The following is a 228,327-nucleotide window of genomic DNA, read 5'->3' on the forward strand; positions in this document are numbered from 1 at the left end:
GAAAGACAACACTTCTCCCAAGCTCACAACAAGAAAAGTGCAAACTTTTATTTTGAACAATCAAGTACAATGTCAAGCCGTCTCATGATTAGGAAAAATGTCCATCTGAAAGTTAATAAACCAAACTTCTAATATATATGAAGACAAGTTCACCCTCCCTATGGTTTCAGAGAGTTAGCCACTTGGGAAAACACCCAATTTTGAGGAAAAATGAAAAGCAGATTAGAATAGTTTAGTCTTATTCTAGTCTGTTTTTTTCATTGTTTCTTCTCCCCTCACAGAGGCTTCCAGACAGGGTGGGAGTCTTTGGTTGTGTCTGAACAAAAATTACAATAAATAGAGTAATGGCTGGAGAGACCTATGTTTGGGATAAGTACAAATTACTGAGGAGCAGAAAAGGAGTAAATCAGGCATAAAAGGTCCATAAGGAAAGTTTCAGAGGCCCTCAGAAATGTCTGGGCCAAATACCCTTTTCTTGTCTTTGGTTATACGCTGAGAGTTTCAATGGAGTAGAAAACACTTCTAGATGGTGCTTGGGACAGTTATTAAGCCATGGGTGATGGCTAGAAGGAAAGGGAACATCAGGATGAATCAAAAGAGGGAGAAGAAAATATCAGCTTTATTTGTTTTGGACACAATTTTTGAAATTTAACATTAATAAATTCAGAGTGAGTTCTAATCATACACTTTAAAAAATATTGAATGAATTACATTTGCAGTAAATATACAAATATCCCTGGTGTCTCTTGGGGTCCTCAGCAAAAGAGGAAGCAGTTGTGGAGCCTTTTGACCTAAAATTATCCCACTTGTGTTATTTAGCCAAGTCTGGATTCTAGAAGGAGTAAACGGAGGAGAAGAGTTGTGATCTGGTGTTAAGAGATGTGTCAGGGTAGAGGGAAACGTGGAAAATGATTAAATGTTGATGGCAGAGCAAGACACGGTTGTAGGCTGAAGGTTGGTGACCTAACTAAGTTGACAGTGTGGGAAGCCCCTCCCCCATCCTAGAACAATGAAATATTTGGGGGGTATTAAAAAAAAAGCAGAATATTATATTTGCCCAGAGGGGAAATGCTCTTAAGGGAGGCAGAAACTAGCCCCCGTTTCCCTGCCCCAAGCAGAAATGGTGGAGGCCAGCTTTTAGAAATGTAGATTTGGTAACCCACTCAGAAAGACTGGCTCAGGCAGAAGCAATAAGCAACACAATTAAACCAAAGGTTGATATAATTAGCTCAAACACCTAATATTTGTATTACTCTATTGTTCAGAAGACAAAAATCAGCAGATGAGGAATATCAGAAAAATAGAGTTGGAAGGGACTTTGGAGGTCTTCTAGTCCTACTACCTGCTCAAGCGGGATACTTTATATCATTTCAGACAAATGCTCGTCCAATCTCTTTTTAAAAATCTTCAGTGTTGGAACATCTACAATTTCTGGAGACAAGTCGTAATGCAAGGCTATGGTCTATAGAAGTTCTTCCTTATTCACAATATGCTGCATCCCACAATCTGTCAGTTGTCAGGGTTCCAAATAATACACCCATAACAAGCAAAACTCTGAGGCAGGTAGATTCCTCAAAGAATAGGCTTATTGGATATATCGTGTTGGCACAGTTCTAGTGAAAACTGACTTTGAAGTGTCCCACGGTTTTTCCCCTTCCCCAAACAATCAGTCATATGGTCCAATCAAAGTGCCATCCAGTCCTCCTCTCTATGACCAGATGTTAGAATGTCCTTAGTTCCCAGGGGAAAGTATTTTATTTTAGCTAAAAAAAAAACCCCAGCTATCTCTATTCCCCTTCCCTATCCCTCAGCTCCAGTGCAACAACACTGAAACTTCAAAATGGCTTCAGTCAGGTCAGCTTCAGGGTTGACATTAGTTTTGAATGTGTGTTGGTGGTAGTGAGTGGTCAGGGCAGTGTAGGTATTTATATGACTATGCAGTCTGACATCTTTATTTCCTGAGCTGAGGCATGGGATTATTCCATGTTCCTTGTCTCGTGGGATTTCTATTGGAGAAAGAGGCTCAGAATTTTATGTAATTCATTATTTAAATTGACCTGTCCCAGTTGGTATCTAATCTTATATATCACAGACAGCATATTTGGATAGAATGTTTGGGGATGAAGTTGGTATCATGAATATGAAGGATACCTGTATAGGCAGGTGAAGTTAGTATCATGAATATGAAGGATACCTGTATAGGCAGATCACACACTAGTAAGTTTAGGGCTCATGTGTGTGTGTCCCTAACCACAACACAAACATATTCCAGTAATCAGTAATCTTATTTTTTAGGAAAATTAGCTTCATAGTATTACCTTTTTCCTCCTATCAATCCACAGCTATAAAGGCTTAACATTATTCATCACCATTACAGTAATTAATTGGATTTGTTAAAGCTGCCCAACTCCTATTAGAGGCAGCATGTAATAAGTCAAACATGTGAATTAAAAACACAACTAAAAACTACACAACTTACACTATATTTCCAAAAGTATTCGCTCACAACTGATTCTGATTATGTGGATGGGTGAGCGAATACTTTTGGAAATATAGTGTAGACTAAAGCAGCATTCCCCAACATTTCTAGGTAGTCCTTGATCCAAATAGTAAGTAGCCTGGCTGGGCCCAGCTCTCCTTAGCCTTTGAGCTCTGATAAGATTAGCCAGGTACTGCCATCTGCTGAGAACTTCAAAATGTAGAAATGCATTAGTTGACAACTAGAAAAATCTGCCTAGTGAGGGATGAATTAGATTGAAAAGATTTGTTTTAGCTAGGGAATTAGGTTTAGCGGTTACACCATTCTACAAAAATATATTTCTGAAACTAGACTATGGAAGGTCACAGTACTTAACATGCTAGAGCTAGTTATATTTCAAATAAAAATATACTTTGAAGATGTTTGTATCTTTTCTTGATTGCCAGATACTATCTCTGCTGTACTCTTGAGATGAGGTCAGGATGTAGTCAGATTTTGTTCCTGATTCCAGATTTCTGGATCTTGACTAAATATGACCTTATAAATTGTGTGTCTTCACTTAAAGCATCTCACCATTAATAATTTAGCTAACATTAATTGTTTTGTTTTCATGCCTAACACGCTTTAATTCTGTTTTCTAAGTTGTTTAAGGAGGCAATGATCTAATGCTTTATGTTGTAAGTCTTTTGATATTAATAGTAAAATTTCCTTTTGAACCAGGACCAAATCACAAGCCAACATAATTACACGACTTTGAATTATTATTTCTGTTAAAGGAAAGTATGGAAAAAGAATACTGGAATCATGAAAGAGAGAAAAGACTAATCAGGAAAAGAAAAGAATAGTGGCAATATAAATATTCAGCAGTATCTGCAGAAGCAAAAATCATGATGCCTTACCAGAGGGACATCAGAACCTCTCAATCTAGTAGAAAAATCAATAATAATTTCTGTTGAGATTAAATTGAATGCAATTTCTTAGTAATTGGGTTTATATACAGATACTCATCACTTAGTAAAAGTTCAAGGTTACAACAAGACTGAAAAAAGTGATTTATGACCATTTTTCATACAATTGCAGCATTCCCATGGTCATGTGATCAAAATTCAGGCACTTGGCAACTGACTCATATTTCTGACTGTGCTAGGATCATGTGGTCATTTTTTGCAACCTTCTGACAAGCAAAGTCAACGGGGAAGTCAGATCCACTTAACAATCGTATTACTAACTTAACAACTGCAGCAATTCACTTAACAACTGTGGCAAGAAAGGTCGTAAAATGGAGCAAATTTTACTTAACAACTATCTTACTTATCAACAGAAATGTGGGCTAAATTATGGTCATAAGTCCAGAGCTACCTATAGGGCATTCAGTTGTAATGTGATTTGTCTTAGAATAGATTGGCTTAGTGTGCTATTTGAACCTAGCTGTAATGGTTTGTCAACCATAATTTAGCATTAATCAGATGCTTTGGGAATAAATCAAGTCTGAGGTCATTGGTGATTTCCTCCTTACTTTACATAAAAGTTCCACTTAACCATTAAAACACTGTATTCTTTTTTATTATAGCTGACTTGTGGCTAGCCATAAGGTGTATTCTAAAGTTTACAGCTGCTGAAGGGATAAGCTGATCCATGCAGTTTTTGCAATCATTTTTTTTAAAGAAGTCAGACCTGAGAGAGTAGTAAGTTAAATATTTGAGGAGCGGGCAGAAACAGAGCCAGGGATTTTGGCCCAACTAATCTACTGAATAATAACGGAAAACTGAATGTTCTAGCAAGGATCAGTTTTTATGTTTTAAGAATAAGGATCTCTATTATGTGACACCAGCACTTAGTGTTAGATAACACGTAGCCAGGAGACACTTCTAATGTAATTTGGGATAGGAGATACACTTTATTACCAAAAGTATTTGCTCACAACTGATTCTGATTATGTGGATGGGTGAGCGAATACTTTTGGCAATATAGTGTAAAAGTAAAGGCCTGACACCAGGTGACTACATGAATACTGTGATATGGAAGTGTTGTCCATAGCATCATTTGGCATTTTAATTTTTTTTTTAATTTTCTTCAACCTCTCATTCTAGCCTACAGCCCCAAGGTTTTTTACTGGGCTCTTCTTTTTCAGGTTTTAACCAAATCAAACCCTGTTCAGTTATTCTGAGGTCAATCAAGATTAGCTCGATACTGCTAACTATTTCTATTTTGATGAAGTATGACACTGCTATGCAGGGGTGGGTTTCAAAAATTGTTCGAACCTATTCTGTGGGCGTGGCCTCCTTTGTGGGAGTGGCTTGCTGCCCATGTGACCGGATGGGAGTGGCTTGTCACCCATGTGACCGGATGGGAGTGGCCTGCCACCCATGTGACCTGGTGGGAGTGGCCAAGATGATGTTATTACTAGATATTACTAATTACTAGATATTATTAATATTACTAGATCATTATTAATGCATAGATAACTGTGGGACATTACACACCCACCCACACCCACAAACTATGACAGTGCTAGGAAAACACCAAAAAAATAAAAACCCCCCCCCCCCCAAAAAAAAAGACTGCCAATGAAACCAGTTTTTTTTTCCTAAGCCTAAGAACAGGAAAGACAAAGTCACTGGAATAAAAACCATCAAGGCAATGTGGAAAATTATAAAGGACAGGCACTCACAGAACCATCAACCACCTCAGAATTACCTAAACAAGTAAGGTGATCAGATTTTCAGATTGGTAAAGAGGGACACCATTGACCGGGGGGGGAGCTAGGCCGCGGCGGTTACTGACAGCCCGCGACCTCGCTAGGGACGCCTGGTCACCTTAATTATATACATCCTCTCTCTCTCTATCCATCCATCCGTCTGTCTGTCTATCTGCCTGCCTATCTAGTTATGGTATCCCTCTCCCTCTTTCCCCCTCTCTTTCTCCATCCATCTATCTGCTTGCCTACCTATCTCTCTCTCTTTCTCTCTATCCATTCGTCTATCTGCCTGCCTATCTGTCTATCTAGTTATGGTCTCTCTCTCTCTCTCCCTCTCCCTCCCTCATATCATTATCATCTATCTCAGTGTTTCTACACATTTTTATAAAAATAATTTTTTTTATTTTTTTTGTTACATAGACGACACATACCCACAACAATAAAAACAAAACAAAACAAAAAGAAAAAAACCCATCATCACATATAGCATGTCGTTTGGTTACAAGTGTTTTAACATTTATCATTCTTATACATTTATTATTTCATTTAATAGGTTATAATATACAGTTTGGGTTGCTTTGTTTACCATCCCTTCCTCCTGTTATAACACCACCTTATTTTCCCTTTCTTTTCTCCCTTCCTCCCTTCTCTACTTTCTTCCTTCCTGCTCTCCTTTCCCTTCCTTCTTCCTGTACCTTTCTCCTACTCCTGCTCTTCCTCATCCCCTTCCTACCCTCTCTCCTCCTCTTTCTCTCCTTTCCATCCTCCTCTCCTTACCTCTTTCTTTTCACCCTCTCTCCCTTCTCTACTTTCCTCCTTCCTCCTCTCCTTCCCCTTCCTTCTTCCCTTACCTTTCTCCTACTCCTGCTCTTCCTCTTCCCCTTTCTACCCTCTCTCCCCCTCTTTCTCCCCTTTCCATCCTCCTCTCCTTACCTCTTTCTTCTTTCCCCCATCTTCCTTTCATTCTCTCCTCCTTTCTCCCTTTCTCCCAACTCCCTTTCTGGGAGTTGAAGTCCACACTCTTTCAAGTCTCCAAGGTGGAGAAAGACTGATCTATCTAATTAATATAATTATTTCTCCCTCTCTTTTTCACTCTCTCTCCAGCGCACACACGCAAATGCATAGGGCAGCCCACCTCACACACAGGTAACTCCGGGCGGCTTACGGGAAGAGGACAGCCGACCACTCACCCACGTGGGGGGGGGCAGCATTTCGCCAAGAAAAGTTAACTTTCCTGCGAAAGGGGCCGGCAGCCTCTCAGCTGCCCGGCCGGGGAGACCTCCCCCCACTTCCACTCCTGTGACCCTCCTCCCGCCTCCTCGGAGCTTCAAGCAAGCTAACTGGGAAGGCCGGGGAAGAAGAAGAAGCGGCGGCGTGGGGTCAGCGGTCCTTGGGGGCGCGGCGGAAGCCCTGCCAAAGCGCCCCTTTCCCAGCTCAGCTGCCATTGCTGCTGCTGAGGGCGGAAGGGGAGGAGGAGGAGGAGGAAGATGAAGCGGTGGGGTGGTCCTGCAGCCGCCAAGGCGGGAAAGGTGCGCTTTGACAGGGCTTCCACAGCGCTGTGGAAGCCCTGCCAAAGCGCACCTTTCCCGGTTCGGTTGCCGTTGCTGCCGCTGAGGGCGGAAGGGGAGGAGGAGGAGGAGGAAGATGAAGTGGTGGGGTGGTCCTGCAGCTGCCGAGGCGGGAAAGGTGCGCTTTGACAGTGCTTCCACAGTGCTGTGGAAGCCCTGCCAAAGCGCCCCTTTCCCAGCTCGGCTGCCGTTGCTGCTGCTGAGGGCGGAAAGGGAGGAGGAGGAGGAGGAAGATAAAGTGGTGGTGTGGTCCCTGCAGCCGCCGAGGCGGGAAAGGTGTGCTTTGACAGGGCTTCCACAGCCCTGCCAAAGCGCCCCTTTCCCAGCTCGGCTGCCATTGCTGCTGCTGAGGGCAGAAGGGGAGGAGGAGGAGGAGGAGGAAGATAAAGTGGTGGTGCGGTCCCTGCAGCCGCTGAGGTGGGAAAGGTGCGCTTTGACAGGGCTTCCACAGCGCTGTGAAAGCCCTGCCAAAGCGCACTTTTCCCGGCTCGGCTGCCGTTGCTGCTGCTGAGGGCGGAAGGGGAGGAGGAGGAGGAGGAAGATAAAGTGGTGGTGTGGTCCCTGCAGCCGCCGAGGCGGGAAAGGTGCGCTTTGACAGGGCTTCCACAGCCCTGCCAAAGCGCCCCTTTCCCGGCTCGGCTGCTGCTGCTGCTGCTCAGGGCGGAAGGAGAGGAGGAGGAGGAGGAGGAAGATAAAGCGGCGGGGCGGTCCCTGCAGCTGCCGAGGCGGGAAAGGTCTTCTTGGGAGGGGGAATGGGCTGCGCTCCTGGTTCTGGGGATTCTGGGGAAATGCTGCCCATCTGTCCCCTTCCAAAGCAACCTTGCAGGTTTTCAAGATCATCCGGAAAGGCGTTTTTTAAAAAGAAAAACCCTGCAGGCACCCAGCGACAGGGGCTAGGAGCTAGGAACCCGGAAGTTAATTACTTCCGGGTTCACTGACGAACCGGATCGCAAGAACCGGTGCGAACCGGGAGGAACCCACCCCTGCTGCTATGCCTATATAAGGGATATGGCTCCTTGGTCATCAGATAATTAAAAAGGTACAGGTTCCCCTCGCACATATGTGCTAGTCATTCCCAACTCTAGGGGGCGGTGCTCATCTTCGCTTTGAACTGCTAGGTTGACAGAAGCTGGGACAAGTAATGGGAGCTCACTCTGTTATGCGGCACAAGGGATTTGAACCACCAAACTGCTGACCTTTCTGATAGACAAGCTCAGCATCTTAGCCACTGAGCCACTGCATAGGGTTAAAGCCTTAAGCAGCTCTGAGATATCATGCCCTTACATTAACATGAATCAGTTAACGAAATATCCCCCAAAATTATCCCAAGCAAGAAACTAAGGAAACTTGCCTGCATCCAAGGTCTTTTTTCTTATCCATATTTTTTTGTGGCTGACTTAGGCTAATATGTAATCCTGCATTGTTTTCTTCTAATGCTGATATATTCACAATTTCCCTAAAACCTCATTTCCTATAGAATTTAAATTTAGCTCTCCTGCTTTGCACCTTTATTTTTGTTGACTATTTTACATTTAAATTTTATATTTCACAATACATAAATGTATTAAGCAAAATGCAACAACAAAGATTTCCCTGTCAACCTTATCAGGGAAGAAAAACATGACCAGATAAGCTAATTCAATTTTATTGCAAAGCTACATTAAAAATATCTCGAAAGTACAATTCTCCTTCCATTTCCTTTACAGCCTGAGATCCTAAGGAAGGTACTCTTGGCCAGCTCACTATCCAGCTTCAGGCTATGCTGTTTCTTAGCTGATCATACCCTAGGCAGCATTTCTTTCCCCGGTCTCCTATGGTCTTTCCATATGAAAAGTACATTTTTATTTGGGGGGAATTAAGTTCCTATTGCCAGCCTAATGCTGGGAAAGATTGAGGGCAAAAGAAGAAAGGGACGACAGAGAATGAGGTAGCTGGATGGAGCCATCAAAGCAGTAGGCATAAGCTTAAATGGACTGCAGAGGATGGTAGAGGACAGGAAGGTCTGGAGGAACATTCTCCATGTGGTCACGATGGGTTGGACATGACTTCGTAACTAACAACAAAGTTCCTATTACCCAATAATGTCGTTACTATGGCAGTGGTAGGTTTCGGATCCCATTCCAACCGGTATAGTTGGAACAGGCCCGGTGGTGTCCATATGGACGCGCGCAGGCATCTTAGCGTCTCCGCGAGCCTCCACGACTCTCCAGCTGCTCAGCGGACCATCGCACAGGCACTGTACACGCTGTGCACGTGCGCGGAAGCGCCGAAGACTTAAAAGACCGATAAGGAGCTCGGGCGGACGGGTGGGCCCTCCAGAGCACCGTACCGGAACAGTACCAGGGCGTACTGCCTGCAACCCACCACTGTACTATGGCCACCAGATCTGGACAGCAAAGTCCAGGTAACAGCAAAGAGAAATGCAGTACCAAAAAGTTTAACCCACTGCTGCCACTTGGTAGTCAGCCAGTTTTTTGCAGCCCATATCTTATTCTGCAGACATGAAAACACTCAAAAAGTTAGGCTACAAACCCAACGAATTGATGCCCTTGTCTCAGAAATAGTATCATGATTAAGTTTCATTTCCCCTAGTACCAATTACTTTTTTTTTTTTTGCCACTTTCAACTTTTGCTTGCTCTCCAAAGCTAGTGCAGGTGAATTGTAACAACCGGCAGTTAAACCAAGAGTATAATTTTCAGAGCTCAACAGATAGTAAATGCTGCCACCTGGAGGACAGCTGCACATTCATGCAGCATCAGTGTAGAAAGGGATTTCACAGAATGCAAATTCTCTTTTTGGGACTGCAGCAAAATACAAATCTGCCAATATAAAATAGTTTAACAGCTGTTTTTACTCCCTAGGGAACCCTGAGAATTGTAGAGCTATGAGGGGGAAAGCTACACATTCTGCATCTTTCCCAAACTATAATTCTAGAAATCTTTGGACGAAGTTTCAACTGCTTAATATAAAACCAATAAGCTGCATCTACACAATATTCAGCTTGTAAAAAAAAGATTACCTATTACAATTTCATATTCCTTAAACAATATTACTCTAATAGGTAACATTATAAACAAGTAAGTTCCTTTCTACAGAGAGGAGTATATTACATTTTTTAAAGATAAAACTAAGCAAAAACTTGATTTCATATTAATAGCAACCAATTCATAAATGAAGGAAGCAGAAAATATCTTACTTTAAGTTTCTGTCTTGCCTTTTTTTGGACCAGCCTTTGTGCATAGCCTCACTTGATGCAATGAGCTTGTTATGGAAAACATCTTTTTCAAAAGTGAGAATACTCATTTCATTTTCAAGGGAAGTGGGAAAAGATCCTTAGAGTTGCTCCTTATTCTGGTTTAAAATTTAAAGGGGCATTTAAAGGAGGCATTTAAAGGAAGTTGTAGGGAGTAGTGCATTGGTCTAGAAGTGGAGCTGTCACTTCCCAATGAAGAGGCTGTGAGTTTGATCCTAGGTAGAAGATATTTCTCTCTCTGGGCACAATGAGAATATATCTGCTGAACAAAACTCTGCATTGGCAACAGGAAGGGCATCTGGCCATTAAACACTCTGCTAGTGCCATTCAGTTGCCCTGACTCCACCCTGCAAGGGATTATGGGGTTGGTAAAAGATAATGATGATTTAAAGGAAGTTGTAGGTCTATATTTAAAAGTTCCAAAGGGAACTATTATGTAAAAGTTACCTTCTCTGCTTTGAATTGACAATGCAGGGACTTTCTTTATGGTTCATTTCCCCACCAGCAGTTTAGGGGACCAATTTAGGACATTCTTAAAATATTAAGTAGAAACTCTGGAGAATCAGCTTTCCAGAAGAGTACTGTATTTGTCCACTACGATAAATACAGATCCTGTTTCTGGGCTGTGAAAATTTAGTTAAAAGATATGTTAATCATAAATAAATAATTTAATGCACTTGGGAACCATGTATCAAATCAGGATTTATGGTATGTAATCCTAACCCTAACCCAGTCAACGGTTCATGCTAAACCATCACCAAGCAAGCCACATGATGGTTTGGTAGGGTGTGTAAACTCAGTCAGATTCTTTGTGTTTACCCTGCTCTTTTTTTGTAAAAGGAAGGGCACTGAGGAAAAGAAAGAAGATAGTTTAGGACATCCAGTTGGGATAGGTTATAGATTTTTAGGATAGAGAACCAATTTGTGGTTCACATGTTTTCAGTTTTCTAACTTGTTTTAATGAATCAAGCAACAGGTGACGTATCTGTGATAACAGAATCATCACGGCAAAACTATGAAGCAACAGCTTTGTTGCCAAGTGAAAAATCTGCCTTATGAGGTGTTATTTGAGAGATCAGTAGTTTATTGGTTTGTTTTTACAGTGACTGTGTGGCTGCTTTGCAAACAGTTTCCATCATTCATATTGCTCTGGCATGGATTGCCTTGATTTGCCTTGCTGATGGATGTTGGATTCACATTCAGATTTCTGTTTCCAGTTTGGGGAAGGAGAAAGAGTCCTGGCATGTTGGAGACAGCCATGATTTCCAAGGAAAACTCTGTGTGAGTGGTCATCTAGAATCTCAGTTGTTGTTATGGTCAATGGTAAATGGGCAGAATTGGGAAGATGAGGGATTGATCCCCTTCACTCTGTGTGCTTGGCAGGGGCATGTTTTGAAATCAGATGTTGTCTCTACATCCATCCAGATTTGAAAGATTATTTTGAGTTTCACATATTTCCCTTCCAAACAAGAATGCCTATTTCTAGATTTGTCCCTGACGTGGTTAGGTTTCAGACTGGGGAATGTAAGGCTGCTTGCCAATATCAGAATTTAAGCAATGCTAGCTTTGGTTGACATGGAAAGACATAGTATGGTGGATTATAGTTGGATTTTTTCCCCCTTGTTCACAAAAAATTATGTAGTTCAGAAACAGGAAAAGGATACATTTTTAGTTTCAACTGAATCAATAGAATTGCTAAAATGCCCTACCTGTCTTTTTATTGGCATGTTAGGAGAATCTATACATTTCTGCTGCTTCCAGGACAATGAATGTATTATCAATTATGCCACTACAGGTACTGTAATTGCTTGGCCTACTATTATGCCCAAATCAAGTGATTGGGAGTAGCTGAAGATGGTCTGCATAGATATCTACAATAAAAAGTCAAAAAATATTTTCTTTTTGGACCTTTCACCTTTCAATCAGTACATCACCACATCAGATGCACAGGAATTCTATCCTTTCTGGAAGCCTGGAAAGACAATACTGTTGTGGTGATGCAGTGGTTAGAATGCAATATTGTAGAATAATTCTGCTGAGTGCCAGCAATTCAATTCTCACTGGCTCAAGGTTGACTCAGCCTTCCTTCCATCTGAGGTGAATAAAATGAGGACCCAGATTGTTGAGGGCAATATGCTGATTCTGTAAACTGCTTAGAGAGGGCTATAAAGCACTATGAAGCAGTATTAAGTGCAATTGTTACTGCTAAAAGCAGAGATTGATTGTCCTTTCATTCTACAATATCTTGCAGGGGAAAACATGTTTAACTTTTGCAATAGCTGATTCTGTGCACTTTTTGCCATTGGCAAATTCTACAGGCAGAAATTTGAGATTTTGTGATCAGGTTGTGATTGATAAGTTCTCCTTATTGTATATTTGAAAAATTGGTTTACCATACTATGGCCTTTGTACAAGCAGTAAGGGAAAAGAAGTAGTAGAAGAGATATGGAGACTTAATTAGCAAAAGTAAGAGTAGCAGGTATTGGATCCAGGTTTAGTTATTTTCCTATGTGAACTTATTATCTTGAGGAAAAAACATAATACATACATGCATACATACATACATAATTGCATTTGTGCAGATAAATAAATAAAGGGAGACTAGTATAGATCTATTTCAAGCTATTTAGCTCTCATCAGCTAGCCATACCCTTACTGGGATATGAACCTGTGCTGTATTACATATTAAGCAGTTGTGTTAACCACTAAGCCACAAGGTTCTCCTCCTTTATCAGTTGAGCCAGGGAAATAGGTATGTATTTAGTGTTACAACCCCTGGTATGCCCAAATATGGGAGGAAGCAGTCTGTATTGGATTGTAACACTAAATACATACATACATACATACACACATACATACATACACACAGACACACACACACATATTTATATATATTTATATAAACAATCTACACATGACAACAAATTACAATATTATTTTAAATTTTTTAAAATATATGACTTTCTTAATCAATCTCAATGTTCCTTTATGAATTCACATCAATTTGCTTCCTTAACTTAATAGCAGAAGTTAAGGATTTTGACACTGCAAATAATTCCAAAATCATGAATAATGTATGTAACAAGAGAAGGTGATGAATATGAATCATGGTGTAATAGTGGTAACAAGGGTATTTGCAGCTGAGTCTCACAATGTCTTTTCATGTTCTATATTTAAATGTAATGCATTCAAATATTCCACACTTTTTTATTTTAACATGGAAGGTACAGTGATATTTTCAGTTAAGATTTAAGTTACAAGGTAACATAAACACAAACAGCATAAACACAAACAGCAAATAAACAATTTAATTTTACTTATTTAAAACATCTTGGTATAGCCGCCAATCTTTCAGCCAACTTTTGGCAGCTCTCAATCCAATATACACCAGATACACATAATTCAGTGAGACTTATTATAAATGAATATTTATGTATTTATTTAACTATGTTTAGAATTCATCCTAACTCCAAAGGACTCTGAGTGTCATACAAGAATAAAAAATTGATCATAAAACAAAAATCAAAATTTCCAGGTAAACAACCATAACTGACACTACAACTCAAATTAACTGGGCCCAAAAAGATGCTGAAATAGAACAATTTTGCTTCTGAAAAGTTAACAAAGGATCACATATATCTTGAAAGGGTAGAGGCTAATATTGAGTATTATCTAATCTACCTTCCATGTTCTTCTCTTGGAGTAAGATATGATCTGTAGGCTTTGCTAGACCAGATAGGCAGATTCAGTTCAGGTAAGATGTTATATAGTCCACTGCTGCATTAGAAAGGGCTTTAAAAGTAATAACCAGCACTTTGAATTGAACCCAGCTCCTTGGTAGTTAATGCAGAACTTTTAAAATTGGTGTTCTTTGAGCCTGGCAGGACTGATCATGGCAGTCACTGCCTTTTTGACCAGTTGCTATTTCTGGATTGTTTCCCAAACAATACTCACATAAAACATGTGCTAGAAGACTAACTGGGTAGCAATCAAAATGTGAGTCAGTGATATCAGAGCATACTGGTCCAGGTAGGCTGGTAAATGGTATATCAGCCAAAGCTGAGAAAAGCACCTTCCTGGCCCATGACAGGAATACAGGAGGATTTCCAAATTGTGAAACCCCTCTGTTTTGAGGAGGGGAGATGGAGCAGCCCAGATTAACTACTAGGGTTGATGTCATTGGATTACTGACATGTTTACTGATGACAAGTGGCTCAATTCTTGGAAGGATTTAATCTAAGCATGCCTTATCCCATCCAGATTGTAAACAAAATTGAATTATTTCTAGTCCAGTCTAATTCACTGCCAAGGATTTTTTAGATAATCTTTTATGCTGGGTTCACCCAATATACTAAGCTAATATGTTCTTGGCTAGCTGATGGTTTAGTATTTTGTACATACACAGTTCAGGCAAGCGTGTTCATTATTGAACAATAATTCACTGTTATTATGAATATAGCTTTCCACAGCAAGTTCCAAAATAAGACTGGTAGAGACAGTCAATACCTTAACAAAGAGTTCAAAATCTACATTAGATGACAAGATTTTATTGGATTTACTTTGCTAAAACAATTTACCTGCTTAACTTTAATGTGTGATTCATAATCTGCCTGTCTGAATGCATACTTTGATAAAAGTGGTTTCCAGAAAAACTAGGCATTTGTGCAGTATATGTTTTAAAATAAACCAGCAACTCTGTAGCATGTTCTTCCCACAAGTAGAACACTGAAGAACTTATCAAGCACTTTAGTTTTAGGAGCACGTAGGCACACACAGTGCAGTTTTCATTGTGGTTTTTATTGATCTTGAAAGAGCTCCAGTGTACTAATGATAACACAGCCTAATCCAGAGTGGGAGGAAAACTGAAGGAATGTGTCTGGAGAAAGAAGTCTAGACGTCCCTTTAAAACAGAAATCCCGTCCCTATATGCCCCTATGTCTCAGTCACTAAAGACTCTGGCAACAATTAGAGACAGAAGACCAAGCCTAGGAGTCATAGGGATTATTGAGGAAAAGGAATGACGTTTGGAAACATCACTTTGGTTAAGATACAGAGGCGCAGCCTTGTCTGCATTCACCTGAGAGTAAATCCCATCGAGCTTATTTGTACTTCGTTTCCCCCATCCATTCAGTTGTGTCTGATTCCTGGAGACCTCACAATTTTCTTGGTGGTTTGCCCTTGCCTCTTTCCTATGGCTGAGAATAACTAGGCGAAGATCACCCAACTGGCTTTGTACAGAACTAGAATTCATGGTCTCTTGGATTCTAACCTGATGACTTAACCATTACACCAAAGTAGCTCTCTCATTTAGTCATGTTTACTTCTAAGCAGAGATGTATAAGACTGCATTTCTAATATGTTATTTAAATGAATAGAAGGAAAGTATCTTAATGTCTCTTAAAAACTATACCATTTTTTAGGATGAAGAAGAAATGCATATTCCCATGCAACTGAAAAGGAATGGTATGTTTAGGTTACTGCTTTCATGTATCTGGAAAGCTGAAAATGACATAGCAGTAAATAAGTCTTTTTTTTTTAAACTATAGCTTGTATAGTTTTGGATCTTTACTATAATGGATGGGTTAACGTAGTATGTTACACTAAAAACTAAGAAATCACATTAGGTCCTAGTATTTTGTGGCCAGGCCAGCATCTAAAACCTGCACTGCAATTAATACTATTAGTTGAAAGTTCAGAAACAGGACAACTATGTAATGGAAAAGGCTACCTAAATAGTATATTAGCCTTTGAGTAAGAAATCTCCTTTTAGCCTTTTCTGTGTTTTCATAAAATACATATTTCTTTGCAGGACCTGCCACGTACTGTGTAAACAGACCTTTAGGTAATTCTTTATAGTTGACACGTTTTTGCTAACAAATCTTAAAGTCCATTTGTCTCACAAGAGAAGTTCATTCCATGCAAAAATGAATACTCTGCTGCAACAAAGGTTATCGGGGACCTCTGATAATGCAAATCATCAGAGAACAAGGTCTAGCTGTATTTTGGAAGTGGTTGCCTCAGAGAAATTATAGTTAAATGTGGAAGACTTTGTTTTCTTTTTAATGCTAGATACAATCCAGTTTAAATTTAAATTACCGTAACTAAATGCCAAGTGAGAGCTACTTTGATGTGGTGGTTGAGGCATCAGATTAGAAACTGGGAGACCATGAATTCTAGTCCCACCTTAAGCATGAAGCCAGATGGATGACTTTGGGCCAGACACTTTTCCTCAGACCTAGGAAACAGGCAATGACACCCACTTCTGCAAACTTTGCAAGGACTTAGGCAGAAAATTGCCAGGAGTCAACAGTGATTGAAAGGCACACAAAAATACACACAAATATAAAGATACCAAAAATGATTTTATCTATTATTGTTAAGTATAATTGGCCTTGAGCTTTAGTGACTACCAATGAGTCATTTGGGGTTTTGATTTTTTTTGGGGGGGGGCTGCTCATGGTGTTCTCAGTAACCTTCTCTAACACCAAAGTTCAAAAGTTAAAAAAAATAATTATCCTGTTTCTTCAAAATCCAACTTTTGCTTCTATCGACTGTTACAAGGAAATATGTATATTTACAATATATGTTTTTCTCCCTTTGCAAGACATAATAGAGTATTCAAAGCATCATATTTTTTGCTCATAGGCTTCTGCCATCCAGGAACGAAAAGGGCTATCTAAGTCCTCAAGTCATTTTTTCTAACATATTATGATTATACATTTTGAAAGAATATAAGAAATAGATGATACAGATAAGAAATCAGGTATAGGTACAGTGATGTAGGCAGATAGGTAACACATCTGAACTATCATAAAACTGTTATATTTTAATACCTTATTAGGAGCTTATGGATATGTTTTATATCCATTTTTTAATCAAAACCCACATATCGCTGTTGAGCTTTAAATAAAAAATGTTTAGTTAATACAGTAGAAATCACTAAAAGAAGAGATAGTGTATAATGCATGAAGTCTGTAGTTTAAATTATACATCAAACTATGGTACTTATCCATTATTTTTATGTCATAAAATCAGCTTAGTGTATTTCTTTCATACTGGTGACTTTGGTTTTAAATCTGCATTCAGTGCCCATTCATTCTTCACTGAACCTCTTCTATTCCTAAACCTGATTAATGTATTCTGATATTAACTTTATATTTTTGCTATTTCAAATTTTTTTCTTCCTGGGTTTTTAGTGTTCTCTGAGCTTGCACTTTTTCCTTGCAGTTCTTTCATTAATTACCAGGTTAGGTAATATTATCAGGGCATGGGGAAATGATGGCTGTTTATATGTGGTAGTTTGCTGTTTTAAGCTTTGACCGGAGATATTGTTTCCAGTGGTGGGATTCAAAAAAAATTATTACTGGTTTTGTGGGTATGGATTGGTGTGTGTGCCATAGCTTGGTGGGCATGGCAGGGGAGGGATACTGTAAAATCTCCATTCCCACACCACTCCAAGAAAAGGTTACTGAAAAATCCCCGTTTCCTCCCTATCAGCTGGGACTCTGGAGACAGAGAATAGATGGGAGTGGGGTCAGTCAGAGGTGGCATTTACTGGTTCTACAAACTACTCAAAATTTCCGCTACCGGTTCTCCAGAACTGGTCAGAACCTGCTGAATACCACCTCTGATTGTTTCTCCTTTCATTGGTTTTTGAATGGGAAGCTACTATGGAACTTTCAATATCAATTTGTATATTATATAACTAACAGTACAATACCAGTAACTTCAGGTCTGTCTGATTCAGAGTAGCCTACAATGTAATGCAATATAAAAATAACCATTTACAAACACTCCTTAATTTACGGTTGGTCACTTAGTGACAATTTGAAGTTGTGATAGACATTTTAAAAAGTTTACGTTATCACATTTTACATTTTTTTTTGCTGGAAACTTGCTTTTTTGTCTACATTCTGGCAAATAATGTGCATTGCCAACACTGGCTTCACTTAATGACCATGGCATTTGCTTAACAACCACCACATTAGCTTAATGAACATCACAAAAATATTTTAAAATCAATTTGATCATGTGATGACGTTACTTAATGATTGCCATGACTTACCACTAAAATTTCCAGGCTCAATTACAGTGGTAAGACCGGACTATCTATACGTAAAACAGTAAAGAGAATGGTATATCTGGTCACCATACACAAAGTTTCCATATGTTGTTCAACAAAGCATGATTTAACAATCTGTTTTGATCTCGTGCAAATGTATCCATGGGATTGGCAATCATATTAACTACTTAAATAAATACATAAACTTTTTTTAAACATATTGCTTTTTAATTAGCAAAATAGTAAAGAGCCAAACACAAAGATGATAATAATATTAATAATGAAAACAAATACATAAAAAGTAATTTAATATAAAGGTGACAAAAGGAAAAGCAGAACATCTCATTATAGTAATCAGCTATTGTACTTCTATATATACTTATCTGATGCAAATATTTCCATATTTCTAATCCATTTATATGACTATCATTTTAACCTACTATATCATGTATAAATGAATCCCATATTTCATTATACTTGTCTATACAAAGGCCACATCTATAGGCAATCTGCTCATAATTGTCAAGCATAATCAGGCCTTCAATCCATTGAATAGACAGAGCCTACGGTTTACCTTTTCAATGCTGCAATATCAGTCTTTTAGTCATAGAAAGAGCACAGGGAATTCATTTACATTGTTTGTCAAATTCCATGTACTAGGTAGATAATTCCAAAGAATATTACCCTCTGAAAATGTTAGTCTTGTCACACAGTCATATTTATATAATTCACTATTCCTGGTAAGTATAGGACTTTGTAGAAACATTTTTTTTTTTAAAAAAATTGTCCTTATTACATCTCTAACTGCTTTTGACAGTACTTCGTTTTTATAAACATAATGGAATCCAATACATTCTAAATTAATTTTTTGCTAAATGTCATAATTTGTAGCCCATTGACCTTCTTGCTATAGACATTAAGACTCTCTCCCATTTCCTAGGCAATATACAAAGCTTTGGTTTTTTTTATTCCACTCGTTTAATAACTTCTGCATATCAAAACTGATAACAAATATCTGAATGCTATTAGACAACATGGGGAGTTCAACACAAATTGGTTTTATTTTCAGACAATATTCTTTTATTTCTAAACTAATATTCCAATATTGATGCACAAAATGGATGCCTTCAGCAAAATAGCAGGATTCTCTATAATTTTTCAAAATCAGAATTGATGTCAATAGATAAAAATGTGGGTTACTCACCCATATAAGGTATATAAATTCCATCTTTGCACTGAATGGAGTAAATTTCTAGATAGTAACTCAGTAACTATATATATTAGTGTTACAACCCCTGGTAAGCCCCAATTATGGGAGGAAGGTCACACTTCCACTCTCTGTCTTCGGCTCGTCACAAGAGACCATCCAGACAGAAACCCAATATTTTTTACTGTTGCCTTTTTGTTACATTTGTTATATTTATGCTGATAAATAAATAAAGGGAGACTAGTATAGATCTATTTCAAGCTATTTAGCTCTCATCAGCTAGCCACACCCTTACTGGGATTCGAACCTGTGCTGTATTGCATCTTAGGCAAACGTCTTAGCCATCAAGCCACAGGTCTCCTCCTTATCAGCTGAAGCCAGGGAAGAAGGTATGTAAGCAGAAATATTGATTTTGGATCATATATGATGAAGATGAATTTTTAATATACTCCTGTGTTAAGGAACAATAATTATCTATCAAATATAATCCAAGGCAACATTTACAATTACAACATTTATTAATAATACTGTATAGACTAGCAGCACTTTCAGCTCCTGAGATCTCTGACATACCAGGACATCTTGTTAAAAACTTTTAAACTTTTTTTAAAAAACCCTACAATTAGTTTTGAATACATAAACTAATCTTAATACGCACTTAATACGCTTAAGCCACATTTACTTATGGATACTTTCTCTCTTGGGAAATTCCACAGAGAATTGATCTTCTTTGGATAACTCTTTAAATTTGGCTAAGCACCAGACAATTGGGATTTAGATGACTCTAATGTGAATGTTTACAGTGTTTAAATGAATTGGGCAATATGCTAGGCATAGATTAAAAAGGACAGAGTGACACTTTCAAATTAACACAAAGCATGGTACTTGAGACAACATATAAACAGTGATTTAGTGTAGCATATAAGCACATTCTAACTGGCTGTTGGATCAGTCAGTATCAAGGATATCTCCCTTCCCCTTTTGGAAACTTTTTTTTTTTAGAATTTGTTTGAGTGAGCTTTTAGTATGTAAATGATTTTAGATGTTCTCCAACTACACTGTAGTTGTATACATGTATTTTTTCTTAACATTTATCCTTTTTAAAAAATGTTCCATCACATTCTTCTATTATTCTGGCACATTCTAGTGACAGGAAAAGAGACTAAAAAGTAGCTACTGTATGCAGTTAAGGGCAGGCTGATTCTGAATGGGAGCTGTTGCAAAGGAAATAGATTACACCCTCACCCCCACCCCCCTGCAATCAAATGGCTTTTCAAATAGAGGCAAGTCAGCTGCAACACTCAAAAGACAATATATCCATTGATGTGATCTCCAGATGGGCAATTCTGGGGCTTCAGTTTTCCACTCAAAACTAGTGCTGAGTTTGGAAAATGAAGGTGGAAAGGATGCAGTGAAGAATATTACTGTTGCCTTCTTGTTCCATCCCAATCAGAACACAGCATCTTGGCTTGGAGATTAAAATAAAACTTTTCCTTTTCTTTTCTCCTTTTCTCCCTTTCCTTTCCTTTCCTTTATTTTGGTTCTACTTTCAGATGCTTAGGAGAATAGGTTGGTGGTGGTGGGTTTCCATTTTTTTTTGCGACTGATTCGCTTGCGTGCGCAGAAGCATCCAGACAGATGGGCGGAGTCTCCCACCACCGCTACCGGTTCCTGAACCAGGAACAACCCAACTGTGGTTGGCCCCCTCTTCTCTGCGGCAGCCCCTCAAATATGTGTTCCAACACATCAATATTGCTATCTTGTCAACCCCAGTCCTTCTTTTTGTTAAACTAGATACCAATTCCTGCAAACATTTTTCATTTGTTTTAACCTCCATCCCCCTAATCATCCTTGTTGCTCTTCTCGGCACTCTTTCTAGAGTCTCAACATCTTTGTTATATTAGGATGCCCAAAACTGGATACAATATTCCAAGTCATTACCAAGACATTATAAAGTGGTACAATACTTTGGGTCATCTTGATTCTATCCCTGTTAATGCAGCCTATGACTTCATTGGCTTTTTGGACAGCTGCAGCACACTGCTGGATCATATTTAAGTATATTATAAATGGGCAGCCTTATTTCAAATGGCCCAGCTACCCAGGCTCAGTCTTGGGGCTTCTGATTGCTTGTCCCCCTGTATAATGACAACTCTACCATCTAATATTGAAAAGGAAATATTTTCACTTGAGAGTCAATAAAACCAAATCCAGCTTTTATTAATTCTAGATGCAGAAAATTTCAGAGAGACAACCTCTTAATACCAGCATCTTTCACATCGTAGTCCATCTTGCAACCCTCTATCTCATAAAACCTTTGCTGCACTTTAAATTGAAGTGTGCTTCCCCCTCGTACATACATACACACACACACACACACACACACACACATATCCGAACTATGTTGTTTCTGTGTGTCATATAATACATGTGGGTATATGCAGGTATACTTTTGTATTTATTTATTTTGTCATGTTTATGTAGTGTATATTGGAGGTGGTGACCCTTTGAGAACTGTATGTGCAATGAAATTTTATTTTAATGTATGCCGATTAGTGTACATTTCAAGTGACAATAAAGTTATTCTAAGTCTAAATCTAGCAGCTAGCTGGCTATTATAGTGTGAAAAAATGAAATGCATAGATACAGTATAGGTGGTACCTTGCTCAATAGTAGTAACTGTGAGAGGCATCTTGGAGTCCTAGTGGACAACCATTTAAATATGAGTCAGCAGAGTGCAGCAGCTGCCAAAAAAGCCAACACACTTCTAGGCTACATAAACAGAGGGATAGAATCAAGATCACGTGGTGTTAATAGCACTTTATAATTCCTTGGTAAGGCCACACTTGGAATATTGTATTCAGTTTTGGTCACCACGATGTAAGAAAGATGTGGAGACTCTAGAAAGAGTGCAGAGAAGAGCAACAAAGATGATTAGGGGACTGGAGACTAAAACATATGAAGAACGGTTGCAGGAACTGGGTATCTCTAGTTTAATGAAAAGAAGGACTCGGGGAGACATGATAGCAGTGTTTCAATATCTCAGGTGTTTCCAGAAAGAAGAGGGAGTCAAGCTATTCTCCAAGGCACCTGAGGGTAGAACAAGAAGCAATGGGTGGAAACTAATCAAGGAGAGAAGCAACCTAGAATTGAGGATAAATTTCCTGACAGTGAACAGCTTGCCTCCAGAAGTTGTGAATGCCCCAACACTGGAAGTCTTTAAGAAGATGTTGGATAGCCTTAGGTGACCAGACATCCCGATTTCAGCCTGACAGTCACAATTTATAACAATTTGTCCCATGTCCCAGGGCGTTTTAAAAAACTCCCGATTTTCTGGCTTCATGTTGAAAGCCCAGTGGATTTGCTTAAGAAATCCTAACCGGGGCAAGACAAAAGACACTCTGTCTAACCTCTCTCTCTCTCTGTCTCAGTACTTTCATTGAAGATATTAAAACTTTAAAGCAAGAAAACGGACCCCCTCCTGCCCGTTTTACTCACTTTTATAAGAAAAGATGACCCAGTACCATAGAGCTCCAGGAAATACTTGGCTAGAGAGGTAGTGAGTGTTCCTTCCTGGATTTTCCGGAGGGGAGGGGCACGGAGGCTGGAGGTTGACTTGTGTGGAAAAAATGGTGGCAAAGTTTCTTTGAAAAATATTTTCCTAACTAATTTCACCATTTTCATTTGCTCAGTTCTTTGTATTAACATCTACATCATTCTGGATTGACTTGGAATGCTCACTTGTGCCTGCTGGTAAGTGAGCTGGGTTTTTTTCTTTTATTTTTTTAATGTATTTTAAAATAATATTTTATTTATTGTGCATAGGATTTTTTAAAATAGTTTTATTCTGTGTGGATAAATTTAATTTTTTTAAATTGTCTTAGACTATTTAAAAAAAGATTCTATCCAAAATAAATTGAAGTGAAACCACTTTTAAAAATTCTATGCACAATACTTTGAAATGTTTTACTTCAATTTATTCTGTGTGGATACTTTTTTTAAATTGTCTTAGGCTATTTAAAAAAAGATTCTATCCAAAATACAAAATACCAGCTGCAGTTATTTACTTAAGAACTGTGGCAAGAAAGGTGGTATAGTGACCAAAGTTACAATGGCATTGAAAAAAGTGACTGATGACCATTTTCACACTTAGTGACCATTTTCACTTAGCGACCATTGCAGCATCCTCATGGTCATGCGATCAAAATTTTGATGTTTGGCAACAGATTCGTATTTATGATGATTTCAGTGTCCTGGGGTCATTTTAATTGCCTTTTGACAAAGTCAAATGGGGAAACCAGATTCACTTATGTTACTAACTTATCAGCTCAGTTATTCACTTAAGAACTGTGGCAAGAAAGGTGATATAGTGACCAAAGTTACAATGGCATTGAAAAAAGTGACTGATGACCATTTTTCACACTTAGCGACCATTTTCACACTTAGCGACCGTTGCAGCATCCTCATGGTCACGCGATCAAAATTTTGATGTTTGGCAACAGTTACAATTTATATTTGTAAATTGTAGTTATATTGAAATAAAAAAAATATTACAATACTGTTTTTGCGTTGTATGAAAATTTTTGTTGCTCCGTATAAATTTTTTAATCAACCGCCACCCCCGGTCAAAGGTGTCCCTCTTTACCAATCTGAAAATCTGGTCACCTTAGGATAGCCATTTCTCTGAAACGGTATAAGTTTTCCTGCCTAGGCAGGGGATTGGACTAGAAGACCTCCAAGTTCCCTTCCAACTCTGCTATTGTATTGTATTATTGTATTGTATAATCTAATTTCAAATTAGGAGAAGAGCTAAAAAAAGCGCCGCCAAAAACGTAACATTGGCGAACTAGAATGATCAAGCGGTTTCGCAGGGCTTCCAGAGGCCCTCCGACTTCCCCTCGTTAGCGGCTTTAACAGCCCACAAGAACGGCTGTTTTTCTTTTTAACTTGCTTTTCAAGCCTACGGCCGTCCTGCTTTCCTTTGAACGAGAACAGCGCTATCTTGCAGAAGCAACCGTCAGTCCTGCAGCGCCCACTAACTGAGTCCCCCTATGCTCCCTCCCCGTCCTTCGCGCCCGCCCCGTCAAAGTCACGCTATATTTGATTTTTCTTGCGTTTCTATTTACGTTTGGCCGCAAAGAGATAAAAAGAGCCGTAATACGAACGTGAGCTGGTGACCGAAGGCGAGAATCCTAAAGCGACAGGCGGCATTTCACAACCATGGAAAACCTACTAAAATCTGAACTAAAAACCACCGTTTTGAAGCTCTTGGGTGGCTCAAGAGGAGGTTACATATGCCAAGGACAAGCCTACGAGACCGACGGAGGACGAGTGTTTGTTAAAAGCCACAACAAGCCCCAGGTTGACGATACTGTGGTGATAGCTCTGTTAGCTACTTAAAATACTGCAACTAGGAAAGCTCGGGGACTGGGAGGGCAGTCAGCTGGTAGCGGCGGCGATAGACACCTTGTGACGCAGCTGTTTGTTTTGCTCCCCGCCGCTTGCAAGAAGGGTGCACAGAATGGGCGAAGCGAATTCCGTTTAAGGGGCGTTTCGATTTTCTGCGCAGCTTGATCAGCATCTGTTGGGGGGGGTGTGGAGTGAGTGAGGGGGGGGCTAGGGAGGAATATATGGTTCGTGAAATCAGCAGGAGCAGTCCTGGAAATTTGCACTAATTATCTAATTAGCTCTTCTCCAATCCTCATGGAATCACCCACTGAGTCTCGCTGGCCAATTAATGCGATTAAACCAAGTAAAGCAAACATTTGATTAAATTTTGGCACCTGCACTTTATTTTTTATGATGATGGAAACCGATCTCCTGCCTTGACCTTCTTTCAAAGCACTTTCAATACTGGGAATTTGCATAAATAATAAGCTTGAGTGCTGTCTCATCTAACAACCCTTGGCAACTCAGGACAATCAAAATTACAATAAAATCCATCAATAAAGTCAAATGCTAATTATTTTCTCTGAAAAAAAAAGAAATTTCATTTCTTATATGAAGCAAATATAAAAAAACATTTTATCTTTTACAAAATGTTATCATTAGCATTTGGTTTTTTTAAAAAAATAATTTGATTTTGCACATTTTAATGGTGATTGTATTCCTTTTAAGCCAGAGTGTCCTAGTGGGTGAATATACATATACATATACATATACATATACATATACATATACATATACATATACATATATATATATATATACATACACACACACACACACACACACACACACACACACACACACATACATATACAGTATATATTTACCTTGCATGTTCCCATTCCAAAGGACAGTCTAGTTGATAACCAGTATATCCAAATTTATTCATCTGCTAACAAATGTTTTCTACTATTTTATTAAGACGAGTTAATAATTCTTCCATTGCAGGGATGAAAAAACTTGGGTTGATGTGCATATTAGGAAGGTGCTGTCAGAATTTTCATAAAGACTCACAAATCACACTTTTATGAAAGGGCAAATTCAGGATTGCTCCTCATCCCATCAATATGCTACCATCTTATGTCTGTTTGATAGTTTGTAATTCTCAATTGGGCTAAACATTGCAACAAAGAACAACATTCTTTCAACTAATGTACCTCAGATGAACTAACTTTCAGAATTCATCCAAAATTTGGAACCTATGATTCCCATGGGATTGAAATTTGGCAAAGTTGTGACACTTTAGAACCATCCCCACCATCCAATTGCATTTCCCAGAAACCAGTGGCCGCATGGTGAAAGGGAAATGGGTCTCTTTCCTACCCTCTGTTCTATCTTCCTGTGATGCCTGTGTCTAAGTGATTGGTAGCAAGGTGATTGTGAGTGGCCAATGTCCTTTGGACCTGCAGCTGAAATTTGAAATCTATTAATAGATGGTGAAGGGATGCGATGGCTCAGTGGCTAAGACGCTGAGCTTGTCGATCAGGAAGATCAGCAGTTTGGTGGTTTAAACTGTGAGTGAGCTAAGTGAGCTCCCGTTACTTGTCCCAGCTGCCAGCCTAGCAGTTTGAAAGCATGTAAAAATGGAAGTAGGAAAATAGGGTCCACCTTTGGTGGGAAAGTAACAGCGTTCCGTGCACCTTGGGCATTGTCATGCCGACCACATGACCACGGAGACATCTTCAGACAGCGCTGGCTCTTCAGCTTTGAAACGGACATGAGCACTGTCCCCTAGAGTCGGGAACGACTAGCACATATATGTGAGGGGAACCTTTACCTTAATGGTTGGTGAAGGAAGAATGAAGGAAACACTTGGATGTCTGCAAGAATAGGACTACTTGCGAGGTGTGGGCATTCGTGATTGATAGCTGAACTTTCTTCCTCATTGGAGGGAAGGACAAGCCAGAACCCATTTTCTGCCTCACCCTTTTCTCCAAGCATATTGGCAAGCAGTTTCAAGTCGAGTACGAGAGTTGTGAGGGCAGAGGAAGCCAATATTATATGTGGGGGGGAAACCCAATGGATCCCAGGTTGTCTACTCTAATTTAGTTCTCTGGCTTCCTTTTGTGGGACATTTCCAATAAAAAAAATGGGTTACAGTTATCTTATTTTCTAAGAATGCTTGTTTGGGCCACATATATATTTTTTGGAATAAAGATGCTCTGGAGACAGGAACATTCTTTAGCCGTGTGCTCTGATTTCATGTTTATTTATTTTGTTCATGTTTGTGAATTGGATGAATCTAAAACAACTAGAATGAACTGAGAGCCTAGTGTGTCCCAAATAAGGGGTCTATGGGCACCTATTTCTTAGGTGTTTACTGAGCAATGCTTCTTTCACCTGGATATTTGATGTATATTTATTTTGTTTTGGGGATACAACAGGTTCATATCTATATTTAAAGAATTAACTGAATTCTTCATACACAAATCAGAAGAACTCTTTTTTTCTGTCCTGCAAAATCCTAACATGCAACCAAATGTTCATTAAATTATAATCTTCTTTCTGACCAGGCTAGGATTATGTTTGAAGGTGAAATGGCAAGTTTAAGAGAAATTCAGAAAACTAACACCATACGGGTTCCTCAGCCAATTAAAGTGATGGATTTTCCTGGAGGTGGAGCCGCATTTGCCATGGAGTTCATAAAAATGAGAAGCCTCAACAAGTATGTAAAAGACTCCCTTTTAGGATGTTGCTTCTCTGAATTAACATCCCTCTTCTTTTCTTTTACAGTGGCGTTCTGAAACTGCCTGCATGTTACTACCAGGAAACAGTGTCTCGCTGGGAGCAAAATAATTTCAGGGATCAGGATTTTCACATTTTCTTGGGGGAGAGGGGTGGTGGAAAGTTAAGTCTCCTGAAACTCCTATCAAGAGACAAGACTCTTAAGGATAGAATTTTTGTAATAACAGTAAACTTACACTGATTGCTTATGAGTAATAACCTATTGATAGGGTAACCATAGGCTAATGTATTGTGCAGATATAGTTATTTTCTAAATTATATATTTGTGGGCATTCATGTGTATAAAATCTCTGTTCAGGCTGAATTGAAATCACATCGTCCATAATATCGGACTTTGTTTCTTCTCCTTCTAGATATTCAGCAAAACTTGGAGAACAAATGGCAGATCTTCACCTTTACAATAAAGAAAATGGAGAAAAGCTAAGGAAAAAAGAACAAACAATTGGTACAGTATAGTTGTTATGAACTAGGAGTTACTTATAATTAACAGATTTCAAGCACAATGTTAGCACTTAGCAATAGCATTTAGACTTATATACCACTTCACAGTGCTTTATAGCCCTCTCTAAGCGGTTTACAGAGTCTGCATATTGTCCCCAACAGTCTGGGTCCTCATTTTACCCACCCCGGAAGGATGGAAGGCTGAGTCAACCTTGAGCCTGGTGAGATTTGAACTGCCAAATTGCAGGCAGTTGATAGTCAGCAGAAATAGCCTGCAGTACTGCATTCTAACCACTGCGCCACTGCAGCTCTTAACTTAAATGGAAGTTGATGTAATTATTAGAGCTCATGGTTCCAAAGATATTGAAATATATACATATAATAAATTAATATTATGCCTCTCTTTTCTTTCTTCTTTATAATATTGCTATTTGCTTCTATTCTGTCAGAAAACTGACATTATTGATTCTGAAATTTTGTATATATGCAAAATGAACCTAGATGCCCGATTAGGCATAAGTCCAATGTATTTTATAGTACTTAAGTCCAAGAATTTCAATTCTTCTGCTATATAGGTCCTATAGCACGTGTGCCTGTTCCTCTTCTGGGTTTCTGGCACACATGTATGCACAACGATAAGATGGCATTTGTGCATGCAGCAGTGCCAGAAACTGGAAGAGCTAGTCTTCGGTTTCCTGGCTTGAGCATGTGTGCCAGCCAGCTGATCATCTGTGTGCATGTGTGCCAGAAACCCAGAAGAGAAACTGGCAAGCATGCACGTGCTGGAAACCGGAAATTGATTTTCCGACGCGTGCATGCCCCCTGGGCAGCTCCTCTTCCAGGTTGCGGTCCAGATGAGCGTGCACGCTCCCTTTTCGGCACTCAAGGTTCACCATCACCATCACTGATATAGGCAGTTCTCACTTACCAATAAAGGAGATTCAAAGTAGCTCAGAGTTGAAATGAGGGATCCTTGGTGCTCTCTGAGCTAGGTTGCTTTCTTGCAGATGTTCCATTACCCAAACTATGTAACATCATCAGTGCTAGTTGCTAGCCTTAGAATTGATGATATTACCTAGGTTGGAAAATGAAATGTCTGCAAAAAAGAACCAAGCTCAGAGAGCATCAAGGAGCCCTCCGTTCTCCCTTACCATCTAGTTGAGACTGGCAATTATGTTGCCAAGTGATGTGTTCATAAGTGTAACCTCACATGATTGCAGCTGCCTGATGACATCAGTTCATTAGTTCCTCCTATTAAGTGAATCATTGTGGGTTAAGTACAATGTCACATTATATTGATTTGCAAATGGATGGTGGTCACATTACATGTTGCAATTTTTGTAAACGTGTGCCAGTTTCCAAGTGCCCAAATTCAGATCTCATGAATTCAGGGACACCAGGAAGGCGGCAACATAGAGGACTGGTCATAACTCTAATTTTTAGTGCTGTTGTAACCAGTGACGTGCGGTGAGGTTTATGGCTGGTGAGGCAGCAATTTTTTTAGACTTGTGGACTTCAACTCCCAGAATTCCACAGCCAGGCATGCTCAGTTCCAATTTAAAGCGACAGCATTTGTTTTTCTCCTTTGCTAAATAAGTTTCCTTCTTTCTTTTTCTTCTCCCTTCCCTCCTTCCTCCCTCTCTCCCTCCCTCCCCCCTCTCAAACACACACACACACACACAAAGTTGGATTGGAGGGAGTCAGGGAGACCACAGGAGGAGGCAGGAAGCCAGTCAAAGAGCCATACTGAAGCACATACTTTTCCCCAGCCCCGGAAGGATCCAGCCCAGTTTCACTGATTACAGGTTTGAAAAGACAACATGGCTCTGCCTGCAATCAAACTACACTTGGGGAAGGAAAGCACTTCCCTCCAGCCTTTGCCCAAAGCCCCACACCAGGAGGATGAAGTTTGAATTCCTCCCCCTCCCTCCGACCCACACGTACCTTTTCCGGCTGTTTCAGAGAGGATTTCAACTCTGCTCTTGCCTGCCATCATGAAAAGAAAAGAAAACGTAAAAGGAACAAGGCAAGAGCTGAGGTCAGGCTGAGCTAGTTGCTGCCAGAGTCACCGTGGATGACTCTGCTTAACTGTTTAAAAAAGCCTCTAAAAAGTGCCCTCTACAGGAGAAGGCAGGAGAACGACGTGCCTCATCTACATCAGGAATTTTTCGGCTTTTAACCCTTGCTTAACTCTGGTTGAGTTATCATAAAACGCCTAAAGTCACACAGACTAGATGACGCACGTCGTTCTCCTGCCTCCTCCTGTAGAGGGCACTTTTTTAGAGGCTTTTTTAAACAGTTAAGCACTAAGCAGAGTCATCCACGGTGACTCTGGCAGCAACTAGCTCAGCCTGACCTCAGCTCTCGCCTTTTTCCTTTTACATTTTTTTTTCTTTTCATGATGACAGTGGTGGGGCTCTGCGTCTCCTGCCTCCCGACTGCATGTCCCTGGTTGTAACTTCGGAACAGTTGTTGAACAAATGGTTGAAAATGAAGATATCTGTATTCCATCTAAGTCTGCAGTATGAAAACTATTTCAGAACTCAGCAGGATTCATTTATGAGTTGCTCAATAAGTAGAGAAAATAAGTGCTTCTATTTTCCTGTTTGCAGTCTTACTTTTGTGATTCTCTTTTGCTAGGAGTAGGCCAGACAGAACCTAATTATGTGGATAAATTTGGATTTCATGAGGTCACCTGCTATGGCAATATAACTCAGGTAAATTATTTGAACAAAATATATAACATGTTAAGAGTGTTAATTGTAAGGCTATCATCTCCTTCTAGATTACTGAACTTAAATTATTTAGGTATACCTGGTGGGTGCAAGGAAAAAAGGGTGTAAATCTTTTCTTAAATACTGCATTTTTCGGAGTATAAGATTGCCCTTTTTCCCTCAAAAAAGAGGCTGAAAATCTGTGTGCGTCTTATACACTGAATACAGCATTTTTTGCCTTCCGAAACCCTGCCCCTTTCACCAACATGGCCGTGCAGAATCTTTAGGAAGCTTTCAGAGAGCTCCTGGGGGGCTGGGGAGGGCAGAAATCAGCAATAAATGGCCCATTTTTTGCCCCCATAGCCTCCAGCAGCACTCTATAAGCCTTCATGCATGTAATTGTTTTGACAAAAAATGGGCACATTTTGCAAAAAACAGGCCATTTTTTGCTCATTTTTGCTCCCCCCGGGAGCACTCTGCAAGCCCCCCCACCCCAAGGCTAATCATGCCTTTTTTTGGCAGGGGGGAAATGGGTCCATTTTTGTGAAAATCGGGCCGTTTTTGGGAGGTTTGCAGAGTGAAAAAAACTTTTTTTTTCTTTTGGAAAAGCTCTTTAACTGATTGATGAGAATTACATTGATTAAGTGCTGTGCCAGCAGAAACACCTACCTATCTACTGTATTTCTCTCTATCTCTATTTCTCTCTCTCTATCCCCCTACCTACCTACCTACCTACCTACTTACCTACCTACACACTCTCTTTCTCCCTACCTACTGCATTTCTCTCTCTCTCTATTTCTCTCTATCCCTTTATCTACCTACTTATCTACCTACCTACCTACTCTCTCTCTCCCTGTCTATTGTATTTCTCTCTCTCTCTCTATCCCTCCACCTACCTACCTACCTACCTACTTTCTCTCTTTCTATCCCTTTATCTACCTACCTACCTAGCTACTCACACTCTCTCTTCCTACCTACTGTATTTCTCTCTCTCTCCCTCCCTCTATCTATCTACCTACTTTTTTTAAAAAAATTGCCTCTTCAAAACCTTGGTGCATCTTATACTCAGGTGCGTCTTATACTCCGAAAAATACTGTAGTTGCAATCATTTTGTTTTGTGAACTGCATCTAAAGCCCAACATTACTTCTAGCATCTTAACTGGCCATACAATATATATATTTTTTGTAAACAGAGTATGGAATTTTTTTATTCATGTTTTGCTAAGGGACATTGTGACTGGAATTTTGCCATTGCCACAAAAGTGTTCAAAGAAGGGGATGTTATATTGTAGTTGATAAGTTCATAGCATCATTTTTCCACTAGTTTTATTTTGCAGGTCAATGAATGGCAGAATGACTGGCCTACTTTTTTTATTCGACACCGCCTCCAAGCCCAAATGGATTTAATAGAAAGAGATTATGGAGACAGAACAGCAAGAGAGTTGTGGGAACAGCTAAAGGTAGGAAGAACATGTTAGAATGTTACATTAAAGCAAATGAAAATATCAGAGTACTTGCCTCTGCAAAAGCTAAAATTCAATTGACCATTTCTGACTGTAATAATTCTACCAGCATTTTTTATAGCAATGATATTTTTTCCCAAGAAAAAGATCTATTTATAGTTTCATTTATCTGCTGCTCTTTTTTCTAGCTACGATTTGATTGCTATACAATCCTTTTGGGATGACTTGGATGTAATTTTTATTTCCTTTCAGCCCCATCATAAAAATGAAATATAAGAAATGGGTGTAGATAAATCAGAACTGAAACTTCTTAACTGAAAGGAGAGCCCAAACTTGGACTATCCTAAACTTTTGTGATGTTTGAGACCACACTGTCCTAAGCCATTATGTGACTTGTTGCTGACTTTCCATATGGGTGAATTCAGTCTTTGGGAAATGTAAATCATGATGATATGAAATATTATATAAAGTCAGTCAGTTAGTTAATTTTAATGGAACAATATTGAAGTGTTATGTTTGAACCTAGTGTCAGTTTCCTTTTAGTTCTTCAACCCTGCCATCTTTACCTAATCATCCTGTTCCATTCATAATATGGAACTGCATTTCATACAACTGTACTAACTTTGATATTATTTGCATTTTTTTTAAAAAAAACTGATTTTGTTCTTTCTTTTGCTCATACTCTCTCTGTCTCTCAATAGCCTGTGATCTAAAAACATTCTGAAATCAAATAAAAGATACTGAATCAAAAAACATTCTGAAATCAGATAAAAGATACTCAAAGGAAACTACATTGTCCCAAGTATTAAAAAAAAATCCAACCCTATCTATTTCATCTTATTAGGCTAAGTCATAGTGAGAAACCCAACGCTGCCACTAAAAGCAACAAAATTTGTAATATATCCAGTTTGTAAAACTAAGGTTAAAAAATTAAAAATAACATTTAGAATCTGTATGTATATTCTGCTATTTGCCCTGTAATTTCCTCAGTAAAAATAAAATCTTTGGCCACTTTTCAAGCTATGTGTTTTTATGATTTTTTAACAGCCCAAGATTCCAGAAATGTTTCATGATTTGGAAATAATTCCTGCACTTGTTCATGGTGACCTGTGGTCAGGAAATGTAGCTGAAGATGACTATGGACCAATTGTCTTTGATCCATCTTGTTTCTATGGCCATTCAGAATTTGAACTTGCAATTGCTATGATGTTTGGTGGATTTAGTAGTTCTTTCTTCTCTGCATATCACAGCAAAATCCCCAAGGCTCCAGGTTTTGAGAAACGTAATACTCTTTATATGTTATTTAATTATATAAATCACTGGAACCATTTTGGTACAGAATTTCGCAGACCTTCTCTTGCTGTAATGCAAAGCCTTTTAAAATAACTGTCATGCACAATCATTCTTAGTAAGTGATTCCCTGTTTGGTACCTGTTGCTTGAAATGTAATGCATCAGAATGGTTACCTAGAAGACAGTGTTAAATTTGTGTGGTATACATCTGCTTCCTCACAAAACCTTGCAGTGGGCTTGTAATAATTGCACACTATGATTATCAAATAGTGCACAACTAATTATTTCAAAAACAGTTCATCCTCATGTTTTCTTAAATGAACCTGCCCCAGTATTAATTCTGACAGATATTCAAAATACTGCTTTCATTTTCTTCTCTGCCTACATCTAAGCCAGCTTAAAGTTGTCTGCAGGTGTTCTAGTTTTAAAATAATGTTTTCTCTATTTTCCCCGTATGGCATATTTCATTAGAATAGCTGAAGAGGTGGCTGTGGGCATTTCCTCTCACCAATATTCTGACAATATACTTCTCTGGTGGTTTAAGGACTGATGAATAGCATTCTAATACAGCCATCTATCTTTGCCTTGAATTAAACAAATGTTGGCTTGGAATTCAGGATATTACACATATCTGGAGTATGCCAGATTGTAAATGGCTACAATATGCCACATATGTACTGATTATGCTGTTCCCTTTTAGGAAACTATTATTGATTACCTTGTGCCAAATTGTCAAAAACAGTGTATTGGCTGTTGGAACTTACGGATAGCCAACTGGAAAAGACTTTTGGAAGATCATTTTTGTGCATAGTAACTGCAGATAAGTAGATAAGTATATGTACAAAGTTGGAAAGATTTTATCCACGATAGAGGAGTGGTTAGTGAAGACGATGAATTTGCAGAAATGGCAAAACTTACTTGTTTGATCAGAGAGAAGACAAGTACAATTATGAGTGACTGGGAACTCTTTATGAACTTTTCGCTGAAAACTGAAAAACAATGAAGTGGTGATTTATGGAGTTGATGATTAGAAAGGGAAGATATGGGAAGAAAAGAATTATGCTTTAACTTTGAAGGAGGATAGAAGGTAAATATTTTGTAACTGCTGTAAAGAAGATTGGAACTGATCTTTTATGTATATTCTTTTTTCTTACTTTTCTTTCTTCGGTCTTTTTTTTTATTCAGTCACTTACCCTGCTCCCGTTTTTTTTTAATTCTTTTTATTTTGTTAACATTTATGTTTGCTTTTACCATTGTATAAAATACTAAATTTTATACAATCAATTTAATAAAGTCACAAGCATACACAATGTTTTTAATATTTTAATTTTAATTCTTACTGACTCAGTTAGTATAGTGATCTAAAAGAAATCATGGATAATGATGTTTCATATCTTTCCATTTTCTCTCTTCATAAGAATTACATTAAAATGTTGAAAAATAGAGAATATTAGTCACTGATTTCCATACTACTTCAAGATTCATTTGATTGCTATGCTGTATTTACATACTGAATAAATATTCAATATCTATAATTGTTCTGTTTTTTTCTAAAAAGATCTCATTATATGTTTAAAGGTGCATGCTAGCAAAATTACTTAGTAATATTGACTCAGTAAATTCCCAGCTAAGTCTGGATTGGTTTGTTTGTAATATTGTAACACTAGTTGGGGGTTATTTTATGTCTTTTTCTTTTATCACAAGATAAAGTTATGGATAAGCTCACAATATGTCATCCATAATAAAACACAATCTGAATAAGAGGAGTTGTACATATAATACGGAATTAAAAGAAAGCAAAGTCCTATTTACATCATTTGAAACTAGAACTCTTACAATTATAAATTCAGGTATGTCAATTCTTAATAGCTTGACATTAACGTTGGAGTTTCTCCACATTTGGGATACTTTATCCTTGTTCAAACCTAATTGCAAGGCAAGTAAGGTGGAAGGAATAGGCTAAACTTCAAATAAGAAAACCTTATTTGGAGCCCACAGATTAGATATTCATCACTTTCATTTTAACAGCTTAGTAAATAGGATTCAATATGACCTCCATAAAATATATAGAAATATTTAAAGAAGAAAAAGTGGAAAAACAAAGAATCTTCTGCCCTCTCTCATTGAATAGGAAATTGGGATTTTATGGTTTCAATGATAGCTCTAATTCGATGGGTTTATGACTCTACATTTTGTCCTCTTATTAATCTGAAGGGGAATAGGACACAAACAAGAAACTGCTTCTTCTCTCTTAAAATTTGTAGCTAACCATGGTTTTGCCTTGTTATATTATATCAGTAATATAATTGTTCTGCATTTTGAAGGCTTGAATTGTAGAGGAGTAGCTGAGTCAGCTGAAATGAAGATGAAATGGCAATATACAGTTTCTGCAAACTCATAGATAAAGGATGATTAATGCCTGCCTTGTAAATATAGGTATATTTTTACTTGGAAAGCAGAGATGGTATTCATCCGCTTCGCTCCGGTTCGTGTGAACTTGTAGCAGCGGCTGCAGGAGGCTCTGCCCACCCGCCCCAATGTAATGCGTAAGCACTGCATATGCACAGAAGGCGGTGCACATGCACAAATGAGGGGCATGTGAGCAAAGTGAGCGCATGCGCCAGCGCACTCATATTTGCAAATGGACAGGGCAGGTATGTAAATCCCACCTCTATTGGAAAGAAAGTTATTTTTTTGGGGGGGAGGGGCATTTCAGAAAGATTTTTTTTTTTTTACATCAGTTGTTCCTAACCTTCGGGTGCACTGGTAAAAGGTTGAAGGGGAGTGAAAATGGAAAAAAAGACCCATTCTCTCTTCCAGAATAAGACCATAAGTTTCCAACACCAACCTGATTGAACACTTATGACCAAATCAGTGATAAGGTTGAAATCATAATTAGTTAGACGGGATTTTTGTTAATCAAAAGAGATGATAGTGGAGTATGATTTTTGTTTAGGTGACAATGAATAGGAAGGGGAAGTTTAACATTTTCCTCCATAATACACTTTAGATGAAATCCTATCACTTCCCCACATCCCCCTTTCATTGGGCTTTCTTCCTGGGATCAACAGCAATTATAGAGAATTTCCTTTTAATTTCCCTTAAAACACCCTGTTTACATCTCTCAAACTCTGGTAACCTTAATGTGAAACTCCTCGTGATTAACATTCCTAAAATGGAAATTTGGAAGTGCTTATCAAACTTTATAAGCAATTTGTCACAGATCAAAACACTATGATGTGAACTTGAAGCAATTTCTTTATCTTTCTATTCCACAGAAATATCTAGGATAAATAAAAATGAAATCTTCAAAGCCGTGCTATATCTTAAGAAATCTTGGCAAACAAGATCCAACAATTATTTAAATATGGCCATGCTAGATCAAAGAAAAATCCCACCACTGATTATTTTGTTGTACCCTCAGTGAGAGATGATGCCCTTGTGGTCAGAATGAACCTAAGAATTTATTACATGTATTTTTCCCACTGCCTTTTCTCTACTAGCTTACATATATGTATATTGGACTTATCAACTTGGTTGCAGAAAAATCAAATCCTGAAAACACACACAGATAATTGATTCAGCTGGATTCATTAACTTCTTTATATACATAATAACAAATGAATAAATGTACAATACCAATAATGTGTTTCCCCCAAAATACAACCTGTCGAAACTATGGCCTTGCCACATTTTTCAGCTGGGCAAAAATATAAGATTGTATGGGATTGTATGGGTGAGTGGCTGTGTATATATGAGAGGACTGGGAGTACAGCCGGGTGCCTCCTCCACTGAGTGCTATTGCAGAAGTGGTAGGGGGCCCAGGCTACCTCCCATCCTAGAATGGATGATATAAATGGCCTGCTGGAGAGCGCGGAGGCTACGGTGGGGGGGGGAAATGGGGTCTATGGGTGCGGGGGTGGGCCGGAGCATTACGGTCATTACAGGGAGGGGCAGGTACGATGGGAACTTCAGGGCTAGCCATTACCGGGGAAGGAGGGTCCGCTACGTCACAGCGATCCCTCCTTCTGGCCCTGTTAGTTCCACTCCAGGACCAGATGGTGAGCGTTGTCAGGGCCCTGGTCTCAGGCTGTTGTTGCTAAATGCCAGGTCTGTGGTTCACAAAGCTCCCCTTGTCCGGGACCTAATATTAGACGAGGGGGCAGACCTGGCATGTATTACTGAAACCTGGCTGGGCCCGGAGGGAGGAGTCCCCCTCACTGAAATGTGCCCAGAAGGGTTTCAGGTGCTCCATCAGCCGCGACCCCAGAGAAGGGGTGGGGGAGTGGCTGTCATCATCCAAGGGTCATTAGTTCCTCGTGGGATCCCTGCTCCAGAGCTTGTCAGGTGTGAGTCCCTGTTGGTGAAGTTGGACCTTGAGGGCCAAGTAGGCTTGTTGTTAACGTACCTACCTCCCAACAGCATTGCAACAGCCCTCCCCTCGCTCCTCGAGTCAGTAGCCGAGCTGACGGTAGAATTCCCCAGGCTTATGGTGCTGGGGGATTTGAACCTGCCTTTGCTCGGTGAACACTCTGATGGGGCGCAGGAGTTCATGGCTTCCATGACAGCCATGGACTTGACCCAAGTAATCCGGGATCCGATTCACTCAGCGGGTCACACGCTTGACCTCGTATTTCTCTCGGAGCAGTGGAGATGTGATCTAGATTTGAGGGGCATTAAGATCTTGCCCTTGTCATGGTCTGATCACTTCCTACTGAGGCTTGACTTTCGGAAACCAATCCCCCACTGTAGGGAGGAGGAACCGATTAGGTGGTTCCGCCCCAGGCGCCTGATGGACCCTATGGGATTTCAGATGGCGCTTGGAGAAATACCTGATGCTCTCGTCCGCAGTCCAGTAGAGTCCTTAGTCGCTGCTTGGAATATAGTGGCGGCAGGGGCTCTAAACCAGATTGCGCCTTTACGGCCTCTCCGAGGTAGTGGATCCAGGAGGGCTCCTTGGTTTACCAAGGAACTCCGGGAGATGAAGCGCCAAAAGAGATGCCCAGAGCGCCGCTGGAGGGCTAGTAACTCTGAATCTGACCGAGCACTGATGAGAGCCTATATCAGGACCTATCTCGTGGCAATATGGGCAGCAAAATGTGCACATTTTTCTGCTCTTATTGCATCCGCCGAATCACGCCCAGCTGCCTTGTTTAGAATAGCCCGCTCCCTCTTGAAAGGGAGGGATGCAGACGACTCTTTACAAGGTAGAGCTGAGGAATTTGTTCAGTTTCTGACGGATAAAGTCGCCCGGATTCGGACGGACCTGGACTCCAATTGCACGGTACCAGCCGAGGTACCGGGGGAAGGTCTTGAGCAGATTGTATGGAGCGAGTTTCAACTTGTCGCTCCTGAGGAAGTGGACAAGGCCATGGGAGCGGTGAGTGCCTCCACCTGTATACTGGACCCATGCCCCTCCTGGCTGGTCTCGACCAGTAGGGAGGTGACACGTGGCTGGCTCCAGACGATAGTTAACACCTCTCTCCGGGAGGGATCCTTCCTGCACCTCCTAAAGGATGCGGTGGTGAGACCCCTCCTGAAGAAACCTTCTCTGGACCCAGCCATTTTGAACAACTATCGTCCAGTCTCCAACCTCCCCTTCGTAGGGAAGGTTGTTGAGAAGGTGGTGGCCTTTCAACTCCGACAGTCCTTGGATGAAACCGATTATCTGGATTCCTTTCAGTCGGGTTTCAGGCCTGGTTACAGCATGGAAACTGCTTTGGTCACGCTGATCGATGATCTCTGCCGAGCCAGGGATAGAGGTCACTCCTCTATCCTTGTGCTTCTTGACCTCTCAGCGGCCTTCGATACCATCGACCATGGTATCCTTCTGCGACGGTTGAGAGAGGTGGGAGTGGGAGGCACCGTTCTACGGTGGTTCTCCTCCTACGTCTCGGACAGGTCACAGTCGGTGTTGGTTGGAGGGCAGAGATCGACCCCTAGGCCCCTCAATTATGGGGTGCCGCAGGGTTCAGTCCTGTCCTCCCTCCTATTTAACATCTACATGAAGCCACTGGGTGAGATCATACGCCGGCACGGGATTAAATACCACCAATACGTGGACGATACTCAACTGTATCTGTCTGCCCCGTGCCAACTCAGTGAAGCCTGGAGGCTGTCAGCGTCTGGATGGGAACGAACAAGCTTGCACTCAATCCCGACAAGACTGAGTGGCTATTGATGTTCCCTCCCAAGGATGGTCTACCTATTCCATCTCTTAACCTGGGGGGTGAAACTATTCGCCCCTCAGAGAGGGCTCGCAATCTGGGAGTCCTCCTGGATCCGCAGCTGACGCTAGAACATCATTTGTCAGCTGTGACCAGGGGGGCCTTTGCCCAGGTTCGCCTGGTGCATCAGCTGCGACCCTATCTGGACCGGGAGGCCCTTCGGATGGTGACTCATGCCCTCGTCACCTCAAGACTGGATTACTGTAACACGCTCTACATGGGGCTGCCCTTGAAGAGTGTTCGAAGACTTCAGCTTGTCCAGAACGCAGCCGCACGAGCGATTGTGGGTGTACTTAGGTACACCCACGTTACACCTATCCTCCGCGAGCTGCACTGGCTTCCCATTGGTCTCCGGACACACTTCAAGGTGCTAGTCGTTACTTTTAAAGCCCTACATGGTACGGGACCTGGGTACCTGAGAGACCGCCTCCTGCCATTTACCTCCCAGAGACCCATAAGATCTCACAGACTAGGCTCCTCCGGATTCCATCTGCCGGTCAATGTCGGCTGGCGACTCTCCGGGGGATGGCCTTCTCTGTAGCTGCTCCAGCCCTATGGAACAATCTTCCCATGGAGATCCAGACCCTTACTACCCTTCCGGCCTTCCACAAAGCGACCAAGACCTGGCTGTTCCAGCAGGCCTGGGGCTGTTGATTTATCCAGCCCCATCCTAAGTTATGAATGTTGTGGTATTTTAATGTTGTCTTTAATTTTTGTACCCCCCCTTCCCTTTTTATTTGTAAGCCGCCCTGAGGCTCTTGAGAGTGGGTGGCATACAAACCCAATAAATGAAAATGAAATGAAATAAGGCTCCCCCTGATAATAAGCCTCCTGGACAACCACCCCGCCAGCCAGGCAGAGTGCCACTCACCAACCTAGTGATATCTCGAAGGCGCCAAGCCTCAGGAGCCGGGGGGAGGGGTGCAAAGGTGCTCACATTGCTTGCCGGCTTTGGGATACTGCTAGGTTGGTGAGTGGCTCTGTGCTCAGCTGGAGCGGGGGTTGCCGGGAGGCTGCTCTCACGAGCAGCCACCCGGCAACCCCCTTTTTCAGCCGAGCAGAACACCACTCACAGACCTAGTAATATCCCAAAGGTGCTAAGCCGCATGGCGCTCTGCCCGGCTGGAAAGGGAGGTTGCGTGAGTGCCTGTTCTGCCCAGCTTGCGTGCCTCCCAGCTTCACTATGCCCTGGCCCAGCTCTCCCTGCAGGGCCAGGGCACCACCACCGCCGAGCTCCACAGGTGGCACGCATGCGCTGGCCAGCTGACTTTGGCCTTCTTTTGAGGCCGTTTTTTGCCTTCCAGAGGCTTCCCTGAAGCCTCCAAAGCACGAAATTCAGGAATGGACTTCCAGTTTACTCATATGACCGGTTTTCACCCTCTGGCGCCTTCATGGAAGCCTCCTGAAGGCTCTGGAGATCGAAAAACGGCCCTACAGACAAACTGAAAGTCACAATTCCTGAACTTCCAGGTTCCCTGTAGGTCTGTTTTTTGCCCTCTGGAGGCTTCAGGGAAGCTCCTGAGGCCTCCGGAGGGTGTCGGGGGGGGGGGGGTAGTGGCGACTGTTTTTGCCCTCACCATGCTCAGAAAGCCTCTGGAGTCTGGGGAAGGTGAAAAAATGCACCAAAAGTGGGTGGTGGTGCTGCTGATTGCGCACATGCACGCGGGCTGAGGTAGTCACATGCAAAGCATGGGTGTGGCATGCCGGTGCATGCCCCCCTCCCTGTGCTCCCCCTGCATTTGGCATGGCAGCCAAAAAGGTTTGCCATCACTGTGGTAGAAGTTAAAAGCAGGAGAGAACAATTAGTTTCATTTTAGAGTTCAGAGCAGACAAAGTGTTAGTTTCATTTCAGCACAGCAGACAAGCCCAGACAGACTGTTAGTTTACTTCTCAGAGCAGTAGATTGCTTAAGTTTTTGTTTCAATTCTCTGCACAGACTCAGATCTGTTTAAGCTCCCATTGGCTGACTTAGTTGCTATGCCTATTCATTGGCTGACCTTGTTCCCATGTCTCTCCCAGTCATGAATATTTTAACAGTACTCCCATGCAACCTCCTTCCCCCAATATCTTTTTATGGGAATAGGTTCGTTTCCTATAGATTAGAATTCTACGATTACCTTTAGATTTGTTAAGTTTCTATCTTCAATGATTTCCATAGAAAGCATCAAGATGTCCTAATCATGGAATGATAATACTATTAAGTCTCTCTTTTCTCTTTTACCATCTTTTGTTTTATTTTATTCTATTTTGTTTATACTGTTTAATATTTTACATTTTTATATGACATGTTATATTTGGTTTTAAGCAATATCAAATATAACAAATAGTAATAAAAAACCTAAAACAAATAAACAGTATAAAACACAATAGAAACAGAAATTTTCTTAAAATAGAAATTTTAAGAAATCTTAAGATTTCAAGTTACAATTATTTAAATATTGTCAGGTTAAATCAGATGCCCCACTACACTGTCCTCAATAAGATTCAGAAGTTTCCCTTGGAAACCTTGCAGGCTATATTTGGATCTCATGAGTAACAACTATAATTTACAAACTTAGCCTTTAGGACAAAGTATATCATAAGATTTCTAGTACATGTGAACAGGAATAGCGTTGGTTGAAATATTAGGCAATTTTCATCCTAAGAGAAAATGATCTTTGTTTTGTGTTAACATCTGCCTGGTAAAGAGCTGTAAGTTCAGTATGGAATTTCTGTGGGTCTCATCTTTGATTAATAAAAATACCTCTGAACATTTAAGTTCATACCTTTATTTCACTACATATAATTCTCAATTTACAACCATTCATTTGATGAATGTTCAAAGTTACAACGGCACTGAAAAAAACTGACATGACCAGTTTTTGAACATATGACCATTTCAGCATTCCCAGTCACATGATCAAACTTTGGTTGCTTGGCAACTGGCATGTATATTTATGATGGTTGCATTGTCCTGGCAACCTGGGATTATCATTTGCAATCTTCTTAGAAAGCTTCTGACAAGCAAAGTCAGTGTGGGAAGCCAGATTCACTTAATGATCACATGGCAAAAAAGATCATAAAATGGGGCACTATTCATTTAGCAACTGTCTTAATTAGCAACAGAAATTTTGGGCTCAATTGTGGTTGAGGACTAGTAATGACATTCATATTAAAGGCCTGAAGACTAAAGGCCTGGAGACTAAAACATATGAAGAATGGCTGCAGGATTTGTGTTTAACTAGTCTAGAGACAAGAAAGACTAAGGGGGACAGTGTGATAGCACTATTCCAGTATTTGAGGGGCTTCGGCAAAGAGGAGGGGGGGTCAACTTATTTTTCAAATCACCAGAGGGCAGGACAAGAAATGATGGATGGAAACTAATCAAAGAGAGAAGCAACCTGGAAATAAGGAGAAACTTCCTAACAATGAGGATAATTAATCAGTGGAACAGCTTGCCTTCAGAAGTTGTAGGTGCTTCATCACTGGAGATTTTTTTTAAAAAAAAAGACTGGACAGTCACTTGTCTGAAATGGTATAGGGCCATGATGGCAAACCTATGGCACAAGTGGCCACAAATGGCATGCAGAGCCATTTGTCAGGGCACACAAGACGACTTCCGCCTTTTGAGGCCGTTTTTTTGCCCTAGGGCCAAACCGGAAGTCACAATTCCCAAACTTCCATGTTCCCCGTAGATCTGTTTTTGGCCTCCGGAGCCTTCAGGAGGCTTCCCTGAAGGCTCCGGAGGGCAAAAACTGGCGTTACGAGCAAACCGTAATAACCTTATTGTTATTAATTAATTAAATCTGTTATGGCCACCCATACTAAAATACAATTTTATTATTGCTAGACTGTTCTTTAATTGAATAAGAGTATGTTTTCATTCTGTATATAAATTCACTTATGACTGGGGACCAGCCAATTCATAAGCAGTCTTAGTATAATATGGGTGTGTGAGAAAGGAATTATTATTTTTCTAATTTTAGATCCCTTCCTTTTCCTTCCTTCTTGTCTCAGCCCTAGGCAGATTCACAAATAGACAAAACAGTATAACATCCTTTCTAAAAGACAAAAATACAACCATGATTGCATCATCCTGAATTTTCTCCTTGGAAGAAAAGGGATTAACTCTTCTCCGCCGTTCTTGTTCGGATTTGCTTACTGATGGTTGAGACACACCGCCTCCATCCTTTAACCTTTACTGGCGTGGAGTCTGTACCTTTTCTATAAAATGCACTTGATGAGAAGTTGGTGTAGCGCCCAGCCAGACGCGTGGAAAACAGCAGCTTCGCTACAATGGAATTAAGAGAAAACCGGGCAGAAACGCGAGACCCTCCAGCGCCGGAGAAGACAACCTCCACGCTCACCGCCAACCCTGCCAGCTCCTTTCTTTCCGCTCCCTCCCCTTCTCTAGGCTCCTCCCTCCTTCTCCTAAACGCAGAATCCTGACGTTTCTAGCCTTTCTGACCTACGCGGGGAGCCGTAGAACGGAGTCCTGGCCTTGGTAGTTGCCAACGACGAGCCTCTTTGGTTGTTAAGGTAATGAAAGCTTCGGCGGGGCGGAATGAGGGCCCGTTTACAGGGGGTTGTCCGGCCTCTACGAGAGGCGCAGTGGGAAATCGGGCTGGCGAGACGGAGATTGGGTCAACGAGAGGCGCGGAGCTTTGTCCCAAAAAGGAAGATGTCCGGTCCGCCCAGGGAAGGAGGATGCTGGGTGTCCCCAAGGCGGGGAATTCACTGCTTGTCTCTAAAACCATCTTTATTCCACACCCTTTTCCTTAGCAAATACATTTAAGTCTTAAAAAATACATCTCGCCAACCCAAGGCGTGGCGAGAAATGAAAAGCCAGGGGAACGGGTCTAAGAGTGGTCAGAGGGCTTCTGTTTTTACTCTTTAATATTGGTGCTCCTGCAGTGAATGGTAACACCCAAAAACATCAGCATGATAAGCAAGATTGTTCGGTCCACTGGGCGGTATTTAAAAGGTGCAGGCTTGCTGTAATAACTATAGCTCAGGATTTTTCTATGACTATATTTTATTTGCAGAGCAAACTTGTTTTTTTTTTCAGAGCCACCCAATTTCTGCAGATTGAGCATGAAAATGCATCCTTCAGGCTTTATGCAGATTCCATCTAGCAAATGATAACAAAACACTTGGGATTTTTTTTTAAGGCACATTTTTTAAGGGTGATGCTGAAAAAGCCAGACAAGAATATCCATAGGAAAGAATCAGCGCTCACTTAGGCTCATAGAAATCGCTATGCTGCAAATAAGGGTTGACTAGATTGGACCCTATTCAAACTAAGGCAGCAACCTAAATATGAGTTATAAATAAAACGTGGAATGGATTGTGAAAAGAAAATCAAGGGGCCAAAGAAACAGATGAGATGGATTTGGTAATATTTCTTGTTCAGTTTACTTTCTGAAGATGTATTTACTAAATCTTCATATTTATTTATATCCCGCCCTTGCCTTCAGGAGCTGGAGGTGATGTACATAATGCTCCTTCTTCCCCTATTTCCAAACAACAAACTTATGAGTTTGTGGGACCCAAAGACACCTAGTGAAAAGATTATATATGTATGTGGAAGTATATATGTATATCTCCACATACATACATATATACACACACAAATACATACATACAGACAGACAGACATACACACACTTGTACCAGTGTTTGTGTGTATACCTATGTGGGCAGCGTCAGCCCACACATTGCATTTAGCCTTTGTGATTACAATTTACCAGTAACATCTTTTTATTCTAGAGATAGTACTTTAATAAAGCTCATTGTACAAAATGTAGCTTGGCTCTGAAGAGGTATAGATTATATAATTAAAGTCCATTAGTGTAATATTTGTTCATTGATTGTTCAATCATAATATGAGAAATAAGGAAATTTGGCATACAGGGAGCCCTCAACTTACGACCACACAAAATCTATGTTGCTAAGTGGGAAATTTGTTAAGTGAGTTTTGACCCATTTTACGACTTTGCTTGGCACATTTGTTAAGTGAATCACTGCAGTTGTTATATTAGTAACATGGTTGTCAAGTGAATCTAGTTTCCCCAGCAACTTTGCTTTTCAGAAAGTTGCAAAAGCTGATCACATCACCCCGGGATACTAAAATTGTCATAAATGTGAGTCAGTTGTCAAGGATCCGAATGTAAATCATGTGACCGTGGGAATGCCGCAACAGTCAAAAGTGTGAAAAATGGTTATGTCACTTTTTTTAGTGTAACTTCGAATAGTCACAAGCAAACTGGTAAGTTGAGGACTATCTGTACTACCATATAGAAAAAAACACATAGAGAGATACATTTTTAATTAAGAGGTATATTCTCAAAAATACAATTGAGAGTTTAAGGCGCTTAGGTTACCCCACATAAATTACTAAATTTGATTTTTGATTTCAAATTTGTCAACAGCTTCTTGATTGTGATTTACATTTCATATTAGGTTATTGTATTGTTTTTATATTTTGTAAGTCACCCAAAGTTACTATTGTGAAATGGAAGGCTACATAAATTGAAACAAACAAACACACAAACAAATAAGTAAGTCTACAAAAATATAGCCCATCTATATTTTTACATAAATGACATACCGTATATACTCGAGTATAGGCCGACCCGAATATAAGCCGAGGCACCTAATTTTACCACAAAAAACTGGAAAAGTTATTGACTCGAGTATAAGCCTAGGGTAGGAAATGGATTCAATGGGGTTTAGGAAATCCCCCCACCTCACAGACTCCCTCTTTCTTTCTCTCTTCCCTCCTCTGGATTCAATGGGGTTTAGGAAATCTCCCACCCTCATACACTCCCTCTTTCTCTCTCTTCCCCCCCCACAAAAAGCAGGACGTAATAGAGCTGTTTCGAGTCCCGATCATTCGGGATCCATTCAGAATCCTCTCGCCGCCAAACTCTTAAAGCTTTATCAACTCTACAACAAACCCCTTTTTCTCCCCTCTTCTCCCCTCCTTTTCTTCTCTTTTTTTCCCTTTCTTTTCCTTTCTTTCCTTTTCCTTTCTTTTCTTTTCTTTCTCCCGCAGACACACGACCCAAATTTTTGCCGATTCTTAACTGCCATTGGGGGGAATGGAAAAAGTGGAAAAGGCAATATTCTATCCTATCTGGAATAACACGGGGGATTCTCAGTCATCCTGGAGCTCCCTGGACATCGCAGCAGCCCCAAGTGCGCGGGATCTCAGCGTTTTTCGCATCGGGGCGTGCTGCAAGAAGAGGGAGTGAGCTTAACATCTCAGCTTTGCTGCCCAGCGCTGGCAGAGGGGAATCCCGTCTCGGCCTCGGGTGGCTGCGGCAGAAGCAGCGAGCTTTCCCCGCTGCATAGGGATGTGGGGGAAGGGCTCGGGCGCGGGGAGGGGGAATCGGGCATCTGTCAAAACCCCGAATCCCGTCTCAGCCTCGGGTGGCTGCGGCAGAAGCAGCGAGCATGGGGGCGACACTTCACTGGGAGTGACCTCTCTTTCCCCGCTGCATAGGGATGTGGGGCTCGCCAGACCTCTCTTTCCCCACTGCATAGGGATGTGGGGCTCGGGCACCCAGTTTTCTCTCTCCCCTTCTTTCCTTCTCTCTCTCTGCTCTGGGAAAGGAGCAGCGCTCTGGCGAGCCCCGAGAGATTCCCCCGTTCTCTCTCTCTCTCTCTCTGTCTCTCTCTCTCTCTCTCCCCGTTCTCTCTCTCCCGGCCCTTCCAAGCCGAGGCGGCGGGGGCGGGAAGAGGAGTCCGAGGGGGAGGGAGGGTGGAAGGGGAGGCGGCTGCGGCGGCTGGGCGATGGCCAGCAGCGGCCGAAGCATGGGGAGGGAGAGCGAGATTTTGGCGAGGAGGCCGCGGGAAGGACCGAGGGAGGAGGAGAGGACGGGGCTGCTTGGGAACGGAGAGGCAGGAGAGCAAGGCGGCTGCCGGCCGTTTCACCTCGCGCGGAGAACTTCCACTCGTTCCCGGGGCTTGTGCCGGGCGGCACAAGCCCCGGGACCGAGTGGAAGTTCTCTGCGCGACTGAAATGGACGCCGCCGCAGGAGAGCCGCAGGGGAGGGCGGCGGGATGCTACCACGCCTTGCGGACTCGCGGCGTGGTCGCTGGGAACCGCGCAGCACAGGTGCGGTGCGCGCTGCGCGGCAAACTGACACAGAGGGAGGGGAAACTCACAGGGGCGCCGGGCCATTCACGAGCGTCACCCAGCGGCATGGCCCCGCCCCTTTTTCTCCTCCATTTCGGGCAAATTTTTCACTGACTCGAGTATAAGCCGAGGCGGCTTTTTTCAGCCCAAAAAGTGGGCTGAAAAATTCGGCTTATACTTGAGTATATACGGTAACTAAAATTCCATTGATATATTGGTGTACCTAGATACAGTTTGTATTCACAGCCAATGTATGGCTGTGAAAGTTGGACCATAAGAAAGGCAGAGTGCCCAAGAATTGAGGCCTTTGAACTATGGTGCTGGAGAAGACTCCTGTGAGTCTCTTGGATTGCAAGGCGATCAAACCAGTCAGTCTTAGAGGAGATCAACCCTGACTGCTCTTTAGAAGTCCAGATCCTGAAGATGAAACTCAAATACTTTGGCCACCTAATGCGAAGGAAGGACTCACTGGAGAAGAGCCTAATGCTGGGAATGATTGAGGGCAAAAGAAGAAGGGGACGACAGAGAATGAGGTGGCTGGATGGAGTCATCAAAGCAGTATGCATGAGCTTAAATGGACTCCAGAGGATGGTAGAGGACAGAAAGGCCTGCAGGAACATTTTCCATGGGGTTGCAGTGGGTTGGACACGACTTCACAATTAACAACAAATGTTATAGTTTGGATTAGTTGTATCTTATTGTGCTTTTAAATTGCAGAGCCACATGGGATCATTTGACACAGTGCAACAAATAAATAGCATCAATAGCTTTCTGATCCTGTTACAATATATCCATGGCCCTTTGCTTCAATCTCACTCATCTTTCCTTTTACTAAATAAACTTACCGTAATTTAACATTTCAGTTAATTTAATAGATGAGGCATTGTAATTTATCTGATTTCCATTTCTTTTCGGGGACATTCCATTCTCTCCCCCCCTCCCCCAATACTCTATTTATATCTATCTTTACTATCTATGAATTTCAATGGATCTTAATTATGTCAGTATCCATTCTTAATTCTTGTAAATATATTATGTAAATATAGGAAAACCAAGAAAAAGGTCTCATATTTCATTAAAACTCCAATTATTTGCTGTGGACATTCTTAATCTTTGGTTTTATTATGACCCTTTTCTAAATCTACTTTATGGATTAAAGCTGGACCCTCTGCTTTCAAATTAAAGCTGGACCCTTTGCAAAAAGATACCTTTCTCATAGTTAAAGCTTCTCTGAAATTTATTTATGCATAAAACCAGTGATAACTAGATATTGCAGTTAGCACTCTTATAGCTCCGTAATGTGGAAACTTAGGAAAAGAGATGGGAGGGGAAATTGTCACATATTTTAAGTTTTCTTTGTATGTTACTGTTAATTGTCTTTATTTTGAAGATAGAATAGTTATAGTGCAGTTCAGATAAAAAAGTTTTAGATATCACTGAAATGGAGTGAGGTCTAATGGGGGGAAATGAATTTGCTTAATGACTTTGTGATTCACTTAACCACATTGATTCAGTTAATGACTATGGCAAAGAAGATGGTAAAATTGGGCACAACTCATTTACCAACTGTTTTGCTTTATAACATAAGGTCCAGTTCCAATTGTGATAATAAGGATTACCTGCACTTCTGTTATAGATTTTTATTATTGAAAGAAATTAATATGGTAGTTCTAACTCTAACTTTAATGTTAATTTGCTTTCATTTTGCTAGAAAATAATTTATCAGAAAGATGGTTTTAAATGAGATGAACAATGATGGGCACGATGAAGAGGACAAATGCTTGGAGCCTGATGTCATTGCGAAAGGAAACATACTTGAAAGTTTTATAGAGAGTCAAGAAACGAAAGAGTTGATTAATCATCTTAGATTGGTATACGAAGACTTGAAACTGCAAGAACAAGTTCTTGAAAAGTTTAAAGGTAAAAGATAATATTTTAAAATAAAAGTTAGAAACATAAAAATCAATGTTGATCAGGATCTTTATTAGAAATATGTTTATGCATTTGTATAAATCATTGAAAATGTTATTTGCATTGTTTAGCAAGTGTAGTATATTATAAGAGTAACCAGTTAAGACTATTAATCTCCCTTTATTTACTAACTTAATAGGACTACAATCCTAAATATTTTTTCTAGTTCATCAATAAAGTAGAACTTAAATGTGAATATAAAATTCTGTTAATCTCAGCCTGGTAACTTTTTCTACTAAAATGAATTTTAAATTTTATTAGGAAGGGTAATGACTTAATTGGGATTTACAGAGGAGCACATTGTTCCGAAACCTCTTCCTCACCTTTTTAATTTTATTTATTTTATTCTTGTTTGTAACTGTTATAATAATGTTTGTATATAGCTTTTTTGTTTTTATGTCTATTTGTATACTGCCCAGAATCAGTGAGATGAATAGATGGATGATTTTTTTTAAAAGAGTGAATTATTTTAATGTTGGATACAAAGCAGTATTGCAGAAGATTTCTGATAGTTACAAGAGTATTATTGTTTTCTTGTATGCTATTTTGGGCTTAGTTTAAGTTTCTAATCTTCCTTTATTTAGCCTCTGTTAGGTAATTATTTGCAAAAGTGTTCTTAAACTATTGCATTTAATAGCTGAATTGATGGATTGCCAAGAGTTTTAATAATAAAGGTAACACTTAAGATCCTAGTTTATTAAATATGTAGTCCCATAATGATATCCTAAATTATTCTGAAAATTGTTTGACCCCATTGGAACAGATATTTGAGAGCTATTGAGTGAGGGGCTGTAGAGAAATTGGGAAAGTAGTAAATCCCTGCTCTATAAAATTTATTCAATTAACAGCACAATAATGAAGACCTTAGCCTTTGCTTTTATGCTAACTTTGTTCTTTCGTAATCTTTACATGGTATCATAGTAAATCTTACTAATATTATAATACAAGTAGTTTAACAAATTTTCATTCAGCAAGTCATGACAGTGCTGAAAAAGAAGATTTATAACTGATCCTTGAACTTATGGCCATTTCAGCTTCCCTCCAATCATGTGATAGCAATTTGGGACATTAGCAACCAATGCATTTTTGTACGGTTGCAGTGTCCCATGGTCATTTGTTCACCATTTACATCAGAAGCCAGCTTCTGATAAACCAAGTTAGTGGGAAAATGGCAGGAAGTTGGAAGTCACAGTCATGTAACGCTGTAGTTAATGTCTATGGATGATTCACTTAATGACTGCAGCCGGAACTGATGTCATAAGTCAGGCACTGAAACATGATGTTTCACTTTAGGATCATATTGCTTTGCGATAGATTTGTCAATCTAATACATCACTAACTTAATTAGAATGAAGATTTGTATCCTGGTCATTATATTCCTCCAGGTGATAAATATGATTTAGGAATAACCCAGGGTTGTAGACTTCACCAAGTCTTTGCTATTTTAAGGCTTGAGTTATATGTTCAATGTTGATTTTATGCTGCTGGTTTATTTTTGTTTTTAATCCTGTATTAGCCACCCACAGTTGCAGTTTGCAAGTTGGGTAGCCATATTTATTTATTTATTTCCCACCTTTATTATTTTTACAAATAACTAAAGGCAGCAAACTTATCCAACATACCTTCCTCCTTTCCTCCACAACAACAACCATGCAAAGTGAGTTGGACGGAAAGAGAGTGAACGGTCCAAAGCCACCCAGCTGGCTTTCATAACTAAGATTAGACTAGAACTCATGGTCTCCCAGTTTCTAACCTGGTGCCTTAACCTAAATACATTATATATGATAGTTAAAAGCATATTTTGTTTAGCTTGCTTATTCAGTATGGTTAGTCAATTGTTTAATTTATCTTGGATTGCCATCTAGTGATGATTTGTCATATTACAATAATTGCTGTAATAGTACACTATATACAATCTTAATTTTCCTGAAGTTTTCAGAATAGAGAAATACAGAAGTTACCTTATGGCCCTGCGTATTACTTCTTTGGGGTGAATTTCTCTATTTTTATGCAGCGCATATCCAGTGTAGTGTTTTCAGTTTCACTGAATACCAGGAGGTAGGCAGTATGTCTGACAAATTCCAAACAGAAGTGGTCACATAGTACCAGCTGGCTTTGAACAAGCAAAGTCAAAGGGGGAAGCTGTATTTGCTTAATGACGATGTTATTCCCTTAACTGCAGTGGTTTGCTTAACAACCATGAAAGTTATAAAATTAGGCAGGACTCATTTGACAACCTGCCTTGTTTAGCAATGGAAATTTTGATCCCAATTGTGATTGTAAGTCAAGGACTACCTGCACTTTAAAAAGTCACAGCAGGGTTACTTAGTTCAAAATCTTAGGGAAGACTTTTCTTAACACCAAAGCATTGATGTGTCATTTTCATGTTAGAAAACTGCTTGATAACTGGGTATGGTTTTTTGTTTGTTTTCAGTTATAATGAATAAATACCAGGAGCAGCCTCATCTTTTGGACCCTCATTTAGGTAAATATCGAGATTCTGTAATTTTTTGATAAAATCATCCTTTTTATTAGGATGGATGATACTGATTTTTCTTTTTCTTCTTAATGGTAGAAGATTTTTTTCTAATCCAGTGTTTGGGACTTCTCTGTCTAGAATACACTGCCTCTGAAAGCAGCTTTACTGAAAGAAATTGATCCACCTCCAGTTTCATATCATTAACTTGATTACTGTAACGCGCTTTACTTGGGGCTGCCCCTGAAGAGTGTTCGGAGACTACAATTGGTCCAGTATGCGGCCGCGCGAGCGATATTGGGTGTACCTAGGTACACCCATGTTACACCTATCCTCCGCGAGCTGCACTGGCTTCCCACCGGTCTCCGAACGCGCTTCAAGGTGCTGTCGTTACCTTTAAAGCCCTACATGGCTTGGGACCTGGATACCTATGGGACCGCCTCCTGCCACACACCTCCCAACGACCTGTAAGATCGCACAGATTGGGGCTCCTTCGGGTACCGTTGACCAGACAATGCCGGTTGGCGACTACCCGGGGGAGGTCTTTCTCTGTAGCTGCTCCGGCCCTGTGGAACGATCTTCCCGCAGAGATCCGGACCCTTCCCACTCTCCCGGCCTTCCGTAAAGCCATTAAAACCTGGCTGTTCCGGCAGGCCTGGGGCTGTTGACCCCAAAATATGGTCCAGCCCAACTCAGAATGGAGTGCATGATGTGTTTTTTAAATCTATCTTTTCTTTCTTCTTCTTTTTGATTTACTGTATTGTTAGCTGCCCGGAGTCCCACGGGATTGGGCGGCATACAAATGTTATTAAACTTCAAACTTAACAGAAATTAAGACAAGAATGAGTCCAAGCATGGGTTAAATACAGCCAATTTGCCCAGGACTGAATTGAAACTTTAAGCTACGCCTCTGCTGCTGACCATCCTCAGTTTTTTTCAATTCAGTCAGCCCAGTGGAAGTGCTTCAGGTTTCTCTTCATTCCTAACAGATTGCTTGGACTCTCCATTTTAATAAAGGAATTTTTCCTTGCCTTCATTGTGAGCAGGCTGGGTGAGCAAAATTTCTCAGTTTTTCCTTAATTGGACAAAATCACCTTTCTCAGCCTCCCCGGTGTCCTGGGTTCACCCGGGCACCGCGAAACTGCAGGCAGCTGTTGAGGGAGGCACGTGGGTTGGAGTGCCGACGCCAGCGCGATCGCTGCCTCCCCGCTGTGATCAGGCTCCCTGCTGAGGTCTCCGCTGCTGCCAACCGTATTTGTTTAAGGAGCTGGCAATCGGCATGTTGCTTCAGGGCTCCCAGAGAGTTCTGGTGGCAATTTTGGGTGGCCAATTTGAAGAGGTTGAAAGTTCTGGCTGCCATTTTGTTTCCTGCTTTCAGTTTCCCGCAGTTCTAGCTGCAGCTGCCTGGTCGCCTAGTTCTGCAGGTCGCCGTGTGGAGCCTTTTTGTCTGGTTTGCCGGCGGCTTGGTTCATTTTCCTCTACTTGTCAGCAACTGAGGTGGCGGTATAGGAGGGCGTGGCTCCCCTGGGTCATTATGCAACATCTGTTGACCTCCGTGGTGCTGGGAGCAGTTGGAGCTCGCAGCAGAAGGCTTCACTTTTATCTACCTTGGCTGGCCTTGCTTCCTATTGCCTCCAGTGTCTCTTTTCTGAGCGCTTTGGCAACTATCTCTTACCATGAAGGTGGTGAGTGGGGTTTCCCTGCCTTAGCAGTTAATTCTCAACATTCCAGCCATGGCAGACTGGGTCCCTGAGGGTTCAGTGCAGCCAGGGCTTTCCACCAAGGTATATTCCAGACAAGCTGGCAAGGCAGCCTAGGTGGCCATCAAGCCCTACTCCAGGCAGGGGTCTAAGCAGGGCTCCGGCCCAGATAAGGATGCCCTCCTTATCTGCCCTCCACTGGCAGAAGATCTTAGAGAAGCAGTTTTCCAAGGCCCAACAACAGGCCCAGGCCTCCAAGCCGGTCTCTCCTAGGGAACCCTCTCCAGAGGCCCAGCCCAGGCATGAGCTTGTCATATCTGAGAGTGAGGAGGAGGGGGAGTAGTTTTCTCCCACTGCTTCCTTTGCCATGGTGGGTTCCCCAGGACCCTCAATGGCTGACCAGGCTGATCTCTTTGCATGTCCCTTAGATCTTGAGGAAGAATCAGTTCATGTGGGCCCTCTGGTACCCCAGCAGCTGGTCATCCAACCCCATCCAATGATTGGAGATCAAGATGTCATAACCAGGGCCATTTCCCAGAGCATAGAGGCAGGCATGCTGCAGCGGGCCAAGCTCCCACGCATGTCCCGCCCTCTCCCAACCCAGGATCCCCCTCAGGAGGCACCCTTGGCCCATCAATCTCAGTCTCTCCATTCCTCTCTGGCCAGCGAGGACTCGGACTGGGAAGAAGACATTCTCTCCACATCGGAGCCTGAATTCTCGGCGGATTAAGGGGCTGTGTCTGAAAAACCCACCTTTACGAGGTTATTTAAGCAGGTCCATTTCAAGACTATCTTGAACAAGGCTAAGGCCCCCAGCTCAGGCAGCTCCTGATCCTGCAGACCTTTCCGAAGGGCTCTTCAAGGAGCAGGTGCCAGCACAAGAAATTGCTCCTGTCACAAAATTATTCCTTAATGTGGTGCAAAAGCAATGGGCACAGCCAGGTTCCCTTGCCATCCCTAGTGCTAATGATAAGAAGTTGTACACAGTAGATGCAAGTCTGAAGGACTTGCTGAAATTGCCCCCAGTGGACCCACCAGTGGCGCTCACTTCCTCCTCAGTGCTCCCATCTGGTATCCTAGAGGGACTCAAGGCAGAGGACAAGAGAGCAGAGAACGCCTGCCATAAGACTCATCAGGCAGCGGCTTGGGAGATTAAAACATCTGCCTCTGCGTCCTTCCTTTCTAGAGCCTCCCTACTCTAGCTGAGACAATTACTCACCAAGATTCCGGCCAGGGATACCAAATTGAGACAGGATGTCAATAAAATCATTGCAGCAACAGAGTACACTGCGGATGCCACCCTGAACGCTGCTAAGTTTGCGTCCAGGGCCCTGGTCTGCAATGTAACCACCTGATGCCTCTTGTGGCTCAGACACTGGACTGTGGACATGCGGTCCAAGTGGAAGCTTGCTTCTGCCCTGTTTAAAGGGGCCACGCTTTTTGGGGAGGCCCTGGATCCGGTCCTTATTGAGAATAAGGACAAAAAGAAGGTCATGCCCTCGGTCGTTAAGAAATCTGACTAAAAGGGTTCCAATTCCTACAGGAGGCAGTCCTTTTGGAACACGGAGCCTTTCACCAGCTCCGGGTCCTTCCATCGCTCCTACCCACAGAACATGGATAAGTCCCAGGACCGTCTGCTCTTTTGTGACAGGGGTCGCCAGCAGAACTTTTCTAAACACCCTTTCCAAGGGGGGTATGGCTCTAGGCCCTTCAGGCGATATAAGTGACCACCAACAGACTGCTCCCATAGGAGGGCATCTTCAACTGTTCCACACCCAATGGGAGCAGATCACGTCGGACCAGTCCACCAGCTCCGGGTCCTTACATCGCCCCTACCCAAACGATTCGCATAGGTCTGACCCTAGAGTTCCTCTCCCCACTCTTCATCACTTCATTCGATGCCCTACCCCTTCATGTCTGGTCAAGACGGCTCTCATGGAACAGGAAACCCTTCATCTCAGGAACATCAGGGCCATAGAACTGGTTCCACCAGGTCAGGAGGGGACAGGCTTTTGTTCCATCCTATTCCTAGTTCCAAAGAATTCCAGGGGGTGGAGGGGAATCCTAGATTTAAAAAAGCTAAACCACCATATAGCTTACAGGAGGTTCAAGATGCAGTCCCTTCAGTCAATCCTGGGCTGCATCAGGCCAGGGGATCCACTAACATCCATAGATCTCAAAGAGGCCTGCCTCCATGTCCCTATTCGCAAGACCACAAGTTCCTGAGATTCTTTTATGCAGGCAGCTACTACCAGTATACAGGGCCTTGCCGTTCAGCCTGTCATTGGTCCCCAGAACGTTTACAAAAATCCTTGCAGTGGTGGCAGCCTTCTTCAGATCCCATCTAGTGCTACTCCACTGCTATCTGGATGCTCATACAATCGTCATCATGCCAATAAGTGACGTAAAACCTGAGTTACACAATGAGAATCGTTCAAGACCACGGGTTCTCAATGAACTGGGAAAAAAGCCATCTAGAGCCGACAACCAGGCTGCAGCACCTAGGCACCATCATCGACACCGTGAGTTGTCAGGTTTTCCTGTCACCAGAATGGGTGGCGAGCCTCAAGGAACGGGTTCTGCAGGTGCAGCAGTCCTCTCACGCCAATATTGTGCAGTTATCCAACTCTTAGGGAAGATGATCTCCTGCCTTTCCATCATGCCTTGGGCGAGGCTTCATTCTTGACCCCTACAGTGGCTCCTTCTGCCCTACCAGAGGGCCAACGAGAGCAACTCTTAGGCGATGGTGCAGGTCTCAACGAAGATACGTCACTCCCTCAAGTGGTGGCTGTCTCCCGCCCTGGCGAAAGGTACTCCCTTCATCTCACCATCACAATGGATGTCAGCCTCTTCGGCTGGGGAGCCCACCTACACAGATTGCACAAGGCAGGCGGTCAACTCCCGAGACAACACACAGCATCAATTGGCTGGAGTTGAGAGCGGTGAGGCTCACTCTCCTTCACTTCCTCAATGACATCCAAGGTCATCATGTGATGGTGCTTATAGACAATGTGGCGACAAAGGCGCACATAAACCGCCAGGGGGGCACACAATCCAAATCACTGATTGCAGAGGCTGACTCCCTGGGAAGATGGGTGGAGAAACACTTGATCTCAATACAGGCGGAGTACATTTCTGGGGTCAACAACATCCAAGCGGATTGACTGAGCAGGTCTACGGTCGGCCACTCGGAATGGCGTCTACATCCGGACCTGTTCTACCAACTATCTCAGAGGTTCGGCCGACCACTACTCAACCTATTCCCCACCCTGGAGAACACACACCTTCCCAGGTTGTTTGCCAGGTTCCACACCCCGCAAGCCGAAGGGGTCAACACTCTTCACTGCCCGTGGCCATCAGGACTTCTATATGTGTTCCCACCATTGCCTCTCCTCCCCAGGGTGACCAGGAAGATCCTGTTGGAAGGAGCGGAGGTCCTGCTTGTAGCCCTGTTCTAGCCCAGAAGAACCTGGTTCGCCGACCTGGTGAGTCTCTCTGTCAATCCCCCATGACGGATTCCCCAACACGAGGTCTCTCTCAGCCAGAGGCCACTGCAACATCCAGAGCGCCAATGGCTACGGCTGGCTGTCTGGCACTTGAGAGGGACCTCCTGAGCAGGGGCAGACTCCACCAAGGTCATCCACACCATTCAGGCGTCCAGACGGCCCTCCTTGACCAAGATATACAATGCCACTTGGAGATCTTTTGACACCTGTTGTACAACTCATAGTGTGACGGCAACCTCGGCTACGATTCCACAGATATTGGACTACTTGCAAGATGGACTAGATCAGGGCCTAATACACTCAGGTGTCAGGTGGCTGCGTTATCCACAATTCTTGCTCCGGATGAACATTCGTCTCTTGGTTGCTACCCCACTATTCGTAGTTTCCTGTGGGTGCGACCAACCTGAGGCCCCCCGGTTGTCCACAGGTACCTGTCATGGGACTTCAATGTTGTGTTACGGGCCCTGATTGGCCCACCATTTGAGCCGCTTTGATCTGCCAGACTTAAACATTTGACTTTCAAAACCGCCTTCTTGATTGCCATCACTTCTGTGCGGTGTATTTCGGAGTTGGCAGCCCTGTCGGTTCAGGAGGACCTGTGCTTGATACAACCAGACAGGGTGATCCTCTGACTGGACCTGACATTTATTCCCAAAATCAACTCCTGGTTCCATCGGGCCCAGGAGATCATTCTTCAGGATTTTTGCCCACATCCCAAAAATACTAAGGAGAAAAGATGGCACATACTTGATGTTCGTAGAATGCTTCATAAATACATCAAGCGCACAGCATTTTGAATCGCTTTTTGTTTCTTTTCAACCTGCATCCCAAGGTCGGAAAGTTTCCTCGTCTACCATCGGACGTTGGTTACGGGCATGCATTACTCTCGCCCACGTTCTCCAGTCCAAACTGGTGCCTTGCCATATCACTGCACATTCTACAAGGAGCGTCGCTACCATGGCGGGCTGGGCCACCCAGGCACCGATAGAGGAGATTTGCAGGGTGGCCATTTGGACTTCCTTGTCTCCGTTCATTCGTAACTATAAACTGGACAAATTTGCTTCTGCGGAGGGGGCTTTTGGGAGATGAGTCCTTCAGGGCATTCATACCAGCGGAGAGACCCTGAACTCGACAGTTTCTTGCCCTAGTGACATTTAGCTTGGGTATGTCCCATGCTTGGACTCTCCAAGCAGCGCCCAGGAAAATGACCATTGTCTTACCTGAAGGGTTGTTTTCTGGGCGCTGCGAAGGAGAGTCCAACCCCATCCTGGGGTCTAACTCTGCTATTCTGTGCAGACCTTTTGGACTGACCATATGGATATAGTTGCAGACTTGTTTTTTGGAATGGTTCTTTGGATTTGTTATCGGAATTTTCAGCGCACAACAGTTCCACGCCTTCATTGAAAAAAACTGATAATGGTCAGCACCAGAGGCATGGCTTAAAGTTTCAATTCAGTCCTGGGCAGATTGGCTGTATTTAACCCATGCTTGGACTCTCCTTTGCAACGCGCAGAAAACGACCCTTCAGGTAAACCAATGGTCATTCTCTTCAAACTTGGCTCTGGCTCTTCCCTTTGGGTGGTAGGGAATAAATCCAATCTCTCCCTCTACTATGTGTCAACATTTCATATATCTGAAGAAAGCCACTGTGTCAGATAGAAACAACAACATGTGATTTCCATGAAACAAATTAGGTAATCCATTCTGATACTTATTTGTGAGTCTGTTTAGCGGGAGACAAAAAAGTCAAGTAACTTTTCTTTTATCACCTTACCTATTTCCCTATGTTTTCTCTAGAGTGGATGTTGAATTTGTTGCTAAATATTATCCGACATGAAGCATCTCCTCCTCTTCTAATTCATCTAGCCTTTCAGTTTCTCTACATTATTTCAAAGGTAAAATAATTTTTTAATATAATAGTAATATGGATTTACTGCTATATTCTCAAATTAGATAAAAGTGGGACAGTCATTCATAATATAGTTATTGTCAAATGAGCGGTTTAGACTTCTGAGTCTACTTTTGCAGTGGTTTGTGGAGAGGATATAATCATAAAGGACTAAGCTTTATAGAATTGCTCTTTCATAGTTTGCAACTGAAAAGTTAGTAGTCCTTAAATAAACTCCACAGAGCCTAAAAACTCCCTCTTTTTATTAGATCCTTACATATAAGCAGTTTAACTGTAATCACTTTATATTTCTACTATTATTATTGATACTTTGTGACTTTTATCATTGTATTGATTACATAAATATTAACTGTTTGCCTATTGTATTGCAAATGCATAACTTGAAAGCTTCCTTGAGCTTGAGAACCGGTGCGATGTCAAATATTAATTAAACAATTGAATTCATTTTTACATTTCCATAAAGGGAGATGAATCATTATAATGCAAATGCTTTTGTTCACCTAGGTACGAGGATATAAAACCTTATTGCGATTATTTCCTCATGAAGTAGCAGATGTACAGCCTGTTCTAGATATGCTTGTAGCTCAGAATCCAAAAGAATATGAGGTATGCTATCATTCCATTATAGCTGTCACTGTCCCCATTGAAAGCAGACTGCTGAAGCATTAGCAAGCTTTGGTTTTACTGTCAATATTACTACAGAGATTATAATGAATGAACTGCTTTATACATTCATTTATGTAGCCATCCATTTTTTAGAGGGGAGAGATGTTTTCAGTTGTGGTGTTAGTTTCTGTTAGAATGTCTTGTCTTTATCTCCCAGCCATTTAAATGGCTGAATTTTGACATTTTGTATGCTTGCATGTGTATAGAGATTTAAAGAATATTTTGTCCTTGCTATGTATTGATCAAGGGACATGGTGGCTCAGTGGCTAAGACACTGAGCTTGTCAATCAGAAAGATCGGCACTTCAGCGGTTCGAATCCCTAGCACCGCATAACGGAGTGAGCTCCTGTTACTTGTCCCAACTTCTGCCAACCTAGCAGTTTGAAAGCATGTAAAAATGCAAGTAGAAAAATAGGAACCACCTTTGGTGGGAAAGGTAACAGCATTCCGTGTGCCTTTGGCGTTTAGTCATGCCGGCTACATGACCATGGAGACATCTTCAGGCAGTGCTGGCTCTTTGGCTTTGAAACGGAGATGAGCATCGTTATGTATTGATCTTTAAAATATTTTATGTACTTATCTTTGTACCTATCCTGTCCTTTCTTTGCACCTTTTGTTGAGAACTATTGTTAGATTTGTATTAGTGCAATTGATGTATCAGAGTATATCTTTGCTTTCATTTATATTGCTTGAATACAAGCCTATTCTATTTGCATATTATGATGCCTTTCCAATGGTGCAACCTTACCAGAAGGCAAATACAATATTAGGATGATGAGACACAATCTGCCCCACTCACAAGCTAAGTTTAGATTCAATAATTGTTACTAGGTAACATGCTATCTAGGTTGGCTTTGATGAATGCTGATTATTTTGCTTAAAAGCATACAGTTGTCACAATATTTTTTTGTTTTTGAGTTGTAGTTTGAAAATTACCAGCTATTAACTTTTAACTTGATAAAATTTAACAGAATGGCAAAAGTGCTTTATCTACTAATGGATCTATGCGAGAGATAAACAAAATAGATCAAATACAAAATATCTTGAGCTTTGAACAGTTTGTATCAAGCTATTCCAAGTGATTGAAACGTTTTGCATTCAAAGTATCTTTTCAAAACGCTAGTGTTTATGTTTATATTTTCTTTGGGTTCAACACAATCCATATCCTAATAGAACCAAATATACCTCCCTTTTTCTCATATTTGTCTTAATTTATTATCTAGATAATTTTCTATCGCGATTTTGCAAGTAGAAATAGTTTTTACACTGTACACTGGAAGTTTTCTGAGAGCATTCACTATGTATTTTATTCTTTTTCTGTCTTGCTAGACCTGGGAGACTCGTTACATGCTCTTGTTGTGGTTATCTGTAACATGTTTGATCCCATTTGATTTGGCACGGCTAGATGGAAATATCTCTTCTGTAGAAGGATGCCCTCGTGTATCAACAATGGATCGAATTCTGGCAGTAGCAAAAGTAGGTATAATTGCATAAAATCATGATTTATAGAATGGTTTCTTTCACTTTAAAAACGTGATTGTAACTTAAACATAGTTTTTTTCCTGCTTAATCCTGTTACACAAATTATCATAATAATCATTCAAACTTATTGTATACTGATGGGGGAGGGAAATCTCATTTATAGAATCAGCTTTGATAACGAAGGTGTCGTTTATTTTGATATTGCATACTTTATTTTCTAATTCATGATCCTTTACTAACACTGTAGAGTGTTGCAGAGTTTAAAACAAGTATTTTGTTTAGAAACATGCATTTTCTGATTCTATGCATATAAATGTTGAAAAAGAAAATGCAGTGGGCAATTAAAATAAACTGTTCCTAAAGCAATTTTGAAGACAGTTTTGTTTACAAGTGCCTATCCTCCACATCTTTGAATTTTGCAGACTTTTTGGCAGTTTATTTATATGCTAGCTTAACATTCTATATAGGAATGTAGTTTTTAAAATTATCCTTCTCAAATTTCAACTTTTCATCCATCTTGATTTCCGTACACACACACACACACACACACACACACACACACACACACACACACTGAATTTTGTTTATATAATTTACTTTGTATGATCAATTTTAATATAATAAAATGCAATTCAAATCTCTTCTTATTTTTAGTCATACCTTGTTGTAAGTGATAAGTCTCGTGATGCAGCTGCAGTCCTGGTCTCAAAGTAAGTTTCTTATGCTGATAGAGAAAAATGTGAAACTTAAAAAAAAAAACATTATCAATAAGGCTAGACTTATTTGTTAAAATACATTTGCAACATGAATACATAAGCACTTACCATATTTTTTGGAGTATAAGACACTATGGAGTATAAGACACACATTAGTTTTGGGGGAGAAAAACAAGAAAAAAAATTCTGCATCTGCATACCTGCATCCATCGGTATTCACCTGGCTAGTGTCCTTGCAGCAAACAGCAAACAGCCTGGTCAGCTTCAGCATGCTGTTGCCATCGCCAATTCCTGCTGCTTGGAGTGGTCCAGAAATGCAACGTGTGGAGGCAAAAAATGAGGCATACGGAGGCCAAAAACATGGCGCGTGGAGACCAAAAATGCAACACGCAGAGGCGGCTATCTGCGGTGATGTGCTGTGGGTATCCCCGCAGCCTGGAATGGGTCTAAAATTGGAGTTGCGGAGGCCAAAAACGTGATGCACAGAGGCAAAAAATAGCCAAAGGGTGGGGGCCAGCAGATGGGTGGGCAACATTCGCTGGTATTATATGCTGAAAAATATAGTAAGTCAATATACACAATAGCAGCAAGAGAATTAGCTTCAGGGCAAAAAGTAAGTTTATTAATAATGCCAACTCCTGTTTTCTTCATTAAGATAATCCTTGACTTAAGATCATCCCTTTAGCCACTGGTCAAGTTATGATCCCAGAAAGGGGATTGAAGTTCCGATGGCCAGGTTTTTTTCATGGTCATTTGACTGAACTTTGGGTGCTTGGCAGAATAGCCACCTTTATGGCCATTTGCAGCATCTGGGATATATGTGATCATGTTTTATGAAGGTTTTGCCAAAAACCAGCGGTTTCTTCGGATTTTCGGCAAAACCATGCTCATGCAGAATCATTGATTCGCTTAATGATCACCACATTTGCTTAATGACCGCCATAAAAAAGATTGTAAAATTTGTTGACATACAATCATAATGGTCAGACTCTATTATAGTCGTATGTCGAAGAAGGGATATAAAGAAGGGGTAAGCCTTCAGAATTCTCTCAGGGCCAAAGTTGCGTAAAAGTATTTTTATATGCGACCCCTGCCAATAGCAATGACAATATGGCAAATTTGTCAGTGACAGTATGTTGTGTAGGCCGGTGTGCCTCTGTGTGTAAATGCTATTTATATGTTTAACGAAGGATGGGGAAATCAGGTTGTAGTCACCAAGTTTGGGTAACAAAACATGTAGAAATATGGAGCCCTCAGACTTGTTTCTTTTTCTTAGTGAAGGTGGTAGACATAGTTTCTTGGAGTCACTCTGCTTCCAAGAAAGATTACTATGAGGTTTTCTTAGTCTCCACCTGTGCTGTCGGAGGGTAGAATGGGAGAAAATCCTGCCAGCCATGATGGCTACCATTTTAAGCTTTGTTATAAGTAAGAGAGCCTAAGAAAGATAACTTAAATCCTTAACATTGTCATTTTTCTTAATGTTTTCTGATTAACTCCCACAATTGCATGGCTTTCGGAGACAACTAAGTGTAATCAGATCACATATGACTGATTCTTCATCTCCTCTTCCCCATCCCCATCCCACAAATATTGGTTTATTTGAGCATCCTTGGAGTATATTGATACCTCCCCCACCCCTTTTAGTGATATTGTCCTGGCTGCAGTCTTTAAAGTGCTGCACTATTACTATAAGAAATAAGTGTACATGTAAAAGACATTCAAATATTTCAGTACCATGGAAAATTAATCAGTTATTCCAAATTAAATACAGTACTTTTCATAACTGTGGTAAAAAGAGAGATGCATTAGCTGGGTTATTAGAAATTTCTATCAAATCATCTGTCTTAATAGGATTCTTTTTATGTTAATAAGAGTCAGTAAATACTGTAAAGCATCATCATCATAACCATCCATCAAGTTGGTGTTGACTTTTAGTAATGACAGATTTCCTCCATGATGACCTGTTCCTAATCAGGTATTTCAGATCTTCTAACCGTGGACCTCTTACCACTGTAATTGAGACCTTTTTTTGCTGGTCATAATCTTCTTTCCAGCATTAGAACCATCTCTAGAGAGCTTGGTCTTGCATAATGTGTCCAAATGGGATAATTTGAGACTGCAATAAAAGATAGATCAGTAAACAAATCAAATGCATTTCTCTGTTGTATTAAGAGTATGCAGAACAATTAAAAGTTTTGACATAACGTCAACATCTATATAAATAAAAATAATGGTTATTTGTTCAAAATCGCTAATCTCCGAAAGTTCTTCACCGATTGCTTTGAAATTTTGACACAACATTGCATTTGAATATGTGAATGTATATTATATAGATGCCATACCTGTGACAGGTAAAAACGTGATTTTTTGTAAAAACATGCTTTTTTGAAAACCAGCACCATCTGGTGGACGTAAAAGCAACACACGCTATACTAAATATTTCATGAATCCATTTCAATGTTTCCAGCACCATCTGGTGGACGTAAAAGCAACACATGCTATACTAAATATTTCATGATTCCATTTCAATGTTTCCGATTGCATTGTTATATTGAATTTTCATAGATTTTGATTTATTTTCATTTTGATTTAATTATTTTGTGTGACATTGTGTTGGAATTGAGCTGTGTTGTTTACCATAGTGTTCATTTAGTGAGTATAGTATATTCAGAACAGTTTGGCCTCTCTCCAGCTTCGTCCTGACGGTCCCTTTATATGTGTGGCTGGGCTATGGACACACCCTTTCCCCTTTCCGCTCCTCCTCTGACGAGTTTCTGCCATTTCTGCCAAACGGAACTGAAGCCCTTCGGCCTCCCCCTCCCCTCTCTCCTCTCCCTTCCCACCGGGACTTTGCTGTCTGCAGCAGGGTGCCACCTGTGCCATCTCTCGGCTGCCTCCCCCCGCCCTTAAGCTGGCCTATCCCCGGCCAACCCAGCAGAGCTCGAGAGGAGGCGGAGGCGGAGCGTCTCCTCAGCCCGGCCGGCCCATGCGCGCTCTCCACACACACCCTCACAGTGAGCCAGCTATGGCCTCGCCAAGGCGGCTCCGATCTCCGGCCTGAGGTGCAGCGGGGCTGGGGCAGCCCCTAGGTGCCCCGTGAGGTGGCACACCGAGGACTTCTCCTCTGAGATCCTGGACGTTTCACTCTCCCGGGCCAACGACTTGGGGGAGCCCGAGCGCAGCTCCTCCGAGGAGATGCTCAATAACTTCCACGAGGCCGACAGCCCTGGCGCCGTCTCCCCCAACCAGCCTCGCCCGGCCCAGCAGCCCCGAGTCCTGACCAATGGCAGCACCCACCTGCCGCCCCACTACACCCAGACTGGGCCATAGCAACGCGTGGCCGGGTACAGCTAGTTTGTTAAATAATTTCAGTAGCTCAACTCTTCCTCTTCCCTCCACACTATTTGTTTCAAATTAGCAACAAAATTACCTGATGTGGGTTGTTGTTTGCTTTTTCTTTAGCTAATTATTTTTTGCAATCCATGTTTATTGTTTGTCACCCAGAGTTGTTATAAATCAAGTGGCCTTACAAATAAATAGATTTATAAATTATTTTAATAATGCTTTATAACTACATCTAATAATGCTTTTTTTAAAAAATTACATTGGCGAAATTCCTCAGAAGTTACAGCTTAGTTCTATATATTAAAATGTGGTTTTAAAAACATTTTATGTAGAATTTCACAGAATATGAACATATAATCTAGGGTCACATTGTTTGAAAATTGTTCAAAAGTCTTTGGATCTTAATTACAGCAATTACACTATATCTCTGCTTTTCATTAAAGCATCCAATTTTTTCTAAGTTTCTGTGCAAGGTTGGAAAACATGTGTATATCTTAATGAATAAGTGAGAACTGTTATACTTAATGAGATTTGAAGCAAATCTTCCAAATCAGTTTAAAAATAATTTCTGTTAAAGTTTACAATGATAAAAAATAAAAATGAATAGAGACTACAAAAAATAAAATTGAAAAGGAAAAATGGAAAGAGCAGAAAAAGAAATAAAATATAAACAAAAAACAAAAAAGAAGTAACTTCCCTCTTCATTATGACAAGTACAAATAATTTTAGTAACATCACCTTTTCTTAAAATATAACAAATGTTTTTTTCTTCCCATATCTGATTTCTTTACATCTTCTCTTGGTCTCCTCTCAGAATATCCTTCAAAATTTTAACAGATCTCTTTGTAAATCTAGTAAAAAAAATTATCGAAAATTTTCTGTTTTAATACTTAATTTCTCTTTTTCAAATATCAAGACCTCATCCAGTTTCATTTGTATATTCAGTATACCCTCCATACATTTCTATATCATTCTTGTAACTTATCATGTTTAAATGCATATTAAAAATAATCTATTATCTGGTATAGCTTGTTCTTCTTTTGTTAGAACATTTGCATATTCTTAAAATTAATTTCCAACTCTATTGTTCACAAGTCTCCACAAAGATCCACTGTTAAGTATTTGCTCCATTTATTCTAGTGTGTCAAATCTGATTATCCTACTTCATTAATTGTCATCTTTAATTTCTTCTACTTCCCTCTAGTGTGCAACATTCACAGTCCTATATTATCATGGTTTTCCAAAACAACTGCAATTTTCCTTGAGAAAATTTCTTATAATTAATTTTATATTCTTATTTCAAATCCGTCTGGCCCTTTAATCCATTTAGAACCTTCCAACATCAACACTCTGTACATCTTTTTTGCTTTTTATTTCAAAAAGTAATATTTTTCTAAATCCTTAAATTTGCATTCAAAATATATTTCACAAAGGATTATTTCAAAAGTAGTAAAAAGTAATTCCAAAGGTAATTAAGAAATGGGACTTGATTGAGCTGTATTACAACTGTGAGCTTGGGTGGAATATTCTCTCAATTCCCAGTTGTTCAACTCACAAATAACCGAAAAACCTCAGTTCTTGTAGTCTAAGCAGGAGCAGCTGTCCAGGGTACATGTGGGCAATCTCACAATCTCTTCTTTTTCTGGAGAGATTTCCACCATCCAGGATCCAGCATCAGCCACTGATATATTCCATAAACACTGCCCTGCTTTGGCAGAGACATTTGAGATGCCATGGTCTCACAGGAAGTGTCTTCCATTGTCATTTTTGAAATGCGCACAATTTATGTTAAGTGCAAAGGCATATTGCAATGCTTTTAGTGATATCTAGTGGGAACTTCAAGACATTTGTGCAAATAACTTTATATATTGCTTTGGATCTACTGGAATTATTGCAAATCTACTGAAAATATATTTGATAAAACAATACAGCATAATTGAAGCCCATAATCCACATTAATGTTGCTTTTGTTAAAAAAATACCCCAGAAATCAGACTTTTCATCCAAGTTTCCTATACCATTCATTTGGAAGAATCACATTTAAAATTTATCTTTTGTTCCTGGGGTTTATTTATTTATTTTACATTATCTTTATATCCGACTTTTCATAGAGGATCCCAAGATACATAGTATCCCCCCCTCCATCCTTGCCCATTTTTCCCTATAATGTAACCATTTGAGGTAGATTGAACTGAAAGAGAATAATTGGCTTAAAGTCAATTAAGTGAGCTTTTGTAGTTATGAATAAATTAGAATGTTGGTCTACTTGGGGACAGACCAATACCATAACAATATTGGCTTTCTAATAAAGATCAATTTGCATACAATATAAGTATAGTTCAGGTTTGAATCTGCTTAACTTCCAGGATCAGGTAATTTCCAAATTTCCTTAGCAATCCTTGAACTGGAAAAAAGCAGAGTCAGCCTTCCTCATTTTGCTGCTAGCTTTTATATAATGTCACACTAGATGGCATTATATAAAAGCTAGGTCCATGCAAACTTAGCTAATTAGAAAAAAACAACAACCTCAGGGTTGGACATTAATATTTGAATGGGAAATCATCAGGACATTTCTGAACTGTAAGCTAATTGGGAAAGGTAAAAGAAATCCAAAAAGCAAAAAACAGGAAGAAGGTAATTACAAATAACTTCCATATTGTCCCAAAGGTGCTTTTTCAGGAGGCAACTGGACTTTCTTGTTTTTTTCTTTTGAAGACGTTTTGCTTCTCATCCAAGAAGCTTCTTCAGTTCCGACAGGATAGTGGGGAATGGAAGGATTCGTTGAAGCACTTGGAAGTGTATCTGTGTCCTCAGGGTCATCTGAGTCCTGTAGTCTGCATTTTTTTCTCTGGAAATCCATTCCTACTCCCACACCATTCAAAGGGTTCAATAACCATTCAATAAATTCCATATTCCTACCAAGAAAACTATATGAATGTGTCCATAGAATCACTCTGCATTGAGATCAGCTTGAGGAAGATTTATCTTCCCTACTAATAGGAAAAAAAGATTTGGAGAAAGTTACTTCTTTTCTGAAAATTGTGTTATGGGAACATGGGAAATATATATTTTAAAGCCTATTTTCAAAAAAATGATAGAAATTGAATTTCTATTTTCCTTTCCTCCACCATTTCAAGATGATTTGATGTGTACTGTGACAATTCATATTTCTGCATTATGACCTTCTTTAGAAAAGATAGAGTTAAAGAACTGACATTGGAATGTTTCCAATTGAAATATGTTGGAAAGCATCCATTGGACAATTGCCTTCAGGAAAAAAAAACCAGTTTGGCTAATAGGAAAAATTTGTTACCAGTTGAATTGCTCTGAATAGGTAACTTGCAACGTGTGTACTTTTTCTTTGTATGTAGGTTTATTACCCGCCCTGATGTCAGACAAAAAAGAATGGCAGACTTCCTGGATTGGACCCTTTCAACATTATCTAAATCCTCTTTTCAGACCATTGAGGGGACTTTTGTAATGGATGGCATGCTTCAAGCCCTGGTAAACAATTGTTTTCAAAGATAATCCCATTTTTTCTTTTTTAAATGCTATTTTTAACTGTGGCAACTCCCTTAATTGTTGGAAGTATTTCCAAATTATATGTGGCTGCCAGGACACAGAACAAAATTCCTCTGCTACTCTTAGTTGTATCGGAGAAGGCGTCAGTGTATCTGGCAAGGGAAATCTGCAAAGGTCTTACCGTGTAAATGATGAAAAGTACTGGAGCTCTTTGGGCCCATATGTGTCAGACATAAACCATCAGATCCACACTCAAAAAGAGTTCAATTAGCTATTTATAGTATGTGCAAGCCTATAATACAGAAATCTTCTTAGACTGGTGGTTTGCTTCAAGGGCAGTCAGACCTCAACCTCTTATCCTTATGTAGGGATTCTAGACTAACTCCTCATTTGATCCCACTCGCTAGCTCGACCAGTCACTCTCCAGCAGTATAAGATGCAACGTCCCTAAAGAATATTTATTTTTGTTGCAAAAGTTAAACAAGACAAAGGATTGCACATATCAACTGACAAATAGATTTAGATAATAATCATTCATGGACATTATTACTTAGTCACTTATTTAGTTTTGAATGTGACACTATTTACAAACCAGCTGAAATAAAGAGTTAGACATCTCAATATAACATATAGTAGTACATTGATCACTAGTATGAGAATGATATGTATTCCTATGTACTCCCTCTTTCCTGCAATATGTAGCTTTCACACTTCTCATTTGGTTTATTCAACTACTAATCTATGATACCTGAACTGAAAAACTAGTTTATGTGCTACTTATTAACTTTAAGAAACTTTTGGTTTATTAATATATTTTATATATTGGCCTAAACTTGTGAAGTTTTTATGGCCAGCTGCCTATTACGTGTAGCCATCACATCCATTTTGTGTGTATTACAATGGATTCAGTGATGAAGAAGATGATTAAAAAACAATATTCTTCTATTCATCCTCTGCTTTGTTCATTATTAAAACCATTGACTTATTGAGTTCTTTTACAAATAAGAACAAACTACAGCCATTAAATAGCTACTGAAAGAGGTATTAGAGTAGGGGGCTTTGTCTGCTTATGATGTGCTAGTATGTTGGGGCATATCTCAACAGGTTGGGTCTCAGATTGAAGTACACATGTTTATTTTCTAAACTCAAGGGTAGAAAATAAAAACAAAATCTTACTTGCTCTATCTTCAACTATAGAAATCTTATGTGATTATGTGAAACTGTAGTATTAGTGAAACTAATTTTCCTATTAGTAGAAAGAAAACTCACGTAGGTGCTTTTCTTTGTTCTTTAAAAGAAGAAGAAAAAGAAACATGTTATATTTCATGTTGGCAAAGTTTTAAGAGTTAAAAGTTTTCCTCATCTACTTAACAAAGCCTGTTGCTGCTTGATGAAACTTGTAGGATGTATATTACTTTAATATTAGTCATATCTTTGTTCTATGTGGTTTTATTCCACCTGTTATTAGAGATGTTAAGTGAAACAGGTGAAAACTGAACAAGTTGAATCGAAACTTGAATGAGATGTAATTTTCTTGAAACTAGAGCCTTGCTCATAAAGATATTTCCCTTTACAGGAATGGCTCAAGTATTGAGCAATTTTATTGATTTGGTAGCTCATTTAACTAATTTTTCCTTTGGAAAAAAATGCTTTTTGAGGGTGTTCAATATTTTTTCCTTTCATGATTAAAGGTTATATTATAAGCAATGGACAGCTAGTATTGCAGTCAGTATTAGAAAAATATTTTCGAAGAAATAAACAACTTATAAATATAAATCAAATGAATTTTGATTACTATATTCAACTACCATTCATATAATTGTATAATTTTACAATAGTTATCTTCTGATAGATAACAGTGTTTGGCTTATTAGGCTAATTTTAAATGTAACTCAAAATTGTTTTAAATAGAATATTAATCAAGTTTTCCATTCTTAATGTCCCAATTTTTGTGGCTTTAAAATGTTAAATGGTAATAGAAACTAAAGTTTGCTTGATGTTTTGGCCATCCTTTTGGATCTTTCATGGTCTGTTCTTCTCAATTGCAAAAATATTGTGTTTGTGATCCCAGCATGTTTTGAACAAGTATAAATAACAGGAAATGGCTATTTTCAAGTATTTATTTTTCATTAGTTATAACATAGTCCAACCTTAGTCCAACCTTGGGATATCTGAGAAACAAACAGAAATTAGTGGTCTGCATTAAAATAATGTGAAAATAAATATTTAGAAATTTCTTTTTTAAAAAGAAAACAACAATTGTCCTCATCTGTCCATGAAGTTATTGAAATTTTAATGTAACTAGTAGATGGAATCCAAGTAGAAAAATAGGTACCACCTTTGGTGGGAAGGTAACAGAGTTCCGTGCGCCTTTGGCGTCTAGTCATGCTGGCCACATGACCACAGAGACATCTTTGGACAGCGCTGGCTCTTCGGTTTTGAAAAGGAGATGAGCACCGCCCCTTAGAGTCGGGAATGATTAGCAGATATGTTGCAAGGGGAACCTTTACCTTTAGTAGATGGGGAAAAAAATATTCCTCTCTCAAAAGTTCATATTTTTCCTCAAAGTATTTTTTTCCAGTACTATTTAGAATGTTTGTGGAATAAAGGTAATTGTTAGAGAATAAGAGGAAGGTGATATTGAAGCTGAAGAAAAAAATCATTTGTTTAAGTTTACCTTGTGTGTTGAAGTTCAGTAGTGGTTTTGATATCAGATCAGTTGAAAATATTTGAGATCTTAAACTATAGATTGCCAGATGTATAATGGCTTGACAATACTGGATGAAATATATAATTCTTTGCATGAAGTACATTTTGAATAATAAATGTCCTAGGCCAGATGTCACATAGTAATTTCACATTTCAAAGTTTAGCTGATCCTTAATGTTTGAAGTAAAAAATAGTTTTAACATATACTGTATGAAAGATGATTGAAATTTACAGTGAAACAGTTTACAAAAATGGAACTGGCTGTTATGTAAGAAATTGATCTTATTAAAATATATAATGGTCAAATGCAGTATAATGATATAATTTCATAATATCAATTTGCTGAGCTATTTAGGCAGTACTTTCATATCTAAGTGATTCATCCTTAGCTAAAATTTGTGAACTCTCAGAGATTGTTTATATTTCTTTCTGCTGTGGTTATGTGAGTTTTCTTTAATACCTTACGAGATGTATAACAGAGTTCAAGGTATTTGTGACCTTCCAAAGGTTAAGCTGAAATTCAAAATAGTTCCAGGGGGCTAGCAATTTGGAAATCTCTACTTTCCAATCCTGAAATTTAAAAAAAATCATTTTACTGAGTAACCATGCTTATTTGTATAGTTGATTACAGAAACTACCAGCTGGTTCTTACCTCATGGAATTAAACCACCAATGCATCAAATGAATACAAGATGTCCTATTTTGATCGTTACATGTTTTCTTAGGACAAGAGATTTGAGTATATAAACATCAGAATCACTCCATAAATATTTCTTCCTGAATTAGTTGTGGCAAGATTTTATTTTACTGTTCAATTTGTCTTTTAAGGCAAGCTGCTAAATACTGACAGTTCTTGTTGAAACATGCACTGTGCATTTCACAACAATGTTCTTCTGCACCTGTTGATAGGACACCTGTTGTGAAAGAATGTATTACTAACAGGTAGCACAACTTTTATCTCTTTCAAGTACAGGTTTCAAATATGTCATGTCTGCATTATAATTAAAAGGCAGCATTACTTGTGGAGTGTATGCTCTATATGTTTACTGGTGATGCCTGCCTTCATTAACTATATCAGTGATTCACAACTGCCTGGTGGGTGGGTGCTTATCATGAGACAGATTTTAAAAACACCAAGCCAAACTCCAGACTGCAGTAAGAGAGGAAAATGTTAAATTCTTACTTTATTATCTGCTCAGATTTTATTAATTAATAGCTCCCAGTCTATTATATATGCATCTTCATTGTATGAAAGTTAGAAGATGAGTTTTGATATTATGTATTCTGTGTAGTTTAGCCATGAGATTCTGATATAGATGCTTTGTTTACACACACACACACACACACACTTTCAAACCTACCGGTTATCTAATTGTAAGAAACATCTGATTTTGGTCTTTGGATTGATAGACTTGCTTTTAAACATGCCTCATATATTAATAAATGTTTTGCTAGCCCTGCAGGGTGTAGCACTCTAGCTTGCATGATAGGGATGTTCTCATCTAGCCTGGGGCATAGAAACTTAAGTTATGGTTAATTTATTTTAATAGAGATACACTATATAAATATGAGTAATAGGGCTAAAATAAAGCACCTTTGCTAGTAAGTAAGTAAAACAGCATATCTTCAGAACTATTTTTATTTGCGTCAAAGAAAGGCATTTTCTCTGCAAGCTTATTGTTTGGTAATAATTGTGTGCTCTTGTAGATTATGCCTCAGGTAAGAGATAGCCCTGCTATGCAGTTTTTTAGTCTTAAAGGCACATAAACAAATCTGTAGCTCTGAGTATTGAACATAACCTTTGCTAGCTTTTAACTCATTGTAAATATCTTGATTTCAAGCAGTGAGCTGAAATTTTGTTGCCTTTATTTACTTAAAATTAGGGAACATATCTGTCAATTAGGGAAGTGTAGAATAGGTTTCTAAGCTGCTCCCTTACTTGTGCCCTTTCAATTTGCCATTAAAACAGGAACCATGCATTTTTCCCTTTTTATTAGCAGTGCATTTCCATGCTATAATCACACTTCAGGTGTGATCCATTTTAGAGGGTTATTTTACACAGGATTAAATCTTTTTCATTCAAATTGATCTCTGTGAATTGATAAATTTCGGATGTGAGTGTTCATTTTAGTTAGGAATATAGGAATGTGTTATTTTGAGTCAGACAACAGATCCATCTAGTTTAATAATGCCTGCTCTGACTGAAAGCACTATCTCAGATATTTTACACGTAATAGCTTTCCTCTCTGTCTATAAATTGTATCAGCTTGTTCATAGAAATGCTCAGTAGATGTTTGTAGTATTTAATTCAATTTTATAGCATTTAATTTGGAAACGCTATTACAATGTAGCAGTTGGAAGATTGGATTAGAAGTGAAGACTGGTTTAAATTCCCATTCAATTATGAAGCTTACTGGATGATTTGGACCAATTACCAACTAACCCAGAATATGGAACTATAATGCTGTTTGTTTACCTTTTGGATTAGCTTTATTTGTAAACCAGATTATTACGGCTTGTTCAGCAAACATAGTTTAAAACAATTGTCTTATCTGTAAGAAATTCCCAGCCCAACCTGTGTCACAGAATTCTAGCAAACTTTGCTGGAAGAAAGAGCAAATAAAGTTGAGTGTCTGCTCTGAATGTCTAGTTCCATGATGGTGAACCTATAGCACACGTGCCAGAGGTGGCACATAGAGCCCTCTCAGTGGGCACATGCGCTGTCGCCAGCTGCTCTTCTGGTTCTCGGTCTTCGTGAGTGCCAGAGTGCCAGAAAACAGCCTGAAAATGGCCCTAAAACTGGCCAAAAAATCAGGCCTCAAAAACAGCCTGGAAAATGGCCAAAAACAGGCATGTGCGTGCTGGACAACTGGTCTTCGGGAACTCCAGCACACGCACACAGGCATGCACGTTCCAGTTTGCACACTCGGTGTCGAAAAGGTTCTCCATCACTGGTCTAGTAGAAAGACAGAATGTAACTACAAAACATAAATATATTTAGGTAAACAATTAGAATTGCAATTTAGCTTCTGTAGGCTATGAACTTGAGGGAGATACTAGAAGGGGATTTTCTCACCCCTTCCATTCTTTTTGCCACCTTTAGCTGCTATGGAAGGTAGTGCCCCTTCAGTCAAAGTAGTGGAAGTTTGGAAGAAGCAGAGAGAAGAAACAATCTGAACTGAAAAAAGGTCCCTTGTGTTAAAGGTCCCTCTTAGTTAAAGTATTTTTGTTTTGTTTGTTTTTGACCATCCTAACCGAATCCCTTTCCTAGCTTGTGCCATATATTTTGTCTACATTTCTTGGGCAAAGTTCTGGTCAGCAGGAAGATCCTAGGATGATTTTGTATGTGTTTACTTGCTTTCTCAATTTTGACTTTTTTATCCTCTCCTCTTTCTAACACATTCTGTATCTCAACCAGAGTTTCCAGATTATATGAGAATACAAAATACTTTGTTGACAGTGAAACATCCTCAGAATGCTAATGTTACCAGATTAAATGAAGCATTTAAATGTTTCTTTTCCAAAACAGCATGGACTTAATTTTTTTTTGAGGCAGAGGACTTTCATATTAGTTTACCACTTGATCCTTTCTTGTTGTTTAGTTGTGCTTCTGTTAAAGTAAAGTAAGGTGAACAAATAATCCTAGGAACAATGACATGTCGACTTGACCTCTTAGAGCTGCTGAAGAGTAATTATTATGGCGTTTTCAATCCTCCCTTAAGGTTGGGCATATCTGTTGCTCATAGTTTATTGGAGCCAAAGGGTAACTACAGATTCTCATCTCTGTGGCGGTAAGATGTGCCTGCTGCCAAGTAATCATGCCACTTTTAATAGTGATGATTTGTATAGCTTGGGGAAGATGTCCCAGAGGTAATGCTGATTCTTACATCTTACAAAGACAAAGTCTACGTGGGTTATGCAGACAATTAGGAGGTGTGTCAGGTTTTTCCCTGATTACTAAGAAACTAGTTTTTGTTTGTATCTTGCATCATGTTATTACAAAAGCAACAAAACCAGATCTGATATTTTCTATTGCTAGGGTACGCCAATGGTTTTCTCTAATTTGTAGGTACTATAATTATTTAAAGGAGAGGTAGCTGGATTCTTCTCAACATGTTGGTTAGGGTAACATGTCCCCACAAATGCGAAAGAAATGTGATGTAACTTAGAAATGCCCAAGGCATACAACTGGAACTTTAATGTTTTTAACATGAAGTTCTGTGGATGTTAAAGGTTCTAAACAAGAGTCAAAATCAACCTATTGATTTTCTAATTAATAGTTTTCTTCTGTTTAAGCCTTATACTTTTTTTCATGTTAGTTGTTGTAAAAGAAATTTTTTAAAGAGATACCTTTAAATCACCTCCAGAAACAAGCCACAAATACTTCCTAATAATTTCTGTACAATATTATTTATTCTCTCTATATAATATTTATTTATCATTTATATGGTATTTATTAAATCATTTAGCTGTTATAAAATTAGACACATTTACTTGAGCATATTTCTCAAAGAATAATCCTTGAATTTAAGGTAATCCTTGAATTAGGACCAGTTGTTCAGCAACTTTTTGAAGCTAGGGCAGTGAAACATGTGCCTGTTTCCTGAAGTTATGGCTGTTGCAACACCCTCATGATCTCAGGATTTGAATACTTGGCAATCTCCCCACACTTATGACCTCAGGGTGCTTCAACTCCCCCTCGACTATTTCCCTTCATCCCTGCCCTTCTGGCTCCCATGCTGACACTCCTCAGCAGCGGAACTGGGACTGATGTAGACCCTTCAGCAGTCTCTGCTGGCTGCCATTGCCCGTTGGCCTGTACTTCAGCACCAGTGCTGCTGCTGCTGAGAGGTGCTGCCTCAGGTCCCACAGAGCAGCCAGCCGCCACAGCAGGAAGCCCTGCTACCCTGTGCACCACAGATCCTATGGTGCACAGCTGAACTTAGTAACCTTACTCATATTGTGATGAGATATATTTGGCCTGGTCACATGTTAGGCAAATCTATGCCAAGAGAGATTTTAGTAGATTTAATGTGGATTTCCATGGTTGATGTACTTTTTTGTCTACTGCACTCCCATTGTATTTAACTCTCTTTCAGCAAATGTAATTTAAATAAAGATTAAATAGGTTGGCATAGGGTTTGTTTGTTTGTTTTTTGAGGGGTATGTGTGTGGTGTCTTCCTCTGCAGGGCAGTTTGAAAAATGTTTGAGTAAGTTTCCCAACTAACAATACAAGCTATAAATCCACAATTTTTCAAAGTAAAATGTTTAGATCGAGTTATTGAAAAACATAGTTAACTTTTCATAAAGCATCCTGGGTAGCTACCATAACTTGAAGCAATAAAATTATACTAAACATAAAAATAAGGAACGGCAGATTTTATTAAAAAGCAGATAACTCCAATACGTTACTCAAATAATTGAATAATTTCTCCAGAACACCTGTACAGCTATAATACATAAAAATGAAAAAAGCCAATAGATAGATATAAAATTTAAATTTAAAAACAGTTTTCTTACATTCAGGTGTTTATGTATAATTACATTATAATAGTATTTCAAATAAGGCATAGTAAGCATTTTATGCTGGTTTCACTCTGTCTTTTTAATCTCTTCTCACTAATTGTATAACAAAATTCTTGTCTGGAAGACATTAATTGCAAACCACTTCTGTATTGCTGCCAAGAAAAGTGCATGGGCTTGTAGTTTTTAGGAGTATTCATTAGATAGATAGATAGATAGATAGATAGATAGATAGATAGATAGATAGATAGATAGATAGAGAGATAGAGAGATAGAGAGATAGAGATAGAGATAGAGATAGAGATAGAGATAGATACATTTTTTCACTTGAAAAGATAAAAGCTAATAAAAATTTTAAAAAACAAAAAACAAAATGCAAAAGAATAAAAAGAAAAATACAAAGAAAGACAAAATAAGAATATAATAAATAAAAAGAAAAGAAATATTAAAGAAATGATTTCCCCCTTCATCAGAACAAGTATAAACTATTTTAGTTAACTTATCATTTTCTCTTAACGCAACGAATTATCTCTTCTTCCCTTAACTATAAACAAAATTTTAAAGCTTCATTTTTGCTCAGCAAAAATCCGCAAAGGGTTACCAGGGATCTAGAACAGTCACTCTTCAGTTTGTTATTTGTATATCTCTTTTAATTATTAAATCATCAGCTGATTTCACTGGTATATCCAGTGTATTATCCTTTTCCATAGCATTCTTCTAACTTATCATTTCAAAATCCACATTCAAATCAGTTTCAGTCTTTTATGATAGAACTTGTTCCTGTTCCATAACATCATTTATATACAGTCTATCTTTAATGGTAGACATTCTTGAAATTAACTTCTGAGTTCATTGTTCACAATTATTGTTCAGTATGTTCAATATTAAAATATTTTGCTCCATTCTGTGTTAGCCAGTTGAATTTAAGGGTTCTCCTTTAATTGCAATCTTTGGTTTGGTTCTTTTTGATTTTCTTTAGTGTCCAGTCTTCAGAATGCACTCCTACCATTTCCCCCAGAAAACAACGGTAGATTCTCTTTGGAAATATTCTTAAAATTAATTTTAAAATCTTATTTCTAGTTCATCTGGATTAGCCACCTTGCTTGCAACCTTTATAGAGACTTTTAAAGAACACAAACCTCACTTTCTAACCAGTTTCAGAAATTGCTCATTAACTACTTCTGTTAGACACTTTCATAATGACAAGTTTGAAAACATCAGTGAATTTTTCTTCAATCCTGAACATTTTAATCATAAGCTTAAGAATTTAAAGAATCTGAAATAAACAGCTAAAAGCTAAATAATATTTTTATCTTAGAAAGAAAGATTTTGATCTTAGAAAGTCTAGATAAAATTAAGCATTGAAACTTTTACAATAGGATTTGAAATGGATTATAATGTTCAAACTGTTTTTCATGAAAAATATCATATTTTCATTTTTACTAGACACAATGTAGGTAAGCAATTTCATGATTTTAAAAACTGGTCTCTAGAGGGGACTAAAGATTTTAGAAAGGATATGCAGACTTGTAATATGATGCAAAATGTTATGAAGATAAAAATAGGGAATGATACTTTTAAAGAAAGGAATCAGGTAGTAGTGACCACAATGTCAAAAATATCAGTAATAACGTCTGCTCAATAGCATCTTTTGAACATAGATTATGTCCAAAGAGTACTGTTGAAGAAATGGGAAATGTAGAACAAATTTTACCTGATAAGATCGAGATAATATCAAAAGTGGCGTTACAACTAACAGACCAAGATAATAATTTAGAAAAGGATGTTTCAACAGACTGACCTAGATAACTTTTCCTATTGGATTTTCAAAGGAAGCTTGTTAAAGCCTTGGCAAATTCTGGGTGATGGGACCAAGAAGAAATGAAGCTAAATTAAATCCTACAATATTTTAATGAACTAAAGGTTATGACTGCTAGGACTGAAAGGAAAGAATATAAAGTTGGTTTATTTGATTATGATTAAAACAAGATATATTGTTACTCCAGGTCCTTTATTGACTTTATGCTGAAACCAGGATTATGTTTTATTAATTATTTTATAAATAAAAGATGGAATATTAGGTGAATTGATAAAATGTTTGTAACTTTCAGGAGAGTGAAGAGTTGCTAAATTTATTTATACCTGTGATGACAATGGGAAGTTGTATATATATTTCTTACGTCTTTCTTGATTGTATTCCTTGTACTTCTGTTTTTCTTTGTACTCTTTATTCTGTATTTTCTTTCTTTAAATTTAGTTTGATTTTACTGTTGATTTGATTAGAGTTTACTCTTATAACTAATATATACTGTGTGTGTATGTGTGTGTGTATTTTGAGTTGAACTTCTCCAGTGTTAACAGTGAATAATCAAGGTTTGTTAAATCAAAGTTTATCAAAAAGTCATAAACTGCTCCTAATCCTCAGTGTTCTCCATGCTTCGTAATGTTCTGTTCATTCATGCTACATTTAAGATCATGAAATGCCGTTCATTAAGAATTAAAACAAAGCAGGTGCATAGCCTCAGGGAGTTTTTGTTGCATTTACACCATAACTGACATTACTTAAATCCATAAATAGCTGTTAACATATGTGGAAATATTTTTGGGGTTGGGCTATGCTTCTTTAACTTTAACTCCTGGCCATATTTCTCTGAAAGTGTTTCTTTCTATTAGAGTGATGAAACATAGGGTTCAGATAAAGTATTTAGTTTAGTGTCTGGATGAATGTTTAGACAATTCTAAACATTTAATTATTTCAAGCCCTATTTTAAATATTTTCATTGAGTGAAATGAAAAATTATTAGAAAAGGTATGTTGTATGCCCTATGTTTTTGTTGTCATGGTTTAATTCATACAATGAGTTAGTGAATGGCATATTTACAGATAGCAAATCTGTTATCAAGACAATTCCATCTCCCAATAAATACCTATGAATTGGGAGGAAGGTATCTTAAATTTGCTGAATAGAAGACTGGTGTTGAAACAAAGAAATGGGGCTGGAGGTTCAAATTATTGCAAACATGTGTTCCTTAAGTTTAATTTAGGACGGTCTCTTGCTTCCTGAATTTAGGGGTTACATCCATTCCTTTCTTTGTGCAGGTACCCTTTTTCTTAACTTTATCTCCATCTTGTTTTATCATTAATAAGTAGGTTTCCTTTGTAGAATATAGGGTGATGATCACTAACTTGGTTTTAAAAGAAATTGAGTAAATTCATGGACAATAGATGTATTCTGTTACCTCCAGGTTTTAGAAACAATCCTTCAAGTGGTATATGTAAACATCCAGAGACATGTTGAACTAGAATGAGCCTGGAGCCAATTTAGCAGGCTTTTTTTTGTCTTACGTTTTTATGTTTTTCTTACTTGTTAGAAGAGGGGATACATATGACTGCATGTAATTATGTTCTGTTTCTCTCTGGTTTAGAGAATGGTTAGTATAGGGAGATTAATTAGCATTTTTGGTGGACATCTTTTTTTTATAGGCAGTCACTTTTAATAAATATAAATGAAGTTATTAAAAAGTTCATTTTTTGTCCTGCCCTGTCCTTTTAGGTAGTGTGACTTCTGCCAAGTATATATTTATGGGAAGGAGGAATCTTCAGGATTAATTTCAGTTGGAATTAGTAGTCCTAGGCTAACAAGGTGTGAAGTGAAACATTATTTGTGTTTATCATTTTTTTTTTTTTTTTTTTTTGCTATAGGAATAGGAATAAGTTTATTTATAGGCCGCCCTTTTCCCTGAGGGGACTCAGGGCGGCTAACAACTTATAGGGAGGGGATACAAACAGTAACATATAACATAACACATAATTAAAAATAAACAACATTCATTCAACATTCGGGTGGGGGCGAATCAAATCTTTACCCCCAGGCCTGGCGGGATAGCCAGCTCTTGAGGGCTGCGCAGAAGGTCTGAAGGGTGGTTTTGAGATTTGAGATTTTATTGACATTTGTAGGCCGCCCTTTTCCCTGAGGGGACTCAGGGCGGCTCACATAAAATCAGGGAAGGGGAAATGCAGACAATAACAAAGACACATATAATAAAAACAGTAACCAACATGCATTCATCATTCGGGAGGGGCAACTATCTTCATCCCCAGGCCTGACGGGCTAGCCAGTTCTTCAAGGCTATGCGGAAGGCCTGGACGGTGGTGAGGGTACGAATCTCCACGGGGAGTTCGTTCCAAAGGGTCGGGGCGACTACTGAGAAGGCCCTCCTCCTTGTAGTTGCCAGCCAACACTGGCTGGCCGATGGAATACACTGGCCGATGGTGAGGGTACGAATCTCCACGGGGAGATCATTCCAGAGGGTCGGAGCTGCTACTGAAAAGGCTCTCCTCCGCGTAGTGGCCAGCCGGCACTGGCTGGCAGATGGCACTCGGAGGAGGCCTAATCTATGAGATCTAATCGGTCTCGAGGAGGTAATTGGCAGGAGGCGGTCTCTCAAGTACCCAGATCCACTACCATGAAGGGCTTTATAGGTGGTAAGAAGCACCTTGAAGCGCACACGGAGATCAAGAGGTAGCCAGCGCAGCTCGCGGAGGATAGGTGTTATGTGGGTGAACTGAGGTGCACCCACAATCACTCGCGCGGCCGCATTCTGGACTAGCTGAAGTCGCCGGATGCTCTTCAAGGGCAGCCCCATGTAGAGCACGTTGCAGTATTCCAGCCTAGAGGTCACGAGGGCACGAGTGACTGTTGTGAGGGCCTCCCGATTCAGGTAGGGTCGCAACTGGCGCACCAGGCGAACCTGGGCAAATGCCCCCCTGGTCACAGCCGACAGGTGGTAATCAAAGGTCAGCTGTGGGTCCAGGAGGACTCCCAAGTTGCGAACCCTGTCTGAGGGGTGTAAAATTTGGCCCCCCAGCCTGAGCGATGGAACGCTAACCAAATTATTGGGAGGGAAACACAACAGCCACTCGGTCTTTTCCGGGTTGAGTACAAGCTTGTTAGCCCTCATCCAGTCCCTGACGGCCTCAAGACCCTGGCTCATCACGTCCACCGCTTCATTGAGTTGGCACGGGGCGGACAGATACAGCTGCGTATCGTCCGCATATTGATGGTATCTTATCCCGTGCCTCCGAATGATCTCACCCAGCGGTTTCATGTAGATGTTAAATAGTACGGGGGACAGGACCGACCCCTGCGGCACCCCATATGTTAGGGGCCTCTTGGTCGATCTCTGTCCCCCAACCAACACCGACTGCGACCTGTCCGAGAGGTAGGAGGAGAACCACTGCAAAACAGTGCCTCCCACCCCCACCTCCCGCAGTCGTCGCAGAAGGATACCATGGTCGATGGTATCGAAAGCCGCCGAGAGGTCAAGAAGAACCAAGATGGAGGCGTGGCCTCCATCCCTGGCTCCAGAGATCATCGGTCAATGCGACCAAAGCGGTTTCTGTGCTGTAACCAGGTCTGAAGCTGGACTGGAAGGGGTCCAGGTAATCGGCTTCCTCCAAGGACCGCTGAAGCTGGTAGGCCACCACCTTCTCAACAACCTTCCCAATAAAGGGGAGGTTGGAGACTGGACGGTAGTTGTTAAGTACGGCTGGATCCAAAGATGGTTTCTTCAGGAGGGGTCTCACCACCGCCGTTTTAAGTGCGGTGGGGAAGTGCCCCTCCTGAAGCGAGGCGGTATTGACCGCTTGGATCCAGCTCCGTGTCACCTCCCTGCTGTTAGCAACCAGCCAGGAGGGACACGGGTCCAGTACACAGGTGGAGGCACTCACAGCCCTCATGGCCTTGTCCACGTCCCCGAGGGTAACATCCTGAAACTCAACCCAGCGATGGTCTACCAAGTCGTCCACTCGTGCCTCGGCTGGATCTGCAAAGGTGGAGTCCAAATCCGACCGAAACCGAGCAACTTTGTCCGCCAAGAACTGGGCATAGTCTTCAGCCCTACCCTGCAAGGGGTCCCCCGTATCCCTCTTATTTAAGAGGGAACGGGTTATCCTAAACAGGGCAGCTGGACGGGACTCGGCGGACGCAACCAAGGAGGCAATATATGCTCTTTTTGTTGCCCTAAGTGCCCTGATGTATTCCTTGGTGCAAGTTGTTAAAATTGCTCGGTTCGATTCGGATTTATCGGACCTCCACAGGTGCTCTAGGCGTCTCCTTCGGCATTTCCTCTCCCGGAGCTCCTCGGTAAACCAAGGAGGCCTCCGGGATCCACCACCTCGGAGTGGCCGTAGTGGCGCAATCCGGTCCAGGGACTCCGATGCTGCCGAGTGCCAGGCAGCAACCAGAGTCTCTACCGGATTGTGGGCGAGAGTATCAGGAATAACCCCAAGCTCCGTCTGGAACCTCAAGGGTCCATAAGTCGCCTGGGGCGGAACCACTTGGTCGGTTCCTCCTCCCTACAGTGGGGGTTTGGTCTCCGGAAGTCAAGCCTCAGTAGGCAGTGGTCTGACCACGACAGGGGTATGATCTCATTACCCCTCAGACCAAGATCACAAGTCCACTGCTCTGAGAGGAATACGAGGTCGAGCGTGTGACCCGCTGAGTGGGTTGGGCCCCGAATTACCTGGGTCAAGCCCATGGCTGTCATGGAAGCCATGAACTCCCGCGCCCCATCAGAGTGTTCACCGAGCGTAGGCAAATTGAAGTCCCCCAGGACCATAAGCCTGGGGAACTCAACTGCCAGCTCGGCTACCGACTCGAGGAGCGAGGGGAGGGCTGCTGCAACGCAGTTGGGAGGCAGGTACGTTAACAGCAGGCCCACTTGACCCTTGAGGTCCAACTTCACCAGCAGGGACTCACACCCGACAAGCTCCGGAGCAGGGATCCTACGAGGAACTAAAGACTCCCGAATAACAATAGCCACACCGCCACCCCTTCCCTGAGCTCTCGGCTGATGAAGCACCTGAAATCCTTCTGGGCACATCTCTACGAGGGGGACTCCTCCCTCCGGGCCCAGCCAGGTTTCAGTAATACACGCCAGGTCTGCCCCCTCGTCTAAAATTAAGTCCCGGATGAGGGGAGCTTTGTGAACTACAGACCTGGCGTTTAGCGACAACAGCCGGAGACCAGGGTCCTTATTACTCGCGCCATCTGGTCTCGGAGTGGAACTCATAGGGCCGGAAGGAGGGATCTCTATAACGTAGCGAGCCCTCCTTCCCCGGTAATGGCCAGCCCTAAAGTCCCCGCCATATCTGCCCCTCCCCGTTACGACCGTAATGCTCCGACCCACTCCCGTGTCCGTGGTCCCCCCAGCCACACCTATAGCTCCCGCATTCCATGCCAGGCCCTCCGAATCAGACACACTCATTCGTTCACTCAACCAATCCCCACGTGATTGTTAAAAAACACAGAATACAGCAAAATAGGGCAATAAGAGTGGGCACATTCACACAATCATACGCATCTTCCAGACATATCCCAAACAAAGGAAGAAAGAAGACAAGAGAAGAAAAAGAATAGAAGAAAAGTTGCGCTAAAAATTAAAAATTAAGGTGCGAAGCCTGCCAAGGCTAAATAGTTCTTAATGTTCAAGATGGCTGAAGTCCAGCTATAACCCGGGCGGGGTTTATGGGGGAATAAGTTGAGTCCTCCTCTTAAAGGCCAGAAAAGTCCAAGATAGTTGGGAGCAAACAGGTGGCTTTTTCCATAAGTTGTGTTCCGGATAGAGCCCCCAGGACAACGATGGAAAATAATAGTAATCAAAGTGGATGTCAAAAGCAGCTGTACCAACAGGCCGAAAGGTCCAAGGTCCACAGTTGGAGGCGGCCAGGTGATGGAGTACCTCAATGGGGGAATGCCAGGTGTCCAGCAAGAGAACACCAGGGGAGAGTCAGATGGTAAAGATGACAAAATAAAGGGAGTAATCTCCATAGTCGTTAGAATGATATAAGGGAGGGGTAGGTACATGGGGGGGGGCGTAACAGCGGCACCAGGGCCTGCTAGACAGTCCCCTCTGTTGGTATCCAGGGTAGCTGCCCTCTCTCTGACACGACAGTTCCCACTTTAACTCCCAGTTCAATTCAGACCATAAAAGGACTATTAGGTCTCTCACCCAGTGAATCAAGATGTAAGTCACCGGCCTCGTTAACACTATCAGGCCCAAGTAAGCTTGTAAGAAGTCCAGGGGCTCCTTCAGGCTCCTCTCAGTTGTAAATAACAAAACCAAAAACTTGGAAAAGGCCAGGAAAAGGCTGGGATGTATCCAGATCGTCGCCAGCTGATAAAGTGATGGGGGGGGGGCCTCCGGGAGGAACGCAGCGGCAGCGGCGGTGGGCAAAACGAACGCAGCCAGCCGCCAGGTCTCCTCAGTACCACCCGAATTCAGCCACCCCCTCTCCGGCACCACTGTCCACCAAAAATCCAAGTTCGGGGCTTCTCCCGGTCGAGAGCTCTGCAGCAAAGTCAAAAGACGCTGGGCGCGTTGAAAACCGCCGGGGAGCAGCGCCGTCAGCGTGCCGCCATTTCCTCTATCATTAGAGAGTCGGAGGACTACCAGGGGCGATCGTACAGCCCGGGGGCCGTTCGGAGAGCCGCAACCCTCCGACAGCCACCCATTCATGACCCTCGAATCACCCTCTACCTTTAAGATTCCCTCTCGCATCTATTCTGACTAGGCTCGGTGATGTTTCCAATGTTTTTTCCGTCCACGTAGTCGGAGCGGGGAAGGGATAGCAGCCATTCGTAGTTCGCACATGCGCACTATCTAGGCTTCATTTACATGGAGACCATTTTAAATTTAAGTTTGTGTTCCTTTTAGGTAAATATACTAGATTGGAGATGTCTCAACAAGTACTTTGAAAAAAAGTGGAACATTTACTTGCAGCTTCTCATTTTTATGCTTGTTTAGTTACTGCAATCCTAGTTTCAATCAATTTAGACAGTGCAGAAGTATATACTGTTTCAAATATATATATATATATATATATATATATATATATATATATATATATATATATATATATATACACACATACATACATACATACATACATATACATACACACACACACACACACACACACACACATACATACATACATGCAAAATCTAAATAGATACCTTTCACCCTGGCTTGGCTGATAAGGAGTCGAGCTCTGTGGCTTAGTGGTTAACACATCTGCCTAAGATGCAATACAGCACAGGTTCGATTCCCAGTAAGGGTATGGCTAGCTGATGAGAGCTAAATAACTTGAAATAGATCTATACTAGTCTCCCTTTATTTATTTATCAGCACAAATACAACAAATGTAACAAAATGGCAACAGTAAAAATATTGGCTTTCTGTCTGGATGGTCTCTTGTGACGAGCCGAAGGTGATCTTCCTCCCATATTTGGGCATACCGGGGGTTGTAACTCTAAATAAATAAATATGTATGTATGTATGTATGTATGTATGTATGTATGTATGTATGTATGTATGTATATATATATATATATATATATATATATATATATATATATATATATATATATATATATATATATATATATATATATATATATATATATATATGCTTTTATATCCAAGGACTTATGTCTAAGAAATAATCTCAAAGATGATAAATCATTTTTTTTAAATACAGAGATTCTGAAGCTGGTTTTAAGTTGCCCTATGTCCTCATTGGATTTGGTTAAGCAGTTGTTAAATTGCACCAGTCTAGGGTTGCAAATAGTAGCAATAATTATTTTGAGTTGATGTATATTGTGCAAGATCCTTGGGTGTAACTACAAATGTGCAGGTTTGGGTGGACATCAGTTCTTGTGTTTCATAGCATAGTCATGAGATTTACACTTAATTATAGTTTAACTAGATAAAATAAGGGAAGATGGTTAAGTAATTCAAATAGGACAATGTGAATTCAGATTGCATCTTGCCCCTTAGGAGTACAAAATAAAATCTAAGGAATTATAATAATAATATAATCCCCCATTGAGGCATTACTTTGATGTGGTTGTGGGGCTTGGATGCTCTGAAGAAGACGAGATCTATGCCAATGATTCATCCATACTTGACAGATCTTATCAGGGGAGCCAGATGAAGAGTGTCTTTCCCATAAATAATATGGTGAGACATAACTTACAGAAACCTATACTTGTTGCTCAGTTCAACAAGGACAATGTACAAGGTGTTAGGAGTTCTTGGACATCTGGTGACATGTGAGCTATAGGACTTAGAACTGTTGGCTAAACAAATAGGGTAAGTAGCCTGCAAGGCTACTGAAGGACAAGTTACTTATCCATTGCAAATATAAAAAGTAAAAGCAAAGATATACTTATTTGCTATTATAAATCATGTTTAGTGAGAAGAGAATATCTGAAAAGAATACACTAGTTTTGGAAAGAACAGCCAGAATCAGAAATAATTGAACAAAGACTACAAGATCAGTTCTGATTTATAATATGAAATAAAGAGTATACCAAAGCAGAATTGGAAGAACTGCAAAGATCTACTCATGCCAAAGAGATCAAAGTCTTGCCAGAGGACTCCCAAACAAGAGCGATAATGCAGATGGAATTTGTAGCATAGAAATCACCATTGTTTTTGAACCATTTTTATTCCCAAACTAGGCACCCTCTCTTTTGCAGTCTCCTCACAAAGAGCAAAGCCTTCTAACGAGGAATTGAAACAAACTGAGCATCTAGAACAGCACAAAAACAACAGAGTAGGACTGCCTGCACTGAAGCTTGTTACAAAAAACGGCTAGCACATTTTAAAATATGCCAGTACTGTAATTTATCAAATATATGCACCAGCTTCATACAATAAATAAACCAACTGATGTACAGCACAGCTACAGTTATTATTGAAGATCTTGGATGCAAAATCAAAATTTTTTAAAAAATCCCAAATCAGTGAATTGCCAAAATGTTGGGAAATAAGGTTGGGACTTCTGGGGGAGGAGTCTGTCGCCGACGGGAGCTCAACGGAGCTCCTCTCAGAGTTCTGGTCTGTATATCTTATAAGATCTATAGATATCTCCCCTCTCTGGCAGAAAGGGGCAGGGAGAAGGTCAGTCGTTAGGATCTCTTTGTAATTCACAGCTTTTTTCTTCGCTGTGAATGGAGAAGAGGTTCAACAATAGCTGAGCTTTTACTCCAGCCAGTTCTTCTCAGCTGCTTTTTTTTTGCAGCGCTAGGCAGGTTGCCCCCCCCAGGACAAAGCTAAGCTATTTAAAAATTAATCCGGGTGGGGACCATTCCTGAGAAATCTCTTCTATTATTATTCAAAATAGCAGCTTCAACTTTGTAAAAGGCTTCTTTGTCTAGCTGCGTCACAAGATGGCGATCTTATAGCTTTTGCGTTTGATGTGACGTACTCAATCAGCCCTACTCTCTTGAAGACTTCTCCGTATCAACTGTTAAAAGATTACAAATAGTATCCCATTTAAAACTGAGGGGAGCAGAGACTTTGACTGTTGGCTTGTTTGGTTGCTCGTTTTTTAATTTTTTTAATTTTTTTGGAATGGCTCCCAAATCGAAGCAGAAGCGCTTCCTTAATAACACATCTCAAGAAATTGCTATAAAGTCGCTGCCCTTGCCTCCTACGCCCTCTACTGGAGATTTGTTAACGCAAGAATTTCTTTTCAAAGCCCTTAATAATTTCAGACAGGGCACTTCCTGGGAGGAGCCTACTGGTGGAGGCTGCAAAAAATCAGCTGCCTCCGAATTCCTGGCTACGTACCTGTTTAGAGGATCTTCCATCTGACGTCTTATCAGGTTTTCTTATCCTTCAGGCAAGAAGGAAAGAAGAAACTGTTTTGCTGGCAAATGCTCTTCGATTTTTGCAGCTTTTGTGCTTGCAAGGAAAGGGGGGCTAGCCCAAGGCAGAACGGCTGTCCGTGCTGGGAACTTCAAACTGCCTTGTGCAGGACAAAGTAGGTCTCTCCCACTCTGCTCAAAGTTTTGTTTGATTTATTCTTATCACGAGCTGAATCCGTTTACTGCGTGGACAATAATTGTTTATCAACATTTTAGCTTCTTTTCTTTTTCTCCTCCGAAAAATTATTTACTCAGAGGCTTCTAAAATGGCGCCGAGCAGGCTGGTTTCTCCGGTAATAACGAACACTTTTTACTAATCCTTACAAGAATTCAAAACAAAAGAGATTGCTTATCATTTGTTTTTGGTTTCACAACAGAAGAATTTTACTCCTTCATTAACCTTGCTTATTTGGAAGTTAAATGGTGATGAATCTGCTGAATGGTCTTGTTACAATGTTTACTCACTGAAAGTTTTGCCAAGCCTTAAACTTCAAAATAAAAGCCTCTTTACTTAAAGCTGTATATTCAGGCAATAGAGTTTTATTAACTGCAGGCAGATAAATTTTGAAATGGCCTCAAAACCAAATATTAACTTGAAGTCGTCACCCTCTACTTCCAGGGGCACATCCTCAGTGCCTGGCACAAAGCTGCAGCCTCCGCTTCCTACACCCCCTGCTGGGGATGTGTTAACGAAAGAATTTTTCCTGAGTAATCTAAGCGAGGCTCTTAACGCACAGACAATTAAAATGGAAGATAAGTTTAGAGATAATAGAGAGCTGGTAAAGCAGGAGAGAAAAGAGGAAATAAAAGAAATGAAAGAAGAAATTAAAAGTGAAATAAAAGGACTTAAACAGGAGCTGTATGAGAAATTTGATGCTAAGGTTGATAAAATTAGAGACGACATGCTGAGTCTTGTAACTGTATTAACAGAACATATTTCTGGAGTGGAAGATACTCTAGAGGTTCTTAATGATGCCAATGCTAATTTGACATTGAAAACAGAGGTGGTGGAACAAAAAGTGGAAAATGCTGAAAAAGAAATTATTATGATACAGTACCGACAAATGGAGTTCGCATTAAGAGTAAGGGGGCTGCGTGAGGAGAAACAGGAGAACCTGAAACAGATCCTATCGGAAGCTTTTGACCGCCTGATGGGAAGACCAGGGACCAATCAAGTCTGGCAAATTGACAAAGCTTACCGCGTTAACTCCTGGCTGGCAAAGCAGAAGCAGCTTCCTCGAGACATCGTTATATATTTTACTACAAGAGAGTTTAGAAATATGGTACTGCAAGCATCTTACAATACTAAGCTTCAAATTGGCGGTCAAGACCTGGCTGTTTTGAAAGAGATACCACCTCAAATGTTAAGAGCCAGGAGAGACTACGCTTTTTTGGTCGAAGAACTCAGAAATCGCCAGATACAGTATAGATGGGATGCACCATTTGGCATCATATTTACATTTGATAAGCAAAGGTACCGCCTCAACTCTGTATGGAAAGCCCGAGATTTTATTATAATATATTGAAGGCCGGACACCCTGCACCATCTGGACCTAGAGAAAGACCACAAGAAGGACAGGATAGACAGCAAACTACACAACCACCAGACAAGATGGAGCATCTCTCTTCTCTAGAAGTGCAAGGTGCTATGGAACCAAGACCTAGCCGCATGACTACTAGACGTATGGAGAAACAAGCTAAAAAGCAACAGCATCAACAATCATCGGCCATCGATCAAGGATCTACAACAACAAATCTGGAAGTAATGGGAGGAGCTAGACCTAAGGTTAAACAGGCCGTGCAGGAAGCTCTAAAAATGCTTCAACCAACCAAAGATGACAACTAAGATTTTAACATGGAATGTCAACGGACTGAACTCTCCACAGAAGAGGAAGAAAATATTTCATTATCTCAAACAGTTTAAGAACGATGTAATTTGTTTGCAAGAAACTCATATCAAGTCAACTGATCAAAAATATTTGATCAACTCAAAACTTGGTCAACATTTTGCAGCTTCTGCTATGGAAAAGAAGAATGGTATAGTTGTATACTTAAGAAAAGATATGAAAGCTGAATTAATAGAAGCAGATCCCTTCGGAAGATATATTGCTTTAGACTTAATCTTAGAAGGGAAAAAGACATTACTTTTGGGAATTTATGCTCCCAATCAACAGCAAGATAGATTCTATAGAAATCTTCATGCTAAACTAGTACAGTGGGACTATAGTTCCTGTATACTATTGGGTGACTGGAATGGAGTGATAGACACTAAGAGAGATAAGAAGATTTCCCGCCTAAATACCAAGATGCGAGCAAAGTTACCCAAATCTTTCTTTGACATTATGGATGATTTTGAATTGAGAGATATTTGGCGAGAAAGAAATGCAGAGGAATGTGACTTCACTTTCTTCTCGGACAGGCATCAATCCCTCTCAAGGATTGATTTTATCCTAACCACTAATGATTTGCTTTCTAGGGTCAAGAAAACAAAGATTGCAGCTAGGGTCCTTTCGGACCATAACCCAGTTTGGATGGAGTTGGGAAGGGTAGTGCAGGCAAGAAGGTCTTGGAGATTGAATGAAAACTTATTTAGATATGAAAAGTATATTAATGATTGTAAAAAATTACTATCTGAATATTTTGTTTTGAATATGAATAAGGGTACATCTATGGAATTTGTATGGGACGCAAGCAAAGCGTACATGAGAGGAGTTTTGATGAATATAAATAAAACACATAGAAATAAGCAAGGGTTAAAACGAACAGAACTGGAAGAGGAAATTAAGAGAAAAGAGCTGGAGTTAACAATGAACCCAGACGATACAAAGGTTAAGGAAGCTATTAACATATTAAAATCTCAATTTGACATGTTGATCTCTGACCAGGTGGCTACTAATCTATTATATGCAAAACACAATACTTTTTGTAATGCAAACAAACCTGGCAGATGGTTAGCTTATCAGATTAGGAAAAAAAGGAAAACTCGAAATATATCTAAACTGATTTACAGAGGGAAGGAGGTGTTTCAACAGGAAGAGATTCAAAAGGCTTTCTGGGAATTTTTTACAGAACTGTATAAAGGGGATAAAATTAATGGTTTAGACATAGACAAATATTTAGACAAAGAGAAAATACCTTCAGTTAGAGAAGAACACAGGCAAAAATTGAATCAACCAATAACCTCGGGGGAAATCCTGCAGGTAATTAAGCAATTAAAGTCAGGGAAAGCACCAGGTACAGATGGCTTGACAGCGGTTTACTATAAAAACTTACAGTTAGAAATGGTAGAACCTCTTAGAGAATTATTTAATATGATTCAAACGGAAGGTAAAGTCCCTCCATCTTGGAAGACAGCGTTTATATCTTTGATACCCAAAGAAGATCAAGATACTACTCAACCCAAAAATTATAGACCTATTTCATTACTGAATGTAGATTATAAAATTTTTACTAAAATATTAGCAAATAGGTTAATGTTGGTCACTCAACAATTGATACATACGGACCAAACAGGTTTTATACAAGGGAGACAGATGAAAAGTAATGTTAGATTAATTATTAATGCATTAGAATATTTGGGAAAGAACAATCAGATCCCTGCTGCGTTTATATTTTTGGATGCTGAGAAGGCCTTTGATCGAGTTAACTGGCAATTTCTGTTGAAGATACTGCAAAAAGTGCAGATAGGAGATAATTTTTTACAGTCAATTAAAGCAATATACCAACAGCAAACAGCACAAATCATAGTCAATGGAAGTCTAACAGACTCTTTTCAAATTGGAAAAGGTACAAGACAGGGCTGTCCTTTGTCCCCATTATTGTTTATTATAACTTTGGAAGTATTGTTGAATAAAATACGGGGCTTGGATGGTTTAAAAGGGATCAACATTAGGCAGCAAGAATATAGAGTCCGCGGTAAAGTGTCAGGCTTTAAAATAAACTTAGGAAAAACCAAAATATTAGCTATAAATATGAATATTAAACAAAAGGAAGAATTAGGAGTGATGCTAGGATGTGAGGTAGTTAAAAAAGTCAAATATCTTGGAGTTAACATTTTAACTTCAAATGGGAAATTATATAAGCATAATTATGAACCACTTTGGCATAGCATACAGACAGAGATGAAAAAATGGGAGAAATTGCACTTATCTTTGCTGGGTAGGATAGCGGCAGTGAAAATGAACATTTTACCAAAATTTTTATTTCTCTTCCAAATGTTACCTATACTTAAAAAAGATGCGAACCTTTTAGAATGGCAGAAGGGTATCAACAAATTTGTGTGGGCAGGAAAGAAGCCGAGGGTAAAGATGAAAATAATGCAAGATGTACGTGAGAGAGGAGGATTGAAACTACCTAATTTAAAACTATATTATGATGCAGTGGCATTATCTGTAATTAGTGATTGGATTCACTTAACCAATGATAGAATATTGAACATTGAGGGACACGATCTGGTATTTGGTTGGCATGCTTACCTGTTATTCAACAAAAAATTGGATAAGAACTTTAAAAGTCATATTTTAAGAAATGCTTTATTGCGGGTCTGGAAGAAATATCAATATAAATTAAATGACAAGATACCCATGTGGGCAATTCCTAGACACGCAATTGAAAATATGAATACAGCACAAAAACATGACAGAACTACCTACAGACAGCTTCTTACCTCGGAAAGGGGGGTATTACAATTAAAATCTTTAGAGGTATTAAAAGAGGAGAAGGTAGTTCAAACATGGTTCCAGTATGGGCAATTACAGGCTAGGTGGAAAATAGATCAAAAAATTGGTTTTATTCAAGTTGAGGATAATCTGTTTAAACAAATAAGAGATCAAAGCTTAATGCATATAAAGAGGATATATAATGTATTAATACAGATGGATTCGGAAACAGAATTAGTTAAAGATTGTATGATAAAATGGGCTCAAAATATTGAGGAACCAATAATGTTGGATACATGGGAAAGAATCTGGGTAAGAAATGTGAAATTTACACAAGCTCAAAATCTGAGAGAAAATTTTTACAAGATGCTCTATAGATGGCATTTAGATCCTAAAAAGTTGGCTTCTATGTATCCGAATGTACAGCCTAAATGTTGGAGGTGTGGTTCTCTCGATGCTACATACTATCATATATGGTGGACCTGCCAAAAGGTTAAGGCATTTTGGATAAAAATATGGTGGGTCATGCAAAATGTTTTTAAAAGAAGGATAAAGTTTAGTCCTCAGTTATTTTTACTAGGTATATGTACTGACTTTACAGTGGTAGAGACCAATTTGATTCTGCACCTGATAACTGCAGCAAGACTGTTGGTGGCGCAATATTGGAAGAAGGAAGACTTGCCTACAATCCAAGAATGGACATTGAAAGTAACAAACTTAGCTGAAATGGCTAAAATATCGGCATATCTCAAAGATCATTCAAATGAGAGATATAAACGAGACTGGAAAAAATGGATTGACTATATACAAAATAAATACGGGACTAAGAAATTCCAGTTAGCCTATGCTTAAGATCAGAAATGATTTAAACTGTTAAAAGTCAGTTCAGTAAGAAGAAGCTAAGGTCAATCTAGAATGTCATTAATTTCTTTATTTCTTTTTTCTCAATAGATTTTAGACTGTGTTAGTTAAAAATCTATACCGTGTACGGGTTCTGGGAAGTCGGGGGGGGGAAGGAGGAGGGGGGGTGGGGGGGTGGAGGGAGGGAGGGGTACACACAACAAAAAAATTGTACTTCAATGTCTTAATGATTGACAAATGATGACATATTTGGGTTTTTTTTAAAGAAAAAATAAAAAAGTTCTGTTTTAAAAATAATTTCAGACAGGAAATCAATCAACTTATATCAGATTCATATGATAAATTTGATGCTAAAATTGCTCAAACAAAGGAGGATATGATCGGAATTATGACAGTTATGACAGACTATATTGCCGGAATGGAGGATAAATTGGAACTTTTGGAAGAAACCAACTCTAATTTGACATCCAAAATCCAAACGTTACAACAGGAAATTGAAAATGCTCAAAAACAACTTGTCATGATAAATTATAATAAGACTGCGTTTGCAATAAGAGTTAGAGGACTGCGTGAAAAGGAACAGGAGAATTTGAAACAGATCTTCTTTGAGGCTCTTAGCCGTTCGGTGGGAAGTCCGGGACTTAACTTTGATTGGCAGATTCAAAAAATTTACCGCCAGAACTCGTGTGTAGCAAAACAGCGACAGCTTCCGAGGGATATAATTATATATTTCACCACAAGGGAATCCAGAAATGTGATAATACAGAAGCTCTACAATAAGAGGCTGAGAATTGATGGACAAGACTTGATTGTTTTTAAAGAAATACCATCTCAAATATTAAGAGCAAGGAGAGACTACACTTTCTTAACTGAAGAACTCAGAAATTCTCAGATATCATACAAATGGGAAGCCCCAGCTGGCATTACAGTTACATTTGAGAATCAAAAACATCGTCTTAATTCTGTTTGTGAAGCCCGAGATTTTTATTACAAGATTCTGAAGGCGGGACTTCCTGATTCATCCGGACCTGGAGAGAGACAAGGAGAAGGAGAAGACAAGCAGCGGGACACGTGGCTACAAGGCGGAGGGCGTTGCCTTCCTCTTCCGGAAGGGCAGAAGAGTAAAGAATAAAGATTCAGCGATGCTTTTAAAATACTTTTCAAATTCTTAGTTCGAATAAAATTTCATGATTTCTGTCTGGTATAAAATGGCAAAGTTGTATATCGATGATGAGACATGGAGGCTGAAAGAAGCGCTGCTGATTTTGGACATATAAGATTTGTTTGAACTCTAATTTAAATTGCACATGAATTATTTTTCCAGATGAGGAGAGCGAAGATCGTGATTTTCTTGAGTTGTGGTTTGGGACGAACGGAGTTGGGAGGTGCGGGGGAGATGGAAGGGTAGCGAAAGTTCAATTAGATTACTCGGGGTCAGAATGTAAGCTGATGTTTGTATGAATTGCTATTTGAATATAAGGTTAAGAAAGATTAGTCGGAGAGTCTCCAGGAAGGTGGAGTAAATATGAGAGGAGCAATGGATGTGGATAAAATATATATGTGGACACGGGTAAAGGCAGGGTGGAAGGTATAAAATTTATATGTGGATGTGGGTAAGGGCAGGATGGGAGGTGTTGGAAATGAAAAATGAAAGAAGTACTTGAGTTTAATGGCTTTATAGAAAGGTTTGGATATTTGGATAAAAAAGAGATAAATTAAAGGTTTGAATATATAGATAAAGTAATGAGGCCCTTAGTTGGAGAATTCCATTTGACTAACTTACCTGGTTCCAATATAGTTTGAAATCCTGCAAGTAATAAAATAACTGAAATTAGGAATGAGGTACATTGTTTAAGATTTAAAGATGATGGGAAGCTGTGTTAATGTAGTGGGTTTATTGATTTTTCCTGTTTTTCCTTTTTTGTGTGTGCGTCTTGTTTTTCTTTTTCTTTTTTTATTTTTTACTATTTCTCTTTTTTTTGTTTTTCCTTTATCTTTTATCTTTTAACTTTAAAGTTAGTTGGTTTTAATATACCCCAGTGCTTGATAAAGAATTATGCCGGGTATGGGACCTGGGAAGTTGTAAGGGGGTTAGGGAGGGGGGGTCTATCGGGGGGAGGGTGGAGGGTGGAAATACAGTTTCAATTCTCAGAACAATAAGAATGCACTTGTATACTGTTGCTCTCTTTTCTTTTTTTTTCTTTTTCTCTTTTATTTTCTCTTTTTTTATTTTTCTTAATTTTAGTGTAAAATATAAACTGAATAGATTAATTGTAGAGCAATAGCAGTAGACTTATATACCGCTTCATAGGCCTTTCAGGTCTCTCTAAGCGGTTTACAGAGAGTCAGCATATTGCCCCCAACAATCTGGGTCCTCATTTTACCCACCTCGGAAGGATGGAAGGCTGAGTCAACCCTGAGCCGGTGAGATTTGAACCGCTGACCTGCTGATCTAGCAGTAGCCTGCAGTGCTGCATTTAACCACTGAGTGTTTGGTGTAGAGATACACCAAAGTGAGGAGTAGAGGGAAAGAAGAGGGAGAAGTAAAGAGGGAGTGAGAGGGGAATGTAAGGAGGGTGAGATGGAGGGAAGGGGAGATGTCTGAGGGGGAAGGGAAGTAGAAGAGGGGAATGTTGGAGGGGAGAAATGAAAGTTGGAGGGGGAGAAGAAAGGGTGTATGGGGGATTGAAGTATTATGTTGGTTTTTTATGGTTGATTTTTTTTGTTATGCACAGTATATAAGTGATTGTATAAAATGAAAATGAAAATGAAATAAAACAGTTTAAACAGGTTGGGAAATAAGATCAGTATGTTAAGATCAGATGCAAGCTATCCTGTTTCTGCTAAAATAAGCCCTCCCCTGAAAATAAGCCCTTCCCGAAAATATTGCAAAAGAGCAGCATCCATGAAGTGACCACAATTGCCTCTTCTTGCACCTCAAAAATAATAAGACCTCCCCAAAAATAAGGCCAAGCACTTATTTTGGGGGTTGAAAGAAATTAAGACCATGTCTTATTTTTGGGGAAACACGGTAGCCAGAAGAGATAAAAGAAGCTGAAGAACAAAAAGATCAAAACATACCTGACTAAGAAATATCATCTACAGACAAGGAAAATCAAGGAAGCACGGGAAAAAATAAAACTGCAAATAAGGCTGAACCTCCAATTTCAGCTGAATCAGAAAAATTTCTACCAGTCCATCAATGAAGAGATTAGAATGAATCAGTTAACATCTGACAAAGAAACAGTGCTGTTCTAGGTGCAGCTATGGGATAAACCAAAGAAATACAACAAAAATGCAGCTTGGATAATGGAGGTGGACAAGAATAAAAAAGAAACTAAAATGACAGAACTTGTAATCAACAGTAAAAAATAAGGTGGAGAAAAGGGCAGGTAAGATTAAGAACTGGTCAGCATTAAGTGAATAGGAACTGTGTGATTTTTGATTGAAATATCTGACTGGCATGCATCCATTCATTGCCAAGCAGTGTAACATCATACGACAAGAAGGTGAAATTTAAGATTGGTTAATCTTAACTGGCAAAACCTACCTGATAACGAAAGATCCGCCAAAAGGAGTGGCATGAGGCAAATACAAGCCAATTATCCATGCCTCTCGGGTGAATGGGCCTATCACGCGTGCAATGGCAGATTGATTAACATTGTATAAAGGCAGGTATCTCTTTAACTTTTACACTCTGACGATGTTAGCAGTGGCTAACGAAAACTTAGTGAGCAATATATTTTAAAGTTCCGGAGATCACAATGTCTGTTTTTTTTATAACTACACCTGGAACTCGCATTTTTAGGACAAATCACTGTGTGTGTGTGTGTGTGTGTGTGTGTGTGTGTGTGTGCGCGCGCGTGCGTGCATGCGGAAGCACACTCGGAGAGAGACAAACCACTCTCACAAAGACTCTCTTATATAGACAGCCTCTTAAAGTGATAACCCTGCTGACTCATTCTTATTGCATCATCTCGGTTTAAAGCCTTACAGCAGCTAATCAGCTATTAAATCATCATTACCTTAACATACTCTATGTCACATGATTGGATAATCAAGTGCCTACAAATAACAGGAATTAATAGAAACATCCGAAGCTTTCTGCAAAGACCAGTGACACAATGGAAACTACAGTTGCTGGTCAGTGGTAAGAGACTGGGAGAGGTTAACTTCAAGATGGGGAACTCTCAAGGAAACTCAGTATTACTACTACCCTTAGTCATTACATTGATTTCTCTGTCAGCAATACTGAACAAGACATCCATGGCTCTCGAATGCCAGAAACATATGCCAGGTTATGTATGCCAGGATATCTCCTTTAAATGGATGGTCTGAAGCTGTATGGAAAAATACAATTGACATTACTGCTCAATACTGTGCAAATATATAGCCAAGTTATTGCAATGGTGTTTGGGGTGGATAAATGTGCTCTCATTAAAATTAATTGGGGGGGGGGGATAGCCAAAACTGAGGAAATCAAGATGCCCTAAGGAAATAACATCAAGAGTTTAGAAGAAAATCACTACAAATCCCTAGCCATCCTTCCAGGCTGACAAAAACGAAGCAGTCAAGAAGATCATTACAGGTAGTCCTCAATGTATGACCTTTTGTTCAGCAACAGTTCAGAGTTACAACGGTGCTGGGACTAATGACCAATGGCGAAAGTTACACTACTGCAGCCCCCCCCCCCCCAGTCATGTGATTGTATGATCTGGGCATTTGAACTTACAACAAATGTACAGTGATCATGTACCAATTAGTGGCAGTCTTCCCAGCTGGCTTCCCCAAAAAGAAGCCGGCAGAGTTCTTGACAATTGCTATCCCTTCTCCCTTCTCTCTTGGGTGGTACAGAACCTAAAAGCTGGGTGGGCACATTTCCCAGTGGGGACAGTAGACCCAATCAGATCTTGGTATGTCATACCAGCTTGGCTCCCTCTTCCAGGATATGATCCTGGATGAGATTAGCTTTATTACGTACAATCCTGGCATTCATAAGATACAGCTGAAGTCCAGGGCCATCAGGGATATAATTGCTGGGCCAGAGTGGAATCTCTTTCAAGGACTTAGCCCAATGTCCCCATGTGAGGTTCCCTTGGATTTCTGATCTCTCACAGGGAGATAAGGTAGAGATGACCCTGCTTTTCCCCTCAGCTTCCCCACACCAACCCTCTCAGATATGTTTCCTTTCCAGGCCTTGCAGGCATATCCACCCTCTCTCTTGACAATTCTTCTATAACTCATTCTAACTCACTAAGAACTCAAATCATCCCTAACTCCACTTGCCTCAAAGTACTTGGCAGTCCAAGCCCCGGTGGTAAAAGAAGACAAAAGAAAGGAAAAAAACAAACCTAAAAGTTCTTCCCAGTCCCTCTTTAACCCCCTGAGCAGAGCTGGCACCTGAATTATGATGCAGGCTAAAGGACCCAGGGCAGCCAGATCCACAAGACCAACATCTGGTGACAGTGATGGTGGTTGTCCACCAAGTCTGTAAAGAAGATATAGAATGTTAAGATCCCATTCATTGTTTTCTTTGAACATTGGTATCCTATTGTAAAGTAGCTTGCATTCCATTTTGAAGTTTTCTATCATGTATAATGTATTCTCTTTCTTTTTTATTTTATGAATTAGAACATAGGGGTTTCTTGTTCTCTCATCCTAGAGTAGCTTTACTGATAACTGTTGAACATTAAGATATTTTTCAGAGTATAAGATGCACCTTTTTCCTCCAAAAAAGAAGGTGAAAATCTGGGTGTGTCTTATACACTGAATGCAGCATTTTTGGCCTCCCGAAACCCCGCCCCTTCACAAAAAAGGTTTGGGAGGCATGCAAAGTGTTTCTGGGGGCTGTGGAGGGCACAAATGAGTGAAAAATGGTCTTTTTTTGCTTGTTCCCACCACCCGCCCCTAGGAGCACTCTACAAGCCTCCCAAGGCTTAGGCATGCCCTGTTTTTGTGCAAAAAACTGACCCATTTTCATGAAAATTGGCCTTTTTTTTGGCTCATTTTTGCCCCCCCCCCAGCCTCTAGGAGCATTTTGCAGGCCTCTCAAACTCTCTGCATGCTCCGTTTTTCGCAAAAAAACGAGGCATGCAGAGGTTTTGGGAGGCTGCAGAGTGCAAAAACTTTTTTAAAATTTTACCTCTTCAAAATCTTGGTGCGTCTTATTCTCCAGTGCGTTTTATAGTCCCAAAAATGGGACTATAGTTATGCCCAACCTCATGCTGTTTCCTATGTTCACCTTTTTATATGGAAGAGGTGAATTGCAAAGTCATGCAAATCCAGTAGAATTCTAAATTCAGTACTAATAGGGAGACATTAAACTAAGTAATAAATAATAAATAAGAATTTGAATAAACATTCAATTTCAGATATGGTGGATTCATATCATATATTGAAGAAGAGGTAATCCAATAGTAAATTGGCTAGGAGGATCTCATCATATGGCCTGGTACCGTAGTAGTATATTCATTTTCACAGTAAGTAGGTGAGAGTAGTTAGGTAGGTAGGTAGATAAAGGGATATATAGAGAGAGAAATAGAGAGAGATAGAGAAATACAGTAGGTAGGGAGAGAGAGAGAGTGTGTAGGTAGGTAGGTAGAGGGATAGAGAGAGAAATACAATAGATAGTAGGTAGGGAGAGAGAGAGAGAGTAGGTAAGTAGGTAGGTAGGGAGAGGGAGAGAGAGATAAATACAGTAGGTAGGGAGGGAGAAAGAGAGAGAGTAGGTAGGTCAGTAGATGTTTCCAGGTGTATTTATCCATGCTGGAGAAGGAAATCGCTGACAATCTGCAAAACCTCAGACTTTGTTTCTGCTGGCACAGCACGTGATCAATGTAATTCTCATCAATCAGTTAAAGAACTTTCCAAAAGGAAAAAAAAGTTTTTGCATTCTGCAAAGCTCCCCAAAACAGCCTGTTTTTTTGTGAAAACGGGCCCGTTTTCCCTCCCAAAAAGGCATGAATAGCCTGGGGGGGGGCCTTGCAGAGTGCTCCTGGGAGGGGTGGTAGGGGGGGCCATAAAGGAGCAAAAAATGGCATATTTTTCATGAAAACGGGCCCATTTTTTGTAAAAACAAATTGCATGCATAGCCTTAGGAGGCTTATAGAGTGTTCCTGGGGGCTGGCGGGGGGGGGAGCAAAATTGACCCAAAAAAAGGCCTGTTTTTTGCTCATTTCTGTCCTCCCCAGCCCCCAGGAGCTTTCTGAAAGCCTCCATAAGGCTATGCACGGCCATTTTGGTGAAGTGGGGCTTCGGGAGGCAAAAAATGCTGTATTCAGTGTATAAAATGCACCCAGGTTTTCACCCTCTTTTTTGAGGAAAAAAGGTGCGTCTTATACTCCGAAAAATACAGTACCTACAATTTTCTCATCTTAAATTTTATTTTATTATTTCAATGTATGTTCCTGATTTCAGTTTATAATTATATCCAGTACACCCCAAATCACTGTTTCTGGCTCTCAAGTTTTAAACTTTAAACAAAGAAACCTTTGCTTTCTATATTGTGCAAGTTTTTGCATTTGAGGTTATAACTATTCTTGGTTGATATAACCATCTTTAAATATCAGCCTGACACCTTATTTAGCCTTCCAGAAGCTTAATGTGATCATACACAGATGTTAAAGTTATGTATTCTTGTTAAGAATAATGTAATATGACAAGATATGAGAAAATCTTGTATCATTACTTCTTGATGCTAATATTTAAAAAAATAGTTAATATTTGTATTTCATTTATTCACTAACATATTTTTCTTTTCTTAGGCACAACTTTTCAAACATGGCAAAAGGGAAGATTGTTTGCCATATGGTAAGACTCTTCATGGTATCATAAGCATAAAGAGCAAAACATGAATACGATACAAATTTTTTGTAATTACAGTTTGAAGCCTTTATACTTCTCCTGATTCGCCTGTTTAAAATAAGTGACTGGAATCCTGAGAACCACAGTTAGAATTAAGCTTATGCAAGGGAGATTTCTTGTCTCCCTTTTCCCTCTGTATCTTCAAAACTTTCTGTGGAAAGTAGAACATCTTAAATAGTATGGCATGCAGTGCAAAAGGAATTAAGTAATATTCGGTAGAGGTATATGGTACAAGGTGCCAATCAGGGACTGTATTTACCAGTCAGTTGTTCTCTCCTAAACTTCTAGAAGGTTACTGTAATCATCTGAAAATAATGTGCACATTAGTACAGGATGTCTAAGGCAGAGCACATTTAGAGATCAAATTTGAGAACTCAGTCTGGTAGAAAGACAAGTATGGAGCATATATATATATATATATATATATATATATATGTATGTATGTATGTATGTATGTATGTATGCATGCATGCATGCATGCACGCACGCACGCACGCACGCACGCACGCACGCACGCACGCACATATGAGGGTAGAACAAGAAGCAATGTGTAGAAGCTAATCAAGGAGAGAAGCAACCTAGAACTAAGGAGAAATTTCCTGACAGAAGAATTAATCAGTGGAACAACTTGCCTTCAGAAGTTGTGAATGTTCCAACTCTGGAAGTTTTTAAGAAGATGTTGGATAATCATTGGTCTGAAGTGTTGTAGGGTTTCCTGCCTAGGCAAGAGATTGGATTATAAGACCTCAAAGGTCCCTTCCAACTCTGTTATTCTGTTCTATACTTAACTTCAGTGCAGTGTAAAATATCTTACGTGTCAGAACTATTTTTCCCCTAACAAAAAATATATTGATTGTAAAAGCTGAGTGTATGTTTCATAGTCTTCTGCTGAAAATATTTTAATACGTGTTTCATATGCATTATACAGTGGACAAAAGTGGATATATTTATTGATAGAGAAATGTATTTATTATAGCTTCTACTGTTCTTGAATGTCTTGATAACTGCAAGCTCTTTGAAAGTAACCAAACGATTCTTCGCAAGTTGGGAGTGAAACTTGTTCAACGACTTGGTCTGACATTTCTTAAGCCAAAGGTGGCAAAGTGGAGGTTTGTTCTTTTCATAATCATGTTTTTACTTGCCTTCTTTCCTTTTATTAGGCTAATCTGAGTTGTAAGATCTATCATTAATAGAAGTAGATAAGTAAGAAATCATCTCTCACTCATTTGATGACAAGAAGTTCTGGTTTAGCAATATTTGTGTAGGAATTTTGGCATTCCATAGGTATAAGCAACTTCTTCTTCTATAATTTTAATTTACATTATTACTTTACATTTTCTAGAGTTTGTTTTACAGTTAAATGGTCCTTTCAAAGTTAAATTTAGGACTATGGAGAAAAACAAATCCTAGCAGGGGTATTGTTTTAAAAGGTTTAAAAGTTGTGATGCCTCTTCTTTTTCTTCTATCATGTTTATCCTTTGCCTCCTTGAAAGTACCAGTACTGAAAAACATAATTAGGTTGTTAAAAAATTTCCTCCCACTAAAATACACATTATAACACTAGGAGTAGCAAGAATAAAGGGCATGTAGGTGTGGGTGAAGCTGACGGGTCTGTAAATCAGCAAGAAACGCAGTAGCCAGAAAAGATGGTTTGCCTCCACTATCCTGCCCCTTGGCTCCACAGCCCTGGGAGCTCAGTTTGGTCCTGGGGATTTGGTGCTTATCTGTCAGTTTTTTGGGACCATACAAAAACAGTCAATTTTTATTGACTCCTGGCTGAAAGAATGAACAATTACTTCAAACTAATATGGATTATGTTACTAAAACCATTAAACATTAGACAGTTTGCTCATGCAATAATTAAAGAAAAATGTATTTCTTAAGTTATAAACTATGTCCACAAAGCTTGAGCTTAGATTGCACATTTTATACATTTAAATATATTCATATTTAAATATAAATATTTACATTCTATTTAATTAATACATAATTTACAGGTATTTTATTGGTGAAATTGCCTCTAGATCAGAGGTGTCAAACTCAAGGCGCGGGGGCCAGATCCAGCCCACTGGGTGCTTAGCAATAGCAATAGCAGTTAGACTAATATACCGCTTCATAGGGCTTTCAGCCCTCTCTCAGCAGTTTTACAAAGTCAGCATATCACCCCCACAGTCTGAGTCCTCATTTCACCCACCTCGGAAGGATGGAAGGCTGAGTCAACCTTGAGCCGGTGAGATTAGAACTGCTGAACTGCAGATAACAGTCAGCTGAAGTGGCTTGCAGTACTGCACCCTAACCACTGCACCACCTCAGCTCTTAGATCTAACCTGCAGGGCCAACCTGGAAACAGCCAAGGACTGGCCCACAGGGCTTCTGCCAGTGAAAATGGATCTTGGGAGGGCCGCATACAGCTCTCCTGAGGTCAGCTTTTGCTGGCAGGAGGCCGTCACAGCTGAAAATGGAGCTTGGGAGCCCATTTTTGCTGTCAGAGCACTTAGGCCACCACAAGCACCCCCAACATGTATGATATCAAGCTGGCCACTCCCACCCTGGCCATGCCCTCATCAGCCCTGAGGTCAAACACAATCCTGATGTGGCCCTCATTGAAATTGAGTTTGACACCCCTGCTCTAGATAATGCTGTGTGACATGTTAATAGCAAAATGTCAGCACAAATTTTTCTCACAAATTATTTCACCAGTGACAGAATATTTTACATTTATTTTTAAAATCTAGTTCATGGGTATTTTGAAGATAACGTCCTTGCTCACTGCTAAAAATATAACCATTGTGAAACTACCTTTCCAGATATCAACGGGGATTCCGATCTTTAGCTGCAAATCTACAATTTTCTAGTGGAGGTCTCATTCCGCAGAAGATAGAAAATGTAACAGTTAACACAGGAGAGGAGGAGGAAGAGGAGGAATATGACATTCCAGGAGAGGTTGAAAATGTTATAGGTACGTATGTTTGATCAAAACAATGTAAGATCTGATATCCTGACCAATGTGGTTTATGAATCTGATTTATTGATTTATATGCAATTCCTTATGTTATCTGGTAGGAAACTATATAAATAGTGTTACGTTATCTTTGTTTCATAGTTTAAAAAATATTTCTGGGCATCATACTTTCGATTCTTCCTCTTAGTTTTCATGGTTAAGGTGAGACTAGAACTCAGAGTCTCCCACTTTCCAGCTGGTGCCTTAACCACTAGACCAAACTGACTCTATGTTATTGAAGTTATTATTATTAATTTGATTTGTATCTAAATTAAAGGTACTTGTAGCTTTAATAATATTTTGTGCATGCTATTGTACTGATGTTATTTGCGCTTTTTGGTTATTGTTCTTGACATTGTTTTGAATTATGAGTCCCTCCCTTTCGTGCTCTATTTTGACTTTTCCCACATGGTTAATTTGATCTTCTTTTTAAAGAAGTGTTTAGACTTCTTTGACAGATCCACTAAAACAAAACAAACAAACAAACATGATTTTTGGGTACAAAATCATGTTTAGGAACAAATCACTATCCTCATCACTCCAGTAAGATTTGGAGATGTATCCTAATAAAGCTAGAAGTGATGAATTGGCAAGAGAAAGACAATGTTTGATTGCCTTGAATTCATGTTATGATTTTAAAAACATTTTTTCACAGAACAATTGTTGATTGGATTAAAAGACAAAGATACTATTGTGAGATGGTCTGCAGCAAAAGGGTATGTGTTCTTGAGTTAAATTGATTTACACAATTTAATCTGTAAATTTTGGTAACTAGAATGATATGGAACACAGTGCTATTAAATGTTCTGTTTAATAAAGCAAAAGACAAGCCCTTGCTTATGGATTCATTTGATCTTTGTTGCAATATTTACTTTTTCATGTTTGGATTATATTCTAAATTATGACATCTTTTCCTATGCTTCATTTATTATTATTTACTATTTCCTATTTTAAAAATACTGAGACCATTTTCAGTAGTTATATTTATAGCCATAGCCAATTTCATTAGTAATAAAAACATAGTAATAAATAAACAAATAAATTCATGTCTGGGAAGCAATTACATTGAGATGCACATTCTTTATTGTAATTTGTTTGATTGCTGTGAGCTGCCCATAATGGTTGAGTATAGGATGATTTACAAGCTTAAAATTTAAATTATTATTATGAGCCTTTGTTTAGTGTTGAATAACAATATATATTTAAATGAAAAAGAACTGTATTTATACATGCTTTTTCTTCATTTGGTGAAAAAGATTTCCAAAGCAATAAAAAATACATATCTAAAAAACATTTCTTCATATTCTTTCTGAATCCAGAAATAGAATAAGAACACTTATGACATCAAATAATTTAAGGATTTACTGGGGCCTGATATGTGTCTTGCCTTCTTCTTATAAATGGATCAGAGAGCATAGCATAAGAACATACCCAAAATGTATTTATAGGAATTTGATCTGGTAAATGTTACAGGTGATCTACTTTGGCATGCCTGTGCTATAGAGAATGCAGATACAAAATCGGAACTATTTAATCTTCAGTTGAAATTAAATTTGTAGGATCAATATATATTACAGAATTATAGATTTGAATTTCAAAATTGCAAAGCTCAGATTTCAGGATCATAGCTATCTTTATGAAAAACATGGCAAACATAAACTGTTGAAAGTCTTAATGAAGTGCTATTGTTTTTTTCAGGATTGGCAGGTTGACTGGAAGGCTGCCAAAAGAGTTAGCTGATGATGTTGTTGGGTCTGTATTAGACTGCTTCAGGTAATACCTTACATTTAGCTTTTTTCAGAAATGAAATTTTATACATAAAACATTTCTCAAGCAGAAGCATAGAAGTTAGATTCCAAAATGGAAATATATTTTTAAAAGTTCAACTCATTGTATCGTAGTATCTAATTACCGTATTTTCACCCATATAACCCGCCCACGCAAATAACCCGCCCACGCATATAACCCGCGGGTTTTCCAGATCGTGTAAAATATCTTCCGTATACCCCGCCCACGCATATAACCCGCCCACGCATATAACCCGCGACGAGTAAGAGAGAAGGAAAACAGCTGAGATGGGGGGGGAAGAAACGGAGAAACAAGCCTGCGCAAGCTGGGGAAGAGGAAAGGAACGGAGGAGAAGGAAACAGCTGAGATCGGGGTGGGGGAAGAAACGGAGAAACAAGCCTGCGCAAGCTGGGGAAGAGGAAAGGAACGGAGGAGAAGGAAACAGCTGAGATCGGGGTGGGGGAAGAAACGGAGAAACAAGCCTGTGCAAGCCTCCGATCGTGTAAAATATCTTCCGTATACCCCGCCCACGCATATAACCCGCAGGGGGCGCTGTGCATGTAAAAACCGCATATAACCCGCGGGTTATATGGGTGAAAATACGGTAAATGATTTGGTTTGATGCCTATATACCGATGTAAGAAAGGGTCTATAATTTTAGTCTTTTATCTAACAAAATGCTATTATAGAATGAGGAAATATGCAAAATAAAGATGAATGGTATCTCCAAATTTAGATTTGAAGAGTTATGCTCCACAGGGTTAGCAAATTATGTTATAAAGAAAACAATTCTCCAAATTGTTGCCCATTTGATGCTTGAAAGTCTTCATTTCCCTTTTCTCACAATCTAAATGTTTTTGTTTTTGACAAACAGCACAGACAACAATTCATAGCTAGAAATGAGATATAGATTTCATCTTCAAATGCTCTGCAATTCTTATCACCATTCTCTGTACCTGGAAAATCCACAATTCTTGATAGGTAACCTGTTGTTCCTTAATTGAGAAACAGGTTGATGTACTGAACACACCAAAATATTAAATCATGTTTACATGTTGGTTTAATATCTTGGTTTATTCAAAAACTGATACTTATTTTTAGTATGCTTTTGATTTGAACCTTATTTTTTCCTGTTAAAATTGGTTATAATGTTTCAGATTACAATCTCAATCTGGTTTTTTTTTGAGGACTAAGAGGTTTCAGATTTTTATAGTGTCAGTTTTCTATAGGGATTTAGTTCTCAAACTTTGCGCTACTATGCCAGGACACCTTAGGAAATTCACATGGATGCTGCAGGATTGCAAATTACTAGTTTGAGCTAGTTCATGGTTTAGACCTAGGGTTGTGAAAAAATTGTCAAGACATTAAGAGCACCATGAAGTGCCAAAGTTTGGGAATCTTTGCTATTGGGCATAGAAAGATAATTGTTTTAATATTTTTTTAAAAAAAACTAATGCACACCAATGCAACGTGCAAAAAAGGGGAAAAGTGCAGTTTCACATTGGGATTTTTGTTAGATTGATTTTAAAGAAAATTTTATTTGATTTTATGTTTTGCCGCACAATTACATGGCATCATGTAAGATACTTCTTTGGCATACACTTTAAAATCAGAATTATTTATTTTATTTATTTTAGAAAATTGATATTGCCATTTACTTGCTCATGGTGATTCAAGGTGGCTTACACTGATATAAAAACCATATAAAAGAAATAAAAAATAATAACAAAATAAATAAAATAATAACTCCCTCCCATCCTGGTGACAACACACAAACCATTTAATGGACTCCATCCCGCTCTGGGTTCCTCAGGCCCACTGATCATCTTCAGTACCTTCCAAAAGAGTGTTAGAATGGGGGACAGTCTAATGTCTGGAGGAATAATGTTCAGAGAGAGGGAGCCACCATAGAGAAAGCCTTTCTTCTGGGTCCCGCCAGATGTATCTGCCATGGGGATGGGGTCCACAACATTCCTTGCCTCTCCACTCTAGTGGGCCGGGTACATGTGGCTGTAAGAGATGATTCCTCAGATTATCTGCTTCCAAGCCATGAAGGGCTTTAAAGGTGCAACCAGCACCCTGAATTGCACCTGGAAGCAAATCGGCAATCAATGCAGTTCCCACAGGAGAGGTGATACATGTGCACACCGAGGTCTGCACAAAACCATGCAGGCTGCTGCATTTTGCACCAACTGAAGTTTTCAGATGCTCTTCAGGGGCAACCCCATGTAGAGCACGTTGCAATAGTCAAGAAAAATTAAGAAAAATAATCTTAAAATCCTGTTTTCTAAAACTGCAGTTTTCAGGAAACTGATAATACGTGGCATGGTGGATGTTTGGCACTGGCTGAATTAGGAAGAAGAGGCTTGTTACTACCTTCCCGGCTATCAGATGGTAAGTGTTTTCTAAATTGAGCTGAACCAAAAATAAAGCCCCTCAAAATAAAGTTAGATTTTGATTTGGTAGAATTATATGTTAATAATCTGAACCAGCTTTTGGCTAAGACTGGGTAGGTAGTAATCTAGCTTTCCAAAGGTTAGGGGGTGCCATTGTTATGCAAAACATCTCATTAGGGGGAGGTGTTACCATCAGTCACTGTAGTCTATAGCACCATATGTAGTTGTTTGTATTTTCAGAGTCTGAGGGAAATTTATATCCTGGCCACCTGGATGTTCCTTTCTTATTATTTAAGATAATAAGAGCACTAATTGTCTCCTTTAGTAAAAGTTGTCAGTTACCATCATTAAATAAGAACTACCTGTACAATCTTCATTAATCACTTATCATACATGGGCCAGGTCTTCTAAAGACTTGACATTTTAATGGCTGTGGATAATGGTCACACTATTTATACATTCCAATTATACCCCATGTAAATACAGTGATTCTTGAACAAGGTGACTTTTCTTCAATTCTGATCAAAAGAAAAATGTGTTGCTATGATTTACATTTTCCAGGACTTCTTTGAATTTTGTAATTTTGATGATAAAAATATAACAAGAAAGAAAGATGTATTTTAGGATGAAATATACTAGAATGCATATACTTCAGTAAATTACACAGAAAGGTATATTTTACTGGAAAATATTCACCATATGTACATAAATAACATTTAAATACAGCTCTTAGGATACGTATTTGATTTTTGTGCATTTTTTTAAAAAATTGGTTTTACACTAGAAATGAAATATATACCAAACAAATACAACATTGGCATGAATCAGAAATAGAATGATCTAATTTTCTCCAGCTAAACATTGTTACAAACTGATACTTAAAAAGATACATTACGTTGTAACTTTTTGAGGAATATTCATGATAAAGAGTTATCTGTAGCCTTTGCAAGCTGTTTTTGCTACAGTATAAATAATATTGTAAAAAGAGGAAAAATTACAGTAACACGTGAAATGGTAAATCATTACTAAGAAGTCTATGAAACATTCACTGATACCTATAGTATACAATCTCTTTAGTGCTACAAACTCATACGGATGCAAAATATAGAATTCACAACATAGGGTTCCTTCTAATATGGGTTGAAATAAATAATTTCTTGATTCGCATTTCTCTCAGTATTTGGGACCTGAAGTTGCAGTTTATCCAACATGTAAGCATTTGTGTTGGGTCTCTACTTTGTTTAAGTCCTACATTTTAATTAATTCAATTAATTTAGGACTTAAAATTTGGACCATAACATTTTTATATTGGGCCATTCAACTTGAGAAAAACACAATACCAAAACTGTAATTTAGAAAGGTTTAATATGAGTGCTCTAATATTTTATCAATGAAAATTCAATAACACTAAGCTTAAGCAATTGGAAATTTTCATTCTTAAAATATTGATAAAACAACAAAAATACACTGGACAATAAAAAACATAAAACAAAAAGATTTGAAAATGAAGTTAGTTAGAACTACATAAAACACTCTAATATCCAGAATGTGCTTCTAACAGCTCATTTTTGGAATAAGTTGTTTTCCCAATAGTGCATTTATGAAACATGTTTGTAGAATAGTGCATTTAAGAAATTATCATTTAGCTTCAGTCTTACATTTAAATGTTCAATTACTTTAAAATGTATATACAAGACATTTTAATATTTACATAGTTCAATTGAACAGAATAAATGAATCTGCAAAGTAAAAATAAAATTTTGGTACTGAAAAAAATGTTTAGTATTTTTGTTGGATAGTGTACATATGAACTCTACTTGGTGGAACAATATTATGCTATCCTTGTTCTCTTTCTCAAAGTGAACACTCGACTGCATTCATTTATTCTTACTTTTTTGGTTCCTTGTTGTACTTTTGTTGCTTCTCTGTGATTGGTCCTTTTTTGTCCTTTTGCTTTCTTACAATGATCGTTCTGGGTTTCGGATGGTTCAGCGATGGACTCGGCATATTGAGAATTGATCTCTTGCTTTTTTTTCTCTGCGCTCTCTTTTTGGACTGTATTTGGACTGTAGGAAGCTAATTGACACAGGGCAACAGCTGCAGTTTGTTTCTGCTCATCACAACTCTCAATTGTCCTTGGTTCCTCCACTTCTTTTATAGGCATCACAGTAAGAGGCTTACTGAAGGAACCTTTATCTGTTTGATTCTTTGGGTTACATATTTCTGTCCCCAAATCTTTATTTTCAGCTTTTTGAAGATTATAATCTTTAGTTTCATATAATGAGTTCTGAAAACATACATTTATATGATAGTTGTCCTTCACTGAAAGGTTCAAAGGCATTTCCTGCAGTTCCATGCAGGTCTGGTTTTCTGTTGGGAAAGTGCTTGTATACGTATGTGCATCGACTAAGTTTGCATCTGGCTTCTTGGAAAGATTAAGCGGTGAATCATCTGAATCATCTTCGGAACTGGACAAAGGATCCTCATTACTATCATTTCCATGCTGTACATTTTCCTTTTCATTAGCGATGTCACTACTGAGAAGAAAAATGGAAAATGTTATTGTGTAATTTGGCAAAATACTTAAATGGGGTAGATATCTTGAATTAGAAATGAAACAAATTACTTGTATATAAGCTATTAGAAAAATTATATTGTTGTTACATACAGACACACTCCCCATTGTTATGTATGCATTTGTTTATGTGGTTAATATTTTTGCACACATGGCATAGTTTTAAATCTCAGGTGTCGTGAGCAGTTCATACATTTTGGCTTATTTTAGCGAGAAGTTAAGATGATTACATAAAAAAATTATGAAGTCAATCAGTGCATTGTATATACTGTGAAATATATATTTCATTTTGATTAAGTACTATAGTTTATAAATAGGCATCTGAATGTAGCAAGGGTTTTACAATAATTCTGTTAAAAATAAGGCCTATTGTATAAGGATTATTGGAAGTGAGACATTAAAAGCACAGAATGGGAAGAGGCCATTTAGGCCATTGTTATATTCTGCCTATTGTAAAAAAAAAATATGCAGGGGTTTCCCTGAGACCTAAAAGTTATTTCAAATGTTCCTACAGAATAAAAAGTTTTTAAAAGGCTGATCTAAAATCTTTTTCATGAAATGAAATATTCAGTGATTAATCCTAATTGTATTGCTATTTTAATCAAAATGTTTTGTTATTCCATAGATTTTTCTGGTGTTCATTTATATTGACTGGGTTTGCATCATATTACTACCTTTATATAATTTTGTTCTCATACACTGCCTTGGGTAAAAAATGGTGAATAAGTATAATATAAATACAGTAAATGGCATTGTATGTATAAATAACTGTATAAATGACAACATTTAAATTAGCAATACTGTGTATGCTTAAATATTTCATTCACTATTTGCATGATGCTTATATGTGCATAAATATGCATTAGGTTAGGTTATAAAGTAAAGAATAAAATAAAAACAAAAAAGGAGTTTATAATTTTGTACTCTGGTTGGCATGTTTATTTAGTACAACAATATTTTTACTATAATTCCTATCTTTCATGTGTTATCTTGTTATTTACCATGCATACCATTCCCTTATTTAATTTAATTTAGGATAATAAGACAATAAGTATAGAATAAATTAGACCAAGACATTTCTTTGAAAGGCAAAAGTACAAGTCCCTTGACTGTATTCTTCCCCATTATCCCTCCAAAACCCCTGCTGTCCTATCTGTTTTTTCATGAGATAGAGAGAAGAGAAATGTCTTTTCTCATTCAGCACTCAGAACTGCAAGTTATTAGTCCAGAGCCAAGCAAAAAAGAGGTAATGATGAACAAGAAGAAAAAAAAAGTTCGAATTAGGATAGCCTTGCTCATTGGTATGTAGCCCTTGTAAGAATATTCCCCCCTCTTTTAAAATAAACTTTCCCACCCAACTATATATAGTTGCAGCCCATGTATTTCCTAGTTGCCGTGTGTTTTCCAGTTTGACAAGTAATGAAATATGTCCTAGGAGGCCCTATGTAATGTATCTTGAGGGCATGTTTGCTTAGCAGGAAAAAAAGTTTTAAAAGGGAATTTGACATTTTACCTTTTAGGAGAATTTCCTTTGTCTTCCTTTGATACAGGCGGGGGAGATTGATCTGTACTTTTCCTCACGGGTCTGAATGCTGTAAAACTTTCTTCATGTTGATCACATTTGTTAATAACTGAAGATGACTTATTAGAAAGATCAAATAGGCCTTCACAACCATGGCTAGTTTGAGTGAAGTTTGTTGGGCTGGGTCTTCCTGGGGATCCAGTTGCTGCACTTCCAGCACGAGGGCTCATTTTGGCATTTTCTCTTTCATTTTGATCTTCTTTAGAATGACCCTTGTTATGCAGCATAGGGGTTTCCTTTTCATAGTCATCTGTTTTTTTATGAGAATTTTGTGATAATAACCTGGCTGGACTTGAAGAATGCGGATATAGCAAGGTTGTTTCCTCCATCAAATGAGAATTTGTGTCTCTGTTAATATCTGCAATGTGTGGCAGCCTATAAAATGCTGATTCTGTTGGTCTACAAAATCCATATGGCACTGAAAGATTTGGACGATATGGCTGGAATAAGCGGTAGTGCTCGTATGTTGCTGGATTGATTGGTTTAGGAAGTGGTCCTGGATGAGGAAGAAAATGTCTTTGATCTTGAGAGCTGTAGACAGACAACACTGAACTTTCACACTCATGAGAGTTTCCTGAGAGGAAATAAGGTGCATAGATAGCTAATCCATGTTCATAAAGTGAAGGTGAATATTCTGGAATCATGGGTTGTACATAAGATGGAATGGAAGCGAAACCTTTTGCAGGTGTAATTTTATGAGTAAACTCTGGACTAATAATTGTACCATCTGTTTTCCATAGATTGTTTGGAGCATGAAAGGCTGACTTTGTTGGAAAGGGTGAGCCTTTATTTGAATCGGAAAGAGAACTTAATTGAGACATATCATTATTGTCTTTATTGTGCCGATGCTCTCCCACTGGAACAAATGCAGAAGGCCTTACGATGCCTTCAAGAGCAGACTGCACATTGATTGTACTTTCTTCCTCATTACAAAGAAGAGTTAGTTCCTTTTCAGTGGGTGGTTTTGGTCCATGCACTGATATATTTGTCACTTGATTTTGAATTTCCATATTTTCCTTGGAGTCATCTTTGACAAATGCATATTGAGGTTTAGAATCAAAATTTGAGAGGACCTTGGAAGAAGTTGGTTTGGCTGCAGTGTCTACCTGAGTGATTTGCTTAGTCTCCAAAGAATTTGACTTTGAACATTTGACAACACGATCTTGTTCTGTCACCAGCGTAATGGAGTTTTTGCAAAGCCCATACTTCATATGGTTAAAAAGATGTGATTTTTCATTGCAGGTAAAGGGGCACTGAAAGCACTTGAATTTAAATGGTTTTCCTGGAGGTCTGGGGATATAATGAGGTTTTTTTGGTTTGCGCTCTTTGAGAAGACTCATCTTCTAGTCGGTTGTTACCTTTAGGATTGTCCTTATGGCAATTCGTTAACAGAGCTTTAGTTCATTTAAAATTAATTTGTGCTTTTTAATGTTTCTTCCAGCTCAAAGAAAGACTTTCCAAAAGATTTGATATGAAGGCAGTTTTGGAAATGTCAGGAAAGAATGGCGTTTGCAAACAGGAAACTGTAATACAAAAAATAGTGTTAGAAAGATTAAAGTCCTTTTTATAAGGATCAAGGATATGCACATCTCTGTCTTCTGGGCTGAGACATTCTGTCATTTATTTATTTAGAATATATTCATTATGTAACTATCCCACCTTTTCTCCTAAACTGAAGCTGAATCTATAGCATTTCTACTTTGTTTTTCTCCACAGCAACAACTTGTCGGTTAGGTTGGTATGAAAGTCACTCATTGAGTTTCTATGGCTGAGAATGGGCTTGAACTTGAATCTCTCTGTTTCTAGTCTAAAATCTTAACTGCTACATTATCCTGACTCTGAATTTTCCATTGTTCTCCAAAATGTACCTGAAGACTATGGGTCATTTTCTGTTCTGGAAGATTTATATCTTGAAAATGGTATTTATGCTATGGCCAAATGTTTTGGGATACAAATGAAAATATTCATGAAACAGCTGAAACTGAACAAAACTGAACAACCGAGTGGAGAAATAGAATTTTTGGAGAAGGGTATAAATAGGTCATCAGAATGAAAATTATTCCCAGTATACTATCTTTGAGTAGAATGAAATTTAAATGTCAAGACAAAGGTGCTAGAACATGATGAATCATCCCATCACAGTGGTGCTACACTCTTATAGAAAACTCAGGTCTACAACATAGAATTGAGTCTTTATTTCTCCTTGCTGATATATCTTGCATTTATATTTTAGTGAGTTATCACCAGTTCTAAAATATCTTTCCTGGGCAAGACATAGTTCTCTCTAAAAGAGGAGATATAGTCATTTATATGTGAAATGATCATTCTGCCCTAGTATGAATACTGAATCTCTTTGACCTTTTTGCCACACATTTCTCACTGTAAAAGAGTTCTTCATTATTTGCTGTGGCTCTTGCCATCCTGAATAATTTGATGCCATACACAGACTTAACTGTATGGGTTTGCCCCTGAATCCAAATGAAGTATGAGAAAAGTGAAGCTAATTTAGAAGAATCTTAGCCTTTACAAACAAGATTGCCCTAAGGGGAAGCACGTAAGTCTGGAGTAGCACCCTAATTAACTGACCTGAGGTTCAGAGGTGTCTCCTACCTGAAATTCTAGTTGAATTAATTAAAGAGAACTCTTACAAACAGCACTGGAGGACTATCCACTCAGGATGTGATGGGATTAGATGAAAGCAGAGGGAGAGGGAGCTGTAGGTGGATGAGACTATGTGAAGAGAAGGCAGGTCCTGGTAACAAAAGTAGAAGCTTGAGTATAATCCAGTTGAGCCAGTTGGGGAAAGAGGAAGAGATTCCATGCTAGGGAGAAGTAGGGTGGAGTGGGATTGACTTCATCCTGGAGAGCTGACCCAGCTCTACTAGAGAGCAAACAAGCTTTTTAAGCAGCCTAAGCAAATATTTAAGGACCGGCTTGTATGCATAATTTGCAACATCCCACAGTGAGTCTGCTGTTAAGTTATGAAATGACATCTTGTTGCAGTTTCTTTGTTGGTTTCTAATTATGTTAGAACTCACTGTTGTGTAGCATGGCTAGTCTCTAAGGTATAAAAATATAAGAGTCCAGCATCCATTGATTTATAGAGGCATAATCTACTTGCTTTCTCTTGAAAATAAAACAAATGGATACTTTTAATACAGGCTGGTGATTTGCTCTGCAGATAAGTCAGACGGGCTTGTATTAACTTGTTCCATTATGTGTACTGATTCTGAAGGCGTGAGAATCTCTTAGAGTCATGTTCTCATGATTTTATAGATGTGTTATGGCAGAGATCTAAAAAGTGATGATTTCATCATGAACTGTAAGCACTATTATCAAAATGATGACTGTTGCAAAACCACATACTGTATCTGTTACCCGAAACTACAGTAATACAGGGAAGTGATGGCTTTACAATTTCCTGAAAACTTTTCTCCCATTAATGTTTAAACTACAAAGTAAAGTAAACACAGAGTATCTAATATTTTAAATGTAAAAATATTATACATGTGATTGTAAATTAAACTATACACTTTGTAATTCCTTAAAAACAAATATATGTCAATAAAACTTTATGTGGGTCTTCCTGGATTTTTAAATTCATACTTGTGAATAAAAATTCACACCATACTTTGCTTTAAATTTTACAATGTCACTTGACCTTTTCCTGTTACTTTTGAACTTAATATTTTTCTATTCATTATGAAAGATTGACCCATCATTTACAATATCAAAATGTATATCATTCTGAATGAATTTTGCTTCCCTTTAATTCATTACATACTGGTTTATTAGTGATATTTGTAGAATACCGTTCCATAAAAGATGAAAAAGTAATTTTTATTTTCTTCTGATACAGGTTAGAATGTAAAAGATGCTTAAGACAAATTTGGTGGGGCTTTTTCAGCTGCTATTTCCAAATTTGGAATATTTCAAGCAAGTGCCATTAAATATAGGTGCTATTTGAAAATCGTAAGCCCTAGTATGGGTGACTCGTTGGATCTCAGCTACAGAAATAGTATTGCAGCTTGGAAGATAATTAAATAGCAAGTGAATGTTAATATATTAGCTTTCTGACATAGTTGCTTGAATTAATTTCTATGTGCACGCTAATTTATTTGGACAATATTAACAGAAAATAAATACCCATCATAAAGCAGCAAAATAGTGCTTGAACAATGTAATTTTAAATTTAGATAATGCTGTATAATCTAAGTGAAAGATTTGGTGAGTTCAGCTTATACTTAAAGTACTCTTTGTGCTAGCTTTGTGTGAAGTAAGCTATGTATTTCAGCTGCTATTTCCAAATTTGGAATACTTCAAGCAAGTGCCATTAAATATAGGTGCTATTTGAAAATCGTAAGCCATTGTAGCCAAGTCAGGAGCTGATAACAAGTTTTCAGACTAACATATTTTATTAATGAAATAATTAGTATCTGATGATGTGAAATTACAATTCACAAAACTTATTCCTTTCAACAAAATGTATTAGTCTGAAAACGTGCTACCAGTTTCTGTCCAACCTTTGTACTAATTTATAAGCCTCTGTGCAAATAATACTTCAAGTTACTGTTGCCACAACAAACTGTCCCCAAGGTTTACAAAGCCAATAGCAGTTTGAATTTGTATTCTGAAATAAGAGTATACTGAAATACAATAAAAGGTTGCTCAGTATGCACCATTAATTCTTGAAGAACAAAAAAAAGCAAAAATAAGTAGTACATGTTTCCTTGCTAAAACTAAATTTTTATTAATTTATTGCAGAATTAAAGGAAACTTTGAATTTCTATGGATATTTATCATGTGTATGGAAACTTGCATCTCAGTTTCTAAGACATATCTTTCCAATAACAGATAACTTAATAATCAAACTTTTTTGAAATAATAATTTCAAATAGAGAAAGCACCGGGTACAAAATAATCTTTACAGCAAAAATCTATGTAAATAATAATATACGTATGCTGTTAAATTGATTTCGCTGCGAATAAATATAGAATTGCAGTCTTAAGTATTCCATAACATATTTGGAATGAACGTGGATGACTTTAACTATAGATTGGTACAGGCTTGTGATAAATATGAATTATGGTTGGTATATAAAAACATGAATTGCCATTCCTAGTTTTAAAAAAAGAAATATTACCTGAAGATATAATTAATAGAGTTAAAATGAAATTCCTACTTCTATTTTTGTGAAACAAAACAATCTAAACTGAAACAGTGCTAGTGCCAGGTAAGATACATGTGGACATACATTTTCTGATTCTAGCATTGTTTCTGGGTTATTCCGATTAAACTGGCGGTGGTCATGCCTGTGAAAGGATGAGCTTTTATAGATTTGGGAGTAAATTTGAAGTCTTGTTTGGCCTTAAATATATCTTTTTTTTAAACAAACAAATCTATATTAATTTTTATTAGCCTTTGTTATTATTACCTGTGTAAATATTTTGAATTCAGCACTGAAAAATAATCATAATACTTTCCCAATATACAGTATTTCATTTTTAAAAAACATTAAAAAGTGCTGTTTCAAAATATTCTTTAGAGTACATTTGTGAAATGATCTTGCTTAATATATCATAGCTATGGCTGGCTACGCAACCATTTTTAAGAAACATTATGCATATGGTCTGCTGCTGTTGCAGCATTCTTTTTGTGATATTGATCTACGTGATGAGTCTTTGTTGAGGTGGAGCATTTTAGAAGGGCATGCTATGATTAAAATATTGTGATGTGGCATTATTGCATAACTTAAAATCATGCCACTGTCACCTATCCAGCATTTTGCAAGAATGAGATTTCTGAATTTTATTCCAGATTTTCCAGTGATTAGGTACTCCACCCTTCTGGATTGCTAATGTTTAAAACTAAAATGAGTGATTTTATTAACAAAAATAAAAAAGCATGCTTGATGATGGATATAAAGTCATCATGAACTATAATGAAAAAAAGATTTTACATTTATAAATTCCAAGCACAAGAATTATTTGGTTCTACATTTTTAAAGCAACTTAAGTCCATTTTATACTAATCACAATAGGTGTTCATTCATTTATTTATTTTCCAAAGTAAATTAGCAATACAATATACTTTTATCTCACATATTTAATGCGCACGCACACACACACCTTAACAAAGTCTTAACTATGACTGTCATAGCAACTAATATTTTACTCATTTGAATACATCAGAAAACTTGGCTTCTTCATTTAAATATTTAAACAAGTAAGAATACTTCACTTGAATGTGTTAAATGAGGGAATTTTAAAAGTTGTATTTTACACTGAAAATTAATAAATTCATCTTAAAAACAGCTGTAACAGCACCCTAGCTTGGATATAATAATATAGTAAATAGACAAGGTTTTGTACAGGTTTAAATAACAAATTACACATTATATCATAAATCTGCTTTTAAGAATAATGCACCTGTACTGGAAAAACTGTCTTGCCAGAAAGGCAGAACATGCTAAGGAATACACTTAACTAACATACTTTAGTTAGATGCTCGTCTTTTCTTTTAAATCATTTTGTAAATTGTTCAGTGATTGAAAGTTAACTTACCTGCCAGTTCAGGAACTCAGATCCAACTTGTTCGGAACTATTAAACTGTTGCTGTCAGTGTTGAGAGAGAAGTACCTGTTCACTGCCTGATTAAGTGAAACTGAAGGAGGCTGTTTCAATGGGAGGGACTTAAAAGTGTAGGAGTTAAGCCCTGAGGGTGTAGAGATGCACCTGATATTACTTCAGCCTGAAGCTACAGTTCATGTGTTTCCCTCTATTGCTTTCATTTGATGTTGCCTCAGCATTCAAGCTATCGAGCAGAACTTTTGCCATGTCTGTTGCCTTCAACAAGCAGTATTTGTGCCACTCTCTGATGAACAGCCTCCTGTCAAGGGGAATGGAACATGACACAGGCACGGTTCTCAGTTTAAAATCATTTCTGAGTAACAGGGAGTTTATAACTTAAGACCAAATGATCGTTGCGGGCTGCAACCCAGGACATGACTTGGTTTGTACTTTCTTATCCTGGTCTTTCAGCAAGAATACTTGTATTCTGTAACCTACCTTCCACCTCCACCTCCCCCCTGTGTTTGTCCTCATGATAACTTCTGTCCAGAAACAGCAAGACTCTGTGCTGTAGAAACTTGCCAAAGCTTGTCAGCTGTTGGCAGCCATAGGATTGTAAGTGGAACCAAGTCATTTCAGCAGGACATGGATTAAGTTGAACGGTCACTAAGCATATTGTATGAGAATTGTATTATTATTACATGATTACTGTGTGTTATTGTGTGTGTGTGTGTGTATGAATAAACTGTTGTTTAGGCTTACTAGAAAGAAAAAAAACTCAATTTAGTGCCTGAGCATCCAATTTTACAGGAGGCTCATTTGTTGTCACAACCCATTTTTAATTGCACTCTGTATTCCCAGCACTTTTCTTCCTACAGAAATTTATTAAGGAGATAAAGATGGAATAGTTATAATAATAATAATAATAATAATAATAATAATAATAATAATAATAATAATATAGTTTGATTCTTAGAGCTAGGACTTAGTGCCAGAAAGCTGCTTGAGTGCATAGATTAATAATACAATTCTACTAAGCAGAGCAACAGGTGGAACATCAGGGACACTCTGAAGTATCTTTTTTCTAATTGATGGACGCCTCTCAGAGAACCTAGCAAGGAAGGAAGGAAGGAAGGATTGGTTTTTATTTTCAAATCTATGTGCAAACTGTAGATAGAATGGACTCTTTGATTCTGATCATCCCAAATAAGCACTGGTATATATGACATCTTGTCTAGTAATTACTGGAATTGTAGTCCATTATATCTGGAACATTATGGGAAAAGCTAGGCTAGAACCCAAAGTTAATACTAAATTTGAAAAGATATTGATTTATTTATACATACAAAATTATGTAGTTGTGCAACTCACAGTAATTTCAGATGTGTACAACATTAAATATCCACAATTAAAAAACCCACAATTTAAACTTTTCCCTATCCACAAGGGCAGAAACAAAACCAGGCATTTGATCAGCTTCCTTGATAGTTATGACCTGCAACTTCTGTTTTGGTGGGGCAGGTAGATGTAATTGGGGAGAGGTGATCCATCAGATAACCCCCATGTAAGGGCTTTACAGCTGATAACCAGCACCTAGAAGCAAATTGACAATTAATTCAGCTCCCTCAAAAGAAATATAGATTTGCACATGCATGCCACTATGTTTTGAGCCAACTGAAGCCTTTAGATCAGGGGTGTCAAACTTGCAGCATCATGCAGCATCTTGTGACGTATCATGACTTTTCCCCTTCGCTAAACCGGGCATGGATGTGACCAACACGTGACGTCTCTGGGCCGTGGGCCGGGAGTTTGACATCTTTGCTCTAGATGTTCTTTAAGGGCAGCCCATATAGAGTGCATTGCAGTAGTCCAAACTCTAATCTTAACCCAAATGGGAAGTGATCAGGGTGTGGTCCAGGAATTGTATGCTTTTAAATGTAAAAAGGAATCTGTTCCATATTTTCAAAAATATGTATTTCTTAACAGTATTTTTTACAATCCCCATATGATCCTTTAACATGAAAAGAGCTCTTCTAGTTGTGCTTTACAAAAATGGATGTGCTTAAGCAATTGTGCTTGGGTATGATTCAATAATATGATGGTAATTTTAATGCCCCTCTAATTGAAGATAATATTGTTTATTTGGCAATATTCTCTGTCTGGCCTCATAAGTTTCATGCCCTATGAAATTATCAGTGCAGTATTCAAGAAGTGATTTCTTGAACGTCTTGCCAATGATACAGTCTCCTTTTACTCCTTCCATTTTAAAGTGAAGACAAAATAGGTGGTATAATTTTTCTTTATTTACCTAGGGGATGCTTTCCAATATAACAGCCGCTAACTACAGTTTAGCTTTCTACACACCCAGTAGCAATTTTCCTCAAATTGTCCTTGGTTTGTTTTCTAATGAATATATCATTCAAACCTAGAGTGATGACTACTCTTCTTCAGAAGAAGATTAAAATGGAAATCATAAAGAAGCTTAAAGGAATCAAGATTCCTGCTCTGGCTTCTCTTGACCATAAATAATTACAGAAAATAAAAAAGCACATGAGTTTGCTTGTAGACCAACATATGGGGATGAGGAGAGAGCCACCAGGCCTATGCAAAACTATGTTAAACTGTGGTTAGCAGCAGTGCTTTGTAAATGTGTTTATTTTGCTTTCAAAAGAAAAGATCTACAAATAGTGATAAATCTAGTTTGCTTTTCAGATTGATACATAAATAGTAGTAAAAGTGCTGCAAGCCATTTCTTTCTTTCTTTTTAAGTTATTTATGTAGAGAAATCTGTTGAGATGCATACACAAGTCTTTGCCTCAACTTAGCATTTCCTTGTGTTTTCTTATAGATGAAACCCAGATAGCACATATTCTGTAATTTAAATTCCCTCTCAAAATACCTGTTTAGTTTTATGTAATGTAAACAATTCATGCAATCATAGAGAAGCACAACTACTAGGTTCTGCTGCTTTTCATCATCTAGCACCAAAGAAGTAACTGGTATTGTCTGCTGTATTTGAGTGGCATAATCAAATTAAATACATGCAGAACAGAGGCATTGTTAATCAGTAGAAAATCAGGCTTGGAGATTAAGATTCAACCTGTTCTGAAGGGCTTGCATGTCTCTTGTCAGATTTCCACCTAGGAGTGTTTCTTGATCTGGCATTACTTTAGGGTGGTGGTGGTTCCAGATAGCAGTGCTTACGCAATCATATTCCTAGTATCAACTACAACTCCATTTCAGGATCTATGCTATTGCAATATGGGGCTACCTTTAAGAGAAGCTGGAAAAAAAAATCAGTTGCTACTCAATACAGTAACTAGTTTATCAGTACACAGTACTGTGTTCACATCAGTTCTATACTGAAAGATCCATGGTGTTGTTAATGCCTTCGGTGTCACCTCATTATCCTGCCAGGCTATTACAGCCTAAAGGAGTAGCCCTTCTAAAGAAGCACATGTTTGCAGTAATCCAAATGTTATATTAGTGGAAAGGACTCTTCTACTTTGTCAGTGCCAGGATACGAAATGTATTTCCTTTGCCGCCTCTGCTTTAAGAATATGTTGAGATGAAAGGTTTAAATTCAGAGTTTTAACTTAAGAACATTTTGATTTTAATATTTTGTTTCATATTTGCAACTATTATATGTTCAAGCCTTATATGAATTTCTCTTATTTGATTTATTGTTATTTGATGTGGTATTCTTTTTTTTAAGGAGGGATGTGAATTCAGTACTTAATAGCAGAAATAATGATAGATGATTCAGATGTACCAGCTTCTGCCTACAAGAGATTTCACCATATCTAGCCTACAGCTTTCAAATCTATAATCACCTCAGCAATTTGCTGAAACTTGGTGTATGTACTACTTTAAAGTAAACAAACTTTTGTTTAAGATGCTGGACCTAATGATCCTTACTCATTTCTTTTTCTTTTTCTATTTATAAGGGAATGGACAGGGTATCTTAAGTAAACTCTCATGATATGGGCTCACCATAGGAGACAGGGAGGAGAAAAGGGAGAACAATTAGATTTGCTAGCAGGGGATTATGGTAAGAAGTTGTACTCAAGAATAGTGAAAGACAATTTAGCACGATATTATGCGAGTCAGAATATTGTTCTCCAAAATTACATATTTAAATAAAAATAAATGTTTAGTAATTTCTAAAGTTATTTCAGTCCTGGTATGTACATTTAGAGTTATATTTACTGTAAAAATAAACTCAAAGGACAGATTTAAAGGGCTGTCTGCTTTAGGTCTCCCTGAATCTCTCCCTCTCTATGCTCTGTACGCCAGAACAATCCCCTGCTGTTGCCAGTCTCTTGTGCCCATTCTGCTTGCTATGGTCATAACTAAAGCAGCAACTCCCTGTACTAGTGTTTTTTCTCTGCACAACCTGAATAGATGTGACAGATAAGCGTTGGAGGAAAGGTAAAACTGGGTCTTAACAAGCAATGAATGGCATTGTGGAGACTGCAGTGCAGTGAGATGCTGTCCTGCCACTTGGGCTTCCTACCGTTGCTTGTTGGTGGGAGGCAGTGGAAACTGGATGTTATTTGAGATTGTGAACACCATTTAGGGAGAGGTGATCAAGTTAACATGAATATTAAGATATTAAAATGTAATTTCTGTAAGGAGGAGGATTCTCATGCTGTTGGCCTTGTTCTCTCTCTGTGAGTGTTGTGCCTATCTGGAATGGAAGCAATTACTACAAATGTTATGTAGCATGGTTTTACAAAGAATAATAGTAATTTGACTTTCTTTGACAAGGGAAGCATGCGTTTCCATGAAGAAGAATTAAAAATTAAAACTGTATTCAAAATGAAATATACTATCTATAGTACCTACAGTTAGCACTAAAGAAGCAGCCTGATCAAACATGATAGTTGATTGGAAATGTACTTTATTTTTTAAAATTCTTCTTCAGAGAAACACATTCTTTCCTTGGCAGAGAAAGGTAAACTACTACTCTCTTTGCTCACTTTTAACTATTAAAACCTGTCCTCATTTTTGTGTAGTTGATATTACAATTATTTGTTTTGTGTTGTCATTTAATGATATCTTGTTTCAAGCCAGATTCTTAGTCCTGTTGTTATTCTCCAACAAATGGTTTGGAGGGTGGGGGGTAGACTTTTTCTTATTGCTACATATCCTTTTTCAAAAAAATTAGGCTTTCGGACATAGATCTTAGAAGCCTTGTAGCTTCTGAGGTTGCCACCCAAATACATAACATTTTCTATTTATTATGACTGAAAAAGGAACATGTATTTCAGATTAGATAATTTTATTTTAATGTATTTTTTAATGTTAAACCTTTCCTCAGATAGGTGGATGGTGATGGAAAACAGAATACAGGGAAGCTTGAGATCAAGCACTAGATCACACAGATGAGAAGGCACAAGATGAATGTAAATGTGAAAATATAGGTAAAAAGTTGAGTTTCAAGGCATAAATAGAAGATTGGAGAAGTTAGAAGCAGATGAAAGGTAAAAAGCAGGTTCTATTATCTGTTAGTGATATATGCATAAAATATCTCTTAAGGCAACCTGGGAATGCAGTTGGTATAAAATATAGCTATTGGGATGTTAGCATGTAGGACAAATATTGCAATATTGGATCAATTGTCCGACTAACCCTTCTGGATGGTGTTTGAGAAGGAAACAGCTCTATGGTGACAAAGGGGAGTAATGACGTATGCCATGTGCCAAAGGTGCTTTTTCAAGAGGCAACTAGATTTTCTTTGTTTTTCCTTGAAGACGTTTCACTTCTAACTCAAGAAGTATTCTTCAGTTCTGACTGAAGAAGCTTCTTGTGTGAGAAGTGAAGCATTTTCAAGGAAAAAAACAAAGAAAATCCAGTTGCCTCTTGAAAAAGCAGCTTTGGGACAACCATGACCTGAATGACTGAGAATCTCCATAGACATGAAGTATGCCATGTGACTGATTGACTGCTTTGCTGCTTTTGAAAAACAAATTCCACATGGGATGATATATTTAATTGTATGAGCCCCGTAGAAGTTATTTGTCCTAAATTCCATAATTTTAAAATAAATACTACTCCTGGTCAATAAGGTAATAATTAAGGGGATTGTCTTAGAAAGGTTGAAAATACTCTACTTTGGTTTTCTTTTTGAGACAGAACCAGAGGGTTGTTTTTTTTAAAAAAAATGTGGGAGAAATCCAGACATCTGGTTACACTGAAGCTTAGTGCTAAGACACATGATAGAAAGACAAGATATGTCAGACCCAGAAAATACCCTGGAAATGAACATTGAATAGCAAGGAAATGGGGAAATATGGTAGGATGGTTCAACTTGGATGTTGCAAAGAAAGAACAAGTTGCTGGTTGATCTGCCTTGCTTTCAGATTGTAGTCTAATAAAGGAAGTCAGGATGACACTAAAAATGATCTTTTAGGTGGCCAACCTAAAAGTTCTACTCTTCAATAGGTAAAACATCTGTTACCTGATTATTTAAGTTAGCCATTTTTTTTTGTGCTGACTTTTGTGCTGATTTCATGTGACAACTATAGATATGTCCTAATTGGTATCTGTCTTCATGCATGCTAGTGGGTGTTTGTTCAATCTGAAGTTCTGTTTGTGTGGAGCTTGTGATATAAAAGTTGCTGAGTTTTGTGTCAGGTATACAGTATATTATTTCCTTGTCAGCTTTAGATTTGTAGCTAATGCAAATCTTTGCAAAGACAGATAGTTGGTAAAATTGAGGAATTTTTGAAATAAACTAGGCTGAGCATATAGTTAGGTCTTTTTAAATGCAATAGTTGGTGCTTGCTTCTTTGCCTTTGCCAGTATTACTTTTCCATATAGGCAGTCCTCAACTTTATGAACGTTCATTTAACAACTTTTCAAAGTTACAACATGATTTAAGGTCCTTGTGCTTAACCACCATTGTAGCATGGTCCCCATGGTCACATGATCAAAATTCAAGTGCTTGGCAACCAGCATGTATTTATTGTGACAGTATCCCAGAATCTGATTGTCATGGAATTTGTTCTTTTTCTCTTTTAGTTTGTATCCATGTAAGCCAAACTGATAAATATTGGATTGACTAGTGTGTACACTTTAAAGGAAGAATTAGAGTAAATATGAAGGTAACTTAAAATAAGCCATGGACCTTTACTTTTCAAATATTGCTAATCTGAAGCAGGCTGGTAAAGAGACCAATGTATCCACTACTTGGAAATCAATAGATTCTGGAGAATCAAAAAGGTTTCTTTAAGAAAGTTAATCTGGTTTTTTTTATGTTTGTCAATCTGAAGAAAGCTAGGGAAGTGATGCTGGCCTCTGGGCATGATCCCAGGGCATCTAAGAGCTTATTAAAAGCCAGCCACTCCCTGGAAGTGGTAGCTTCTGGGCAGACCTGCTCAACTGGGCTGTAGCTGAAGTAGAACAAAATCTGCAGGTGCAATAGGTATTGTATTAAACTGGAGGCAATAGAATAAAATACCTGGATATGCAAGTTCAGGGAGCACAGCCTCGGAGACAGGATGCTTCTTGTTTTCTTCATTAATGGATATAACTGGTCCTGGAAAATTGACCTAGAAAAGCTGGTAGCTGTTTTCCACTCTTGAGGTGAACTAATTGTACTTTCATCCAGTATTGTATAATTGTTACATTTATATGGACCAATCACCTGATAGGTGACACCCTTCAAAAGAGGATGAGTGCAATAATCATATTGGAGGCGATATAATTCTAGGTTTTATGCAGTGTTGATTGTTATCATTGTTAACAACATTTTGTACAATGCAACTGGTATGAAATAATACTAGTGTGTCTTGGCATATCATTTGGAAAAAAAATCTGGCTAAAAATGCATAGGTTTCATAATATGCCTCTTAAAGCAGGCTATGTCTTCTGACATTCAATTCAATTTAGTGGGCAAAGGCATTGATAAAGTTTTAGTAATTATTGCTCCCATATTTAGATTTGTCTGTAGAATTCCAGTTTGTCAGATTTTTTTTTCATTACTAACAAATTATAGAGATTTAGAAATATACAGTGTCATTATATCGTGCCTAATAGAAAAGAGATAAGCGAGGTTGAGCAGAGTCGGTGTTCTCTGAGTCCCATCAATTAAGCAGTTTCATCTAATAGGATCGAGGAAACAGATCTTCTCTGTTGTAGCTTCTGGAATGCTATCTCCTCAGAAATCCAGATGAAGACTGGTTATTCTCCCAGACTTTGGGCTGGGTGATAGTTGTACCCCAGTTGGATTTTTTTCTGTGGAGTAGTGGTTAAGGTACCAGGCTAGAAACCAAGAAACTGAGTAATAGTCCTTCAATAGACACAGATATATATCAGGCTGCTCAATATTTTTTTTTAATTTAAGCCATCCAGAATCATTGGGAGTCGGACAGTCTCTAAATTTTAAATAAAGTCAATATTATTGCTTTCTTTCAGATAATGTAGCCAGGTTTTTACATATTTTTAGTTATTGTTCATACAGCACATCTCCATTTGCATATCTCATTTTAAATTACATTTGATGAAGTCACTGAGTTTTAATTGAAAGAGACTTTACATTTTAACATCCTGATAAATAGCAAACACTATTTGAAGACTAGCTATACTCCAAAGTTGTGAAGTTTTTACACAATCCCTTCCTGTGTGCTTTTCCAGTTCCGCTTGCACAATCATTGACTTACGTGTAACACCTTTTGAAGCACTCTTTTGTCCTCCTTAATGTCTTCTAATCTCCTACTTTGGTGGGATGTTACAAGTCTGAGCAAGTCTGCCAGTCTAGGCAATTTTGGGGGCAAAAATACATCAGTTTAATGCTTAATGTCTTAAACTTGTGATTCATAGGAAAATAAGAATTACTATATTCTGGATCACTTCTGTATATATTTAGGGATTCATGCTGTCAAGAGCTGGAATGTTAATCTACCATTGAACATAATTTAGCAGATGACGTGCTATGTGCTGTAGGGAAATAAAGACCAACTTTTTTATCTTAGCTTTTATTGTTTTCTTAAAAGAAAGTAGCCAATTAATCATTTGCTCTCCTCCTAATAGATCAACAAAATGCTCATAGCTTTCCTTGATAGGATAATACAGAGAGAACTTGCCTATAAAGTTGCTAAGAGTCGGACACGACTGAATGGTTAAAACTAACTATTGGAAAAGTACTCTGATCAAAATTGTATCAGATCCATTATTTTTCTTTTCTTTTCTTGTTCTTTCCTTCCCATTTTTGGAAGTTAAAATAGAACAGATAATACTATAGTGAAGTGGGCTCCATTTCCTTTCTTTACTAAAAGTATATTACAGTAATCATTCCAAAGTGTAAACCATGTTAGTTGATATAGAGCAGTTATGATTCTCTAATCCTGCAGATTTAAATAGTTCAGTGAACATTTAATCTGCATCTACAGCTAATCCTCAATTTATAACCATTTTTTCAGCAACCATTCAAAGTTACAACACCACTGAAAAAGGAACTTACAACTGGTCCTCGCACATATCACTGCTGCAGCATCCCCACGGTCACATGATCAAAACATAGGTGCTTGGCAACTGGCATATATTTACAGTGATTGCGATGTCTCAGGGTCATGTGATTGCTATTTGTTTCTTTCACATCCATCTTCCCACAAGCAGAGCCAATGGGGGAAGCCAGATTTGCTTAGTGATCATGTGATTCACTTAACTGCTGTGATTTGTTTTAACAACCATGGCAAAAAAAGTTGTAAAACTGGGTATGACTCATTGAACAACCACCTTGCTTCGTAATAGAAATTCTTATTCCAATTTCAGTCATTAAGTTGAGGATTACCTTTACTCTTTTTTGATAACTTTCTAGTTCTTAAATATATTGTCTCTCTACAAATATTCCTGTCATTCTGCAAAAACTTTCAATAGTTTCAATATAGCTTTTCTATCTTCCTTTAATTTCATTTGTCTATTAAATATCTTCTGTGAGTCCATCTTAGCTATACATTTTTTAGTGAATGCGCTAACTTTAAAAATATTTTTCTTTTTGTTTGTTTTATTTCTTTGTTAACATTTTCGATTGAAATAGTGAAGACACTTAACTTTTTCCCATAGTTCCTCAATTGTAATTTTCCTCACATTCTAAGCATTTTCAATTGATTCTTTACATTGATCTTAAGTTTGACTGTATGTCCCCCGGAATATATTTTGCTGGCACTTGTTTCTCCCTTTAGTTTTCTAAGTCTACTTTGTATATTTGCTTCCAATAATTCAGTATTTTCCATCATTTGTATCTAAAAATGTTTGAGAGACTGAATTGGACTTTTCTATTTATTGTTTATCATTATGGAGTCAATTTTTTTATGTCCATCCAGAGATATTATTTGTAAAGTGTATATTGCTTGAGGCAAATATTAGTAATAAATTAAGAATTCTTTTCACAAAACCTGATTAACTTCACCATATCAAATTCTTGGTTTGATTGCTGTCTTTCATTTCTTCATTTTTTGTATTCCAGTCACTCATTATAATAATGTTACTGATGTTACGACTTCACTTTTTGTATTTTTGTGTTAATAATGTTACTGATGTTGCATCTAACATCTTGTGCAATTCATCGTAAAAATCCTTGAATGTCTTCCTCCGTTTCAACTGTAGTAGGAGACATATACTGCTTAATTGGTTAGTTGAACAAATATTTAACTGCCTACATCTTTTTTGAGTATCACTGGCATTTCATTCCTTTATGTGAACTCATGTTCTGAGTAACAAACTATATAATCTTTCGAGTTAGAGTAAAGAATCATAGAGTTTGAGAGACTTTACAAATCATGTAGTTCAGCCCCTGTTCAATGTGGAAGTCTATGCTTGAAAACCTCTTGTGAAGATGAATTCTCCAGCTTATGAGAAACCTCTTCTCTACACTGACAACTTACATAATCAAGAAGTTTTTGCTGATGCCTAGCCTGAACCTGATTCATTTTCATTTTAATCCATTAGTTCTGCTCCTGCCCTCTAGAGCAATAGACAATAAGTCCATGCTTTTCCCCACTCTTTATATATTTGACCATCAAATTTATTACAGGCTAAATATATCCAGATACTTTAAACATTCTTCAGAATAATTGGTTCCCAGACCTTGGTAGTCCTCCTATGAACTTTTGTCACTGTCCTTCCTGAGTAGTGATGTCCAGAAATTGACATGGTATTCTAAATGGGCTAGTAAAATACTGTGTATAGGGCAATATATAATTTGGACTGTAAGCTGCTATAAATATACCCCCAAATAGCATTGTTTTTTTTAGCAGCTGCTTCAAACTGCTCACTCATGTTTAACTTATGGTTGACAAAGCCATCCAGTTCTGTTTTATGTGCATTACTGACAAGCCAGGGTTTTTCATCTTATTTTTGGTCTTAACAACTGCCCAGAACAGAGTATTCTTGCAATGAATAGGAACCAATTGCTATGGAGAAATATTCCTCATTTTAAATGTTTCCAAAAGTCTAATGAATACCAAATGGTTAATATATTGGATATAATAATTTGATCGAAATTATAAAACAGGCATGGTTTTTGAGTAGCAAAAGCAAATTTCATGTAGGGCAGACCTATGCGACTAAAAATTAGCCATGTTCTTAAGATCATGAAGATATAACAACTAGAGTCCTCCCTTGCCCAGTCCATGCTTCATGCTCCCATGCACACACTACAGCTTACCCCATTCTCCTGCTGAATAATTTCACAGGGCTTCCTAGCAGATATGTTCTTCCGCCCACCTTCCTTGTATTGCTTTAATCTCCAGATCTTTCCAAACAAATCCATGTACTGTATTTTTCGGAGTATAAAATGCACCGGAGTATAAGATGAATCAAGATTTTGAAAAGGCAATTTTTTAAAAAAAGTTTTTGCACTCTCAGGTTTTACAGACCTCCCAAAAATGGCCTGTTTTTCACGAAAACAGACCCAGTTTTTGTCAAAAAAAAAAAAAAAAAAAGTATGCATAGCCTTTTAGGTGGCTTATAGAGGGCTCCTGAGGGCTGGGAGGGGAAATTGAGCAAAAAAATGGCCCATTTTTCGCTCATTTCTGCCCTTTCCAGCCCCCTGGAGCACTCTGGAAGCCTCCTAAAGGCTATGCACAGCCATTTTGGTGAAGGGGGTGGGGTTTTGGGAGGCAAAAAAATGCTGTATTCAGTGTATAAGACGCACCCAGATTTTCAGCCTTTTAAAAGTAAAAAGGTGTGTCTTCTACTCCAAAAAATACAGTACCTTTAGTTGTCTCTTTGGGTTGTTGCTCTCTAATGACATTCTTGGATCACAAATCATCCCAAATTTTTCTCTCATTTCTCCATTACCATATCTAAATCTCTCTTTATAAAAGTCAGCAGAAATTAAGATTATCTGTTCCATCTCTTGTTTGCTGGATGACCAGTTTTGCTTCATGATCTGAAGCAATCTTGATCCCTAAGAATGTGCTTGGGTTCTGATGAGTCTTTTTTTCCCCAATCCGGAATATGTGGAATAAATTAATAGGACATTGGAGGCCTGCCCTTAGGTTTGAAGTGTTCATTGCCACCTGTTGTTTGTTTTAACGAAGAATATGAAATCATAGATCACTTCACAGATGCAAGAGAAGTTTGCAATTAGAATGGTATTGTCTAGCTCTGTTGCAAACCTTTCTTGGTATTGAATGCTGATTCTGATTAAACAAATGGTAAATTGAGAAACTCATGTCTACAAGCAAATTTCTTTTGCATACACAAAGCCAAGGAGGGGAAAAAACAATGACATCTATAAGTTTAGGATAACAATTCATTTGCCTGACAGTGTGATAAGTAGCATAATAAATAAATAAATAAATAAATAAATAAATAAATAAATAAATAAATAGTAGTTTCTGTACTATTTGATACAATACAATATTTTGTTTCTTGCAATGAATTAAACCGCACTATCATAAAAAACAAGTTTTCATTTTAATTGGTAATTACTACTGCCTAAGCACTAATATTGGTACTAGAAATGTTTAATCCTCACAAGAGGTAATATGGTACTTTTTAAAAAAACTGCCTCCGGGAACTTTTTCCATGTTCCTGCACAACCAGTTAAATTCATTTTTTTTAACCAATTTATTCAACATGCTGAAGAACTAGTTAAACTACATTTTTCAGGACAGTGTTACCGCTGTTATTTTTTTTTCCACAAAATGTAGAAGAGAATACCAAACTATTAGTTCTGCTGTGTTACTTTCCCATGAAGAGTAATCTGCGTGGGTGGATTTTTTTTTCTTTATGCATTTCTTTAATTGTAGGGTTAATGGGTAATTTCAGGTGACTAAAAAAGTTGAATTTTTTCCCCATTTCTTTTTTTACTGGATCTCTTTTTTTCTATTTTGTGGTAATACTGCATGTTTTTTCTAGTGCAAAAGATGGAGCTTTTAAGATAATTTACAACACTGTAATTACCATTCTGTTCTTATCCAGAGGAGCAATCAATAGCAAACCAGGAAATTTAGTCTGTCCATTCCTTTTCCTTTGGTTATTGTTGAATTTGCTGTTGGTGAGAAAGATTGGGAGAGACCAGTTAGAGGTTTTGGTGTCAATATAAGGAGGTTTATTAAATTCGAATTTATGTATTGTTTGGATTAATCAGTTTGAATGTCCTGTACAGATAATTTTTAATGGATTGTTGGCTAAAAATAAATAAAAATCATTAAATCAAATGAATAGCGTGCCACACACGGAAAAGTCATATTTTATGTTTTGCATATTAAACATGGAGATTTGGGGCTTCAAATCAAATTTAAAATTTCAGGGTGATGCAAGTGAAAGTGGCCAGCACTAAACCACTCTTTTATGACATGTGGAAGGGGAAGTAAAGTAAAATTAGTTCGAGAAAGCAAATAGGCCAGCAATGTGCTAGTTTACTTTGCTTTACGTTATTGTCATTGCAGCTTGTACAACAAAATTGAATGTGATCTTCAGTGTACAATGACAGTTCGTGTTGTAGTTGTTAAGGAATCATGTGTAGTCATTAAGCACAACATCAGGTGGTGGCTGGTTTCCTCATTGACTTGACTGATTGGAAGCTGGCAGTGAAGATCACAAGTCATAATGATGTGACTATGGGAAGCTGTGACCATTGTAACTGTGTACCAGCTGCCAAGTGCCCCAATCATGATCCTGTGACTGTGGAGACACTAGGACAGCCACAACTTCAAGAACTGGCCATAAGTCTTCTTGTTGAGCATTGTTGTAACTTTGAATGATTGCTGAACAAGAAGTCACTAAGTGAGGACTACCTGTATAGTCAAAAGCCCTTCCCTGTCTTTTATGGTTGACAAAGCATAACGATACCCCTGACAACAACAATCCGACCAACCACTGTAGTACTCTGGGGTCTCTGGCCTGCTGGCAAAATCATGTCTTCATATCTTCATGCTAGGGCCTGCTATTCAGGTGTAGACCTTGGGGGATACATAAGGAAGATCCCTGGAGGGACAGCTGAATCCAGTGAAGGATTCAGCATCTTCTTTTCTCAAATAGCAGAGTGTAGGCAGAAGTGCATCTTTTTTTCTGCCAGTTGGAGAGGAATGACATTCCACCCTCCTTCCCATCAGAAGATAGACTCCCCTCTCAGTCAGGTTAATCTGGATTGCTGAGGGTTGCTGTCTTTGCTACTTCCTGCTTCTACCCACCTTTCCCAAAGTTGTCATTCACTTATACCTGTCTAATGAGCATAGAACAAAGAGGCCTTCAAGGACACTGGTTGCAGTTGGCAGAGGAAAGATTTAGAAAGCTGTTGCAGGAAGGCAAGTGGGAATGCCTGTTTCCACTGCAACTGGCATTACCACAGCTCCAGTGGCAAGCCAATCGGCACCAACATGAGGTGTGACATCTGGTTATTGAACTAGGAGGGTAGCAGCCCCTCAGTTTATCTGCTTAGATACAGAGCTGTGTGTTGTATTATTTATAATATATTTTGTATTTCCTATATCTTAACTGCCCATCTTCCTTGCATTCCTTCCATTGCTCTGGACAGTGTATAATATCATCAATAAAATTAAACATTAAAATCAGAGTTTGGGATTAAATGTTTTAAAATAATAAAAAGATTAAAGTTTCAGAAAGTAAAAAATTCCAAGATGCGGATTAGCAGTTGTTAATACAGGCAGAGGGCAAGATTCCCATGGGGCCAGTGAGCCCCATCGTTGTGTGGACCTCTGTGACAAAGCCAGGTTTTGTGCCCTTTGTAGAAGGCCAAGAGATTGGAGGCTTTCCTCGCTACTGAGGGCAAGATGTTCCACAGTGCAGGGGTGGGGGCAGAGGAGGCCCTTTTCCTAGATTCCCCCCACTTGAAATTATTTGATTGACAGGCTCTGTAATATAGCTTCCCTGCCTGAACAGGTGGGACAGTCTAATGGGATATATTCCGTACAAAGCATATATAGTACCTGAATGAAATCCACAAGTTGTTTCAGACTGTTGCTCACATGCTGTGTGTGTTTGTATGGAACTAACTGAAATAGTACCTGGAGGGCAGTGAATGGAGGATTGTAACTTTGACGCTCTTGTGTTTAACATAATCAAATTAAATCCTTGTGGCCTTAAAAAGAGGGTAATCCAAAAATAAGAATGCTTGGCATCTATCTGATCCTTCAGAAGAACGTTCAGTAGAAATTGATTAGAACAGTCCTCCTTGTTGGATAGTAAAAAATACTGGAAGGAGAGATCTACACTTGATTGGCAGCAAGTGGTTGCTAATAAGTGCTGTTTGTCAACATTCTATTTTACAGAAATGGGCAAAGAAGAATAGTTTAAACAGTGTTTTTGGTGTTGATGGTATTATTTTGTTTATAACATGATTTAAACGCCTGTTTTCTTTTTAAAAAATCCTTATTTATATTGAGGTTCTTAGAATTATTTAATTTTGCATTACTTATTTTTTATTTAGCATAATACTCTAAAATATTTTTTCCTATTTGTGTTTAGGCATATTGTAATATTTCATCATTTAAAATAAGTTTATTAGTATTATATGCTTTTACACCAATTAAGAAATAGATGTCTCTTATTTCAGATTTGAAAGTTGTTGCGTATTACCAGATATTCTAAACAGTGCTACAGATATAATAGGGAAACCACAAGAATGCTAGGGCTTGATAAGATAGAACTATCAAAGCAGAAATATTAATACTAGCAATAGTAATAATTCATAAAATTCTCTTAGCTGTTAAGGTGCTTTGCATGTATTATGTTTTAAGTTGTCTTCCTTATTTCAAGTATTGAAACTGAAAAAAATACACGTCTTCAGTCTTTTAATTGTTAAACCACAGAATGAAAACAGGGGAAGTGGAACTCTTTTCAGGCTGTATTTATTATTAAGCATGTGCTGTGTGAAATGCATATATCTCTACCTTTTCCAACTTTAGTATTTACTCATCCAATGAGATTTGGATGGCAAATTATGGCCAAGTGAGGAATATGCAAAAATCTCAAAGTTCTCTTTCTCCTTCAGATTGTTGTTTCTATTGGCTACAGCAGTTGTTTAAATTGCAGTTCAATAAGCATAGTGTTTAAACTAGATGACCCCACTGGCAGATGCCAAGAGGAAGCCTTTTAGAGAAACCTGTACATTTGTAGACTTTGGCAGCATACCATTAAATCTGTGTGAAAGATTTAATTCACAAATGTCTTCAGCTGGAAAAAAAAAAGAGAAACTGCAGGATGGCTAATGAATTGCTGAAACTTTTTTTCCTAGTATAATGGAAAGGTTTTTAATTTTGGAGAATGTATTTATCTGATTCTCATTATCTATTTTGGAACTAAAATATGATCTCCCTTTATTTTCAATTGTTATGATAAAGAATCAGTTGACTCATCAAATGGGCAACTACTTTTATCTGTGGGGCCCCATTTTCTAGGACACCATTTGAAATATTTATTGTAATTATGCAAAAGGATAACAGAGTTCAAAAGAGCAGGCCCTAGTTAAGAAGGATGATCATGAAACAAATAGAATTTGTTTTCTGAACTTGGAGCAAAACATTTCTACTTCTACTGTTCTGTGGAATCCTTTTTAAGCTTTTTGTGTTCTAGGAGAATAAAATTCAAAATATTTTCATTATTCTGCCATAGGAATTAAGTTCATATTCAGTTCCTTATTTCCTCATTCTTCATCTTAGGGCAACCAAAATAGGTGAAATGGAAGTCTCTGCTTGATGTTTCATACCATGTAGCCTGCTGAAAGATTATTTGGTTATTTGATCAGACATTGAGCTTTAAAAATGTTTTTATATAATATTTATCTTGCCTGCAGACAAAAATGAGTACAGCAAGAAAGCAAAAATAGATCCAGTACAATGCATCTCATAAGCCACATGTTAACAGCAAACAGCTGATTGACAATTAGAGGCTTCTTCCTAATTCACGTGCACTGTATACAGTTTTCATATTTATATGCCTATGAAAAAAGAATAATAACAAAAGCAAAAAAAAATTCATTCAACTTCCTGAAAGTTGAATAGCATAACAGCATTATCTAAAGTGATTATCTACAATACTCACTTTTATAATTGGCAGTTTTCCTGAAAAATAAAGAACCAAATATATGGAACATATAGAAAATATCACATTTAGTTTATTACCCATACCTTCTGACTTGCTTGCTGTACAAGCTATAAAATAGCTTTAATTCACCAATAGATAGGAGCAATGTGTGCTTCACTAACTGTCATCCATGCACCTACCAGTGGTTCTATCCAGTGGTGGGTTCCTACTGGTTCAGACTGGTTCGCGCTGAACTGGTAGTAGTTTGGCAGACTGGGTTGCAGGAACTGGCAGCGACCCAGGCCTGCCACACCCCTGAACCCTATAGCCCGGCTGCTGGGAGGGAGTCTTTTGACTATTTGTAACCATCATCTACATCATTTGCAACCATCGAGGCCACCTGGGAATGCTGTGGCCGCCCGGGAATGCTGTAGCCTAACCGAGTGAGTTGTTGAGAACTTGTGGGCCACTACCATCTTGCAAACCTGTCGGGCCGCCTGTGGAGGGAGGCGGGCGGTGACCTCCCGACCACCGGGGCCGAAGACACCTGTTTGGAGCCTGGAAGATCAGGCTGAGACCGTCTGGCTGCCGTGGAAGCGGCTATCGGCGCCTATTTGGGGGGACCCGACCCCCCTAGGTTGTCTGATGCCTCCTCTGCTGCTGTGTTGTTGTGGGGTCAGACTAGGGACAGGGTAGGGTTAGTTAGAATTTAGGGTGGGGTTAGTGTTAAGTTATAGTTAGGTTAAGGTTAGGGTAGGGTGAGGATGGGGGTGGGGTTGCTAGCCTGATGGCCTGCCGACGGGCTGCTTCCACGGGTGGCATCACGGTACAGCCAGGAGTGGGGTTGTTCCCCCCTACCTTTTTGCCGTGGGGCTATCCCTGGCTCCCGGATGTTTCTTTGTCCCCGATGGGAGGGGGTGTTGCTGGCCGCCATCTCCTGCGGTTGGCCCTGCAGCTTTCGCGGTTGCAGCCTGCTGTATCTCAGACTTTCCCGACCTTACTCTGGACTATCGTTGGCTTATTGCTTTTATGCCCTTGCTATCATTCTGGACTTCGGACATTCAGCTTTGGGAGGCTTGGACATTATTTCTCTGGCCTCCTGGATTATGTAATTGCTCGGACTGCGCAGACCCATAATTTTTTATACACCTGTAATTTTTATTAATAATTTTTATATACAAAAATTGTATATTTAAACGTGTGGGGAGAGTATGGTGTGACTGGGATTGATTGAATGTTCCCACTTTTATTGTAATATTGTTGTTCTATTTTAACTTGTATTGTGGGGATTGATTGGTTGTATGCATGGGTATGTTAGGTGGGCTGGGAGTTTAGCCGGATCCTCCTGCACTGAGTGCTTTGGCAGAAGTGCTAGGGGGACCTGGGCTCGGTCCCAGCCCTTGGATGTGTGCGTCGAAGGGCCTGCCGATGAATTCGGCGGCTTGGGGAGAGGGTGGTGGGACCACAGATGCGGGAGTGGGCCGGAACATTGGGGTCATAATGGGGAGGGGCAGATATGGTGGGAACTTCAGGGCTAGCCATTACCGGGGAAGGAGGGTTCCCTATATCAGAGGTATCCCTCCTTCCGGCCCTGTGAGTTCCACTCCAAGGCCAGATGGTGTGAGTAGTCAGGACCCTGGTCTCAGGTTGCTGATGCTAAATGCCAGGTCTGTGGTTCACAAGGCTCCCCTCGTCCAGGACTTAATTATAGACGAGGGGGCAGACCTGGCATGTATTACTGAAACCTGGCTGGGCCCGGAGGGAGGCATCCCCCTCACAGAGATGTGCCCAGAGGGTTTTCAGGTGCTTCATCAACCGCGACCTCAGCAAAGGGGCGGGGGAGTGGCCATTGTTATCTGACAGTCCTTAGCTCCTCGTAGGATCCCTGCTCCGGAGCTTGTCGGGTGTGAGTCCTTGCTGGTGAAGATGGACCTTGCGGGTCAAGTGGGCTTGTTGTTAAAGGACCTGCCTCCCAACAGCGTGGCAACAGCCCTCCCCTTGCTCCTCGAGTCAATAGCCGAGCTGGCGGTCGAGTTCCCCAGACTTATGGTACTGGGGGACTTCAATTTGCCTTCGCTCAGTGAACGCTCTGATGGAGCACAGGAGTTCATGGCTTCCATGACAGCCATGGGCTTGACCCAAGTAATCCAGGGTCCGACTCACTCAGCGGGCCACACACTCGACCTCGTATTTCTCTCGGAGCAGTGGAGTTGTGATCTTGGTCTGAGGGGTAGTGAGATCTTGCCCCTGTCATGATCGGACCACTTCCTATTGAGGCTTGACTTTCGGAGACCAATCCCCCGCTGTAGGGAGGAGGAACTGATTAGGTGGTTCCACCCCAGGCGTCTTATGGATCCCCAGGGTTTCCAGACGGCGCTTGGCGTTATGCCTGATACTCTCGCCCGCAGTTCGGTGGAGATCTTAGTCACTACTTGGAACTCGGTAGCGTCTGAGGCTCTCCACCGAATTGCGCCTTTACGGCCGATCTGCAGCAGTGGATCCAGGAGGGCTCCTTGGTTTACCGAGGACCTCCGGGAGATGAAGTGCCAAAAGAGACGCCTAAAGCGCCGCTGGAGGGCCAGTAAATCCGAGTCAGACTGAGCACTCTTAAAAGCCTGCATCGGAGCATATCTATCGACATTACAGACAGCCAAGAACAACCACATTGCCGCTCTGATTGCGTCCGCTGAGTCCCGCCCTGCCGCCTTGTTTAGGGTGACCCGCTCCCTCTTAAACACGATGGTTGCGCAGAACCCTTTACAAGGTAGAGCAGAGGAATATGTCCAGTTCCTCGCGGACAAAGTTGCTCGGCTTCGGATGGACCTGGACTCCAATTGCGCAGAGCCAGCCGAGGTACCGGGGGAAGGTCTTGAACGACACCTCTGGACTGATTTTCAACCTGTTGCTCCTGATGAAGTGGACAAGGCCATGGGAGCGGTGAGTGCCTCCACATGTGTACTGGACCCGTTCCCCTCCTGGCTGGTCGCGAACAGCAGGGAGGTGACGCGGGGCTGGATCCAGGCGATGGTGAATGCCTCTCTTCGGGAGGGTTTCTTTCCATCGGCATTGAAGGTAGCGGTGGTGAGACCCCTCCTGAAGAAGCCATCACTGGACCCAGCCAGTTTGAACAACTACCATCCAGTCTCCAACTTCCCCTTTATTGGAAAGGTTGTTGAGAAAGTGGTGGCCTCGCAACTCCGGCGGTCCTTGGATGAAGCCGATTATCTAGACTCCTTTCAGGCCTGACTACAGCACGGAAACCGCTTTGGTCGCACTGACCGATGATCTCTGGAGAGCCAGGGATGGACGTCATTCCTCCATCCTAGTGCTCCTTGACCTCTCAGCGGCCTTCGATACCATCGACCATGGTATCCTTCTGCGACGGTTGCAAGAGGTGGGGGTGGGAGGCACCGTTTTTCGGTGGTTCTCCTCCTACCTCTCGGACAGGTCGCAGTCGGTGTTAGTTGGGGAGGAGAGGTCTACCCCTAGGCCCCTGAAATACGGGGTTCCTCAGGGTTCGGTCCTGTCCCCCCTGCTATTTAATATCTACATGAAGCCACTGGGTGAGATCATTCGACGGCACGGGATAAAACACCATCAATATGCGGATGATACACAGTTGTATCTGTATGCCACATGCCAACTCAGTGAAGCGGTTGACATGATGTGCCAGTGCCTGGAGGCTGTTAGGGTCTGGATGGGGGTTAACAAGCTTGTACTCAATCCAGACAAGACCGAGTGGCTGTTGTGTTTCCCTCCCAAAAACTTGGTCAATATTCCATCACTCAGGCTGGGGGGTGAAAATCTACGCCCCTCAGACAGGGCTCGCAACTTGGGGGTCCTCCTGGATCCACAGCTGACTGTAGAACACCATTTGTCGGCTGTGACCAGGGGGGGCATTTGCCCAGGTTCGCCTGGTGCACCAGTTGCGTCACTCATGCCCTCGTGACCTCAAGACTGGACTACTGCAATGCGCTCTACATGGGGCAGCCCTTGAAGAGTATTCGGAGACTTCAACTCGTCCAGAACGCAGCCGCGCGAGTGATTGTGGATGCACCTCGGTACACCCACGTTACACCTATCCTCCGTGAGCTGCACTGGTTACCGATCAGTCTCCGGATACGCTTCAAGGTGCTAGTCGTAACTTATAAAGCCCTTCATGGTATTGGATCTGGGTACTTGAGAGACCGCCTGCTGCCAATTACCTCCCACAGACCCATTAGATCTCACAGGGTTGGCCTCCTCCGGGTGCCATCTACCAGCCAATGCCACCTGGCTATTACCCGGGGGAGGGCCTTCTCTGTGGCAGCTCCGGCCCTCTGGAATGAACTCCCCGCAGGGATTCGGACCCTCACCTCTCTCCAGGCCTTCCGAAAAGCCGTCAAAACCTGGCTTTGCCGGCAGGCCTGGGGGTGATGAGTTCCCTCCCCTCTCGACATGTATGGTTGTGTGACTGTTGTCTACTTTTATTATTTGTATTTTGTCTTTTATGTTCCCCTTTTTTTCCCCCTTGAATTGTTCGCCGCCCTGAGTCCTCCCGGAGAAGGGCGGCATACAAATAATAAAATACAAATACAAGTACAAACCGGTTCTCCTGGCAACACTTGTTTTTTGCTTCTATGCATGCGCAGAACAATTTTTATTGCACTATGCATGCATGCACAGCGTGCATCAAATGCACATGAAATGTGTGTGTGCGGCGCGGCCACAAGCAAACCAGCAGTAATGACTGCCGGAATCCACCCCTGGTTTTATCAATGGAAAGTGTTTGTGATGAGCTGTGACGGTACAGTGATTAGAATGCAGTACTGCAAGCTAACTCTGCTCACAGCCAACAGTCCATCCTGGCCAACTTAAGGCTGACTCAGTCTTCCATTCTTCTGAGATGGGTAAATTGAGGACCCAGATTGTTGGGAACAATATGCTGACTCTGTAAACCTCTTACAGCTCTTACAGTGCTCTAAAGCACTGTAAAGTTGTATATAAGTCTTAAGTGCTATTGCTATTGCTAATGCAATGTACTTAGCATATTCTTCAAATCTCATGGATTGAAGAGGCAAAACAATTCAACAATGTAGGGTAAGCAATCAAAATTTCCATTCTTTTTTTCTTTTACTAGTGATAGCCTTAGGAAGTGTGTGTTTTCTTCTGAATCGTGATATAATAGACACTGATATTCTGTGAATAGAAAGGCTTGCAGTGCAAAGGAATCGCTCTCCTGAAGTCACCATTGGATCTTTAGAACATAAAATCTGCATACATCCAAAATTGAATAGTTGGTAAAAAGAGTTCAATACACTGTGCATTTTCACAAAATCAGGTTCTATGATTGTGTCCTCATATTTCTCCTTTTAAAACTTCCAGTCGTTCCTGTGATTTTGGAAGGACTAACTTACGATGAAAAACGGGGACCTTGCAGTGTTGGCTCCAATGTACGGGATTCTGCTTGCTATGTATGTTGGGCTTTTGCTCGTGCCTATGATCCTCTAGAACTGAAGCCTTTTGTTAACCAGATTGCAAGGTAAGTTTTTAAAATGAAATACCAATACCAATTTCTTTAAATAAAATATTTTTCAAGAAATGAAATAATACATCATATTAATGCTACTTAAAAGGTTAAATGTAGAGCTATCATTCTAAGATCTTATTTAAAATATATAAATATTTGCATTCGGGTTATATAAGAGAACATATCCAGTACAGATCTGTCTAACGTCTGGAGAACCTCTTGATTGTGTCACATTCAATGCATTCTTATTGGAAAACATACTCTGGAGATAAAACAAATGGCATCATAGTTACTTGCTTTACCTCTAGATTCTTGTTGGTATGGAGTAGTTCATGATACTATTTTTATTATCAGTTAATATATACTGTATACTGTAGATATATATAGTATATGCATATAAGTATACGTTGTAAGTATGTATACATATAGAAGTATGTACAGTATACATGCAAACTATATATCTCTGTAGGTTGTATGCAAAACATTGTTTTATATACATATTATATAACTATAGCTAACAAGTTTCATTATGTGCTTATGAAACTGAATGGAACTGTGCCCGTGGATTCTGTTACCTATGATAAAAGTTCTTTTACTAAAGTGACTATAGATGACTATCTTTTTGGTGTTTTTTTTAAATGTGGGAGCTCAGCAATAAACTGTATGTTGAGAATCAGGAACTTTTGGGTGCATGACGCATAGTTTCACCTCTATTAGTATACGTTGGTTTACAGCCAATAACAGTAATCATCTATCTTTTTTTCCCTTGTTTCTTAGTTCTAGCCTTAGGTGTGTCACTCATTCTGTCTGAGAAGAGCCATCTATTTAGCCACAAACACATTGTTGCTATCTTTTTACAGAATACCAGTTCACTCTTTGAACAAATCTTTGCAAAGGAAATTGCATTGATTTTGTGTTCAGTTTTAGTGCAAGTGATCTCAGATCTCATAATGTATTTCCCTTAGTTTGGCCTAAAGTAATACCTTCTAATGCCTATAGCCTATGCATACACTGATGGGTTTAACCATTTGCATGGCATGATGAATGGTCCCTTTGACCTAGTAGTTAAGCACATTCTGTGGACATATGCAATATAATAATAAAAAAATAGTAAAACAAATTGAATAATATTTTCAAGTAAATTTCAGAGCATAACATTGCCTAATTGTGATATGGAAAGCTTTGAAAGCAGAATTGAATGGGTTGTTATTAGTGAGTGTGGATAAGAAGGCTATAAGAAAAAGTGTATATTGGATGATTGTTACAGCTACAGTGGAATGTAGTAAAATATTTTTCAATAATAAATAAATAATAAATAAATAATAAATAAATAAATAAATAATAATAAATAATAAATAAATAATAATAAATAAATAATAATAAATAATAAATAATAAATAATAAATAATAAATAATAAATAATAAATAATAAATAATAAATAATAAATAATAAATAATAAATAAATAAATAATAAATAAATAAATAAATAAATAAATAAATAAATAAATAAATAAATAAATAAATAATAAATCTGCCAAATGAGAGCCAGTTTGGTATTCTGGGTAAGGCATCAGTCTCAAAACTCAGTGACCAAGAATTCTAGTCCATCTTATACACAAAGCCAGCTGGGTGACCTTGAGCCAGTCAATTTTTTTTCAGCCCCCCTATGAAGTTAAGCAATGGCAATCCACTTCTGGAAAACCTTACCAGGAAAACTGCAGGGACTTGTCCAGGCAAACTTCAAAAATTGGGCATGATTGAACGGAAGAAGAAAAAAACCCTTGCCAAATATTATAAAAATTTTATGGTTTATTGAAAAGCTTATTTGTGGAGGTTACAGTATAATGCTGAGTTTCTATAATTATTTAAAAAGACTCAAGATATTATTTACTTAAAAGTTCTATTTAGTTTAATTGTTGGATAATTTTGTTGCTTTGGCAATGGTTACAGAACTGACATATATAAATAATTAGAACTGAAGTTTACTCTTGAGAAGATGGGAAAACTCCTCCTTTATCTGTGCTTCAGAATTGGACTATATTTCAACTCAGAAAGATTTTGTCAAAGTGTGGGAGTGCAGGCAATTTAGTCTTCCCTGGAGTACTGCATGATGAGAAGAAAAGAGAGGTGTGGCTCTCATGTAAATGGAGCCACTTGGCCTTAGGGCAAGATTAGCCTGCAGAATCAGGAAATATGAATATTGCTCAGAGCTACATCTTGTGCTGTGATGAAATGCTGAGAATAATTTTACACGAATAAGTTTGTTGCCTGACGAGTTCATTCTCAAGAGCAATTTCTTTTACATATTAAGTGAATTTGCACTCCATACAGGTAGTCCTTGATTTATGATCACAAATTGAACTCAACTTTTTTCTTACCAAGCAAAGCATTTTTAAAGTGAGTGTTGCCCCATTTAGACCTTTTTTGCCACTGTTGTTAAAGAAATCACTGCAGTTAAGTGAATCACGCAGTCATTAAGCGAATTTGACTTCCCCATTCACTTCGCTTGTAGGAAGCTGGCTGGTCATAAGACCCTGGGACAGGACATCTGACATAAATACATGTCACTTGTCAAGCCCCCTGAATTTTGATCATGTGACCATGGGGATGTTGCAAAGTTGTAAGTGTGAAAACTAGAAACATAGAAAACTGGTGGCAAAAAAAGATCTAGTGGTCCATCAAGTCTGCCGTTTGAAGTTTTTTTTAAAGAAAATTGTTGGATGATGGATATGTGTTTATCCCAAGCATATTTAAACTCAGTTATTGGCCACCTCTGTTGGAAGTTGGTTTCAAGCTTCCACTACTCTTTCTCTGAAGTAATACTTTCTAATATTACTTTTGAACTTCCCTCCTGTAAGTTTGAGGTTATGCCCTCTGTGTTCTTGATTTTTGCTTAATATTGCCTTCTCGAACCTTATTCACATCCTTAAATGACCACAACGGGTTATAAGTAACTTTTTTCACTGCCATTCTAAATTTGAACCGTCACTAAACAAATGGGTGTAAGTCAAGGACTACCTGTGTCTCAGTTTTCCACATCAGCATGTTCAGATTTTTCAATTAAAGATATTTTCAAAATAGACTAATGAGCTCTTTCAAATTGCAGGCTTTTTTCTCTTAAACCAAGAGTCTGATAACACCTCTGGCATTGCTTCTGTCCCATTGATTCATTTCTGACTTTCTCTACTTGTACTTTTTTAGTCCATATCTAGTGCAATTTAGCAGTCTGGAGGAAACTTCTCAGTGGATTGCTGGGAAGCACTGTGAGGTGAGGGAACAGATCTTCCCTCAGTCAAATAAGTAGCCTCCAGAAGAATGTTGAAGGTCTGAATAGTGGCTAAGCAGAAAGCAAACGATATGGTAGCTTCCTTCTGAGGTGTTTATTCAGGATGCTGGAGGAGATAAGAAGCTTCCTTCTGAGGAGTTTATTCAGGATGCTGGAGGAGATAAAAGTTTCTTCATTCACAAGGTCTCTAACATCCTCCAGCTCCATGACATCGTCATAGAGGAGTGAAAGAGGATTCTAGTGGCGACTGTGAAGCTCTGGTGAATTCTATGCCCAAGAGGGTTAAGGCAGTACTAGAAAATAATGGTGATCACACAAAATATTAACATGTTGGGGCCCATTTGGACATTATCACTTAGGGGTATACTCACTTTTGTTGCCAGCAGTTTAGACATTAATGGTGGTGTGTTGTGTTATTTTGAGGGGACAGCACATTTACACTGCTGTACAGGCTGTATACTCACTGCTTTACATTGTAGCCAAGTGTCATTTCTTCAGTGTTGTCACATGAAAAGATATACTTAAATATTTACAAAATGTGAGGGGCTGTACTCACTTCTGTGATATACTGTATGTGTATGTGCATACACACTTACACACTCAGAGATTTTTTTCCTTTTCGTTTCTTTTTTCAGTGCCCTGATTATAGCTGCTATATTTGACCGTGATGTTAACTGCAGAAGAGCAGCCTCGGTAAGTTTAATTATAATCTATGGGACAGCATTGAGATGATTTTGCTCAGCAGTACCTTCTGTTGTTCAGTAGCTATTTCAAATATTTTACTTCCTAGGTTTACATAAAAACAGAACATTGAATCTCATGTCTCATTCTTCATATCCAAAGTGTATTGTCTTTGTTTCATTGTTTTTATAACAGGTCAATATGCCAATTGTATAAAGGAACAGCTAAGACTGAAAGAACAGAGTGATCTTTCTGTTATGTCACCACTGGATGATTTTGATTTCAGTTCAAGTTTTTAACATATATAGAAAATAATCCTTAAATCATTTTGCAAGTATCTTTTTACTGTCAATCTGTTGGTGGGACTACAGCAAACATAAGGATCAACATATTGTATTAGCCATTATTAACAGATTTGACGAGAAGGTGAAGAAAAACTTCATTTCTTTTGTCCCACATGTTCTGCTGGGAGGAATTTCTCTTTCTTCAGGCTTTGCTCTGCTTTCTGAGAAAATGAACAAGCTCAATTCAGTCCTGGATCTTGAACCAACCATTAAAGAAAAGGATCAGGTCTTCGATAGATACTACCATACTGTCAGATCCTCTGATCCTTACCTTCATATTAACACAAACACATTGCTGTTGTCCATTATATTATCAGATGCAAACTCTGAAATCTGAAAAAGCTAGTCAGTTTATCAGTCTTGATTATTTCATACCTGTCTTTTTTATATAATTATAGTTATTTACCAGTTTCTTTTGTGGTCACGTCATTGTTCATAGATGTTAGAAATCCTTATTTTCTATATCAATTCTTTCTTGGCTTAAAAAAAAGCTTGATTTAGTTTTTTCATACCAGCTTGCACTTTACTTTTCATGTAAATTGGTTTAAGAAAAAAATTATATTATAATAATATATGTATGTCCTCTTGAAGAATAATATTTATTATGAAACATTGAGATATGTATTGTATTTGTATCTTTTTTATATCCTTTTCCTTCAGTTTTTCCATAATCTGAAGCAATTTCATAGTATTATTTATACACTCTGAAACAAATGTCACTCCATAGATGTCATATGTTCATATTCCAATAGATGTTTAGCTATTTAATATAAATATAAAATACAAATTAAATATTTCTTATAAAAATCTACAATACTGATTGTGAGTTAAATTAAGAATTAGTAATTTAAAAGTGCTATTATTTCAGTTTATGAGAATGAAAATTGTGTTTTTCCATGATATAACAAAAGATAGAAACAGAAATAAGTAGCCATTAGCATTTTGGATATTTACCAACAATTCAAGCTTAGACAGATGTAATATGACTCAACACCAAAAAGCAGAATTAATTAACTAGTTGCCTCTCTCACTCTTCCAACAAAGTCATAGTTTCATTCAAATTTAGTCTGCATATAGTTTTATATCTTCGTGAATTCATTTTTCTTTGAATTATTGTTTTCAGAAAATAAAACAGATGGATTTACATAATTTAAAACTTGTTAATTTAAATAGATGGACAAACTATATTGTGAAATTAAAAACATACTAAACTGCTCCAAGTTATATTCTCAATTCTCTTTTGATGTCTGTGGGAATTATGTGTAATTTTGGAAATAGGCTGAGTTATCATCTTTGCACTACATGGTAATGGTACAAAAAGAATCTTATCTGAAGGCAGTTCCTGCTAATTACTGAAATTTACTTCGATGTCAAACTAGTTGTATATCACTTATACTATACTATTGATCTAAAATAGAAAAACATAGTTACACTCTCCATAAACATCCATTTTTTATTTAGAAAATTCCTCTCCAGAGAAAATGAGAAACGTTTTATTATTTGATGTTTTAAAAGTAAATGCAAAAATATTTCACATTTAGCTATTAGCTGTATATTGAATGTGCAATGTTTGTATTTGTGTGTGCATCTGTATGTGTCTGTGTCTTTTTTGTGCATGTGTGTATAGAGAGAATCTGTAGGTATATATGTATATAAGGACATGTTTTCATGCAGCTTAGAGGAGCGTAGCAAACTCATTGAAATCAACTGGTTTAGTAATGAATAAATTGTTTCTATACTAAACAGCATATTTAAATATATTTGCCCAAAGAATTGAGTGTGAAATTGCATGAAGTAAATAGACAGCAAGGCTTTGTTAAATTTGAGTAGCTGCCTTGAAATTGTTTTAATCCTATACAGCTCTGTTCAAGTCATTGGATGCAACCCCTAAAAAGAAAAAAAATGCTTTTGTCTATGGAAAAAGGAAGACTGAAATTGCTCTATGGAAGTATTTTGGGGCATTTGGATCCCCATTATTAGCATGATTAACCTTCATATGGCAATACCATATTGCCCCTTTCTCCTTTCCTTCTTATATATACAATAACTACCTAGAATTTTAGTTTTGATGACAGATACAGATGTATAAAAGCACACTTATCTATACACATTCACACTTTTTATTTTAAAGAAAGAACCAGCAGAAAGATAGAATTTTCTAATGTTTCAATTTATAGTATATGAAATCATATTCACTTTGGAGCAATTTTTATTCAGGCTGTACCTTATTGATTCAGAAAAGTGCTTTTCTGAAAACTGATTAACCATTTAAGCTAAAAAATTACTTTTTTCATTCTTTTATTATTATGTGGGTTGCATTGGAATTGCCAGAAAAATCAAGCGCATTATTTTTATGGGGAACAGGAGATTTCTTCTAAATTTCATTGAAGCTGAGAGATTCATTGTTGTATCATAGAGTTCTTAAGTACTTCTCAAATGCATTGGTTGAATTTCTAGCACAACAAAATGCAGTATAATTATCATTTGTTTGGGGTCATAGTTAAAACGTTCCATGGCCAAAGTAATGGAAAAATCATATCAACCGGTTAAACTAAAGGGAAGTTGTATGTTAATATTGTCATGTTAAATTTGTATAAAATGATAGGTACAAAAAGATTTAAGCAACCATTTTTGCCAACTAAATATATATTTTGAGCTCTGAGAAACAGAGTTCTACTCTTCATTCTCCCCCATACTTGAATCTTACCATAATGTGGTTTTATCAGTCAAGCTCATTTATCTTCCTTTTCTCTCTCATGCAGTAGTGAAATATGATACTTGAGTTTTATTTTAAAAAATACAAAATGCTAATTGATTCAATGTTTAACTCTGAATGTTTTGCATTTCAAAACTTATTTATGGTCTGTAAATGAGTTATAAATTACGCCAAGCAAGTTAATGTTATAACTCATCTCATATAATTTATAAAAGAAATTTAGTTATATGAAACTGTTTAATGTAGAACACACTGCAGATTTAAAACTTTATGGAAGTTGTCTGGAAAATCTTTCTCAGTAGCTGTATTCTAAGGGCATTGTCTTTTCATTTCTACTGGAAGCCTTGTATCAGCAATGAAGGCCACTGTTCTGGGTGTGTCTGATTTTAATAAACACCCATTTCTAAACTGTTCGCACACAGCATATAAATTTAAAAGAGCATTAGCACATAACAACTGCCTAAGGGCATATTCAGCTAACAAAGTTGACTTTTCATTTTAAAATAAAGCCCATGGGTCATTTATATTGCTGCGTGTTTGTTTTGAATTCATGATCTGGTGTTTATCTGCAAGCAAACCTGACTCATTTTTTTTATGTTTGCTCTCTCTGTTCTTAGGCTGCCTTCCAGGAGAATGTTGGTAGACAGGTAAGGTAACTTAGGGGGTGGGTGGGAAACAAACCCTTTCATTTAATTTTTTTGTAAATTCACTGAACCATAAAATTAAGTGTAGGTGTTTTGTCACTTCTTGCAGTGAATAAGAGGTTTGGTGAATTTGGATAAATGATTTTGAAATCTAAAATTACCTTCCAGTCTTAAAAATGGTACTATGATGTTTCAGAAAATATAATTTCAGAATATTTTTCTGTGATTTCAGAATGTTTTTCTGTATTGAATTTGTATTGGACTGGAGCTTTTCAGAAATCGGCATGTTCAAATATTATTTATTACTCTCTTTGTCAGGTAACCCTATCGTTCTGTTAAGAATGATGTGTGGGTGAGTTCCTTTAAAGAGAGATTTTTCAGTTGATAAGAGATACATAAGCATTGTTTGCTGTAGAGATTTGTTTTTTTAAAAAAAAATATCATGCCTCGGCCAAATTTACTAAATTTGATTTGTAGTTTGCACTTATCATTGACAAGTGCATCCACCTCCCCTTGTGTTCCTAGTGTAAAAACAAGAAGTAGGAGTTGGTCCTGAATTTCAGTTTCTTTCAATTTTATGTCAACAAAACTCAAGTCATTTTTATTTTTCTAACAAAATAGAACCAATAGAAAAGGTGTTTACAGAATTTTCAAGTATGGTACCGGTACTATTTTCCTCTGAGTTTAAGATAATTTTGTTTCAGTAAGAGCTAACTTAAGCCTTCCTATGCATATTTGAAGCATTGGGTGTATATTACAGTTACCCAATACCATTTACCTATCTATAAAATTGTATTTATTGTATCTGATATGAAAATTTTATTTCTTGGTGCTTTAGCAGCCAGAAGCACCATGTTTTTAAGCAGAAGAAAACAGTTATTTTTACACTGAGAAGCATAATAGATTTTTTGTGGTACATTGAAGGTTGCACTCAAAAAATGAATGAAATATATATTACTTAATAAAAACATGTTACAGATTAATGTTACATTAATCTGTAACATGTTTTAGACATATTCAGCAGAAAGACATGAGAAGATGCATACTTTAAAAAAAATTGCACTGTCACTTAACATTTTATATTGAAATTAAACTATTCCAAACTATCCACGTATCAATATCTTTTTACATATAATTCAATATGTCTTAAATATATATATCATCCTTTACAGGTTCTATATGTCAGATTCTTTTTTACTTAACTCCTTATTTTTAATGTTCTGTTGCTTTAATATATGTCCTTCTCCCCCAAAAAAACTTTTATCAAAGGATCAGAAATTCCTTGTTTATATAAATCCGTGTCCCTCATGGTTAGTTACTAACTGCAGTGAGGTGACACGAGGCTGGATCCAGGCGGTTGTCACCGCCTCACTTCGGGAGGGGAACTTCCCCGCCGCACTGAAAGCGGCGGTGGTGAGACCCCTCCTGAAGAAGCCATCTTTGGATCCAGCTATCCTTAATAATTATCGTCCAGTCTCCAACCTCCCCTTTCTGGGGAAGGTTGTTGAGAAGGTGGTGGCCTTCCAGCTCCAGCGGTCCTTGGAGGAAGCAAACTATCTAGACCCCTTCCAGTCAGGCTTCAGACCCGGTTACAGCACAGAAACCGCTTTGGTCGCATTGACCGATGATCTCTGGAGGGCCAGAGATGGAGGACATTCCTCCATCCTGGTTCTCCTCGACCTCTCAGCGGCTTTCGATACCATCGACCATGGTATCCTTCTGCGACGACTGCGGGAGGTGGGAGTGGGAGGCGCCGTGTTGCGGTGGTTCTCCTCCTACCTCTCGGACAGGTCGCAGTCGGTGTTAGTGGGGGGGCAGAGATCGTCCCCTAGGCCCCTAACTTATGGGGTGCCTCAGGGCTCGGTCTTATCCCCCCTACTATTCAACATCTACATGAAACCGCTGGGTGAGATCATTCGCAGGCACGGGATTAGATACCATCAATATGCGGACGATACTCAACTGTATCTGTCCGCCCCGTGCCAACTCAATGAAGCGGCAGACGTGATGAACCGCGGCCTCGAGGCTGTTATGGACTGGATGAGGGTTAACAAGCTCGTGCTCAACCCAGAAAAGACCGAGTGGCTGTTGTGTTTCCCTCCCAGAGATTCGACCAATATTCCATCACTCAGGCTGGGGGGTCAAATTCTACACCCCTCAGAGAGGGTTCGCAACTTGGGAGTCCTCCTGGACTCACAGCTATCGTTTGACCACCATTTAATGGCTGTGACCAGGGGGGCATTCGCCCAGGTTCGCCTGGTGCGCCAGTTGCGACCCTACCTGAATCGGGAGGCTCTCACAACAGTCACCCGGGCCCTTGTGACCTCTAGGCTGGAATACTGCAACGTGCTCTACATGGGGCTGCCCTTGAAGAGCATCCGGCGACTTCAGCTAGTACAGAATGCGGCCGCGCGAGTGATTGTGGGTGCACCTCGGTTCACCCGCATAACACCTATCCTCCGCGAGCTGCGCTGGCTACCTGTCGATCTCCGGATGCGCTTCAAGGTGCTATTAGTCACCCATAAAGCCCTACATGGCAGTGGATCTGGATACTTGAGAGACCGCCTTCTGCCAATTACATCCCTGCGACCAATAAGATCACATAGATTAGGCCTCCTCCGTATACCATCGGCCAGCCAGTGTCGGCTGGCAACTACAAGGAGGAGGGCCTTCTCAGTAGTAGCCCCGACCCTTTGGAACGAGCTCCCCGTAGAGATTCGCACCCTCGCCACCGTCCAGGCCTTCCGCACAGCCTTGAAGAACTGGCTCGCCCGTCAGGCCTGGGGACAAGGATAATTCCCCTCCCGAATGATGAATGTATGTTGTTTATTATTTTATTATATGTCTTATCTTAATGTCTGTATCTCCCCTTCCCCTATTTTATGTGAGCCGCCCTGAGTCCCCTCAGGGAAAAGGGCGGCCTACAAATATTAATAAATCTCTAAATCTCTAAATCTCTAAATCACTCACCTCAATTTTTAAGCCTGCCATTTCAGCATCACATGGAATAATATTATTTGGCCTTTTCATTTTACCAATTGAGATCCAGTTTAGACAGAAACAACACACATTATTAAGCCAAAATTGTAATTAAGACCATGTAATCTTTCCAAAGAAGAACTATTGAATAATAATTCTTTATATAATTATAAATCCCAAATTGATAATATTTTGTTAAAAACTATATCCATGGTTAAATTGTATTGACCATGGTAATATATAGATACAATGGGAAAGTTCATATCATAGGAGTAAATATCCCTTCACCATTTTCTAATGAGGTTGAATGGCAACTCTTTTTAAACATTCTCAGATGTGTCCAATAAAACATGAAAGAAAACAAATGTTCCCTTTCTTGTCTTAAAATCATGAGAAATATACTTTTAAGTCTTTGAAACCTTTAAACCATTGATTGCTTAATATGGACATCCTAAGTCTGATCAAGGTTCTTTTAAATATATAACACCTATATTGATAATATATTTAGCTGTTTACCAAAAATACTGCTTAAAATAATCCTAAACAGATAACATCATTAACAATAATTCAGGAATTCTAGGAATTATCAAATGGCAGTATAAATCAAATCAAAAGTTTTAATTTATACTACCATTTCACAGTTCCTAGAATCTTAAATCTCCTTCTAAGCAATTTATTGATAACATTCTGCATTACAGTTTATTTCTAGACAGTTGCATTGCTAAATTTTGATATACAATAGTTTGCTGATTCCTCACTTAGAAATCCCACCATCAAACTACAGTTTTCCTTAATGTAGAAACCTTCTAAATCCATATTTATTTCTTCCTTCTTTTTAATCTGTGGAATATCAGAGTTAAAATTTTAATTTCTAAATTATCTCTGCTTCTCTGAAGTTTATCTTGTTGGTCTTTGGGGCTGCAGGGGAACATAAGAGCTTTTTGATGATTATTGAAGCAATTCCTTGAGTTTGGGCCTCTTAGAGAGTTCTGCATATCTATAATGGCAGCTACTTGGGCATTTGATCCATTTAGTTCCAACTAAACTTCCATAGGACTGGGATTTGAAGCTTTAATTGATAGAATTGGACTCTTGTGCACAGATACTTATATGAATGTTAAAAGCACTGCTCATCAGGAAATCTTCATATTGACAAGCCAACCTTGGTTTACTTTCTGCTGGTATATAGATTCTGTTTTGAATAGCATACTTTATTTGGCCAAGTGTGATTAGACACACAAGGAGTTTGACTCCGGTGCAGAAACTCTCAGTGTACATGCAAAGCAACAAAAGAATAATAATCATGATAAAGATACCAATAAGTGGTTGTAGTAGAGAGGATGAGAAGGATGATAATAATTCTATAGCCATACAACATGGGTGAATATATGCAGTTGTCAGAGTAACCAGTCGGAAATCATTCAGTTTATAGTTAGATAAATTATTCCTGGAAGAAAACGTCCCTTTTTATCAGTGAAGAACAAAAATAATTTAGTAGAATTTAACTGAGATACTCCATTACATTGCTGGATGACAAGATGCCATTGATTTACCAATATTCATAGTAATGTAGTTTGCATAATGTTAAGCAGAAACCCTTGTAGGACAATTAGGGAGAGGGAACAATAATAAGAATAGGACTATTTCAGAAAAATAGAAATAGAAGAAATTTGTTCCATTCTTTATCATCTGTCTGAAAATAAATCCCAGGGGGACATTTTTAACTATTCTTTGATTAATCTTTTGAGTTAATATTTTGGACCTTTCTGGATTCTGAAAGAAAAAGAAATGAACCCTGTTGGTTCAGAATTCCACTATTGAAACTTTTACAAATTTTCAGAAAGGAATAAAAACAGAGTAGTGATTGTATTAAAATGTTCATTCATTAAATTTGTATATACAATATATGTATATAGGTCTTTGGTTATTCGGGTTTTCTCCCGCGTAAAATTGGAAGTGTCTTGGCGACATTTCGACGAAGTCTCCTGGAAGCACGAAGCCTGAAGATGACGAAGGAGACTTCGTCGAAACGTCGCCAAGACACTTCCAATTTTACGCGGGAGAAAACCCGAATAACCAAAGACCTACATACTAACACCCGCGAAAATCTCAGAAAACATATATGTATATAGTTTAAACTAATACAGCAGCATGTGGATTTTTTTATAGATGATTAGATTAAAGGAGAATCAAGTTTTATTCCATTAGCATCTGATTATATTATAAATTCCCAAAATGCAATTTGTTGAATAAATCCATTATTGGAATATTCCATTGCATTACATATTATGCTGGTTTAAATGCAGTGCAACCTTATTTTGGGCACCTGTTCCTTGATGAATCATTCATTTAATATAGTTTTACTCTTTCAGCATATTGCCTAGAGTTGTTTTAATTAAAAATACACCCAAATTCTTCCCTCAAAGGATAGTTTCAGATTGATTCCTTTTAAATTGCTGTTTTCTGTATTATACTTGCTTTGTTGTTCACTGTACAGTGTCTTAATTTGCCAGTCTACAAATATTATAAATAAATAATTAAATATGCTTCCCTTCACACCAAAAAGCTAATGCATTATTTAAACAACGGAGAGTACAGTATGTGTTCCATGTAATGTACTTTCACACTTCCACCATTTTAAATATTGTCAGCCCTGCCCTCAGGACCACAAGTCTTATAGGCTTCAAGAAAATTACGTTCCTTCCTTTTCTCTATCAAAGAAAGCCTTTATTTGCAATGAAGTTGACATACTGAAAAAAAATATTATGTTGTATCTACGGCAGTAAAAAAAAAAGAGTTTAAGCTCTTTCCTGCCTAACATGAGCTTAGTCTTGATTATGCTGTCCTGAAGCAACCATTTATAATTGAAACCATAAATGCTTCAAACTGCAGCTTAACATAATTTAGACCAATTCTCATAATTAATATTCAGTGTGAAAAATGCACCAAAAGGAAAATAAAAAGATATAGACACAATGTAGGCGAAATACCCCCTTCTCAAAAGGACCCATGGTATTTTCTATAGCCCTTTAACATATATTTTTTCTGCGTATCTTCAGGCTGCTTAGTGACCTTCAGAATGAAGCATTGAATTGTAACTACCACTTTTACTTAACAATTGGACATGACTCACAAAGCAGTCTATGATACAGAGTTGATGTTAGAACCTGACTATTTACTTTGTACCTAACCATCTTCTTTTTTTAAAAATCAAGAAGGACGGAAACTTTAATTGCATCCTCACTGAAGTCTCCATGGTGACGAATTTAGAAATCTGGGTGGCTTGTACCCACATTTGGCTTTCTTTTTGTTTTTGATACCCGATACTTGTTCATGCTTGGTGTATTCAATCTTTGCTACCTTAGGGATTTGTTAACTTTTGTATTTAATGTTAGTCCTGACTCCTACCTGTTCTGAAATCCAAGCCACTCCTTTAGATGTCTCTGCACCCTGAGGTGGTTGTTACCACACCCTCCATTGACTATTTCTCACCGAGATGGCAAAATAGTCTGGTTCACCTGATGAGTGAATGAGAGTGTGTGTGTGTGTGTGTGAGAGAGAGAGAGAGAGAGAGGGAGAGAGGGAGAGAGGGAGGGAGAGGGAGGGAGGGACTGACTTAAAAGTCAGTTTAGCTTAGTTCTTTCTTTTATCAATACAATTTTCTAAATATTTTAGTTCCAGTTATTTGGCTGTTGCTTGGAGATATATCTTATGGTTTGATTATGATTGAATGTAAAGGTTTTTTCCTTAGCCAAATTGTCTTTTATAAATTACAATCTTTGCTTGGAACACCACCTTGTGCCTAGCCTCTTATCTTGCTCAAATGTTGGTATTAATTACATATGTAGGACATATGTCTTGAATATCAGTAACAACAAAAAGTTAGATTGGTTTTTCAAAGAGAGAAAAGGGAGTTTTAAACCCAAGAAGGAGTAGATTATAGGCTGTGGTGTGTCCCAAATAAAAGTGTGGCAAACGTGTAGGATGTTCAGTTCTGTATGTTGTCATGCCAACAGTTTTTATAAAGGCAAAATTACCTGTCTCATTATCAAGAAATGCTATGAGTAAACACCCTACTCTGACTTCATCTTTTTTTAAGTGGGTGGTATTTTCAACTTCTTAACCTGTAATGTTTGACATAATTGATGTAATTTCAAAATAATCATCAGAACATAAAAGCATAAGAATCCTCCTGGATCGAACCATAGGTCCATCTAATTCAGCATTCTGGATTAGAAAGTGTCTTAACTGGATGGATTTGAAAAGTTCATAAGTCTAGACCATGATTGTCAAACTCAAGGCCCATGGGCCGGAGCCGTCCCACAGGGTATTTAGATCTGGCCTACAGGGCCACCCTGAAAACAGCAAAGGACCAGCCACAGTGCCTCTGCCAGTGAAAATGGAGCTTGGGAGTGCCACCTGCGGCCCTCCCAGGGTCTGTTTTCGATCTCCTGAGCTCCATTTTTGCTGGCAGAGGGCTGCAGGAGGTTGTCATGACATGAGTGACATTGAGCAGGCCATGCCCACCCTGGCCAAGCCCATCCAGCCCCCCCCCCCCCAAGGTCAAACACAATTCGGATGTGGCCCTCTATGAAATAAAGTTTGACATCCCTGGTCTAAACTGTTAGAAAATAGTCTCTTTCCATTGTTGCTTCCAAGCAATCAGTAGTTAAGGCAGGTGGTTTATGATTAAAGAAGTATAAACAGCCATTAATTTTAGTAGCCATTGATAGCTTTATGGTCCATGGAGTCTCCTTTGAGAACCATAGTTCTAAAAATTATCTCTCAAATTGTTAGATCAAAGTAATTTTAATCCTTTTAACCACATTCTTTCACATTAATCTATTTGTGTAATATAACCAAAATACTTACTCATTTTATCATGCACTTTTCTTCTTTATTTTTTTAAATGTATTCAAAAAATTAATCCAAAATAATAAAAAAGTTAACAGAAACAAAACAAAACTAGCAAGATTATTTTTTTAAAAGCGAATTAAAAAGGACAAAGCAAAGTAATACAAAAAACATGTACTATTCACCCTAGTTGAACACGGACAAATCTGTTGCAACAATAATAGTTTCCTCTCTTCCAAAACAGGCCCAAAATTTATAAGCTTCTACATCTATTTGCAATCCAATTTACCTGTCATACATTACATATATGAAATAAAAAATAGTTAACAGGTTAAATAACAGCAAACTTAAAATTCAATGACCTCTGTTAACAGTGTTATTGTAATTTACTCAAAGTCTACAACAGTTTCTTATTTACCAGTCCATCCTTCATCAATTCCATTATCTCAGTATTGCTTGTATTTATATTCCTTTCAATCTTTGCTGACTGATCTATACTTTTCAAAAGCAATAGATCAGATTCCAATCCATCAAATTGGAAATCAAGTCCAATTTTTATTTCCTGCTTTTGGATATCGTCGAGAGTTTACACAACCATTGTTATATTTTCAAATAAAACCTGTAAGTTGGAGAAGATTCCTTTTTCAAATGCTTCCCAGAAAATTTCTTCTCCTTTCAGTGAGGTGGTAAATTTGAATGGTCACTAAATGCCAAGGACTTCTGTATTACCTTAGTTCCCCATTAACAATAATGTGTGTCTTTCAGGATTTTAATCAGAAAAGTCCACTTCAAATTATCAGATGCAACTTTAATGGGCAGTTAATGGGTAGTCAACTTTTAAAGGTGCTTTTATCATGGTGTATAATAAGATTCCTTACCAAACATTTGGGAACTGCACTATGGACAATTATCATTCAAATACATGGACATGTCCTTTGAAAAATGTGTTTGTTTCAGCTAATTTAAATCAGGATAATAGAATAATCATATTGTAGAGTGGTTTGCTATCTGCATTGGCAGACCAACTGGTCTGTTTCCAGATCCAATTCAAAGTGCAGTTTACACTTTGTAAAGCCCTCAATGGGACATCTGAAAGAATGATTATTTAGACATTTTAGAAATTATTTGTGGCTTGTGTTGTATATTTAGGCAGAGGGTTGTCCACCAAGCTTGCTGCTTGGATCCCGGAAATGTCCAGGAGCCAAGCATCAAACTCGGAGGACAAACCTCTGCCTAAAAAAAGAGGGATTATTTCCTTAGTCATTACCTGAGGCACTTTTTCATGGTCTTCTCATAGGTAAGGTTTTCCACAATGGTCATTCTGCGGACTATACCGTCCATGAAGGCTTACCTGTTACTTACTATAGTTTGGTATTTTTGGTGCCATATGAAGCCTATTTTATTTTTCCACGTAAAAAAGCAAAGTTGTTACTTAAGAATTTTAGTCTTTTGCTACAAGTTGTTTATTTGCTTTTTTTTTTTGCTTTATTTATTTGTGCTATTCTCCAGTGCTTCGTTTAATATAATTTTACATTGTTTTTCTATTGATAGAAAACTTCCTAACATTTATTGTAAACTTCTTTTCTGTAACTTAGCGCCATTATTCCATGCCTTGCCTTCGGAAATAAAGAATAAGGCTTGGCATTCTGGTATGTAACTTTTCAGGTGCTTAGATAATGTTACCATGTTTCTTGCCTTTTCTCAAGATTAAACACTCTTAGTTCACACAGTCTTTCTCTATAGGAGAGTTGAATCTGCTAATGCTCATTATCTTTTGGATCTACTTCAATTTGTCTGAACCCTCCTTGAAGTGTAGTGATATAAACAGATGAGTGGAGTCTGATCAGTGCAGGCCAGGATCAATGTTCCCTCTAATTTTTTTTCCGCGTGTGCAGAAAAGTATAGTGTTCGGGCAGCACATTTTCATGCCTGAGCACCTGAATTTTTTTTAGCCATAATTGCCATCAGAGCAGATGTTGGGAGGGGGGCAAGGAGGAAAAGGGTCCCCTCCCGCTCCCTCAGACCCCCAGGAAGGGAGGGAGGGGAGGGGAAGGGAAAGGAAAGAAAATGGGAAACACAAAAAGGAAAGGAAAAAGGAAAGGAAATAGAAAAGAAGGAAAATAAAAAGGAAAGGAAATTGGAAAGAAGGAAAGGGAAAAGGAAAGGAGAAAGGAAAGGAAAAGAGAAAGGAAATAGAAAAGAAGGAAAGGAAAAAGGAAAGGAAATGGGAAAGAAGAAAGGAAAGGAAAAGAGAAAGGAAAGGAAATGGAAAAGAAGGAAAGGAAAGGAGAAAGGAAAGGAAATAGAAAAGAAGGAAAGGAAAAAGGAAAGGAAATGGGAAAGAAGAAAGGAAAGAAAAAGAGAAAGGAAAAAGAAATGGAAATGGAAAAGAAGGAAAGGAAAAAGGAAAGGAGAAAGGAAAGGAAAAGAGAAAGGAAATAGAAAAGAAGGAAAGGAAATGGGAAAGAAGAAAGGAAAGGAAAAAGAAAAGGAAATGGAAAAGAAGGAAAGGAAAAAGGAAGGGGAAAGGAAAGGAAAAGAGAAAGGAAATAGAAAAGAAGGAAAGGAAATGGGAAAGAAGAAAGGAAAGGAAAAGAGAAAGGAAAGGAAAAGAGAAAGGAAATGGAAAAGAAGGAAAGGAAAAGGAAAAGAAGGAAAGGAAAGGAGAAATGAAAGGGAAAGAGAAAGGAAATGGAAAAGAAGGAAAGGAAAAGAGAAAGGAAAGGAAAGGAGAAAGAAAAGGAAATGGAAAGGAGAAAGAAAAGGAAATGGAAAAGAAGGAAAGGAAAAGAGAAAGGAAAGGAAAAGAGAAAGGAAAAAGGAAAGGAAAGGAGAAAGAAAAGGAAATGGAAAAGAAGGAAAGGCAAAGAGAAAGGAAAGGAAAAAGAAAGGAAGTTAGAAGAAGGACAGAAAGGAAAAGGAAAGAGTGGAAAGGATTGGTACTGCTCAAAAATCAAGTCTCAAGATCCTGTGGACCCCTTTGGCTCAGGCAGTCCAATCCCACACTGCTTCCCTCTTCCCAAAGCGAAGGGATCGCAGAAAAAATGCTGAGCCCAGAACGGGGCTTCAGATGAGGCAATGCCTGAGAAACCCCGGATGTGCAGAGAAACGCAGGCTACAACCAGTAAATCCCATTTTCCCAGGAACTGACGAAGCCCCAGAGGACCAATGGGAATCAGCGTTCCCTCTAAGCTGCGCGCGTGAGCGACCGCGCAGGTAACAAAGAAACACCGTGCACAAGTTTCAAAGTGCAGCGCAGTGTTTTTTAATGTCTTTAAATGTGACTGAAAATATCCCCTTCCCTCCCTTCTGAACTCTGATTTCTGATTGGTGAAATCAAGGAAGACTCTGCCCGAAGACCGATGACGCTGCAGAAGGGAGAATTCCCATTGGTCCTCTGGGGCTTCGTCAGTTCCTGAGAAAATGGGATTTGCTGGTTGTAGCCTGCGTTTCTCTGCACATTGAGGAAATTGTCCTCATATATACCACTACAAAGAAAAATATGCCCCATTGTATACTTGTATTTTTATTCATTTCCCCAAATTGAAGTGACTCTTCTTTGAAGAAATATTTCTTAGGTATATGTTACTACATATACTTGAGACACTGGGAACAGAAAGGTTTTGAAGAATCTTCAGATCACTGGTGAAGATTGCAGCCTAGAACATTAACATTTTATGCAAAATAGAAAAGCTTGTGAACTCTGCCAAGGAGGACATGAAGAGATTACAAATTGATATCCTAGGGATAAATGAGATATGTTGGAAAAGATCTGGTAACTTGATGCAATAATTGAAGGAATAATTTACTTTAGAATTGGTATTATATTAGAGGTCCAGTAATGATCCTGGGAAAATTCAAGGATAAATAATAATTTTATACCCAAATATTATAATAGTATAACTATCAAGATATCTTATCTGTATTAACATCCATATTTATGACTTTACAGCACATAAGAGAGCATGCCTCAGTTGGTAAAATGATGTGAAGTAATCATCTTAATAGACCATTTCAGTGGGAAAGATAATTATGAAGATGTGATAAATTAATATGGCCCATGTATTAGATGTGAACCTGGTAATACCTTGGTACAATTAGTGAATAAGAGCAATATATAGTTATCAATACTGGTATAATGAACAGCTAAGACTTTATATACTTGAAAATCATCTGCAAATGCACAAAAACATAAAAGATTTAAGGTGAAAAAGCTTCTAGGAACAGATAAAGATTCCAGTAATGGCTGAAATATGTTTGAAAATCAACAGAAATAAATGAAAATAGTAGATTGATATGAATAAATTATTATCATGGATTTTATTACTAAAATATAGGTATTAACAAAACTAACAAATATGATGCAAAGGAAAACTGGGAAATGATTAATAACACACACACACACACACACAGATTCTCAGATAAAAAGAAATAAAGAAGAAATGGATGACAAATGCAATTTTAGCGCTAACAGAAGAATGCCATAAAAGTAAAAACCTAAATAAGGAAAAATACAAATAAATGGATCAAAAGAGCAGGAAAGGAATTCAACCACAAGTTATGAGGGCACTAAAACAACTGAGTTATAACTGGCTGTCACACTTAAAACTGTCACACTATTCCTGTGGTCATGTGACTTTGATTCAGGAACTTGGCAACTTTTGTGCATTAATGTTGGTTACAGTATCTCATTTCCGACATTCCATTTGTGACATTCCCAGCTGACATCACCCAAGCAATTTGTGGTTGTAAATTGAGGACTACCTGTATGATTGAATAATGCATATGCTGTATTATGAATGCCATTTATAAATAATAAATTATGCAGCTGCATTAATAATAACCCAGTCATGACTGAAATGATTAGTGGAGATAGTTTACCCTATTTACAAATGTTACTCAAATTATGTCAACCGACTAAATTTTGTGGGATATATAGACAATTTAAAATAAATAAAATAAAATGTAGTAGTTATGTCAATGTAAATACTTGGGTTGTGTGATATGGGACCATATCATGAAAATAAGGAATAGAATTGAATGTGCAAGAGTAGCTTTTTTAAAAAAAATAAGCTTCTTTGTTTTTAGTAGTTAAATCTGAAACTTACATCTTTTGTATAAAGAAGATGCACAGACAATGATTCAAATTACAACAGAAAAATAGAAGTCAATCTCTCTCTCCCTCCCCCTTCTCCCATACTTGAGTCCAAAATGACACTGCAGTAATTCAAAATGGAAGGGAGTGGATGCTGTTTTGCAACATTTTAGAATCCAAAGTGTCTGTTTTGCTCTGAAGGATTTATTTGAGACACATAGTTGCTGTCATAAATACATTTTATACTTGGATCATTTAAAAATTATATTGAATGTGCCATATATGTAATAACTCTTACAGAAAAAACAAATTACACCATTAACATAGTTATTTATAACAAATTTATTTATAAATAAAACAGAAAGCAAGTTTTGATCATATGGATGCTAACAAGATGTTAGAGTTAAGATAAGGAATACAGTTTCCAATACAGGTAGTTTTTGACTTATAACAGTTCGTTTAGTGACTGTTCAAAGTTACAATGGCACTGAAAAAGTGATTTATGACTGTTTTTCAGAGTTACAACCTTTGTAGCAACCTTTGATCACATGATCAGAATTCAACCCCTTGACAGTTGGTTCAAATTTATAACGATTGCAGAGTCCCAAGGTTCATGTAATCCTCTTTTGTGACTTCTGACAAGCAAAGTCAATGGGGAAGCCAGATTCATTTAACAACTGCAGTGATTCACATAACAACTGTGGCAAGAAAGGTCATAAAATGGGACAAAACTCACGTAACAAATGTCTCCCTTAAAAATAGAAATGTTGGGCTCAATTCTGTAAGTCAAGGTCTATCTTTTCTAGAGGCAATGTATAATTTGTAATAAAGAGGAACACATACAATTAAATATGACTTCTTAATTGTTCTTGGTTTGGGATAACTTTTTCCCTTAGTTCTGATATTCACATTGTTTACCAAGTTATTACCTGAATATTTATTCTAATGGTGTGTTTGGTTGATTATAAAATAGAATTTGTTTTCTTTATGTGTTTCATACTATAAAATTGTTATTTTAATTTTTGGCTATGATTTTCTTAAAATTTGCACCTCAATGTGTATTTTTATTTACCTTCTTGGATAATTCTGTTTTTTATTTATAGTACTTTACATTTTTTCTATATTCATTTGTCTTATGGTTAATATTTATATTAATCTATATAATTTTGCTTTCAATATGAAGTTGAGATAACAAATTATATGCCATACAGATGGCTTTAATTGGAACAGTTTGTAAGCATTGTGAATAATAAATGGATCATACAGAATCTACTTTGGAAGACATTTTTTTTAGATAGTGCTCTTCAGGGACTGCAGAGATTTATAAAAAGTTCATAATTGTTTTCAAGTATTTCTAAATTCTATGTAAAATCAATAAAGATGTATAGCCAGTCCTTTCTACCCAAATTCATACATTTTACTGGTGCTTTTACCCCTTCCTTTCCCTGGTCTTGTTATGAGGGTTGAAGGAGACTTGCTCTCACTGAATGCAAATACTCATTTTATCTGGTCTGGAACTTGATAAAATGTAGTAGGTTATATTGTATTTTGGGGAAATACAAATATAAATATTAATATTTCTGTTCAAAATTTCCTCAGGAAAATGTAGGAGAAAGTGTGATATGGGGAGGTTTGACTCACCCTATGTTCTGTTTAAGTTTAGCTTTAAATGTTCATTAAAATGCCTTCTGATTTATTGAGATTTTAGTAAGAATTACTGAAAACTGAGTTAGACCGTGCTTACACCTATATTCATTGTCCTATTTTACAACTGTCATTTTGACTGCCTTTTTATTTATACCCAAGCAGTTGAAGAATACTGAATATGCTTCAGCATTTTGTCGTAGCAATTTTAATACTTGTCTTCTATCAACCAGTAATTTTTGGAAATTAAGTTGCAACAATTACTATCATTTTCATTCTGTGGTTGAATTTATAAAGCAGAATATATATATATATATTCCTATTTTTCTCTCCTAACTTTCATAGGGAACTTTTCCACATGGAATTGACATTGTGACTACAGCTGATTATTTTGCTGTTGGTAACAGAGCTAATTGTTTTCTCAATATAAGGTAAAAATACTATAAATTTAAAGCAAAGAGGAAACATGACACTACTGTTTTTTTAATTTATTTTCATACTTCTATCTGTAATTATATTAATAATACTGGGAGAAGATCAGCATGGTTCTACAATATTCTTTGTTGAATGAACTATGATATGCTGGCATTTTTATTTTTCTTAGAGCAATCTAATTACGAGAAATTTCAGAGCTCACAGAATTTGATTTAGAACAAAGACTAGGAAGCAGGATTTGATGGTAGTGAGATGATAAGGTTATCTATGGAATGGAATGGAATGGAATGGAATAGAATAGAATAGATCTGGAAGAGACCTTAGTGGTCTTCTAGTCCAGACCCCTGCTGAAACAGGAGAACCTATGCCATTTCAGATAAGTGACTGTCTAGTCTTTTCTTAAAAACCTACAATGATGGAGTGCCCACAATTTCTGAAGGCAAACTGTTCCACTGGTTAATTGTCCTCACTGTTTCTCCTTAATTTCAGGTTGCTTTTCTCTTTAGTTTTCAACCATTGTTTCTTGTCCTTCCCTCTGGTTAACATAGAAATTTGTGATAACCAAAGCCTGAGGATCCATTTAGTCTTAAGACACCAAAATGTCCTTTAAAACTCACTTCTCAAAGCAACACTTTGTTTTGGCAGTATTAATAAAAGAAGTGTTATTTGTGTGCATGTACCTTACATACGTCATGTGGAAACCCTTGGAATATCTATCTGCATTTCTAAGGAGATGTAGCGCTTGGAGAGCTGTAGTTTATATGGCACTTCACAGAACAGCCTTCCACATAGTTCTGTCCTTAACATCCTTAAGGTATTCAGACAGAAGTCAGATCTGCCTGTAAGATTCATTATGAGTATCTATCCTTATCTAGCTTTCCTCACTTTTTATATTGGGTTAAGATAGTATGCAGCTCTTAGGTTTAACTGTTTCCACAGTTTAATTTTTTTGGGAGAAAATACAATAATATTTCTGACTTAGGGAAGACATTCAAAACTCTAATATAATCTGAAACAATGTAGCCATACTCTTACCAATCCAGTCAGCCCAAAACCAAAATGTATCCTGATCATCAGTTTGAATTCTCAAACCTGTGAAACAAAATCCAAGTAGCCACTGGTTCATGTGAGTGAACTAATGGGAAGGTGAAAGGTACTGGTCAAAGATTTAAAAGCATCTGTTTGGTGGGAAGGCCCATGTCCAAGAAAGAAGGCGTCCAGGAAAGAAAATCTCTCTGTTCTGCCTAGGTGACACAATTCTTCATAAATTTAGTCTGACCTCCTGGCTTTGTGGAACAGTATATGAACTCCTACTTTAGGGAGAAAGTATCTTCATATATTGAAAAGTTGAAGTGTGCTTTCTTATTTCTGTTACTACATAGGTTCTAAGTTACAATATTTCTGATCCTTTAATCTGTAAGGATTAACACGTCTCCATGGTACTCCACCCTTCTTTCCTATACCTTCTTCCTACACATAGCCAGTTTCTCAACTCTTCTTTCCATGGCTCAAGAATAACAAGGCGATGCCAGTAGGGTGGAGACAGTTCTTTTTTTTTTAAACAGCTAGTTAAGAATGATGATAATTATGGGTCTTTTATTACCTGAAAGACTTTCCATCCTCTGAGAAAGGTGATGGTCAAAGATTTGATGGTAACCCTCATGATTCTTATGGAATATTGACTTACAGGCTTGCCTTTCTGAAGAAATGACAAATTATTTTAGAATTGCTTTTTAAAACTGCATTCAGTTTTAGTCGCCATGATGTAGAAAAGATGTGGAGACTCTAGAAAGAGTGCAGAGAAGAGCAACAAAGATGATTAGGGGACTGGAGACTAAAACATATGAAGAACGGTTGCAGGAACTGGGTATGTCTAGTTTAATGAAAAGAAGGACTAGGGGAGACATGATAGCAGGGTTCCAATATCTCAGGGGTTGCCACAAAGAAGAGGGAATCAAACTATTTTCCAAGGCACCTGAGGGTAGAACAAGAAGCAATGGGTGGAAACTAATCAAGGAGAGAAGCAACTTAGAACTGAGGAGAAATTTCCTGACAGTTAGAACAATTAATCAGTGGAACAACTTACCTCCAGAAGCTGTGAATGCCCCAACATTGAAAGTATTTAAGAACATGTTGGATAGCCATTTGTCTGAAACAGTATAGGGTTTCCTGCCTCGGCAGGGGGTTGGACTAGAAGGTCCCTTCCAACTCTGCTATTATATTGTATTGTAAATGATGCACAAGAAAGGATCTATCTTAGTGGTAGGGGTTTTTTTAATTTTTATTGAGGAATGTCTTGGCTTTATTTTTTTTTTACTCTGTTCTCTCCCAGTCCTTCTCAATTCAGTCCTTTGAAGGGAATAGAGAAATTTGGGACCTTTGCATTCTGATATTCCAAAGTGGGTGTTTTAACGATTTTAGAAGCAAGTCTGTTTTAACTGCTGCAATTCTAATGAATAACAATAAAGAAAAGATATTATAATAATTTATAACCTTACAATTATGCATTTTAAACTGGATTTGAATGCTCATAATAATTGCTCCTAAATATTTAATACTTCCTAGACAGTGTTTCATACCTTAACATCCTACAACTTGAAACTCTGCAAGTTCTTGAAGCTGTGTCGGGGATTTTGTTAATAGCAGAGAAATTATCCAACTTTGTTTTTAAACTTGCTACTGCATGGCATTTAGCTAATTAATTTGCAATTGAGATACATCTCTGCATTTTCAGAAAATATGAATTTGTAATCTGCAGTACGTGATTACAAAATGTTCTGTTTTCTATTATTTTGAAAATTATTGTTATAACCTATAGTAGAATTCAACAAAATTGTTTAGAGAGGACACTCTTGTGAAAAATATGGCTGTCTAATCTCTCTATTTGACCAGTAGATATAATCGATTTAATTATAGAGGTGAATTTGTGTTTTACTGTCTCTTATTGTGATAGCAGTATATTCTCTCGTGAATGACACGTTCTCCTTAAATATTGGAAGTTGCAAGTAGATGACTATTACCCTCCAGATCAATGCTTCTGAGTTTCCAGAGTTCAGTGTATGAAGCAAATGCAGCATCATATGGACTTTTTTTTATTCTAGTGAAAAAATATAGAAAAAAAGATTTCTTTTAAAATTAATGGTATAGAAATCTTTGACAGAACTATTAGGAAAACAATTTCTTTTCTGTAGATAGGAATATGGCCCCAACTTTACATGGAACAAATTTTGAGTTGTGTTTTTTATGTATTTCTTCAATCTCCTCAGTGTATATGTTGCTAGGTTTCCTGAGTATACACAGCCAATGATCGATCATCTGATTAGCATGAAGATCAACCACTGGGATAGGTATGTTTACTAGTGCTAGTTTGTAATAATCTGATCATAAAAAACAACCCTTTTCTAAAATGTGTTAGTGATGTATTTGTTTTATTTTTCTTTGATCTGGAAATTCACTTTTCTACAAATTGCTAAGACCAGTTCACTCATTTCTGAAGATTATGATGACATTCAAATCAATTTTGGTAATGAAATGGATTAATGCCAATATTTTCCTTTTTGAGATTGAATTAATAATGGTGAGCCCTTAGCTGATATGCTCACTATTATTTCATTTTTATTTTAGTTCCTATGCATCCTTATTGATTCCTGGGGGGTGCTTGGACTAATCTCTGCAGTCTTCTTGGAAGGCATTTTGGAAATAGTTTGCCATTGCCTCCTTCTTAGGGTCAACGAAGAGTCACTGGCCCAAATCACCCAGCTGGCTTTGGGCCTCAGACAGGGCTAGAATTCAGTCTTCTAATAGCCATCCTTGTGCTTAACCACTAAGCAAATGCAGTCAGCTAACTAGAGGAGGAGAAATAGAAAGGATGACACAAAGTGAACATTAGCTTACTCTCTGATAAATGAGTGACAACAGTATTATGAAAGTACATATAGAGTCAACATTTCAAATGTGCTCACCACTCCAAAAATGAACTCCTGGTTCATTCTGTTTTTTCCCCCCTGGAACACAGTGAATTGGACATTCTGAGGGTTTTTTTGGTTTCTGAAATAAGTATGCCAGAAAAGAAAGCAAGTAGCAATGTTACAGACCATAGCTTCTATGAAAAAAGTAGTGGATCTCTATTTTAGCAGTTTCAGCTTCATTGATAAGAAACTTTGGAAGCCAACAGTAGTATTTAATGAGTTTTTTCTAACTAACATTCTGTTTCCACATTTGTATTTTTATGTACTTGTACATGAGTGAGTGGCATAGAAATTGCAAAATAAATTACATATATATTGGTTCTCCTCTTTCTTCCTAAATTTTAGTGTTATTCGGGAGCTTTCAGCCAAAGCTCTGCATAATCTCACTCCATGGGCTCCTGAATATATAACCAGGGAAGGTGAGTACAATCACTCTTGCATTCAAAAGGGCCTAATGAGTGTAATAAGAAATCAACACTTAGTATTATATTGCACGCTTACAAACTATATAAGCACCTTGATCAAAATACTTACTTAGCTATATACTGTGTGTTTGTATGTGTGTGTGTGTGTGTGTGTGTGTGTGTGTGTGTGTGTGTGTTATTGATAAAATTTATAAATATGTAAAGCCATAGTTTTACACATAAAATTTGTATGCTTTATTCCAACTAACATTAGAAAGATGGTTATACTGTGTACATGCTGAAAATTGTTCCAAGGTCCACAAAGATAATTTTAAAAACTGCTAATATTGTACCCCCCTTTTATAAATTTGGGATGGGGTAACATCTGAAACACTGTGAACAGTTCTAATCATTGACCTTAAAAGACAATAACATAGCAGAGACATGATGCAGAAAATAATAACTAAAATGAATATAAGGAATGAAGCAAAGACTATGGTACTTGGTATTTGGAGGTGGGAGGGGAGGTTTGCTTAAAATAAAGATGGCTAGAGAAGTGTGAATTACCCCTTTCCATTTAGCCTATTGGAATTTGGAGTCATCAACTGAAGCTTACTGCAATAACAAGGAATATTGTGGAATATGATTCCACCAGATATGATGATAGTTAACAACTTAGATGGGTTTAAAAGCAGTCTGACGGAATTCAGGCAATCAAATAATATTAGTCTTGATGTCCCTGTATTGGTGGGAGATAGCTCTTGGCATCTTGTCCATTGTTGCAAGTTTCCTAAATGCACAAAATGCTACAATAGAACCTTTCCTAATCCAGAAGGCTTATTTTACATTCTTACGTCTACAAAGATTCTTATTCATCCAGGTCATGGTTGTCCCAAACGGGCTTTTTCCAAAAGGTAACTGGACTTTTGTTTTCCTTGAAGATGCATCACTTCTCATCCAAGAAGCTTCTTCAGTTCTGATTGAAAGGTGGACTGAAGAAGCTTCTCTAATGAGAAGTGAAGCATCTTCAAGGAAAACCAAAGTCCAATTGCCTTTTGAAGAAGGTACCTTTGGAACTTACATTCTTACGTTCGTAGTCTCTGAGGCTTCTTTGCCCTTTTGAAAACCCCACTAGTCTTCTATTTTCTAATCTACCATAAGAAAATATGTTCTCTCTATGTTCTCTGTATAGAAGAGATTGTTGTGTAATAATTTAACTTACCATTTTTTGTATTATGTGTCTTACAGTTTTACCAAAGCTGCTGCCTTTAGCAGTTGGTATAGATCTCCATACTCGTCATGGAGCAATTCTAGCATGTGCTGAGATCACCCATGCATTGAGTCTTCTAGCAGAAGAAAAGAAGAGGTAACAAGAACAATACTGTTTATTTAGATGCCCTTTTTTCCTTAACCCATTTCACCATATAAAATGATAGTTGCATAAAGTAAGAGTTTTTTAAGTATCATATAGTAATTCATATTTTCCTAGCTCCTATATAAATAAATTTTAAATCTACAACTCAACCGTAACTCATTCTGATTGTTTGATTACTGTTTATTACTTCCTATTATCAGGAATTTATTTTACTGTTAGTATCATCCATCAGATTTTGTAGTTTACCTTTGGAGATCAGAAAAGGGGTCACTAAAATTGTGATATAAGGTAAAGGTAAAGGTTCCTCTCACACATATGTGCTAGTCGTTCCCGACTCTATGGGGCTCATCTCTGTTTCAAAGCTGATGAACCAGCGCTATCCAAAGACGTCTCCATGGTGATGTGGCCAGCATGATTAAACGCTGAAGGCACACAGAACGCTGTTACTTTCCCACCAAAGGTGGTTCCTATTTTTCTACTTGCATTTTTTCCTTCCTTTGAACTGCTAGGTTGGCAGAAGCTGGGACAAGTAACGGGAGCTCACGCAGTTACGTGACAACCTTTCTGATCAACAAGCTCAGTGTCTTAGCCACTGAGCCACTGCGTCCCTTAAAAAATTGTCATGTAACACTATTTAAATTATCTTATTATTTTCCCCCTATTAGGTGCAATATAATATTTCATGAGTGCACTTGGTTTTTTAAAATTATTTTGAATTATTATTTCTCATATCCTGTTATTAAATGTGATCTTTTATTTAAGAGTTTACGTTCATCAGATACAAAAAAAGTAGTATTAATTTGAAGTACCAGTATATGCTTAGTGTACTTTGACAGTGAGTATATACCAGCATAGTTCAATTCTTTTTCTTTACTTCTGACTTCACTACTCATAGTGAAAAACCATGGAGATTTCTTCTTATCAGTTATTATAAAGGAATCAAGGCTTAGATATTCCAATAAATTGATAGATATAAGCTGCAAATCGTTATCTGCATTTTCCTCTACTTTATAGTAGTTACTAGAGAACATTTAATCACTTGTGAATTTTTTGGGGGGTATTATTTAAAACTTAAAGGATTAGAATTATGGATGGCTTTAGTATAAAACCTATTTTTTTTACCTAGGTAAGGCTAGGTGGATAGTTTTTTGCATTGAAAGGAATATGAGGATAGATGGAAGAAATTCATATTTCAGAATAGAAAGAGATTTTGAAAGAGGCAGCAACTCGCTTGAAATCATGCTTCATTTAGTTTAATCTGTTGGCCTTCCATTCTTCTTTGGGTATTGAATGAAGATGCCCCCGCCCCTATTCCATTGAGAAATATGGTGGGTTATTTGCATTATATAGAGTGTAAAATTATTAGAGAACTAGTTTTGTACAGTGACTAAGGACTCTGGGCTACATTCAAGGAAACTATGAATTCAAGTCCCACTTTGGGAATTGAAGCCAACCATGGCCATTTAACTCTGTGTCAGCCCTAGGGAGAAATCAAAAGAAAACCACTTACAAAAAGCTTGCCAAGAAAACTTTGGGGACTACAATACTCCAGTCACTGGGAATGAAGATTGATTTCCCAAAATATATAGCAAAAAAAAAAAAATCCTTGGCTTTATGTTCTCATTATTTATCCACATTTGTCACTGCAAAGATGTTGTATTCAGATTTTCAAAATCTACCTATGTAATTTTTTTGGGGGTAGGTGGGAGGTTGCCTGCCTGCCTGCCTGTCTGTCTAGCTGTCTGTCTCTCTCTTCCCCCCCCACCTCTCTCTTTGTATTTGTATTTGAGTGTGAACACTTGTCTTATATATAAGTATTAGAAAGGTATCAAACATGAAACTATCAAGCAATAATTTAGAATAAATTAACAGAAAAAAATGGCCATTGTCATAGCAATTAAAATTAAAAATACTGGAGAAGAAAATCTAACGTCTTGTGGTAAAAAAGGATATTGATAATACAGGTAGTCCTTGACTTATAACAGTTGGTTTAGTGACTCTTCAAAGTTACAGCATTGAAAAATGTGATTCATGATTGTTTTTCACAGTTACAACTTTTGCAGTATCCCCATGATCAAGTGATCAAAATTCAAATGCTTGGCAACTAGTTTACAGCACTAGTTGTTGTGTCCAAGGTCATGTGATCACCTTTTGCGACTTTCTGACAAGCAAAGTCAATGGAGAAGGCAGATTCACTTAGCAACTGGGTTATTAACTTATCAACTGCAGTGAACACTTAACAACTATGGCAAGTTAGGTCATAAAATGGGGCATAATTCACTTAACAAATGACTCACTTAACAACCAACATTTTGTGCTAAATTGTTGTGATAAATCGAGGACTACCTGTATTAATAGCCACAGAAATTTCACAATGTTTACATTTAATTAAGAATCAAATAGCAACTTAGAGAAGGGAAATGTTATGACTATTTAATGTCAAATAATACTGTATTGATTTAAAACACTTTTAAATCTTGTAGACATATTTCATTTTATTTGGATGAAAAAACTTTGGAAGGACTTAAGCAGATTCATCTGGAGGTTAGTATATATTATATCCACTGAAAAGCTATTTTGGTAGATGTATCTTTTAAATAGAAAAAAAAGAATATTTCTGTTTATTTCAATAATAAAAGCAATGTCTAAAGCAATGGACTTAATTGGAAGCCATGCTACATTTACTATAATATCATTATTAAACTGATAATTTGTCTCTTTTCTTTTGCCATGGCCCAGAGAAAGAGAAATTATTCTTGGGTGTTATTATTAAATCATTCAGCAATACATTTTTTTACCCTTTTCTCCAAATCAACACATAAACCACAGTTTGAAAAATACTGGGGGGAGGATGGAATGTAAATTCTTAATGTAAAATCTATTCATTCTTTTACAGCTTCGTCATCGTCAGTTGTATAGGTAAGATAATTAGTGTCAAATAGACTGTTGCATTTTTTAGAATGAACTCTTGAGGAATAAATAAACATGTTTCTGAAATGTGTAATCCCTTTTGTGTAAGAATGCATAGGTTTTATGTTTAAATTCCTACTTTTATGTTGATTCTGCATGAATATGTTAGAGAAGATTTGTTTTTTAATCAGGAATGGAGCAGGCTCATCTTAGAAGTCCATCTATGTTGCATACCTATTCTGTGAAATATGTGGAAAAGTGTTATAAGGATATGCATAGACTTTACAGTGTGAACTGTTTAAAAAGTAGACAACTATCAGGTCAAGACATTTTGTCACCCTAGACAAGGAAAAAAACATGTAATCAACACTATCAGCATTCACTGAAACACATAACATTGATTCATGAAATTACCAAGATGTTTTAGATAGTTGGGAAATTAAACTGATGTTCTCAGTCTGCAACATGTTGGCACAGTTTTCTTCTAGTACTTGCTCAAGCAAGAGAACATTCTTCCTTTTACCTACTATTACCCAGCACAGAATATAGATTGTATAAATGTACAATGTACATGCTGAATTCTGCTTGCTGGGTTTTTTTTTCTCCATCTAATCTAGGTTGCTGCTGCTTTTGTCTTATTTGCTAGTTTGTTACTACTACTAAGAAATTATTTTGTATGGAAGCCTGCTTTCCTGGGCAGCAACACATTACTTGGTGTGTAAAATACAGAACATGTCTCCCTTAAAAGGGATGCACTCTGAAGTTGCCTCCAAATATATACGGCTTATATTCAGGATAAAGAGAAAAGAAATGTTTGGCAGAATTGCAAAAGTAGCAAGTAGAGTCTGTTACAGTTTTTCAGGGTGGATTTGATTTAAATCAAGTCAATTTAAATCATGATTTAAATCACTAGTAAAAAGGCTTGATTTAAATCAACTCTATTTGAATCATAATTTTTAATCAGTAACTGTCATCTCTGTCCCACAGTAGCTCCTCCTCTGACCCGCTGTTGACTCACCGACAGTCCCAATATTACAGAATATACAGCCTCATGCTACATAACTAAGCTCCATTTCATGCTGAATAAATATCTTTAGATAAAGTTTTACTCCAAAAGCATTTTATTAAAATATATGTGATAAAAAAAAAATCTGATTTAATTTTTTTTAAAAAATCATTGATTTTTATCCACCTTGCAATTTTTCAACGTTATTGGGCTAGCTTTGGATGAAATTTACTAGCTTGCCCAGCTTGAGGTTATGGTTGTCCCAAATGTTTCTTCTTTTTCTGAGAGCAATAACTTTTAAATATGAATTATATGTAGCACAAAAGTTATTAGCTGTTCCATATTTATATAGCTCATTTAAATTTGTGTTACAGTTTTGCAAAATTACATTTGTTGGTTCATAAGGTAACTGATATTGAGTCCTTTAACAATAATAATGTGCTCTTCAAAATAATGTGACTCCAGAATTATTGACTTGTAGGTATTTACACATTTTCAAGATATAAATATATACATTTATACATTTGAATAATATATAAAAGAATAGTCTTTTCATCATTTTATAACAGGCAGCTTCTTTGCATTTATGGTAATAGAACAGCACTGCTAAACAAGTTAAACCAGTTTAATGGACTATAATAAAGGTAGAATGCCATGAAGATTCCCATCTGAGAAGCATTTTCTTGGAATTTTAATACAATAACATTAAACATGTGTCAGAAGTTAACAGCAATCAAATTTTTGTGGCTGCATTTACTGATTTCTGGAATGAGAATTTCTGTTTCAGAAATAAGAAATGCTTTCCCAGAGGAGCAAATAATTACATTAGCCTGTGCTTGATTTCTGTTTACTATGTTAATAAGTGACTCTGGCAAAAGCAATATATCATTTTAAAAAAGCATTAACCTTGGAAAGTGTAGAGCACAAGACAATTACATGATTTGTGAGATAAACTGAAGTAATATTTAATAAAATCCAGCAATAGTGAACTTGATTGACTAGTTGAGTTAATGTAAATGTATGCATTGAGTTCAATAAAATCCTGCTGCCAATGCAGAATGGTGTATTTCAGGCTATATTCCGTTTCCGCAAGGTAAAATAGTCAGGTGTCATACGGCTTCTAAATTGGGAACTCCACAAAGTTCCAGTCCCATATAGTTTATCCTGAATTCTAATATGCTACCAATTATAATAGCTTTGAAATAGCTGTGATAGGAAAAGAAGTGAAGAGGAATGTTGCATTTAGTAACTGGGAATTTTTGCCCTTTAATGTAAAGTGAGAACATCACAGTTTAGTCACTAAAATCATAATAGTGTGGAGGCCAAAGAGTAAGGTCTATACAAAACACCTTGAAATTGAAATTATTCAGATTTAAAATAGTCCTAGCTTGGTTCACAATGCTTCTCAAATGATGAAACCACCTTGCATTTATTTGAATGGTTTGCCCTTGAAATGAGGTATTTCAAGTCTGAAATGAGCCATGGCTTCAAGCTTGACTTCAGAGTGATATGAATTCAGAATATTTTGTATAGCCTTGTGACAGAGATATTCTTATTCTATGTGCTGTACAGCGTGATTTTGCCTCAATGTTTACATGAACTGCTGTGTAATGATCATGTTTAAGGTTGAATTAATTAGCTACTGACTGTTTTATTATTTGGAAAACAGTAACAAAGTCATCTTTTATATATATTACCAAAACTGATAAACAGGTCATAATTTCTATTAAATACTATTATATTTATGTAAAGAGCTTTCCATCTGAAATCTGAAAATGGGGATGAGCATTCCCACTGCAAACACAATTAAATTCTATTTCAAAGCAACTGCGTTGCAGTAAAGTATTGCTTTTCCTTTTAAAATCAGATGCAACGTATAAAGACCCAGTACACAGATGTGTATTGAATCTGACACGCTGCACCTATAGTTTTCTATTTAATTGCAATATTTCTCCCACTTTGTTGAAGAACAAATTTGGATATTTGTTTTTTTCCCCATGAGAGAACAGAGGTAGTTTTACAAATTGCATTTCAGATCTCCAAACTTGGTTACACCATTTTCAGAGTCCAGAATAGCTACCAAATTGAATGAAGGCTGTTAGTGCACTCCTTAGATATAAGGTCATGAGATATAAAGATTTTAAAGAGTAACTTTCTTGTTTCTATTAGTGCAATACTAGTTTGTTTCATTTTTTTATCTATTACAAAAATTACAACCTCCACATAATCTTTCTATGTTCTATTTTCCCTTAATATTTACTGTCTTGTTGAATTTAACAATGCAAAAGAAGCCCTCTGGATCAGAATAAAGGTCTATCTATGTGAGGATTATGTTTCTTATATTAATCAATCACATTTCTGTAAAAGCTTCCAGTGATATCTGCCAGAAACCTTATTCTTTGTACCAGACAGCCGGGGCCGGATTTAGATGAAAAGAGGCCCTAGGCTATTCCACTTATGAGGCCGTTTCACCTCCCATTTTTAAGTTTGTAAATTACATGAGAGACAATAAAATACATCATTACTGTGATATATATCAATATATATCAATATATATAGCTGGCCTCCCGACGGAGGGCGGCTCGGCTCTGCGGCAAAGGCAGCGAGGCCAGCCGCCTCCCCTGCTGCGCTCAGCTGCCCGGCTCGGCCCTCTTGCCCTCACCTGCCTGGCAGCTGGTGGGCTCCGCGTCGACGGGGCGGCTACTGGGAGCGGCCGCGCCTCTCGCCCGACTGCCGGTGCCGGGAACGTGGGCGGGCTCCCCAACTGCCGCGGCGCTGGAACGATCTTAACCAATACATTTTTGTTTGTTTATTAGTCATATGCGTAGAATTTCTCCTTATTTTCGGTTCAGTGTTTTAGTGTTCACTGTTTTTAGAATAGTGTAATTTTAATTTTGCTAACAATTTGAATGTAGGCCCCTCTTGATCTTGAGGCCCTAGGCTGAAGCCTAGTTAGCCTATAGAAAAATCCAGCCCTGTCTGAGACAGCTTTCAACCCCTTGTATAGTCTGAAATGGTGTAAGGTTTCCTGCCTAAGCAGGAAGTTGGGACTAGAAGTCCTCCAACTCTTCTATTTTATTCTGTTCTATTCTAATTCAGGAGTAAAATGTGTATCATATGGCCAGAGCCTTAACATGGCATCCTTCTCTTCATCCCTGTCATAGGTATTTTCAAATGTGATATGATTCTCTGGCAGCTTAAATGGATCACTGCTGATGAGAAAAAGCATGAAGCTGAAACATGATACTATGTATATAAATTGAATGTATATTAGTAAGAGGAAAAAGAGGATGCAAATGCAATAAAAGCCTTTTGGCATATTGCATGGTTTGTAGTTGTTGAAATACAGTACTGTACTTAAAAATTTGGGTAGTTCACATAGGAACAAGAGATAATGAAATAATATTTTAAAATTGAAAATTGAATTTGTTAAGGAAGTAAAAGATGCTTATCAAAAATAATACAATAGCAGTCTTATGGGATCAACTTAATACCACAGATTTCATCTAATGCTTTCCATAGAATAGTCCAAGAGAGTTGCCAGAAAGCTGACTTTAAAAGGACTTTTTATAAATATGCAATGAAATGATGGTAGAATTGAATTTGGCTGTTGGATAAGTCTAAAGCCACATTTGCATATCACATAACTTTTTGGAATGCAAATTTTAGCGTAATAAATTATGGCTTGCAGAACTATTTCCATTCTATGCAGCAGGGTTAGCTTCTCCTCTTTCTGCTATTCACATACAAACTTAGTTTGGGATACATCTGAATTAAGATCTGGGTTTGAAAACTCCTACATCCGACATATTTGTAAGCTCTTAACCACAGATTGCAGTTAATAGGAAGCAACAGTGAAGCTTCAAATTCTGATTTGTTTTACTACTCATGCAAAGAAAGGAGTAAAGTTACCAAAGAAATATTTGGGGGTATTTGCCGTGTATGCATAGCTTTCTTATTAAGCTTTGATGTATTGAATCTTGACAAAACAGGCAGATTTAGATTCATGTATCAATTTTCATTTTTTCTGTCATGTCAGTGCAAAATGCTGGCAGTGATGTTGTTTGTTAAATTGGTATTTTTTTTCTCTTTTCCAGAGGTTTAGGTGGAGAACTAATGAGGCCAGCTGGTATGTTACTTGACATAGAGCATTCTATTTACAATTATAATTTGGAAATAAATATTACATTTTAAGATTATATAATATAAACTTGGCTAGTCTTCTGATTCACTGAATATTTTGCCAACCTTTCTTTGATTTCAATAGCTTTTTCTTAAAGTAGACCTCGGCCATTCTCCCTAATCTAAAATTCTTGTACCAAAATATATTTTTCTTGACTCATGATTCAGAAAATGTAGAATAAAACATGATCAAATCCCAGATTTCTTTTTTCATATTCCTATCCATAGCAGAAAATAACATAGTTGCAATAACCAATTTTCTTGCCAGTTTGATGTCGAAATCAGTTACTTCCCCCGAACACTGTTTTAAGGGGCAAGTTCAGGAATATATGGTGGGATTCCAATTAAAAAGGAACTCTATGTACGCAGGAACTCTTCCCTGCCATCAGTGAATAATTCTTGGTATGAATGGAAAATAGTATTCCTCCCCAACTAATGCCTTGGAGATCTGCTGGCCTACAATTCTATAGTCAAATTTGCCATTGTGCTGCCTTTGGGGTGATTTAAACAGCATATTTGAGGTCATCAAATTGATGTTGAAGGTGGTGGATCAGAATTTCAATGAGAAAACAATTTCCTATTGCCCGGCCTCTGAAGCAGTATTTTTTTCCTGTTATATCTCCCTCTGCTGATAAATTTGCCATACAATGCTATTTACTGTGTAGTAATAACGGTATGACTTCATGAACCCTCACCCCATGTAAAAAGGTTTGTGAATGCCATTTAATTCACTGAATGGAGCTTTGATTGTTTCCCCCCCTCCCCCTTCTTGTTTTCTAGTCTGCACTTTGATTGAAAAGTTGTCACTTTCAAAAATGCCTTTTAGAAAAGATCCCATAATTGGTAGGTGATGTTTGTCATGTTGTAGAGTTACCATGTCTGTTTGCTGATGATTATAATTTTAGCAAATAAATAGTATTATTCACTTAGCAAGAATTATAATCATGTAAATTGCTTTATTTTCTACTGTCACAAGATGTAGTTCAGAGTGGTTCAATATATTTATCTTTTTGCCCCTTCTGTCAGCTTGATGCTGTGGCCATGTTTGCTATATTCAGCTTCATTCATCACAGGAATGTCAGAATGTCAGTAGGTGGAAGTCGAGTTAGAGATGTTATAGAATGATGGCAATTCCAGAAAAATATGGAATAGCAGTTGCTTTTTTTATGTCCCTTATGCCTGCTATTGTAGTGTGGTTTTTATATGGATATTTTATTTGTGGAATGTCTTTTAAAAATACAGCGGCAAAAAGAAATTGAAACAAATTTCAGTTGGAATTTGAACCTGTAAGGATTTATAAAAAGATGTTGATGGGCTAAAAAACAATGCAACCAATATACTACCAAGGTATGTTTTTCTTTATCTTCAGGTGATTGGCAGTGGCTGATAAATGATAGTTTACAAAGCCTTCATCTTATTTCAAGCAATTCAAGACAGCAAATAAAAGTACAGTAATTTTATTTTTAATTTTATTTATGAGGGACACAGTGATTCAATGGCTAAGACACTCAGCTTGTCGATCAGAAGCAGGTCAGCAATTCGAATCCCTAGTGCCACATAACCGAGTGGGCTCCCGTTACTTGTCCCAGTTTCTGCCAACCTAGCAATTCAAAAGAATGTAAAAATGCAAGTAGAAAAATAGGAACCACCTTTGGTGGAAAGGTAACAGCATTCCGTGGGTCTTTGGCATTTAGTCATGCCAGTCACATGACCACAGAGATGTCTTTGGACAGCGCTGGCTCTTCAACTTAGAAACAGAGATGAGCACCGCTTCCTAGAGTCGGAAACAACTAGCACATATGTGCGAGGGAAACCTTTACCTTTTAAGATCAATACGGATAAAGTTAAAATTACCTTTTAATTTTATCCGTATTGATCTTAAAAGGTCTAAATATCATGTTTTGCTTGTATTACAGTTTAAATTTCTAGTGTTTCTAGATTCATTTAACAATCACAGTGATTTGCTTAATGGCCACTGCAGACATACGTTGTAAAATCAGATCAGTCATATGGATGACTTTACAACCACCACAATTTATAATTGATGGGCCCATCCATTATGGTCTCAAGTCAAGGACTACCTGTATATCATATCAATTTGAGATAAATCGGATAATACCAAATACTTTATTACAGTCACCAATCCAAATGCTGTACATTTGGATAACAAAAGTGCTGATTAAAGAACAAAAAAAAATGCTTTATTTAAGCTATACCTAGAGCATGCTGAAATGTAGTTCAATTTAGTATTACCTCTTCGGAGCCATGATTAGAGCAATACTAAACTAATTGCAGTATCTTCCCGTCCTACTACCAAATGAAGGTTTTAGTTCAGGATAATTTGTAATGTAGCATTGTTTGACCAGCTCGACTTGCTTCTGGCTCATACAGTGGAACATTTGAGCATAGGATATTACTCAACTGTATGAAATCTCAGACGAATGGGTTATCTGACATAGTCATAATAATTGCACAAATAGACATTAAATATGTTACCAGGATTTTTGCAGATGATCTATCAGGTGTCTCTACAATAGAATTCTTTCGAAGTGCATTTGAAAGAGAAGTAATTCTATATACTTGTGATTTGGCTTTTAGGAATCAGCAGTGTCTGCGTTAGCTGCTTTATGTAATGAATATTACTGCAATGAAGAGGGAGGAGCAAATCCAGCTGAGCAAGGTAATAATTCACCCGATTCTATTTTTTTAAATCTAAGAATTACTTCTGGTATCTTGCTAACTAAAAAGAAAAGAAAAAAGAATGCACCACTTGAACCACATTTCATATAGAACAAACTTTTGTACAGTCAATTACCTATGTTTTTCTCTAGCATATTATTTTGTTTAATTTTTAATTTAACTTGGTTTGTGTTTTGATTAAATTAGAACTTTTCCTTGTTTCATAGGCTAATGCTTTGTGAATGCTGTGCTGCTTCACTGTGCTTTTCTTTTTTCTTTATTTATCTACTTGTATGGCATCTCAGTCATAGTGTAATTTTAGGTGTCTTACACAATGCGGTTAAAACATCAAAGAAATAACTGCTTAAAACAAGCAGAAACAGAAACACCAAAAATATATGGGGCACACGGAGGATGATTACAGTACAAACATCTATCACACTAAAGCTACCTATAGTGGGTAGACTTAGGAGGTGGTATTCAGCAGGTTCTGATCAGTTCTGGAGAACCGGTAGCGGAAATTTGAGTAGTTTGGAGAACTGCTAAATACCACCTCTGACTGGCCCCACCCCCTTCTGCCTCCCGAGTCCCAGCTGATTGGGAGGGAATGGGGATTTTGCAGTAACCTTCCCCTGGAGTGGGGAGGGAATGGAGATTTTACAGTATTCTTCCCCTGCCACACCCACCAAGCCACACCAACCATACCACGCCCACAGAACCGGTAGTAAAAAAAATTGAATCCCACTACTGGCAGACCTTCTGTTGCTCCATGGCTTGGTAAAAGAGCCAGCATTTTAATGGCTCTCTGGAAGTCCAGCAGGATGAAAATCTAATATTTTCCCCAAAGGAAATAAATATATGCATATGTAAATTCTTGGAATTTCTTTCCTGACAGTGTTTTTTTTTAAAAAATGCTTTCCTCATTTTCAGATAATTCACTAGTAATGCTTTACCACATATCTTGTAGTGAAGACATGCTGAATGGCTTGAAGTGATAGAATGATATCACTGAAGGAAAATGGACTCGTGCCATCTTGTGGAGCTTATTCTCATGCTTTGCTGTCAAAACATTGTCATAATAAAACTTTTGAAGGTTTTGGGATATAAGAATTATTAGTAATACATTATATAATGAATATTACATGAATAGGTTTCAATTGTTTGTTTAATCACCACCCTCCCTCAAGAATAATCAGTTGTTATTTTAATACTTTAAAGCATTGTTTCTGGAGTTTTAATTACTCAGACAGTGAGTGTGATGTTTTGCAGATTTGCTGGTGCAATACATTTCAGGCCTTCAAAGACATGAGGAAATGATTCGCTGTGGTTTTTCACTAGCCTTGGGTGCCCTTCCAAAGTTCCTTCTAAAAGGCAAACTCCAGGAGGTGAGAGCTCAGGTGTAAGGTAGAATGTTTTGTAACAATTTTCAAGTATTTTAAAAACTGTATTTTAATGATTCGTGATGGCTTTGTTAAACATAAAATAGATAATATTGCCAATGTTTGATTTCTATAACCAAATTTCTGCTACTTTTCATTTGGTCTCCATTGTCAATTAAGACTAATGATGAAATATCAACATTATCTCACATTTACATCTGGATATCAGGGAGTCACTTATTTATTTATTAGATGTCCTAATCTGGAAATGTACAATTTGAAGAAACACAAAAACTACTGGAAGGCATTGTTTTGTGGAAGAGATCAAAAGCGTGAATAATCTGCTGGATCTCATGGATCGAGCAGAAACAGTTAGAGACAGATGGTCTTGCAAGTTCTGTGCCATGAAGGATTTTAGAGAGGATAAAGAGAGCTTTGAATTGTCCCAGAAGCTTATAGGGAGACATGGTTTTTTGTGAAACAACTATGTGACATGGTTAATTATGAAATATCATCCATAGTTACTCATGCCACTGCGTTCTGCCTTTGTTGCAACTTCTAGGTGGTTTTCAAGACAGTCCCACGGGATTCATATGGTAGCTGAGGAGTGTGTGTGAGAGAGAGAGGTGGAGGGAGGGAGGGAGAGAGAGAGAGAGAGAGAGAGAGAGAGAGAGAGAGAGAGAGAGAGAGATGGACATCAAAGACCATGAGTGGCTCAGTTCACAGATAAGATGATTTGTGCACAGGCTTCCCTGCCGTGGCTGTCAACTGCTCTTCCAGCAAATGCTGAGAACCCAAGTTCAAGATTGGCTGGCATGCATGCATCTCCATCCTGGTCCTGCCAAAAGTCATCTGTAAATGTAATCAATACTATCTGAGTGCTATATCTCAGTCTGTAATCCATCTGGAAGGAGTCCATATAATACGCAATCATCCAGACTCTTCTGTAGTTGCATAGCCACTCTTGATAACCTTACCCCAAAAGGGAGTGTTGGACACCAGACAGTTTACTCTTTTGTATCTAGGAAAGATTTCTTGAGAAATCACAATTTCTTTAAGAACTGGATCTCCCTCAAGAAATGTTTAGAGAAGTATTTGATCAGATTTATTATTTATTTTCAGAGGCACTCTGGGCATCATTTTTTTTCTGGGAATCATGGGGTTTGCTTAGAGAGAGGCTGCCAAAGTGCAATTTGATCCCCCTGCCACTGTCCTGGCATCCTGCTCCAGTCAGTCAAGAGGGCCTCAGGTGAACTATGCACCAGAGCCTCAAAATATCCCCAAAATCTTATTGAAACCCAACAGGGCCCATTGGGAATCTAGAGCAGATTAGTCAAATAAGTTCTTCTTTCTACAGTGAAGGGTCATTGCAAAGAACTAAGATGAATAGAAAGTGATCTGACCATTTAAAAGATTGATGGTTTTGTCTTTTATTCCCCTAAATAAAAGTCTCCCTAACCCTTCCCAAACCAAAGAACCTGAGTTCACACAATCATCTTTCCAGTTAATTGATCAGGACTTTGGGATGTTTCTTCTTTAGTACCCAGCATTAGTTCATTTTATACAAACAAACACACTATTTTCTACCCTATACCATTCTACCAGGCACCACACCCTCTGACCCCAACTACCTGCTCCACTCTCTTTTAGCTCCACTACCGTCTTCACTCCATTGTTCTCATTGTGGGCGCCAAATGCCCAGACTGTGATCGTAAGTCAAAGTGATTTGGAAAAACTGGAGAGTCATGGCCAGCTTTCTGCCTTTTCATGAGGGGAAGGAACCATACATAATGTCCTTGAAGCACCAGCTCTCCAGCACACAGCCCAAATCCATAATTTACATGGTTCAAAAAGTGGAGTCCTGCCTTATTCAGTATAGAACTGACTGAAGCAATGGGAAGGTACAAATGATGCATATGCTGATCCTTCTATGTGGCGCAGTGGTTAAATGCAGCACTGCAGGCTACTTCAGCTGACTACAGTTCTGCGGTTCGGCTGTTCAAATCTCACCTGCTCAAGGTTGACTCAGCCTTCCATCCTTCCGAGGTGGGTAAAATGAGGACCCGGATTGTTGTTGGGGGCAATATGCTGTCTCTGTAAACCGCTTAGAGAGGGCTGAAAGCCCTATGAAGCGGTATATAAGTCTAACTGCTATTGCTATTGCTATGTGCAGGAGTAGTGAGTGTGAGAAGTGAGTACAGAGTAGTGAGTCCTGCAAGATGGCAATACTCTGGGAAATAAGCCAGGTGACAGCTGCTGGATGTAGATTGGATATTCCATAGGATCATCGGTCTGTCCCTGCTCCCACAGTTGCTCAGCATTATGTGGAGGTTGGGCATTTGAGGGTCTGCACATGGTGGCTCAGTGGCCAGGACACTGAGCTTGTGGATCAGAAAGGTCGACAGTTCAGCGGTTCAAATCCCTAGTGCCACATAACGGAGTGAGCTCCCATTACTTTTCCCAGCTTCCTAGTGGTTTGAAAGCTTGTAAAAATGCAAGTAGAAAAATCGGAACCATCTTTGGTGGGAAGGTAACAGTGTTCTGTGCGCCTTCAGTGTTTAGTCATGCTGGCCACATGACCACGGGGACATCTTCGGACAGGTCTGGCTCTTCGGCTTTGAAACGAAGATGAGCACCACCCCCTAGAGTCGGGAATGACTAGCACATATGTCCGAGGGGAACCTTTATCTTCACCTTATATGACAATCTCAAAGAAGAAGCCACCACTTCCAATTCAGAAAAGAGACAAGAGAGTATAGATAGTGGTATAGATCCTGATTTGAATGGCTGCAGGATAACAGATTTCATAGACATTGAGACTATGTGGTTTATAAACCCTAACAGTGGTGACAATCACTGTAAATATGTGGTGGTTTCAAGACAAAATCTCATGGATTTTGAAAAGATCAATGTGAAATTATGACATCTCTTAAATAAAGCACAACTGGCTTATCAGTGGTTGAGGTGGAAGTAATAAAACTAGATCGTATGGCCAAAGCAACCAGTCAAAACAGATCACAAAATATTATTGTACATTCCACTCAGGATAGGCATCAGCAAGGTGGAACAAAACATAAATAAGGCTCACTCCCAAGATCCACTGAGAGAGGCAGCCAATGGGCCTTGTTACTAGGATCACTTTGATTCAAGGACAGGCTGGCTGGATACTGAATCCAGTAATCCTCCTCCTTTCTCTTTCTGGGAATTACTTGGGTGGTGGGTACATGCGCAAGCGCTGCTAATCTGTCTTTTGCAATGGGCTGGAGCTTCACGGAAGCCAAACTTCATGGAGTTACAGAACTGAAACGGGACAGGTTTAGGCTTGTCTTGTCACCCTTGTAAATGAAAATCAGCCTTGATATCTGACTGAATGTAATGCACATCTTTAATAAACCACATGAAAAGTTCTGCTTCATCTGTAATGTGCAAATCTATTACATACCTTCGTTACCATCCACTATTTTTCTTCTGCACCCCACTTTATTGTAACTGCTTCATCTCCATTATTCTGCCTAATACTTTATGAGAAACATAGTCAAGGACTAGTTTTAGTGTTTGGATTTTCTTTTATTCTCTGAGGTTTTAGACGCTTTGAAAAAAGCCACTTCGATTTCTGGAGGTGTGAGTTTTGCTGAATCCAGAAGAGATGGCCTGAAAGCGGTTGCACAGTATGTAAACTTTTCTGTATTCCTGTACCTAGTAGCAAGCGCAGTTAAGGCTATAATACTATGAATTTATTTGCATAAATAAATATATGAATATATCTCTTACCATGTTTTTCTTGTCAGACAAAACTTAATAAAAGTGGTAAGAACGTCAATCAATTTTATGATGGCCAAAAGGCTTAAAAGCAAGTTACGAATATAAACTAAAGTTGGCATTGGATAAAACAATTTATAAAATAAAAAATAATAATAAATAATACATAGTAGGATTAAAACCTCAGTATTGATTTGTTACTAAAAGCCTTGTTCTTATAGCCATAGTTAAAAATCTGGCTGTTCACCCTGTAATCTTGGGATTTTCATCTGCAAGTAAATGTTTTACATACTCAGAATTACAGGTAGTCCTCGACTTGCAACAGTTCATTTAGCGACCACTCAAAGTTACAACGGTACTGAAAGAAGTGACTTATGACCGTTTTTCACAGTTGCAACTTTTGTAGCATCCCCATGGTCATGTGATCAAAATTCAGATGCTTGGCAACCGGTTCTTACCTATGACCATTGCTGTGTCCCGGGGTCACGTGATCACCACTTGTGACCTTCTGACAAGCGAAGTCAATGGGGAAGCCAAATTCACTTAACAACCGGATTATGAGCTTATCAACTAGAGTGATTCATTTAACAACTGTGGCAAGAAAGGTGGTAAAAACGGGGCAAAACTCACTTAACAAATGTCTTACTTTAGCAACAGAAATTTTGGGCTCAGTTGTGGTCATAAATCAAGGACTACCTGTATCTCTTCTTCTTTGGTTTAGATACTAAAATAGGTAACTACGAACAACTTCTACGTACTTTTTATCATTTTGTAAGTCACAGTCGCTTGAATAGTGAGGTGGGCAGCATATAAATTTAAGCAATAGTAAATTAAAAGACTTTTCATACCTCCCCTGGACTCTATACTTCCCCAAGGAAGGTACACATCACAGTTTGGGAAAAACTGGTATAAACATGTAGAATGAATTCTGTAATCTGTGGGGAAAACTCTGTCAAAAGCTGGCCCTGTAACATGATACATATAGAATGCCAATGGAAATCCTGCATCTCAAACAAGCCATGATCGTTGCCAATGGAATTTTCTCCAGAACTCCATGCTTTGCTTCCAGTGACAACTTGTTAGTAGAAGAAATTGCTTACTGCTTTGTTAAATATCCATTGTAAATGGCAAGAGTACGTGCATGTCCTGAAACCATTAGGGACTAGTAAAACATCACCTTTTTATATAAAACAGCTGAACAATTTGTCACTGAGGAGCAAGCTGAAATGCTGATAGAAAGATTCCTCTAAATTTCCCACTGTACTCAGGTCTTTCTCTGTGTCATTAGGTATTTTAAAAAAACCTTGGCTAGGAGAATATTACAGTCACCTGGGCAATATGTTCCCTTGCTTTTTCCTCCTAGTATGTAGTTAATTCTACATAACAAAATTTAATACCAAAACTAATTATTCTATCTATCTATCTATCTATCTATCTATCTATCTATCTATCTATCTATCTATCTATCTATCTATCTACCTACCTACCTACCTACCTACCTACCTACCTACCTACCTACCTACCTATCAATTAAACTTTTATAATATCAAGGTAATCCTTGACTTAATGAGCACAGTTAGGTCCAGAATTTCAGTCATTAAGTGATGTGGTTGTTAAGCGAGTCATCAGGTGACTGGACCAGATTTTGCCACCATTTTTATCACATAATTAAGTTAATCGTCATGGCTGTAAAGTGAATCACATGTTCATTAAGTAAATCAAACGGTAACGTGAACTTCTGCCCTTGACTTTGCTGGTAAATCAGAATTGCATGACTATAGGATATTGCAACTATCCTAGTTGTGTTCGTAAATGTGAGTTGGTTGCCAAGGGCCAAATAGCATGCATGAGGAGAGTTGCAATTGTCACAACTTCGAGAACAGGCCCTAAGTCGCTTCTTTTCAGCACTGCTGTAACTCTGAACCATCGTTAAATGATTGGACATAAGTTGAGAACTACTTGTAAAATGCATTACTTACATTTTGATTAATAGGGGATATTGAGATATTAAATTGTTTATTGGGTTAAGCAGAAATTTGTTAATGCACAAATATTATGGCTTTTTTAATATTATATGATTATAATAAGCTTTCTTCCTTCTACCTTTAGAGTTTGCTTGACAGTAGGGGTGAATGGAGAAGGATCACCAAATGAATTTGTGTGTAAAAGTAACGTTACAGAGATATACAACATATTGTTGGATGGTGTGAATGATTACACAACAGACAGCCGAGGCGATGTTGGAGCATGGTAAGATGAATGAGGTCCCAGATTTGTTCTGTAATGCAAAGCAAAATGATAAACTCAGAGAAAATGTGAAAATGGTGGCATCTTACTAAGGCATTTACTTACTTTTGAGGCTTTCTTCCATGAGAAATCTTCCAAATATTTATTTTTAATTGTCATTTAGTTTAATTTAATTCAAAAATTTCCTTAGTTTTATTTCATTCTGAAAGAACAGATTAGCTGTTCTGATATTCCATTATGGTGATTAAACAGCAGAGGGTGTAGTTGTACCAACAGTTGGACTCCTTCGTTTCTTACATTGCTACTACCTCTTATAAGCCACATTTTGCACACATTATTTTAAAGAGCAACTGCTTTTCATTATCTCCATTATCTATAAACCACAAAGTTTTATTTTGACATAAATAAAAACATGAATGTCTAACCATTTGTACTCATAGCTTAACAAAAAGTGATTTTGTTTTACATGAACTTTTGAATTTTCCTATTATTAAATTGCATTGCATAACTTTGCCTGGTTGCACAAAGTCTTCTGCAACTTTTCATTGCAGCACACTAAAAATGTGAACTATTTCTGTTTTAAATTGTTACATGTATCCTTAAACCAATCAATTAAAAATATTTTCTAGCATATTTCATGCTTGCATGCTAGAGAAACGTCTGCGAAAGAATGTAGAAAGAATTGAGCGTATAATTTGTAGCTTCAGAATGTAACCAAATTCAGAGATAGCATAGCATAAACATGCAATGAGTGTTAGGAGACATGATGGTAGTGGGAAATCCATATATAGATTTTACTTTTTGTTTACTTTTTAAAGATATGTTTAGTTTTGGGAGGCCAAATCATATGAGGGCAGTTATAGCTAACTCCTGTGAATATTTCCTTCTGTTACTATTTGATCAGAAAGAAAAAACTTACAGAAAGTTGTAGATAGAGGGATAGTATTAAGTAAGAATGTGGAGCTAGTAAGAAAGGAATATTTTCTCTGCTATCCCTTTCCAGAATATTTAACTTTTGGGGGAAGTATAACAGAGATTCCAACCATGTATTCACAAATTTGTATCCATGTTTATTCTAGAATTTATATGGCCTGAATTTATCCTGAATTAAGTCTTAATTCTAGAATAAACATGGATACAAATTTATACTTATATCCGGACAGAAATATTAAATTTGAATGTTTCAAAGTTAGTGTATCTGTTTCTATGTTAAATAAATATCTCTTACCTCTGACCAGATAGTCAAACCCTGCTAGCTCAAAGCTGCTTCTTTAAGTTCGCAAACCTTTTTCAGAGTGAGGATGCTAGGTACTCAATGGGCTGGAAAGGGAATTGAATGTGTGGGTACTCTTGGGAAAATACTTTCTGAGGTGTGTGTCTGCTCCAGTGAAAAAAAAGTCCAAAAAGAATAGGAATGTACACGAAGCTTTGATTATTATTTTTTTAAAGGATTCGTGGGAAAGCTAACAAACTGTATTTTCCATATGCAAACTCAACATTCCTTTTGACAGGCTGTTTGCTGGGACTTGTCCAAATTCTGTCTACAGGTGTTAAATATAAAAACCTTAAGAGCAAGATGTGTGAAACAGAAAAAGGGTTTCTTTGATTGAAAGTGGTCTAATTGCTCTCTGTGTGGGTGTAGGAGTGTGCACGTGTGTACATGCTTGTGCGGGGAAACTGAGACAGAAACCCAGTAGGCTAATTCTTATTAACATATTCATTATTTTGAATTTTCCATTTTAAAAAAGCATAACATGTGTTGCCACGTCATGATACAGACAGATTTCTTGGGAATGAGTTATAAAACTGGCAATGTAACAGCAGATCAGATGAGGTGTGTTCATTACTGTGTTTCCCCGAAAATAAGACCATGTGCTTATTTCCTTTTGACCCCTGAAATAAGCACATGGCCTTATTTTTGGGGAGATCTTATTATTTTTGAGGTGCAGGAGGAGATAAGCATCGTCACCTCTAGAGAACACCTAGAGAAAAGTTCAGGTTATTTAGGGCCACGATATCTGATCCGTACTTGTAGGAAAAAACATTGTGGCAAGAAAAGCATTCATTGGTACACAATTTCAGCCAAGAAGGAGCAGCTGAAAAAAGCTTGCTTTGTTTCCATTGCCAGAAACAAATCCGTTCCAGTGGACATAAGGATGTCATGTCCTAGAGTAGATTGCAAACTTCTGGAAGACCGCTGGATGGCAGCAGTGTGCTAGACCTTTCTTTACTGTTTTTTTCCCATCTACTCGTTGTCTGAATATTGCAGCCCACATATGGTAGTCTGTCCTAGTTGATAGGGCACATCTAGAATGGCTGAAGGCAGTACATCCTAGTTCCAAAAGTCAGTGATATGATTATGATTCTTGTTCCTCCAATCAGTTGTTCAAAGGAACAAGTTCCCCAAACTGATACTTCAGTGAGCATTTCACAGGAAGATAGACTCATATCTGCATATAACTGCATGTAAATGCCAGCATATGGCTTTCCAGTTCTTTCTGACCTTAATGAACTCTTCTTTTTTCTCCATTCCTTTCTATGTCTTGTCATATAGATTGTGAGCGGATGGCAGGGCCTGTCTCTTTCTTTTAAACCGCTTTCCTATTTGTCTGAAAATCAAGATAAACTAATTAAGTAAAGACATGATCATAAATGTACTATATTTAGTCCCATTAAACATATATATTTATTTACCGTATTTTCACGACCATAAGGCGCACTGAAAATCCTAAAATTTGATCAAAAACCGGCAGTGCGCCTTATAATCCGGTGCGCCTTATATATGAAAAAAGTTTGAAAATTTACCGTTTATATGAACCTTGAGTATTGAAGGGATCTCAAAACAATTTCTGTTTCACATTGCGCAGCAACAAACTTGAAGCTCGCAATCGAATGACCGCGAGCAGGCACGCACACGTCCCTCGGGTCTGTCCCTCCCGATTTTACGCTATTATCATGACCTTTACCCCCTTTTCCCGCCATAAGGACAAGCAAGACGGTAGTGTTTCAGTTGAATTCCACCCTTCACCTTCCTAAAAGGTTTCACATTCCCCTTCCATTCGGGAAATTCTTATCTCATTGCTTCCGAGTTTTACTTAGCGTGCGCGCGAATACGCCTTTGTCCGGCTTCTAGAACCCAACCCCAAGTGTTGCACTCGAAAATGGACATCTTTTAACAAAGAGTCTCACCCCGCAGAGCAGGGATTACGCATCGAAGGAATTTCGCGCGGAAAAACGGGGAGGGAGGGGGAGGCAATTTGGTTGCTTTGTGGTCTCCTGATGTCACCCCCTTCCCCTTGAGAAATAGTGCACTGCTGGCGCGCGCGCCTTTCCCAAACAAAAATGGGTTGAAGTGGATTCGCCTACGTTGTTTAGACTAGGGGATTGTTTGGGCGTTTTTTTTGTTGCCGATTTTGACGATTCGAGCGTTTTTGACTACGATAAACCAATCAGAGAAAAGCTCTGATTGGTTTATCGTAGACACATTTCCTTCATTCTACGCGCTTGTTGACCTCGACCCCGACTTTACGCGGTATTAGTATGCTGTGAAATCAGAAATCCTGTAAATCCAAAGTGACTTCGAAATGGCTCCACAAAGGAGACTTGCTTACGAGGCAGATTTTAAATTGAAAGCAATCAACCATGCAAAAGAACATGGAAATAGATATGCAGCTAGAGAATTCAACATTAATGAGTCCATGGTGCGCAAGTGGAGAAAGCAAGAAGATGACCTACGTCTTGCAAAGAAGACGAAGAAAAGTTTCCGCGGCAATAAAGCAAGATGGCCGCAACTAGAAGACAGACTCGACCGATGGATTTCGGAACAAAGAGCAGGTGGCAGAAGCATCTCAACTGTCGCCATTCGGATAAAAGCCAAAGCGATGGCAAATGAAATGGATATCAATGACTTTAAAGAAGGGCCTTCTTGGTGCTTCCGTTTCATGAAACGATGGCAGCTCTCTATCCGTACAAGGACGACGGTGTCTCAGCAGTTGCCGGCGGATTATGAGGAAAAGTTGGCCAACTTCCGGAGTTACTGCAAAAGCAAGATCTCTGAAAAAAATATACAGGCTGACCACATCATCAACATGGACGAAGTCCCCCTCACCTTTGATATTCCGGTGAACCGAACTGTAGAGAGAACCGGAACATCAACGGTATCAATTCGCACCACAGGAAACGAAAAAAAGAAAAACGTTGCCTAAAGAAACATTTCCAGCTGGAATAATTGTTGAAGTGAATCCTAAAGGCTGGATGGATGAAGAGATAATGAAGAATTGGCTATCAGAAGTTTACGTTCGGAGACCGGATGGATTTTTTCATGCGTCGCCGGCATTGTTGGTGTACGACTCCATGCGTGCCCACAAAACAGAAAATGTGAAAGCCCTGGTGAAAAAGACCAACTCGGAGCTTGCTGTAATACCGGGTGGTCTGACCAAAGAAGTGCAACCACTGGACATAAGTGTCAATCGTTCCTTCAAGGCAAAACTGCGAATCACGTGGGAAAACTGGATGATGGAAGGAGAGCACTCCTTCACGAAGACCGGGAGGCAACGCTGGGCCAGTTATGCCACTGTGTGCCAGTGGATAGTGGATGCCTGGCATAAAGTATCCGCCAGAACTGTCATCCGAGGGTTCACGAAGGCCGATATCATTCCTGGACTGACCAGCGACGACATCGAGAGTATCGAAACTGATGACTCTGACGATGAAGATACGGGCCATACGGATTCGGATTTGCTGGATGCCGCCATCGCCCAATTGATGATCTCCGATACGGAGGACGAAGAGTTCGAAGGTTTCATGGAAGATGAATAGAGCCGACTATAAAAGTTTAAAAGTTTAAAAGTTTTAAAAGTTTAAAAGCTGTTTAAAAGTTTAATAAAAGTGACTGATTTTTCTCTGTATTTTTTTAGTGTTTTAATTCTTTTTAGGCTGCGTTTAAAGGCTACGCCGATCCGTGAAAAATGTTTGCAAATTGAGCACCTGCCAGTAAACCCCGCGATCGCGCGATTTCGTTAGTAATTTGTTTGTTTGCGAAAGTTGCGCACGGATGAATGTTGCAAAAAAAATGTGCGCCTTATAATCCGGTGCGCCTTATATATGAAAAAAGTATGAAAATTTACCGTTAACTGATACTGCGCCTTATAATTCGGTGCGCCTTATGGTCGTGAAAATACGGTAATAGAAATAGAGTGGTTTCAAAATGGATGAGATTGATTTTGGTACACTGACCTGTAACTGATTAGCACACTGTTTTATCTAGTTCCACAAAGGTCTAATCCAATGTGATTAAATCTTCCCCAAAAAATCTCTGTCTGGTAGGAGCTGTGGCCAGTACATCAGACCAACACAGTAGTACAAAGGCTGGTGGAAGCAGGATGGTGAAGCAATGTAATCAAACACAGAGAGTTGAAATTCTTAGCCTGCCCTTTGGAAGTTGGGATGAAAGATGCTTCACCCACCTGTTGGAGGAATTATTTTAAAAAGCAAAACAGAAATAGATGATGTGACTCCAAATTACTGGTGTGCTTTGGAAGCTCTAGGAAAATGAAAGCAAAACCAAAATGGAGCTGGGTGTACTTTGTGCTTTTGAAACCCTATAATTAATAAAGATGACTAACAACAGTGAAGACTTTATGCTTGAACTTTAAGGTTAGGGTAAGCATTATTTTAGGAACTGAGGATCTCAGTTCTCAATTCTACCCATCAACTTAAGTTTTCATGCCTCTGCATGAAAGAGTTTCTGTCTTTCTTCAATTATTGCTTATTTTTAGTCACCACACACATAAACTCATATATGTTCTTTGAAAGTTGCTCACTGAAATTAGAATGAATGAGGTGAGCAATAATAGAGACGTGGCGTGTAGAACATTCCCTAGAGGTTTGACTGCAAAATTCGAATGCCTGACTGACTCTGATTTGCTTTGCTTCAGTTTTCTACCTCCCCAAACAAAAACATCTTGGAGCCATTATTGAGTATGTGCATGACGTACACACCAAAGCATTTTATTCTGATCACAGAATCATGATGTATTTATAAATTTATATGAAACTTGCTAGAAATTAACATTAACATAACATTAAGTCTGTGGTTGCTTACTTCAACAGGGTGAGGGAAGCTGCTATGAAGAGTTTGATGGAAATAACCCTGTTGTTAACCAGGACTGAGCCAGCCTTAATTGATGCAAACGTGTATGTACTTTCCAAACATTATATGTCAGCCTTTGGGTTACTTAACCAGCTTTGGGTTAAGTAATCAGCCTTTTCTGGAAAGGCTTCTGCAAGAGTCACCCCTACTGATTGCCATCAGTTGCTCCCATCACTATTGTTAATGAAAGTCCTAAGCAGGTCCTGTCTTGTATCTGTCTGGGATCAAGGAATGTGGATTGTAACTTCTCAAAGAGGTTGAATTGGGAAGCAATGGCTGCCCAGTCACCAATTTAATCTTGGGTCTTCCTCTCCCAAATTTCACCCACTGCAACTGCTGAGAGACCTGAGATCTAAGTATCCTAAATGGGTTGGTCTTCAACCTTGTGGCAAAAATAATACTTTTTTTTTTTAACAATCTGTTCTGACCAAGCTCCCCAAACACAACCACTCCTCTGATGTGACCTCAAAAGATTCATTTATTAGGAGTGCCAGTGAATAGTTGTCTGCTACGTTTATTTCTCCTCCTGCCTTTTATCCCTAGAGCTAGGGTGGGGCCTCACAAGTAGCAGTGGTTCTTCCTTCCCCAGGATCAGCCCATGGCTTTCCAATGCTTTCCTCTCCTCTGCCTTCTGTGCAGGCACTGGATCCAGCTGTTCCTCCTCTTCTTCATCAACCACCTCCAGATCTGGGGGCTGTTGACTCAGAGGGCTGACAGACAGTCCAGGCTCCGCCTCTGTCTCTCTCTTTCTCTGCCAGCTCCATTCCCTCTTCCCCCTCGGAGCTCTCAGGTTGCCCTGATGCTGACCCTGACTCCTCCTCCTCCTCTTCCTCCTTTGATTCGGCTGCTGGAGGGGTCAGTGGCTAACACAACCATTCATTTTCCCCCCCTTTCTGGAAAGGGTTCTTAGCAGAAGTCTAATGTATGATTTGGATTTGTCTTTTAAATGGTGTTTTAATTTTCAGTTCCAAACGGATTATGTGCTCTGTGGCTCAACAGTCAGCTGAAAAAATTGACCGATTTCGAGCTCATGCAGGATCTGTGTTCCTCGCCCTTCTTAACTTTGATAACCCTCCAGTCCCACACATACCCCATCGGGAAGACTTGGAGAGGATATTTCCAAGGTAATCAGTTTTGAATGGATAAGAGACTTTTGGCTGTATATGTGAAAAGAAATCCATCAATTTAAGTGGTGGTTATAGGCAAATGTCTGTAAACTTAGACTGGAAATCTATTTTGAAAAGAGGAACTGCCTCAAGTGAGTATTATTCAGAAGCAGAGGTATTAGTATTAAAATATTTCTCCACTTTCTCTTCGGCTGTTTCACATCCTTCTCTAGCTCCCTCCAAGCGAGGGCTTTTAAGTAGTCATTTGTAGCGTATTCATACTTTAGTAGAGCTGCCCTATCCAGAATATTTTGCAACTTGAAGCATGATTTGCCTCGTAATTGCAGTGAAAACCATTAATGTATTGTTTTAAGTTGTACCTTTAAAGAATTGTCCTAAGATAGTGCAATACCGTATTTTTCAGAGTATAAGATGCACCTTCTTCCCCCAGAAAAGAGGGTGAAAATCTGGGTGCAACTTATACACTGAATACAGCATTTTTGGCCTCCCAAAACCCCGCCCCTTTTGCAAAAATGGATGTGCAGAGGGTTTGGGAGGCCTGCAGAGTGCTTCTGGGGAAACCCAGCCCCCAGGAGCACTTTGCAGGCCTCTCAAACTCTTTTTCATAAAAACTGAGGCATGCAGAGGGTTTAGGAGGCCTGCAGAGTGCAAAAACTTTTTCTTTAAATTTACCTCTTCAAAATCTTGGTGCGTCTTATACTCCGGTGCATCTTATACTCCGAAAAATATGGTAATACAGCACACTTTAAAATACATTTATTCTGTTGAATAGCAAAAACAATTTCTTCATTTTGGCATTCAAGGTTTAAGTTAAAAATAAAATAAAATAAAATAACCATGAATGATAGTTATGTTTGGGTGACCTGTTTTCTTTTGTACTTGTTTCAATGTTTTTCGCAGGGCAGAAGCTGTAACTTTCAATTGGAGTGCTCCATCCCAGGCCTTCCCCAGAATCACACAGCTTTTGGGATTAGCGTCCTATCGCTACCACATTCTGACAGGCCTCACTGTATCAGTTGGAGGTTTAACTGAATCAACAGTAAGGGAATCAAAACTTACTTGCTTGGAACAGTTTTATCACTTAACATACGGAAGGGATATTTTAAGAATATTACTTAAGAATTAATAATGTTGGCTGCCAATTTCTGGAAGCAAGTTGTTGATCAATAGGAGTACAGGTCTGTTAATACAAGTATGAATATGCAAGATGTACTAATATTGTGATTTAATATGCTTGAAATAGTTTGCTTACAGACTTCTTTTTCTTCCTATATCATTGCACACGATAGTAATAAGAGAAAACATTCACAAATGTACATTCCTTCTGAAACTAGTACTCCTTTTCCTGAAAATTAAAGACATGCTAATATGGGGCATTTATATTTTTAGATCACATTAAAATCAGTGAGAGTTATTTGTTAATAAGTCTGGTTTTAATGATACAGTTACAAGCTTTATTGTGAGGCTTTGGTTTACAGCAAAAAAATAAAAAAAAACTTTTGGAATACTTTTTAGTGTGATTTTAGCTATTGGTAATGAAGCAGCGCCTAAATTTGGCTGATTTCAAAAACCTAAGCAGGATCTGAATTGGTAAATGTTCAGATTGGAAATCTCCAGAAGAAATCTGAGACCTGTAGTATAGAGTGAGGAGAATGAATGAATAAATAAAATTAAATAAACAAATTAAATAAAAAATAAAATTTATAAGAAGCCCGTAGTTAACCATTTCTATATTGTTATCAAGAAAAAACAATCCCACATGTTTGTCACTAGAAGTCAAGTTTGACTGGAGCACAATTTTGATGTACTGCTTTAAGGTAGTGTCAGCATTTTTAATAATCTAGAAACAATGCAGTACTATAATGCAAAAAAGTGTATTTGTCTGCAGCTTGGGTGTCAAACCTGATAGCGTCACAGGCCAGATCATGACATATCGTGACTTTTTTGCCTTTGCAGGACTGGGCTGGGTGTGGCCTGCGCATGACATATCCAGCCCCAGGCCACCAGTTTGACAGGCCTGGTCTACAGGATCAAAACATTTTGTTCCTCACACAGACCAAAACCCCCGAATCATACAGGCTTCAGTTGGAGCGTACACCACCCAAATGAGCTGTTCCTCCTACAGAAGGGTTTGTACATCCTTAATGACTAGCAAAATGTACAACAGAAATTAAAACTTCTTTTCTCCTGAGCTTCACAAAGACAATTCATTACTTGGCAGGGCACTAAATGGAGCAAAAGAGAGACTAGCTCCTGATTTTAATTTGTGGAATAGGAAGGAGGTGCGGGAAGGCAAGCAGTTCGATCTTGGAGGATTGGACTTCTTTAAGAGCAAGCTCAGTCTTCTCAACATTTTCCCCTGTGGTGCTCTCTATCCCTTACCCCTTTTTCTCCCTTCTCCTCCTCCTGTGTCAGATTGTAGGGGATGTAGAAAGCATTTCTTTCCCTCTTTCTGTCTTGTTATTCTTTTAATTTGCTTTGGTCCACAAATAATTGAAGCAACATTCATTGAGCATGAAAATGTTTGATTGGTTGATTGATAGATTCTACCCCATCTTTATTTTTTTTTATTTTTTATAAATAACTCTGGGTGGTGAATATAGCTTAATACTCCTCCCTTCTCCTGTTTTCACCACAACCATCCTATGAGATGAGGTGAGCTGTGAGAGTGACTGGTCCAAAGTCACCCAACCAGTTTTTCATGCCCAAGTCAGGACTAGAACTCACAGATACTCCTATTCTTGACAAGGAACATTCAGTGGGGAGCTGTGGGGAGGGACGGAGGTAAAATGGCTCAGCGGATATTTTCTGATCTCTTGGCTTGAACAGCTCCTCTCTGTGGACCCAGAGGTGGCAAGCACCAATTCTCTGGGGGCAGTGGTGGAGGGGTAGGGCTGGAATATCTTTGGAAGCCTCCTTCTGCTTCTGTCAAAAGCCTGTTGGAGGGACACAATTAGGAGGAAGAAGCTAATTCAGCAAAACTGCCAGTTTTGCTGAATGGAAGTAGATTTATTTTTTCTTTCAAGAATCCCCCACTGTGTATTTCTTCTGCTTTCCATCAGGTGTCTTAGGCACAAAAGCCAGCTTTGGGTCAGTCACTCTCAACCCAAACCACCTCACAGGCTTTTGGGGAAAGTAGAAGGGAAGAATTAGGTATATTCGTCACCTTGAATTATTTATAAAAATAATAGGGGAGAGGTATAAAACAACCGAAAAAAACCCCATTGCTATGAAAAATAAAACTATCTCAGAGCAGAGTCATGGACCAAAACTGATTCACCAACAAGCAGTTCCAAATTGCTCCAGTATTCTCAGGATATACCCCCCTTCCCCCCCCCCCCCACATTTAAGAACCACTGGCTTTGGTGGAGCCATTTCTTTTTTCATTTTTAAATCTGGGCATAAACCATTTTTTGTTTGCTTCTGAGGTACAAAATGCTTTGGGTTTTCTGGTTTTCGAACAAGCCTTAGTGATAGACATCTTTGGCTTTTATGTTGCTTATTGTTTAATCTAAGCCTTTGAATCAGTGTTGACTCCTGGCAGCTGTGCCGGGACTAGTTCTTGGCAAGATTTTCGGAAGTGGTTTGCCACGGCCTTTGTCTTAGGACAGAGAGAGAATAGTTGGCCCAAAGTTACCCAACTGGTTTTCCATCTAACAGAGGACTAGAAGTAAGCCTCCTGGTTTTAACCTGGTACCTTAAACACTACATCAAACTGGCTCTCTCTCTCTCTATTGTTTATCTACTATTTGTTGTTTAGCATTGCATATTTCTTTAGAATTAAAGCTGCCTAGGACTAATATTATTAATTTTGCATATTTTGATAAATTAATGTAGTCCGTACTTAGTTTTTAACTAGTGTAAATTCTTTTTATAATTAATTTTGTTGCTATTTCAATCTGATCTTAAATCTCTGATATGGTGTGAGCAATCACCTGTTTCTTTAGGGCTCCTTTATAGAGACTTTATAATATTATAGATATTGGACAGTAAAGCTACCACAGTACAGCATAATGAGCGTTCCATATACACCTTCATGGTTCATGGATTCATTTCCAACAAGAAATGTCGGGGGCGGGGGGGGGGGGAATTTCCAGCCCACTTAATACATTTTTTTATTGTTTTAGGTATGGAAATCAGATATAATCTAATTAAAATCATTCAGCTAGGTTGTTTTCCCCCTTTCCAGCAATTAGTCAAGGTCCTGGGTATGACGATCTCTTGCCAGTTCTTATTTTTATAGTATAGTCTACCTCTTTCAGTTGCATCCTGCCTTCTTTTCTATGGTCAGCTGTTTTACAAATCTGGAAAGTAGAGGCCAAACCACTTTGCTAGCCAACAAGAATAACCCTCAAGCAATCTGGGTTTTCTGGGCAGTTTCTTTATTCATTTGGGTAGCTGATTCTTAAAACAGATCTGGTCTTATTGAAAGAAATACAGAATATCAGTGAACTGGAATTTCAGTCAAATCAATATGACCTTGAGAGGTAATAGACTCTTTAAAATAAGATTGCTTTATGAATAGCTGGAGTATAATTAAATATGCCTCCGCAAAAAAGCATCAAAATTAGTTGAATAATTTTGTGCTCTGGACACTATGGTAAAACCTTATTTCAGAAACTGTATCAAAGAGATGCTTGCTAGTTACAATATTAATACTAAGACAGGAAAAACCTCAAGATTTTCAAATAATTATTTCAGAGAGATGGCAATTCTATTATATACTGTTTACATCTAAAGAAAACAACTGGTTTTTTTAAAGGAGTTTCTTAGAACAAACTCTATTCCATTTGTGTTTCTGGTTTTTTAGAAGGAGATAACTCTTGGTAGAGCAAGTTTCCTTGATTCTAAATATCCAGCTTGGAAATTTGGGGGAGGGCTGGGGGGAGCCTCCCTAAATCTGGATTTTGTTACATTTAAGAAAAGGTTCTTCATTTGGGAAGCATATTTTTTTCATGGAAAGATAACTTCCTGTTCAAAAAAAAGATGTATCTGAACAGAAAGATAAATTGTAGGATTACATGGGTTCATTCTATTTCCCCAGAGCTCCAGATAGAAGGACAGAGTAACTTTCCCCACCTGGCCTTGACCACCACCTGTTGTTTGGAGAAGTAACTTTTCTCTCATAGCCTACAGTGACATGTTGTTAAACTTGTATAATAATAAGGAGGGTTGGGGGTCATCATGGTTTTGGCTAGATAAGATTCAAATTGGAGTTCCTTAATCTGTTCTTCAGATACATATTTCTTCACCAAAGTGGATTTCCAGGCTCAGATCCAGCCATTTCTTTCTAGTTGAATTTCTCTTTAATTCACAGGGGGTGCCTTTCCCTTCACTTTATTCATCTCTTTCTCATTCTCAGGAAAAAAATGTGGCATTGGCAGTATGTACACAGAGCATGTAAGATATTTTGCAGGAACATTAGAAATTATGTGCCAGAAATTCCCTTGACTCTTCAGCAGAAGTCTCTGGGCACCTTTTCTAGATGGTGGGAACAGGATAGTCCAGTCAGTTGTGGTGATGAATACATAGAGAAGCACTTCAGCTTTGCTTGATTGCACATACTGATCTATCTAGCAATCTACCAAGAGTGCCCCCCCCCAAAAAGGGTTATTTCTGCAATTCCTCCCTTAACTGTTTTGTAAATATCCTAAGATAATAAATACCTCTGTAAGGTTTGCAGAAGCTTTAATTTTTACTGTATTCTGCTGTATTCCTACATATATTTTTACTGTATATAAGACTCCAACAACTTCAAACTAAATATGAAAAGCAGTAGGATGGCTATTATCATCACTGACCTTGGGGTGAGGGAAAAGAAAAGACCTAGCAGATTTTTCCTTCCCTCTTTCTCCCTTTAATGGTTGTTTATAATTCATTGGTTCATTTATATATGTTTCTATAAGTATATGTTTGTTTAGTTCAGTTTTCCAGTTGTTGGATTTACCTGTTCAAAAACATTGTTTTGCATTGGGTTGAAGGGCAGTCTTATTGTATTCTCTCTGATTTGGGAATCAAGGTAACTCATCCCCTGGAGATTCAAATGAGGATGTGAGTGTTGCCTATTCACTCTAGGAAACGTACTAACTGAAGATAAAGAACATCCTCACTAGTGCTCAGAAAATAGAAATTCGCAGCAGCTTCATCTCTGGTTCCTTTTATACAATTAGCATAGGGGTTTTTTATTCCTTTAATGAAATGATAAGGTAAGTTTAAATATTAAGAGACTAGACATGACGTGAAGATTTATTCTTTGCAACCTAAAAAAAATGCTTTCAAATATTGATGCTCTTGGATAGGCCAGACTTTTTTTTTAAAAAAAAAACCATTTGGAATTTTTCTCACAGGTGCGATGCTCATCCCAAAGCCTGTTCAATTATCTCAAGAGTATTCAGAATGACGGAGATGCAATGAACAGTTTTTGTGAGACTTTGCTGAAAGTGTTTGAGGACAATCTGCTGAATGACAGGTGACCTATACAATCTCAGTCAATTTGGGTGGCAGGATTGGGTAGGGAAAGGTTAAGAATGGAAATGGAACACTGCCTCCTAAATACTTTCCACAACCATTTCAGTTATTAGATCTTCAAAAGGGCCTGAAAAATTCAGCCTCAAATCACCAGAAAGTTGGGAGGCACAGTTGCAGTCCTCGGTGCCTCAAAACATGCCAACATGTGAAGGAAACTTTGGTCAGATTTCTCATGGAGATTTTGGTTTTCTTGTTCATCAATATTAAACTTGTATTTTCCATCTGTGACTTGTAAGTTAGAAGTCATGGTTTATTAAAACATCTCCCAAACTGGAAATTATCAGTTCAACATAGTTAGTAGAACAGACTTTGAAAGTACTGAATTGCGACTCCTGCTCTCTTTCAAAAACAACAAGAAAAGGAACTATGCCTCTGGAATTTTCAGTTTGAGAGATGTCAAATATTATGTATCTCAATTTCTCCTGAAGACACATGCCTGCACAAGCAGAAGGAACAGTAGGGAACAGTGATGTGCAGTGAGCTTCATGGCCAGTGAGGCAAGCGCAAAAGCCCCGCTGAAGCCCCGGCGCCACGTCCGCCATAGAGCAGGACCCTCACCGGCCATGAAGCTCACCGCAGGTCACTGATCTATAACTACCCTTGGCAGGACCTCCTGCCTCCCTCCCTCCACCCAGTACCTCCCCCCATGTCCTTCCACAAGCCCCCGCCCCGCCCCCGGGCAACCCTCCCCACCCAGCCCCGAAGCCCCCCCCACCCTCCCGGGGGGAGCGCTCACCTGCCGCCAGAGCTGGGCGGGCGCCACCGCCTCCCTCCTCGCCCGCCGCCATGGCCATCGCGCCCACGTGAAGCCGCCGAGGCAGCGCCAAACGAGCGCCGATCGAGCTACGCCATCCAGAGGAGTGCTGAGCCGCCGGTGGGCAGAGGCGACGTGTTCCTGAGTGCATGCAGAGCGCCTTCGGGATCGCCGGGGAAGAAGTTGGGGAGCGAGGGTCGCCCGGAACTCGCAGCCTCCCCACAATCACTCCCACAGCATCTGCTACTGCTTGGGGACTCTAGCAAAGAAGGAATACAATCAGCGTTTTAGAGTGCCAGCAGGGCTCGGCGGCCATTCAGCGAAACATGTTTTGCTGAATGGCAGCCGAGCTCTAAAGTGCCGGCATGCCTTTAAAGTGCTGGCTTGCCTTCCGCGCCGGCCAGCCTGGAGGGCAAGCCGGCACTTTAAAGGCTTGCCGGGACTTTAGAGTGCCGGCAGGCAGGGCTCGGCCACCATTCAGTGAAAAATGTTTCGCTGAATGGCGGCTGAGCTCTAAAGTGCCGGCATGCCTTCCGTGTGTGTGTGGGGGGTTTTACCCGCCTCTGCTGGCACGCAGGCTGGCACATCTATTTTTATTTTTCATTTTTGTTTTTTAAAGCCATGCCGCCTTGGCATGCCATAGAGCGAAACATGTCCTGGTTTGTGGCTGGGCTGCACGCTTGCACTTTAAAGTGCATGCTGCCTGGCCACAAACCAGGACATGTTTTGCTCTATGGCACACCGAGGTGGCATGGCTTTAAAAAATAAAAAATGAAAATGAAAAATAAAAATAGATGTGCCAGCCCGCGCGCCAGCAGAGGAGGGTAAAAAAAAAACGCGCACACACACACACATACACATAATAAAAACAAATTACAATTACTTACATTACAAATAAATTGAATTCCTCCCCGCTGCCCCCTCCCTCTGACCCACATACCTTCCAGCTGCGTCAAAAATGCTAGATTTGGTCTAGCCAGGGCCAGGCAGACTAGGCTAGTTGTTGCTAGAGTCACCATGTGGATGACTGTGCTTATTTAATTTTAAAATAGGCTCTAAACAAAGTGCCCTGTGCAGGAGGAGGCGGGGAGAATCACTTGCCTCATTTGCATACGGAATTTTTTGCTTTTTAACCCTTGGTTAACTCTTAAAAGGCAAAAAATTCCTTATGCAAAGGAGGCCCATAGTTCTCTAGCCTCCTCCTACTAACTGCACTAAGGAGACTCAGAGTCACTGTGACTTAGAGTATGGGAGCAACTACCTTGGCCTTTTTAATTATTTTAAAAATAGTTTCCTTTTCCTCAGGAGACTGGTGAGGCCCCGCCTCCCCTGCCTCTAGTGACTGCACGTCACTTGTAGGGAAATGGCAGTCAGTAGACAAACATCAGAGCTATTAAAACGCAAAGGACTATGAGAATTTAAAGAACACAGGCAAGCTAATTAGACAGACTTTTTGAAGCTTGGTGGCTTTTGGAAAATTTTCTCATAGATTCTCAAAGAAGAAAATGATAACAGTTATATCTCAAAATAATTATCATGATGACCACCCACAGATCACTAATTTCACAGAAACTGGCATAGCTAAAAAGCAAATAACTGATACAGATGTTAAATAAAGTGATAGTGTAGAGATTAACTCCTCAACTTCAAAGCCCTTTTTTGAATTTATAGTCATCTTGTTCATTCAGAATGACAAATTTTACTCACTCTAGTAATCAATTTGTCTATCAGGGTTTGACTTTTCAAACGGATAGAATTGTTCTCTGATACAGTCTAATTTCCAATCTGGCTGCCTCTAGGCCTCCCTTATCTTCCATTATAATCTTTCAACAAAAATGTAAAAGAGCAGATACTACAATAAAAAAACAGAGTTTCAGTGAACATTTACATGGATTAAAAAGAAGCTATGATATCCAATCAAGCTCATAATTGTTCAGAATTTCCCATACCACATTTCAAACAGATTCCATTTATTACAGTGATCTATGTGGTAGCCCATGTCCAACTTAACTGCATCTAATTAGAGATGTCTCCTAGACAGTCATAATGTCTCTTTGTGCCATTATCCTTCTCTGAAATCCAAATGCACTGTGTTTACATTTGCCACAGTAGAACATGATTGGTGCAGGGGAGATGCCAGCAAGAGAGTTAGGCAGATGTGCAGAACCAATGCTAAACTTCCACATACCTGATTCTCCTTCCCTGCAAATTTTCCTTGGAGTCCACTTTTATTTTCAGAACCAATTTGGACAAGAAGAAAATTAACAAATTCTGACCGAATTAATTGATAGTGAAAATTAAACATTCCAATTTCCTGAGTACTATGAACATAGGAGAGTGATAGTGGGATCTCTCATGTATCTATTATTTCTGCTATATGCATGTAGCAAAAGTTTTTCTTTGAAGTGAGAAATAACGGAATTAGAGTAGAAGGGGGCATTTAAACTAGTCATTTAAGTAGGTGATTTCATGTTGAACTTATTGTTAGGAGTTTTTTTCTGTCTAATATACTGTGTTTCCCTGAAAATAAGGCCCTGTCTTATTTTATTTTGCCACCAAAAAAGGCACCAGGTCTTATTTTCGGTGGGATGTCATCCACTGACTAACTTCACTTGCGCACATCACCCTTAGTCTTCTTTTCGCTGTCAGAGGCTTTCAGGAACTTCTGTGGCCGGCAAGGCTTTTCTGCAGGCCTCTACAGTAATAACAGAACTCCGGATCAATCCAGAGCTTTATTATCAGCTACAGAGGCCTTCAAGAAAGCCTTGCCAGCCTTGCCAGCTGCAGAAGAAATGGACCGGGGAGGCAGGTGTCGGGGTATGCGATGCTTGGCTACAAATGTCCAAAGATAAGTAGTAGGAGAGCTCCACCCCCCTCATCCCCACCCTAGCTTAATTTTTACCTGTGCACCCTGGAGTGAGTGGGATCTTAATTAGGGCTTATTTTGGGGGTTAGGGCTTATATTGGGTGCACATGTAAAAATCAATCTAGGACTTACTTTCAGGGTAGGTAGTATTTTGGGGGAAACGGTATTTAGTCAAAATTTGTTTTCATGTAACTTTCTGTGTCTTCTATTTATGTAATTCTTTCTGAAGTGTAGCAAACAGTACTTCTTAGATAGCTGAAGAGTTATTGTGCTTCAGCCCACATCCTCTGCTTATCTGTTTTCAAGATGAAATGTTCCCAGTTGTTAAAATCATTCTTTATAAACCTTAAAGACATCAGGAATTTGTTAGTGGATTACATATGTTCGGCATCTTGCTTGTTCACAATATGTCAAATTAACTCTTGATCATTCCAAAATTGGTTGGACTCAGTTTTGATCATCTGACTTTAGAGAAAATATATAAAGTGTTTATTATATGTGAGTTGTGTCAATGTGAAGTGCGTAAACATGGTATTTTATGCTTTCCTCATTAGGGTATTTGTTCCACTGCTAAAGATGCTGGATCAGATATTGGCCAATGGATGCTTTGATGTATTTACAACTGAAGAAAAGTAAGTGGCAAAATAATAGATGTTATCTTCTTTCTTCCAGATTTCTGGAAAATCTTCAAAGGGCAATGTTCCATTCCCCCTAATTTATAATAACAGGGAAAATTAGAGTCTAATTTTTTTTTTTTACATTGTAACAAAAGGACTATTCGGAGAAGTATTTTGTTTGAAAAGTTCAATGTTCATATTGAACAAGGCTGAGTTAGGAACCTTGTGATCCCCAAGAGATAAGAGCTATCCATTTTTTTAAGGAGGTGGGCACATTTCCAGTCAAAATGCTGCTTTGAGTTCCTTCATCAAAGCTAAGGAGATGACCAAGAAGAGGAGAGTTTCAGCATAAATTAAGTCAAGCCACAAATCTCTTCTTTCCATAAGAGCTCATTGAAGTAACTTGCTACCTTCACTTATCAATTTCAGTTATAAATGGAACATTTGCTAAAATCCATTTTGATCCCCTCCCTTCAGAATTTCTGGAGGGCCAGTATAACAGTGTGCCAAGCCCTCAAGGTACTCTTCCTAGGTGAAATCAGCTGAAGAGGTTATATACAAATTTGAATAAGACTATTTTAACCCTTACCAAAATGCCAGGACAAATTTTGTATGTCTTGCCTGCTGTATGATAAAAACCTAAAAATGAAATTGCATAGCTTCAGGAAAAAATTCTACAACAACAATGTAGGATGATATTCTTTAAAAGAGCATGATTGATTATTTGAGGCATATTGTACATTGAAGCCAATCAACTGTTGTATTTTATCAAAGCAATTTAAGTCCAGTGTCCCATTTTTTAAAAAAAGTTGGTTTTCTTTATATAAAAAAATGATTGCATGGGATGCTTAGTCTAGTAGGCATCAACAGAGGTATTCCCTTTGAGCCCCAGCTCATATTTTACACATAGGTAAGTGATTAACAGGAGTAATTTTGTACTTTTGAAGACTGGCAGCTGGAGGGCACTTCATATCCTGCTCTTGATTCTTACCTTGTTCTTTTCTTAATTGGTTTGTCATGATACTGTTAAAACGTAGCTCACTTTTTTTAAAAAAAAAAGAGCTCAGTTTTCAGAAACACATGCGCCCAATTTGCATCACATAAAACCTCTGGACAGATCCCTTTTCCCTAGATGCTGATTTTCTTTCTCCTGAAGTACTGCTGCACAGGAGCAGGATTTTGTTACTTCCTTTGCAGGCTGATCTGTTTGAATTCACTTACTGGTTTGAATTCACTTACTGGTTCCTTATTACAAGGGTGAAATTAACAGATGACAGAAAGAAAGCCAAGTCGGTCTATTTCGAATGTGGAGCCGTATTCATAAGAATACATGCATTAAATCTTTTCCAGATGCTCAACTGGATCTGCCTATATTGTCATTTCTTTTCTAAATCTCACCATTTTCCCTATTTTGCCATTGTATTTCAATGAAGTGAATGAATCTCCACTAAGTTCTATGCAACCTTCAAAGAAACCCTTTGCAATTTTTAAACAAATTAATAAGTAAACACGTTTGCTTAAATGTGATAATAAGTAAGCTTTCACAACAGAGAATATGCAGGAAAAATAATTATACGAATCTATTTTTGTAGGGTAAAAACTAAAATTTTGAGAATATTTATGTTCTGTTGTCCCTTGCCTTTCTGCTCTGTCTGAACAATACAGCTAAATAGAATGTAAATAAAAAAAATAATTTTAGATCAACTGAAATATTAATTAAGAATTAAAATCTATTTGAAGAGAAGAATGCAAAAATTATTATTTTTTCAAATCCACTAATTAATGGAAGCCTTTTATGGCAATATTGTTATAGTTTGTTAGTTTAGCTGCTGATATATAAGGAGATATAATTTTGCAACTGTCAAGATCTTTTGTTCATATTTGAAAAACAAATAGCTAAAAATTGTTTTCTCAATTTTTTAAGCCACCCATTTCCTGTGAAGTTGTTCAATCTTTGTAAAGAAAGAAGCAAGAAATCTAAAGATATCCAGAAACTCCGTTCCAGCATTGCTGTGTAAGTTGGGAAAATATGTAAAAAAACTGAAGGATAAAAAATTAATGATCTGTAGCCAGTCCATGTGGTTTTACACAGAAAGACATGTGGAAAATGAGTTTTATTGTATGCTGTATAAAAGTGGTCTCGGCAGTGAATTTTGAGCAGCTGTGTGTGTAAATTCTAGTTCAAAAGCAAATGTAGCTAACAACGTAATTCTAAAAGCAATTCTAAGAAAGTTCAAATCTGATTGGTGATAGAAAAAGTGGTGGATGATTTGTCATTTCAAAAACCATGACAATTCATACCAGAACAAACTCAAACTGGGAGAGAAGAACAGTCAACTCTGGTCAATTACATCACCAGCTGTTCATTACTTTTCACCATTCTCCTCACATTGGTTTTAGTCTGGATTTGTGTCTGGGGGGGAAGGGGCAGCTCTATTTTGGCATATCAAATTTAAAGGGTTCAAAAGAACGATTTTTTAAAAATCACTTTAATGTGTGTTTATTGTTTTTTTTTTGTAAGTTAAACTACAGGTAACTGAACTTTAAGAAGTGAAACATTTGTTATTTTTTTGCTTGTTTTAAAGGGGAGGGAGATTGAAAATAGAAGGAGTCAAACATTATATCACATCCTTCTGCCTCTCAAGCCCCTTCCCATCAAAGTTATATATTCCAGGCATTGTTCTCCACACTAACAAGCAAACAGATATAGAACTCTTAATTTTGGGGAAGAACATCCCTAAAAGTGGATATTTGGGAGGATAGGACATGACATTTCATCATATTTAACGCAATCTGATCTTTCTTTTCTGGATCCAAAAAACTATCATAATCAAATTATAGTTTTTCTCACAGCTTGAAACAAGTATTTCTCCCATCTAGGGATAGCTTATGCCTTGATTTGGTATCAGGAATTTCAAGCATAGACCATTTTTTGTCTTAATCATTTTATATCAATTAAACAAAACGATTAGACAATATATCATAATCAATAGTGGAGAATATCTGAAACTCAGGGTTGAATTGGTAAGTTCTTGGTGCTCTCAGAGGTTGTTTTCTTGAAGACATTTCCTTACCATCTTAGGTGCATCCTCGGTGCAAGGGAGAGTGAGATTTGTTGGCTGTTGAGATATAGTAGCTTGCCCTGCCAATGGTGATGTGGCTTCTTCCTTTATGGTTTCTTCATTAGGACATTATTTATTCCCTGGTTATTCATCTACTGCTACTTCCTCTTTATAGGAGGGTTGGCTGCTCTGGGCTGTGTGTGTCCTTCCTTGACTTTTGATTGTATCTTTTTTCATTGGTTTGTAGATCAGGTTTCTCTCTGTCTCTTGATGGCTGATTTGTCAGCATGGCAAGGTCCCAGGAATTCCCCAACATTTTTTTTTAAAACTTTGGCTTGTTCTAAAATGTCAGTCTTTCCCAGTTGATCTCAACTTTCCAAGTTTGGGAGGGGGAAAAAATTCAAGAACTTCCTACCTATCCCCACCCACTCCTGCATTATGCTTCTGTAGTCAAGGGTTAGGTCAAATTAAAGATTAGAAATGGGTTTTAGAAACAGTAGATCCAACCAAATCTCAGTCATGGAATTGCAGTGGTTGAGGCCTTTTGCTGCACTTGTTTATCTGCTCCCAGGGCAGATTAGCTATCCTTGCCAAGGGAGCTTCTGTCCTGTACCTAATCCAAACCATACTTTATCAGATTTATGACTTTGAATTGCATTGCCCAGTGCTTACGTTGATAAGATATGCATCTATATTGCTTCTGTGTTTCAGTGTCACAGAATAGTACTTATGTTCTTAGTACAGTTGGTCTCTCAGTTTGATATCAGTAAAACAAAAATGCTAGTCACATTAATACTTGGCTGGAATTTTTTTACATTTTTCTGGAACTGATCTTTTTGCTTTAACAAGACATTTTCTAATCTTTATTAGAAAGAAGGAGCCACTTTCTTTTTTATACATACATATATATTAATTTTATTTTTTTAATTACAAGGTAATTAGTTTTTTATATTCCATATTGCGTTTATCTGAATTCAGCGTGTAATTCCCTCTTACCATTTGCAATAAGAGATTAAAGAGCATGCAAATTTTATAAAAAGCTTGTTTTGGAACATTATCTGTCATTCAGCTTTGATACTTTTCATTTTGTGATTTAAATAGATTCTTGCCATTTTTAAATTTTTGTACGTGGCACATCATATTAAATTTTGTAAAAAAATCTTAGTTGAGTTTTCATATTGAACTTTTTTTGGATAGTGGTACACTATATATAGCAAAGTGTTTTTGACATGTTGTGCTTTGTTAGATCAATAATAAAATATATTGTTATATATTTATTGTTCTAGGTTTTGTGGCTTGGTTCAATTTCCAGGTGACCTGAGAAAAAAAGTTCTGTGTCAGCTCTTCCTCTTTCTTTGCCATCCATTTCCTGTTGTAAGTACTTCAGAAATGATTGAGATTTTTGAATCACTTATATTAAAGAATTGTTCCTCTTGAAAACTTAACTAGGCATCTATTGGGTTACTTCTTCCCTAGTTGGCTCCATACTGCATAGGTACACCACAGAGGTACACCCAGTGTGATATGCTGATAGCAAGGAATACATTAAATTCATTCCATAATATATGGCTTTTATGTCATGAACTACCCCGCCTCTCCCCCCCCCCAAAAAAAAAACCACCACCCATGTAAGAACTCTGCTGAATCTCACCGAAAGTCTGTGTAATTAACATTTTTTCCCATAGCGGACAACCAAGTGCTATCTTTCACAGACCTACTTGTATAACACCATTAATAACTGTCCAAAATGAAGAACAATTTTTGCATTTGTGACAAATAGACTCCCTCTCTCGGGGAAATAGGCAGTGAGGGAGGGATTAAGGGGCAAATACATTAAAAGTGCTTTTGGCAGGCAACAACAAAAAGGTTAGCCATCACTGATTTAGGCTGTAAATACTGTTCCCCATTTTACCAACTCTTTCATCCCCCAAAGGCAGCCACCTTTGTTTGAGCCATTTCTGTTTTTGCTCTCTAGATAAGAAAAACAACTGCTAGTCAGGTTTATGAGATGCTGATAACCTACAGTGATATTGCTGACCCTGACGTTTTAGAAAATGCCATGACAATTCTGAGTGACACTAATTGGTGAGTTAATCTTAAAATGTACTTGTAAGTTTCAGCTACTTTACAGCGTATAGCATTTAAGAATATACGGGACATATATTAGACATTGGGGATTTGCAATGTTTTGTGTGAATCAAACTTTGTGACACCAAAGTCCCGCTTTGTGACAGGATTTGTTTGTAAACTTCTTTGAAATTTAGCTGATATCTGTAGCAGCTTACAGCTTACTATACAGTATAGTGTTCTGACCTAGGCTTCCTTCAAAAGCAAGAAGCAGAGTCTTGGTCCCGGCAAACCCCTTTTATTTACACAACTGTGAATTCCTTTCATTCAGTCAGCAAGGCTTAGCAAACAATCTTTCAGAGGAATGTTTATCAACACGAACCTTATCTCGTTTGGAGAGCTGCCAAATAACTACTTTCCAAATGCTGGGCAAGGCAAAACTTGGCAGTCTCTTATAGTCATAAACAGAACTTTCCACTCTTGAAATGACCGAATGAACAAATTTTTTCCTGCGAAAGCCCACTCCCCATTTGCTCCTCTTTTGTTTCCTATGGGAGGGGCCAATCACCTCCAAGGTGTGGCTTTACTCCTAAGTCGACCCTGCTTTCTTAGTTGTTCTTGTCTTCTGCACATGCATACACTGGGAACAAGCCCCAGCTGTTCCTCTGCCTCACTGCTGTTTAGCTCCCTCTGCCTCCAATGCAGAACCCCATTTGAACTTTCCTCAGCCCCCCAGGATTGGCCCATGTTCCTCCCCAACCTCCTCACTGTCCGATTCTGCTGCCAGCTCTGCTGGCGCTGGCGGGCCACAACAATATAGTATATAATTCACTAGAAAGCTATTATATTTGCTTGCTTACTTGCTTTGATTGACTGACTATAGTAGGTAGCTGAGACTAACGCTATTCTATCTGACTCTTCCTACGTTGTCTCGGCATTTCTTTTGCTATTGATACGTAGAGCCACATATCTAGCTCAGGATGCATAGTCCCTCTTCAGGAAATAAAAATGCTGCACATCTCAAAGACTAATAATTTCATTTCATAAGAAACTATTATAGATGAAGGCATACCTGTTTATTGTAGAGTTTTTCCTTTAATGTAAACAAATGGAAATGTTGAAGGTAGATGAGGTTAAAGTATTCCTATTGAAAAGAGACCCTATTTGGGATTTGGGGGTGGGAGGAGGGAAGACAGATTTTTAAAGTTTGGGGATGAAACTTCCTGGATTTCATAGCTGGGTGGGAGGAATGATCAGTGTGTGTGATTGTTTCCAGAGCACCACTTCTATGTATAGAAGAATTGCCAGGAGCTGAATCCATATATAAGGCTGGTGAAAAATGATTTTAAAATACTTTTTAATATCTTTTATCATCTGGTTGAGTTCCAGAATCTTCCCTGCCATTCCCTGCCTTACTGGCTCAGAAATTGGGATATGAACTCAGGATTCCAGACAAAACCTGAAGAGCCTATAATCGTTCAGAAGCTCCCCAAATAATTTTTAAAAATGAGTTGAATTATTTGGCCTTCTCCCAACCTATTGCATCATTAAAAGAGATAGGCAGATTATATCCTTGGACTAAAAAATAACATAATTGTCATATCCAATGAAACAGAATTCACATCATTTCCCCAGCTGTTAAAATGAGAGTACTACTTCAGGTGGATATAAATATGATACAGATTAAGATTAAAGAGCCAAATGAGTGATGAAGACAATGGGAGAAACAGAAAAAGAAATGCAAATTCTGCTGCTCTTTATTCCATAGAGTAAATGCCTATGGAATAGGCTATTCTCTTATAATTTGGAGCAGAACTTACAAACTTGCTTCTCTTATGTATTGGAACTAGTTAATTTTGCCTACATGTTCTAGAAAGTGGCAGTGCCCTAAATATAATGAATGCTATTCAGGAGGTTCAGAAAACAGAAATTTGCTTTTAAAAAGATGATCTTCCCTTCCTCTGCAATTCGGATGGATATACCAATTTTTTTACTTCAATAGCAATTATGATTAATTGACTGATGAATAGTTTTGCACTGAGGAAAATGGATGTGATGCTAGAAACCATGGATAGCAGCACGGAATTGGCTACTTATGTATACTTATTTTTATTTTTTATTTACAAACTTGTAAAATACACACAAACAAAACTTAGACGTACACCACATTTACACAATACAATACGAACAGGAGCTTCCTGTTCTTTCTAATAGAAATTATCAATCGATACCGCTCAATTTATATTATTTTCCCTTCTATTATATTTCATTTGGATTTCACCATTCTTAACCCTCTTATTTTACTCATAACTATTATTTTTGAGTTTTGTTGTATTCCTTCATTGATTCTTGTTTCTTTCCTCCATCCACCTATACCATTTCTCCCATATCTGGTAGAATTCTGATTCTTCTTTTCCCTGGATTTCTTTAGTTAGTTTGTCCATTTCAACATAATCCATAACCTTTCTTATTATTTCATCTTCACTAGGAATTAATTTGTTTTTCCATTTCTGGGCAAAGGCAATCCTTGCTGCCGTAATTATATGCAGTATTAAATACTGGATTTTTTTGTATTTCACAGACATTGTTCCTAATAAAAAAAACTTCAGGTTTCCATTCTATTTTAACCCGTTATTGCATCCAGCCAATTTTTGATCCTTTTCCAAAAGATTTTAGCCTCCTCACAGGTCCACCATAAATGGTAATATGTTCCATGTATTTATTCGCATTTCCAACATTTTGGGGAGGTATTTGTTAAGATTTGAGCTAACCTTGGTGTCAGGTGCCATCTATAAAACATTTTGTACTGGTTTTCCTTGTACAGGGCGGGGCATAACCTTTTCCTAGGGGGTCACAGCAAGATCGACAGCAGTTTACAACTTCCGCGACACCTCATTTTAAAGCCCATAAAAAACTGAATTGAATGAGCTATTAAATGTTAAATTTGCTTTAAGAATGGCTGGAAAATTCGATTCGGAAGAACAAAGGATCATTGACAGAATAAAATGCATTGCCTTTCGAGAGGCTCGCGATGCTGGAGCGACGTTTATCAATCGAAAATGGATTGCAAACAAATTGAAACGTCATCCGGATTGGGTTACTGATAATTGGAACAAAACAGCCCAAGAATGTTTCACAAAATTTGGAGAAGGGCGTCCTCTGCAACTGTCCCAAGAAAGCAAAGCCATCATTGCAACTGGCAGTCGCAAACAACGAAAAGGAAACCGAAAAGTGGCCCAAGAAATCCTTCAAATTCGTGGAAAACGAGTTGATCAAAGGTCAATCGGCCGATATCGAGAACGAGAAGGTTTGAAGCCATTCCACGTCATTTTCAAACCATTGAAAACTCAAACACACGTTCAAGATCGGCTTTGGTTGTGCGATTGGTTGTCTGAATGGACCGAGGAAGATTTTCTTCATTTGGCGCCATCTGACGAATTCTTCGTTTATGCCATTCGAAAACCGAATTTCCAGAACGATCGAATTTGGGCTAAAGACGTCGACGACATCGCCAAACATGAACGATATCGACAAATCGTTCGCAATCCGACTTGCATCGGGATTTTCGTCATTTTCACAGCCAAGAAACTGCATTGGGTTTTGAAGGATAAAGGGGAATCCTGGGATGGCAGTTATTTCTGTGAGAAAATTTTATTGGAGAATGTCATTCCATTTCTCAGTGATCCAGACAATGTCTTGGTGGTTGGTGAGGCTGTCTTTCTTCATGACAAAGCTCCTTGCATGCGTGCAAATGCGACTCAGCAATTGTTAAAGGAAAACAATGTCGAATTTTGGGGCAATGACGTCTGGCCGGGAAATTCGCCAGATCTCAATCCGGCAGAGAACATTGGGGCCATAATTAAGGATGAAGTGGAAGCTCTGATGATTCAGGAGCAAGGTCAAAATCGATATTCGGTTGAAACTTTGAGAATGAATTTGGAAACTGTGTTGAAAAATCTGGAAAATCGAACGGAACTGTTTGAAGATTTGTTGTGTTCTTATCCACCTCGTTTGAATGCTGTTCGAAGGGCTAATGGTGGTCATACTGACTATTAAATCGTGTCAATAAACTCAGTTTTTGATGGGCTTTCGAATGGTGTATGAATTATTTGTGTTGTTATTACAAGTGTTGCTGTGACCCCCTAGGAAAAGGTTATGCCCCGCCCTGTATGCAATTGATAGTGTAATTTTTAAGTTTGTTCTTATGTATACTTTTTTTCGTCTCCAAACAGGGATGCAGACTTGCCATTTCTGAGGAAGCAGCGGAATGACCTCTGTGACTTAATGGATGTGCCCAAGCCCCAATTGATAGTGAAGGTAATGTTTTAAAATACCAATGAAGCCCTGATAAATATTTCAGGGAAACAATTTGGTGCAACTCAATTTTGCTGACACAAACCCCAGACCTATTTAACACATGCAAGTGGCAGAACTATCAAAAAGAAGCATTTTATCACTGTCCCCTAGTCTGTTGTTTGAAAAGTTTTCAGATTTCTCACGTGGAGCTGTTGGACAGAGAGCATGACTTGTAGTAGTACAGGGCGGGGCATAACCTTTTCCTAGGGGGTCACAGCAAGATCGACAGCAGTTTACAACTTCCGCGACACCTCATTTTAAAGCCCATAAAAAACTGAATTGAATGAGCTATTAAATGTTAAATTTGCTTTAAGAATGGCTGGAAAATTCGATTCGGAAGAACAAAGGATCATTGACAGAATAAAATGCATTGCCTTTCGAGAGGCTCGCGATGCTGGAGTGACGTTTATCAATCGAAAATGGATTGCAAACAAATTGAAACGTCATCCGGATTGGGTTACTGATAATTGGAACAAAACAGCCCAAGAATGTTTCACAAAATTTGGAGAAGGGCGTCCTCTGCAACTGTCCCAAGAAAGCAAAGCCATCATTGCAACTGGCAGTCGCAAACAACGAAAAGGAAACCGAAAAGTGGCCCAAGAAATCCTTCAAATTCGTGGAAAACGAGTTGATCAAAGGACAATCAGCCGATATCGAGAACGAGAAGGTTTGAAGCCATTCCACGTCATTTGCAAACCATTGAAAACTCAAACACACGTTCAAGATCGGCTTTGGTTGTGCGATTGGTTGTCTGAATGGACCGAGGAAGATTTTCTTCATTTGGCGCCATCTGACGAATTATTCGTTTATGCCATTCGAAAACCGAATTTCCAGAACGATCGAATTTGGGCTAAAGACGTCGACGACATCGCCAAACATGAACGATATCGACAAATCGTTCGCAATCCGACTTGCATCGGGATTTTCGTCATTTTCACAGCCAAGAAACTGCATTGGGTTTTGAAGGATAAAGGGGAATCCTGGGATGGCAGTTATTTCCGTAAGAAAATTTTATTGGAGAATGTCATTCCATTTCTCAGTGATCCAGACAATGTCTTGGTGGTTGGTGAGGCTGTCTTTCTTCATGACAAAGCTCCTTGCATGCGTGCAAATGCGACTCAGCAATTGTTAAAGGAAAACAATGTCGAATTTTGGGGCAATGACGTCTGGCCGGGAAATTTGCCAGATCTCAATCCGGCAGAGAACATTGGGGCCATAATTAAGGATGAAGTGGAAGCTCTGATGATTCAGGAGCAAGGTCAAAATCGATATTCGGTTGAAACTTTGAGAATGAATTTGGAAACTGTGTTGAAAAATCTGGAAAATCGAACGGAACTGTTTGAAGATTTGTTGTGTTCTTATCCACCTCGTTTGAATGCTGTTCGAAGGGCTAATGGTGGTCATACTGACTATTAAATCGTGTCAATAAACTCAGTTTTTGATGGGCTTTCGAATGGTGTATGAATTATTTGTGTTGTTATTACAAGTGTTGCTGTGACCCCCTAGGAAAAGGTTATGCCCCGCCCTGTACAGCTGCTTACGAAAATATACTTACTGCAATGTGGTGATCAGGTGGTCAGTTTTACAGACTATCTTGCTACAGGTAGTCCTTGACTTAACACCCTTTGTTTAGTAACTGTTTCAAGGTACAAGTTGCTGAAGTCATTCTGTACCGGTGGTTTAATGGTTTCAAGCTGGGCTGACTAGAGAGCCTGGCTTATATAGAAGCATATTAATGTGCTTGGAGTAAAAATAAGCTTTGTGCTGTAACACAAATGACCGAAATGTGCTAAAATTTCAGTATTATACTAACTGTTAATAGGGAATGCTGCATGTGGGTAGGAATATGACTAATATACCTGCCTAGTCCATACCTTCTCTGTGCTGTGAAAAAGCATATGAAAGTATTTAGGCAATTTCTGAAACATCCTTTTAAAAGTCAAAAAGGTTTTGTGTTGAACTAGAGAATGAAGCTATTCCATAAAAGTATTCTCCTGCTTCTTGATTTGTATTTGTGTGTTCATCTGTATTAGTTTAGAGAAATACCCACATGTGGTTTTTTTTAATAAATCATCTTATTAAAGGAAAATATTATTAATATTAATGTTTTGATTTTGAACAAGCACATCTATATTCAGGCAGGGACAACAATAGAAGCATGTAGTAGTAAGTTGGTGCCTAGGCTGGGCTCTGAGATAGATCTGGAAATTATGGTTTCAGATATTACTCTGTTGGCTTGTGAATGTGGCAGCTTGTCTGTCTTTTTCATTCTTTGCTGAATGGCAACATAGTAGTAATAAAAATAAATTTTGTAGGTAAGGTTTACTGGAACATAAAATATTTAGTCCTGAAAATGTAGTATACGTCTTTGAAATCAAAAGATCTAGAAATCTTTTGTGGCTTTCTAATCTAAGAGTGACAGGTACATCTGTATGCCTTTGTGCTGTAGCTGCAGATTTCATTCTCCACAAGTTGGAAGAATTTTCACAGCAGTTTGATTTCCCATTAGTCTGTTTTTCAGAAGGGATATTTGAAAATATGCAGCACTACCCAGCTTGGAAGACTCAAATTTCCAAGAGCATATGGTTCCTTGTAAAAGGGGCGGGGGGGGGGGGGAGAAAGCATTGGAAATAGATTTTTTCACCTTTTGGAATATATAGTTGAACACTGCATCCATTAGCACAAGTATAAACATAGTGCACTACTCTGCAACGAAAGTCAATATAGGAGGTTGTTCTAAACTATGGATTGGACAATGCCTGAAGGAAACTTTAGTTGTAGATCGACATTTTAAAGCTGTTACTAACAGATTACTTACAATATTCTGTGAATCTTACAAGTAAAAGTTACTTTTATTTATTTTGAAACATACTCTTGACAATGTCATGAAATTAATCCCATTTTCTCCCTCTTTCCTGCAGAGGTCATAATTGGAAATCAATTAATATTGAAAATTACAGTGCTTTGAATCTGTGGACACAAAGGAGCAGAGAGTTTTTCAACAACTTGGGCAACAGTATTTACTGATCAAGCTAAAAAAAAGGCTAAAAATTGAGAAACTAATTTGAAAGTTGTACTTTTTTTTTTAACTCGTATACTATCCTTTAGTTTTAAAAGATAATATATATGTTGGTGATTGTGTTTCTGAAAATTAAATTGGTTTGAAAAGTTCAAATAACTGCAATTTCTTGAACGTTCTCTGTTTTTGACTTTATTAAATTACAGCATTCCAAATTTCATTATAACCAAAGTTACCTTGTCAAATAAGTTACATATTATATAAATATCCACAATCTACTATTTCAAAAGCTATCTGCATAAGAGTAGAAGCTTCATTCTTTAAAAAAGGCATTTGAGAATAAATTATCCAGTTGACATATCAATCAAATGATACAATGAAGTCTGTGGGCATTCTTGCCATTTGAGAAGAGCATAAAATGGGTAGGATTTCATCCACGATACATTGTTTAATTCCAGCTGAAAATTTGTCACCTTTCTAAACAGAAGTATAATTAATTATTCAAACTTGATACAATATCCTGAGTTTTTGGATGTTGACAATGTTTTTTAATATGTATTGAAATAGTTATGATGCTAAAAAGAAATATACAAGGAAATACTAGCTGAAATAATGCAAGCAACATTGGTTGGTAAAATTAAAATTGGATTTAAAAGGGCCAACAGTTTTGTTTCTCCTGTACGCTGCTTGGAGTGTCCAAGCATGGGTTGACACAGTCTATCTGCCCTAGGACTGAGTAGATTTTTCTTTGACCACGCCTCCCTTTGCCTCATTGCGGTCAGTTTAAAAACTCAGTCCGCCCGTAAGGACTATATCTGGGGAGCTCTTCAGTTCTATTAGGATAGACTGGGACTCTCCAATCAGTTCACAGTAGAAATTATTTGTTATTTTTGTCTAATGTCTTGCAATAGTTAGGTTAGCATAGCATAGGAGAAAAGTACCTTTAAATCTTGCTGAGAGGCTGTCGGGCTGCCGGTCGCACGCAGCAGTGAAGAGTGATGGAGGTGCTTGTCCAACGGCTGCTGGCGAGCACGGGGGAGGCAGAATGCTTCCTGACCCTCCCCAGCGGTCTATTGACGATCCGGAGCTCCAGAGGCTCGAATTGAGGCTTTTACAGCCAGCAACAGCTCTCTCCTTTCCCTGACAAGTGCGGCAGCCATTTTGGAAGCGACCTTTTCACACGCTTTTCTCTGGCCATTAACTGAAACTCCGGCTGGCTTCTAAAGATGGCTGTGAACAGCGACAGCCATTTTACGAGCTGAGAGTGTTCGTATCATCGCCTGGAAGCCCAGGGAAGCCTGAAACAGCTGCGAAAAAGCCCTCAGCTGCAGATAGCTGCCAGGGAGAGTCTAGTTTTGTCCAGGGCGCCGGCACACTTCCACCAATAGGAAGGGAGGCATTGGAGTCTCCTTGGCGACTGGCCATACTCCTGACCTCTGGTTGATCTGCGTTCTCTGGACGCTGTGGGAGAGTCCAACCCTGTCCAGGGGTTAACAGGCATCCAGACTCTTTACCTTGAACGTGACTATCACAGGCATCCTGTAACGGATGAGACCTTCATTTTTAAACTGACCTCAATGAGACAAAGGGAGGTGTGGTCAAAGAAAAATCTACTCAGTCCTAGGGCAGATATACTGTGTTAACCCTTGCTTGGACTCTCCTGCAGCGCCTAGAGAACGACCGTTCAGGTAAGCCAACGGTCATTTTGTTTTGTCTTATGAGTGGAAAATCAGATACAAATAGTAGGAACATACAGCTTGTTGGATTTGATTCTCAAAATGTACTTTACACAATGAATTGTAAAAACTCTGCATAACTTTTTAAGCAATTCTGTCCTTAGAATCACTTTGCAATTGAATAGGACAGCAATCCCAGGAAAGAGTTGGCTACTTTAAAGGTTAATGATAAAATATTTATGCTTTCACATATTTACGCACCATCTTTTTAAAATTATTTTCCAAATAGTGCATAGCCCTAGTAAAAAGAGTATTCTGTTAAAGTTGTTGACGTATTTTTCCCTTTTCATATGTCTCTGTACAAATGAAGAAATATTGTAAAGACACAAAATAAATTTGTGTAAAAATCAAGATTTTCTTCTGTAGGAATTTAATTTTAGTTAAAACAAGTGTTTAATGTTTTTTAGATAAAAAATAAAAATAAAAATAAAAATAAACATCTGATGGAGAGGAAGCATAAATAAGTTAGTCATGTTACCACAGCTGGTCTCAGCTCTTTGGAAGAGTATCTTAGTGACTAGTTAATTTCCTGACCATGGAGACTGGTTTCAAACCTCTTGATATAAACTATATTCTAAAAGTAAACCTTGTTTATCTCATGCTGATCTTTTAGACCTGTCTCAGGATATTATAACATGTAGTGTTTTAATTCCTTCATATGAATCACTGAATCGCAAAGCATTGCAGACTTTATATGAGGAAAAGTCCAATTATTCCTAGCAGTGAAGATGGTTAAATTATCATATGAAATGTACAGGGGTTCATTTCGCTCTCAAAAATGTTGTGAAGAGAATTAGATGTTCTCCAGTGCACTGCTCAGAGAGCCCAAATGCTGGGTTAACACAGCCTATCTGCCCTTGGACTGAGTGATGTTTTTCTTGACCACGCCTCCCTTTGCCTGCACATGCTCAATTCGAAAACTCAGTCCGCCCGAGTTAGGGCTGTTTTGGGAGAGCTCCAGTCTAAGAGCAGAAAGGCTGGAAAAAGTTTCCCAATTTGGACCACGTTTAAATTCTCAGATAGAGGAAATCACGCTTCTACATCAGGTCTGTCTATTTGCCTCCAGTGAGGCTTCCGTCGCTTTAAGAGAAGGGCTGCCGGGTTTTCCCTGCTGTTGCTAATTGCAAGCACTGCAGGGGGTTGAAAAGGCTTGCACAGCGGGGGCTGGCTAGCAAGGGAGCATTTAGTGGGATAAACCAAGTTCCCTGTTGGAACAGGGGCGTCCCAGGGGGAGGAAAAGTCCAGCAAGGCTCTGAGAAGGCTCTAAAGCAGGTGAGCTGGATTGCTAGGATTCCCTCGCCTGCTCCATTTTGCCCGGCAACAGCAGCGACGGCTGGAGCCTTCGCGCGCCTTTCAGGGCTGGAAAGAGCGGGAAGCGGCTGCGTGCGCACCCCCCGCCATTTTGGATCGCTCCGACTCACTGGGCAGAGCGGCAGAGCTCAGAGCGTGCGAGGAACAAGGCAGCAAGAAGAGCCCAGCCAGCCAACTGAGCCTCAGCGAGCCCTCAACGACTGCAGAACGCCGCGGGGAGGCTGGGGGCTAGTCTGGGAAGCCAGCTAGTCTCTCCCTCCGGAAAATAAGCTAAGTCTCGGGGAACCGAGGGCGGTGGGAGGAAGGAAATCCGACCCCAAGGCGGCCCTTCCCTCCTGGAGATTCTGCCAGCGCTTTTGGACTGCAAAGGCCAGCGCGTGCCCATCCCAACTCCAGCTATCTTCCAGGCCTCGTGGGGACCTGAAATGGCTGAGGAATGCAGGGAGGCCTTAGGGGATCAGGTGGGGCCCTCCAGCAAGTGCTGCAAGCTGGATCCCTCTGTAAATAAAGGCAAAGGGCACAAAGGCTCACTTGAAAGGTCTTCTCCAAGAGCCACAGTGGATCCCAGGGAAGTTTCAAGGCCCCTTCAGCCAGAACCTAGCCCAGACCGTCGCAGCAGGGAGTCAGCTTCCCCTGATCATGAGGCCCAATCCCCCGGGGACAGTGAATTCTTGTCTGGGGATAACTATGCATCCAGGGATCCATCTCCTGAAGCATCTTGGGGGTACCCCGACTCCCCTAGCTCCTCCATCGGAGAGGAACGAGATTCTGTCCAGAATTCCCCCTTTGGGAAGGGTGGATCCAGCTCAGGCAGGCCTAGCCAGCGCAGGCCCAGTAAGCAAAAGAAAAAAAGAAAAGAAAAAAAGGGGGGGGGGAAAGTCCTGCTCTCTCGGATGAAATGAGGGAGGTAATTGCCTTAGCCATCTCCCATGGGATAGCTGAAGGCATTAAGCGCAAGGGCTCTCGCAAGGGCAAGGCCCCAAAGGAGAAACGCAAACCTCGGGCCTCCACCTCTAAGGAGCCTGTATCCTCCTCCCCATCTTCAAGCCCCTCTCACTCTGGGTTATCAAGTTCTGAGCAGGAAGAAGGGGAGATTTTCGCCCTTTCCGAAGACGAAAACCCCACCCCTGACAAGCCAAAATTCTCTGGCCTGTTTCAACCGTCATTATTCAAGTCTATCTTGCACAAAGCCATGACGGCCACAGAGTTAGGCCCCACTTCCAGACCTGAGGCCTCTCAGGCTTCCACTTCCAAGGATCTTAAGCATGGGTTGTTCAAAGAGACAGTAGAAACTCCCGAGGTTATTCCTGTGCCAGACATATTTATGGACGCGGTACAGCGCCAGTGGCTACAGCCAGGCACCCTGACCAACCCCAGTGGGGGGGATAGAACTCTACATGCAGTAGAAGATAAAATGGAGGAAATCCTCAAATTCCCAGAAGTAGATGCCCCAGTCGTGTCTCTGACTTCCAATTCCAACCTGCCAGCTGAGCTCCTAGAGGGACTTAAGGCAGAAGATAAGAGGTCAGAAAAGGCATGTCAGAAAACACACATGGCGTCTGCCTGGGCCATCAAGGCATCCTCCTCTGCCTCCTTTTTTATTAGGGCCACCCTATTCTGGCTGCGCCAACTCAGGTCCAGACCCCCACCCAGGAAATCTAGGTGGCGCCATGAGCTAACCAAGATTATTACCGCTGTCGAGTATTCGGCGGATGCCACCTTGACAGCAGCAAAATTCTCTTCCAGAGCTCTAGCTTCCAATATCACCTCCCGACGCCTCCTATGGCTCAGGCACTGGCAGGCCGAAATGAAGGCCAAATGGAAGCTGGCATCGGCCCCATTTAAAGGGGGCTTTCTGTTTGGAGAGGCCCTGGACAAGTTTGTCACCGAAACCAAGGACAAACGCAAGATCCTTCCGGCAACCTTTAAAAGGGGTGACCGGAAAGGGGCGGGGTCCTTTCGTAAGAGACCCTACAGGAGCCATGAAACAGGGCAATCTTCTCACCCTTCCTCCTATCAGAGGCCCTTTCAGGCAGGGGGGGATAGGCACCAAGACAGATCCTTCGGGGCTCATGCCAACCAATCCCAGTCTTCCTTTCGGAGACCATTCCGAGGAGGAGGAAACAACAGTGGTGGATCCCGGCCCTTTCGTAAGGGAAAGTGACGGACACAGGGATCCCCCCATCGGGGGTCGGCTACGGCTGTATGCCGACAGGTGGGAGGAGATAACATCGGACAAGTGGGTCCTCAACACCATTCGCAAGGGCCTTCTCCTGGACTTCCTATCCTTTCCCCAAAGAAAGTTTATCCGCTGTCCTACCCCCAGGAACCCAGAAAAGAGGGAACGCATGAGGGCAGAAATCTGCCATCTCCTAGAGATAGAGGCAATAGAGCCAGTCCCCAGGGATCAGCAGGGGAGGGGCTTCTATTCGATCCTCTTCCTAGTGCCCAAAAGTTCAGGGGGGTGGAGGGCCATCTTGGACCTCAAGAGCCTAAATCAGCATCTGGCTACAAGAGGTTCAAGATGCAGTCACTCCACTCCATCCTGGGCTGTGTGAGGGAGGGGGACCTATTGACATCAATAGATCTCAAAGAGGCTTACCACCCGTTCGTCTGGAATGTTATTTAGACGACATAATCATTCACTCTCTCACCACCAAGCAGGCACACCGCGATGTTTCTCTAACTGTGCAGACCCTGCAGTACCATGGCTTCTCTGTCAACATGGAGAAGAGCCAGTTCCGACCATCCACCTGTATACAGCACCTGGGTGCGGTCATCAACTCCACCTCCTGCCAGGTATTTCTTTCGCCAGACCGGCTGTCGAACCTGAGACGCAGAGTGAAGCACTGCAGCCTTGCCAGGTCGGTACCCATCATTCAGCTGTCCCAACTCCTAGGAATAATGATCTCGTGCCTGGGGGTGGTTCCCTGGGCTCGCCTTCACGCCAGGGAGCTGCAGTGGTTTCTGCTGCCAATGCAGAGGGCCAGGAACAGCAACTCACTCAGGCGGGTTCGGCTCCCACAAAAGGTGATCCGGTCTCTGGCATGGTGGAGGTCCAAGGCAGTCAGGAAGGGCTGCCTGTTCAAGGAGCCGGAGAGACTAGTTGTCACCACGGATGACAGCCTCCTGGGGTGGGGCGCCCACTGTCAGGGCCACCTAGCCCAAGGCCGATGGACTCAGAGGGAGGCCGCCCACAGCATCAATTGGCTGGAACTGAGGGCAGCTCGCCTAGCGCTGAGAAAGTTCGCATCTCTAGTAAGAGGGGCTCATGTACTGTTGATGACAGACAATGTGGCGACAAAAGCGCACATAAACCGGCAAGGGGGCACTCGATCAAGGCCCTCATGCTCGAGGCAGAAGCGCTGGGCAGGTGGGCGGAACGTCATCTGGCTTCTCTCAGTGCAGATCACATCTCCGGCGTAAGCAACCGGGAAGCAGACTGGCTGAGCCGCCAACGCATCGACCACTCGGAGTGGCGCCTGCACCCGGACCTGTTCCAGCAGATCGTGAGGAGGTTCGGCAAGCCACAGGTAGACCTGTTTGCCACACACAACAACACACAGCTCCCACGCTTCTTCAGTCGCTACCACTCGCCCCAGGCGGAGGGAACAAATGCTCTGAGGTCAGCGTGGCCTCAGGGACTTCTGTATGCCTTCCCTCCACTTCCGCTCATCCCTCAAGTGGTGAACAAGCTCCTGACCGAAAAGGCAGACCTCATTCTGGTGGCTCCCTTCTGGCCCAGAAGGCCCTGGTACGCAGACCTGGTCAGCCTCTCAGTTCAAAGACCTTGGAGAATCCCCCGGGACAAGATTGCCCTCAGCCAGGGGGCCATCACCCATCCGGAGCCCCAGTGGCTGCAGCTAGCCGTTTGGCACTTGAAGGGGAGCTCCTGAGAAAGCAAAAATTCTCTGACCAGGTCATTCGAACAATCCAAGCGTCCAGGAAGCCCTCTACGACTAGAATCTACGATGCCACCTGGGCCGCCTTCTCACGGTGGTGCAAGACTAGGAACATAGAGGCCTCCTCAGCCTTGATCCCCCAGACCCTAGACTTTTTGCAAGAGGGTCTGGATAAGGGCCTTGCAGTCAGCACCCTCAGACGCCAGGTTGCAGCGTTGTCTACCATCCTGGCAAAGGGCTCCTCTCGCTCGCTGAGTCAGCTCCCCCAGATCAAGAGCTTTCTCAAGGGAGCAGCGAACATCAGCCCTCCAACTGTTCACCGGTATCCGTCATGGGATCTTCCATTTGTGCTTAAGGCCCTGACCAAAGCCCCATTTGAGCCTTTGAAAAAGACCAGTCTGCGCTACCTCACCATCAAAACCGCGTTCCTGGTGGCCATTACATCCGCTCGCAGGGTAGCCGAGCTTGCTGCACTCTCTGTCAGGGAGGATTTGTGCGTAGTTCACCCGGACAGAGTAATATTGAGACTTGATCCGTCATTTGCTCCGAAAATTAACTCCCTGTTTCACAGGACTCAAGAACTTATTTTGCCCAACTTCTGTCCCCATCCTTCTCACCCTAAGGAGCGTGAGTGGCACAAGCTGGACGTGAGACGGGCCGTGCGCACGTATGTAAAGAGAACAAAGGACTACCACCGGTCAGAGGCTTCTTTGTCTCCTTCCTCCCTGCGTCCCTGGGCTGCAAGGTCTCCTCTCACACTGTGGGACGTTGGCTACGTGCTTGCATCAAACTGGCATATGAGCACCAGGGCAAGACGGCTCCGAGACGAATCACCGCTCACTCCACCAGGAGCGCTGCAACGTCTGCAGCCTGGGCAACCCAGGCCTCTATCCTAGACATTTGTAGAGCGGCCACCTGGGCTTCCCCCACGGCCTTTATTAGAAACTATAAGATTGACACCTTTGCCTCAGCCGAA

At 38.9% G+C, this 228,327-nt stretch overlaps 3 protein-coding genes across 4 annotated transcripts; 2 read left to right on the forward strand and 1 right to left on the reverse strand.

Annotated features, from left to right (window-relative positions):
* The first annotated feature begins 24,346 nt into the window (after positions 1-24,346).
* Positions 24,347-34,664, forward strand: LOC116504561 (fructosamine-3-kinase-like). Of its 2 annotated transcripts, XM_032211654.1 has the most exons (7): positions 24,347-24,629; positions 27,230-27,381; positions 27,815-27,906; positions 30,543-30,619; positions 31,954-32,076; positions 33,127-33,361; positions 34,072-34,664. In XM_032211654.1, exons 1-7 carry the CDS (start codon positions 24,489-24,491, stop codon positions 34,083-34,085), a joined length of 834 nt encoding a protein of 277 aa, XP_032067545.1. In that variant the 5' UTR covers positions 24,347-24,488; the 3' UTR covers positions 34,086-34,664. The 2 variants fall into 2 exon arrangements, with proteins under 2 accessions (XP_032067545.1, XP_032067544.1); XM_032211653.1 differs by having other exon boundaries at positions 33,127-34,664.
* A 9,351-nt stretch (positions 34,665-44,015) lies between these two features.
* Positions 44,016-222,489, forward strand: TBCD (tubulin folding cofactor D). The gene is made up of 40 exons (XM_032209501.1): positions 44,016-44,116; positions 49,432-49,640; positions 52,126-52,176; positions 59,171-59,268; positions 59,787-59,888; positions 61,278-61,424; positions 62,085-62,140; positions 68,863-68,995; positions 102,248-102,293; positions 103,324-103,456; positions 105,155-105,306; positions 106,004-106,064; positions 107,047-107,121; positions 109,436-109,530; positions 143,123-143,279; positions 147,190-147,247; positions 150,913-150,942; positions 165,857-165,942; positions 169,213-169,293; positions 170,260-170,333; positions 171,567-171,684; positions 174,177-174,237; positions 174,590-174,612; positions 179,707-179,738; positions 180,572-180,634; positions 181,161-181,237; positions 182,390-182,471; positions 183,740-183,855; positions 187,429-187,517; positions 189,718-189,858; positions 195,967-196,050; positions 196,972-197,130; positions 198,034-198,172; positions 203,481-203,602; positions 207,836-207,913; positions 209,823-209,912; positions 212,247-212,334; positions 212,936-213,045; positions 217,260-217,344; positions 220,305-222,489. Exons 2-40 carry the CDS (start codon positions 49,451-49,453, stop codon positions 220,311-220,313), a joined length of 3,591 nt encoding a protein of 1,196 aa, XP_032065392.1. The 5' UTR covers positions 44,016-44,116; positions 49,432-49,450; the 3' UTR covers positions 220,314-222,489.
* ZNF750 (zinc finger protein 750) lies at positions 111,364-115,029 on the reverse strand. The gene is made up of 2 exons (XM_032209502.1): positions 113,621-115,029; positions 111,364-112,069 (listed from the first exon to the last, which is right to left on the reverse strand). The coding sequence occupies exons 1-2, from the start codon at positions 115,027-115,029 to the stop codon at positions 111,364-111,366; spliced, it is 2,115 nt and encodes a 704-aa protein (XP_032065393.1).
* Positions 222,490-228,327: the final 5,838 nt, after the last annotated feature.

The sequence above is a fragment of the Thamnophis elegans genome, chromosome 2 (genome assembly GCF_009769535.1).
Source record: "Thamnophis elegans isolate rThaEle1 chromosome 2, rThaEle1.pri, whole genome shotgun sequence".
NCBI classification, from domain to species: Eukaryota; Metazoa; Chordata; class Lepidosauria; order Squamata; family Colubridae; genus Thamnophis; species Thamnophis elegans.

Coding starts and splice junctions, on each gene's coding strand:
- LOC116504561 (XM_032211653.1), top strand. CDS start 24,489: ATGGAAAACCTACTAAAATCTGAACTAAAAACCACCGTTTTGAAGCTC. Junction 27,907..30,542: donor GAAAAAAGAACAAACAATTG/GTACAGTATAGT, acceptor CTCTTTTGCTAG/GAGTAGGCCAGACAGAACCT. Junction 32,077..33,126: donor AGTTGTGGGAACAGCTAAAG/GTAGGAAGAACA, acceptor ATTTTTTAACAG/CCCAAGATTCCAGAAATGTT.
- TBCD (XM_032209501.1), top strand. CDS start 49,451: ATGGTTTTAAATGAGATGAACAATGATGGGCACGATGAAGAGGACAAA. Junction 107,122..109,435: donor TCTGTATTAGACTGCTTCAG/GTAATACCTTAC, acceptor CTAAAACTGCAG/TTTTCAGGAAACTGATAATA. Junction 213,046..217,259: donor ATTCTGAGTGACACTAATTG/GTGAGTTAATCT, acceptor GTCTCCAAACAG/GGATGCAGACTTGCCATTTC.
- ZNF750 (XM_032209502.1), bottom strand. CDS start 115,029: ATGAGTCTTCTCAAAGAGCGCAAACCAAAAAAACCTCATTATATCCCC. Junction 112,070..113,620: donor AAAGGAAATTCTCCTAAAAG/GTAAAATGTCAA, acceptor TTTTCTTCTCAG/TAGTGACATCGCTAATGAAA.